The 288358-nt window shown below is 39.8% G+C and overlaps 2 protein-coding genes across 2 annotated transcripts; one reads left to right on the forward strand and one right to left on the reverse strand.

Annotated features, from left to right (window-relative positions):
* Window positions 1-23411: 23411 nt before the first annotated feature.
* Window positions 23412-144882, forward strand: SULF1 (sulfatase 1). Its single transcript, XM_030446242.1, has 23 exons — window positions 23412-23636; window positions 44119-44188; window positions 46420-46517; window positions 79837-80000; window positions 80323-80557; window positions 86098-86337; window positions 98227-98378; window positions 100471-100640; window positions 110658-110808; window positions 111797-111972; window positions 112539-112667; window positions 112961-113017; window positions 114030-114159; window positions 128425-128641; window positions 131500-131737; window positions 133464-133560; window positions 133646-133740; window positions 134183-134248; window positions 134699-134871; window positions 137954-138096; window positions 138207-138330; window positions 139210-139243; window positions 144339-144882. The coding sequence occupies exons 5-23, from the start codon at window positions 80386-80388 to the stop codon at window positions 144367-144369; spliced, it is 2595 nt and encodes an 864-aa protein (XP_030302102.1). The 5' UTR covers window positions 23412-23636; window positions 44119-44188; window positions 46420-46517; window positions 79837-80000; window positions 80323-80385; the 3' UTR covers window positions 144370-144882.
* Window positions 144883-156278: 11396 nt separating this feature from the next.
* Window positions 156279-230423, reverse strand: SLCO5A1 (solute carrier organic anion transporter family member 5A1). Its single transcript, XM_030444695.1, has 10 exons — window positions 230387-230423; window positions 228810-230171; window positions 198882-199014; window positions 192928-193154; window positions 184231-184395; window positions 179627-179825; window positions 165568-165727; window positions 162838-163079; window positions 159781-159845; window positions 156279-158575 (listed from the first exon to the last, which is right to left on the reverse strand). The coding sequence occupies exons 1-10, from the start codon at window positions 230421-230423 to the stop codon at window positions 158130-158132; spliced, it is 3036 nt and encodes a 1011-aa protein (XP_030300555.1). The 3' UTR covers window positions 156279-158129.
* Between the last annotated feature and the right edge of the window lie 57935 nt (window positions 230424-288358).

Below are 288358 nucleotides of genomic sequence, written 5' to 3' on the forward strand. Positions count from 1 at the left end.
GACAGAATTAACTGCAAACTAATTTAGAGAATTAGTGGCCAGTTACAAAATGCAGCCTACACACACCAACCTGCCTCTATATTATGCTGCATTACTCCTGAAAGCCGCTAGGTCTCACAGTGTTATCCCCAAAGAACGTGTGGTACAAAAATTGTAACATCAAGTAACTTCTGCTTTAAGATCTTTTTATGAAACAAATGTTAAAACTGATATGAGATGTCGCAGTGAAAGTTTGATGCAAACAGATGCGAGACGGAGACTCAGTTTGATGCAAACAAATGTCCAACTTTATTGAATCAGAAGGCAATATTTATACACTAATCTAAGAGCTAGTGCCACGTATACATATTGCTGATTGGTGATTTCTACATCTCGTTACACACGTTTTAACTTGATTGGCTACAAAACCTTTAGCAACAATTAACTAACAAAGCTTATCTTTCACACATTCGAGCTTCTTCGTGGATGTTGCTATCTTGCCGAGTCCCTTAATCTAATCGTCTTGCTTACTCCTTAACCTTCGAGTGTTCTAACGTGCTGTTCCTTGTGGTTACAAAATATGCTTTAAGCAGCACTGTCCTTGCACACAGCCCAAAACTTATGTTGAAATTATCAGCAATTGTTCGGTGCTGACAGTCTGAGGCTGTACTGCCTCAATTCCCCCTTCTGACTGAACAAGATAAACTCTTTTCATGGCACGATTGAGCATCCGTTGAAAACATTGGAAGATACAAGGTAGCAATGTTAGCAAAAGCAAGAAAGCAAATAAAGCATAACAAACAGTCTTAACTAAACTTCTTAACCATCCTGTTAAACCCCATACTGAAAAAAAGTTTATCAAACCAGTCCCAATTATCTTGTGATTGCAAATGCGTGATCCCTTCTTTAAGTGATTGTATTGCAGTATGTATAGATTGCGAGTGCTCAGAAAGATTCATACAACACATTCCATTAAAATCTTTACAAACATGACCTAAAAGCTAACAATAAAAAGAGCAGTACAACAGAATAGCACAATCAACAATCAACATATAGACGAGGGATCCCTAAGTCGACATATAAACGATCACATGAATTACAACATTAACAAAACATGTTATCAGTACAACACAATACTAAAAGGACATTTCACACTGCAGTGGAAGGACTTTAACAACTTTTTAGTATGAGGAAGTTCAGATGTCCACTGGCGCATAGAACCAAGGGGGTAGAGGAGGCTTATCCAACAAAAATTGGTCGGGGGGCCCCAAAAGCGTCCCCAGACCCCTCCCGGATCACAGCACGGTGGAGTCCTAGTTTCCTCCATGGTTGCCAAATTAAAACCTAAAAAGCCAAATAAAATTATTTACAGACAAAATTCCAAGCCTTTATGCATAATATTCATTTTCTCCCTCTGGCTTCACCTCCTTCCTCCCTTCCCCAACATTTAGAGAGTTTCACTTCAAATAAGTAAAGCAGAACTAGAACGTTCCCATTCCAATTACCTGCTTATTTCCGTATTTCATGCCATAAGGCAAACCCAAAGGTTGTATGAGCTCAGTCATCCTGTCCACAGAATGCATGGCAGTGCTGCACCACACAAAGTTCACTCATTTCTCAGGTGATCAGTGCTCTTCATTTCCCTCTTAAACAGAAGGCTAAATGCAGAAGGTATAACAAGGCAAAGAGCAGAGCATCCTAGGTAGCATCTCTATGTGTCCAAAAGAGGAGAGAGGCTGATCTGTTTTTCTGTACATCAGCAAAGCATTGGGAGATGAATCGTGTTTTCAGCTCAAAAAATTTCCTTTGAATTACAAAAGTCTTGCTTAAAACCTACCTCTTGCTTATTGTGAAACAAATACAGATGGCTATAGTACAGTGTTATGATATGGAATACTGATCCTCTATAAGAAACTTGAGGCTTGATGTGTACAGAAGAGAAAGAAAGAAAGAAAGAAAGAAAAGAAAGAAAGAAAAGAAAGAAAGAAAAGAAAGAAAGAAAGAAAGAAAGAAAGAAAGAAAGAAAGAAAGAAAGAAAGAAAGAAAGAAAGAAAGAAAGAAAGAAAGAAAGAAAGAAAGAAAAGAGAAAAATTCTTATCAGACCTAGATATTCAAGTGTTTGTGAAACAAACCTTATTTTAGGATTTTAATTTAGATCTTGAGACTTTTAAGGAGTAAAGATTGTTTCTTCCAGTGAAATGATAAAAATTATTTCAAACTATTTGTACTAATATTAGTCTGTACCAGTTGTATTTATAGAAAGCACACTTTTCAAGGCTTCATGTTGCCAAGAAATGAAAATCTGCTTGGTTGACATTAAAACAAACAAATCATGTCCTGTAATTGTTTTCATGGAAATGTGATAAAAGCTTGCTGGTTACATCATTTACCTGAAATCTATAACACCAGATTAAAAGTGCTTTCCAATTTGAAACAAGGATATATGTAACAGGGCAGAGAAATGCGATAGCCATTGGGATTGTAAAACCAGTCCTCCTTTGGCTTGGATTTTTAATTATTTATACAAAATAGAATATCCCCAATAAGAGACTAAAAACTTGGCAACAGAGAATAAGAATATATTATTTCTTTACATCCTTTTGAAAATCTATCTCCAATTGGCTGAAGCATATACATCTGAAAATTGCAGAGTTGCAAAAAATTCTGGTGCACTGAATATGCTCCTTCCTCACACAGCTCTGATATGTCAGCTGGGTAGATAATGCACCTTCCCAGAGCTGCAAGAGAGATCTCTCCTGATATTATTTGGTATTTACTATACTGAAAAGAAGACTACACATTAATTGAAAATATTATTTGCCATAGAGAGAGAGGAAAAAACAATCTAACTAATACAGAAAGCTGCAGATTTTTGAAAGAGGTAGGAATAAGAATGCAAAACAGGCATATAATGAGTGAGGTTTATAAGTGTCAAAGACTCAAGCACGACTTAGCAGTAGAAGAAAGATTTTAAAAAAAAACAACAAAAGAGCTATAAACATTCAGTTTCTGACTAGGAAGTAAGTAACCACTAATGTATATTTCTCCATCTCTCAGTAGCTGGTCTACAGAGGGCACGGTATCCTACTCCATTTCATTCAAGGAGATGGGGACCCAAATCTGCTATAGAATTCTACTGGTGAACATCAACACATTGTCATTTTTTCAGTTTTCCTTTTTTCAAAAAATGGGCAAAACAATTGAAACCACGTAAGACCTCAGGCCAATTGCACCAGCCAGAGAGATGGTACCCTGAAAAACTTCAGGATTCTCTTGTATATCCCCAACTATAGTCTTAAATTTCTATGTGATCCATGCCTTATTAAATGACACCTAAATTTGAGTACTTCTAAGTGCTTTGAATACTTGATCATTGAATCTAAATGTTCTTTTAACTTTTTTTAACTTCCTTTTAAAAAAAAACATCAAAGTGGAAAACATATTTCAAAGAGCCAGTCCTTTATCAGCAGTTCAGTTCTGCTGTGCATACGCAGGAAAAATCCTCATTGAAGTCAGTATCTGAGTTCAGAGAGTTCCTTTTCACTGGACTGCTTTAAATAAGGAGGGAATTGCTGTCCCAGAAAGTATATGGCTCAAATTAAATTGCTACAGCAGTCAGGCTCAGGGGCTGCAGCACAGAGACTGGTGGGATTTATAACTGAGTGGGTCCATCAAAGCCATATGGGCTGGGAAGCTTAAGAAAGTCAGGGTAGTTCTGGAAGAAGGTCATGGGCAAGGAAGGAAACTTGGGTACCATTGTGATGATTTAGAAGCAGTGCAAAATTAACCCTGGACCTCAGCCTCCAGGAAGCTTCACATTGTGCAGAACTAACTATACACAGTACATACCCCGTGTTGGACTGAAGCTGTGTGGAAACGCTCACTAAAAGGTTACTCCAAGTCCATCAAAGCAAGTGCCTCCATTTGCTTAGCAGAGAACAATACAGGACCTGACCTCCAGCCAGATCTGGCCTTGAAGACTGACAGATTGTCATCCCTTTAGCTAAAGGTACCAAGAGGTGCCTGGAGAGGGGATATGTGCATTGTGCACTCTTCAGCTGTGCTCCACCATCACAAAGGTCTTGCAGATAAACTGGATATAGCTAGAATTTGCAATGCCTTCAGAAAGGAGGATTTAGCTGCAAACTGCTAAGATACAACTGCCTGTAGTTACCTGCTCTCTATGTCTGCTGGAATCAGCCTCTTCCCACATTTGCTACTTGGATCTAGGGTTGTTGGAATAATGACTGGGGAATTAGTCCTAATCCAGCATATTATGACAAGCACATGGCAAGACTGATTTAACATATTAACCCAAGACCACTATGAAAGTGAACTTTCTGTCCCACATGGGACTGTCAGCTGGACAGATGAAGCATGAACCTACTCTAGTTTCTCCCTGGGGGTGCTGTCCAAGGCAGCTGCCTGTGCTGCCAGTTCTCTGCCTTCTCCCTGGAAATTCCCAGGTGGAGGAGATAATTTCACCTCTCCTTTAGGGCAGTAACTTCTAAACAGATTCTCCTGCAGGTCTTTGCTTTAACTCTGGATTTCAAAGGTGTTTCACTCAACAAATGATATCTAACACCATAATATGAAAGTCCAGATATCCACCTCCATGGTAAGAAATGGCTTTTTGCCCTTTTACAACATGGAGAGCAATATATAAGAAGAACCCAGTAAATTAAGAGATAAATAAACTCAATGATATGTACAATCACCAAAACATAATTTTTATTCACCTTATATTTCTTCTGTAAATTTTGAAATTTTTCTGAAAATAAATTTGCATGTGATCTTTTATATTTACTAGACTATGACACTAATGCAAACATCCCTGTTATTTTCCACATCTCAAGTATAATATGTCTTTATTTATGAAAACTTGTGGTTATTTTATTCCTCTTCACAAATTACTCTATTTGGAAGCACTGCTTTCATAAAGGCCACATCTCAGTTCAGGTTCTTCTTTAATGCTCAAAATAAAGGTCTGCTTGGGAAAGATAGTAAATGCTTGCAGTCAGCTGGAATAATAACCAGGATCTTAACTGTAAATCACCTTCGAAGCTGTCAACATACTGTCCTTTACAGCAGAAAATCTGAGGAAGCTTTTCCACAGTAGCAAAAATATCAGCTATGAAATACTTCAGCAGGTACTTCAACAGTCATATTATTATTTTGTGATATGTTTGTCTTTTTGGCTAATGTTTCTGTTTGTTTGCTTATTTGAACTGCTGAAGGCAATGCTTTTTTTGTTTGTTTGTTTGTTTTTTAAGGTAATGGTAGACTGAGGTTTGTGCTGCACAATACAGAACTACTCTGCTTTTTCCCTCTGAGAAAACATAGAACTCCTATCGCACTTCATGCACAATTTCCTGAGCTGAGTATGTGTTTTCAGGCATGGAAATGGCTGTCCTTGCCTTATTAAGACATTGACATGAATACCACTGAAGGAGGATAGAAAAAGCTTAAATACTGAATTAAGGCTTGGGGCTGAAGTTCTTGTCTCATTTACTTGATGTTGGTGTGTGTGGTACAAGGGAAATACAATAAATACAGCAAGTCACACAGACTGTGTAAGAATCTAGCTATTGACACAGAGAAATATATATATACTTTCAGGTTGAGCTTACTGTAGAATTGGAGGTTAAAGATTAACATTATTTATTGGTGGTAAAAGTTGTCTACTTCCACGCAAGAAAATATGTATTATCTTGCTTGCAAATTTAAAGAATGGACTTCTCTGTGTAGATCCCAAGCCACTTTTCTGCCTTGTTCTGCTCCCCACCCCTACTGCTCACACTGCCATAAAACTTTTATATGAAAGTTCTTCTTCTTCACATTGGAGTGACCTCTGATTATTTTTTTTAATTAAAAAAAAAATTTCGAAATCCGAAGGCCTTTCTAGACTTATATAATTCAAAGTGAAGTGACAGTCCTGTGTTTCACATCCTTCCCAGGCTATTCTGATCTGAATGCAGTGAAATGCACTGAATAAAGCAAAATCCAAGACTGGCTAAAGCAAATCCCCTAAAAAGGGGACACTGATGTGGAGTACTGCTTCAGCTCAGAAAACACGTATGTAGCACCTTACTGTTTCACTCCCAGCTTCAAGGTCCAACTTTGCTCCCCGTTGGTCCATTCTACTCAGGAACTGAGGCACTTTCTTCCTGGTGGACTCCTGATGAAAAATTGGTCAGTCCCCCCTCAGTCTCCTGTCATAATGAACAAGGCAGACAGAGTTCCTTAAGCCACTTGTTCAACATTTTCAAAAACAGTCAGTTTCCAGACATTTACCTGAATTTTACTATAATTAGTATTAAACTAAGTGAGTGTGGGTGTCTTATGCTCTGGTTGCTCAACCTGAGAAACCAGAAGGGGCTTGGAGCTTATGGAGACACATGCTTCTCCTTTTGAAAGGTCTAAAACTTATTTACATACAGCATCACAGAATCACAGTTACCTCTGGTACTGACAACAGCAGTAAAAAAGTCACATAAACAATGACAGATGGGGGAAGACGCCAAAGTTTTTGCTATTTTCATATATATGAGGGCAAATAATAGCTCCTATGAAAAGATCCCATGGTACTTCTCATATTCACTGAGACAAGACCTTATTTTTTTAAGCCTCCATCTGAATGACCCAAACACAGCAATCATGGATGCGTGTAATTTTTTTCCCCTCCTCCTGCTTGATCTCAAATTTAAATCATAATGCTGAACTTGTGACGTCACTCTCAATCATTTCCACGTGGCTTCCCTTGTAGGATCAAAAAGAAGGTGAAGCTCTCTAGTGTCAGCAGAAAGCTGATTTGGAGGATGGCAAGATAATTTAGTGAGATTTCTAGTAATGACAAGAAGACTTCAAAGAAGCCTGCAGGTAAAGTACTGTTCTTTCTTTTTCAGTAAATATATGTTCTGCTTCAAATCTGCCATGTTGCTAGATGTTCAGTTTTTAAGAGGGCTGTGCTGGTAAGGAGATCCCAAGTCTTCTCAAGCTCCGATTCCTTTAGAAAAATCTTTCCTGAAGTTAAAATCCACAGGTGAATCCTAGAAAATAAACCTCAGTGACAAACAGTGTAAGCTAACAGCAGGTTGGGTTACCCAGCTTCGTACTTCCATTTTCTCTGGTACGTTAGTTTTCTAAAGGTGGCATTTTGGCTCCGACCGAATGGAAGGGCAAAGGTTACTGAATGTGAGGCTGTGGCTGCTGGAAAAGAGAACAACCACTACAATGGTGGGGAAAGACAGGCCACCAGCACTAAGCACGGAGAGATGTGGGAAACTGGCAAGGAGGAAGAGGATGACATTTTCTGAGAAACCAGGAAATGAGCTCTGCACTCAAGCATTTCTATTTATGGTATAAGAATTGCAAATATCACAGGAGATATTTGATACCGAGGTGAGGAAATATGTGTCAGGCCTTTTAGTTTTAAGCCTTTGTCTTTGCATGGGCTGCTTTTGTTCAAGGAAACAACAATGGGAAAGAAGGGATTTGAAGGGAAAAAAAAAAAAAAAGGCTTCTGCTGCAGCATTTCCCAAACTATTTTTCCCGTGCCCCTCTCCCAAGTGAACTTTACCGTTCGTGACCCTTTGCTCCCCCTTCCCTCCCCAACTCATCCAGCATCCAGCACTCAGGATTATAACCACTCATCTCATCTTGCAGCCCTGCCAGTACCTTTCATACCACCCCCACCCCCTCCACCTCCCAACTTTCCCAGGGGGTGAGTCTTAGTTTGGGAACTGCTGTTTCTACTGGATTTGAGTTCCTGGCAACCTATCTGTAAAATATTTTGACCAAAAGAGAGCTGTTCCCCAGAGACTTAGATGCTAATTCTGCTTTGTGGCATTGCTGTGATTTCAGGGTAAATCTGGCCACACACCAACGTTGTCCTGCTGGGCTTGTCCCTGAATGTATAAAATGAGAAAACTTCTACAATGCTGTTTTTTAAGTGTAGCACCTCAGTTGTCTGTCCCTGAAGTTAGCTTCACTGCTTAGCAAAATGTCTCTCTGTTCATTTCTATCATGCTGAAGCCCAAAACTTTTCTCTTTTTTCTGCCATCAGCTTTTATTGATTCAGATACTTTTCCTTCAGGTTTTATTAGTTCTATGTTTCAATGAAAAAATCAAGCATGACTGGAGCAGGCAGGGTGAGGAGAGAGGGAAAAAAAAGGTTTTCACTGCTTCTTCTGGAAATGTGCAGACATAAACAATGTAATTCTGCCACTCCGGAGTCTTTCTCAGATCTAGTTCTCATCCCTGGTTTTGCATGGGTGGCTCATCACAGCCACTAACTCCTTGCCTGAGTAACTGAACATGTCCTGCAAGCCCTTTCCTCATCCTTACAAGGTGGGAGCAACGGAGATGCTTGGCACTGTGTCTTTATCTATCCAAATATAGATTTAAAAAGCTCATTATAGTTGTTTGACTTTGAAACATCTTGGCCCCAGAATACCAGGTGTTTAAAATAAATAGAAGATTTCATGGAAATTCTGCTCTTTTGTTCAAAGGATACTCAATCATCTCCTTTCTAAACTAGTGTATCCTTCTCCTGGTGTCTGTTTATTATTTCAAGGCTAAAGCCCATGAATGTAAAATGAGGAAAACAATAGTGAGAGATGGTTTGGGGAGAGTATGGAAGTGAAATGATTACAAGTTGTGAGCTCAGTAGTAACTATAGATATAAGGCACTTACCTGGCCCATGCACATTGACCCTGAGTGGGGGATGCCAGTATGAAAGGCACCCTGCTCCTCACGCTATCCTGTGTTCAAGACCCATTTAGCTTCCCTGCCATGCACTCAAGTTAGGAGAAACTGCTAGGTGTCATCATGGCCCTTGTCATCTAGGGTATTTCATGTTTGCTCTCTGTGACAGCAAGTGAATTAGGATTATATAGGTAGATTTTTTTAAAATTTTTTTTTGTCTGAAACCTGAAAGCTGCTGCTAGTTGCTGGGGCTAAGCCTATCATGGACAAAATATGTCACAGTTCCAATTCTATGCACACGAGAGTTTTTTTCTCATAACATTTGCTGTGAGAGGAGGAGGAGGCTGCTGTCCTGTGCCAGAGCTGCTGGTGCTTGCAGGAGGAGGATGCAGAGTGGCTCTGCAGGACTGTGGAGAGGATGGACGTCCATCACAGCTCCTGTCAGGCCAGCACTTGAACTTGTGTGAGATGTAGGGGATTGCTAAATTTGTTTCTGAGACTGCTTGCAATATAAAAAAAAGACAGTGACAGAATAGCACAGAAATGAGATTTGGTGCGAAACCACAGAGGTTTTCTACTTTTTTGAAATGTTTTGAAATGTGCTGGAACAGGCCACCTGGCTATCTTGGGCTGTGACTACTAATCCTTTGATGTCCTTACCTGGTGTCCTAGATACTCTAAATTAGCTATTTTTAGAAGATTTTAAATTTTATTTTCAAAATATGCAATGGATATGTCACTGGTTATTTTTCATGTCAGTATGATTAAAATACTTAATCCCCTCTGAGAACTTTGCAGTGATTTAAACCACTGTTAGAACTCACCTTTAAGATTTAGGGGAGTAAAAAGCCAAGTTAATTTAGGAGGCAGCAGTTTCTCTGAAAGGTTTTTTTCTCCTCTCCTAAAACATTGAGACAGATTCCTAGCAGAGGCAAACTCAGTGAAAGTGCAATACTGATACAGGGGGTGTCTTCTGCATTCATAAAACAGGAGTGCCCAAGGGCTAAGGTCCCTCGACAGCAGAGGTTTTTCTGAGCAGCTGAAGGGTATATGGCAGCAAAGCAGTGGTGTGCCCTGTCCCTGTGCAGGAGATGGGGGAGAGACTGTATGAGTGTGTTTAGGAGGTCAAAGTGGTCCAGTTCTCACCCTGTGAACAAGGCCTGAGGCTTAATTTGGGATAAGAATCACTTTCAGCAGGGTCTGCTGCTTTGAAAACATGATCAGAATTCAATTCCTATTAAACAGTCTGCAGAAAACCCAGTATATGAAGGGCCTTTCCACAGAGATCTGTAACGTCATTCTGCTTGTGGAAATAAAGCATAGAAAATGTAATCTTTGTGTAAAAAAGATGAAATGACCTAATCTACAATACAATCATCTACAGGCATTCTTTCTGTCATCATTACAGCAACTTCCTCCATATTTTCCACTGTTTCTGACTTTCCATGAGTCAGTATATAATGGAACTTTTATATGTTCATATTTTGTTCTAGTAACTATTGAGATGTATTAATTAAACATTTTTACTTGCCTAATTGAGGTTCAAATTCAGGCCTATGTGTCTCAAAAGTATTATTGATATCACTTCTTTTTAATATGTACTGGATTGTACAATGTGTATCAGAACACTTTTCAGGGTGTTTATATGGTCTAAACAAAGGTATTTATGATTATTAATATTTATAATATAAAAATATGCTTTTTTTTTTGCATTATTGTTTTTATTTGATTCTCTTGAGAGAGAAATTGAAATTTCATAGTCATAAAGCACTTTCAAGTATATGGAAGTCAGATTTGTCTTTGGAAAGGTACAGTTATTTTCAAATCTGAGGAGCCAGCAAAGACTGTCTGGGTTGGTAGAATGAATTGCTAAGTTATGTGTACAGGTGCTAAGTGTTATTATTATGTAAAAGTATAAATGCAGGAGATGAGATCACCCAAAGGTAGCGCAGGAATTGCAATCATAAGAACTGGGAACTGCAACTCTATTTATCACCTGGTTTGAAAACTCCCCCTATGAAAACCACTCATTAAGTATTCTGTTGAATGCTGTGAAAGAGACCAGGCTGGGGCAGAGGAACACAATGAATTTGGACTGAATTTTCAATTACAATCCACAGTCTGTTCTGTTTCTGATAATCTCTAAATTCTTTTGAAGAAATGATCATTATAACTGTGTTTAATCTGTTTTCAAAACAGACTGTGAAATAGCCATTGTGTATGCACCTTCTGTTTTTATAACTTCTGTGCTTTGATATTGTAATTGACGCAAGTGGGTGCAATTAAATCTTTATTTGGAAACTTGCACCAAAGCAAGTCATTCAGAAAAAAAGCCACCAATGTGCTTTGACTCTGGATTCTCACACATATTTGCACTTACAATCAAAGCTTTTGTTCTGTTAAACTAACAAGGGCTGCTTAGCATAAGAAAGAGTTAACACAAGCTGCCTTAGGTTGTGCTAATTTCAGGAATAACACTCAAACCGGAAAAAATCTGCAGTAAACTATGCTGTCCCAATAAAAACAACCAATTTTTATTTTAGGTAGGAACCCACAGCAAGTGGAAAGATTTATTTTTAAAGAAAAATACGATTGCCAACAATTACTGTTATTCTGTGATTAAATACTTTTCTCCTGATTTTCTTAGGACAGATCACAAGAGAGCTGAGCAGATCTTTCACTCAATCTACTTCTGAAATAGTCAACAAACTACTAATACTACTTTCACTTACTGGGCTTTTACATCTGAGCATGAGACAGGCAGGAATCAAGGTCTGCAATTCTAACATGAGGTTTGTTAGCAGGTCTAATTTTAGTGCTGTGACACAGCTATTGATCAGCTATCACATTCCTCTGTATGATCCAGGTACTGCTGTCTTAAAACGTAGCTGGGGATTCATTTGTGTGAAAGGATATTTTGTAGAAGGGTGAGTTTGATTCATTTCAGTGAAATGTTCTGCCTGCTCAGTTCCACTGCAGGACAAGGCTGGGAGCTGCAGCTCCACTGCAGGGAGCTTAGTTCAGGCTGTCAGCTGAGTCTTTTCTCTTTTGCTCAGAAACACTCAACTCAAAGGGAAAATCTGAAATATAATAAACGATGGTGTGTGCATATATGTGTATTTACATTTATGTAAACTATAATTCCTCAATTTTCTCAGAAAGTTCAGGTTGACCATTTACCACCCACGAAGCAAAGTCATGATAGCATATAATGGGTGTAGTGAGGTTTCAAAACCCTTACAGCAGGTTTAAAAACCTCTATATTCACTTACCTGGAAAATACCAGACCTTCTTGAGACCCAAAGGAGATTATTTCAAATGGGGACTCTGACAGAACATGCTTCTGGCACAAGCACAGGCTATTTATGGTGTTCCTTGTCAGGCTATTTTCCTAGCAGAAAAGCTCAGCCTCCTCAATGTCTCAGGCAAATATGGCAGCAACACTAACCTCAGCCTATGAGGAAATCAAACTCAGGTCTACTGAAAAATTCTTTACTGTCAATAAGACTGGCTTAAATAGCACCTGCCTGGTGCCTAAAAAAAGGTGCTTGTTTTCTGATTATTACCTCGAGGTAATTCAGCATCTCAGGGACAGATCTCATCTCCTGTACTAAGACAATTGACAGCTAGTGCCATCATTCAGTAGATGATGGTTGTAAAGTTTCTCCAGTCTCACTTGGCTGAAGGTTGTCTGAGTTCCAAAAAAATTTTTTTAAGATCAGCTTGAGCACATTTAAGATAAGACTGTATCCATAAGGAAAAGATTTTCTTCCCTCCCTTGGTTGTATATTTCTGTGCCTTTTCTTATGTGAGCACTAGTATTTTCATAGCTTTATGGTCCAATTACACCTCGTTGAAATTTAGCTATTTAAAAAAAAAAAAAAAAAAGTGGTCAGCTAATGCTGATGTAAAGGACTCAGCAGGGAAGAGAACCAGGAGGTGCAGAGCAAGGGAAAAGGATAGATTGTCTCTTCCAGTGATTTTTGCTGGATGTGTACTGCACTCTGAAGCTGCATCAGCTGCAGTTGAAATGCTGCTTCTAGATGTCTCTGTGGAGCTGGGTGTTGGACTGCATGTCAGACCACAGCCCTTACTGCAATTCTGCAAATACTGCTTTTTCAGTGTAAATGTGACTTTCTGATAGCAAACAGTTTGAAGAAAATTTTAGAAAGGTCTTTAAAGAATGGAGTGAAAACAAATTTGAAACTACTTGCAAAATGTCATTTCTGACCTTTTTTTTATAACCATGTGTACAGCCTTCAGAGAAGAATGAGCCAGCTAGAAAAAAATACTCAAAGTTCCATAGAACTTACATAGAAGTTCCATAGAACTTATATAGAACTTCCATAGACCATACAGAAGTAAGAATTTCTCTGCCTTTTATACAGGCCTAGCTGACCAGGTTCCACCTTCCCACTGATCAATACCAGAATGAAGACAAAAAATATTTTTCTCTCCCTTCAACCAAATGTGGAATTCAAATAAAACCAAAATAAAACAGCCAGGAAAATGTTACAACTTCCTTCTCCAGTCCTTTTAAAATTCAGCTTCACTAACACAAGCTTGGAAAAGACTCAGTGCCCTAAATTACCACTGAGAGTAAATAATAATTATATTGGCCATAAGATGAGGTTTGGGGTAAGTGTCAGCCTAAGGACAGCAGATGGTACTGTCTGTTGGGAGTTTCCCCTTGCTGCTGGAGAAAGTTTAGCTTGGATGGAGAGGAGAGCTGAAGGGCTACTCAGATCCATGGTGGCATCACTTCACCAGCCCTGAATTCCATTTTGCTCCTTTCAGTCCTGCTCCTTTCCTCTCTCCCGTGTCCCTTCCCCTGTAGTGATCACAGCCTGGGAAGTCCCACGGGGCTGCCTAAGTAGAGACAGAGAGTGTAATTCTTGTGTTAAAGGTCATGGGGGAGAGCTGTGAGTAGTGACAGGCAAAGGAGGAAGCCACGAGGATGAGGTATAAGATCCTCCTGTGCCACAAGAGTTGAAGAGAAAGCACAGAGAGGGTCAGATTGTCAGAAGGGTCAGGAATCTCTTGTCTCACCCACAGCCTTTCAGAAATGCCACAGCTAGCAGGCTCTGCAGCCCAATGTCTTTTTTTGTACTCTCTCTGTTTTGAGAACCCCTCTAAAAACACCAAACCCTGTTAGCACCCCTTTCCTGCACCTATTCCCATGAAACCTTTTGCTAACTTCTCCAAAACCTTTCCCCTTCTTTGAAGACCCTCCAACTTCTGCACAGCTTGAACACCCTCAAGCTCTTTTGCTTCCCTGAAATTTGACTTTTTCTCCAAACTGCCATAATTTTTCTGATCCTTTCTCTCCCAACCCTGCCACTTCTACAATCCTGCATGTTACCTATCCTTTCTTCATCCTCATGATGACACAAATACAGCCAGTCAATACAATCTGCTGCTCAGTAGGCCTCTCAGATGGCATCATTCATGCCTGTCTAAACTAGGCCTGCTTGGAAAGAAATGACATCTCTGTTCTCTTATCACTAAAGACATACATCCAACATTGATACAGAACCTGCACCTGTCCTTGGGACTTCTTATACATCCAGTAGGTTTGTTCTTCCAGCAACACTCCATGAAACAGTTCCCTCTTGGCTTTTTTTCAATATTATGTTTCAGCTTTTGTTCTTTTTTTTTTTTTTCTTCAGTTTTCTCTACAAGGAACATTTTTAGTGACAAAAGATGTAGATATTTTCAGGAGGTGAATTTGAGGTTTTGGCAGTCAAGTTAGGACATTCTGAGCTTTTGGCTCCTATAAATGGAATGACAAGTGGTTTGGTGGGATAGGCATATTAACTTTCTTCATCTTTTTTTTTTTCCCAAAGTAGCTAGCTACATTTGAATCTTTACCTAGAGGTCATGTTTATAGATGTAGTATTTTATGAAGTTTGCATTTGTTTTTCAATCTATGATATCCTTAATTTAGGCCCAGTAACAAGATTTTAGATGTAGAATTATATACATATAATTACATACATATAATTATATGCATATAATTATATACATGCATATATTTTATGTGTACATACATATTTAATTCTACATATCAGTATTATCTACATACTTTTTATAGGGACGTATACTATCACTTAAGCAATTCCCATGTGTAGGAGAAGGTACTTGTGGCACCCAAGACAATGCTATGAAAAATTGGCTCCAGCACATGAATTCTCCCATGCAACTAATGCTGCATGGGAGCAGCATTCTTTTAGTGACTTGGGGTTGTATTATGACTTTAGTATGTTCTTCACTTAGGCGTTATGACTACATCAAGTCTTATGGTCAAGAGAGCCTTGAGTGAGTCTGCTGCTGTTCCAGCTGCACTTAGCATACCTGTTTACTTTTAGGTGCTTACATTAGGTGCCAATTTCCTTGAGGTTGTCTTAGCAGGTGCAGTTAATTACATAGAAGAGGCAACCTAAGCATATTGGCCTATTTTCTCAGTGGGAACAGAAGAAGTGAGATTGTTAGGTCCCAGCTACCACGTAAGAATTGTTATACAGAGGTATAACTGATTCTGCAATGTCTCTGGTCTTTCTGCTCTGAGATATTCACAGAATCACAGAATCACAGAATCCTAGGGGTTGGAAGGGACCTCGAAAGATCCTCTAGTCCAACCCCCCCTGCCAGAGCAGGGCCACCTAGAGTACATCACATAGGAACGTGTCCAGACAGGTTTTGAATGTCTCCAGTGAAGGAGACTCCACAACCTCCCTGGGCAGCCTGTTCCAGGGCTCTGTCACCCTTACAGTAAAAAAATTTTTTTGAATATTCAACTTGAACGTCATATTCTCATCCTTATGCCTGAGATCACAAGAGGGTTAAAAGAAATATTTTCCCTAAGCGTTATGGGATTTGCTGATGCTTTGTTGTTTTAAAAATAAAAGGAGTACAAGGGCTGTTGTTTCCTTGACTTGCTAGGACAAAATGAATGTTATACTATGTGTATTCCCACGCTCTGACCAAAACAACATCTCGAGCATAGCTGTTTTTTTAGGCAATTGGTACCTTGACTATATGGAACATAAGAAGCATAGTCAAAGAGGGAAATGGTAAGATTGAAAGTTCATAACGAAAGTTTTACCAATTTTTGTGAATTTACCTTACAAGTCATTCAAGTCCTCCATTCTTTGTCACTGCAGTTCTTTCAGGTTGGAAGTTTTGAGTAAAGGCAAAGAGGAGAACTGTGTAACAACGAGGCACTTAAAAGATGATCACTGGTCTTCAGTTTACTAATAATTAACATCAAAAGCTATGAGACATTCTGACTTCTAAATTATTGGCATTTTTTCAATTTTTGTAAAGTATTGGATGGTTTACCTCAAATTTTTTTCAGTAATGAAACTGAACTCTGTCCAAAAATGTGAAGTCAGCACAAGTTCTGAGAGCACATTGCTTGCTGAGTTCTCACACTTTAAAGCCTTATAGACTCCATATACACTCTCCCCTTAGCATTTTCCATACTGCTGAACGTGGAATCACCTACCTTGTGCTGACTGGCTAAATCTGTTGATTTTCCTGCCTTTATTTGCCTCTATTTTCCAACTGTCTGGTGTGCTGAGCTCTCCCCAGACTAGCTGATCACTTGTTTACTGCACTGAAGCTGGAACTCTTGTCCAACTGGCAGCTGAGAAGGGAAGAACCACAGCTTCTCAGTGCATTAAATAGTCATATTACGCTCTAGTTTGGAAAAACTTTTGCTGCCTTTGTTTTCTTTTTCCCTAAGCATGACATGACAAATATGCAGGGTTTTCATTTGCTGGTTATTTTCTTCTTTTTTATTTTGAGATCTTTAAAAGAGAAAAAAAATTAGCTATGACAAATCTGAATGCCAACATAAGAAACATGTCTTTTTTTCATCACTGCAGTGGCCTTGCTTGGTATTGAATTACTATGCAACTGCTAGTAAGTGAACTACCTTAGAAGAAACAGTAGCTGAGAAGGAGTATCTTGGAAGGGGATATAAGTGAAGCAACACCAATTTGGGACTAAAAAACCACTGCAAACACTGGTCTTCTTCTGGGGGGCAAGTGGCAGTGATGACAACGTGACAAATTGTAAAGCACTGTTAGGAACTGAGTCCATTATGATCTTTTGTCTGTTCCACTCTATCCTCTCTCCTACTTAGCCCTCAAGAGAACTATTTTTGGCATTGCAGACCAGAGATAAATGCTAACTGGGTATAACCTCCATGCCATCCAGTTGCAGGGAAGATGCAGAAGGGCAAGAAAGCTTCCTTTAAATATTGAAGAAGGCAAGGCTAAAATTTTCCACCCCGTAACAGCTATGAACAGACAGGCAGAAGTAAATCCAGAGCTGCACTTACAGTGTGTTTCTACAGCAGTCGTTTTGTACCTAGCATGGGTATGGATTCTTCCTGAGACCATATGTCTAGATGCCTACAAACATTACCCCAGGAAATACAGAAATTGCTCTGGGACACCTGAACTGGCACCTATGCTTCTAGGATGCAAAATCTTGTATTTTCCTATACTTGCACCGTATGTAACTCGATGACTCATCTGGAATTGTTTGCACACCTTATCTATATTTTGACACAGAATAATAACTCTTGGAATATTATGTTCAGATGAATATGTCTGAACAGGCACAGTGCAAAGAAAGCTACCCCAGTGGGTATTTGATTGCATGGCCTACAAGTTCTCGATTTCTTCTTCCTTGGGCCAGGTTTTAGAAAAATGAGTTATCTTTAACTATACCACTCAAAACTCTTACTCAAAAGTGATTCTTCCCCTCTGCTCTGCTCATGTGAGACCCCACCTGGAGCAGTCTAGTTCTGGAGTCCCCAGCATAAAAGGACATAGAACTCCTTGAGTATGTCCAGAGGGTAGCCATAAAATTGAGGAGAGGACTGGAACACCTCCCCAGTGAAGATAGGCTGAGGATGCTGGGTGTGTTCAGCCTGGAGGAGGCTTTGAGGTGACCTTATAGCAGCTTTCCAATACCTGAAAGGGGCCTTCAAGAAAACCAGGGCAGGACTTTTTGCACGGATGTGTAATGAGAGGACAAAAGGCAATGGTTTCAGACTGGAATAGGGGAGATTAAATTAGGTATTAAAAGGAAGTTCTTCACTATGAGGATGGTAAGACACTGGAACAGAGAGCCCAAGGAAGTTGTGGATGCCTTCTCCTGAAAGTGCTGGAGTCCAGGTTGGATGGGGCCTTGAGCAACCTGATCTAGTGGGAAGTGTCCCTCTCCATGGCAGGGGGGTTGGAACTAGACTATCATTAAGGTCCTTTCCAACCCAAACCATTCCATGATTCGTGAGTCAACTGTAAGTTTGGTAGGTGCACTCTGAGAGACCAATGAAGCAACTAGGAGGACTAAAGTGAAGAAATACCTGACTCCTGAATCCTGCTTGGCCTTGGGAATGGCCTTTCAGCATGGGGAAATACACACAGGTTGCCTTGGGTATACTTCTAGAAGACCATGAGCCTGTGTGATTTATGTGACTTCAGGTTAGGGAACAGATGAGTAGATTTTTGCACAGAATATAGTTTGGGACTCAGCACCCAAATTTTACATGAGCCCATGTCTGACTTTGGAATGCCTACACATATGGAGAAAAATAAAACTAACTGCTGACTTCAGTAGCAGCTGCTGTATACTCAATACTTTTGATCAGACTATTTTTACTTAGGTTCCTGAATATGGATTTATGAGCCAACCTTTAAAAACCTTGGCTGAAGTTCTTAAAAGTTATTCATCTATTTTATACTACCCATGATGAGGCCCCAAAACTACCCATGGCTAAATTCTTTAAGAAAGAAAGTACAGCTGTACAACACTAAATCATGGATGTACTAGGCTTGGCACTCTCCTATAGTGGAAAAAAGTAGATGCTTAGGAGAAACTGTTAGAACAGGACAAGGACAGAATTACACATGTCCAGGATCCTCTCCAGGACGTTCAGGGAATCCCTGTACCAGAAGTTCTGTATTTGTATTCAATTGCTGCAAGCAGCAGACTTTTTTTTTTTTTTTTTAATGGATTTGACCTAACACTTGAACATACGTAAATTTTTTTAATCCACTGCATCCTGCAGCAATGACTTACACCTCTTCAGTGTACACCATACAAAGATGCAAATCTTTCTGTGCTCCTTTGAACCTGTCACTTGCCAGGATTTTTAGAGTGAAATCTGTTTTGGTAATTCCTTATTTGCCATTTCTTGCTGCTCAGGACTTTAGAGGCCTTTTTAGAATCTCAGTGATTTATCACCCAAGCTCAACATGAGCCTCTGCTTCTGTACATGTAAAGCTAGAATCATATAATGTCAAGTTGGAAGGGACCTGAAGGATCATCTAGTCCAGCCCTTCTAATATTATTGTTTACATGTGTCATAGTTTGAGTACGAGGAACTAAAGAAGGAGGATTTTCTTAGACTATGAGAAGGGAGAAGCACATAGGGTTCTATTCCCTCCCATTTTTTGCCCATACTCCATGAAGCTCAGGCAGACCCCAACCCCCCCTTTCTTTCGCCCGCTCCTTGCTTTGCTGCTGTTCCCCTGCGCTCCTTTGCCGCCACGGCTCTTCAGAATCCACATCCATCGGGTGCTGGGAAGAGCCGTGGAGCCCCCTCCTGAGTCGGCCCTGTCACAAGGGGCCCTCAGGCACCTACCCCTGCCAGCATCGAGATGGGGTTGTATGTATATTTGTATATATTTGTATATTTGTTCCCTATGCCATGTGTTACTGCCCTTCCCCTGTTCTAGTAAACTGTTTCAGTTTTTATTTCCAACTCTAAGTCTCTCGTCCTTCTTCCACTTTTATCTTCCTTTGGGAGGGTGGAGGCGGGGTGAAGGTGGGGGTGAGGTAAAAGAAAACAATTCTGTCCTCTGTTTTTTGGTCCACCCAAACCACTAAGTTGTGACAATATGGTATGTCTCAGCACCCTGTCAAGCTGAGACTTAAAACTTTCCAAAGTGGGGGAATCCACCACTTACCCTGGGAGACCATCCCAGTGTCTGTCCTCATAGTGAAAAATTTTCCTCATGTCTTCAAACAAAATCTCCCCAGGAGCAACTTGTGCCCATTGCCCCTTGTCTTGTCCATGTGACTGTAAACAGGGAGTCTTCATCTAATTTGTAGCTGCCCTTTAAGTACTGGAACATTGTAATAACATCTCCTCTAGGCCTTCTCTCAAGGATGAACAGTTGTCTTCTCAGTCTAATTCTTCTCAGAATTTGTCCATGGACTTGTTGGTGGATTTAGAGTTGTGCTCTAGAACTTACACTGTTTCTATATAAACTCTTCAAAACTAATTGAATTCAGTTGGTGGATTTAGAGTTGTGTTCTAGAACTTATACTGTTTCTATATAAACTCTTCAAAACTAATTGAATTCAGACTAGACTTAGAATTACTCATGGAAATAAAAAACCAGACTCTCCATATTGGCAGCAGAGATAGAGTGGGGTTGCTGCAGGAACCATGAGAACCCCTTTAATTACTTATAAGAGATTAAAATGCTGTAGCTGAAAATTACATGGGGTTCTTGAGCAGAAGTAGATGTGTACAGACACACAAAACTGCTAAGACTGCTGGAGGAAATGTGATGAGTTCAGTCTAGGCAATACCACGTAAAGCTCAGTGCCCCAGCTTAAAGACCCTGCTGGGTAGTGGAAACTACTTGGAGATATCAGTAAGGGACATGTTAACCATGGGAAGAAACAGGAGCAATTCTTCAATATCACAATTACCTACATTTTGCATATTATGATTGTCTTGAGTTACTTGCATAAAGCATTACTCACTTCGTTACAAGTCTTATGAGCACATGATCAATTTGACCTTAGTAGGTGTGTGAAATTGACAGTCAACTTGAGTACCTGGTTTATGATGTATTATGTGTACTGTTTAACAGTATTTCAGGTACAGCTTTTCCAGCACAGCTTTCATTTCAGCCTTTAAAAACTAAACTCTTTGCAGATGGCAGTCTGGATAGAGGAGAAACCATGGAAAAGGCTATTATAAACTGTCACAGCAAACTAAATCTGGCTGCAGTCAGTCATAACAGAAGCAGTTAGATTATTCCACAACATCAGCAGTAGCTTTTATGTAAGAACATGACCATACACAATGTTTGAGGACCATTACTAGCATTGGTTTTGGAGATGAAAGTTTGTATTTCAAGTTGTTGAAGAGTCTTTGAAGATAAGTGTGTGTGTGTATGTGTCTCTGTGGACAAAACATGCAATTACTGTTCCTTTTAACTACCTCAGTTTTACACTGTTTTGACTTGACAGGCATCAGCACAGGCACCTCTGACTTACGCAAGGAGGAACTGGGCCTGTACATCATAGAATGCTCAGTATCTTATGTGTATTTATACCCACATATAAGAAACAATATTGTGTAAGCATGTGCACAACATGACATAATTGCAGTGCACATAACTGTCATTTATATTGGTTAGAAGAATCTAAAGGTTGAACCGTGTTGAGTTTGCATCTCATCTCACCAATGTGCAATAGAGCCATTGTGAGCTGAGATGCATTTTACTCAATGAGTAAATTTTAATCATGTTACTCAGCGAGTAACAGAAGGAGATACAGCACAAATTTGGGGGCATCTGTGATCACTATACATTTTTTATCTCAGGTAACTAATACTGTACTGGTAAGGAGGACAGCTAAAGAGAATACAGACAAGCCTGATAATGTCTCCAGGGCTTTCCAAGTGTGTAAGATTATCCAGACTGTTTACAGACCACAGTCTGCAAGAAAAATCAAACCAAAATCAAACCAAACCCTTGCCCTGAAGACATAATTGGCAGTGTTAAGATTCTTACAATACCCCGGGGACAGTAGTTGCATCCCTACTTCACCACATATTATTGTCAAAAAATATTGTTTAGTCATTTATTTATCTGGAATTAGCAGATTAGGGAACAGTATGTTTTAGAGAATACCCAACATCTGTGAAAGCAGTTTCAGTTTAATAGACTGAAACAGACACAATATAATCACTTTGGGGAAGGATTTCAGCAAATGCAGTTGTGACTGCAGTTTCTTCCTCTCCTTTCTCTCTTCTCCAGGTCAGCTCCGATAACAGCTAACCGGGCGCAAACTACAGCTCTTTAATCTCACCTTTTATTAAGCATGCACTTTGCCACTAGCCTTGTGTAAGGTATTCAAAAACAAGTAAGCCAAATCAACATTTCAAGACTCTCATCTGGCTTTCATACAGCTGGGTAGAGTGTGTCTTTTCACAATTGCAAACCTTTCTTCAAGTTGGATGTTAACACTTCCAGAGTAACTTTTAGTGCCAAAACGACGTTCCTCCCTTTCAGTTCAAAGAAAACACAACATCTGTCATAATGTGAAATGTAGAATTAATTCAAGTGTCAAGTCAGGCACTTGGTAATGAGGTTAAAACCCCTTGAGATTTTAAGTCTCTCTTCCACGCTATCTTATTACAGGGTGGGGAAAGGAAAGAACTGTTTCTTTGGCACTTAGCAGCTTTTCTGTGTCCCTTATCAATGCTTCTCGGACATCATCTGTAAATTAAGGTATTTTTCCTGGCAGTGACTCCGAGAAGGAGGAAAGTGTGATAATGCTTGCTTTGTGGCCGAGGGAAACTGAGGTACATACTTGAAACAGCCCAGCCCTGCCGAAGCGCTGCCTAAATCCCGCAGCCGCGGCATGGGGGTGGGTGACGGGTCCCCAGGGTAAGGACAGCGAGCCTTAAACTGTCGGACTGCATCCCGCAAGAAAGTCCGAGGGGGCGCGGCGGTGGCGGTAGCGGTGGGGAAGCAACAGGCTGGTGGCACCGCTTCGCGGAGGGACCCGGTGCCGAGACCGGTGCGGAATCCGGAGCGGAGTGCCCAGTGCCGATCCTGATGTGGAGTGCCGGGTGCGGGGTGCCCGGTGCGGAGTCCAGCGCGGGGTGCACGGCGCGGAGCCCAGCGCGGAGCCCAGTGCGGAGCGGCTGATCGGCTGCAGCAGCCACGGGGCGGGAGGCGAGTGTGGGGTTTGGCACGCCGCAGAGCCCGGGAATTTACAGCAAGTCCGGGGAAGCGCGGGCTCGCGTGAAAGGCTTGCAGATTTCTGTGCAGAAGTAAAAATATTTGCCCTTTGGATCTCCCCTTTCCTCCCCGCTTCGGCACACTCGCCGCACACACACCCCCGCCTCCCCCCCCCCCCCTCCCCAATCCATCCATCGCCACCCCGGTTTTCCTTTCCCCACCGCTCCCCCGAGAAAGCTGGAGGCAGCCACGGGGTGATCACGGCACGGTAAGGAGTTCGGATTTCGGGATGCAACTGTCACATTGCGGTGCAAATGACGCTCACATTAGCATTTGATCATGATCTCAAACTGCATCTTTTATCTCTTAGGAAAACGTCTCTCGGAGGAGATTACCCTCAATAGAGCCGCCATAAAAAGATTTTTCTCTTGTGCTTCTGTGCATCCCACTGTGAGGGGGTCCCAGTGGTCCCTTGGGAATACAAGGAGTTGTGAGAAGTAACACAACTGGCCACCAGACTAATCCACTCCCTCTACCTTCCCGCTAGCACCTCCCCCTTCTGCTCTTTTTTTCAATAGCAGCCCTTGCTCAAAATCTCAGGTTACTTTGCTAAAGAGTTCTCAGCCCTATAGTTTCTGCCCTTGTCTCTGCCTCCAGCTCCTTAAGAGCCACCCAGCCCCAGCGATTGGATTGGGCAGCCCGTCTTGACACACCACTGTGCTGAGTGCTTGAGGACGTGTTTCAACAGATGGTTGGGGTTAGTGTGTGTCATCACACTCGAGTGGGGATTAGGGGAGAGAGGCAGCCTTGCTGGAGAGCTGTGTGGTCTTCCCCAAGTGTGAGCTGCAAGGAAAAGAAGAACTACCTAGCTCTGGGGGAGAAGAGGCAGGAATCGTTTCCAGCAGCTCAGAGGGAAAAATAAACCCCCACACTTTGTTCAGGTAAAGTAAAAGGCACCTCATGCCTCTCTCTCTCTCTTTCTCTTTCCTTCAGGGTTTTCAGAGGAATGCTAGCACAGCACACTTGTCAAAGCCAGTTGCTGCTGCCTTATCAATGCTGCTATTGTACGGCTGACAGATAACAGCGAGCATAGCCTGATGCTTGGCTGTCTTCACAGAGCTAACACTCTTAACGCAGCTAAGGTCACGCTTTTGAAGGTGTAGATGAGAAAAGCTTTTCTGGAGCGGTGCATCTGCCCGCGGCGGGTGCCTCCTCTCCCCCTCTCCCGCAGCCACCGCGCTTCGCTCCCGCACACACGTGCAGCTCCCAGACCTCCAGCCCGGGGGAAGCGGCAGCCGGGGTCATGCTTGTTGCCGGTTCCGAGGGTTATAAATGTCTCCGTGTTTCACTAGAGTGGTGGAAGCTGTGTGCTGAGGCTGGGGAAGGAACCGCTGCTGAGTATTTCCTCGGTTTTGAGAAGGATGCTTGAGCAGCGTGCAGCCTGTCTGGGGCTCAGCTGGCAGGCAAACCGAAGTGTTTTGAGACGTCTGTAAAATTTGAGGGATCCTTTATAGAGACCTGGCTGGCCTTCTGATGATCGGTATAGAGATGAGTTGGCTTACACATGGTCTCAAAGTTAAGAGGAACTCAGGGAAGTAGGGAAAGGCAGCGTGCAATATAATGTTGCTCTCGCAGCTGCAGCAGAGCAGATGGATGTAATTCATTTGGAGATCTGTTTGCGAAAGTTTTACAAGTCATTGAAACTAAGTAGCATCACTATAATGGATCATTAAAGTCTCGCTCTATTTATAGATGCTAAACTAGCGATCTGAAGTGTTAATTACAAGTAAGCAAAAAATTCATGTTTAGGAAAGGAGAGGGGCAGAAATGTAACTAGAAATTAGTTTTTGAAGCACTCCGCTGTAATTTTCATTTAATTTAGCTATTATGTTCATTGATGTCTGGAGCAGGGGAAGCTCATCAGATTAGTTTAGAAGTCAGAAATGTTATCACTACAGTATGTTAGGTTACCAGAGAATTAAGATGTTCTCATTGTTTTACTCTAAATGTTTTAGATGGAGAAAGTAGAGGGTGGGTAATTTTAATTTATTTTTTCAATAAAATATTTACTGTATAAATATATGATCTGTCTGTGCAGAGTAACAAAATGATTTGTTTCTTTCGCACTATAACAGATCTTCATACACACTCTCACATACCTGTGGTGCTTATGAATTATTGGCCTCCTGCTAGTGAAAGAAATCTAACCCTGTCCTCACCATTTACAGGTGAGATATTCTGTAAATAATACTATATGTAATATGTTCTGAAATAAGATCTATTTAGTGGAATGAACTAGGGGATTTGTCGCTGGTGCTCCGTGATTCTGGCATTCAGCTGTGTAACGATGCCCATAAAACCATGTTTCAGGTTGCATATATATTTTTGTCTCAAACCAACTTTTCTGTTAACTTTTTTTTTTTTTTTTTTTTTTTTTTTTGAGTAGGCTACTTGGCCCCTTTACAGGTTGTTCTCAGCTTGCATTTTCAAACACACTCTTCAGTAAATATGCTTTCTCAGAAATTCTCAGACAGAGATTTAGCTCATTCCCTAATGTGAACATATGTGAATAAATTTGATCAATTTCATTTTTCTCTCAGTCCACTCTTTCTCACTGTCAAAAGTGACGGAAACCTTTACAAGCTTGGAAATTAAAAACAAACCCAAAGAAAACCCTCACTACGACTCTGTATTAAAACCTGGTATGCCTTCTGTATTGGGTTTCTCCTTTTCACTCTTACTCTCTCCTAAGAGAAGCCCAAATGAGCCAGGTTCGATGCACAGAGGCTTAGTCTTCCAGCCAAGCTAAGGTGCAGCACTGTGAGCTGCAGAGCCTGCTGCTGTCACAGCCTGACTAAAACACAGCCTTCTCTGTGGGTATTGTCAGATTACAGATCAGATGATCTATAAGAAAACATATTTTCAAGAAACTGCATAGCTAACTACACATGCCCAGCTTGTTATTGTTTTACTAGGAAAAAAAAACGAGTTTCTCTAGCACTGCCAGAAAATCTTGCTGAGAAGCTAGGAACAGCAAATCATGTTTTTCCTTCCTTTATAATGATGGGGCTGTTTAAAAGACAATGCCCACGGGGCAGTCCAGCTCCTTGTCAAAATGTAATCTACTGTTCCAGATGGTAAACATTCAAAGACATATTTATGGTGACTTTTACATACCTTCCTTTGACATTGGCTTTTTTTTCTCTGAGAGCACTTGTACTGGGTACACACATGAAGTTTCCATTAGCATCCTAGCAGCTGTGAAAGTGTTCAGAACCCACAAAGATGTTCCTCACAGTGAGATAAAAATAACCTGAGGAGATCTGAGACCAGTACAGACCTCAGTAGATCTACAAGACGCTCAAGGTGAAAAATTCCAGAGGTACAAAAAGATCCATAAACTGCTGCATGAAAGGTGTAATACATTTTTGTTTCTTTTAATTCATCTTTGCTTGATATGGAATGCTGAACATACCAGGCATGTCTGTACTATCAACTGTGTTTGTGATGTGAGGGAATCTGCACTGCAGAAAAGCTGGTGGTTTTTTTTTTTTCCCCACAGCTAGTGAAGACTAGGTGGGATACTGATTGTCTTCATAGAGTGGTTTTCAAAGTGTCACCTTTTTTTTTTTCTTCCTCACTGCTCTGAGCAATGAGACAGAGCCCGGGAAAATGTTTTCCAGCCACAATGTGTTCCACCCTGAATTGTCTTAATTATGTGTCAGTTTATTGCTTGTCAGGGGCTTCCTCTTCTTAGCACATTATAATCGAGGTGGGTGAGCTTGTTCCATCATAATATGCAACTTCAGTTTCTGCTGCTTAGCACAGTCTCCTTGGCCTTTCATTGATTTTTCCCTCCACTTCAGGGGGAAAAATATTTATGATTGGTGTCATTTCACCTTGGGAAAAAAAAAAAAACAAACAAAAAGCCTTGGTGAATTTCCAAATGTCATCTAAATACATCTCCAAAAAGTAGGCTAAATGAGAAATCATTAGGGAAAAATACACATGTAGGATTACAGAAGTATCCTAAAAATGGCAAGTATCAGTGTGAAAATTATTGTAACAGCTCTAGTTCCAGCCAGAAACTGATAAAAACAGTTTATTAAAAATGTTGTGATGCTGGGGACAGCGTTTCTAAATGTGGAAGCTGTTATAAAACCCACACTCAGTGGAAGTTACACAGCTATGGAAAAAAATTTAAAAATGAAAGATTTGCAAATTCTGTTCTGGCTGGATCACTTTATTGCAGACTATTTTGACAGTTTGCAGTTTATTATCTAGCACTGTTTAAGTTACTGCACTTGATGTTATATGTTTGTTCATGCAGGATCAGGAGTTTGAGCCTTGTGTAATAACAGGACTCATTTTTACCCAGGCAAGGCTGGACACTTGTCACACATGTCATGGGAGTCATGGGTTCCATGATTTCCTTAGCTTTAGAAAGGGCTTTGGGGGATTTGTGTTTGAGTGGGAAGGCAGACTGATGGGATAACAATTGATAAAGCTCCTTTCTGAGTGCCTTGAGAGCTGCAGTGCTCAACAGAGAACAGGGGTCCTGTGACAACTCTGCGGTGACACAGAAAGAATCCAATTAGTGGCCACTCCTGCTGCTGATACCAGATCTCTCCTAAAAATATTTCTGTCATTACCGCCCCCATTGTAATCCCATCCAGGATGCTGATAAGGGGATCAAGAGTTTGTTTTCAGAACGCCTGTTTAAATTTTAACTGCTGTCTTAGATTTTGGGGATATTAAAGGAGATGATGCTGAATAGCACAGCTCACAAGAGACCTACGTGACACACATGTCACATAGTAGTTGTCTTTCTCATCCTAGATTTTCTTATGATCTCCATCACAGGTAGAGCTGCTGTAAGGGATAGAGTAGAGGGGGTGGGGGTGTATGTACATGGTGAACACTCCATTGACTTGTGGCTGTCCCTGAATTGCAGTTACAGATAGACCTTGTCCTTACACAGCTACATGTGTGAAAAGGGAAAAGAGGAGTGAGTGGGAGCTGATACAGTCCCCTGCCCCAGGGGATGATACAATCCTTTGCCCCAGGAGTGGTAGAAAGTCTGCCTTTCCTTTAACAAGGCCTAACTAGTCACTCTGCTTTCCCATATTGACCAGCAGCATAATATTCCCCACTAACCCCATCTTTTTTTTTCTGTCTTTCACTTTTTCTTGCTCCAGCACGAATTCACCATTTCCATACGATGGGAGCACAGTAACTCTACTGTTGTTCTTACCAAGTAGGGCGCGTTCAACACTGTCATGTGCTTGCAGAGGGCACTCTACAAGCAAAGAAAAACTCTGCACCAGTGTCACCTCGGTAATATATGAATTGCCAAACCAGACACGTTTTAGCTGAATTATTTTAGCATATTTCAGTTATGTCAGTAGATTCCTTCCCAGGGCTCCTGCAAGATCTTTGCTTTAGCATTCCTTGTTCGTGCTCAAAAGGTATGGTTAACTGGTGAGAGTAATTCCTTTTTAATTTTGGTATTTTAAGACTTTTATTTTCTGAGAAAAATAGCAGTTGTTTCATCTTCTGGTTTATGCATTTCACACAGCAGACTTGATATCAGTGATTTCCCAGAACTTTAAATCTCCTTTGCAGAATCTGTTTAAAAGGTTTGGTAAGCCTTTGTTAGTGTGTGTGCTCTATTAATCCTGGAGCTCTGAGCCTCCCAAGCCTTAACCATCACTGGTGATTTGGTTACAGTGAAACAATTTTGTAGTAGTTGACTTTTCTGCCCAAGATTTCGTGACTTTCTTTAAATTTTGTTTCTGTTAATTTTAGGGCAAAAATTACATTACAATTGATTGTAATTCTACATTGTAATTTTTGTAGCTCTCTGCAAAGATGACAGTATTTCTGGAATTCCAAGCAAAAATGGCTTCTTTTCACCAATTTTATCACAAGCCAATGTCACAATACCACCACTATATTCTGGGAGATTTCCAGATGTGGTACCATGGAAATCCAGGCTATTTTGTAGATCAGTGCTAGATTATCCACAGAATATTTAATGGAGTTTCTAAATGAAAGCAAACCACTGAAATTCAATCATTTTATGTTTAAGAAAAATTCTGAAGCAGTATGAGTGTAATTATGACACTGCATGTTGCCATTTCTCTATGATGTGACTCTAACCAAGGGAGAAGAGCTGCTCCACAGCAGCTGTATTTTTGTGGTGCTTCACAGGAGGTGAATTCTGTTTGGAAAGCCCACAGAGAAGATGGGAAAGCCTTTGGCACTAGCGTGCTGGAGAATAAATATATCAGGGAGCTGAACACAGGGATTGTTTTTCTCAAAAGCATCCATAAAAACAGAATAGTGGTCTGTTCCAGTATTGTAATTGCAATGTGCCAAGATGTTCGTTATTCTAGCATGTGCACTCTTTTGTCTGTTTTCACTTAAAACCAGAAAAATGTGTTACAAGCCCACAAATGTTTGCACATCTGCCAACTCTTGTGACTTTTATCAGTAGTCTCGCGATTTTAACTTCTTTGGAAAGATTCAGAGTTAGAGGCACTTGTGAGTTCAGAAGCTCTCCTTTCTGTTTTGTTGGTGTTTTTTAAACCTAGTTCTCCTGGTTGCTGAGGAAGCTGACTTACATGCAGGTCCAGAAACATGAAGGAAATTGATGGAATTCCCAAATCTCACTGTGTAAATATATGCAGAGTTGGTGAATAAGGTGGGTTTGTGTATGCTGCGCCTGGCAATTAAGAAAAAACCCAACTCATTTTTCCTGAGGTTTACCATAATCAGCTCCCCCCCAGATTTCTGATAATTTGTCTGATAACTCCCATTTTGTTAAAGAGGTTTTATTGCAGTGGAGGGTGAGGCTGCTTAACTCTGCCCAACCAGTGGAATAGCTTGCTGCCCTGGAGAAACCCAGCCTTGATCCTCCCATCCTCTGCCTCCAGCTGTGTGTTCCCATCTCCTCCGTCATGCCAGGTTTGGCTCTTGGCTCACCTCCTGGCGCACTGAGTGAGCTCACCAGAGCAGCAGGAAGCTGTGTGGGCTGCCTGCCTGGTGAGATGATTCAGCTCAGCAAGTGGACAGAAGCTCCACATGGTGCAAAGGATGCTGTTGGATCTGGTGGCTTGCTGTGGGAGAGAAAAAAAAAATCAGAATCATACAATACTTTCGGTTGGAAGGGACCTTAAAGGTCATCTAGTTCCAAACCCCCTGCATGGGCAGGGATACCTCCAACTGGACCAGGTTGTTCAAAGCCCCGTCCAACCTAGCTCTGAACACTTCTAGGACTCAGTTATCCACAACCTCCCTGAGCAACTTGCTCCAGCATATTACCACCCTCACAGTTAAGAATTTCTTCCTAATATCTAACCTAAATATACCCTCTTTCAGCTTAAAGCCATTATTGGGCCATTCTTTGGGGGTAGGTGAGCTGTACCATCACTCAGCTACATAGTGACACCGTGCCCTGCAAACTGAGGCATTGTGTGTGTCTGCAGGAGAAGGTGTGATAATTGATGTGTGGTTGTGCCAGTGTTGCCACAGGCAAGAGGCTGAATGAGATTCTGAGGGTGGGAACCAATCTACATAGCCAAGATACTTGAGGTGCCCCTGAGCGTTAAATACTTAAAGAACACCTCTCTAAAGTCAAGTGCTCTTTCTGGTCACTGAAGACAGTCCCTCTGAAGGCCTCCAGGCATTGCAGTTAAGCAGTCAGGGTTTCCTCTTTGAAGCCTTCAAAGATACTGCCTTTTTCAGGTGCACAAGTAGGAATGGAGTTTTCCAAGTGTTGATGTGAAGTTAGAGGGACTTGGTACCATCTTGAGTTTTTCTGTTGGCCCACAGATGACTAGTGCCATGGATAAACACTGTCTGCATTTGAACAGCAGTGATGTAATTCCTGTGTGGCTCCTTAAGGTGTATCCTATACTTTCCACAGAAAAAGGTGTGAAGCAGGTCTTTCATTTGAGCAGCAGGAATTGCGGTTCACTTAAGAGACTTAGATGCTCATTTTAGACTAAATATAGTTGAGGTACTGACTGTAGAAATGGAACACTGTATCATCCAAAGTGTCATCCATTTCAGTGCTGGGTTACACCAAGCCAATTGCATAGCCTTTTCTTTCTAAATTATACAAGTTACAGGAATATATTTTAAAAATCACCCACCACTGTTACTTGAAGGAATGTCTTGAAGGCCTGTGGGGCAGCTAAAACCTTGGAGGACCAGAGATGTCGGTGCCTGCATGTACTAAAGGAGCAGTGAGGAGTAGAGGATGATCTTACAGGGGTAGGATGTTGGGCAGAACTGCAAAAGATTCAGTACTCTGTTTTTAGGCTGAGCTATGCTAAATCTTTTGAGGATTATCTCCCACTGACTTGTCTGCCTTTGGGCATGCCAGTGACGAGTTAGAGTAGTTCAATAATAAACTGAATATGTTGTAAATAATCAGCACAGCATACCTTCTACTATTACTTTTTTCCAAGGACTGCAAAAATTCTAACAATAGTAGAATTTAGAATAATATTTGGGTTTTGGTAGCAATAAAGTAGTATGAGTGATGCCAAAGTTTTTAGCAAAGATTCCTTTGGTATAATTCCCCACTATTTTATTGAAGAGAATATCTGTAGCACTTGAATTCCCGGATGTGTCTCTAGTAAGCCCATGTGAATTTACCTTGTGATCTATTTTATACCTAGAGCCAATTTATGAACTGAAACTGTAACTCTATTTCCTTGGCCACCATTGTGTAGGATTTAGGGCGGCCATTGCCATAGTTAGATCAATAAAAATGTTCTGAAGTTAACTCAGGTTTAGCTGCCAGACATTCCAATATTTTCTTTTGTCTCTATATCAGTAGAGAGTTGGTGTTTCTTATCTGCTGAAGCTTCAATCCACTACTGGTATATAGGCTCACAGAGGAAGGCTTCCTGTGTTCAACTGTTCTGCAGCTCAACTCCTAAGTGCAAAAGGCCACAAAGATTTTTAGTTTCCTTCTCTTTGGAATCCTCTAAAGCCTGGATGTTCTGAAGTGAGGAATGGTAAAATGAGGAGTCTTTGAGGGATACATGATCAGGGATCAACAGGCTTCTCAAAAAAACCCCTCTAATAGTTCAACACAGAACGATGAGCAGCCACAAAGATGTGTTCAAACAGTTACGTCCATTTTTTAGATCTTTTCCGTGTTATGCAGCTCACATACGATTTTCCCTCTCACTAAACTGCTCTACAAACTTTTCTCCACAAATTTTGCACCTTTTTGCACCTCCGCAACTCTGAAAGCTTTGAGATGCACTATAACTGGTATCTCAAGAAAGAGGCATGTTTCACAGATACTTGTTTTGTTCTTGGGTACCAGGGTACATTTAGCATAAAAGAGTAATCTGGCAAAGCCTGTAAACCCTTTAGAGTGGAGAGTAGCCAGCATGAGCTGGAAAAGCCAAGTAAAAGAAGGGAATAGCTAGCTAGAGCTGAGGTCCATGCTGTGACATTATGCAACCATATCCTGATCTGGTCCATTTTGAGGAACCTGGTCTACCTTGTATGTATGTGTGGAGAATCCATTGCTCTTTCTGGTAGCTTAACAGCACGAGCAGTGTGAAAAGAGCATATATGCTTTTTTTTATTTCTCCTTTTCTGTGCTTTTTAATAATCCTTGATCCTTATCAGAAACCCACAGGGTTATTGGAGGATACCTGCCAAAGAGCTTGAACTCATCCCTGTGTGGTGAATGATGTCTGCAGTCATACCTACCACACTGCTCCTATTCTGCTGATTCTCCCTTTGGGAACTGGTACAAGGTTTCTCTGAATAAAGCTGTTTTCTACATCCTCTGCAGTGCTTACTGAGGTCATTGTCATGAGCAGCAGCAGCTCCAGTTGGGATGAGTGATGCTACTGCTGTGACCTGTCTGCTTCTCTCCTCTGCTGAAGATTACTCATGGAGTGCATGTACACACCTGAGGAGCTCCAGTGCAAAGTTTGGTGCAGAGCACAAAAACCACACAAAATATTTGACGTTCAGTCTGAGACAGTTCAGGTAAAAGGGAACAGTAATGTAACCACTCTACATTTGTTTCACTAATATAGCTGGATGCTGAACTGTGACACCATGCAACCATGACAGTAGAAAAGAGGCATGCAGCAGTGTGGGCAATCTGGCTGCTATTCAAAATACTATTTTTTTAGTATCCTACTACCTATACCTGCCAGAACTTCCACTTCTCCCATGCCTGTAATGGAGGAGTTGGCTGAGTTTTTCAGCTTGGAGTTGATCTCAGTAATAAATGTGTTTATGGGTCTGGGTTTTTTTTGTTGTTTTGGTTTGTCTGGTTTTTTTTAAGTTATATCTTACTGTCAAACAACTCATCTTTAGAAAAAGTATTGCAGCTAGTTTGGATGAGAGCCTAACACAGGGCAGAGCAGGTCTCCAAGAATGCCTCACCCCTCTCTTCCAGACACCTTGCTGAGTCCCATCTGGTATGAAATGAGGAGTCCATGTGTCAGCCCTTATCTTCAAAGCTCTGCATGGACCACTCATTGTTTGAAGAAGTTCTTTGCCTGGATTATTCATGAACCGTCAGCATTTACACATAATAATAACGTTACTGAATAATGGAGGATGAAAATTGAGGTGGACAATGAACCACTATTCTGACACAATGGATACAGGCATTACAAGTGAGTCTGAATGAATAAGTAACTTCTAAAACAAAACTGATGGATATCCTGAAGGAATGTAGACCAGATCTGGCAGCTGGGCAATAGAAATAAAATACATTCTCTCCTTCTGACAGTGGCGTTTCAGTGTGCTTCTTGCATGTATCTCCTGATCTATCCACACATCAGTCTGCTCAAAGGTATACTTATTTCCATGAGGAATTCTGAGCTCAATATTGCTCAGTTTTCTAGGGCATTTCTAGGGCATTTACCTTATATCATATGCTGGTGTAGGATGCCTATTGTTGCTGTAATGGACATGAGGTGGTGGTAGTGTCAAAGAGGCATTAATCTGTTCCCTCAGCAGTTTGGAAATTACATAACTGGAAACCTTCATTTTGATCTTAATTTTTGTGGTGCTAGAAAAAAGTTCTTTCTTCCTTACAAGTCTCAAGTGAGATAGAAATCGACACTGGTAAAGCCACATATGTCCCAGGAACTGTTTAGCTTAAAGTATATCTACGTGGGAGTACTTAGGATGGAAGATTACCTTGGGTGTCATGTATTATATAATTTGCAAAAGTCTAAAGGAATTATTTCTCTTTTGCTGTTTTTTATGTGTCCTTCATCCTTCCCCCCATTTTTTATTCAGGAGTCGAACTGCTTTCTATTTATGCTTTTATCTTCTGATTTTCCTACTTTAAGATCTCATGTTCAATGCTGTCAGAAAACTGCTTTAAATGAAAGTGTTGTGGTACACTTTTAGTGGAAGCCAAAAGAATGCGAACTTAATCTTTTTTCATAGGAGGTTTCATTCTGTTCCATCCTGTGCCTTGCTTAAACACATTGGCCTTTTCCTTGATGAAGGTTAAGTGGTAAATATCTTAGCTGCAGCCGTTGTGGGTTAAACAGAAAGTCTTTCCATAGATCATGTTTACTTTTTCTTTTTTTGTGAGGTGCCCCCAAAGCCAGCTCATGTCCAGGCTGAACAAGCCTAGTTACCACAAATTGGTGCAGCAGGGTAAGTGCTCCATCCCTTGACTGTCTTTGTGGCTGTCCACTGAACTTGTTCCATTTTATCATTGCTGATCTTGTACTGTCGGCTTCAAAAGTGGGCATGGTACTCTAGTTGCCATGAGTTTGAACTAAAAGGAGATCATCACTTCTCTCAGTCTGATGGCTCTATGGCTGTTAGTGCTGCCTAGGATTCTGTTGGCCATCTATGCTTCCTCAGTACACTGCAGGCTCATGTTCAGCTTGCTGTCTAACACGACCCATGTCTAGTGGTCTAGTGAGTTCTCAGCAGAGCTGCTTCCCAGCCAGTCCATCCCTAGCCTGTGTAATTGCAACAGGCTCTTCCTTCCCTGATGCAGGACATAGTATCTGTCCTCACTGAATTCTATGTGGTTCTTTCTGATCCATTGCTCCAGCCTGGCTAGGTCTCTCTGAATGGAAACTGTCTCTACAGCGGATCCACTACACACCTCAATTTGGTGTCAGCCTCAAACTTGATGACAGTTTCTTATGTTTCTTAAAACATTTGTCCTCAAGCTGCTAGTTTTATGATTTATTTTGAATTCAATTTTATTCTTGATTTTTATTCTGCTTTCTTAGTGGCTCTGAGTAGACTGGATATTTATAAAAAGAAGCATAATAAAGTAGCCCTCCATTCCATCTTGTGATCTGTTCCAGAAATATGCCATTATTCTTAAGTCAGTTGTAAATAACTCTTCCAGTCTTCCCCAGTAATCTGCAGGACAAATACTTCTCAACAATATAGATTCACGTGGGTTGGTTGGTCCTCTTCCTGCTTTTTGGCCAGGCCTGTCACAGTAGACGTCTTTAATAAAATATCTTTGCAAAACCCTCTTTTGAATTCAACAGATTTCTGTGCAGCCCAACTAAACAGTGTCAAAGGCTACAATTTAAAACAAGCAAGCTAAACCCACGTGAGATTCTAGTTTTTAGTTTACATCTTATTTTGATTTGTGGGTTTTTATTGTCTTTTTGAGATGTTTGAGAGGACTGAACTTTTAAAGTCCTGAAATAGGTCAGTTTCAAACAACTACAACCCACAGTCTAGAGCACTGAAAACAACCTTTAAAATTTCCCGTCTGCTTTTGTCAGCAGTATTGTTGCTTCTGAGTTCCTTGTAGCTCTGGCATTGCTGACTTCCTTCATCTTCATGTTGCTTCAAGTTTTCTTCCATTACTTTATTGTCAATTCTCAGTAATGGTGGTTTTTCTATGTCTCTGACTTTCAAACTGCTGATTAAAGCAATCCATTTTTAGTCCAACATGTGTATCTTATTGATGCATTTATTTTTCTTATAACGTTATTTTAAAATTCTATTTGCTGGTGGATAAGAAGTTAACCAACAGAGCTGAAATTTATGAATTTTCAAACATTTAAAGTTCAAAGCCATCCTAGTTTAGTGATTATTCTGGGTAATTTCAGTTCCCAGTCATCCTGTCTGATTTCTACCTGATTTTGCTGACACCTGTCCTCTTAAAAAGCTCCCTGCTGTCTCAGCTCAAGAGCTTTTTGAATGGACTGGAAGATTCAATTTATTCAATGCCAAGCATTTAATTGGGAACACATCACTTCTACCAGCTTCTTATTATTCTAGAAAACATAATTTTAATTTCTCCTATCATAGGTTTGGGACAAAATACCTGAATTACTTTTTGAGTGAGAAGGTTTCTTGGCATGAAAGATAAGAGATCAGCTTCTGGTGCATACATTATATAAGTGATGTGACCACCTGCACCATTCAGCCAATTCTTGATTATTTAAAGTGGGATATGTATTTCCTGAAGCTCAGTTCACATCTGAGCTACCTTTTTCATGGTTTCCCAATGTGAGGAAAAAAAAGCTAAAATAACTTGCCTGGATTTTTGTAGAGTTGTGGTTGTGGGAAAACTTGGTTTAAATACTTGTTTATGAGGTTTAACATAGGTAATACTCAAAATAACCAGAACTTCAGTGGAATTACATGTTAAAACCTGGTTGCTGTCTTATTTTGGACATTATTTTGGACTGAATTGAGCTGCCAGCAAGAGTGGTCTGTTTCAGTTTTTATCTACCCTTCTTCCCTATCCATCATCCTGTAACTTCTCATAGGTAAGCAGTATGTGACAGAAGTCATCACCACAAACCTCTACATGTCTCTGACAGTAACAGCTTCTCTGCAGTGGCATTTATTGACTTCTTTAAATCAGTGCAAACTCATTTGTATAGGTGCAATGGAACTGTCTCAGTATTCTTGAAATAAATGTAACATTGGATGCACACTAGCTTTGCAGATGTGTGGTAGAAGTACTCCTGTGGAACAGACATATTTGTGACCACTCTCGTCTGGAGGATGTTTCTAATTTCTTTGGCAGTGCTTTTTCAATCACAAGACTTTTATCCAAATGATGGTTGAGCTTCTCCTAGAACCTCCTCAAGAGAATGGATCCTCAGCAGTAGGAGGAGAATGGATCCACCTAGTCTGTTCCTCAGCAGTATAATTTCAGTGTTCAAGTTCTGAGAAGGCAGAGAATTCCTTCTTGCTAGTTAAGTCTGGTCTTTGCTTAGTAGGGCAATAGATCTGAAACACAGTCTTAGACTCCTCACTTGCAGCTTGGAGCCTTGACACATCTTTATTCTGCACTGATCCATGTTCCCTGATGCCTTGGAGAGATTTCCGAATCACTTCTCCCATCTGTTGCCCCATTTATCTCCTGGAGTATAGGTGTCCCGTGGAAAATAAAGCTGAATGTGCTACATAGCAACCCCTCAACTACTCCAGTCTCTTCATCTTGATGTAAATTGAAGTAGCTATGTTCAAAACGTTAATTAATATTCTGGGCTATAAGCCAGAGTCACTGAGGAGCTCTCCTACCAGGACAGACCGCCCATTCTGCTATCTCTGTTAGAGTGCCAGCTACCTTGACCAGGGATAGTGGTATAAAGAAATGGAACATCTGGAAGATTTAACTTCTTAATTTAACAGACTATGAATATCCAAAATCATGCATCAAGGTCTTGAGTTTTTGCTTCTGTCTTGGTATTGCACTATCCATGTTTACAGTGATGCTTAGGCAATACTGCTGATACTTATTTTCTGGCTTCTGTGCTTCAGGGAAAGCTAACAACATACTACACAAAAGCTGAATGAAAGAAAGGAGACCCAAATTTTGTAAGACCTAAAATATCTGTTACAACTAAGAGGTTTCACAGTCCTTCATATTGCTGGAGAAAGTCAAAAGATTTAGGTTTAAAAAAAAATTACTCCCTGGAAGAGGATACTTAAGGTAGCTGAAGCTTGGCTATGATCTAATTTAGATTTTGTGAGTAGGACATGGAAAAAAATTGTTAGTAAGAACTAATTCCACCATCATGTTTTAATAAGGGAAGTGAATGTTTGTTCTCTGTGTGTGTGTGCGTGGGAGGCACGACAATGGAAACAAATCTCTGTATCACTAGTGTTAGAATATTTAACTTAAGTTTTCATTCTTTTGGATATATTTTACTTCAGGAGTTGCCCATTTTGCAGTCCATGATAAGGACATCCATTCATATAACAAATTACATGGACATGAGGGAAGCAGTACAAACTATGGCTCCCAGCCAATCTATGAGTTCTTTTGCCTCCATCTTTAATCTAGGTATGACAATATGGTAAGATAATATTTCAACAAAACAGTATTTTTTCCTGAGAAACAAAATTCAGTAGCAGTCTGATTTTATGATATGTTGAGGATGTAAAACATCTCTGGTGAGACAGTCAGGTCACCTTACTGACTGATTACTGATTCAGTATTGCTTAAGGATAATGGGTGTAATAGGTACAAGTTAATACAATAATTCCTTTAACCTCTGTTAAGACATTGCAAATCTTTAGTGTCCATCATGGTAAGATAAACCAGAGGTCTTCATTAATCTAAACAAAACAAATACATTGGAGATGTGCTTCCAATTTTAGAAAAAAATTCTCATAAATTTGCCCTTTTTTTTGGTATCTTGAATCAGACATAGGAAAATGTGTTTGCATGTGTGTGTTTTCCTCAAAGCACTGAAATCAATGTGGTGTGAGAATTATCGTTTCTATTCACAGTCATGCTGCTATTTGGTCACATTTCAATCCACTGGAATAAAAAAAGAAAGCAGCAGGAACTGAAAACACAGCAGCACTGTTTAAATGAGTTCAAACTTCAGTGGTGCTGCAACCTTTAACAGAAGGCAGAGCTCATTTATATCTATGAAAGGTTTCATATTTCTCAAAAAAAATCAATAAATAAATGAAAAAATGACATTAACAGGATAGCACAAAACATTTGTTACTTAGAATTATTTTCATTTCTTTTTCAAGTAAATTTGTGCATTCTCAAAATCAGAGAGACAAAAGTTTCTGGCAACTATTCTTCCTTGCCTCATTCCTTGCTTTCATATATTTCAGTGTCTTCTATTGCTCCTCAAATACTGAAATCTTGCTTTTTTATTCCTTTGTAGTGACACTGTTATTTATCTAGAGAAGCTTGTAAGGAGTAGTCAGGTTTCCAGTCACAATGCATTGCTGTTTTAAGTTCTGAAATGTAGGAAAAGCCTGATGGATTAAATCTCCAAGTTGTTTGTCTGGAGCAATATTTTCCATAGTTTAGTTTTCTTGCTAAACAAAAGACTGTAGCTGGCTACTGAAAAAACAAATCTCACAGAACAGTTGGGCAAAGGGAGATGCTAATATTTCATCAAATAATAAAGCACACACATAACTGGGGGCTTATTAGTGCCCATCAAATCACATTTAGGAAATTTCCTGCTCTGCCTCCCACTTCATGTATTTTACATATATGTTAACTGTAGCAAGACGAATCTTTCTTCAGGGATCGGTGCCTCAAGGTCTGAGTAGGTGTAGCAGTATAGACTTGAGAGTTGTGCTCCCAGTCTATCACTCACATAGTGGAACTAGCAAGATCGGACCGTGGCTCAATGAGCTACCAGCCTCTCTTGTGACTAGCCCAAGAGTGAGCTCCTCGGTGGGTGTGAGCCTCACCTTTTATTGGCCCCCTGGTCTTGCACATGCTCAATAGGGGGCCTGCCCTGATTGGGCACAGGTGGATTTGATACCGGCTCACACCCACTTCTCGGTAATCAGAGGCATCTGATTGCTTTGTTCCACTACAGTTAACAATTTAAGGCTATTTTCAGCTTGTGAGAATCTCCAAAATACCTAAACTGGATAGATACCCTCTAAATGCAAATTTTTTGTTTTCTTTTCCCACACCTGCATAGAAGAAACAGGATTACCTAACACATTGAGGAGTAATAATGGTTTGTATAAAAGTAATTTTTGAGGAACAACTGCCTGTCAGGTTCAGTCTATTTCAAGAAGATTCTGCCACATTTTAGACATTTCTAAGAGCAGTAGTATTTTCCTCCACTTTCTTCAGAGATTAATTCCACTGGAATAATAATGAAAATATCACCAAATCAAATCTTGTGGTTAAATCAAAGTATGAAAAATTGCAAGTTGAATGTAAAGTGTCTTGCTATGACAGATATTAATTTAATATTTTATTTTATTTTAGAACATTAATTATAATTTTTTTGCCTACTATTTTGTTTTTATAATATTTTTACTTCACTTAATGGTAAATTTTTAGTTTGGTTTTCTACTTGTAATTTGGAAAGCAGAATTTGGCCTTCGTTCTTTTGAAGGGTAAGAATTGTGTCCAGTTTTGTCTCTAGATAGTTAACCTGAATGCAGAATTGAATCCTAGATTCATGTGTCAAGCTAACACATCTTTCCAAATGGAGGATCAAATGCTATGGCAATTTTTGATTCATATCCAGAAAAAATCATGATGAAAAGTTTAATGAGCAGAGTCTGTTGTCTCAGGAAATGATATGTAAATAGATTAGTTTTATTTCATTTAATGGTTTTGCTCATGCCTGTTAAAAGCAGTATTTTATGCTTCAAAAAGGTAACACCTAGAAGATATCTTCTTTGTTTCTTCACTTAGAAATGAGGGGGGGCCAGACATTATTTTATGACTTCTGCTGAATTACCCCTTTCACATCCAGCATATTGATGATGTAAGATTTTTAGCTGGGCATCTTTAGCAGCAACTGACAGAAGCCCTTTAGAAATTAGTCTACTGAGATAAACCCACTGAGATATGAATACCTAGAAAGATACAGGATGGGTTTTAACCCTTCACTGTATCACAAATAGAAACAGATGTTGTATTGATCTGCAGAGGCTGATCTTTATTTTTTTTTAAACAATAGATGTTTCCATTGTTATGGAAATACTGCTGTGTGAGTGGGGAGGTCAGAATGTTCTTAAGTTGCTGGTATTTGGTGCCTTTTTATCTTCTGAGCCTATGATGAGCAAGGCTTGGTGGCATGATAACAGTGCCAGGTGGTAGGAGAGCTCTGTGAATGCTGGAGTTCCCTGGAGTGTCAACAGTGGAGCTGCAATCCTGAGAAATATTAGGATATATCCTTATTCAGAACTACTTCTTACAGTGCTTACTGAAGGTAACAAGGACAGAAGAGAATTGAACACATACATAAATTGCAGTTGCTCAGAGTGCTCTGCAGTCATTCCTATAGAGGTTCCAGAAAAAAAAAAAAAAAAAAGATGTTGGTAACTGCTGTTGCATTTTCTTTTCCATTTATTGGGGTTTGCGAAGTCAGCCACCAAAATGTTTTCCAAGTCACTCTGTTTTCAGTGAGATATGACTGCAGTCATCTTGCTCTTTTTACTTGTGTGTATAATATTTCAATAAAAGGCACTTTATGGACACAGAAAGCCCCATGTCCTTTAGTGGAATAAAATTGTTTCTGGGTGACATGGGAAGCTGCTGCCTAAGGATATTCTTTGTATAGCATTGCTCTAAGGAAGTAATGAACAAGTCTCTGGCTGAGTCTGGAGAAATATGTGGGTCTAGTATTTTCCTGTTTCCTGAAAGACCTCCCTTCTGGCATAGAACTGACTACGTAAGTTCAAGACTGACTCAGAGATGGAGTGAATCACATGCAACACTCCCTCCAGTCTCTTAGGTATTGCTTGGAGGCTTTGGGACTGTGTTTCTTTTGTGAGCTTAAATAAGATCATTTCAGCTCCAGGACATGGTAAGTCATGTATTACCACTCTTGGAATGATTTGGAAAACTCTTTATCATTAGTATATCCCAGGTAGGGAAAAAGTCCTGCACATAGTAAACCCTCCTATGTTTTATTATTCATCTGTGTTATATAGGAAGGATTTATCTCATTGTCACATGTCCACTTATGTGTGTATAAAAATTCCCAAATCATATGCCATCTAGCAGTACCTAAACACCTGTTGTTCAAAGGCAGAGGAGTAAATACTAATCTTGCATCCCAGCATGCTGTCAGACTTTCTTGTGGGACACTGGTCTGTTTCCATCTGTACCACAGGTTGGAAATGCATTCTGACAACATTCCCAACCAAGGCTGTATTCAGAATTTAGAAAGTAAATGGTGCAGAGAAAGCAGAAGAAGAAAAATGAGAGAAAGAAAGAGAGAGGGAGAGAGAGAAAAGGAAGGAAAGAAAGAAAGAAATAAATGAAAGTGCTCCTGTTATTTCTTTAAACACAGCATCATTGAAAGAAAATAATGGGTACTTTTTCCATAGAATAGAATTATGGCATTCTCCAATGTTTAGTCATAATCAACTCATTTGAGCGTATTCTGGAAAGAGTTGTACTTCCATACACTTGTAAATGTGGAGAACAAGGGCTTGGAAACTTTGGCAATGTTGTCTACTGTCTCCATGTATCTTATTCAGCTGTGTAACAGATTGTTCAATGCCCACTAAATTAAATGGTAAGATTTCTATTGATTCCAATGCTATATGGCTTCTAAATGCCATCCAATGGCTTATTGCATTGTCATGCTGCTTCATCATCCAATGTATTTACCCTTTCATATGTGTAGAAAAAGAGGTTTCTGTAGCAAATGTTTCATTCCAGTTGGTGCTATTAGGAGAGTCTTGATTTCACGTTATCACATGCACTTGAAACTAGTATCTTAAGTGCAGTGGTGAGCAAGAAGGAAAAGGTAAACCAATGTTGGTTCTTTTTCAATAAAAGAAGAAGATATTTTAAACAGGTGGGGAAAGAGCTTTTGTTTTGCACATGCTGTTTGATTGTGAAGAGGGATGATTTGAGGATTGTTTTTGAGGCATCTTCTCTTTGCTTGATTTTCTGTTCTAACCATTGCTTCCTTCATTAGCTTATTTTCATCTGGATGATTTGTTTTCTTTATTTTCTTTGCCATTACATTCTTGGCCATTAGAAAATGCTTTCCTTCCAATAGTTCTTTGCCCTATTTGTTTCCCATAACAACAACAGTAATAGGAAAAAATACTCTATTTTTAAGAAAATACCTTTCAGTGGGATTTGCAGTCATATAGCCAAAGCTAAAAAACTGGCCTGTGGATCCTAGCCCACCCCTCCATGTGACTACATCAAGCAATTGTAACAAAACATAGCAAGACTTCATTTATGTTTTGAAATCACAGGAATAATTTGATTAATCATCTTATAGTGTTTTCATACTGATCCCTTCTTCACATCCTCTTGTACTGCAGGAGATAGTTAATCTTTCATTGCATCGTGCTTGAAACTTGGCCTACTTAACACAGTAAGTGAAAAAACTCTCTCTGTTGTGACTGCTTGGCCTTTCTTTATATGATGTATGTTGCTGAGAGAAAAAAATTGCTGTAGGACCATTCAACCAGCTCCTGTGGGAAAGGGCCTGGTGCACTCACCCATCCCTAGCGATGGTCACTGAGGAGTTATTGCACTGAGAAGGTCAGCAGTGGCCACTGGGACACATAAGTTGTGTTGAGTGTGACTGACTGTGAGAGTGGTTTTATTAATTCCTAGCCTCTTGGCCCCAGCAATATACATGCCCAAGAGTGCTGAGGGTATCTAGAGAGAAAGGCAAGCCTTCATTAGTTGCCCATAATTTTATTTGACATTACTGGTGAGCAAAAAATGGTCAACAGTAGAAAGTGTGAATGACAAAGAAACCCTTCAGTCTGATCATCCTGGCTATTACAGCCTTGCTAAAACATTGGAATCAGATCAACAAAAAAGAAATTATTCAGAGCTGGAGAGCAGTCTCTCAAAGACGGAGAGCAAAAAATGTGCATTAGGTAAAACAATAATAACATTATTTCCACATCTCCAATTATTTCATACCTATTTTTGTTATACATTAACATCCTGATTCTGAGCCTAAATTTTCAAGGTGAAATCTGGGCAGACTTAATGGTTTTCACAGCAACTACCCACATGAAAACCTAAATGAACATTGGTTTATTTTTTGTTTTGTTAGGAACCAGGCTTAACTGAACTTCCTGGTTGGAATCTAAATAAGTCTCACTGGATTTCTGCATTGCACCTGCAGAAGCAGCTTTAGAGAGCTACTGCCCTCTGTAGATACTGTACACTGCCAGTATAACATTCTCAAGAAAAGAATTAAAGGAGAAAGATGACTGATGATAAATGAAGAGAATTGCTGTAACACTTTCCTGCTGAAGTTAGAGGCAATAGTCCCAGTGAGACTAATGGGACAGTGCAAAAACCACAAAAAAAAGCATTGTATGCAATGTCTTTCTTATTATGTTGGGATATGTTTCTAGGAATAATGTAGATAAATGCAAGAGATTTGGAGGTTTTTTCCTTTTAAAATATTATTAATTTTATCACTTAGAAGTTCTTATAACTTTCTATTGGTTTATTTTTTACAGTAAAACAAAAGACTGAGCTGAGGAAGACTGGGAAAATAATGAAAATATTTCTTCCTCACATAAGAAAAAGGTAAGATTTAGAGGACCGTAGTGTTGCAAATACTTCTTTATAGCATAATATCAACTAAAAGTTTATTTTTAAGTTCCCAAATACTGGCAACTTTTTTACTTAAACTTATCCAGACTTGCCCAGTCTTGGCCACCTAAAAGCCAGTGAATTCAAATACATAAGACTTTATGATTAACTGTGACAATGAGACCACTGCCAGACACTGGATATACCACTGTATTGACCTATTCTGCAATAGAAAAGCAAAGGTTACATGTAATTTTGTAGCTTCATATTAGGGGGGTGTGTATTTCAGGTTCCTTGATTTACATTGTCTCCACTCTGGGTTTACTGAAGGGAGAGTTCATTCCTTTTTTTTTTTTCCCCCTTCCATTCCCAGAAAGCTATAAATGCCCCAATTTTTTTTTCCACTCTTTTTTTGGTCCCAGGTACCCAGCTGTGCATGAAATAATGCTCCCCATATGTGTTCATTGTTCTTGTGGATGGTTTCTGTGCAAGTCACCAGAGTTTTCCTAATAAGGTTGGGTTTGACCTTTCAGAAGCTCTCCAATGAAAAATCTGTGATCACTGTCCTCAAAACAAATGGACTTCCTTGCCACTGCCCTTATAAAACAGTTGTAGGGCACAGTGAACCATGTTTGTTCCAAAACCAGCCAAACCCCAGAGCTGTTCAAGATCACATAAGCATTAGGCAGCCAGGCTTTGGCTGGCCCCTCCATAAGGCTGCCGTGCCAGAGGGAGAGAGATCCTGACGAAGGGGAGCTGACAGCCTGACAGAGAAAGAGACTTAACAATAGAGGAAACTAAAGTGGGTGATGTGTTGACTTCAGCAGGAAAACCCTTTCTGGTGGTTTTAGTGACCCTGTGTCTGAGGTGAGGGTTTTGTGATGTACATGCTGGCTACTGGGGTGGTCAGCCCAAGTTCTGCTCCTTTCTTGTGACAGCAGTGGTAGTAGTGTGACAACACAGAGCGCTAGATGACAGAGCTGACCCACCCATCTGAAAACAAAAATGTTTGGTGGCATGATTTTGGATGGCTAGAACAGTACCTGGTCAGATTAGTTCTTTTAGCTGTCTCCCCTCAACCCCGGGAGCATGCGTGCTGGCAGAGGCTGGAGATACCCAGCACCAGAATGGGTGGGGAAGGTGATGTCACTTCTGTCAGAGAGCTGTGACGAGTCAAAGCTAAGGGAATGTGAAATTATAGGGCATGTCAACCAAATATTTCCTGTGCTCATGAAAATAATTGAAATAGAGGTTGTCTTTTTATGTCAATGAGACATTCTCCTGACTGGAGTCACCTATGGATCTTGCATACGTAGCTCAGGTGAGAAGAGGAGAAAGCAGTTACGAAATGATTGGTTCTTGTCAAAGGAAGGCAATGAATCAGTAATTTAGATTAATACAGTAGATACTGGTACTTACATTTCAGTTGTTGAAAGACAAAACGGACTCACTCATGATAATTTTACATTATTCTGATATTACCTCACTTTAGAAAATAACAAATAAATTAGATAACAATTGTGAATGCCAAGACAAGTCTCTCCAAACTATTAAAATTTACTACTACTACTCTATTAAAATATTGCAAATATTTCCAGAAAAATATCCTGACAAGAAGATAGTGGCAGACATCTAGCTATTTGAACCACCCACTAGAATCTGAGGCTGGAGATACATAGATTTTTTTAGGCAAACAGTAAGACTACTCTTACCTTGAAGCTATACATTTCTGTTGACAAAGCTTTCCCACAGGAAATACAAAAGAAAAGCACATTCATTTATTTTTAAGGCTAAATAAAATGCAGACTATCATTTCTGTACAGTTATTTTACAATACTATAAATTATTATTTTTATTTATTTATTTTGCTCATGTAGAGAAACATCAGCCATAAATTTTCTTGGTTTTATTAAGGCACTGAAAAAGCAGGTACACATTGATGAGTAATTTCATAGTGAACAAAACACAAGGAAGTCAGGATCTTTAAAAATTAATGTATGCTCCCTAATATCTCAACTATTTTAACTGTGGCAGCTTTCTGACTTGTAAGCAAGTTGATTAAATGTGGGTCACCTTGGATCTGCAGGGTGATTCAGCAAAGTAGGAATGAATAATTTCAGTTTTGCAAACAAATTGGGAATTCTGTATGAACAGAGCTTGGCTACAACTACAAGGTGTGATTCCTAGCAGAAATAAGGATGTAATGCCTTTTCCCCTTTTTGCAGGTTTTGACTATAATAAGTTCACTGAGCGAGACATCTAGACTTCTGTCAAATGCTATGAAAATTAACCAAGGCACATTAACTGCAGGAGACCTTCAAAGGTACAAAAGTAAAATACTTATTCAGTAATTAATAAAACTAAACAAACCATCAGCATGTGCTACATAGCCTAAGTATTATGTCAGGTCAATAATTAAGCTGTAGTAAATCTTCTGGAGGTTCTGTCCTGCCAAACTTTAAAGACTCAAGAGTAACCCCTAAGATTGAGGACCCTTAACATTGTGGTGTGCCAGTAAATGATTACACAGATAGCTTCTCAATGCAAAGTTTACTACTTTTAACTTTCTATTTTTTTAAGACATCCAGAAATTGTCTGTTTTGTGGTTATTGAATAATATTCTGTGAGCAAAATGCATGCCTTTCTTGAGCCTAGGAAAATGACTATTTTATAGTGTTGAGTTATGTCAAGATAAAAGTGCACTTTTCCTGCAGGGAAAGATATACATTAAGCAAAAAGTAATGGTTTGGAATTTTCCCTTGTTTATGTGAACACGACGATTATGAAAACTTGAAACTAATCTCACGGTATGCAGCTGGTCATGGTAAAAAAAGCACTCTGCAAGCTGTTTCGTGCATCTCTGCCAAAGCTGTTCCCTAAGATCTGCACTTCTTGTGTGCTTTCAGAGCCTGGCTGATTTTTAGGTGGAATTAGGGAGTCACAGCAAGTTGTGTGGGATGTGGGAACTATGGCACTAGGCTGGGTATCAAATGCTATGTCTCAACAAATAAAAACATTAAGCCACATGACAGAACACAGAGTGGGAAGCTTGAAATGCTCTGAGGTGAATTTTTTTCCTCAGCTATATTATATTCCATCACTTCATTTACATAAAATATTTCTGGTTAAACAGTTTGCAAATGCATGTGATTTAATAGCAGGTATGTATGTGGCAGGAGAAAATATGAATTTAAAATTTAAATATTACTAGCAATGAGAGACAGCTGTTATACATCAGGTTTATGTAAGTCTTTGTATGGAATTTTGTTTGGAACCAGTTACTACTTGACATATTAGATCATAGTTTATTTTAATTACAGAATATTTAAATTACCAGATCTTCAGATAATGTTCTGTAACAATTAGAATGAATATGAGATTATTCAATCTGCTTTATTTTCCCTGCAGATGTGTGTCTGTATATTGGTCCCATATAAAGCACATATTGTTTTCTTGCATACAATGTACCCGGATATCCAAGTTGTCCTGTATCAACAATCTAGTCATTATCTTGAGTTTCAGATTAATGTTCTCTCCCAACTTTATCTAAATTTTTCCTAGGTTTATCTTTATTTTTCCTAGGTTGCTCTTAAGGAGGTTAACTTGAGTAGGGCCAAGAAAATGCATCCCTGAGGTTTCCACAGAAGTGGAAGTTATGAAATAACATTATTTAGTTGAGTGATCTTGCTGTTGTTGAAGAGGACGGATTGGATTTTTATTTGCAGTGCCTTCCATCTCTATACAAAAGAAAAACAAGTGACCATTTTGGTGATTTTTCCCAGTCTACGAAAGGCAGGAAGCACAAATAATCTTATGAAGGACTTTATACTGGAAGATTTCCAAGCAATTTTTGCAGATCCAAAGGTTAATATTTTTTTTTTTCTTTAGAAAAAGCTTGGACGTTGTTTATCTAACCTGAAATTTAAAAGGTTCACTCTTCATCGACTACATCAAGTGCTGTTGTAGAGACATTTCTTAAGAAAAAAATTATAAACAGACTTTTATATAGATTTAGAGTCATGGTATCTCACATAATGAAACTATAACTGTGAAGTATGTGTAAATGTTATTAATATTCGTCAGCATTAGGAATACCTTCAGAATATTTGTTATGAAATAAGGGTGTTATCACTTGCACCATTGATAAAATAGTTGGAAAGCTCCAAGAAAAATGAAAAGGTGGCTTTTTGGCCTGAAGCTTAAAAATCATGTCTCTTATGTATATAATCTGTTAATGACACTCTCAGTGCAAAGGCTTTTCGTGGCACATTATCCATTAACGTTCCAAAAGGCAACTGAGCTTCAGTACATTAAGTTGAATACAACTTAACCCTTGGGGTCAGTTTTAAAAAAAAATCTAATTTCACTATTGCACCCACACACATATCCCAGCCCCAGTTCCAAACAGGCTTTTCAATCCCACTTAATTTTTGGGAAGAGTAATAGTTTGAAAACCCATTTTACTTTATTTGAAATAAGCATGATCCTGAAACAAAATCCAGAGATGCTGGCATTACAACATTTCACTCCAGGTTACAGGGCTTAAGAAAGTGAATCTCCATAAGGGATCTAGAGGTCACAAGTACTGGACTGACCAGTGGTGTCTCCAAGCAATAAACCTGGGTAGATAATCAGATGGGTCTCACAGAATAACTTGGAAAGAAGCCAACAGGTAGTGGATTGTCTGGAGAGGCTGGGAAGCTGAGGGGCAGAGACATACAGCAATTATAAGTAAAGTTTTTTCACAGTTTGCTACATCATCCTTCATTTTACTGGATTCACATGGAGGCCACAGTCACTATTCTGTGAGCTGAACATCCCAATGGAAGGTGTACAGCAGAACTATGATCTTTTGGTATGGTTCCTCTCTCTCTGGTGTGATATCTCATTATGAATTGTCTACAGAAGATGCAGGCAAGTTGTGTTCTGGAATCAGGAGCCTTTCTTTAGACAGTATCTTGAAGAGGGTTTTTATCTCCTTATCTAGAGGCTTTTTCTTTGTCTCCTGCTGAAAGGTTACAAGAAAATACCTACCAACCATAGGCAAGTCCCATGGGGAAAATCCTCTAACACAGAGGTAGATTTCTGTGTTGCATACACAAAGATTATCTGCTAGGAACCATGCACTAACCTGCTTGCTTCTGCATCCCTTCCAAGTGGTCTCTGCCATCAGTGACCTTCATTCTAGCTCATTAGCATATTCCATTTTTTGAAACAAAAGTGATTCATTCTCAACTTTTCTCCTCTCATGCTGTCAATTTTCTCTTTTCTCTCAAGTTTTTTCCTTTCTTGGAAAAGAAGATTACATAGAAAGGAATGATTAGGTGAAAGACAAGGAGTTTTCCCCCTAAATGCATCAGGGTAAACGACTTTTAACTACAATTGATATAGCTGATAAAATGAGATAGTCCAAGGAGACACAAATTTGCCCTCTTTTCTGCTCTGTTTTGTGACTTTCTGCCTACAGCACATTTCTGATCTGACCTGGTAAATGAGTGCCATCTCCATTTGGTTTTCCTTTCCATCACCATCTCACACATAAACTTTTCTATATTTTCCTGTACACACCATTGATCAAGATCCAGAAGGAGCTTTTTACAGCCTGTCAATACAGTAGAAAGTCTGCAATCTTGGAGTTTTTCATTTAGAAGCTGTGAAAGTGAAGATTCTGGGATACTCTTTTAGTACATTCATAACCTACCACATGTCAGTCACACAAAGCAACAGGCACTTGTTTGCCTTGGTGGCTTCTCATCCCTATTAAATTAGTTCACACCAGTAGAGCTCCAAAGAGGAAGTTTGAGGTTTTTCTCCTTCGTTTCCTCCTGCTACTTAGTGGAAGGGGTTCTCAGCTGCTGATTAGGTTGCTTCATTAGTTTTCTTACTGCTGTGTTTCTTTGCACTGCAGGACTTAATGAGGAACAGGCGGCCAGCAGTTTGGTGGGCAGTGTGCTGAGAGTGTGCTCAGGGAAAGGGAGACAGGCAAGAAAAATGTAGGTAGAAAATTTTCCTCCTCAACCTGCACAAAATTGAAGGCAGGAACTTTTGCTTAAGTGTAGTGAGGATTTCAAGATCAAGCTTTCAGAATGCCAGTGTCTGGAAATACTTGTGAACCTTTCCCCACATTTAGGTGGTGGTTTTTTTCCTGCAAGAGCGAAGTCACTTCCTTCCTCTCCATTATCAGTCGTATTACTATGCTTTAGTGGAGAATTGGTGACTGATGATTCCAAGGAAACAAGATGCTCATAGTCTGATAAAAAATTTCTGTATTTTCTGTAAGGAATGTTTTTTTTAAGAGGATTTTGTAAAATGATTGTCTGTGTCATTATTTTCTCTATACCTTCCAAATATTTTGATTCAGACGGGAGATTTTTTTCAGACACATACTTCTACTGCCAGTAACTTGATGCAGAAGTGTCTCACTGTTTTTTCTTTTAAAAAATGCTAAATGTCTTTATTAGGAAGTAGACCTATAGCATCATTAAGATTGTAATGATATAATTAGAAAATGGGGGAAAAAAAAATACTAGAATTAAAACTCTTTTCTTGCTTTATGTATTAAGACCAGAATGACAGAAGAAAGCAGCTAAAGCAGAGCTACATGAACAAACAGAACTGCCTAATGTAACATCAATGGTGAGATAGAGTAATGTTAAAACTGTAGATGTTTTTTGAGTGAAGTGTACGGATAAGTTTAAGATTTCTTCAGAGAGGACATTTTTTTGTCATCTAGGAAAAAAATAACATATCTGGAACTGCTTAAATCTACTTGCAGTGAGAAAAGCACTTGGACATGTGTTTATAAATGTATATGTGTTATTGACATAGTAATGAAGCAAATTACTGACTCTGGGCCAAGAAACAGCAATGGGAAAACTTTCCAGAATTTGTTGTTGCCTTGCAGATTTACAGATCTGTGACAACATTTGTTTGCTCCTTGTTGACACAAGTTGTGATCATTTTCCCTACCTCATTCCATTCCCAGAAGGAAGAGGAAAATGGCCTATTATCTGTGTCACATGAAATCCTTGTAGGTTTTGGTCTTGACAAGTAATTGGATTATCTACTAGTGAAGTGCAGGCTCTGACCTAAAGAAGTGTTGAGAGTGAGGATACTGCTTCTGGGGAAGGATTGAACAATGTTTTAAACTTCATTCCTGTTGTGGAAGAAAAATGCATGGGTTTCCAGACAGTTTCTCAGTTCTTAATAGATAAGATGTGTACAGACAAGGGATGAGGTTACATGAGGGATTCTCTGAGTAAGTCATCACCCCCTTCTCAGGTCCTTTGGTGCTACAGTGCAGTGAGAAAGCTGATGCACTAGTTAAGTTGACTAACCTGGTATTTAGAGGAATTAAATCTCACCTCCTTGCTCCAGTGAAGCCTTCCTGTATGACAGCTCTACAGTCAATGCCCCAGGGAAAACATCGCTTGACCGTCTCGCAGGAGAGCTGAGGGGGAAACAGCTACATAAAAGATTGAGGAGTGCTTGGATAATGCAGTAATGGGATGTTCTTAAATGTCATAGAAAAATCCCAGGCTTCGTGGCTCAGCAGCTCTGTATCTCATAGTGGGCTTGGTTATCTCTAGGAACTGATCCTGGAAGCTGCTGGCCACACCAGTTCCCACTCAAAGTATTTTCAGACCTCTCAGGGATCAGGTCCTGAACTTCTATGGGATTTTGAAATCCTGTGAGATGTAAATTAAGATGACTAAGGCAATAAAATATAGCCACTGATTAACAAAGCAGCTCTTTATGGCTGCTTTTATTTCTATATTTATAAATAGCTGAAGACATGATTGAGTGACGGTGTTCAACCATGCAACTAATTGAAAGCAAATAAAGATATGATGAGACAGTAATTGTAACTGAAATGAAAACAGTCTTCAGCAGTGTTTTGAGATTCTTACAGACACATTAACTTTGTCTTTTAGGTAGGAGGTCTTCCCCACAACTTTCCCACATAGTTTGAACAGTACCAAATTACACCATCATGTACACTGTCTGTTCCTGAGTAATTAAAACTATGCATAACTATTGAAATTATGTAGAATACCTTAAGACAACTGAAGAAAACATTTTTTCAATGGAAAATGGAATTTTGAATTTAGGTTGTGATTTAGTTAAATTTGTAAATATCCTTACTAGTGGCCATGATGCCATGGAAGTGGTGAACTGAGTTGCAGAGCCTCATGCTTAAGCTACACTTAATATTCTAGAAAGTTTATATTCAGTGATGCTTACAATGAGCACAGTGGGTGGCCTTTTCACACATGTGGCATGGGGAGGAATAAAAATAAAGAGAAGTAATACACAGGTAAAGGTGAAGCATGATGATGAAACAGAACAGCAATAAAGATCTATTAGCTCAAAGGATGCTAACTGGGATAGGATGCTTATAGGTGTTTTATTACAAAAAAAAAAAAAAAAAGTGATGAGTGGATCTGTCTCATCCCAAGAATATTTCAAATGCAGAGCTGTTCTATTTGCACTTTCAGAGATCTGAAAAATTTGTGGTTATTTTTATAAGCATGCAGCTGTGCCTGGAGACTATAATCATGAGGTTCCTATGTCTTCTATGATTCATGATTATTACAGCTACCTTTGGATGCTCTATATGGAGCTACTCATTAGATTATCACCATTATAACATCTGAATAAGCCATTTACCTCTAGAAGGACTTGCCTTGCTGTATCTGACAGGAATGTAATTGAGTTAATAAAAAAGGTAACATAAAAACCTATTTACTTTTTTAACATTATTGGCTGGAAAGAGGTACCAGGCAAAAAAAACCCCAACAAAACAGAACAAACAACACCCCCCCAAAAAAACCCAATCCAAACCAAACAAACAAAGAAAAAAAAAAAAACCCTACCTAAACCTTTCTTCTGGTTTTGGCTGTTGGACTAGTTCTGACGTTTGCCTACTCATACACAAAAATTGCTGAATAGGAAGGTGTCTCTTTTTAAGCTGAATTTTCAGTGCAGGACAAAAGTTTACCTGATCAGTATATTATATATAAACAAAATACTTTCATAGATCAGAGCATTAAAATATAAATTTGAAATGTATGCACCTTCTATCTAACCACCAATACAAGAGTTTTCTAGTTCTTATTTTTCACTGACAATTTTTTCTTTTTGTGTATTTTCTAAAAGTTCAAATTTAAAAATACATTTCCAAGTAGCATTGTATGCTACCCTATATGAAGAAAATAAGAGGGATTATTTCACCCATCATTGAAATACAGTCACTTCAAGGATGTGAAATTTTATTGGCACTAAAAAAATAAACAAGACTTTAATCAAGAGAAGAATAATATATACTGTTAAAACTGCCAAGAAAAAGTAAGCAGGATAGAATGCATTTTCTTAATTAAAATATTTTGTATATGTCTTAAGATATATTAATTTTAAAGAGTAGGTATTTTCTTTAGCTATGTGAACTCAAACGCTGCTTTTGTAAAGGAAGATGTTTGACCTGCTTCAAGCTATAAAAGAAGATTTGTGATTCTCCCAAGTCCACATGCTCTAGATTAATGTTAGTGTCAAACTGATTCTACGTTAAGCTCATTTAATGTACCTCTGGGCTATAATATGTTACTTTGCCAGCAGCAAAGGTCACATGTTTTCAGGTATTGACAGTGCAAGTAATGACAAGTTGTTTCTGTGTTTGTGTGGATCAGGATCAGGGTCTTTTTAGCATTCATTCAATGAATTTGGCAAAGTGTAGTCTCTGCCCATGAGGGCTCTGTGCCTTTGAGCATACAGCAGAGGGAATTATTAAACCTCCAGCTCTGAAATCTATAGCTTCATTTAGCTCAGACCTCCCAAAGGAATTTTTATGCCTCTAGCTAAATAGCAAACAATTTTGAAGCTGAGTTTACATTTCTCAGCAAATTTCTTCTGGATGATACAGAAAAACGGAAAGAATCAGTTAAGAATTTATTGGGTTTTTTAAGCACATTTTTTGATTGAATTTATTTAGGTATGGTAGGTCAAACTAGCCTTGCAACTGCAGTTATAAAAAACAATGGTCTCTCTGAAACTTTGCAAGCTTTGGTCCTAAGGAAGGAAGACTGATCAAATAGCTGAAGCTCAGAAGCACATCTAAAGTTCCTGGCTCCTTCCTGGCTTGTTGAGTGACACGCACAAGTTGTGTGGCAGTGCCACGATTTACACAGTGCTATGAGTCACCTTGAACTGATAATCCTGAACATTTTATTGGGAAAATGCTTGGAATATAACTTTGTTATCTAAGGCAGAGGGCAACAAAGGGAGTTAATATAAATAAATTGCTAAGTATTGCTTAATAAATTGCTAATATTTATAAATTGATAAGTATTACCTGCAATTTGTATGGTAGATTTTTTTGTCTAGATTGGGATTTGAGCAAGGGGCAATGAAAAAGCTTAAAGGGATTAGCAAAAGGATGGGTACCCTAAATACCTGTCTTTCACAAACACAGAAACCAAGGATCAACGTCAGACTTCTCTGGGAAGCAGATACTTGGAGTCTGAAATCATGTTCTCAGTTTCAGTGCTTGCTCCTGGGCTGTTTAAACATAACTCCCAAATTATCATTTGATAAATAGCAGAAAAGTCTCCAGAATGCCCACATCATATGATCTAACCTGCAGAACAAAACCCATCTCTTCCTTCTCCTCCTTCCCTGCATATGGTTCTTGCCTGGAGCATCTTTCTCAATGAGAGGTAGACTGAACTTTTTGATACCACTGCCTAGTGACTGAGAAACTCTCCTGAGACTGGAGCTCCAGACATCATCAGGATAAGAAGAGCTTGAATCTCAGACTTTCTTAGTCTCTTAGTGGATCCCCAGCAACCAGTGAATTTCCCATGGCCAATGTGTGCCACACAAATTTGGCTCCTTTGGAGCTTTAAGTCTGTTTTGCATATCCCAAACAGCTTTTGCTAAAAAGCAGGATCTTAGGCAATGAGTGCAACAAAGACAGGGTGACAAGTGAGCAGACCCAGAAGCCTAGCATTAGGTCTCCAAGGAAATTTAGGTATCTTAAGCTGTGCAGCAAGATAGGTATGGATTATTTTAATTGCTCTTCTGAAGTTAAGCTCCTAAATTTCTCTGAGAGGGCCCTGATGTGATTTGTTGCATGCCTGCTGAAAAGCACATCAGTTCATGCTATAGTGACCCAAGTGTTTTTAGGGATTGTTCATTTGTTCACATATGTGTCACAGTTCCCAGAGGTGTCCGTGCAGGGCTTTAACTGCATCTGATTAGCTTAATCAGCACAGGCTTGTGTGTGGACATGACTTTCTCACATCTGTGCTATTTGTTTTGCTGTTTCCCTTTTCTCTTTCCTCATGTCACATTTTTCCTTACAAAGTTTCCCTAACTTTAAACATTGCCCCTAACCGTTTCCTTTTTATTCTATTCCCAGTTGCCTTTTTATGTTTGTAGAAAGCTGAGAAGGCTGTAAAAATGGCAGATAAAAGATGACACTAACTATGATCTGAAAATGCAATAGAGTTTGCTCCCCTGTTCTTCACAGCAAAATTTGGATTCTGGTAATCTTCCTTATCTAGCTTAGCACAGCTGAGAGGAGGAAGAACAGGGCACTATCAACTATGACAGTATATTAGGCTTTAGGAGAGATTAAAAAAAGCATTAGAAGGCAAAATTGTGCCAGGTTTTCCCTCACAGTAGCACTGAGTACTCAGGCACAGCTTCCCTAAAGCATAAGGAAAAGCAGTAAGTGGGTATTTTCAGTGTTGCGGTCTTGTGCCATTGTCACTCTTCCAAAGGCAACAATATTATATTGGCTTTTATTGTTCAAATTCAGGATTACAATTGATGCTTCCAAACACAAGCCTATTTTTTTTCCTCCCAGCTGCAGTTTATGGGACAGTAATATGCTTTCTCTACCCTTAAGATGAAATAAGTCTATTAAGTTATAAGAAAGATGCATATACGAAAGGAATGCATATATATGTGTGCATGTGCTTGTAGGTAGGTATTAATAAAGACATAGATAGATATAATCTCTAGCCTTGTTTCATTGTGGTGATTGTTGACTCCCTAGAAACAAGCTAGAAATTAACAGAAATTTAAGAAACCCTCCTCAGTGTGACTCTTCCATCCCTTTCCTTTTTCTCTGTACTTTTTGTAATAGTATAATAGTAGTACCTTTAAGTCAAACTCAAAGGAGCAACTCCTTTGGGGAGTTTGAGGGAGATTTTAGTCCATGTATTCACAATAGGTTGATTATATCCTAAAACTCTTTCAAATTTGTGCTTTTCAATACATTTTCTGTAAAACGGGTTAGACAATAGCTCAGAAATTACACCAGTTACCTTATATACTGAGTTAGATTCAGAGACTTGGATGTAGATGTTAATGTGTCAATATCTGGTCTCCCATTATAGGCAATAGTATTTGAGTCAATAAAGCCAATGGGATTTGGAGAGCTTCACCTATATAGCCAAATAGTTTCCAGCTTCTCCTAACTGTACAGAGTATATTCCCCTCTGACTGTCATGGCAGCTCAGACACATTCCTCATGTAATGACACCAACATCTTGATAATTAAATCTAGGTGTCTATAATGTGGAAGGGGATCCCACTCGGTATATTATTTAAGTAGATGCAGATGTATGTGTGAAGTAAAGATGGTGACTGGATTAAAACCACTGGGATTTTAACATAAATTATACCTATTCTGTTATGTGGCCTGCAGGGGCCAGTGTACGGATAACTTACTTTTATGTGTATTTACCTATCACAAAAAAAAGAATATATATATATATATATATGCCTGCATTCATAATGTAAGTAACTCTAGAGCATCTTTCTTCTGAAAAGAAGTAATGCTCAGTAAGCATTTAGTAATGCTGACTCCCATTAGACATTACGGAAGTCAATTAAACTTATTCATTTCCAATGAAAACATTAAAACCAGAAGGTAGAAGGCTAGTGCTGTAGAGGCTGAACAATTCCAAATAATGATTAATACCATAAAGTAAGAGCACTCATCACCTCCAGAAGTTGTTTAGCACTAAGCAGGGTGGAGTACTCAGGGGCACGTTCATACTTCGAGAGAGGCTCAGCTTAAGACCTAAGAAGCACTGACAGGTTGTCAAAACAGACCTGAAATGACTCATAGATTTTTGTGCTTGGTCCTGTGCATGAAGGTGAATCCAATTATAAGTAAAATTCCTCTCCTTAAATAATAAGATTCAATCTTGTTTTTCTGTGCGAAACAAGTTGCTGACAGCCTAGAAGTAAGGGATTTGAATTTCTTTTAGGCTCAGAGCTCTTAAATTCTTCTGTTTCAGCTCTGCTTCACTAAATGTCTTGGTTGTGCAGCCATTCAGAAGCAGGATACAGTCAGCACTCGATGACCCATGTGTTGCAGATTATTCATGCCACCAATATTAGCTGAAGCTCAAAGCCTCATCGATGTGACTGTGCTGCTTCCAGGAGCATCCCAGCTCCATAATCAGTACAGCTGCTTTTGCACCACACAGAGCTGGAGTTCGCAAGACATTATGAATCTTACCTGGCCCTGTGGTAAGCAAGTTCCCTGGGAAACACAGAAGCTCTTGATGGTGTCAACCTGTATCCAGCTGGGATTTATTAATTTGGGCTCAACACTGCTCTGCCAAGCCCATAGTGGAGCTGGCACTGATGGCAACCCTGAAGCTGGCATGTGTCGAGGGATGGGGAGGACCATGGTCCATTTTGCTAGAAGAGAAGTTTGAGGTTTATTAGTGGAGGCACAGTGCCACAAGAATGCAGACAGTTTATTCAGTTTGTTGTTTGTTTTTTTTTAATTTTAACTAAGATGTCTTTCTGGAGAGCCAGGAGGAATTGTACAGAACTGTTCAGTCAGAGGTCCAAATGTTCCAAAATCCACTCTGGATATCCATAGATTGAGGAGGTTTTAGTGCTTACTCAGGTTTAGTAGGATAGGTGTTCTTACATTGCCAATAGGAGATTGATTTTAAGGATGTGCATTCATCTCTAAAAAACTGTACTTCACTCTAATTCATCAATCCCGGAATGAGATTTGCACTATGATCTGGGCAGCTCTTGAAAGCCTATGGCACAAAATAGCTCTGAGACACTCATTCTTTCCGTTTCTCCAAACTTTTAACATTCATACACATGTCCTTTCTTCATATGACAGTGACACACATCTGTTCTTGAGTAATCTTGAAAGCCTAGCCTCAGATGTATTAAAATCTTAGTAGTTTATGATGGCTGTGAAAGTTGCTGCAGTTGAAATGTGCTGTTTCCAAACCTGGTGGAGGCATTTCCAAATGAAGCTGTTCTTAACTGGCCTTGATTTTGCCTTTCCAAAAAGCAGGGAATTCTGGACAATAAAATTTTATTGTATTCCTTCTGCATCTTTATGATCGTATATGCAGTTCTATATTTTTACTTTTCTTTCCAAAAGTCTTACTTCAAGTAGTGCAGGTTATGAAACTATAATATTTGCTTGTGTATCAATGAAATCCAGAAACCTCAAACGTGCTGTTAGACAATGGAAAACTGACAACCATGACAAGAGTGAAACATAGGAAAGATGTAACAGGAGAAACATCTTAATGGCACTGAAGCAAAGGTTTCTATGGGCTGCAAATATTTTTAATTTCTATAGTAACTTATAAAGAAAACTAAATTAGAGGATTGGGATTGTTGTGTTTATCACTGGAATACAGTCTGATCCATTTGTGAATGATATTTGACATCATATAGCCTTGTTGACCCAGATGGTAACAATCACATATATCAACTATTTCTAGATTGCAACTGTAGACAAGATTCTGACCCAAACTTCCCCGACATTTAATATAAACAATGGCAAAATGAAGACATTGCCTAAACTGCAAAGGAAACTATTGTCAGTATTGTCATTAAATGCATAGGGAACTCCCATAAATACAGGTAGTTCCAGCCACCTCTTGCTATTTGCCTGGGCAAGTCTCTTAATCTTTTCTTATCAAAACAAGGACCAAAGACATGCCATGTGGAACAGATTCTGAAAGCTCTGTGGAGCCAGAAAAAAATGTTGACTGTGACCCTAGAGAAAACGTCATTAAAAATATTTGGTAAGACTTAATTTTGCTTGTATTTCTTTGAGCCTTTCTGCTCAAAGTGTTGAATTATTTGAACTATGTCAATAATTGCCTGTTTTTCTACATGAGCTAAGTCATTTAAGAAATTACTTATGAAAGCAGTTAATTTGATGAGACTATAAATTAAACTAATTAATCATCAGTTAATCATGGCCTTGTATCTAGACAAGTAGCAGTATTGCAATATGCAGTGCCTGGGGGCAATGAGAAAGAATACTGTAGCTTACATTAAGCTTTGGGGGCATATCTTTTTTAATTTCACTGCATATAGACATACTATAAATTCACTGAGATGTAAAACCCAGAGCATTTTGCACAGCCTCTGCCCTTCAAGTGGTGTGATGCAGATGGACATGTATCCAGCAGGTAAATCAGTCCATCTTCAATTTGTCCCTGTTGCAGAACTGTAATTCAGAAAAGAGGTGATCTGTGGGGTAAAATGCTCAGAACCACTTTTTTTGTAGGTGAAAGTAAGTGCTTTTCACAAAGTCCAGAAGCTGGAAAGCAGAGCAGCTGTTGTTAGTGCGTTTCTATCCTGTAACTCTCCTAGAGCTGAATGTTCTACAGCACCTTGACAGCCTTAGTGTCTTTCTAACTCATAACCACTCATGTGATAGTACTGTAGCTGAGTGCTTAAGGGAGGAAGGATTTCATATTGATAGCTGTGTTTTATCCAAGAGGAATGGTATCAGTGTTTTTATAAGAGAAAGCTTTAAAAAGCCTTTGTTGTCTCTGCTGTTATTTTCACCTAGGATTTAATGTAAGGGCAGTTCAGTGTACTTGGCTTTCATGTGACATTTCCTTTTTCTGCTACTGATGCTTCCCTACCCAGGGAGCTCCTTTCAGATCACCTGAGCAGACTTTCAGTGCACCTGGGTGAAATTCTTTCAGCTGTTTCTGTGGAGATTTTCTTCTGTGCTTGTCAAATCTCACTGAATTGTAACAAAAAGAACAGAGCTAAACCCAAAGCTGTAACTAGGAATTAAAAAGCTGATAATATCAGTGTGGCCAAATGTACTAATGATAAAACAAACCAGTGAAGTTTCACTGCTTGAAAGGCAGCTGGTTTGCTAGTGCCAGTGTTATACATACTCAGTTGAAGACTGAAGAAATGATCTCTTTTTCAGGGGATGATTCAGTTCATTCATACCATAGCCATAGGCAAAATTCCTCAGCACGCTGCAATTTGCTGCGAGAATATCCGCGTTCTAAAGTCAAGCTCAAATGTTCAGTCACTTCAGCCATTTGAAGAAACCCTTTGTGTAACATTTCATGTCACTGTTAACAAAGTTCATTTTCTCTACAAAAATGCTCCCAGTTAATTCTTGAATTTACTTTGCTGGGCCAACATCACTGAACATCTGAACACCCAACGAGTAGGTTCAGTAGTAGGACAGTCCAATAAAAACACATTACTATATTTACCTTAAGTAAATTAACTTTTTAGGAGGGCCTGCATTAGCAGGATGTTCAAGGAACTTAGGGCCATTACGTGATGCAAAGCTGCAGCAGCAATGCCAATGATAAATGATACCTTGCCAGCACACAGTGAGAAGGTCTTCCTGTTGTCTGAGAGAGGAAACAACTCTTCTTCCTATCTCCTCTTTCTCCCTTTCTGTCCTATCAAAATGAACACAAGAACAGCTCCTCACCAAGCCAGCTACATATGTAGGGAACTCTCCTCCAAGGAGGGACATACCAGCTCATGTCTTGGTAAGGAGGGCTGCAGAGCTGGGGAGGGGTGAAATTTCAGCTTCACATGGTTCTGTGGCTTCTTAGATGGGTCCCCACCCTTACAAGTGGGAGATTAGTTTGTCGTGAAGAGAAACATAGGATTACAAACTTGTGATTCTATCCAAATGAAAAACATGCTGCAGGAACATATAGCTGGCTTGGCTCAGTACACAGGAGTGTTCCCTCCTACTCTCTATCTTTAAAAGAGGCACTAGGGAGATGGATTAAATGATCAAATCAAATCAACTAACTAATTACATTAAAGCAGTAAGATGGATAAAAGTGCTGGGTTTGCTTTACAATACTGAGAAGGCAAATTCCCTGCACAGCTTCATATATAAAGCAGGAAAGACTCTTATTTAATGAGACTTGGCTATAGGAGTCTTGCAAAGGATCAGAGCCAGAAATATCAGTCAGAAAGAAATGATACTTCAGACAAAGTGGATCAGTATTCCCTAATAGTTCTGCCAAATTGTTAATTTATTTTAATGTTTTCTTAAGCTCTGAATGATACTTTGTTTTAACAGAGGTAACCTGCTCAAGCTAGCAGGCTACATGACACTGACTGAAGTCATGTTTTGGTTAGCATCAAGATTCCTACATGCCTTAAATTACTTCATTGTACAAATGTACAAGAGTCTAAAAAAAAAAAAGCTCAGAATTTATGTTGTTTGGTCATCCATTCTCCAGTGAAACTTGAAACAGATGAGTGTGATGCCCTTGCCATGCAATGCCATGTCATCAGAACTCTGTCTTCCTGAGGTCTGAAAAAACCAAATTTCTAGCATTGCCAACTCTTTCCTTTTCCTTTTCCTTTTTTTCTTTCTTTTTTTTTTCCTTTTCTTTTTCCTTTTTCTTTTTTATTTTTCTTTTTTCTTTTTTCTTCTTTTTCCCTTTTTTCTTTCTTTTTTTCTTTCTCTTTTTTTCTTTTTTTCTTTCCTTTTTTTTTTTTATATCATGTGATTATAGGAAGACTTATATCTCATTTGGAAATAAAAAAAATTCTTCTTTAGAATTGCCAAAAAAATATTCAAAATGCATAACCATAAAGGCTATGAAGCCAGAAGATAAGTAACAATACAGCATTTATTATTTTTAAAATATCATTATTTTAAAAACAGCTTCTTCATTTATCTAGGGCTTTTTATGCATGCCCTTTTTATTTAATGCATGTTCTTAGCAGGGGTAGAATCCCTTCATGTTTCAGTTGTTCTGATTTTTTCTGTTCAGTAACTTGAACATCTCTGTCATTTTCAACTGCACAGATCACCTTCTTTCTTTAATGCTCCTGCATAAGAAAGAGTGTTGCCAATACCTTCAGAACAGAGCTTAACAAAATATCTTTTGAGAAATTTAAGCAGTCCTTCAGACTGTTTCAGACCGGATCTATTGTGCAGCATGGTTAAATCATTGTTATTCTTTTATTCCCTCTGTATAAATATAATGGCAGTATAGAAATCTTTTTGATGTCTAGGATAGTGTATGGCATCACAGGAAGACTAAGGAGGTCTTCTAAGCTGATTAAATAAAACCAACAAGAGTCACAGGAGGGAAGGGAGGAGGGAAAACACTTGCTCGCCTGATCTGAAATGTTTGCAAAAGCTTCAACAATTCTCCACCAGTTTAGGACTGAGGTTTCCCTGGTGGACTGATGACCTTTGATGTGATAATTGCTGGTTTTCCTGAAACTCAAAAAGAGATTGTGTATAGCAGGGTTAGAAGAAAAAGGGATAAATGTTAATGAAGCATTGGATTTTCATTCAAAACCAGCAGGAGCCAGGCAGTTAAACGTGCCTTTTCATCCCATGAAGCAGGAGAAACTAAGTTCCCTATATTTGCCACATTACTTACATACCTTAATCTCTGAGAAGTTTTACAGTGTTGTATATCTCTATGAGTGAGAGCTTATTCTGTTGCTGAAGAGAATATGAAGAGAATATTAATTCTATTAGACTTTCCTTCTTTTCAACTTGTCATATAGAATTTAATTTTAAAAGTTATTTTAAGTATTACTAGGTTTTACCTTCAGTGTAATGTTATATATATATATATATATATATATATGTAAGGGTATTAATTTTCCATTGGGGTGGCCTTAGAACTTTTATTCTTCAGGATAGACTGAATAAGATGCCAGAGGACAGAAAAATGTTAGGTTTTTTGTTTGTCTGGGGGCTTTTTGCTGTGATGCACATCAAGTTTCTGCCCGTTATCTGAACCCAGATGGACCCTATGTTACTACTTTTCAGCACACAATTCACCACTATCTGCTTGATCAGAGAATAAAAACAGGTCAATCTGCTGCAGTTACTATGCAGTTCACTTGCTCTCTCACAAGCTGAGTGAAAAGAAAAATGCAGAGCAAAACATAGACAACAAGCCCATTGCTTAGCACAAAACCTTTTTCTTCCTTTTGGTCACAGAGACACACGGGTTTTATTTACCTGATGACGTTACCTTCTCCTGGAGTTGTTGCTTTAGTTAGTAGGTGAAAAGTTAGTCAGACTTTGCCAAAAGGCTTACCATATCCAGTCAGATGTTAATTTGCATGTCTGTCATGGCATGGAAAAGATTAAGTATTGGCCTTTCTTCTAGCTTGTCAACTGCATTGTACTGCTATCTTGAAGTATTTTAAAGCCAAATAAAATTGAGATTTTCAAACTGATTAGGTGGTGTGACTGCAAAGGCATTTTTGTCTTCAAGAAATGCCTTTGTTATAGCAGCCATCATATCTGACCTGCTCCCTAGGTCAATAAAGATGAAGGGCTCTTGGTCTGTTGCAGAAGGAACTCATTGTGGTCCCACAACTGGGCTTGCGTTCATGTGCATACACATCCTGCCAACCTAGCAACATACAGGTTCTCCTCAACTGATTAATATAGCACCAAATGAGACATTCTGGAAAACATCCTTCTAAAGCTGATTGAAATGGGAGGTTAAATATCAAAGAGCAAACACAAAGAAAGAGAATGATCAAACAACGAGACTATTTTGTGATTTCCATGGGTCATTTTGCTGATGATTAAGTAAAGAAAAACCTGCTGAGATGAAGAGTAAGCAATTACACGTTGAGGAAACTCTCATACTTATTGCCTTACCAGCAGTATTCATAGACTGAGAGACCCTCCACAGGGTGATCACTTGCTAATTCCTTGTAGCAAACAGCTTTGATGTGCTTCCATTATGTCATTTTCTTGGAGGAATGCATAACCACTGAGCATCGGAGCAAAACTGCAGAATTCAGGGGACATTTGTAAATAAAGAAGGCTGTACTCTTGCCCCTCTTCAACTGTAAACATCCATTCCTAGAAGGCATGTTAAGAATAATGTGTTAATGATAATCACTGGTTATTGAAAGATTCTTAATAATTCCCAGAAGTGATAGGGAGATAATTTGTTGTCAGCACAGCTAAGAAGAGCCGTAATAGTTGGCTGTGGAAGTAGAGAAATATTTGATTACTAGCCCATAAAATTTTTACTGAAGTTTCAGTGTGTTACGTGTATAGAAAAGAAGTAGGAAAATTATTTTTTAACAAATATTTTCACCAGAAGAGTAATTCCTGGTTCCTCCCATCTCCAGTATGAATTCCTTTCTGGTTAAGAACCTCACCTGTATGCTGACAGTGATTGTAAGCTGCTTTCCTGCTGCTGGGGCAGGGAGAAGGTGTTTGAGCAAAAATTAGGTTCAGATATCAATTGATATTGTCAGATTAAAAAACAATTTTAGTAAGGGTGGATAGAAGAGAACATCTTACCTGTGTCTGTGTCTGTATGAACCAAATATTAAGAGATGGTGAGTACTGCTCAAGTGCCAGCAAATACTGTTTCTCATTGTGAGGTTGTTTGTTTTGTTTGTTGTTGTTGATGATGCTTTTTTGGTGGTTTTGTTTGTTTGTTTGTTTTGGGGTTATTTGTTTGGTTTTTTGATGCTTTTTTTTTGTTTAGTTTTGTTTGTTGGTTTTTTTTTTTGTCGGTTTTTGGTGATTTGTGGTTTTTTTCTTTTTCTTTTTTTTTTCCAAGGGAATGTAGTCTATGGACCTGTGATCAAAGTATGAAAATAATAACAATTGCCTGACCATGGGATCAGCAATTTCATCTAGTGACATGACTGTGTTAATTTACAGTTGTTCAAGATTTGCTGCACTTGCTGCACTGGATGACACGCTAGGTTAGCAGATGATAAATCTGCCATGAGAGTCAACAGCACAGCAGCAAGTAATATGCCATATCTTAGTCCCCACTGGTAGTGTCATTACCAAAACTTGAATGCCCTGCAAATGATGCGATTTAAATGCCCTCTGTCTCCAAAGAGAGAAAAAGCATGGTGTCGAGGAGCATTTAAATACAGAATATATCTGGTGGCTGTATATTTATACATGGCAGAGAACTATAACACAGACGAGGACTTGAACATCAATCTGTCTGAAGATTTTGTATTAGTAAATAAGTAAATATCACTATATTTTTTCCGGTTTCTTTTCTTAGCTCCTAAGTTAACCTGCACCATACATTAATGAAAAAACCCAATTTGTCTTATATTCCTACAGTATAGAGCAGTAAATGAAACCTTTGAACATTAGCACAAATATGGCATTGTTAATTTATCACGTATCTTAATAATTTCTGAGCAATGTATGATCAATTTGCAAGTAAAGATATGAATTAAGTGCAAGACTGTCTTAGCTCAAATGCAAGGCTGATGAATGGAAACAAGTCAGGAATGCATCTTCAAGAATGACCATTAAGGATCCAAGCTCATGATCCAGTCTAGCTTGACATGTCATCACCCATAATAAATTACAAAATTATGTTAGTTTTGGAAAGTCCTTCTGGCATAACAGTCCACAGTAGTAATATCATTGGGTTTTAAGGGAGGCCTTCTACTTATTACTGTTGTCAGCTAATATTGTAGGGATGTATGATTTCCACTATTTCTTTCATTAGAGGTAGAGCAGTCCAGAGGATGGCAGCTTAGCTTTCAAGGATTCAGATTTTTTCATTTCACACTGCAATGAAAACAAAAGCCCTCTAGTGTTCTTGCTTTTTCTTTCCACAATATGAAATAGTAATGAAATTTATTTTCAGATTTAAGTTAAAGTTTTCCACCTGAGTCTTGAGTCTGTAAGCTGATCCTTCTGTTTAGCTTTAATGTTATTTCATTGGTACCAGTGCTAATCAATTATCTAATTCTTTGCAGAGTGAACCAAGGAACTTACATGAAAGGTGTTATGTAAGAAAAAGTGCCACATACTGAAAGTCTTGTATCAAACACATAGTTTACAGAGAATGACACATTAAAAATTTGTCCACAAGTCCTATTCAACAGAATATTTCAATGACATATGGCAGAAGGAGTAGTTTTTCAGTCATGAGCCTTTGATACTAGATGCTAACTCCATCACATTGTCTAGGATACACATGTGATTCACACCAGTCAGTCACCTGCCTTGATTTTAAGCAATTTCATGCTAAAATGAAAATGTATTAGCAAAAACTCTTTGCTATTTGGTTACAGTTATTTGCTTCCTGAAATTGCCTTCCCACTGTGTCCTCACCTGTAAGCTAAAACCTGAATCATTTGACTGCTAGCAGTTGATCTGTGTTTTGCATAGCTTGCTAAACTGAATGTTAAACCACAGAAGACAGAAAGTCATAACAAACAGATCTCTCTTCATCATACTACTAAAGGTGATGACGTGTGACATGCTCCATTCTACTGCAGTTTTTGTTCGGTGTTTTTTTTTTTGTTGTTGTTGCTTACACCCTTCTCCACAGAACAGCTGATTCTGTGGATTTATCCATAACAATTTCCTGGTGAAATGTGCTTGTCCATCGCAGCTTTTGGGGCAACTTTTCTGCAGTTTCAGATAACGAGGTTTGATTCTCTGGATAGATACTTTTTCACCCATTTGCAACTGATGCCCATATGTGTCATGGCTATGAAGCACTGCCAGCCCTGCCTACCCCTGCTATCCAGGGCCATCACCTCCTAAGACCTCATTCCAGCCCCACAGGGCTCCCCCACCTGCCTATGTCCCAGGATACCACCCCAGCCCCCTGGATCTCCCCTCAGCTCTGCCAGGATATAGACCCAGCCTGTCCTGGTTGTGTCCCCATCCTCAGGAAGGTGCCTGATGTCCAGGGCTGGGGATACCCCTCTAGCTCCCCTTGTTCCCACCCCTGGCCAGGGGTGGGACAGGAGAAGCTTCCTGACCTTGCCTGGCTTCTCCCAGCTGTGGCCCACAGGACTGAAACCGTGCCTTGAAAATGTGGTTATAGGTGTTACTGGAAACACAGGAGGATTTCATTTGCAGATACTTAAAAATTACATTAGCGAGTGTAGGAAACACATGCCAGCACTCAGACATTTCATTATATCTCTTTCCCAGCTCTATCCTGTGAAAAGCTGAATATGTAACTCAATATTGTATTAAAGGCCGAGCACTGGCAGAGAAAAACATGCAAGGAAATGTGTGAGACTTTCACAAATAGTTGCAGTGTTAAGATAAATGTCTCTGGCCAGAGGTCAACAAGAGATAACCTGGTGCCAATATGATACTTAAACCATGATGCATTTTTGATTTCAGATTCTTTCTGGTTATACCCTGAAATATTTGGTATATTTTTGTCCAAATTTTGAGATGTCTATAAGCTAAACATTCTTTACCACCTAGGGAAAAGGTATGTTTCTTGGAGCTTTTAGTAAAATGGAAAAAGAAGAAGGTGGGGTAACCTGAGCAGGCGTCGAGTAGTGGGTTATGCTATGTGCTATATGGGTGCTGTCATTCCCACCCTGCAGGGCTGGGGAGGGGACTTAGGGTATGTCACCTTCCCAACACCACTCTACTTCCAAAGAAGATGCTAATGAGAGCTAGGAATTTTATAAAAGCACATTATAAAACTGAGTAGAACAACAGAGAGAGGAACATTTGCAGGATATCCTCCTTTCTGTAGCTTAAAGCTTTTGCACTGCCTCTCTGTTTATAACAGAGCATTTTCAGTCTGGCAGTCTTTTTTCTTATTAACCTTCTTCTGTGTTGAGTTCTTCTGCCATGAAGGCAAATGTTTGAGTACAATGCAGAGGGAGATTATACCATGAACTTCCTCATAGAATTCAACCACTGAATTGGTCAGAATCTCTCTGTCCAAGAGATGTTTGTTCATCACTGTAGGGCATGAAAAGCACCTCTGATGTTGAAGCAAAGTTTTTTTGGGGGCTCTGTTAGTCTAAGAAACCTGTGAATCAGTCACAAAGAGCATATATTATTAAGAGCTTATGATCAGAGCTGCCTACATGAGTATTACATCTTCCCTTACTATGGGAAGATTCTTCGGGAACAAATTCAAGTTAATAAATTCATTCCTACTGTAGAAAAGCTCTGGGAAATGCATTAAACATTGTCTTGTTAAAAGATCATAATGATATGTTCAAGAATAATCTGCGTCTTAATAGATTTTAAGGTATTAAGAAATGAAAAGGATTTGCAAAATTTTAAATATGCAGGGCTGGTTACAATTAGCCTTTTTTTCCAGGAGACATTTCCTATGAAGCTGCTTTTTTGTGGTTATAAACCTTCTGTCAAAATTCTTAAACTGAATCTAGAAACGAACACATTACGCAAATGCAATGCCATTGTAAATACAGGCTTTGGAAGACTATTATTATTCACTGTCTGCAGGCCTGTGTTTAGAGTTTTGCAGTCTTCTAAGAAATGAATAAGCAGCCTAAATGAATGATATTTTCAGGAACAATTGGAACTTGTTGACAGCTCTAAAAATTTGAAATTCCATATTTTAAAGCAATAACTGTTTCATGTAGTGAGACAGAGGATGTAGCATTTAAACTGCCTGCATTTCGACTTTAAAATCAGCCATATGGGACAGAAAAGGTCCCTCTGGAAAAATACTCGTTTAACTCCTGATAAATTACTCATTTTTGCTTGTTTATTTTAAAGGATAACATACACAGGAATGTATTCATGGCAGATGAATTAGCTCCTATATTATGAGTGTGCAGTGTGGTCAGTGTGAAACATTTACACCACCCAGCTCATCAGAAACCAGTCAGATCATTTGTTTCATTCCAGATGTACTCTACATTTACATGGGGCCAGGGACAGAGGGGATTTTGAAACTCTCTTTTCTCATACATAAAGTTGAACTTCTTTTCCAAATCCTGACTATTTTAATCACTCTGTTTTATTGACACAATAAACCCCGAAATTTTATCTAAATAAGTTTTAATTTCTGCTGTAATAATTAGAAACACTGAAAAATAATTAGAAGCATTCTCCCTAGCTCAAATGACTTTGGTCAGCCTTTAACTATAGCAAAACCAGATTTTTTTCATGGCACTATTCATTTCTGGTCCCGAGAATAACACAAAAAGTTCAGAAATATTCAGAAATAGGAAAATCGTGGGTTTGGTCAAGCCAACTATTTGCAGATCTTCACTGATTCATTCACTTCACAAGTGAAGCACTCTGTGGAGTTTTTGTTTCATGGTGTTCAGCTCAATTCTCCCTCTTTAAACAATAGCAATGCCTCTTTAAACAGATACTAAGATGTATTTGAGTCATCACTCATTAGCATCTGACAGTTCTGGATCCTTAATCTGGGAAAGACTTCAGTAAACTGGAGTGATTTAGCAGAGGGGCACCAAGATGGTTGGAGCTGGAGCCCTTGCCCTGTGTGAAGAGGCTTTGGGAGCTGGGTTGTTCAGCATGGAGCAGGGACAGGTTTGATCTGACAGCATCCCTCCAAACCATCCCTTTCAGGAAGGTCACTGAGAAGACAGAGCCCTGGTCCTGATGGTTATGCATGGCAGGGGGAAAGAGCCAGTAGGCATAAATTTAAAAAAAAGGATGTTGAAAAACAGAATTTTACCCTCAGGAGAGTCAAGCAGTGGAACAGGGCCCCAAAGCATTTGGGCAGTGTCCATCCTTGAGGGTTTTCAAGGCTTGACTTGGTAAAGCCCTCAGCAGCCTGGTCTGACCTCACAGCTGAGCCTGCTAAGGACAAAGAAGTGAATTCTCTATATGTTGGTCTAAACATTCCTGAATTGGGTCATTGACACAGTTTATGAGACACCTTTCATGTCAGAACAGCTCATCTACATTTAGGAAAAAAATATTCAGTAAAGCACGCATTGATGTTTTCCCCACAATAATCACTGTAAACTGGGTTTCTTTTCAAATTCCTTCCTATAAAAGTGAAGAAAAGCACTACAGTTCTATCCCATGCCTTTCTATCTCTGTTACCTGGGAGTGATATGTCCTGGTCCTTGTCATTCCTGATCCATTCAGTATTATTCAGAAGCTTCTATTTAATGATTACCAATTTCCATTGCTGTCTTCCCCCTGTGTGGAATGCACAGTCACATGCTGGGACATAAGGCTGACTGCCTCCTTCAACACTGCTAGAGAAAATAATTCACTATGTGCTGTGTCAGGCATCTGAGTACCTTCTCAGCTCATGAGAAGTTCCAATTAACTATCTATAAAGCTATGATATACATATAATGTATAAATATTATACAAAATCATGTCTCTTCATCGTTAAATAGGAACTTTGCGTAATATGAAGTGCATTGGAAATAAAAAGTGTGTGCTTGAATGTATTCAGCCTTGGCTTCTGTGCTTTAAAATTGCTTTCTCACCTACAGAAGCCAGGACTGTGAAATTGAAAGTAGCTGTATGTGCACTTGAAAGAGGAAGAAAGTCTTTCCACAGGCATTTTCACTTAGAAAATGAAGGTGCATTTATATGTGATACCCTTTCAAAATATTTTCAGAGATCAAGTTATTCGCAGAATAATTTCAACAAGTCATTCTTGAGTCTGTTAGATCTCAGACTGAAGATTATTTTCAAACAGCTCCTTGAGAATGGATTTCCAGGACTCAGGCTGAAAGAATTTGTATTCCTCAGACAGATAAGCTGTATATGGTATATTCTGTCCTTGAACAAGGAAGTGTAACTCTAATTTCAGGGTTTTTTGACAGGTATAATAATTTTCAGATTAAATTTACTATTCAGATGCGTCGTACATTTTGGCCTTTCCTCATGTGCCAGTGATGATTAGTGTCTTTTGAAATACTCAGCAAAGATCTTAAAGCATCCTTGTACCAGAGATTTATTGAAGAGCCTGCAGGAGGCTGGTTTAAGGAGGTGAAGAGTCCTGTTGACTCCAGCATAAATGTTTCTCTTGTGCAGCAGAGCACGGGTATCAGCGTCTAAGCTTGAACACCTTTTTGCAGTAAACTCCATCAATTGTATTCTTTGCTCATACACTCTGCCATTCCTCTGCAAACTCTTTCCACCTAGTAGGACATGGCCATGTGGAGATGACTTTTTGAATTTCCCTGTGATGGGTCAGTCACAGGTCAGCCCCGGAATCGCCAGCGGGCATGTGCAGGTGTGTGCTTGAGAGGGGACTGAGGGACAGCGAGGTGATGGGAGGTGAAGGGACTGGAAGGATTACTGTCAGAGCAGACACAAGTCCCTTGCATTCCTGGGCTGGGGCTGTACCTTGTGCCCTGCAGGTAACACAGCATCAGGGAGGCCAGAGGCCTCCTGATTACAAAGATGAATAAAATTAAGATCGACAGCAAGAGTTATGTGATTCTTAGCAGTGCCTCACCTTCCTCACTGACTGCTCTTTATGGAAAAGGATATGAAGCATCTGGATTTTGTAAGAGATTGTTTTATTTGGTCTGACTGTTTACTATTCCTAGTAGGCTGGTTTCTCTATAGCACAGGTTTGTCAGGGAGCAACTTACTTAAAAGCATACTACTCGGTGTGTCAAAGAGCTTTTATATGTATATTAATGAAGGTAAAATTTAGACTGTAGCAGGGCTGGAAAAGCTTCTTGACAAAGAGAAGCAACCTGGTAAGGAAGATCCTGTTTGAAAAATGGTACTCAGAGCCTGATCCATTGTGTCTCTTTTAGTAGTCCTGTTAAATTCAGGTTTAATGTATGAAGAGTAAAATTCATTTGAGCATAATGGGACCATTAAAAAATAAAATTTAAAAATAAATTATTAGACTTGATCTCCAGACCTGGAAGTGAAAGAGAATGTCAGCAGCTACCCCATGTATTCTGCAGTGGAACTCCATGCCCATAAGCACACTCACTGTGCATGTAAGCACACAGATTACTGATGCTACAAATATATTCACTTTTTTCACTGTACTATAATAGAGAAAATGTTTTCAAAAGCACTTGTGGGAGCTTCCTGGCTCTCCTGGTTAGCCAGGGGATGGCATCTATCTAATTCACATGGTGTTTCTGAGCAATCAGTCCTTCTATGTTACAGCTAAAAGTACATCAGAGATTCTCTCCTAGGAGTGTAGGTGCTGCTATCTGTTTACGTACCTACACTTATTTAGATTTATACTGCCAATTTCTCAGATTTCAGTCTTTGCATAGACCCCTGTGGTCTCCATCAGCTCCTGCTGCTTCCCCTGTGCAGTCAGCAAGGAGAGTGGCCAGGGCCAGCCCTGCATTGGGCTCAGCTTCCACCCAGGACCACACACACACATGATGGCAGAACCTCTCCTAACTTACTCCTATGATAATGTAGGAATGTGCATGAGGAAATGGACATGTTCTCTGTGTTCTTCTAGGTAGGTAGGACCATAGATATTCTGTGCTAAAGATGCTGTGCTCATATTCAAGTTAATCATGTCCATTTATTTGGTAAAACAAACTTAGAAATAAAAAATAAAAAATCTCTCAATTAGAATTGCAAACCTTTGAGGGGAAGTAAACATATTTAGGAAGGAAGCTTCTTCAATAAAGAGTTCTCTAACTAAAGGAGATATGAAAAGCTATGCTCTTGCACAGTTTCTAAAGCTGGTGGACTTAAGTAGCAACTTAAAGAAATGTGCAAACTGTGTTGCTGTTGTTCACCTGTGTAATATGATCTTCCAAATCAAGACTGCTTACTGGATCACTGAATCATGAGTGTGTTATTGTATGCTGTGTTTTTGTAATGTGATATAGCAAAGATATGTGCTTTTAAAATGGAATTTTACTTTAAAGTCCTTCATGCACCAAAGTTACTCTTTATATTTTCAAAATACTTGGAAGTCTTTTAGAAATTATATTACATGGTAGCTAGAAAGACATTTTTAAAGTTTAAAAAAAAAAATTAATCTAGTATCAGAGCCTGTTTGGAGCTTGGGGCACATCTAATTATCTTTTTCAGTCTTAATTATTTAGCTAGTGCTAATAAATTGCATGTATCATGACACTCACATTTAATAAGCATATAAATTTAATTGATTTTTTTTCCCCTCTCTTTGAAGACCAACAGATATGGAATTCAATCACAAGGCAGTGGCATTATAACTTCCAATATAACATCAGGTTTTAATAAGCCTCCTGTTTGCTGCACACATGTGCTTAAGACTGCCTGGAAACCAAATCAGTAGAGAAAAGGGATTACTTAAGATTACTTTGAAATGTGCATTGTTTGAAATGGCCTCTGGTGACCAGCTTTCATGAATGGCTGATTTTACTTGTGGGGCACGTCATCTGGCTCAATTATAACAGGCTCTTTTGTATGACAAGTGCACTTCGTGGCTGTGTTGAAATATGAAATTCTAAAAGAAAGTAAATCAGATGCAGAGAAATAAATTTAAGTACCTGTATATTATTAGAAGCTTGTAAGTTAAGAGCAGGCACTCTTCTTAATGAAGAATAGGTGGGAATTTGCTTTTAAAAACTTTGCATATTTGAAGTTGATATAAAAATAATATTTTTTTGTTTTCTTTAATGTTTTTTTCAACTGTATTAACAGCATCAAAATTGAAGACATATTTTCCTTTTCTCAAAGGCAGAGCATTCCTTCTACTTTTATGTATTTTTAAAAATGGTCTTGGAGTTTTTTGTTTTACTCTATGACATATGAAGTGCTGGAAAATTTTACTTACTAAGAATATCCCTTAACCTGTACCAAGTTATAAAAGTGGGTTAGCAAATGTGCATTATACTTGCAAGTCACTGCAGGTTTTTTCCTTTCCTGTCTGTAACTGTTTGCAAAATTACAATGTAAAAACGTAATGTAAGGTTATGAATCTCCCTGCCTGCAATTACTTTAAATTATAGTTACTTTAAATTAATCTAGCCTGAGGCACTGATGATACATCACTATAATACCCAGATTACATTTTGGTGCTGAGCAGACAACTGATTGATTAGGAAAGCGTGTTGGAAATCCAATAGGTAATGATTAGATTAGACCCAGATAGGAACAACATTCTTTGTGTTCACTGTAAATCCTATACTTGACAACTAAGATTAGGGGATTAACCTTTAAGAAGAGATGGTAGGTCCTACTTTTTCCTGGCTTCTCCTGTACTGTAAATGTTTCCCAGGGCTGCAGGCTCAATATTCCCACAGGAAACTGACCCACAGATTTACGCTGTCATGCCTGGTAGTCTGAGATTGCAGTGTTTGCCTTTTAAATACAAGATAGAAATGTAAGATGTGAGAAGAACATCAACATTACTAAACTTAAGAGTCATCTGTCAACAGCTTTTTCCACTTAAGTGCTTCACTATATTAGTGAAACTGAGAGTTGTTATTGTTGTTGTAGGGTGTTAACAATCCTCTAGTCGTCAAGGCAATATGATTTAGTGAGAGATTTAAGACTTCTGAACCACCAGGTTGTTTTGGTGCAGATGAACATCTCTCCTCTCTGACCTTTAATTGTGTAATTTCAATCTGTCTGCACAATCTTCATGCAGTTACTAATCTCATGAAATTGCTAATTTTCTTAAGCCTCTAACCACACACCTGCTATGATTCAGACTATGTGAGAATTTGAGACATCCATCCATAAACATTGAAGGTTCACAGAAGTTGTATATTTGTGTGAAAGAGAAAACCCCTTTCACCTTGGAGTTTCCATGAATGCAAAACATTTCTGAGTACAGCAGTGTTGCTGGGCAGAGACATTTCACTTTAAAGCAAAGAACTGAAAATGATAGATGTAAACAACCAAATCTGACCTTCATAGGAGCACTGATTGGTGAAGACACCTCCAGGTATCACAATGTCACTGACAGCAGCTTCTGGCACTACAGGCAGACTGTCAGGTTTTTGAAATGTGTTGACCAGATACCTACCAATGTGACCAACTTGCAAGGTCACATTGGACATTCTAAAGCATTGTGAATAGCAGAATACCTACTCTGCTTTTTATGAATTATGAAAATTCTTGTTGTTCTTTGCCTTTCTATTTTTCTACTTGTGTAGAGTCTAATTTTAAGGAAACAGAGAACACTGGGGTCACCTTCCTGTGAAAAACATACATCAAAGTTAAAACAGTGAAGACAGTAACTCATAGGTAAAATACATAGGAAGATAATGCTTCTTCACTTGGAGTGGAGAAGAAGAATTCAATTTCTTGTGGTGACTGGAATCTGAGGTTTTGTTTGCTTGAACATCTTCATCCATTTACTTATTAGAGAAACCCATAAGAAGAAATTACCCAAGATGATCTTTTGTACAAAGGAAATGAGGCAACTTATCACTTACAATGACAAGGCCTTCTGCTTCTTTTTTGTGCTTTTGATAGATTTTTGTGCAAGTTCCTAGCACTTGTCAGCAAATCTGAAAAATGTTCTAAGTAGCAAAATGTTAGTTTTTAGACTTTATCATTATTATAAGCAATCATGTCAATTTTTGGAGGCAGGCGAGTCTGAAGTACAGTGAAATAATAAGTAGGGTACTCGATAGTAATGAAGAATAAAACAGTTAAACACAAAATCAGGTGGTTGATTACTGCATGAGGAGGTTTTAGATTTAGGATCCCCCTGGTACCTTACCTTCTCAGTTGTGGACACACTTATTGCTAATATCAGAGGAATAGAAACTAGGATTTTGGTTTTCAAGCTCCATAGTAGAATCACAGAAGCATCAGACTTGGAAGTGACCTCTAAAGATCATCTAGTCCAAGACCTCTGCTTAAGCAGGATCACACAGGATTGCATCCGGGCAGGTTGTAAATATCTCCAGAGAAGGAAACTCCACAACCTCTCTGGGCAGCCTGTTCCAGTGCTTTGTCACCCTCAAAGTAAGGACTTTTTTCCTCATATTCAGATGGAAGTTCCTGTATTCCAGCCCTTATTATTACTAGTACTAATATTAGTGCTCTTTCCTTTACTAGCCAAAGTTGACCCATTTTGGTTTCTAAGGAAAGTCCACTAGAACAGCAGGCCTTTGGATAATGTGATATCATCAATGTTCATGCACAAAAACCCCACAAAATGCTGTGGTGCAGAGGATACAAACTCATCTGCCCTTTGATACCACTTGGTCATGAACTGCTGCTGCAGAGCATGGCATGGCCCATGGTATTTGGGACAGCCATATGTCCAGTGTCCTTCCTTGTTGTCCCCACATTTGATTTCAGTTTTACAGAGAAAGAAATCTGTTCATTTAAGACACATTCCCTGCACAAGGGTATGCAGAAGCCACATTTGTAGAACATAAAATTTGAAGAACATCTTTAAAGCTTAGAATTGAATATTTTTCTGAACAGTCAGATTCATAAACAAAAGGTCTGAATCCGGGCATATTTTTATTGGCCAAACACAAACTTCCAATTGAAGTGAGAGTCATAAAAAATGTGGACGTGAAAACAAAGGGGATTTTCAAATGGGAAATGTTCTTTTGTGAAAACAGGTTTTCTTATGTTGTTTTGCAAATTAAGCACTTTCGGCCAATGTACTGAAAGATCTTAAACATTTCTTGGCCAAAATGCATATCTATTAGTAGTTTCAAAAGACAAAATAGTAACTTTTGCTTTTTTTCCAAGTCACTGGAAGACATTCTCTTAAGAGGCCTAGAAATAGTGTCTTTCTAGTTTTTATGCCTCAACACATGAAGTGGCATTGTAGCCCATCTTTGCAGTGCCCTGACAATGTAATTCAAGTTTCATGGGTAATTACTTCTCCATGCCAACGAGTCCTTGAACTGCATGTTATAATACTAGCAGAATAAAATCAACTAAAGATCCAAGTTTTCTGATTTTACCTTATGAAGGATGAGCATAAATGCTGAATTTGTGCTCCTATGATGAAAAAAAAGAAAAGAAAAAAAATGTGACTGAAAAAAATTGTATCTAGATGAGAAAAATAGTTTCTTTTCATTTCTCTGGTTTGTTATAGGTTTGTTATATAGTTGTTATAGGTATGTTCTATAACAAAGTGGAATTTAAATTTTTAAAATAGCATACATAGAAGTTATGTTCAACTTGTTTACTTAGCTAGAGAAAATTATTTTACAGTACCATCTTGATTTCTGAAGACTGCATTAAAAATGTATTCTACTTCCCCATGTGAATTGAAAAGGTCCCTTTTATAATTTCTCCTATTTTTGTCTGTTTCTCAAGAGAAATTACAGTGTCTGTAGAGGCACTTGTAGACTACCAGCCATTATCCAACGCAAACATTGCATCCTTGTCTTCCTTATCAAGCTTGTATTTTTAGTTTTCTTTACCTCATTTCCTGCTAGAACTCAGAAACAGGCTGTAAATGGACACACTGCCAAATATCAGTTTTTAATAAATATTCGTAGCATACAAAACTGTTAGTTATGAGCAACAAAAGGTGGCATTACTGTGCTGTTGCCATTCAAGAAAACTTCGATCATTAATTTTATACAGGTACATATTCTCCTTTATCCATTGAGGGGAAAAATTAAGGTTAGAAAATAAATCTTCAGTGCACTTTTTCCTAAACAAGAATTGCCTAAGGTGGCCCTAATTTGCGAAAGGAGGAGGATCTTTTAAAAGCCAATACAGTCCAAAGAGGGTGAAATGAAGAATACTTGTTAATATTGATTTGGATTAGTGTAAATTTTATTAGCACTGAGGTCTAATCATCAGGAACTTGCAGTTTCATACTGTGGGGGTTTATTCAAACATGTTGGTGCCAATGTTTGCTCAGTGCAGTCAGGATGACTGTGCTTTCTGGGTCAATATTGTCTGAAAAAGTTTGCTGTACGGTACAACTGAGGTAAGAAACTAAACATTGAGTCTCACTTCACGTAGTCTTTCATGCTTTGTGAAGTGAGTCAAGGTTTTGCTATTTAAAGATCAGACGTAGAGAAATTGTGTTTCTGCTTCTGCACCAAGAGCATGTGGTGTCTGGTGTCTGTCAGAAGAAAGCTGACTTCTCTGGTAACCCCCTTCTTCAGGGCTTTTGTCAGCTTTTATGTGACTTAGAATGAATATATGGAAATTGAATTTTTTTAGAAGTCAGACCAGACTAATTACAGACTTCCAGTCTACTTATCTAAATGTTGTGTAATCACTGAGATGATGTTTAATGTTAAATCCCTATCCCATGTATTGGCTTTGCAGTGCTCTAACGTTAGTTGGAGGCTGGACTGTTTGTTGATGCAGAGACAATGAAAGACAGGATTTCTCTGCAACAGACACTTGGATTTTCCTTTTAAAGACATTCACACTCTTCTGGTGTAATTACAGCCTGCCAAAGTGAGGAGCATGAAACTGTTTAACTTGTGAAGCTTAAAATAAAAGGTGTATGTGAAAACAAGAACACGATCATTTTCAAGCAGTCCAGCACCAATCCCCATCCCCTCCCTCTCCCGTGGCTTCTTCCCCTGAAATTTAGAAAACCTTCTTATTAATGCATTTTTAAGTGAGTGATGAGGCCCTTTTTCTCTTCTGTGTTGTTTTCACTAAATTATTTCTGCTTATTAATCTGTTTGTAGTTAATGTTGCCTATCTGAATATTGAAGTCTTTGGTGTGGGTGAACTGATCTCTTTGTGGATCATGCTCCAGTCTAATTATACCATGTGCATCCCAGTTCCCATGCAGGTCTTGGGAAGACCTGAAATTTCTGGGGCTCGAGTAGGTTTGTAGTGTGGTGGGTTTTGTTGTTGTTGTTTTTTCTTAATTGACTGATGTCACTGTGCATTCTCCATAGTCCCAAAATAAAAACAGGAATGTATGTGACAGGTCAGTTCCCTAAAAGGAGCAGGCATGACTCTGACGTTCCTTTCCCACCCTCTTCCTTTTTACCCCCAAATATCCCCTCCCTTCCCTTGTGTAACAGGACAGTTCTGCAGAGCTTCAGTCAGTAATGCCAAAAATGTCACAGTGTAAGTGGCTGCCCATTCCTCTGCGGGCCAATCAGTCGTTTGCAGTCACAGGTTTAAATCTGCTGCAGCAAAGCCAAGCCTCTGTGCTTGCATCAGGTCTTACAAAAGCGAGGCTGTGTGACTGACAGGCAGAGAGAGGGGGTTCTGATAACATTCTGAGCTGAGTCTGGAAGCGGAGTATCGGGGACAAGGCTGTGCCAGAGGTACTGTGCATTATGGATGAGGCACTCAGGTCCAGCGTTGATTGATAGAGAGCCAGTTACGCTTTCACAATGCTGGGTAAGATCATCTGGACTGTCACTCAATATGGGCTTTCTTCTTAGTAGAAAGATGACTTTTCACATAGAGATCCAGTGCAGATTTCAAATGACAGCCATGCTTTCCCCTCTGCTTTGAAAGGGTTTAGGTACCCGTGCCGGTGAGTTAACCTAAAACAGTTTTATCCTTGCCAGGTGTCATACGCTGGAATTCACTCTTATTCTCCGAATCTCAGGCTGACTGGATGGGAAAGCACTTGCATTTGATGACATAATGTATTTGTCCTTTATCCCTACCAGCCAAGGTGTCATCTACCAGCTGCATAACTATGGTATTTAATTAAGGAGGTGAGCTGAAGGGAATACAATTTTTTTTTTCACTCTTTTCCTTTCAGGACAGAGAAAGAAGCTGTAACAAACAGTTCTGGAGACTTTGAAGCACAGCCACAGTGCTGAGGTCTTTGACTGACAAGCCTTCCGCTTTCTTCTTCTTACAAGACTCCTCCTACAGATGTTCTGAACACGTCTGCATCCCAGCAATTTTTTTTACTGCGCCCAGGTACGGTATGTAAGGAACAAGCTGCATAAAAAGAAGCGTGGGGTGTAGGAGAAGGAGGACTGTGAGGAGTATACCAGAAGTCATGCCTTTTCAAAATGCAGGCAGTAACATGACTTCAAGCAAAAATGATTTGAGAAAGTGTAGTTGCAGAATGACCGAGTTTATTCTTAGAAAACCAGAGAATAAAGCTCTTATTCAACAATATGGCATATAATCACGTTAAATGGTATGTGTCAGCCTTGAATTCCCTTGGTGTCATCCTTTCACTGTGTGACTGGGGGTTTATTTATTGCTTGAACAGAATTTCTTTTCCTCCATACAGGTCTTGAAAACTAGAGCCCAGGCACTTCTGGATCAGACTTTTCCTTGAAATACTGGAACTACTATGGAGTCTTCTCGGTTTGCACTCATCCTGGCAGTGCTTAGTACTGAATTGCTAACAAGTCACTGTTCCACCATCAAATCCCCGAGGTTCAGAGGACGTGTGCAGCAGGAGAGAAAAAATATCAGACCAAATATCATCCTTGTACTCACAGATGATCAAGATGTGGAGCTGGGTAAGAAATAATTGTTCTTTGCTACCTAATTTTGTCATGTGTCTTTCGGTAATTTCTGCTAAGCAGAAGGTTCTGATCCTGGAACAATATCAAAATGTGGGATGAGTTTGTAAAATGAGTTGACAAATGTTATTTAATAGCATTCCTCACATTTAATTACAGACTTTAGGAAATGTATGATTATCAAAATCCACCATGGAAAGCTTTAATCACCACAATAAAAGCATATTAAATAGAACAGGACCTACAGGTAAAAAACTTGCATCAAAAGCCCTTTTTCAATTTGTGACTTTCTGTGGCATTTAAAAATTTGAGTTTTATGAGCTCAACCTTTCCTTCAATGCTATGTAGGTGTGTATCTGTATTCTCCACCTATGTCACATGCATGTATGTCATCTGCCATGTTTATGCACACAGACAAACTACTCTGGTTTCAGAACATAAACTTATTATTTATGTGAATTGTTACAGTGCTTAAAACCCATCTGCTTTAAAACTATGCTTTATGTATAGAAATAGGATAGTTTTGCTTTCACAAATGTACTAAATATCTGGACATTACAGCCAGGAGTGATTTTCACATATTTTTCCCAGGGTGGAAAAAGTTAAAACACTTGGATGATGTTCCAGGAGGCCTTTGAATGTTTTCCATTAAGCAAGTTAGAAAGATATTAATGGTAGTTACGCATATAACTGATTTTTTGGTTCACTGCCCAAAGTGAAAAATCAAGGAGAGAAAGAGGATCGTTTTAGGTTACCCCCAAGCAAATAGTTTAGTTTTGGGGGTGGGAGAGTGAGATCAAAAAGGTGAAAAAATGGCAAATCAATTTGAAATGAAATCTTACATTCTTAGTCGTTTTTAATGGAATACATGTTTTTAATAAAAGTATAGTGAATTTCTGAACACAATACCAAAAGACATTGAAAAATCGAAATGCTCCCTTCCAGAAAATTTATAACAAAATGGTTTATTTGTTCTTGAATTCCATACTTTCAGCCAGAAAGTTGTAGACAAGAAGTGATCTAGATCTAAAAGCAATTCTTTTGTTGCTAGCATTATAGTGTTTTTCATGTTGCAATAATAATATACAGTCCTTCAGGGTTGTGAGAACATAATTAATAAACAAACTATTTCAGGACTGAGTACTTTTATGTAGAAAAGTTCCAAGACCAGGCCTTTAGATCTGAGCACATCATATCTTTTTGATTTCTCACTCTTTGGAATCTCTGCTCTGTGTGGTTGTGCTGCATAATGTATGGTGGTTCTTGGCTCTATGTTCATCCTGAAAATACAGCTATTACTATAGGAATGTGTTTCTTCTTGATAGAGTTGTTCTGAAAATTTTGTTAAAGGGGTCAAAGTCATGTTGCAGATTGTACTGCCTCAAAGTCATGTCTTCCTTTTTGTGATCTCTGAAAGAGCTTACTTTGTCCAGGGCACTGGGGAAAAGTCAGTGGGCAGACCTACCCCTGAACGTTACCAACCTGCTGTCTGCAACAGGGTCTGCAAGTGGTGAAAGAGCAAGAAGGATGTGGAAAACCACTTTGTTCATGTTGTGAACCTCCTCTCTTTGAAAGCTGCTCTGGATGTTTTCAGAGCACTCTGGCTCCTCTTAGCAAGCAGCTGAGCAATAGCCTGGATGTGTATTGATTCCCACTGTACTGAATGAAGACACAGGTTTCCCCTTTTCATAGATCATTTCACAGGAAACAGGATTCAGCCCCAAGACTTATTCACACTTCTACTAATAAATCATTCTGCTTATCTGAAAAGTACAGCCATACTGTTTTCCATGTGTGAATTATCCCCTCACCCATCAGTGATTCCTGAGAAAAATCTTAAGTTTCCCAAAGGTCAATGGGAAGTAACACTTTCTGCCATAAAAAGAAAAAAAACTTAAGCATTGCTATCCAAAAATCACAAGGCTGAAAGCCTCTCAGTATAGATCATTTGCTATTGTATTCCCAGCACAAACACTTCTAAAAGCTCTTTTAAATGAATGCTGGAACATAAAAGCACATAAGGTATGTTATAGGCTTCAGTCAGGAAGAATTTGTCTCCACAGCATGTACAAGCACTGAACCAAAATATTCAGCTGCCTGAGTTCAAATGATATACAGCCAAGTTATCCAAAGGAAAATTTGCAAGAGGCAGGGAGTTTGCATTTAGTTAGAGCTCAAAGCACAGGATTATGTGCATCTTCTATTGATCTGCACCATCCCTCTTGAGTTTTGCATTCTGAATGCAAAGAAGCTGCAGCAGGGCTGCTGTCTTATTCAGCTTACCAGACAAAACCCACAAACTGCTTCATGACTCTAGTCAGTTCCTTTCTATGCTGGGAGGAATAGGGCTCGCAGGAAGGATACTACTGATCAGTTGGTTGATGGCAGCTTAAGTGGTATAAAACAGCCTGGCCCACAGCTCTTGAAGACACTCAGCAAATACCTGTGCCCAGAAAATGGGAAATGGCCAATTAAATTGTGCATCTCTGCCCTTTCCCCCACCAAGATCTCGAGGGTAGAGAAATAACTGCTTAGCACTAAGGCAAATTAGCAACTTGCTTAAGGCAAAGCACCAGCTCCCGGAACCCAGAACTGCCCAGAACTATGGACTCCCTGCAGACACCCTACTGCTGCTTTTCAGGGCAGCAGCCCCAGTTCTCACTGGGGTCAGGTCTGTACTCTGTTCAGGCATTAGTGCAGGTATTTACAGCTTTTTGCTCACTCTTTATTATATTCCCCTGTCCTCCAGATTCTCTGTAACTTGCACAGATAAGTATGTCAGAGCATCCCCCAGTTATTCTGATAATGCTCACTATGAATAATATCTCACATAATGTCAGAAAGGAGTCAAAAGAGGGCAAAATCCTTCTGAGACAACTACTTTTTTCTGTACCTTGTTTACAGCCTAACACGCCACCAGTGAAATCCATAGAAACCATCTGCAGAGTGCTGTAGTGGGTGAAGAGAGCACAGCATCATCTGGATAACTCATATCAGGCATAAATTGCTGGTTTTCTTTCCATCTTCACTAAAACTTTCAAAGCACTAGAAAACACAAAAATGCAAATATTCTGAGATCTGGGAAAGTCCATCACCTTCCTGGGGCCTTGTGTATAACCCGAATAAAAAGAAGATGGCTATAGCCATCCCTTTATAGAGATGCCCACCTGTGATACACTTGGTTGAAAATCCATAGCAAATTTAAGACTTGTTACGGAACCTTGGTTACCAGACATATTTCTTAATATTTAAGAATAGACTGCTAGGTGACACTGAATTTCTTGCCTGACAAAACTTGCCAACTTCCATGTCCAAAGTGGCTGCTCCCAGTTATCTGGTTCCCCTCAGGTGCTCCCCAACTGGTGATGTAGAGCACGAGTATCCTGCTGTCAGACAGTTCCTGAGTACATGTGCCCTGAAGACTGTGGGCCAGATGGTACAGAGCACAAGCTGTGAGGAGAGCTGGAGACAGCAATGGATTATAACTTATATCAGCAAGTTTTATCTCCTACTTGTGTTTTGTTTTCCAAATGAGGAAGTCTCACCTGCTTTGAAGTGCCTATTCCAGAATTTCCAGAGGGGCTAAATCTATTATCAGTGTCAGTAAGTGCATACCTGGAGGAAAAACTTGCTCATAAACAGCAGGTTTGCAAGAGCAGAGGGCTGACCAAGCAGAGGAATGAGGAAGCTCTCTAACAGCCACTCATTTATAATGCAGAGAGGCATCAAAGTACACATCAGCTCTGCTGCTCTTACTGTGCATTAGTGTACCTGAACAATGCACTTGCCATCTGAGGACCTACCAGCTTCTTACAGCTGAGCTGTGGCATTTCAAAAACAAGAGATGTATGGGGGGAAAAAAAAACAGCCAAACAAACAAACAAAAAAACTAGAAAGAAAAAGAAAATGCCAGCCTGGGGTCTTTAGATAAACTTATGTAGAATGAGGATGATCTCTCATTTGACTTCTACTCAAACAGCTCAGTGAAATTCTCCCACTCATACAGATAAAGACCTGGTGCATTCAGGGACCTCTCCCACTTCTCTGTATCTCTAAACATGTGGGTTTTGTCTGGATTGATTTCAAGAAAGCATGAATGCAGATGCTCTGCATTTAGAAAAGAGGAACTGTGAAAAAAGAAGAGTCAAAAGTTATGGTGACATATTCAGGGTACTAAAGGTACCTGTAAGACTCAGGCTTTGGCACTGCACCAGGAAATGCTGAAAAACTAACTGCCTTTTTGAGTTTTGTTATCAAACAGTTTTGATGCAAAAGATTACACATTTTGTGCTGTCTCCTTAGCACAAAAGCAAAACAGAGCATGCTTAACTTTAATTAGTAAATTAATTCATAAGATTTTACTGCTTGTACCTGAAGTTGAGCCACCTTGGCAGTTTTGTGGTTTTACATCCATGCCTTTGATGGTTTTAAGAAATTATTTTTATTGTTATTATCATTATCATTATCATCATTATCATTTGATTTTCAAGTGAACCAAACAAACCACCAAGAAAAACTCTTGTTTTATCAGTGCAATTAATTGACTTAAATTTAAGCCCACTCTGTCAGCTGTGCAAAATGAACTGTAAAACTGTAGGAGAAAAAATAATAAAAAAGGAAGTAGAATTTCAGAAATCTTTTTGCCATCAAAAGTGTGCAGATGTTAAACTTCACAAACTTGTTTCCTGGGTACATACCAATATCCACAGTTCACCCTCACCCTTCAATCTCTGCTGTGTTGGATAAAGGAAAGAGCAAAGTTTGACAGCTGTCAGCAAATACTGACAGACCTTGTCAGGATCTGCTCAGTCTTCCTGCCAGCAGAAATCTGGAAGCTCTTCTTGTGTCACCTTGTTGTTCATGAAGATGTTTTAAAGGATACAAAAAGTGCCTCTGTTCTTTAAACTGTATCTATGTGATTTCTTGAGAAAGGTGCTTAATTTTGCCAATACTTTTTGTGGAGAGGTTTATCCCCTGAACTTAATTCTGGGCACAGTGATGTAGTAGTAGTGGAGCCAGACATACTGATTCTGTGTCCACAGAAACTTCGCTCTTGAAAAATTGTTACTGAGTTCTGTCTCCTCCCCCCATCTCTCACTCCCTCCTTTATCTCCTTCCTCTCTCTGATTATCTGATAAAATGGAAAGAATTGTACCAGATTCATTGGTAATTTCAGCATTTTCCATATTTTACTAGCATATTGACTAATGCCATCTGTGTAACATACTGTTTCCCTACAGCCACATTTAAAGAACTATTGGCCTATAAATCTGATGGTTTTAACATTGTATTTCTACGTTGGTCTTCACTTAAATCTGTTTTGAAATAACTCAGTCTCTCTGCAATCTTGAAAAATATTTTTGGTGATATAAAAAGGATTTATTCTTTCCTCCTAAAAATCTTCCTACACTATAGAGTACAGACTAATATCCAGAGGCAAGCTAATCACCAATACTTCACTTTTAATGGAATAACAGCAGCCAGTATATTCTAACTATATTCTGCAGGGCAGTGATGATCAATACCTCTTCTTGCAGGGTCCTTGCAAGTGATGAACAAGACCAGACGCATTATGGAAAATGGAGGAGCCTCTTTTATCAATGCGTTTGTAACCACCCCAATGTGCTGCCCCTCACGTTCCTCCATGCTGACTGGGAAATATGTGCATAACCACAACATATACACCAACAATGAAAACTGCTCTTCTCCCTCCTGGCAGGCTACTCACGAGCCACGTACCTTCGCTGTGTATCTCAACAACACTGGGTATAGAACAGGTAAGAGGAAAATCAACAGTGGTTCTTTGTTTAGAGAGGTGGTGATGGACATTCGGTGACAGCTCTTGGATTTGCTGTGTAAAATGAAGGAATTATTGCCCCAGATTGTGTTTACAGAGCAGAGATTTAGAGTTATGGAGAGGGAGGGTAGTACTGCCTGCTGGTCTAGATCTGCAGCTAACCACCATGTAAAGAAACTCACTTGTAATGGAGCAGCATATTTTCACGTTTGGATGTCCCAGGTGGGAAATAAGCTGTTGGGTAGTTACACCTTGTGCAAAAGAGGTGCATTTTAGTGGCACTGTGGTTCTGAACTGGCAGTTCCAGCAGTGATTATGGTCAGTATTATAGCCTGCTTGTGGACAGCTGCTAACAGTTATGGAAGAAGATGTCAGGGCCAGGATAAGGACTGGTGCCAAAGACCTCACAGGAGCAAAGTGCCTGTCATGGGAGTGAAACAAGGTGAATGGTATAATTTAAGCTTTGCCACGGGGCGATATTTCATTTGCATTTTTTGAAAAGGAATAAAAACATATCTTTAAGAAGGATTGTTCTCCTGTGCACCAACAAGATTTGATAGTTTTCTTGTAAATTCCTGGTGGCTTTCCGTAGTCAGGAGATCCCTTTCCTGTCTACAAAGAGCTCTTCTTATACCTCTCGTCTACGTTTCAGCTTGCTGTAAAACCTGATTCATTTCTGCATCACTTATCCCCTAGATTCAATCTGTAGACATGTTAGGCTCCAGCCTGACTTCCCCTTTGCAAGGTACAGGAATGGGGTGAGGTCATCAGGGTGCAATTTGTCCAGAAGTGTCATTCGACTACAAAGACTTCCCTTTACAGGACCAAGGAGGCACAGATCTCTGTGCCAACTCTGTTCCTTACAATGTAATTGGCAGCAAAGAAATTTGTCTCTGTCAGTGGCTTTAGCACAAGAAGGGATCACTTTCAAAACACGTAGCAGGCAAATGTCTCCATGCTGTCTGGTTGCCCTAATTCTTTTAATGCTGCTGTATCCAATGCCTTAAATTTATTTGCCTGTTTGCCTTCTTTTCTTTACCACACAGAGAGCTGGCTTTTTTCTCTGTCTGTAGTTCCAGAGAGCTTCTGCATCCTGCTTAAAAAGCAAAAACAGACAAATATTTAACTTCTTTGGACCTGGTGTTGGCTCTGACACGTGCTGAGTAGTACTTCAATCTATTAAACAGGTTTCAGTGAAGTTGCCATCTGAGTGCAGCACTGCTAAAGCTGAGTAAGGGTCAGCACAAAGGCTTTGGAGGAGAAAAAGAGGGGAGAGAGAATTGACAATCACTGATAGGAAAGTTGCTGAATTTGCCCTAAAATATAAACTTTGCCTCATGGCTTATTTCTTAGAAACTCTTTCTTCTTGATCCATGGCTGCTTCACGTGGGACCTGGCTTTCCTGTTCTTAAGGAAATTTAGTATCTTACTGATTCATCTAACACTTGCACAACTAAATGCCTCATTTGTAAACTGTCACTAGACCTCTCTGCCTTTCTAGGGATAACCACTCTGCTTTGGGTATATCTTCTTCGCTACATTGTATTATGAAGGCATGTGGAGATACCTCCTAAATGCAAATTTGTCCCTACTGAATGAAAAGGAAAAGGGGTTAAAAGGAAAGGAAACAGGAAAACTCTCTTTCCTAAAGCAAGTCCTCAAACTGTCAGGATAGGTGAGTTTTGACAGGGGGCAGGAGGAAGAAAAAGGAAGTGGAAACAAATGAAAATACTTGGATGAAACTGATTCTGACCAAGGTACATTGTTTGACCCTATAATAATATGGTGACAAACAATTTATCAATTTACTCCTTGTGAGATGAGACTACCTTCTTCTTATCCCACAGGGTTGTTTTTTTTGTAGTGGCAGTTTAATTAAAAGCAGGTCTGATATTACATTTTTAAAGAACAGTGTTGCCTCATTAAAAAGTCATCAAAAATCCACTAACCAACTAATAATCTACACTTCACAGCTAGGAAGTTTCATAAAATTGTAATGGCTCAAGAATACCTGGGAGTAAAAAATAATTGGGACTGAAAAAAAGAGAACTGGGAAGGGAGAGTGGCTGTATGCCCCACAGACTAATTGTACAGACACTGTGAGTATTTACCCTGTGCATTTCTATGTGGTTTGAGAGGAAATCAACATTGTCCTCAATGGGAAACTGAGGCAGAGAAAGTTTGGTACCAGTCCTGATAAAGCACTGGCCCAGAGTTTCACTCCAGATGAGACAATGTGCAGTGTCTCCAGCCTGGTTCTCTGTTTGAAATGATGAAGATTTAGCTCTCGTATTTTTCATAGGATCAAATTGTTATATAAGCTGGTAGAAGTAAGGGGGTGTAGGAGTGTTTATATAATGTCCCTCATTATGTTCAGTCCAGGTAGTTTCCAAAATCTATAAAGCATCCACTGTCTAAATCTGCTGCATCCTTAACTAAACCCTCTGTACTGCAATTGATCACATGGGTAGACTGCTTATGAGAGGAGTCCTGCTGAAGCCATGAGGACTTCTTGCAAGCACAGCAGGCAATTTAAAAAGAGGTCTGAAATGTGCTCTGATAAAGTGATGATATAATTGGAGCCCACTGGGAAAACCCAGCAAAGAACAGAAGGGTTTTTTTCTTTCCTTTTTCTCTTTTACTCTTCTACTCCTACTCTACTCTGATGGGACCTAATGGAGATGTTGCATGTCATGGAAACATCCCTTTTATGTCCATGATGAATCATAGGCAGGAACTACACTGGGTGCTAGCAGGGCAGGCAATATTCAAAATCAACACTGCCAGATAAAAACACTTTTATTCCGTTATTCTAATTTTTTATTTTTTTTTTTAATGCCAAGACAATTAATGATGTTTCAATGATTACGGTTTCCCTTGCTCACAAACTGTATACTAATACAGCAATAAGTCAACTGCACCACAGCTTCCTGGTTGCTGAAAGTCTACAAAATGGTAATATTAAACTAGAACGCATAGGAAATAGCAATGAAGACACACTAAATAACTAGCAAGACAAAACAAAGCAACTCTGGAGAACTTCAGAGAAGTGAGATATGTGTTTTAATTACAGCTTCTTGTATTGGGCAGGAAATCACTGTAACCATTTTCAAGTTTTGTGGAAACTGTGAGAATGTCTTGAGTTTTCTTTCATATTGTAGCTTTTAATGTCAGTAGACACCCTTTTGGCTATTTTGATTCAGAAATTTAATTCATAAGATTAATAGATTCGGGAGTTACAGGTTTTCCTTAGCACTTTCCAAAGTATTGGCTGTATTTTTGCTGTTCTTGCAGTCTTCCCTTCAGTACTGTTCATGCCTTTTGCTTTCTTTACAATCTATTATTCTGTCCTAACCCTACAACATGTAGCCTTGCCTCTCAGATTGGTTTTTTAGTGTTGTCAGTTCACACTGCAATCCAGCCACACAGAAACAAAGGAATCTTGGCTTCCTTGAGAAGGAACAGTGGACTGTGCTACATCTTAATAGCAGAACAGTAGCAGTAAGAGAATTATCTTTGTATTTCAGAACAGAGAGCCAAGACAGCAGCATAGCCAATATGCAAGGAACATAAATGCAATAATCATTATATTGTTAAATAGTGTGCTTTGTATACTGCACTCTATATTTTTCCTTGCTGAAATTTAATCACTTTGCAAATGTGGAGAGAAATGTAGGTTTAAGATTCTCACGCTGACTTAACATACCTATGCATTCAGATCCCATTCTGCTTAGTGTTACTTTGCAGAATTACTTCCTTCTAATCCTCCCTCCTCTGAGCCCTTCACAACAGCATGACTGTGCAGGAAAGAACAGGAGCCTGTTCTGAGCCCTGGCTCAGTAGCTGCTGCTAGCCTCACAGCAGCATGGGAAACTCAGGACCAGGGTCTCTCCTCATGGAATCCCACTAGAGACAACAGAAAGCCCAGAGTTAGGCAATTATTTGCTTTTTTTTTTAATTATCTTTGGGAAGATGTATTTCCCAATGTTCTATTTCTCACTCAGAAGTGTCAACTGACCAGAATTACATTCAGGATTCATGCACGCAAGTGTCCTGATAACCTTTTGTGGGACAAAAATGGTAGCAGCAGAGTCAAGCAACTTGAACATATATTTCTAAATGCTTGCATTTGTAGAATTCCAAACTCAAGAAGTGACTGGACATCAAGATGTCACTGTCTGGAATGTTTTGACATTACTCAGACTTCTGTGTGGCCGTGAACAGAAACAGTCACTTACTTGACATCTATTTAATATGTTCAGAAGTTCATGTCACCTTCTGGTGCCTGTAAGTTGACATCTGTCATTTACAGGTACATTGCTTAGCGTAGTGGCCAAAAAACTAATAAAATACTGAGATGACTGAAAGTAAGGCACTTTTAAACTGTGCACCATTCCCATCTGACACACAAGTTAATCTTTCATAAGGGGAGCAAAAGCTCTGCCTGCTGAAGGTGTGGGCAGACAATACATCTCTTCTGGAGGCAAAGCCAGCGTGCTTCCTGCTCACAGCCTTACAGTCCAATTCAGTGCCAGCACACCCTATTTTTAATCTGCATCCTTTCAGTGACCTAATTTGTATCCTGCCTCATGCAACATTTCAAAACAGAGAGAGTGACAGAATATGATACAGGGGTGGAAATGAGTGTACAGGGAGCTAGCCCTGGTTTTCAGAATATTTCTGAAGTGAACATAAGGAAAGACAGAAAGGGATGAGAGAGAACTCTTAAGTATTCAGGTTCTTCATTGGCATGGAAGAGGCTGAGGAGCCTCAAACATAAAGAACTTGTAAATATATTCAATATTTTAAAAAATACATCTGACTTTTCAGATTAAGATTACACTTTCACTCACCCTAAGAAATGTATAAACAAAAAATAAATATACTTAGTGTATTCAAATAGTCCACAAAAAAGTAAAATGTAGAAGAAGGAAAAGGCCAAAAAGGTAACATTCTATGGTATCATGTGAAGTGAAACTTTTTTTTGTTTTCTGTCCAGTATCTCATCAAAAGCCACAATGTTTACCTACTTAAGTTTCAAAGAGACTGCTATACTATCAAATATTGTACAGAAACCCGTACACTAAAAGATTTTTAGCAAGTTTATGCATTTAAGTGCTTCATTTAGGAAACATTGTCTGTGCAACTACTTCATCTCTTGTTCACATGGCAGAATGATAGTTTTCAACTACACAATGGCATACCACCTTTTGGAGCACAAAATTTCCTCAGTTTGAAAAGATAAACCAATATTATCAAGATTCATGATGTTCACATCTGCAGCAACAAGAATGTGGGGTCTCAGATCCCTTCTGCAAAATTCTGCTGCTTTCTTATTGAGTTATTAAACAGAGTGGTGGTTTTATCACAAAAATGTCAGCTAGGGGCTGGGGACAGGGAGGGACAACTATATTTTTTCATTTGTCTGCTGAAAGGAAGGCACCAGTCAGACACAGGAGTCCTCTCCAGGTACTGTTGTGTTATCCCCACTGTCCAAACATGTTTGTTCTTCTATTCTTCTGGCTTCCTTCACCCTACCCCTTTAGGTAGAGCAGTCTTCCCTCTTCAGTTTTCTCCTCCTAGTTTTCTGGCTATGCAAGACTTCCCCTCAGCCTCTGCTCTGAGCCTTGTCCCTCAGCCTGTCTTTTCCTCAAGTTGTTCCCACCCTCCCTGCCCTCCTGGAGTCCAGTACAGTCTCTGACAGCCTCATCCTGTTCCCACCACTTACCATCAGCAATCTCCTTTCCCAGCCTGCTCAGCAAATCTCCTCCTTGATCAGACATTGGAATGGGCTGCCCAGGGAAGTAGTGGATTCTCCATCCCTGGAGATATTTAAAAAGAGGCTGGATGTGGCACTCAGTGCCATGGTCTGGTAACTGCAGGGGTAGTGGATCAAGGGTTGGACTTGATGATCTCTGAGGTCCCTTCCAACCCAGCCAATTCTATGATTCTCCCACCCTGCCTTGTCACTAAACTTCTTTCTCCATTCTGCACTCACTATCCAGTTTCTCAGATGACATTGCCAGCCCCAGGCCCCCCACCACCCACTGCTTTCCATCCTCACTCAACTCCGTCGCTGTGTCTCCTGTCATTCCCCAAAATGCTTGTCACCTTATCTCATCACCTCCTGCCCTCTGCATTTCAATCAATTTTCTCCCACCTAATGACACCTCTCACAGGTGGGCAGGGAATAAAGTCCTGAGATGCCCAGATCTCCAGCACGTGCAATCAGCAGGGAGTTTTTTTCACAACTCAGCAGACTTTGGACAGATTTTCACCAGGATAACAAGAAGCCTGCTTGACAGAGAGTCAAGCATCCACCATATCTTTAACAGAGTTTGTGCTCTCAGTGCAGAGCATGGCAGGGCTATCAAATGAAAGCTCGCATAATTTTTTTCAGATGTTGAACATAATTCTTTTTCCATTACTGTGGTTCTTAAAGATGGCTACTGTTCAGGCTAAGAAGTTTCAAAAAATTCAGCCTGAGGCAGACATCCAGTGTGGAAAATTTCAGTCCAAGTGTGAGAAAGTTACAACCAACTGAAAACAGGGTCTTATAATGAAAAGTGTCAGACAACATCAGTACTGGAAAGTGCTACCAGCTTGGCCCATAATGCAGGCTTTGTTAAAGACATCACCCAGGCTAACGATTGCTATATCAAGTTATAGGCTAATGCCTTTTGCAACTGCTGAGTTATAAAATCTTTAATGCTCTTTTTGGTTGCAATGGTAAACCTGGCAGCAACTGGGAAATACCCACAAAGCTGGAGAAAAAGTAGAAAATCTGAGGTTTTCTACTGCGGTTAAGTTACAAGACTGGGAACTGCTAAATCTGAATAATATTCTTGGCAATGCCACAGGCTTCCTGTGTGACTTAGGTCTAGCTGAAGGTTAACCTCTTGGTGCCTCAGTTTCCTCACCACATTTTTTGGACAGTGCTTACTTCATTTCCTAGGCAGTGCTGGCATCCTGAGCTGGGTTTCTGCACTTTAATGACGTGATACTCTAATCCTCTGTAATTTTTCAACAGAAGGGAAAAATCAGACTTCTTAGGTTTGAATCTATCAGCTGCATAATGGGAAGAAGCAAGGCAGGATTTACTGGAATAATCCAGAAATTGCGTTTTTGTTGGGCTCCGTCCCCACAAACACATCATCACTGTGTGTCAACCCTGAAATGTCATATAAACAGTGCTTTGCAACTCCTGTAAATGGTTTCCTGACTTTGTTAAAGGAAGTGGGCTGTCTACTTAAAGCTCTTGTCTGGCACAGTGACTAAACCTTACTGCAGAATGCCTTTTTGAAGGTTTGGGTTTGTTTTGAGTTGGAAACATTCCCATAAGCCTCACCAAATAACAAGGCCACAGAATAGAACACACGTCCTTTGATCTTTGGAAGTGCAGAGATGTCTCACCGGTGGATGTAGCCCAGTTCACCTGTACCCTAATGCACTAATGCTGACAGGACTTAGGGGACTAGTTCTGTTGTGTAGTACTGTAAACATTAGTCATAAATACGTCTCGAAAATACTGGGGTAAAAAGCACGGGGAGTTACGGGAGTCTGAATCACATTCAGTTATAAATATCCTGGCTTCAAATTGAAGAGATGCCTTGGCTCAAACTGCCTTGTCTTGATCCCATTGCAGCCTCCTGGATCTCTCAGTCCAGTTCAGGACTCCTTAGCTAGTTACTAAAGGGGAAAAAAAAACCCTATCTTAAGATAACTATTAATGTCAGGTGCAAAACATGTGCATTCTGCAGCCACTCCTGAGACACACAGACGTCTGTATAATTGTTTGCCATGCTGTATTCTTGTTTGTATAAACTTAATTGAACATATTCATACGAAGTACAATTATTCTGACATACTAAGCTACTCTCCATGTGATTAAAAAATAACCGTGTGTCGTGGGAACAGTTAACAAAACTGACAGAATGGAGATAAAAACTGCCTTATGAAAATGCAGAAATTGGCATTTATCTTTCCTGTTATCCCTGTGGGGGACCTTATAACTGATAATGAAAAGATGTCCCTTGAATTGGCATTACTTTTTAATGAGGCTTTTACCCATTGAGTCAGAATCTCTGTTCTATCAATTACAAGCAGAAGAGGCTTCCTAAACCCTGTAACTGTTGAGCACAAGCAGCTTGGAAAGCTGAGCATTCCCAGTCAGTAGTCAGACTTGGGCAGGTCAGCAAGTGTCGGGCTACAGCTGAGTTCAGGATGTTGGTTGACTCTGCAAGCCAAGCATGTGAAGATCCAGCAAGGACATTTGCATATCATGGTGTCAGCTCCTGGGCAGCTCCGTGACGTGTTCTGTGGTGCTTTAATTGTTTACAATCCTCTGGTTAACAAAAAAACAACTAGGACACCCGTTGTGATTACTTGCTGATTATTATTTGGCTCCACAGACACTTCTGCTTTCCTTTTACTCTGACACTTGTCTTCATTCAGGGAGTGAAGTGCCAGATACAAACTGCTGGCTCCTGGGCTCCAGCTCTGACTCACTTGTCCTATCCTGTACTCAGTGGTTCCCATGGTGAAGGGGCTGAACTCTTGTGTTTCAGTAAAAGCCCTTCATCTGTCTAATTACTCATATCCTCCTGAGCTTTTGACCAACAAACCACTCTCGGTTAAAGAAATTTGGCAAATATGATCCATTATCATGGCTGCTGCTGCTTCTGCTCATATGCAGGGCTTTGCTATACATTCAACATGGGAACTGTTTTGTTCTACAACAGGGGGAAACATCTATTTCTGCAAACTGTCACTCAAGGAGCTGTTTTAAACTTGACAGCTCTGAGATTATTTTTATGATAAAACATTAAATCATTGCCAACACAAAGGTGAATGGTTCAAGCTGTCAATCCAAAGTCTCATAACATGCACCAAAATAAGGGGTTCAGGGGGCCAAAGGGGAGCTAAAAAAACATTATTAAAGGTAGAAAATTAAATAATCTAAAGCAAGGAAATTCCACGATTAATTGGTCCCCATCATCTCCCTTTCCTTTTCTAAATTCAGTTGATATTTCTCATCCTTATGGGCCAGGGCATTTCAGCTCTATACTTTATGCTGGTGGCTTTCGATCAGGTAATGTCTGAATATCAAAAGAGACAGGAGAGAAGGAAGCAGAGAAGCTGGCTGGTTTTGTTTTAGTGCCAAAAATGCAACTGAGGACTTTCTCAGGTCCAGAAAGGAACACCCTGTGGTGACAGTGTTACACTGAGAAGCTGTAGTAAGTCGTTCCTGATCATCTGTGTGCTACAGTTTTTCAGAACTTGGCCATTTTGAGGCAGATACTCACAGTCGCATCTGTTACTTAGAAAGGCACTACATCCAAGAGACACTAGAGCTTCTTAGAGGAATATTTGCCAATTATTTTTAAATGGGCAAACCCATTTATTTTTCCCTAGCATTTTTCTTGGAAATTGCTGAATGGTTTGGCTAAAATGTTCCAGAGAGCAAAACCCAGCCTGAGTCAGATAGCATGGAAACTATCATCACTAATGATTGAAGTTTGGCAAGACTGTAAATAGCAGAGTTCAGGTCTCACTACTAGTCAATCTTAATTATAGGTGGGTCTATCAAACCATCCTACATGATAAATGGCCATAACTTCCATTTCACAGCCTGAAAGCCTCTGATCTTTGTGGGAGGCAGGCTGGCAGCAGTGTCCTTTACAGATGGGTGCAGCACGCAAAGGTTCCCCAAGGTCATGCAGTAGCTGCTCTTGGATCTGGGATGACATTCAGGAGGAGCTGACCTCAGATCTCCCCTGTAACCACAGACAGTCCTTGGTTTTGTTTGGCTCAGTAGTGCTTCCTCTCACTCAGTCACATCATTCTTCCATACTTTTCTTAGTTGTTGTCTCTCTCTGACTGCTCTTTCCCTTCTTCTTTTTCCTTGGCTTCCTTTTGTACAGTATTTTATCCTTTACAGTTTCCATTCTGGGAGGCAGTGATGCTGGGCATGTATCCCCTCCCCACAGTCACCCTCTTCACCTCAAGCTTCTTGCCTTCTGGTTGGTCTCAGGAGAAAAAAAAGGAGAGACACTGGGTTGCTTTCTTAGTAGCTGTGGGAAGAAGATCTGAAAGTCTGATCTAGTCTCTGTAGGACTTGTTTATATGTCACATTCCACGTGGTGTAGGAAAGTAATCTTATGTATGTCTGTAACCTCTGGCTGGTGACATTTGGCAGTTACAGTATTCAATTGCACCATATTTATGTTGCCTCAAGCAAGCCTTAATGACAAACGTTTTGATTTTTCCACCAGTGTTCCCAGGAAGTTCACCGTGCCCACATCAGTCAGATCTGAATTATTTAAGCCCTTCCACAAGCCCTTCCTGCTTTTTGGTTAGATTGATGGCGTCTAGGTTGCATGTGAGGTTTTCCAAAGTGATTTCATTTCCTAGTAGGAAACAAGTGTGGGGGTTTGACGTGTGTCCTGAAGGCCAGCCAAGGAAGTGACGCTGGGTGGCAGCTCTCTGTGGGCAGTCCTGGCTGCCAAGACAGAACCAACAGTGAGGGCAGGGCCTGAGCACCCTGAAGGACAGCTTGAGGTGGGCAGCTGATGCTCAGAGAAGCTCTGCCCTTGCTAAAGAAGAGGTCTCCGTTGTTTCCTGCTCCTCAGGGGGTGTTTCATTTTGTGAGCACAGAGACTACCTTTGTGCTGACTTTTGGGGACAAAAAAAAAAAAAAAAAAAAAAAGCTGCTGGCACAAGGTGACCCTTCAGGGTCTTGTAAACCTTAAGAAAATGAAAAATGCAAACAGTGAATTGAATTCAGACAGCCCAGTAATTGCTGGGACTGTGCTGGAGCTAATAAATCCCTAAAAAGCCAAGTTGCAGACCTAGTCAGGTGTTTTGTCACATCACTTACCAGGCAGTAGAAACGCAACAGAGAGCCAGACAAAGTGGCTTTTTCATCCAGGCCAAAGACCATACACAAGCAAATAAAAAACTTCCACACCCATCTGTCATAGAAGCAACATGGCTGCATTTTCTAGGGTGCCACACCAGCATAAATCCTTTTTCTCATAGCCAGTTGTCTGGCTTTTGGTGTCTGTTCAACTACCAGATAGCTGGAAGCCCACTGCATCGTGAGACTGTTTTTCTTTCTGCTTCCTTCCAGAGGAATTGGCAGGAGCACCTGCTAAACCTCCTGGGACCAATGGCAAAGGCTGAAAATTTCAGTCTAAGTGGTCCCTGACTTGTAATATGGAAATAATGGGGAAAAATACACATAGTTTGATAGGCCAGGTGGAAGTGCATGACCTCCAAGTCTTTGTCTCTTCATTACTTTTGCCTAAAAGAAGCTGTGGTAGCAAAGCAGGGCAGGGCTTCCCTCTCGTTCTACCCAAATGTAGCCCAATGGGATGGAGATCTGGACTTCTCAGACCTTTATTAAATCACCAAATGTAACTAGGTTGCCAAGGCCAAGCTTTCAAGCCAGGATCCAAAACATCACAGGACTTGCTTAAAATCACATGGTGTTTCTCAGATGTTTCCTCTGGGAACTGAGTTTTTATTCCATTTTCAAGTGGAAACCAGGAGAAACATACTCATTCTAAAAAAAAAAAAAATAAAAAAATAAGGAACCTAAAAATATTCCATGTGAACACTGGATTCCAAAAGATTAAGAAGAAAACTTTAAGTCATGAATTCTTTCAACTTTCAACTCTGAAAATAACTTATTTTCATTTCAAATCCTTCTAAGGTATAAAAGGAAAATTTTGGATAAAGCAACTCTGACTCATTCTAACACATTTCATCTTCATTCATGCATACTTTAGACTCAGACTAAAGAACTTGTATTGCAAAGCCTCATGTGTGTTTGTGTGTTTTGTTTTTTGTTTTTTTACCTTCACAGCTTTTTTTGGGAAATACCTCAATGAATACAATGGCAGCTACATCCCTCCTGGGTGGAGAGAATGGATTGGATTAGTGAAGAACTCTCGCTTCTATAATTACACAATTTCTCGCAATGGTAACAAAGAGAAGCATGGATTTGATTATGCAAAGGTATTTCCCAGACACCTAAATGCTCCATCATTAATCCATATAAAAATCACTTTCAGAGTATTAAATAACCATGTGATTAATTAATTAACCAACTGCAACCAATAAATTGAGATGTCATTATCTCTCCAGGGCACTGCAGATCAATTTCTGTGTGAGGGCATTAATTGCGCAAAGGAAGAAAAATTCCAGGGGCTCTTCAGTGCAGCCTGGTGATTCCTCCCTCCTTCTCTCCCTCTCTCTGCTAAAAGGGATGGTTTGGTGGCAGAAGCAAATAGTATATAGAGTCCTTCCCCCCAAATAATTGTGGCCCCTGCACTATGAACTGTAAAGCTAGCTGGGTGTTGTTAGTTATTACCAATGTAAGAAACCTCCGTTAATGTTGTTCTCCATGGCAACAGTGCACACCAAAAAAAAAAAAAAAAAAAAAAAAAGCCTCTGTGCCTGTGGTGTCTGCTTCTCAGTATGACTGTGAGAATAGATAAGTGCGAGAACATGGCCTTTGGAAAACCTCAGAGCTTGTTTATGCTCTCAACAAAGTTTGGAAAGTATGCCAAGGTGACCTGCCCACTGCTGTGGAGTTTCTCGGAAAAGCTTGGGGGTGCAGATCGCAGACTTTCCAGCCTACAGAAAGCAATCTGGAATTTCCTCAAACTGTAGCTCACAGAAGATGATACAGATGTTGCAGCTATGGTTTCTGACCCATGTAATGAGATTTTATTGGAAGCTCACAATGCTTGTTTCTGATTTCCCCACCCACAGAAATTACATGATACTAATTATATATTTATATAGATGGGGGCCAGGGGGGGAGCAGGGAAAGATAAAATAAGGAATAGTGGTTGGTTATACATTCCTTACACAACCTGTGTACGTAGCTAGAATAAATAGGCAAATAGGAGGTGAGAAGATCCTTTGGCAGAATAATCATACAGGCATTTCACTTAACAGGCCACAAAACCAGAAATTATCACAACTTCCCTGTCTTGTGCTTCTTGCCCATTTTGTACACCAAAATGTCCCTCGCTGTCTTTTCCTTATCCCTCATATCCCTGTAAGAACTGTAGAAGCCAGGGTTGCCATGTGTGCTCCCAGCATGCTAGAGGAGAGGGGAAGGGGCAGGGGGACAGGGAGCGAGTGAGCGAGGAGGTCACAGCTGGTTGCCTTGTCCTAACACCGAGATGTGACACAGACCTTGTCCCTCAGGCTCTGCTTTTGCAGCTGTTCAGGGCCTCGAATCCACAACATATGATTAGTCATGCCTGGAAGTGCTTGAAATTACAAACATTGTCTCAGCACTTTCTCAATGAAGCCAGGACTAGACCTCCAGGCCAACAGTGAATACTCCAAGGTGGCAGGTGGTTTAATTTAAGTTTTCATCCTTTTTTTTTTTTTTTTTTTTTTTTTTTTAGTTCCATTTCCTCCCTTCGCCTTGTAGGCTTCCATTTGCCACCTTGGCTGTGGGTTAAGCCAGTTTATTAGCGAGTCACAACCTTAATCTCAGCAGCTGCACTGCTTAAAGTTGCACAATTAAATGAACAGACCCTGCAGGAATTCAACTACTGCCTGCATTCACATTTGCAGTTTCTTTGATAAAGATTTTTGCAGTCTGTTGCCTTTTGGAGCTTTCTTCCACTTTGTGCATATGCAAAAGTATATGCTGAACAAAGAGCATGCAAGAAATGTTGATGTAAAGAGAGTCAGTGATGTCTTGCAGTTAGAAGCCATTACTTCGTGGAAGTCTTTTATCAGTGAAATTCAAGAAACATATCTTGTCAGTATAGCCTGTCATTTTAAATTTTATTTAGCGTTATATTACAAAATCTGGCAATCATATTTACTTAATGCCTTTTATTGTATTTGATTTGCAAAATACTCTCTGATTTTATGAGGCATCACCTGCTTAAGAAAATAAGTATTGCTCAGTCTCCCTCTTGCTCCCTGGAATCATACATCTCTTTGATGTTATATTTTTACTTCCTGATCTTAGCTTTAACAAGGACTTGGAAATAGCATAATAACATGATAGTATGTGATGTGATCTAATTAATCATGCACTTTGTAATTTTTGCATTGTGTTAATCATATGTTCCAGGACTACTTCACAGACCTAATCACTAATGAGAGCATTAATTACTTCAGAATGTCTAAGAGGATATATCCCCATAGACCCATAATGATGGTCATCAGCCACGCTGCACCCCATGGCCCCGAGGATTCGGCACCACAGTTCTCAGAGCTCTACCCCAATGCTTCACAGCATATGTAAGTCAAAATACCACACTGCCAGACCCACTTCTTGTAGCTGCTTGTTCTGGGTTATTTTTTTTTATGGAGACATTTCAGGAAAAGAGAATTCCAATATAACTCATAGTATGCAGTGAATATTTGCTTGTTTCTTTTGCTGTGTGTGCTCCTTTCAGGGAGGAGAGTGACAGCTCTGACTATTATTAAAGCAGAGAGAAGCTCTTTTCCTCCTGGGAAGTTGTGGGAGATTAAAAGGTCAGTATTTGGCTTTGTAAGGGCAGCTTCTTACAATACCCTGAAAATATGTAGACACAGGTCAGGATCTGTTGGAAAGATATTACTTCCTTCATCTTCCTTTAAGATATGTGCTTCCTGGGCTCTAACTAACTAACATCAAGAGTAAAAACAGTCTTTTGTAGCTTTTGAGTGCACCAGATTTGTTTATAGACTAGATACTGGAAGATTCCCAAAATAGCCTAATAGACTTCATTTTTAAACAACTTGCTTAAGCTTTCCTGGTGATTATACTATAATATATATATATATATTAAAAAAATAGTAAAAATCAAAACAAAACAAAAACCAACCCTCCTCATCTTGTTTCTGGAACTGAAGCCAAATTTAAGTAAAAATCTAAGGATAGTCCTGGATTTCACATCTTGCTTTATACCCTGAATATTCTGAGTCCTTTTCCTCATAGAGAGGTGTTAGGGAAGCTTACCATCTCCCTTCTGTCTGCCGTGGGCATGTGGATCACTCTTCCCATTCATGTTTAAACAGTGTCTTTGAGGCTCCTTCCACACAGAGAAAGCATCATAAAATGTCTTAGCTGGATTGTGCATTAATTTGGATTCTAAAAATGAGGAGCTTCACTACACTGCAGAAAAGGTCTGTGGTCTACAAACTGCATTTTGGACACTGCATTGGCTGACACGCAAGGATATGTTTGGTACTTACATTAACTAGTTTAGAATTGCAAGTAGCAGCAGTTGCTGTATAAACTGATCATTAGCTGGGCCCAGAAAAGGAATAGCTGTACATGACACATGGGTAAATATTTATTAGTTTCTATTTTTGTGTCCTCTTACTGGCTGCTACTTTCTAGATATACCACTTTTCCTGACGTTACAATCTTAACTGTATTTTTTTTATCCTACATTCTCAACACTTCCACATTCCTGACACTAAACTTTGCAAGTTATGCAAAGCAGTCAGCAATGTTTCATGGTTATTTAGATGTTCAGGATAATTCCTGCCTGTATACAAGAAGTGATGAGATTGATATTTTAGTGTGTAAATAAGCACTTGAAAAGGTAGATGGTTCTGAAGTAATCATCCTGAAGAATTATCATCACATTATTGTAGCCTAGTGAAAAATATGATATACTTAAAAACATGGAAACTGTCATATTGAGTTTTATGAAAGATCTCTCCAACTCAGTATCTGGAATTATGTCCTTCAGATGAAATCTGCCAGGAATGCTTACAGAGAGAAAAAAAAACCCAGGCAAGATTCCTTTTCCTTGTTTTTCTAGCCTCTGAAAACCACCAGTTCAGTTGAAGATTCCAAACCACTGTGCCTTGTTCCCTTTTCATCTGTTTGAGCACTTTCTGAACCACAGAGCCAGCTGCACCATCCTGTGGCAACAAGTCCCACAGTGGTACCCCACGCATCAGGGACAAAGGACAACCTTTTCTTTCCTTCTAAACCTGGACCTTGCCACTGGTGTCCCCTCCTTCCCATCCTGTAAGGAACAATGAAGAGTCACTACATCACATTTAATGGACCTCTCCTCTGTCTTCTTTCAGTCACCTCTTTTCAAAGCAAGAGCCTTGGATCCATTTGTTCTCACTCTGTTCAACAGATTGCTTCCCCTTTAGTGGCACAGATTGCCTGGCCTCAGGCAAGCCATCCTGTGTGCTGGGGGACAATCCATCATATGGGAGGGGAGGGTTCAAACTGTTTCCTCTTAGCTGTGGGGACCACGGCTGGAAGAAAAGCACTGAATCACCCTACCTCACCCTACCTCTCCCCAGGCCAAGGAAGCTCATTTTAGGCTGCATGCTCCTTGTCTTCTAACACAAGAGTGCTTGTAGGAACTTGCATTGGTTTATCATGCTTCTTACACTCTCTACTGTTTGTTGTTCCAAAATTTTAAACTCCTCTCCACCTTATACAGGCTGCATTTCACCTGCAAAGAACAAGTGAAGAGCCTACTTATGTATTTCCAGGTTTAGTTTCATCTCAGTACTTGTGTAAATTAGTTTTGGTTTTTTTTTTTTTTTTTTTTTTGTTTTGTTTTGTTTTTTTTTTTTGTGGACTCCTGAGGTCTAAACAAATACCTTGCTCTGCTAGACTACTTGTGAAATAACCCAAAACATGAGACTCAGCTGTGCTTCTTCTTGTCTTATGGTGTTCATTTCTTGGCAACCTTCTTGCAAAGATTTTTTTTTCTATAGTGACCGCAAGAGATTCTTGCTGAGTTAGTTTGTGTCTCTTATTGCACTGACTGCATGTGTTAGAGTTCAGTCTGCAGACTAAGAAATGAGACAAATTGAAGATGAAATGCCAATTTGGGTAGCTGAGACCTCCAAAAAGCTGATTTCTCTAGCAAAAATATTAGCATCGTGCTCTAAAATATATAAGAAGTTTAGTTGTCACAGAAATATTCAGTGCTCCCTGTGAAAATAGCACAAGAACAATAAAATCCCTCCTGCCAAAGTTTGTGTAATTTGAACGTTTAACCCTTAGGTTTTCTTCCTTGGTGGTCAAGCACCATTTGAATCTTTCTTCCTGACCTTGGGTGACAGCCATCTAACCTTGGATTTTGTTTTTAAAAATGTAGTTGCTATATCATGTTACTGTAACACCTACCTCCAACAAAGAAGGGAAACCAGGTCAAAAGCTGCTTGCTGGCTTTACAAACTGGGATGGAAGGTTATACCTACAAACCAGGGATTAAGATAGCCTGTCAACCACATGTGAGGGGAAGTTTTGCTTAAGAGGACAGTAGCTAAAACAGACTCTTAAATTATGTGAGATATCTTTGCTGATAAAGTGCCTGCCATTTGATTGAAATAGTGCCTTTATGAATTTTTTTAAAAAATACCTTACACCAAAAGTTTGTTTAGAAGATTTCCACAAGCACATATGAAGAGGGGAGCAGCTAAGGAAGGAAATACTCCAGTTCAGGGAGAGTTCTGTCCTCAAACTATTTCTGAAAATAAATCATACTAATGCATGTATTCTAGCTATGCCCAGAATTCATTTCTGTAGAAGAAAATGAGACTGTAGAAGATGTACCAGATGAAAGCAATATGTAGATCTTTGCTCTGGTAATGAGCAACATCTGTTGAGGAGTGAGGTTGCGAGACCTTTGGAAATGCTTTAGTTAAATATGAAGTTATGACACAAGATATGGCTCTCTAGGTGTCCCTGGAAGTTGTTACAGGATAATCTTGTTCCATCATACAGCTGAGCAGGAGAAGATGGTCTAATGAAAAGGATGGTCTAATGAAAGCCTGAATTCTCAGTAATGCTCAGGGTCTCTGACACTCTGGCTTTCCTTTTGCTTTCCAAAGTGACCCACTCCAAGGGGAACTGAGAGACAGATCTAAACTATTTAAAAGCTGTGAAGTAAACAAATATTAGAAGCAAAAAATCTACAGAAGGCAGGTGGAAATGGAAATCTAAAACACTGCTGGCTGTGCTGAGTTAAAGATTCTTGGGCTGGCAAGAGGAATAACAAACTGATTTTATGATTACCTGGAAGCAATTCTATGGCCAAGCTAAAAATTTTGGGAGGAGCAGCTTGAAATGGTGTCTGGTGAAAGACTGGAGAGCTTCTGAAAGTAATGTAAGAAAATGTAGATGATATGAAAGGCAGAGCCTTATGTTTCCATTTAATTATAACGTGAAAAGTGTTGAATGACCAGGTCTGGTGGTAGCAGTGTGTTTGCATTACTGAAGCATGAAGAGCAATGCTGTTGCACCTCTGGATCCCCAGACCAGACTTAGATGTGAATTTGGGATTTGAGATGGCTGCACTCAAGGTGCTTCCTAGTCACCAAGGCAGCATCTCAAACATCTGCCTCTTACAGTGATATTTCTTGTAATGTGGGCACTTACCCACTGGAGTGGGATCACACATTTGCATCAGTAATAAATCTTGACAGTGTGTCTTGTCTATGAGGAGAGGCTGAAGGAGCTGCTATTGTTCATTCATGGTGAAGAGAATTCTCTGGGGGGACCTTATTGCTGCCTTATTGCTACCTGAAGGGAACCTACAGGAAGGCTGGAGAGGGACTTTTCACAGGAGTGTATGTGACAGGACAAGGGGGAATGATTTTAAACTGGGGGAGAATATGTTTAGACTAGATATTAGGAAGAAGTTCTTCAGTAGAGGAGTGGCAAGACTTTGGAATAGATGGCCCTGAGAAGTTGTGGATGCCCTCTCCCTGGAGGTGTTCAAGGTCAGGTTGGATGAGGCCTTGAGCAACCTGGTCTGTTTGAGAGGCAGCCCTGCCCATGGCAGGAAGGTTGGACTAGATGATCTCTAAGGTCTCTTCCAACCTAAGATTCTATGATTCTATGATTCTATGATGATGATTGCCACTGTTGGCCTGAGGCTTGCTGGCTTGTGCTCTTAACTTAAAGATAAATGGTCAAAATCATGCAGTGTATCACTGTGAGTGTGACTTTAAGTAGGAGTAGAAGAAATGGTGTGATTTAGAAATGCAGTAAGATTCTAGTTACCTAATTAATTTCTGCAGGAGCAACAAATAATTTTTTGCTAAAAATAAAAAGGTGTTATATTTAACTGGTAACAGCTTTTTTTCTTCTTTGTTCCAAAATACAGCACTTGTGTGACACTTCAGGAGTGAAACTTTCATACCTCACATATACATAAATATACCCGAGTTTAATAAATTCCCTTTTTAAAAGGCAGAGAAAGTAGACCCAGAATGGTGAAAATCAACTTCACTTTAATACTGACTGTACCACTGGTTATGTTTTTTTGACTTTTAATCTTGTCCAGGACCTAGGCTTCCTGCTTTCCAAGAAAAACATCTAGACCTGGAAGTCTGCTTTCCCTGGAACAAAGGATTTGCTTCCTTTATTTATTTGCACTTTTTCTAAAGAAACATAACCACTTATGCAATGTTTGCTAATCATATTTCAAAGAATAATATAGGTGTTAATTTTGTACAGAAACTATTCATTTTTCACAATGAGTTTTGCCATAGGTATTGTTTTAAAATGTTCTTGACCTTTAATTTTATTAAATGAAATTGTTCCTGGAGCATATAAGTACTGTATTATTTTCACTAACTGGAAGACTCCCAATCTAAACAGATTAGCCAAACACTTTGGGGATAAAAACCTCTGAGAACTCTATGTAATTATTCACAACTAACATTCTTCGGCAGTATTTTTATGAACAGGATTTTTTTGCTGTTGGATAAAAACAGGAGGGAATAAGGAGATTGCAAATGCAGATTTTTAGTATGAGCAATTGAACAAATGCTTGTAAACCTGATTGTTTCTTTCCATGTTAATGCACCTGAAACAGAAATGTATATATTTAGATCAAAATTTTGGAAAACAAGTTTTAAAGTTGCATTGAATTCTGGGAGCTCTGAAAACATGCTGTGTTCTGATTTATTTCTTTTCCACACAGACACCACAACTGTGTAAGCAGCATTAGCTAAGCTGAATCTCCCATTTTTTTTCTTAATCTCTAAAGTATCATTGTGTAATAACGACTTGTAGAAGGGCTTTATTCCATTTTTTTTCATTGAATATCATACAGAAAGCAGTTCAGTTACTAGTAAACTATAGTGTAATTAATTTCTGAATCATTTATTGTCTGAAGACCTTATCTCGGTAGGTTCTCAAGTCTAAGCATCCATTTTTTTGGGTTGCTGGTTTATTTTATTTTTGTCTAAGTTAAACTTATTGTGGTACCTTAGAGGTCAAATAAGGTGCATTCTCTCTTTTGAACTTTGAATTTAGATATTTAAATATAGCAAAACATGTTGTCAGCATAAAATGTATGCTAGAAAATAGAGATTGTTCATGTAACTGAAGGTCATTGAGGACTTCTGGATTCAGACCACAAAGCTGAATGCTGATAAAATTCCTTTCCTCTCAAAATAACTTCAAGTATTTATTTGAACAAATGCCTACAGATAAACAAGTTATATCTTTTTTTAAAGAGAAAAGTGCAGTATGCTTATAGCTGTTTACTCCTTCCATATCCTCTAAAACACTATTATCACCACTGTGAGCTTGGCTGCTGCAGTTTAACAGGTGGTAAACAGACACTAAATGAGATTTCCATGATGTAGCAGGAACAGAACAATGCGCATCAATGCAGAGAGTTTAAGTGATAACAGAACCTAAATCACAAGTCACTCTCTTCCCCTGAAGAGACTGTAATCTAAGGCCAGAGAAGGCTGATACCAATATATTCTTTTTTTCAAATTTGCATATAAAATAGGATGATTTCTCTGTAAATTTATTCACGTAGATGAGTGATTACGGAATCTCAAGGTGAATTATTTTCCTCATTATGAGAATGCCTTTATGGAAAAGGATCTGTGCTAAGTAGTCAGGATTTTTTTTTTTTTTTAATTACTTAAACTGGGGATCTCAAGTTGGAATTTTATAAACCTGACACCTTCCAGTGTCCTGACCAGTGCCAGAACAGACAAGTCATGCAGTGCCAACAAGTCTCTGTGTAGTAAATTCTGCGTAGTGTGTGTTGGCTAAATGCAGCAACTGAGCAATCTAGATTTGCCCAAACTGGCATAGCCTACAAGAATGACAGATAGCATACTGTTTTAGGAGCGTAATAATTTGTTTTCTCAATCCTTACCCTCTCTACAGATTTAATACTCATATAATATGTTGATGGACGTTTTAGAACTGACCTACGTGAAGGGAAGCACTTTTTCATGTTACCTATTTTTGTAACATGTAAGATGAACTCCCAGTCAGTCTCTGGGCACACATTTGTAAGGTTAAATGCTTTACTATTTGCTGAGCATCTAGCAACAGTGACCTTGATATCAGGAACTTCTTATTGCACTCTGGAGCAGCACCTGAGCCCAGCAAAGTCTGACCAGCGACTGATCCATGGACACCCTGGAAGTACTGGGGTGCTTGGCACTGTCTGCTGACCATGAATCAACAAATGTGAATAAGACAAGATAGCCCCCATAATTGAGAAAAGAGGCAATAAATACACATATATTCATATATGTGTACGTATATTCAACCTTGTATTCCCAGTGCTAAAAGGAATCAAGGAAATGTAGATGTTGGTGTTACTTTATAGCAATATTTGCCAATACAGAGCAAAGCCATTGCAAAAATGAAAGAATGGAAACGGAGACAGACTGTGCCAGGATGACTTTCAAGGGTTTGTAACAGCTGAACATGTAGCTGATATCTCCTACTGTTTCAAGAAAAAAAAAAAAAAAAAGTTGTGATAAACAGTTATCATTGCCAGGGATGAGGAAACTTGGAAAGGTTTTCAGAAACCAGCAATATCCTCTCAAGAATTCATCTCTGTTGCATTTGTTTTGGGATTTTTCACTCCCCCAGAAAAGACAGATCTGAGGTCACTCTCAGGTCTTGTGCCTGGAAAGAAGTGCTGGTCTAGAGGATTTCTGCATGGCACAAACAAAGAGGACTATACAGGGAACACAGACAAGCTGTAGAGTTTTTTGATTCCTTTCTGTCTCTTCCATAGCCCTGTTTCCCTCCACTTGGGAGCCCCCATTTCACATTTCTCCCACTAGTCACTGGCACTGGATATTTCACAGAAGTGAACTGTCTGGGAGGAAAATTCTGCTTACTCTCAGCCTACTGCATTTCTCACCCAGAAAATTCAACGTGCATTTGGAAAGTGTCTGTGAAAGGTTTTAACCACCCTGCTAAAACTCTTGAGTGCTGCTTTTAAGGACTTATCCATTATGTGGAGGAGGTTTTTGACAATGGCCTGGGAACATGAGAGCAGAGGCTGCCTCAGCAGCTGGATCTCCTTCATGGCACAGCAGCAGGCTGTCACATAATGGCAGGCTGAGAGGAGCTCACAGCCACCTCATCCCTCCATGGTGGGGCCACTCAGGAGTCCACCAAAAAAAAAAAAAAAAAAAAAAAAAAGGGAAAAAAAGGAAAGAAAAAAAAAAAAAGCAGAGGCTTTCTGGAAAATGCTGATTTCTCAAAACTGAGCTCTTTCAAGGGAAGGCATCTCATTTGACAAGTTTCGAAAGAAAGAGAGGAAAGTTTGCACTCAAAGCATCTTTCTTTTCTGTCAGTATGCCTAATAATTGATAGGTGACCAGAACTGCTGAGATTTGCATCTTCAAGGTCTAGGGCTCTATTAGTCCATATGCTAGAGCTTCTGTCTAGCCAACAGCCTAGAGGACTGCACTCCTGGGATCATTTTCTTTAATTTTTTGTAGTATAAGTTTCTTTTTTTAAAAAAATAATCATACTTCTAGCATAGGTAATGTCAATATTTTGACTTTTCAACCTGAAATAAAAGAATTTCCAACAGAAAAGGTATTACACATTATGTTTGTCTTTGCTAACCTTTCCATACTTCTTAGGAAGGAAGTACTCAAGGAAATGTCCACAAATGCTGTGATAACATTGCCTCACTTATTTTTTTCCCTTGATGCTACTGGTTAAGCAGGCCTTTTAAAATTAGCTGTATGTACTAGAGCCATAACAGGCTTCTCAAAACTACGTAAAGTCTAAAAAATAATCTCAGTTTAAAATGTGGGCTTGATTAATTTATTGCAATTGACTACCAGTGTATTATGCTGCCCATTTACCCAACTTTTATCCTCAGAATATGTAATTGTAGGTTATGCATATTATAGCTGATACAATAAAACCAACTGCTTCCACCATTCTGTGATCACATGCAACCATGTCAAAATAACTGAAAGCTAAATAAAAGACTGTTCAAAGTGTTTTTAGTTTATCACAGAATCAGAATCAGAGAATATTAGGGGTTGCAAGGAGCCTCAAAAGATCATTGAGTCCAGTCCCCCTGCCAGAGCAGGATCACCCAGTATAGGTCACACAGGAACTCATCAAGTCTATATAAGTCTCACTGAAAGTATACTTATTAAGTATACTTGTCAGCATACTATGTTCTGATATTTTTTGTACTACCTCTTAAAAAAAACAATTACACATAAAGCTTTCTATGGGGAAAACATACCTTTGGATAATGCACATATTTAAATTAGCAGTATCTAAACTGTAAATTAGTATTGAATTGCATTTTTGTTATAAATTGAAAAGAGAAACATAGAAATCAAAGTAATCCAAGCACAAACAGCATTTTGTCATTTTCTATTTGTGTTTATTTTTCAGAGGTAGTGCTACACCGTATATATCCTGTACTGCAATGCATTAAAAACAAGGAAAACCAAAACCTAGATTATCAAAGCCTGGATGTGCAAGTGTTAGAAAAAGGAAGTGGTCATATATAGGTGAAACCATTACAGAACATGGATTTTGTGTGGTTTCTCTTCACCTTATAGTTGTCATGTATGCTAGGTATAAAAACAGGACTGATGGAAAGCTTTTGTACTGTGCATATTTATACAGCAAATTTATTTGGCATATTTTTTGCCATATTTTTTATTCAGAAGTGATTTATCTGTTTCTTATATTCCTATATTCTTGTTTCTTATATGATATCCTTCAAACAGTCATGGGCTGTGGATATAACACCTCAAATCTTCCCTTTGGTGTTTGAAGTCTTAAAATACCATTCTTTGTTTCAGGAGAACTCTGTGCCATATTTCTGAATACTGATGTATGAAGCAATGAAGCTTGGAAGCCACCAAGCTGATATTTGTGATATTTTACATTAGGAATACCAGCTACTACGTGGGATGGTTGGTTTAATTGTTTGTTTGATAGTACTGTCTTAGAGGAGCTCCCACTTTCCTGTCATGCCTGTGATGCTGCTCAACTTTTCAAATCCTTTCTTTTCCTCCCAGCACTCCAAGCTATAACTATGCACCCAACATGGATAAGCACTGGATCATGCAATACACAGGGCCCATGCTGCCTATCCACATGGAGTTTACAAACGTCTTGCAGCGCAAAAGACTTCAGACCTTGATGTCAGTTGACGACTCTATGGAAAGAGTGAGTTGAGAGAACTACTGTGAATACAAACTTATTACTCAATTACAGAATTAAATGAATTCTTTCTTTACCTTCATCAACCATAGCCTGGGGAAAGCCCTCGAGCTACAAAGAATGACTCATTAGAAATTAATTGCGTTTATGTTCTCTGAAACATAGTGCCAAGCTTCTCTTGAAGTTGTTGGATGAATAAGCTGGTGGGTTTTTTTAAAAGGGAAAAGTCACTGAGCCTGATATAAAACCTGGTGTTAACAGAAGATGCATCACCTGCATGCACACATGGAGAGACACAGTGCACACATGACAACTTCTGTTCATTTCACACACTCCTTTCACAGTTCATCCTTCAGATGAAATCTGGGAATTGGCAATTCACAGCAACTCAGGTGTCAGTGTGCTGGTGTTTGCAGAAGTTAGGCAATGCAGTGTACAGCTAATTACAGGTAACATGATACATGAACTATTAGGTGTACTCTGCATGACTTTTTGTTGAAAAATCAAGAACCATGACCAAAGATCTTCCCCCAGAGAGACTTCTTTAAACTTTAATAAAAATTTACAGCTTTTTCCCAAGCCCACAACTGTAAGGAATGAGAAAGTTGAAGACTAACACAGTAGATCAAATCTGAGTACCATTTGCCCTAAAGCTGCAGTACACTTTTTTTCCCAGGCTGTGTTTGGCTACACAATGACTTTTGGACATACTAATGCACTGTATTAGTATTAATATGTTTTGCTATTTTACTTTTCTGGACCTGTTTAATTTTTCCCTCTGTGAAAAACAAAACTGCACTTGTAAGTTTAATTTTTTAATGGCAGAGTAAGGATGACAGGTAAAAATGTCTATCCCCAGAATGTCTGTTTCCACAACATTGATGTCGTGTTTAGTTCTGTGTGTTTGAGGAAGTAAGATGTTGGTTAAACATGATTATGCACAAAACATGTTTTGCAACATTTAATCCAGAGTTTTTCCTGTGCTGTATTGCAGCTATACCAGATGCTTGCAGAGATGGGAGAACTGGAGAATACCTACATTATTTACACTGCTGACCATGGTTACCATATTGGGCAGTTTGGACTGGTCAAGGGGAAGTCAATGCCATATGACTTTGATATTCGAGTTCCTTTCTTTATTCGTGGTCCAAGTGTAGAGCCGGGATCAGTGTACGTCCTCTTATGTATCTAGCACAGCTGCTGAACATGATGTAAAATGTTTCTAAGAGCATGTAATTATCACTCTGACTAGTTTCATTTCATAAAAGATGTCCCATTAGTGTAGTGAAATGAGCCTTATAAAAGAGGCATGTCTTTCATTTTGTGTATTATTACTAAGTTATAATGCGGATGAGAAAGTCTTATAATGTGCAGTCTTGTAGGGTTAGGCTTTGAGTTTTTCTTTGAAAAAGGAGACATTCATCTTTACTGCTTACCTTCTGGCTTAGCAGAATGGATGGTGAGATGCCCTCAGTGTCAATGAGAGAAGTCCAGTGGCTACTGCATCTCCCTGTTTTATTGTGCTCAACTCTTTTTGTGTGATGGCACTTGGCAGTACTGGCCTGTCATTCTCAGAACTGTATCCCTCAGAGGAAAGTTTCTAAACTTAGCACTTCTGTAGAGCTTTAAATCTTCAAAGCCCTGGTAAACATTAATTACCACTCTATTTCCAAGAGAATGTGAAGACTTAAAATATTGAACACATGACAACTATGACCTTTTCTGTTGATTTGCAGAGTGCCTCAGATAGTTCTCAATATTGATCTTGCTCCAACAATTCTGGATATAGCAGGACTTGACACACCTCCAGATATGGATGGCAAATCTGTCCTAAAGCTTCTGGACTTGGAGAGACCAGGAAACAGGTGAGACCCAATATTTTTTTTTAGCCAGTTCAGAATGAAACACCTAAATAAATCAACAACTCTGTGAAAAAAGATTCTGCAGAAATGAGCTGTGTCATGTCAACAACAACAGCTTTTACATTTGAAGAGTCTCTGAAATTGTACATCTATAAAACTGCAGATATAAGTGGAGAAATGCTTTTTCAAAAATAAAATGTTAAAACTGCAGATGTAAGTGGAGAAATGCTTTTTTCAAAAATAAAATGTTAAAAATACCTAGATGCCAGAGGTAACTGTTATTATTTTGCTTTCAGGTTTCGAACAAACAAGAAGATCAAAATTTGGCGTGACACGTTTCTGGTGGAAAGAGGGTAAATATTAGGGGTGAGAGAGTCTTGGGAGAACCTGTCTGCTAGGAACACTCTCTTGTACATGTTTTCCTTTTTGCTTCCTCCTCTTCCTTTTTATGGTCAGCGAAGTAGTAAATTTTGCAAGCAGATTTACAATCCTGACTTGTTTCCTAGTTTCTCACCACTGGCTTTCCAAGCTGCTGTGCTCCCAAACCCCTACCACTGAAGAAATTTGAAGGCAGGCACTTCTGGTGACTCCTACTCTGTACCTCCTCTTTCTCCTAAAACCGTTCTTATGACCACTTATATCATTATCTGACTCATTTTCTTTTGAAATCCATGTTTCAAATCCAGAATCCTCCTGTCAACTCATTTTGTATTTTCCATCATGCATTTGGAAGCATTCTTTTTTGTTGTGCTAGCTAAGAAAATGCTTATATGTAAACGAATTGACTGTAACTGCTCCACTTTTCACTGATACCTCTTTACATCCTCTTGCCTTATCAATGATTGCTGTGGAAATTTTCTCTCTGTAAAAATTTTTCAGCAGCTTCCTTGTGGCACTTCATAGCTTTAGAGATTGTGGAAATTTTCTGTGATGTAGCACAAAACAGTGCATATCAGGCACATTGTAATATAAGACACATGCAATAAGATACAGCCAAACTAGTGCTGAGTGAATGTGGAAGCCCTTTAGTCTCTTCATCTGGGCTTTTCAGCCAGGCAAGTACTGCTTCAATATGTTTTGCTTTGTGAAATGCATACATTTATGTGTGAATGGTGCTGAGCTGTATCAGTTAGGCATATTTCAGCAGCTCTTATTTCTCTTTGGGTAATTTCCAGCAAATCACCTGAGCTTTTTTTTTTTTTTACTATGTGACCTACATTGAAGGTCAGTAACACAGAAGTGTGGGGATGTTTTTTCCCTGAGAAGACATTAAATCTTCCAGTAGCTTTGCCCTTCCAGTTAACTTCATCATCTTCAGAGTTCAGAGGAATGCATCTGAAATATTCAACTTTATTTTTCTTAAAGCAAATTTCTACGCAAAAAGGAGGAACCCAACAAAAACACTCAGCAGTCTAATCAACTACCCAAATATGAGAGAGTAAAAGAATTATGCCAGCAAGCAAGATACCAGACAGCCTGTGAACAACCAGGACAGGTAAGCTACAGACAACTGCAGTCTTCTACATGCCACAAGGAAATGCTTATTTTCTATTATGTGTTGAAAGAATCTGAAAAATAATAGCATTTGGGAGATAGCTAAAAGACCATTATTCTGAATATCTTCAGAAGAAAGAAAGCCAGGCACAAATTACTGAAAGCAAAAGTGCAATTCAATGTGTTAGAGGGCTAGTCCTTGGTTTGCTGTTTCTGTACAGGGCTTATGTTCAAATATAACTCCCATGTTCAAAAATAACATTTGATAGCTACTTTTTTGGTTCAGTGTATGGCTAAATGTGCAAGATAATTCTATTATAATTATGAATAAGGAAGAGAACCTTTTTGAGCAGTGCAGGCTTGTACTCACTAATTCAGAATTACCAAAGCAAACTGGTTAGTCCTCTGGTTATACATGATTTTATTTGCTGGGGTAAACAACTGGTTTATACACTTGGTATGTTATTATCTACTGAAACAACTTTAATAGAAGGGTAACTTGCTCAGAAACACTTGCTGTTTAAGGTCACTGTGAGGAATCGGACTGTGATACTCATACCCAAGCTTATTCTTGAACCCATACTTGTTCTTCTCATATCCTTAATAGTTTCCATCTAATGCCTGACTGATGCAAAGGTCTAAGTGCCTACTTACAAGGCCAGAAGTTACTGCACCCCTGACTGGTATGCTTACACCTGCAGTCCTGTGGTTTGGATACAAGGAGGGGGCTTGTCACGGTTTAACACTGGACCAGCAATTAAACCGAGTAACAGATACTCTCTGTTAATCCCCCTCCCCTCCCAGGTAAAGAAAGAAGAGAGAATAAGGGAGAGAGATTACTACTTACAAGAGACTTAGCTGAAAGCAAAAGTACAAGACAGAAAATTACCTTTATCCTGGCCCAAACCAGGACAGGGCTAAATTAAGAAAAACAGTGAATCTGACCTCAAATTGTTCTGAATTATTCCTCTACCTACATGAACTTACTGGGGAGGTGTAGAAGGGAGCTGTATGCCTACCCACCCACACCACCTCCAAGCAAGCCCATGCTGGGGGCCCTGGGCTGTGTCTCCTTCCCTCCCTCCCTGCCATCCTCCCTCTCCATCCCCATCCCCAGACACCTCCCTGGGAGGAGTGTGAGGCGATTTCTCCCAGGCAGGCGCTTGCACCTTTCCCTCAGATGTTTGCTCAGACTGCTGTAGTCAGCTGTAGGCCTGGCACTGAAGTCTGGGAAAGCTGTTTTGAAGGGGAGCATAAAGCCTCACTGTGCTCCCCTTCCGTCTGTAGCCACCCAGGGTGCTTTGCCCAGGGCAGGTTGGGCTCTGCACAGCAAAACGGAGGGTGATGGGGAGAGAAAAGCTCCCTCCCCACCTTTCGTCTTCTCGTTCATTAGAGAGGAGTGTTACAGTAAATCTTGGTTAATCCTCAATTGGACTGGAATATGTTTTGGCTGGCAAACCCTCGGTCAGGTCCTCTGCAACAGCTCTCACCTCACACATGCTCCTGAAATGTGGCCACTTTTGAAGGGGTGTACACAATATCCCACTCTCACCCAAGGGCAAAGTTTTCAGGAGTTCAAACAGTGCCATTGTAAACAGAGATTAAATTTGAAAAAATGAACATTTTTATTAAAACTAAAGGAGATCAATGGAGTCATTTAGACTGTTAGACGCTAAAATGTTTAGTTTTTAAATACCAAAATATTTTCTTTGCAATTATTCCTTATATTTATTACCTCTTATGCCACAATTTAAGTTTGGAGTAACATTATTTTTCCACACATGAATAGAAAAGGTTAAGTGTCCTGACCAGATAGCACACCTGGAGCAGTAGGAAGCATTGCTCCCAGCCCTGTTCCCAGCCCACTGCTGCAGACTTTTCTTTCCATCCCTTATTTTAAAGATTCCTAAAATTATTCTGTGCTTTCTTAGGCTAACCAAGCCTCCCATTTTCATTGTTCTTCATTTGTGCAGCAGGTAAACTCGGGTTCCTTTAGCTTTCCGTCTCAGTTTTCTGCACAGTAAAAATTAAGCATCAAACAGTAGAAGATCAGCATTAGAAAATCAACATTTATCACTTGTCTCACCACAAGATGCTCTGAAGATTCAGAATATCCATTGCCTCAAAGCAAATTTCAGTGCTTTGTAAGATCATTTGAACAAATTAAAGATCTGCTGGTCTACATTAGTTGATTGGAAATCTTTTATTTCAAAAATTATGGTTTTCACAACATTTTTTTTTTCCTTCAGTTCCTTGGACATTCCTTCTGCTCCATAGGTGTGAGGCCTAGATTAGCCACCTCCGTGAAACAGATGGGCAATAATTTCATAGAACCATTAATGTTGGAAAAGACCTCTAAGGCCATCGAGTTCTACCATCAACCCAGCCCGATCATCCAACTAAACCATGTCCTTAAGTGCTACATCCATACATATTTTAAACACCTTCAGGGACTGGTGAACCTTGTTTGGTCAAAGGGCAGAGGGAGAAGAATCTGAGCCAGCCAGGAGCTTATGAGAGCAATGGTGTTTGATAGTGTCTCTCCGACATACAAACCCCCATTGATGTCTTAAATTCTGGAGATACATCAGGTCCACAGAGCCATCCTTCACGGCTGAGCTGGCCTCATCAGGACCAGTTTTCAGACCTAGCCATCACTATAGATATTTTCTTAAGCAGAGACCAGAGTTGCCCCTGATACTTCTAACACTCTGAAGGCTTCTTGCAGGGATGCCAAAGTTAAAATGTGCCTTCAGAAACCTCCTGCCAGGACAGAGCAAGGATGGTTTCTCTCTCAGGGACCAGATATATGCCATATTTACAGGAAAGTCAATAGGAAGGGTATGAATTTAAAGAGTAACACTGAAAATAACATGAACCCAAACAAGTTATTGCAGTGTGAAATAAGTGTCTGTAGGTTTTTTCCATGTAGAAAAGTTCTTAAAACTGGAAGTTAAGAGGCAAAATCATGTTAGCCAGGATGGCTTCTGATGTGCAATATGAGGCATCATAGTTTAATATGAGGTTCCTCAGCAGATTTCCCATAGTAGTTTTGGAAAAGAGAGAGAGGAAATTCTGCTATCTGAGTCTAAACTTTATGTTTTGAGTTTGGTGCCTTTGATTTAAATTACATAGGTGCATATGCAGAGAGAATCTCCATTTTAATTATGATGGTTTATAATACTTCCTACATTTATTCTAATCAGTTGCAGCTAACATCACTTACATTAAAATTGCCTTCACAGAATGAATGATTGCTGACAGGTTTTTAAATCATGAAATTACTGGTCTGTGGGAAGTTGCTATTAAATGTCTGAAACTAAGAGAAAGCACTTGGTGAATTAATACACCAATGCACTGTCAAGTACGTTTAGAGTTTGTTCTTCATTTTAATTTACTTCAGTCAATATCTAGTTCATTTGAAATGGAGAGCCCAACTGGGAGCTGAAAAAGAAGAAAACTTGTTGTTCCTATATTGAAATGAGGTGTGATCCTGAGACCTCCTTGTTTCAAAATCTCTAAGGGTATGGTATTCAGGAAAAACATTTCTACAGCTTATTTTTTTATTTAATTGGTGTCTAAATTTAAAAAATAATAAATAAATAAAAATGAAAAAAAAGAAAGGAAAGGAAAAAAGAAAAATTAAGAACCTGGCATAAGTAAAGACTTTTTCTATGCCCACTGTCCATCTATGTATGTAATCATAACAATTAAAAATAGAAGAACAGGAAAAAAAGAAAATATTAAACATCTATACAACTGCTATACTTATTGCATAACTTTTTAGTTTCTAAATGACTGCCAAAAAGAAATAGAAAATTAAGGCTATAGCTTACATTTAGATGCAAATCAGTAAGCCTTATGAGTTACCAAAAAAAAATTCATTAAGAAAAAATAGTTATAAAATTCACATACAAAATTAAGTTAAACCACTTCCACTGTGATTTTTTTTTTTTTCCAGTTTTTTAGCACCATTAACAGGTTGCCTCCTTCTCATTGTAGATAGCCCTCCTTTTGCTATTGTTGCATCATTATCTTTCTGGAGGATTTCCAAAAGTTCACTCACCTCTTTGAGAAGGTATCAGAAATGGGATAAGTGCACAACTGCCTGGATAAGTGCACTTCTGAGTTATGTGCAGCCAGCCATTAACTCAGGTCAGCAGCGAGCCCTTGCATCAGTAAGCAGAGAGCTAACAGGTCATGGGAAGCCAATGTTTGCCTCTCCTTGGTGCTTCTGGGCTGGGTTGGGACCTCCATTAGCAGAGGAACTTTGGTAAGCTGGAGCAAGTCCAGTGGAGGATCTCAGAGATGATCTGGAAGTACTGGGGGGGAGCAGGGGTTTGTTTACCCAGAACAGAAGGCAAAGGGAGAATCTTAATTCCTTCCTTCAACTAACTAATGGATAATTAGAGAGGAGACAGACCCAGGCACTTCTTAGAGGTGCACAGCAAAAGGGCTGTGACAGTCCCCCGCATTGCAGTACGGGACAGTCTGACTAGATGCAGGTAAAAAAAATATTACCATTAGAGTGATTAAACACGAGAGCCCAACGAGGCTCTGGAAGTTCCATCCGGGGGTACCTTCAAACCCTAATAATGTTGTTCCTACCTTGAGGAAGAGGTTGGGCTAAACGATGATCCAGGTGTGCCTTCCAGCATATGCACATGCTCCCAATTTTTTACTTGCTTGTTACCTGGATTCGAGGATTTCCTATTCTTTTCCTGATCCTCAGCTGCATAATTTGGGGAAGTGCTGTTCACTTCGTCCATTTTGTGAATTATGGGTCACCTGCCCATATCAAATGTGGACACAGACTAGATTTTGGCCTTGACCCAGCTCTTGACCTGTACTTACCCACAGCACAGCTGATCCCATCACAGCCAGGCCAGGTTCCTTTCCCCTGCAGTGGGAGCAGCAGCTCCCTGGTGGACACTCTGCTTAGCTTTGTGGCTGGTGGCAAGATTCTTTTGTGGTCCCTCCTTCACATCCAGAGAGCTGCCAGAAATTCTGTTAGGAACTGGAGGTTTCTTTTGTAGGTTATATGCCAAATTTGTCATCAGTTTATGTGGTGTAACTTACTGAGGTCACCTGATTGAGCCCAATTGGTTTAGTAGCCACTATCAATGGGTTTTAACACTCAAATGACATGCAGGGGGGTTTTATATTTCATTGATGCATATTTTTCCTCTCAGCTTTACTCTAATAAAATTCAAAGAATAGAAATATGTAGCCAACTGCAACATTGCTATCCTTGCTGTTATTTTAAACAATCACTACATATTTTTAACCAAGACTTTGTTAGTTTTCCAATAGAGTGGATATAATAGCATGTGAACAAATATTTCTCCAGATTAATACAACCTTATAATGACACAAATCTCTCAGATTCCCACTGAAATAATCTGAGATGAGAATATATGTTAGTTCAGGAGGTTTAGCGACAAGCTGCTCTTAAATCCTCTGGCAGGTTATTTTTGTTGAACTCATTCCATCTTCTCACCCATGAAATTCTGGATACTTAGCAAATATCAAATAAAAGCATGTTAACTGTGTTTTCATTTATACTTTTTCCTTCTCTCTTCCCATACCTAAGCATGTAATTAATGAGTTGAGTGAACTCATAAGTATTTTATTCTTTTTCTCTCCACCAGTCTGAGTCACAGGAATTTCCTGGGGCATAATATTGACTTCTGGGACTTCAGACTGTTTCCCAGAGAGCAGTTACCTTTTGAGGTCTGTTGACTGATAGGTTGGGTGTTTCCAGAGTAGTGCTCAATCCATTATTTGTAATCAGTATCAAGTCCATAGCCAAACATTCATTTTTATCCCCTGACAAAAATTACACAAACCACAACCTTATTCTGAAAATTTCCCAACAGGGGAGGAAAAGAAAAGGCACCCTCCCAAGATGAAAACTGTGAAGGTTTCTGTTTAAAATTTCAGCTCTTAGGTTAGATGGCTCAGCAACCAAACCAGACCCCAGACACGGGTCTGTTTATTTTATGGGCACACATCTACCATCTGCTTGGCACTACCTGCCAGTTTGGGAACAGCAAAGGTCTGAAACCTGTAAAGATGTATAGTCTGCTGCCAGCTTCAGTGAGCATTGACAGTGAGCAGAACAGAAAAACTCATGTTGCCTGTGTTTGTATAACATGCATGCCCATGAACTCAGATCAAGCTAGAGAGGTAGAATGCCATGGCTGCTAACCTTTCCCAGTGCTTTTGTCATGCATTCCAGCTTTAGAGATGCAGAATATTGTGTTTTCTTCAAAAGAAGTATATCCCCAAACCACTCTATAGAAATAATGCTCCATTTGGAGAATACACCTCAAAACAGTACAGGGAGATTTTAGTTAGATCAGGTCTCAATGTAATTTTTTACAGTGATTTAAAGCTTTATAGATGGTCACTGGAGAGATGTTCCTGAACCCAAGCATCAGTTCTGCGGTAAATGTGCAGGATTCTTCTGGCTCTCATTCAAAAAGGATGTTATGTAATCTGTACATACCTCCTATTTCTCAGGTTATCTCTTCCCATTTAGAAATCTAGCATAAGAATTTAATTTTATTGTTCATATTTATCACATTATCATATCAGCATGCAGTTGAAAGCATGTCTCTTTGTAAAGCTGAAAGACCACTTGCCATCAATCAGCTTGCAGATAATATTGTAAAGGAAATTAGAATGGGGCTTGTTAGGTGTAGTCTGGTTTGGCTCAAGTATCTATGTTCTCATAAAATAAATATCACAGACCATACATTTGTAAAGGTCAGCTTTATGACCAGCTGCAGAGTATGAATAAAAACACATAAGCCAGTAAGAGCTGGCCAGCAGTGTCAGATGGCTGGCCAGCAACTCAGAGCCAGACTCAGAGCACTACCACCTAAAATTATGATATGGTTTATAAACATCACTCATGGATCCTCCCAGCTTCAGAGCACCCTCTTGGCGCTTACAAAAGTTGAAAGGCACTGCTGATCCACCTGCTTTACCAGAACATCGTTTTGAGGCTGACTCTTCTTTGCCACCTGCCAGTTGACAACCACGTTTTCCTAATCATAATTCAGCAGAGCATTTACACACAGGCTTAACTGGAAGCATATGTGTTTGGGACCAGCCATGTAGCTAAAACTAAGTACATACTTTATGCTTTCATGGACAGTTCTTGCAGCTATTGCTCTCTTTAGACTCTGCAGTCGTCACTCATGGTTGACAGAAACATGCCTACAACATCGTTGCTCAAAAATTCATAGGAATTGCCAGAAATTATGTTATCCCTTCTTAAAATACCATCCTGTTCATGAGTTAAATCCAAAGAAGAAGATAAGCTCTTTTATCTCTAAAAATAATCTTTCAAAGCATGGTATTTCATATGTCAGCCTAAATATTTCACATTTCAGCCTAAATATTTAAGTTTCCTGTTAAACAGAGGGCAGCTTTTTCCAGATTTGACAATTCTTCAGATTTAAGCAATTCTTAGTCTGAAGTACCAGCTCTATTCTGGATAAAATCCTGAGATTTTCCAGTCTGGGAAGATCACTGGCTTCACCAATTTCATGATCAAAGTTCTTCAGCATTTTTACCACCATCTTGTCAATGTTCTCTGACAGAAGGTCTTTTTGGTAGAATGGCACATTAAAAAGTTATTTTAGACACATATTTTTTAAAAGGAAAACATAGATTATGCAAGAATAATTTTTACACTTTTTGTAGGTCTCTTTTGAGGTTCTCTCTGCAGAATTTCCATTTTAAAGTATCCAGTGAAATATAGTATAGACTATGTCCTCTGCAAATTAAACTTATGTGACCTCATCATAACTGATTATCAGTGTTGCTATTTATAACAGAAGAGCTGAATTTATCACTTTATTGGCTCATATTCATTTACACCTTAGTGTGGACATTTACTGAATAATAACAGAAGTCTTTTGATGTTGTGTTGTAACTACAGACAGGCTAATAGATTTGGTAAATAATGCTATGGAGGTGAAATATTTGATGTCTCAACCTAAATGCCTACGCTTCTAGAACTGACAATGCAGTCCGTGCATGTGTTATAAACTACTAGTGCTACAACACTGACACTTAAAATCAATCTTATCTATATGTCAAAAATGTGAATTGCGTAGTCTGTAAACTTCCTATTTTATTTTATCATACTGCCATTTCTTCAAGGTTCTAATGGAGCTCAAAACTGGGAATTTTCTTATATTTTTTGCTGAACAGAGATTAATTTCTTCATTCTTTTTCCCCTCCATTTCTGTCCCTGTGCATTCAGCTGGATGTATTTCTGTCATACATTACCCCTATACCAGTTCTCACAGCACAAATTGCTTCCCTGTCTGTTGAACCACTGACCATTGCACTTTGCAGGAACACTTTCTCATAGAATCACAGAATCATCCTGGTTGGAAAGGACCTCAGAGATCATCCAGTCCAACCCTTGACCCACTGCCACCATAGTTACCAGACCATAGCACTGACTGGCACATCCAGTCTCTTCTTAAAATCCTCCAGGGATGGAGGTTTTACTCATGGAGTCAGGATGTATATAAATAACCATTTTTTAATTAATTTACATCAGTAGACTCTGGAGCTGGGCTCTGGAGCTGTGTGTGATCCAATAGAAGTTACAAGGTCCAGTTATAAGGGAGTAGTGCAAAAACTGGGATGAACGAAGAGACATTTGATCCACAAAAATGCAGCAGTTCCAAATTCCCTGAGCGAACCTGGCAGACTATCCCTGTGAAACAGCTGCACTCATGCAGTGTTCCAATGCTGCTGAGCTGTAACAATAGAGATTGATATTTCCAGGAGCATTTAGGAGCTTCGGTCAGGACCAAGGTTCATGACTGCTCTGCAGGAATCTGTAGAGGACACAGCCCATAAACATTTCTCAGCATTCAGGTCCAGTTCAGCAGGAGCAAACTGCTGCTGTTCTGTACTGTTTACCATAGCCAGATAATTACAGGGCATTTTCAATACCCTGTGTGGCATGGCCTCTGTGATTGGCACGGAGAAAACAAAAGCAGGACTCAGATCTTGTTGTGGTAGCACAGCCCTAAACCAGACACCCTTACTGGCAGCATCACACCAGGTCCCCTGATGCTCGCCCAGATCTGGTAACTGCTAATAGAGGAAAACAGTGCATGCATACACAGCCCATGACAGTGTTTTCATCTAAACTGTTTTCAAGTTTAGATCATACCATTTGAAACAGGAAAAAAGGGAAATGAGGTCTCAAGGACATGTTTAAATTCATGAAGTCTTCCTTTTCATGCCTTATCTTAACATTCCCTAGGTTGAGCAATGATATTTCAAGTCAGTCATAAATTGCTGAAGTGAAAAAGCACCTGTAAAAATATTGTCTCTATGTTGTATTTCAGACTGCATGTTTTTCAGGGCTTCAAGCTTTGTGATAAAATCTGACAAGATATTTAACACTGAAGTGTTTGCTGCAAATTCAGGGTAATTATGTTTCCTTGAAAACCTTAGCTCGCCTACTCTTAAGACATTTTTTCATGAATTTACTAATTAATTCCCCTTCTTTTTAAGGGGGCAGGAGCTCTCTCTAAGCTGTCATAGAATATTAACTAAACAAAGTTGTTTTGAAATCCTTCTTAAGTGGATATTTCCAGCCCATCACAATGATTCCTGCTAAATGTATATTTCTATACCTTAATTATAGTCAGCAATAAGATAGATTCAGTTAATTTTAAGGCAGTGGCACAAACTGATTAATATCAGGAAACTGAGACCCAAGATAGTTATCAAGTCATTTGCTGTTGTGTTACTCATGTAGCTCTAAGTCACAACTGGAACCCTGCCAGCAGCAGTGCAAAAGGAAGCCACCAAGTACAAACAATACCCTTTTAAACAGCTCATTTGCTCCCCTTTGCCTTTGAAATGACTTTATAAGGGCAGACTTCAAGTCCTAGAAGAAAATGCATCATGCCAATGACATCATTCACGGAAAAGTTCCTGCTGCAGTCCAGTGGTTGCCTCCCCACTGAGGAGGAGGCTGTGTGCTTACGTGGTTAAAGTTCATGTTTGGCAGAGATTGAAATAATTTGAGCTCCTAAATGATGCAGCAGAGCAGCACGGCATGGCATGGCACAGCACAGCATAGAATAGAATAGAACTATTTCAGTGATCATCTGGTCCAACTCTCTGACCACTTCAGGGCAAACCAAAAGTTAAAGCATGCCATTAAGGATATTGCCCTCTCTTGGAAGTTGGTTCCAGTGTTTAACCACCCTCTCAGTGAAGAAATGGTTTCTGATGCCCAGTCTAAATATCCCCTGGCTCAGCTTTGAACCATTGCCATACATCCTATCACGGCATCCCAGAGCGAAGAGCTCAGCAGCCTCTCTCTCCTCCTCAGGAAGCTGTAGAGAGCAATGAGGTCACCCCTCAGCTTCCCTTTCTCCAAACTGGAAAAGCCCAAAGTCCTCAGCTGCTCCTCATAGGATGCTCAGTCCTCTTACACCTTTAGCTCTGCTAAGCTGTCTCTGTGATTTGCTGTCAGAGGCAGGGACAGCTCTGGAAGATGTGGCAGGCAGTACATGGTGAAGCCACCAAGGCCACAAGCACATGTGCAGAACAGACCCTGCTTCAGTTTAGAGCATCTGTGAGCCAGCAGAGCCCTTTGGCAGTGGCAGGGAGTCCCACCAGGTTTCAGGTGTGGGGTTTCATGACTACATTGGTGTGGGGAGTACTGAGGATCCTCTTCACCGTTTGCTTCCCCTCTGAAGTTAAACTGAGGCAGAAGAAACCTTGGAAGTGGGGGGCTGAGGTGAGAGGGAAATAATTGCTGGAGGGTAAGAGATGCAATGAGATGAAAGAAAAGTTGAGTCAATGACAGGGAAAAAGGCTGACACAGGTTAAGTTTCACAGCATGCCTGAAATGATATAACATCTTGCTGCAGATAAATGGCAGGGTTGTGCTTTTCCTATCCTATTAGTTGTGGTTGGGTTTTTTGGTTTGTTTTTATTTTTTTTGATCCTGAGTTAGTTGTCTTTTCTACTGAGGGAGGGAAAAAAGCAGTGCAGAGTTCTCTTAGACAGCAGGCAGGCAGATGCAGGGACTATCCCATATTCCTATGGCAACAGAGAACAGTTGAATCAGCTTAGGTGTCTTGTGAAATGTTGCCATGAAAAGGAACATAAACATGAGAAAAACAAAATAAAAAAATAAAAATTAAGAATTAATGAAGACTAAATGTTTGTGTATGTGCCAGTATTTTTTTATTGATGGAGAAATGAGGACCCAGAAACCAAACCTAATATTCCTGGATTTCAAAGAGTAGTTTAGTATTCATTGCTGGAAGAAAGGTAGAAAACAGGGGAGGGAAAGAGACAGTGCATCAGTCAGAATTTTCTTTTATGTGCATTAATGCATTTTATAGATCTAAAGATGAGCAGAAGGACCATTATGAATTACTGCATAATGCATGCTCAGTACCCAATTATGCTGGCATGGGCAGGGGTTCAGGAAAGTTAGTCTAAAAATTCCATCTTGGAACTCTGAAGCACCTTTATAACGACACTTTTAAAGGCAAAATTAAAAATAAAAATAAAAAAAATAAAGAACTGAATCACATTTAATTCCCAGTTTTAAATAGAGAACTATTATTGGCTTGTACTAGACACAGAGAGTCTTGTTTAAATGTTAGTCATAATACTGCTTAAAATGATCTAAATGTCTATTGAAGCCACTCGTGGAACCTCCTGCTGTAATTAGTGTTAGACAAAGACAATACTTATTTTACTTTAAAACAAGGCTTTTGAGACTCATTAAAAACTAGTGCCATATGTTTATAAATGTAACATGTACCCAATAAACACAGGAAATACAGTGGTGCAGTCAGCTCATATCCTGTAACAATCTTCTCTTGCTGCTGTAAGAAGAGTGCACATGCTGTTGCAGAATAAAACCCTGCAAAATGTTATAGCTCTTGGACACCTTTAATTGTAGAATGTCACCTTATCACATGTAGGGGTAGGTTTACACTGAAAGTCTGGACACGAGTAATTTCTCAGGCAGCCATCCAGCACGTGCAAGTCTGTTACACGTGGTTTACCATTCTGGGATCAGAGTCATTCCAGTCCACAGGCAAAGTCTCTTAGCATGAGATCCATCTTTTAGTTGAGCCCACCTGTGAGGCCAGAGAGTGCTCTCTCTCCTGGTGCTGCAGTTCAGAGCCACATAGAATCATAGAATCATAGAATCATAGAATTGACTGGGTTGGAAGGGACCTCAGAGATCATTGAGTCCAACCCTTGAACCACCGTTGCGGTTGCTAGACCATGGCACTGAGTGCCACATCCAGTCTCTTTTTAAATATCTCCAGGGATGGAGAATCCACCACTTCAGTGGGCAGCCCATTCCAATGCTTGATCACTCTCTCCATAAAGAAATTCTTTCTAATATCTAACCTAAACTTCCCCTGACACAACTTAAGACCATGCCCTCTTGTCTTGTTGAAAATCATCTGGCAAAAGAGACCAACCCCCATCTGGCTACACCCTCCTTTCAGGTAGTTGTAGAGATCTCACTTCTCAGGCTGTTAGTTCAGCAAATCTATGTAGGGCTGTTTTCTTTCTTCATTCTTCAGTCAGCTTGACAGCACCCCCAAAACAGCCATTAGTTAATGGAACAGACTTACCAAAATATGTGCACTCTGATACTAATGTCCATTTCAAACACTAAGGCAGAGAGGGACTCCATGAGGAGCAGCATCCTAGCTGTCCTCCTGTTATTAACAAGGCAAGAGAAAATTAAGCTATTCAGTCACAGGGACTAAAAAAGAGCACATTATAGGGAAACTTTGGTGAATCTGCAACTAAAAGGTTCCAGTTACCAACAGAATTACAGTTTTGTTCACTACACTGTTCAGCCAAACTTAATTACTTAGTATTGAAAGTCTGGTCATTCTGGCTTCAGATGCACAAGTAAACAAAACTCACTGGGTAACAGTCATTTATAGCTGTATTCAAATTATAAATAAACATAGCTATTTCTAGTTCTCCCTATTGTTATTTGGACTACAATTGACTTAAAATCTTCACAGGCTTGTTAGCTTGTGTAGGGTGTTACCAGTGCCAGCTATAACCCAGCAGCCATGTATGGCAAGTTTTGGGCATGAGCAAAGGAACTCTGATCTGTCAGCACCTATCCATGCTTTTAAAAAAATGGCAGTTAGCTTTTTTAAGAGAGTTCAATGTGGAAAGGAAATTAAAGTCCCAGTTGCTTTTGAATTTGAACTGTGAAGGCAGTGGGATCCACTGGAAAAATTCACTTGGAATCTTCCATCTGATTCAGTGATGTTGATAACGAACTCAGACAGATACTGTGCAGACAAGCTGGGAAAAACTGTTTCCTCTCATTCTCCCATACTTGCTCTGACATTCAGCACTTTTATCAGCCTCCTTCTAGGCTACACTTTTTTTTCCCAAGTCTAATACAAATCTATGACTTGGATATCCGAAGGATTTTATCCAGCCTCATTTGTTTGTTTTCTGTCCCTAAGGTTGTTCCCTTCACTTGCACCTGCTGGATGCAGAGGGTGGCTGGGGGTATCATGATTTCAGGCTTTCTGATGCAAAATATAGAGCCAGCAATGTCTGCAGGTCTCAGTGGCATGGTCTGCAGGGGCATGTCTTAGGGTGGAGGTCCTAACTCTCATCATTGGTAAAAAAATAAATGACATGTTGTTAGTGGTTTCTGTTTTTCTATAAATCACATCCACAGTTTGTTCTTCTCTTTGCCAAAGAACTTTACAGCTGAACCAGTTCTTCATCTGTGTGGATTTTTTTATTTTCCCCTGAATCATGTTAGAAATTCCAAGTCACAGAACAAAGAAAGAAAGTTTGTTTTTTCAAGGAAAAAAAAAGAGTTGGTGAAAACAGCCCTGACAGCTATACTCTGCGGCTCAGTAAATTAAGACTTTTTATTTGCTCCTTTCAGGGATGTATTTAGTCTAGATGCTCATGATTTATATAGCTTTTTTGGCTCAGTTGTATTTTTTTTTTTTATATGCAGATTTACAGTGATTTCATTCAAGCTTATGTTTGCCTAGTGTGTTGAGTACAATGTGAGTGAATTTAGGCCCTTAAAATATTTGCCTTCTTAGTTTGCTATTTAAGGGACTGATTAATTTTTAAAGAAATTTGCTTGTCCTGTTTTACACTTGGAAGCAGCAGGGGTTCGGAAGGGGGAATCTTTCTTAGGGGAAACCGTCTTCATTTCTCTCTCTCACAGAAGTGGCAGTGCACTGAGGATGCTTCTGGCAAACTTCGAATTCACAAGTGTAAGGTCTCTAGTGACATACTTGCCATCAGGAAAAGGACACGCAGCATCCACTCCCGGGGATACAGCAGCAAAGACAAAGACTGCAGCTGTGGGGACCCTGATTACCGAAACAGCAGGACCCAAAGAAAAAATCAAAGACAGTTCTTGAGAAACCCTAACTCGCAAAGTAAGTCTTGGCTGATCTCTTGGGCTCTGAAGCAAGGAGCAGGGGGAAATAGGTAGCAGAGTGGTGGCTTTGCCACCATCGTCCTGCTTTCACCTCCGTGTCTAATTAATACATCCATAATTGGCGGTCGGGTCCTACGTAATTGCCTCTGTAATACCGATAATGACAGTATTTCTCTTGTGGATCACAGTGGTCACCAGCCCTCAGGCTGGCGGGGGGGGTGGTGGTGGCAGTGGTGGTGGCGAGGGTGGCGGGGTGGTTGGTGGCGGTGATGATGCTCTGATGCCACCTATCGCGCTGTTTATGCGTGACAACGCGGGGACAGCTGCAGGGCAATGGGAACCGTTCTTTTTTGCGAAAATGGCCAGAGCAAAGGTTTGCTTGCACCGTGACTGCTGAGTTCTCACACGGTTCGGTGCTGGCCCGAAGATCTGTTTTCCATGAGGCCCCACGGTACTGTGCCGGCTCTCGGACTGAAGTTCTGCCCGGCAGGATCATCCCGGGCTCCCCGAAGGGACACGCGTGGGATTGCAGTGTCCTCTAGTGGAGCGTGGGCTGAAGCGAATGGCACAGCAGCACTTGGATTTGTTTCTGCCAATGATTTCTACAAAAGAAGCCTATATAAAGAAGCCATTACATTAAATGGAACAGGGATCAATCTGCCTAGCTATGAAAGTGAAGTTCTGTAGCTATAAGAATACAAGTGGACCTGAATTTCAAACTTTGTTCAAGCCCAGGCTGTTTTCTCCCAGTCTATCTAGAATACAAGACTGAGGAATGAAATGAGAAAGGGTCTTTAGAACAGGAAGATAGGGAAGAATGCAAAATTTAGAAGATTCTGCACGCATATGAAATAGGAATATATTGTCAGCATACATTAAAGTATTTCCTGATTTAAAGCCTCCATCATTCTGGATGTCAAAAAGAATTCCTGGTATTCTCTGTACATTCACACACAATACTGTCTGTCTTGAGCTGTCTCATTCAGACTAAATACTGCCTTCCTATCATTTCTTCCACTTATTTAGTGTCATGGAAGGAACTTTGCAGCATGTACAGGCAGACCCCTGCTGGAAGTCTGCATGTCACAGACTGCCAGTTTGATTCTCAAACTGAGGAATGTTCCCATAAGTGATATTTTCATGGGGAGATACCTCTTGTGTACTGTGGAAAGAGGAGTTGCCAGCATACCAGCAAAGGGTGAATAGGGAATGCAAGAGGGGAAGGAGTGACATGGGGATAAAAAGAGGCAAAACTTCTGAAAGAAGCATCAGCAAAAATCCTTTTGTTACAGCTTTCTTCTTTACAAAATTCTTATTCCCTCCTCCAACTCCTCCAAATCCACCCTGATGCTCATCTGACTGGAGTAGAGAAAGATTCATTGGGATGAATCATTGTTAAGGGAATGACTAGCTCAGGCCTCAGTTTTTAGATGACACTTGGATAAGATGCCTATATCTTCCAAACCCTTTCGGTGACTTAATTAGTAAGTAATATCATCAGAGAATGTTATAATGGCAGAAATAATCCCATATGACCCTATGATTCTTTCTACATTATTTTATTAATGGATAATATAGCTATAAATCAGAAAGATGCTTTAAAACTTCCTTCTCTTCAGGAAGATTAATGTCTTCATTGACTTGACTCCAAGCCTTTTTTCACCTGCCAGCAGGCAACCACTGAAACAGTTTAGAAGCACCAGGTGGTTCAAATGAATCACTGAGTGAGGCTCACTATCTGCATTTCTGAAAGATTCTTACAGGAAAGGTTTGGTGTGAGTCTCTCAAAGACATGAACATAAAAACTGCAGTAGAACAGACACCACCTGCCAAAGGCAGTATTTTTTTATAACTCCCATTTTATTCTGCTGCATCAGTTGTTATTATCTGCCAGGTGACAAACATGTGCTCAGCACAGATGTAACAAATGGAAATGTCCTGCAACTGATTTTTACAAGATGAAATATGTATTCCTGTGGTTCTGTGTGGCTTTGCATTGGTATGCTATTGACTGTGGGGTTTATCAGCTTGGTTTGGGACAAGTGCATTCAGCAAAGAAGTAAGAGTGTAATGGCTTCCAGGATGAGCTCAGTTCTCACATATAACACTTAAAACACCTCATAGAGTTAGTTGTTTTAGATAATCTGACTCATATACACTGTTGTACTTGCAAAACTCCAAGACAGCAACTGAAAGAGCTGTAGCCCTGCTGAGCTCAGAGCTTTCAATGGGTAAAATTGACCCAGTAAATCTCACTGTAGCTCTACAATGCAGCACATTTTTGGTGGTCTATGATTTACACACATAAATATGGATGATGTGTGTGTTGAAGTACATATATACATATAGACTGATACTTGAATGACTCTTCTAGTACCAACCTTTAAAAAGAAAAATGTATTATCCTTTTTAAAAGTCATTTTTATTCTAAATCACAAGTCAAACTCATGTCACATGCCAATTTACACGTAGTGACCTTGTTTCACAGTACTGAATGGTTTAATCTTCTGAAGCAGTTCCTAATCCTGTGGTGTCTGGTATTTTGAGTGCCTCTTTCTAGATATCTGATTTCTGAGATACTGATTTTGTCTGAATATAGATCCTAACTGTGGCATAAGGTCAGACTAGCATGAAATGCAAGCCTTGAAGCAATCAAAATTTCATGCTACTCCTGGAAAGTGTGAGTCCAAATATATCACATAATCATTAAATAAGTATCTGTAAAGCCACAGGAAAAAAAATATAAGCTGTTTTTACTGAACAGCATTATTTCTCTTTAGGGTGTGCTTTGTGTTCATGGCATAGGTCATGTAGGTATCTATATGCTTCTGGGAATGTTTCTTTCTTCTGCTTCAGAATACAAACCCCGATTTGTTCATACTCGCCAAACCCGGTCCTTGTCTGTGGAATTTGAAGGTGAAATATATGACATAAATCTGGAAGAGGAAGAATTGCAAGTGTTAAAGACCAAAAGTATCTCCAAGCGTCACAACGCTGAAGAAGAGGAAGAAGCACAGGAAACTGGTGGTGAAATAATGATTGCTGATGGCACTGATGCTATAGGTCAACCCAGCTCTGTCAGAGTGACACATAAGTATGATTGCTTTTTCTGGGGTTTTATTGTGGGTTTTTTTCCTTAAAATTAAATCTTCTTAATTTTATAATTGTATTCTCTTTCCATCTTTTATGATTTTATCATTAAAATTATCATTACAATACTTAAGAACTATCATCGTAGATGTTAGAGAAACCTCTGTTTTATTTGTTAGTAGGTGGAATAATTATTAAGTGAATTTTCAAGGGGGCATCTAGTTTTGTTTTGTTTCTGAGGAGGAGTAGACACCTTCAGAGGGAAATTTATCCTCTGTATTGAAACATGCATCCTGTGATGGATTAATCACCCTGTGAAAATGACATTCCTGCTTTTCATTATAAAGTCTAGGCTACCAGCTTAGCATAGATGCCTAAATCTGAGATGACTAAAGTCCTACTCTAAATGCAGACAGCTTAGGTCAGTTAAATCATCTTTCTTAAGACATATCAGACCTGTTCATCCCTGAAGAGACCCACAATAATTTTTTCCATCCTGGAAGATGCTTAGACTTCAATTTTTAGCCCCACACTAAATCTGAATGAGAAGGCAAAAATCTCAAAATATTTTTTAGTTTCAAAAAGCTATTATGATTGATCTGAAAAGCCAAGCAGATGTAGGCAACAAAAATCTTCTCTTTTATAACTTTTCTGCTTTAAAAAATATTAGTAACTTTCTCTCTCTCTCTGTGTTTTGGTTTTTTTATTTATTTTTTTTTTAATACCAAGGAAAACTTAGAAGTTAATTTTGATTAAGTACAAATGATCCTTTTTATATTGAGAATTTCTAACTATTGCATTAATATAGCCTTCTGGATAAGTTATTATTTCTCTGTTCAGAGTTTGACTTCTCCTGAACACAATATTGCTTTGAGAATTCTTTGAATGAAGAAAATTACATAATGGGATAAGATGGGAAGGGATAAGCATCTAAGTCTTCTTTTCTTCTGTTTTTCCCAAAAATGAAAAGAAGGTTCATTGTGAAGCAGGACCCAAGAAAGGTTGTGCCTAGAGAATAGAAGTATTTCTATAATTAAGGAATTTCTGTTTGTCAGCATGGATACTTAGAAAGCTCAGCCCTGTAGTCTACTGGGTTTTCTGTATCAGTCCACCTCCTTGGACTTCCATGTGTTTCTTTCTCTTGGTAGAGCTTTTTTTCAAACACTTGTATAAATATTTTTGTAATTGCATCTCTTTGGGTGTTCTGTTGAGTATTTTTTTACCACTGGAACTTTTTGCTCTAGTAATTTGAACATTATTGATCTCTATTGATTATATTATGTTGATCAACAACTGTAGTGGGTAATTTGCATACTTGGAAGATGAGGTTCATTCATATGTCAAGATGAATATATTTGTCTGCACCTGGTGGTTAAATAAGCAATAACATGTTTGGTTTACAAGCAGCTTTACATTCTTTTTATTACAGTTTGGATTTAATTTCTGATTGGACTAAGAATCTCCAAGATGTCATTGTCATTCCATTTTTGCCTAGCAGGCACAGAGAATCTGTCATGGATAAAGATATATTTTTCTTCATTTTGCAGAAAAAAACAGATGGAAGCAATTATTAATATTAAGTCAACATGAGAAGACTGTATATCTTTACTTATTTCTTAACAGAGTATACCAAATAATTGATTAGAAATGTTGGAAGACAGAGAAGAAATAGGTAGGCAATTGGGAAACTGCTGACTTTCCTTTCCTATTTGTTAAATCCGTGTCTGCAGATGTTTTATTCTTCCAAATGACACTATTCACTGTGAGAGAGAGCTGTATCAATCCACCAGAGCCTGGAAGGACCACAAGGCTTACATTGATAAGGAGGTAAGAGGTATTTTAAAATCTGAGTGAAGTCTTGACACTGCTACCTTTTCAAAGAATAATTCTGACTTGGAAGTATTCTCTGCAGATTGAAGCTCTACAAGACAAAATCAAGAATTTGAGGGAAGTTAGAGGACACCTGAAAAGAAGAAAACCAGATGAATGTGATTGTAGTAAACAGAGGTAAGAGAGATGGCACGAAAAGCTTCACTGATTGTTAAAGTTTACACATTTTCAAGGATTTTTGAGATGGAAAATAGAGAACATAAGGTGTATTGATATCTATAATCACTGTAGGTACTCATTTTAGTTATAACACTTTTAAAAGCAGAAGCAGCTGGAAATCAAAAGACAAAAAATGTTAAAATTTCAATATTAAAGAAGTTTGTAGTCTACTAATATATTTGAACGCAGCTGTAGTTTTGCTATAATCTAGCACTGTCACACAGATATAACTTCTTTAAATGCAGTGAAACTTGGAAGTCATACTGTTTAGTTAAGAAAATGTAGAAGATGGTATGTTTCTATTTCATTTTTGTGTTTGTTTATTTTGTTTATTTTTGTTTATTTTGTTTTTGTGTTTGTGGTTTCACGAGTCGGTAATTCCTAATAATTTCCCCTGTAGCTATTACAACAAAGAGAAAGGAGTAAAGGCCCAAGAAAAACTCAAGAGCCATCTTCATCCCTTCAAGTAAGATTGTTACTGTCTTCTTACTCTCTCAGCTGGCTTTTTGGTGACTGGAGAAATATAATTTGGGGGGGTTTCCAATGGGGAGGGGAAGGGAGAAGGCAAGGGAAAGAAAAGGTCACACAAAACAAGCTCTCACAAGAAACCTTCAGTAGTTTTGGACAGACTTCTATAAGTTTATGATTAATATTTTTTAAACCTATTGATAGAAAAATGGATGAAATTCATCACTGAGTGACCTCAAGATTATCTGGAAGATCAGGTTAAATCTCAATGCAATGATGCATTGTTTCTCATGCTTACTGAAGCAAACACCACCAAAGCACCTGGGGTGGAAGCCGAGCCAGAAGAAGGGCATATTCCCATCCACTCACCTTCTTAAAAGCCAGAAAAGTGCTGTTGTTAACCAGATAGAGACTTTTGTCCATCAACTGTCCCAAACTTTCCCAACAGAGAAGCAGCACAGGAAGTGGATGGCAAACTGCAGCTGTTCAAAGAGAATCGGAGAAGGAAGAAGGAAAGGAAGGGGAAAAGGCGCCAGAAGAAAGGAGATGAGTGCAGCCTTCCTGGACTGACATGTTTTACCCACGACAACAACCACTGGCAAACAGCACCATTCTGGAACTGTAAGTCTTATGAGATGATGCAGGTTTATCCTCTGCTGTTGTACACAATTTCCACCTCATGCAATCGGAGTATTACTTTTAAGAACTGACGCTCAGTAATGCTGCTGTATGAAGGAAGAATGTCAATTATGTGTGCTTGCAATTACTGCATTGCTTATCTGTATGAAATAACCACAAGAGACTCAGTGCTAAACACTGAGGAGAGTTGACCTCTAACACACAGGCTTTCATAACCAGCCACTGAGATTTGGACCATCTCTTGAGGCCAAATGACCAAATATTTCATAGAAATTTTAATTGGGTTTCTGGTTATTAATAAAATATATTTTTCCAATTGTTGTAAATCCTTTTTTGGACTTGACTCTTAATTTTGTCACAAATTCAATCTCATAAAAGATTGACTTCCATTTTACCATTTGTCACGGTTTAACACTGGCCTGGCAATTAAACGGAATGACAGATGCTGTCTATTAATCTCTCTCTCCTTCCTGGTAAAGAAAGAAGAGAGAATAAGGGAGAGAGACTTACGGGCTGGAAACTAAAGCTTTAATGAAACAGTAATAATAAATAGGAAAAATTACTAAATATATACAAATACACAGGAAAATTGATACCATGTTCCTTCCCCTCTTTTCCCCCAATAACTCTCATGTCACCACTGAGGCTGCAGGGCAGCCCTGGTAAAGTCCAGGCTGGACTCCTGGAGTCAGCAGCAGTCAGGAACTGGAGGCAGGAACACACAGATATGGGCTGGCACGGATCAGGACCACTGGCAGAGGAATGGATGGAATCCTTCCAGGATGCCGAAGAAAACAGGGAAAGAGTGAAGGAAGGGAAGCAGGAAAGGCAGGAAGGGCAGGAAGCTGGAAGCTGGAAGCTCTTGTGATCCCTCAAATTTCTACTGAGTATGATGTGTATGGGGTGGAATACTCTGTTTGGTCAATTCTGGCATCTATCTTGTCTGTTCCTCCCCAAAAGAGGGCTGCAGGTGGGACCTCTTTATTCCTTCTGGAGGGTAAAATGTTCCTCAGAGCTGAGCAGTGTCCTTGGCTCTGCACACCAGTCTCTAGCAGTAACTGTAAATATTGTTATCAGTCCTAGAAGCAGACACTGAGAAACTTGCTGTTAATTTCAGCAAGTGCAACTACTTACAAGAGACTTGGCTAAAAGCAAAAGTACAAGACAGAAAATCAGCTTTAGCTGGCCCAAACCAGGACACCATTCTAGTTTCAAACAACTTACCGTGCTATGAAGAAAGTGCAGATATTATCCTTTTCAAATTTTTCCCATTATTCCCATTTTTTATATTCTAAAAGCATTTCAAAATCACCACTGTGGGGCACTCACTTGATCTTCAGATCAAGAACTGTATCTTGACTAACCTGTATAAGAACAAAATATTATAGCTAGAAAATATTTCCTTTAAGCTTCCTGTTGAGGCTTGCTTCAACACTTCGTGGTATTCAGCATTAACAAGCAACACTTTTCTCACCTATGGTGGTGGAAGCAGAAAAGTGTTTGAAAACTGTACTTTCAAAAACTTCCAAGTATTATTAAGTTACAACGTATTTGACTCCTAGGAGAAAATTTGCTAAGAGCAATTTTTCACTTGGAGAAAGATGTTGTCTTCTAGTGGTAATGTAGAACGTTTGCTAATACACTTCTTAAAATGTAAGGTGTTCCTAATGTAAGATGCTCCTAAAGCAGTTTATGTGCATGATTTCTGTTTTAAGGACAACAATTAAATTACTTTTTAACTGTGGAGTAACAGAGAGCTATGAGAAGTGTTCTGAGCATTCTGGCAATGTTCCAGTGACAGGCATGGAGGCATGGGGTAAAAAAACGTCCCTTTGCCAGTTTGTAACTTTCAGAAGAATTAATGTAAAGATTCACATTATACACATAGTAAGGTTCAATGTTCTATATATTTTAATGAAGTTTGTTCAAAGCACTGATAGCATTACAGCTAGTCACAGTACTGATAACAAATCTAAAGAAATCTAAATAAAAATCTAAGGGATTATTAATATTTTATTATTTGAATTAAAGTGACATTTTTCTACAGCAAAACTTCATTGGCAGTTTGTTTGGAAATTGAGAGATACCCTTCCTACAGCCTCTTCTGCTGGCAGAACCAGGATATAAACAAGATATACCCAGGTCATCCTATAGCTGCTCCCATCACTGTGACATCTGTGATCCAGGTGTCTTCAGTCTGGAGTGAAATCCCAGTCTAGGTTTGCCCAGGCTGAAAAGTGAAAACAAAGTTTATGCTGCCTGGGATTGTCCTACAAAGGCTTTGCTGAATGATTCAATTTCCCTCTTATTGTGTATATAATAAACAAAACAAGGGATTGCAGTTCAGAATAATAGTTAAGCAGAAAAGTCAAGCCAGTAAGGGAGAGCTGCTTAAAATGAGGCATAAGTTTATTCATTGGTCTTCCTCCCCACCATCTTTCTTCCATCTTTCCTGCAATCAAAGTGCCAGGCAAGCTCCCTTGCTTGCAAACCCATCTGCCTGCTGCCTGACCTCTGTCACTGCCTCATTCCCCACACTGCTTTGCACTTATTTGAGTTGTCATTTCCATCTCATTTCTATATCAACCAAGAATTTGACCTTCCTCTGTAATGTTTACAGTTCTGTGACATTCTGTTGTATTTGCGTTACAGAGGCTCTATTTGGTTAAGGCTACTTACTGGTGGGGAAAATAGTATCTTTGTACATAGTAAGGCATTCCAATGAATTCTGCATACAAATCTTAAGGATTGAGTTTTGTGTTGGGTTTTTTTTCTGTAAAGTCTCAATTCTGCTCAATCCCAGTAAACTGCATACAATTCAGAAGAGAATATGGCTCATTGACAAAAAGGTTTCACTATCTTCTGCTTTCATTAACTATATGTTTGTGAAAATTGCCTTGGCAACGTTTGGTTTAGATGACACTAACGTTATTCAAATAGAAAATTTTTTTTAACTGATCTAGAATTGAAGCACATGACAAACTACAAAAGTTTCACTAGCACAAGAAACAACATCATTATTTTTTCACTAATAAAAACTAATAACTTCTCTCTTTAATTACAGTGGGCTCTTTCTGTGCTTGCACAAGCTCGAATAACAACACTTATTGGTGTCTGAGAACTGTCAATGACACCCACAACTTTCTCTTTTGTGAGTTTGCAACTGGCTTCTTGGAATATTTTGATATGAACACTGATCCCTATCAGGTAAGCCCTTTTCCCTGTTACAATATGTCATTCACCAGACTCCTCTGGGGTGGGTTTTTTTTATTTCTGTTGTCAAATAATTTTTTCCCCTCCATTTTTCTATTTTTCAGCTGACAAATACAGTTCACACAGTGGAAAGAGGCATTTTGAATCAATTACACATACAGCTAATGGAACTGCGAAGTTGTCAAGGTTATAAACAGTGCAATCCAAGGCCAAAAGGACTTGAAACAGGTATAGGAAAATTAGAAGTGTTTATTTCCATTTAATTTCTTTTTATTTATCTGCCTGAGTACTAATTGTATCCAGGAAGTGTCACTCTCCAAACTGTTGCTCTAAATAGTTTGGAATGATCTGCATACAGCATCCTGCACGACTGCATGACCAGGAAGCATCCTTGCAAGTCTGCAGAGGTTATTCTAGACAGGTATTGATGGCAAATACCATTTGACAGAAAAGCTGCAGGAAGGTTATCATGTTATCTTAGCAAACCAGAAACAAGCCCATGCAGATCTTCCAAGTCATAAGCCCTTTCTCATTGTAGGGTTTATTTGGGTAGGGTTTGCCTCTTGCTAGCAGATGAGGTATTAAGTCCTGTGTTTATTCCAATTGCTGCCTGCCTATACGAACAACTTCCAGGCTCTACACCACACCTGAGACTTAATATTGCAAACTTCTGATCAGTCTCTGCCATTTTTGAGGAAAAGAAATATTTCTTTACAAAAGTGTCTGAGTACAGAAATAGCTGGTATTTGTACCTCATAACTCTGGAATTCAATGCATTTCAATTGGATTGATTGAATACTTTGATTTTTTTACAGGACTTCTACATGATTTGTGGTGTTGCATCTCTGTATCTCTTCAGCTACAAATGTTTCTCTTTTTTTACAATATCTAATTGTTTTGGGGTTTTATTATTTTTGGAAAATGGTGTATTTTCAATTCCTTTATATAAAATTTCCAGGAAACCTTTGTTGGACTGCAGCTCTGCCTTTATTTAACACAGTACATTTCTTTTTAGGAATTAGATGCTGTGCATGGAAAACTACATTGTGAATGGTTTTACAAGTTCTAAACACTAACAAAAGTTACTCTTGTATTTTCCTATATCAGGAAATAAAGATGGAGGAAGCTATGATCCACACAGGTATCCACACTTTTTTATTCTCCTCAGCAGCTTCTTTCCAAATAATTGCATGACTCCAGTCCATTTCAACTAATGTCTGTATCCTGCCATGTTGCACACAGCATAGCTTTTGGTGCATGCATTTTCTAACTGCTCTACACTGAACTTGGCCATTGTTTTTTAGATGTACCATTCTGCATTTAACGTAGCTCATTGTCATAGCAAGACTTCATACAGCTCATATCTCATGCCTGTATTTTGTAGATGTTATCCAGGGGAAATGACACGAAAAGAATCACCTCTTCTGGGTTGTTTTCCTATTACTGGGTTGGGGTTTTTTTCTGGTCTTAATTAGGAAGTTTGTACGGTTGCTTTTTAAACATCAATCAAATATGCTTGAAAACCTGTATGTACCCAAAGAGCTGAACCAAAACTGTGGAAGTAAAAATCTTCTCACTGGCAATACGAAACACTGACAGACACTGCTTTAAGCAGAAGCTGTGCTTAACATGAGCAGCATGTGCTCAGAAGCCAGCTGGAGATATTGGAATATAAGCGTGGCAAGAAGATGGGGCTCCTTTGGGCTGGGAGGAGAATACTTTCAGACCAGATCCCACAAGCATGAAATGAAATTTCTTTAAAAGGCTGTAATATATGAATATGAATATATGAAGGTATCAGATGTGGGGGTTTTTTTATACCTAACGCTTGAACCTGAGGAATACATGAAAGTCTGCTGTTTGCAGCAGTATTCATTTGCAAGTACACTTACTGTACCCACATGTTTATCATACATGCCCAGTTTCTCCTGGTAGAGGAACCAGTCAAACATAAAGCAAAAGCTTGAAGAGACTGAAAAATCTCAGGCCTTGACAGTACCACACTTGCTGTTTGTTGAACAATACTTGTACTCACAGTGAGAAACTGATTAAAGTCTCTCAAGTGTCATATTTAAACTTGATAATTTTCACAGTATATCATTTTAATACATTTTCAGCTCCATGTGCTACTCCAATAGGAGTGGTTCCTGATACACATTCTTTACCCGAGAAGTAAACTGGCTCCAAGGAGTATACAGGTCTACCTAAAACTTTTTTTCACAAGATCTTCTGAAAAGAACCTTGTAATTAGCTCCCAGGAGCCAGGGAACAATTAAGATTATGTATTTCAATGTTTTATAGATCTGCAATTTAAGCAGCTAATTTTTCCTTGCAGCCAATTTTGTATTTTCTCACTTAAACAGCTTTGGTACCTAGGAAAATGATAAGCTCTCATTTGGTTAAACCCCAGCTGTTTGCATTGCTTGTTACAGCCTGATGGGAACTGGTTACTAGAATGATAGAAAGTAATCCCTGTAATTATGTTTCTAAGTCTTTCATTAGAAGATGTCCCTGTAAGCATCCCTCATTTTAACTACAGATCTAACAGAAATGGCATTTTTGAATTATAGGATTGCACAAAATAATAGAGCACACAGGATTAATCTCTAAATTGTACCTTGCTACAGTGTTTAGTAATGAAAACATTCTTAACTTCTGATACCAAGTCAATAAACATTATGCTACTGGGATAAATAGCTGGTATAGTATAGCACAAGTGATATTGCTTCGTCTTATTAGGTTTTTTTAACCAGGTTTTTTAACATACACAGAAGCCTGGGTCCAGCATCATAGTTCAAGCACCATCTTGCTGGAAATCGGTTTTATTTTCTAAAAATAAAATAAAATAATAAAACCATAAACAAAACCCGTTTATCAGGAATCATTAAAACAATCTCTTAGAAAATCCATTTCTTGATGCCTGCAGCAAAAGGCAGGAAGGAGAAAGGAAAAGCCCTGTGCTGCTAAGTCATCTGAACTAGCCCTTAGGATTCCTTCAGATCTTGTGGTTTCTCCACTTAGAGCTGTTTGCAGTTCCAAACGCCCCATGTCAACACAGCACTACCTGTGTTCCAAATACCATCCTGGTACGACAGCCTGTATGGAAACAGCAGGTATAGGGCTGCCTGCTTAACACTGTAGTGAAATGAGGCAACCAGGTGCCACTAATTGCCAGGTAGTGGGCATGAGCTTGTGTCAAGCCCACCTGTGCCTGATTAGGGCAGGCCCCCACTGCGCATGAGCCCTTTTATTGGCCCCCTAATCCTGCTCATGCGCAGTTAGGGCCTGCCCTAATCAGGCACAGGTGGGCTTAACACAAGCTCATGCCCACTACCTGGCAATTAGTGGCACCTGGTTGCCTCATTTCACTACATAACACATAGGGAGAGACCTTCAGCAGGGAGGAACTTCTGTCACCTGTGTCCTTTGTTGGACAGAACATGACTGCAGATGTGGTTAGAAACAGGATGTGGGAACTGCACACTCCTCTCTCCAGCTTGTCTGAGGTTTTTCAAAGCCACCACAAAAATGATGGTACTGGCTTGTCCTTTGACTCAGCAGAGGTATATCCAAATATCTTGCTAGTTTGGAGACAACGTGGCCAGATGGTGTCATGGGACTCTAGGATATAATAGCTAGGCAGTGAAGGTTGGCTAATTCTTATTTTTAAAAAAATCTGAAGAAGTTTTGCAGTGAACAGTTAGCAACCATTTTTTTCTCTTTCGGGTCTATGAAACAGCTGAGAAATTCCAACATACTGATCAAGGAAACCACTGCCGTGCTGTTACTCAGATGCAGCTTATCTCCACTTTCCCATTTCATTCCTATTTGTAATGAAATTTCTTACAGGGGAAAACCTTTCCTTCCCTCTCTCCTTTTCCCTTATATATTTCAATTTCAGTGGGAAACCTTTAATGCTTAGTGCTAAGCATAAAATGCTAAGTTGATGTAGTGGAATTAACCTGTGAGGTGACTTGATCAGTCAGCCAATATGCAGTCAGCTCTAGGACCTTAAGACTTTGTTTTTGTATTTGTTTAACATATATGAATACAAGTTACCTCTATTCCATGTGTTTAAAGAAGGTATTTCCTTCTGCTTGACATGAAGATCCCAAACAGTTCCCATTGCCTTCCCAGGTGTGAAATTTCTGTTGACGCAGAAACAGCACCACATTTAGAGGGGAAAAAATAGACCCAGCATGAAGGACCCGGTAGCTTTGACTCAACCTATTTTATAAAAATACAGCAAATAGATGATCTTGCTTTTGTGCAGCACAGCCCCATCACCCTGCTGCTGAGAAACCCTGCTCCTCTTTCCTGCTTCCCAGATATCCCTGCTGCCCGCCCTGGCACCCCACTTGCTCAGCTCATTGCCTGGGACAATAAGCAGAGGTTCCTCTGGGCCCGAAGGCAGCTTTCTCACCCCTGCTTTGTCCCCAGTTGCCCTGGTTGATCCCTAGAGGTGACATTGGTTGAATGGCAACACTTCTGTTTCAGTTTCTGCCATCAGGTATCAAACCTTTGGCTGCTGACTATTCCTACAGCAGTTTGTTTTCCTGTGCAGGCTCTGATTTGGTGAAGGAAAAAAAAAAGAAACTATCCATTGTCCCATTTGCAGTGTCGTTATTATTTTATTATTTTAGAGGGTTTGGTGACTAAATTCTTCAAGACATGCATCGCTCCTGAAGATCTTTTCTAGGGCCCTTTATGCACTCAAATTACTGGAATAGTAAGATTTCTTTTCTGAAACCTCTGCAGTATTTAATTATTTTTTGTTTCAGGAAACAAATTATCCATAATTTGACTTATGAGGATGGCTCTCATGTGGCCATGACATAATTTCATTTCTCTTGTCTACTTCAGGAAAAGACAGAAGGACACTCTGTCATAGCTGTCTTACCAAAAAAAAAAAAATATAATATATATATATTGCGATAACTTGTTTTAAAGTAAATAAGATATTGAAAGTTGTAAAATATTTACAGCTCTTGTATTAAGTGGAGAAAAAAATCAATTAAGAGCAAAGATGCAGGTGTTTAGATGTTTCCAAGTAAAGGAAAGTGGTCTTTCTTTGGTGGGAGCAGAATAGGGCCACCTCATCATCAGAAAATCTTAAGTCTTTTTCTGACCATAATGGTATTTTTCTGACCTTCAATATGATGGACTAAATATTGCCTACAACATAATTTTTAAGGATAAATTTGCCCCTTTACGTGACAGGCTTTTGCACCACCTGATTAGTTTTTCCTTGTAAATCACTTTGTTGATAAAATATTTGGACTGAACACAGCCTGTGCAGTGAATTTAGTGAAATAGCGGTGTTCAGCGTTGCTTGTCAATATAAAATGGGCTTCACACTACAGCTGGTAATCTTTTGGAAATGGGTTTCCTTCATGTCTTTGTTTTTTCTGGCTGTGATCAATATAGAATGCATCTTTGTTGCTACATATAGTCTCATGTCTATGCCCTTTATTCAGACTTTTTATTTGATAAAGCTGTGAAATATTTTATTTGAAAGTGTTTTTTTTAAACACAAAACAAAACAAAAAAACCAAACAGAAAACCTTTAGAAGATCTATGGCTATGTATATTTTAACACTATTTTACAGAGTGTTGCAGTCCTATAAATCAATCAGTCACACCAAATTTTTACAGCTTTTATTTCTCCTAACTGTTCCATGTTTAGAAAGCAAATTTTAAAATACCTTTGAATATTATTTATTAAAGAAAATTTGTCTGGTTTGTTTGTAGACTATATGTCTCAAGCTACCCAGAAACCAAATTGCTGTGGGCATTGTTGAAGTCCAGATCACAATGACTTAGTCCCATCTTTATTTGTATTTAACCATTGTTTTTTATTCCATATTTTGACGGAGTCTTCAGGACAAGTAAATGGATTATTTCTGTACTGAAGCATCCTTCCCACCTCGAAATATTAGATGATAGGTGGATGTCATCACTAAGCCCTACTAGACCAGATTATGTTCTCTTTTTATTCAGTCCAAGGACGTAGGAGAAGACAGGGGGGTTCTTGTTGTGTGTTTAGCAGGAGCTGTGAACACATGTGAGGCCAGAACCATTAATTGGATGGTGAAGACATGGAGCATCTTACATCTTGAGCTGCATACATAATGAATAGTGGTGCTTTCAAAGTGGAGTACAAACACACACATGGAATCTTGGCTTGCACTTTTAAGCAGGTGCTCACCATTAGGCTTTATTCTTTCTTTCAACAGAGGACAGTTATGGGATGGATGGGAAGGCTAACCTGCCCTATTTCACTGGCGACATCGACTGGCAAGGACTGGAAGAGTTGTACAGTGTGAATGAAAGTGTATATGAATACAGATCCAACTATAGACTTAGTCTGGCTGACTGGACTAATTACTTGAAGGATGTAGATAGAATGTTTGCACTGCTGAACAGTTACTACCAGCAAAATAAAACAGACAAGGCTAACCCTGCTCAGAGCAGCGAGGATGGGGACGAATCATCCACGCCTTTTGCTTTGGTGGAAATGAGTTCTGCTGAAGAATCAAGCGGTCTGCCTGCAGAAGGGCTGCAGCTCATTGTGCCAACTGACTTTGCAGCCCTCGCTTTGAGCACGGTGAATTTCAGTCAGGAGAGGAAACTTGAATTAAACAATGATATTCCTGAGAAAAGTAGTTTGAATGACGCACACTGGAGAAATAATCATCAAGCTGAAAAGTGGATGGAGGATAAAGAATCGGACCATTTCGATATGGATTTCAGTGGAAACGGTTTGATAGAGTTGGAGTCCCGGCACAGCTTCATGCTACAACCCATCAGCATTCCTCAGAAAGACACCCCTCAGGACAGTGACACCATGGAAGATATATTTGAAGATCAAATGTATCTTCCCATGAGGTCTGATGAACCCTTAGTCCATCAGGCTGTAAACCTGTCCAGTAGAGATTCGTCTATTGGTACCCAGAGAACAGGAGCCTTCTTAGAAAAAAGAGAGCAGAGTCTTACAGGGGAAACTTCACAAATCCTCAGTGCAGAAGGCAGTGCCTCAGCTCCACTCTCCTTGGATTAGACCAAGTTGTAAACCATTAAATAAGTTCACCTTTTTATTATTAGCAAACTAATAAAAGTAATCACGACAACTGACATTCCATGTTTGTTGTAGATAAGTTTTGCAGCTAAATTGAGCCCAGGTCAGTATTTGTGTGCATTTTTTTTTTTATCTATATACACACACTTTCACAGTAATTCACCCCACTGGGAAGCACGATTTCCAGTTTTCAATTAAAAGAAACAGTGTTAATTTGCAAAGGCAGTACCTCATTCTCTGAAAACTGAAAGTTCTTTCTTGAAGAGGATGTTCAAAGTTATGTTCTCTATTTCCAAATGATCCCACCAGGAATGAATGCTTCCACCCAATCTGTCTGCATAAGGTCTTCTTCATAAATTATTTAACCACTGGAAATTCCTAATGTCAGGCTTTAAAGTAAAATGCACTTTTAAAATCTGTTTGCCATACCATTTTTTAATTTAATACATGTTCATTGTTTGCTCATTGTCTCACGTAGTTGTGAAACCAAGAAACAGATTGACAGGAAAAAGGTAAACAGCATGGATTGTGGCAACAAATGCTTTGAATATTATTTAGAAAAAAATATTGCATGTTCTTGTTACTTTAATTAAATTTATTCTCAGAAAGGTATGGCTAATGATTGTTAACTGTTGGAGGATTTGTTTAAATTGGATTATTTCCCTATATGTCAATATCATCAGTATTAAAAAATCCATGTGGTCTTTTCGGGGATTTTTTTGTTGGTTTATTTTGGGGGGTTTTTTGTTTGTTTGGGGTTTTTTTTGGGTTTTTTTTTGGGGGGGGGGTTTGTTTTAGGGGGTTTTTTTGTTTGTTTTTGTTCTTTTTTCTTTGGTTGGTTTTTGTTTGGGGTTTTTTGTTTGGTTGTTTTTTTTCTGATTCTGGTAGAAAGGCTTACATCAATACATATATGCTTTGGTCACCACATCTGATTTTTATTATCCTGAACAATATCTTGAATGCATTATTATCATTTAGACTTAAATTCTTTTTGTCTTAAAGGGAATGATAAAATCATGTTAGATTTACATTAGTTTAGATACAAAAGGCACATGAGGTAAAAAATGTAGTTTAGATAATTTATGTTGTTGTATTCTAAATTCTTTCTTGAATATTAAATTTTACAAAGTAGAATACAAAAATGACTTTGAAAATCTGTATTACTCAAAACTTCGTACCTTCCCTTGCTTAATATCTTGCCCTTGTTAAACCATGACATTTATACATATCTAAATAATTAGCACAACAACAGAAAGAATTACCTCAAACAGATGTAATTCCAGTGTCTAATTCACAGGTGCATTTCCTATCTGTTACATGTTACTTAGTGTAGTGAGTATTTTTTGGCTATTGCAAGCACTGCAGGTTAAACTTACATTAATTACATTGTATTTTAAGTTGAAACTTCTTAAAAGGAGATTCTTTTAGTGGGATTTTAATAATTTTGAGAAGCAGTCTTTTTGATGGACTCTGTAAATATGTTAAAATTACTAGCTCTGTTTGTGTCATGGGCTGACTGATAGAAAAACGTATTTATGGTCATGAATGATGCTATTTGTACATAGGTTTTAAGTTACTAGGATACAGACTGTTTTTAAATCCTGTATAATATTTCTGTGACACTTTTATAGTACAATTCTGGCTTCGGGAAAGTCTAGAAGCAATATTTCTTGAAATAAAAAGTGTTTTACTCTACCTGCTTCAGAGAAGTCCAGATGATCCAGTTTTCCTCCTAATTCAGATTCATTTTGAAAAATGTTATCAGTTTCAGTTCTAAGAATCCATCCACATTTGAAGCAATGGGTAACAAAATAACCTACTCCATTCTTTTAGTTATAAATTATTCCTGGAGCTGTAAGTAATATCTATTTTTTGTTTAAGACAGACTGTGATTTATTCAATTCCCAGTTCATCCGATCCCTTAATCCTTGAAGTCAAAGCACAGAGCAGAACAAGCAGCAGTTCCCAGAAGTGAAGCAACGTCACACGATGCCAATCCCCTGCTAAAATCAGCCTCTGAAGCTTTTGTTTCTTGACCATTTCTTTCTTCTACACAACTCTTGGTTATTTGATTCTCCTGCAGACATGAACTTACAGATGATGTTTGCGAGAATCAGGGAAGAGGATTGATGGTTAGGCCAAGTGTTGGGAAATCCTTCATTGCAATGGGAGATGCCAACACCTGGGGAGCAGAGTGGCAAGCACTGGATGCATTTCAGAACAGAGTGCTGAGCCAGCAAGTTTGGGAGAGCTTCAATGGAGAAAGGCAAGCTGAAGCAAAGTTTCATACACCTACCTCTCCTATTTTTTATGCAGGAATTAGCCAGTACCAGCCACTTGCCCTCCACTGTTAGAAAGTGCATTTCTTTGAAAGAAACAAGCAAGATGCTTTCTTCTCTCTTAATAAATGGGTAGAGATAGAGAAGGGAATGGTGCAATAGTTTGAGCCAACCATTCACCCCATTTGTCTTTCCATCTTTTGTGATATTTTGAAGTATTCACTTGGGAAATGGAAGAGATCACATTTTCCTCAGCTTGAGAGTGGTCAACTGGCCTTCATACAGGGCTTATCCATGACTTCCATCTTCCAGAAAAGTGCCAGCTGTCAGAAACTTAGAAAATGCCCTATCTTCTAAACCAGGTGGGAGACTTTCCTATAGCACTTTTATAGTAGTGAGGAAGAAAAAAAAAAAACACATGAGCAACTCATTGTGTAGCTAACAGACACAGGGAGCAATCAGCTCTGATCCTTGCTCTCTGGCAACATGCAACAAATATATAAACCAGACCAAAAGAAAGAGGCAAAAACTGTCATATCCCTAAGTGTCCTAAGCAGGGTGTTGCTAAGCCAATATATTTTTCATTTCTATCTGTACAGTGCTTCTTGACCCATAGCTGAAGCAGTGAAGTTCATAAGTAGTGCATGGTGTGACTGCCAGGAAGCTCTTAGAGGCATCAGGAAGTTGCAGGCTCAGGAGGAAAATGAATGCCTAAATCTTACTTAATGGGCAAGTTCTCCTCACAGAATACAAGAGGTGGGCCAAGAGGAAGGATGGGCTTCTCAGCTGTTTTCTAATCTGCAAAATAGTGGCAGGAATGTCTTTTAAAAAAGGCAGAACATAGTTATATAGTATATATAGTTGTCCATTATATATATACACATACATATACATATTATGTATATATATATATATATATATTATATTTAGTTCTTTCTGAAGAGAGCCTGGAGCTGGAGAGGAGTATCTTCAAATTTGCACATCTGCAGAAGGTACCATTATTTTAAATGCTTTCTCTGGGATTACAAAGAAGGCAGCCAGTACTACCTGTACCCCCTTGGACTGTCTGAGACACTTTCTAAGACCTATTCATAACTTAAAGCCCTCAAGAAAAACAAAGATTGGTAACACTTATGGTTGCAGAACTTCAGACATGAGTTAGCTGCTGTTATGGGCAGATAAATCCTCGTCCTGAGGTGTTAATGCACATAAACAGCTTTGAAAAAAATGAAGGCTCCTGTGTAACACTTGCATCAGAGCATCTTTCTGGTGTTTAGATCTTTGTAACAGCTCAGGGAAGTGTTTTTCAGAGTGCAGGCTTGGGCATGGCCACCCCCCCACTCTCCTTACCAAAATACCACTAGCTGCCTGCAGCTGCCTACAGTGGCAGTCAGTGAGGCACAGGGGAAGATGCATGTGGTGAAATAGTTGGGACCAAGAAGCCAAGATGCAGTAGCCCTGTTCAGGGATGATTCACACAGGACTGGTCTCCAGGCCTGAGCATCTTTAGCTGGTTGATGCCCACTGGTTGTGATCCAGTAATAAAATTACCTCCCTTAGTTTCAGCAAAAAGCATTGCAGTTTATGTGCTCTTGACACAATTTTTCAGTGAGAACCACCACGCTGCTACACCAGGCTGGCCTTATCCACATTACATAGCACTTAGCCCTGCATCTCCCTTTGGGTCTGTGCAGACAAAACTCTGGAGTCAAAATCTAATTGCCATTTTGTTTCCATTTTGAAATGTCTGTGGTAATACAAAGCTTATGTTGCAACCACTGAAGGTGTTATAGTGTGGTCCTATAGTGCATGGGGACATGGGTGTCCCTGATGCACACAGCTTGTGGGTTTGGGTGGCTGCAGGAACAGAGGGAAAACAAACCTGGCTCAGCCACTTCTGACATGAGGGAGTCCTTCCCCACAACCCACATGGAGGCAGATTGTTGGTGAGATCAGAGCCAAGGAGTTAACTAAGCACTAAGCAGTGATGACCCAGTCCTTGGGCTCACAAACTGGCTCTCTTTTACCAAGCATTGTAGATGCACATAGGCTTGTGCCCTATGTATTTTTTCCAGCTGTCAACATCTATTTCAAACAACTGTATTTCTTAGCATATAACTAATATCAATCAAATTTAATGCCAGAGGAAACTGTGCAATTTTACAGTTTATTTCTGCATGATCAATACTTACGTGTGATTCAGTGGTCACTGAATTCGGTGGAAAGATTTGGTTTTGTATGACTATGCACTAAAAGACCAAGTACTCATCACCTGATCCAGAATGACTGCACAGCAACCCATGTACCTTTCTTGTAATTTTCTTATTGACAGAAATAAACCACACATGATCCGCTATTTTTTTATTTCCAAATATCAAGTATTCAAGAGTTTGTTTTGTAAACACATGTTTACAACAGATGCTGACAACAGACTTCATTAAATGATGTGTTACACAGCTTTAAAATTATTCTACGCTCTTCTGAGAAATAAATATCAATTTAAAAAGCCCATACAGGAGCCTAATGAATGCAAAACAAACCGCATAAACCAATTAGTCTCTTTTTACCACAGCACAGCACTCACACACTCATATGGTCAGACATACTCTACAGATTTCCTTAATACTCTACACATTTGCTTAATAATGAGTTTTTTAAAAACTAAACAGTTACAGGCAGTGTGCCCACTCCATGCTCCTAACATGCTACCCAGACTGTTGCTGTTCAGTCATTTGATCATTTGTTAGGGGTATGCACTGCAGCCAAGGGCAAAACTCCCAATTGCTCAACTAGGAAAACGAGCAAGAATTATTTGAAGAAAGCTTTCACTCCACCATGGATCCAACTCCAAATCCCCCACCCCCTTTTTTTTTTTTTTTTTTTTTTTTTTTTCCAAAACTCAGTTCTGGGCAATTTTCTACATTACTTTTTTTGTTTGTTTTGAAATTTCCCTCCATGTTTTCAAATATGGAATTTTTTAAAGAGGTAAAATTTCTGACCTACTGATCAGAAACATACCTCTTAGTGCAATTTAGTATATAGATATCTTTGCTGCATGAGCAGTCTAGGCAGAATAACAGAAAATATTTACCTTTCAGAACTTAAAACGGACTGGAAAAATTTTGTCTTCAAGATTTTAAAACCAAACCACTCTGTTTCAAATCATAGCTCAGTTGAAAGTTTACCAGATTTGGCCTTTCTCCATTGCTAGAGCTAGAACCTGCTCTTATTCTACTCCCCTCTTTCTGATGTTCCATGGAAGAACATTATTATTTCAGATCTGAATCCTCAATTTAATTCAAACCCTTATTAAATTCCTTGACTAAAGGGTCCCAGAATTTATCCCAATGTTTCGTGTCATTACTACAGAATTTCTTTTCAGCCTCTGCTTAAGCAAAGCCACTAAATAAAGTAACATACTGCAGCAGGATGAACACATCTAACATGAGATTTCTGTGGTCTGTATAGCTTTTACCTCAGCTGTTACTGCTGGGACAAATCCTATCCTGACTCCTGAAATTACTTTCCTACAGAAGAGCCAGCTAGGAACTGGCCCACCAGGAATGACAAACACATTCTTTGCTGGAGCAGTCCAGACTTTAAGAACAAACCCATATGTAGTTGCATCATTGACACACCTTGCATATTTCATTTAAGTCATAGTGAATATGTCATAAAATACTTCAGTACCTATTAGCACCACAGTGTTGTTTAGTCATTTGTCCAAAGATTATCAGGCTGGCTCACCCTTCCTCAAAGTGAACAATGTTTTAGATGCTTTTTGTAGCCCTTCATGAATTGCACAGCTTTTCACCTATTCTGTATCATGAACAGAATGTTGTTACAGATAACATTATGACAATTGGTTTGAAATAGCAAAACTAAGAAAACACAGTACATACAATGGATGACATAAGTAGTAGAGTGGAACTTAAATAAATAAGTATCTATTTCATAACACTTGAAACCTAGAAAAGTATGGAGCTAGTCTGAACTTCTAAAGCTACTCCTGTGTTTAAAAAGCTGTATTAAGTCAAAAGAAAATAGCTTATATGATAGACTGGAGGGTCAAGGGTGCTAAAAACCTGTTATTAACTGTAGTTAATGTAATGAAATAGAGCTATGGGATATGTTAGCTATCCTCTTTTATGTCATATATTTTGTGGAAAGGATGAGGAAAATTTCTTTCCTGAGGATCAGGTAGGCTTGCAACACATATTGGTGATACTCGGTGTAAAGAAGAATCATGGAACCCTGGCCATGCCTTATCCCCACACTGAAAGGTGCAGATCTCTACTTTGGAACTTCTATTTGTGAAACAAGGTGCTCTAAGAAAAAAGGAAAGCCCTAATTTGATACCAAAGAATGAATCTACCACCATGATGTCAACCGTTCATCTTTTAAGTGCTCTGAAGGTTAAAAATGTCTACAAAATCAAGTGTGAAGGACCTGAATTATATTGATATATTTTAATACACAAGGGGCCAACACTGTCCAAAGCAATGCTGATTCAGACTGCAGCCCAGGTAAATCTCTGTTACCAGGTGTTTTAAGGCCCTGGAAAACAATCACAGCTGGATGGTTTCAGCTGGTGGAACACAGACACTGCAGCATGCAGCATTGCATCTCATATGTCATTGTAAAGTATATATATATATAAGATATATATACATAATATATATATATACTTTGATTATTTTAAAGGTCTTTTCCAGCCAAAATGATTCTGTGATTCTATAAAAGATACGTTATTGATAAAACAGGAAAAAAAAAGTTATTTAGGAAATACTTTGTCTTTTATCTCCAGAAACAATCGTAGTAACCAGTTAAGAGAGTATAAAAGCTAAATAAGCACTTGATATCACTCCCTTTACTCACTCTTGCTAAAGCACCAGCTTGGTAATGCCCAACCCAAGGTACTGGCCCAGTTCCTCAGCCTTACCATCAGACTGATGAGGCTGAGAAAACGGGTCTGAAATAGCAACAAGACACTTTGGACCTACTATCATCAGTTTTATATCAACGGAACACCACAAAGAGCTGGAGTGATATTACACCCACAGAAAGTGTAGTAAGGCAGCAATAATTCAGGCATTTGGGGAAACAACCTACAAGGGTTGGTACAGAAGGTGCTAACCCCTCTCCCAGACAAGCTGTCTGGAGTTAAGGCAGCACTTGGTTCCATTTCTGCAGTGTACCAAAAATTTGTCATCTGAATCTCTAGGTCCAAATTACATGAAAGGGAATAATCCAAACCTACAGCGTTACTTGGGCAATTTAATTGGCTTTAAGGTCAGAAAGATGCTCTCATTAAATCTATCTTCCCACATAATGCACAGATTTTCAGCCAGAAACTAGTAACGTAAGTGAATGGCAGGAAGGGCTAGAAAATATATCCAGAAAATATTTTGAATTTTAATATAGTTGAAAATGAAAGCTTTCCTCTATTGCAAGGTGTATAAATAGCCACATGTGAATGCCAGAGGAGAGTACTCAAGTGCTATTTTGCACTATTCTGGTTGCAATGATTTTTGAATCCATGGGGAAAAAAAACCTCAGCATGGAAATTGTTCTTTGGGTAAAAGAACTCCTTCTTGAATGCAGATGGTATTGAATTCAATACATGCATTATTCTTATGCATTATTTTTAAGTGCATTACTTAAGTGTTTACACTTAAACACAGATTCAAGTTCTGATGGAGCCATAATGAATAGTTAATTCCAGAAATAAAAAGCTATATTTAAAAAACAAACATTTTTGAAAACACTACACTCAAGTGTTTGTAATTAATTTAAGGTCTTTCAAACTTACATTTCTAATATATAGGAGATTTGTGCCCCTATTTCACTTACAAAACAGCAAGTGCTGAGGAGCTGCATGTGACTACAAGCACTTTTAATGATACAACAGCTGGTAAAAGAACAGAAAGTTTCTAATTAGATATAAACTACACCCTAATACTCAACATGTTTCTTGCAGCTGCTCACACTGTCCTCAAGGATATAAAATGTCATTAGTTCCAAATTATAACATATTATATTCAGTATGTCCATGAGGAAGAAGGGGGACTAAAAACACAGGGCTTTTTCCTATAACTGGAAATATGGAGAGTCCCAGCCTCCAGATATTCCAGTCCCCAAAATCTCTACAAACCATCTCCTGAGGGTGCTGCCCTCAGATGCACCCAAGGCAATGACTACACCCTTTCTATATTGTTTTCCTTTTTGAGGGAAAAAGGATAGATGGGAGACTAAGCAGGAATGATCACCTGTTCAGTCAAGTCCCTATATTTGGGCTACTTCTCTCATGCCACTAAAATCAGGAATAAGTGCTGTAAGAGAAATTCAGTTTGTCCTCATGATGGCATGATGGCTCTTGTGGATCTGCAGTTACTCTCTGGCTGTTGTTGCTCCATACCATCCCTAGCTGGTTAATTGCAGGTAGATGACTTGAGTTTGCTACCAATAGTAGATGTGAGTGAGCAGAATCCTTGCTTTATCTTTTCTTGTACTTGCTGCTATCCAGCCTTTAGTGTTTGTTTAGGGACTGAGAGGGAAGGTGGCAAAAATTACAAGGCAATGGAATTTTGTAGTCTATGGTGAGAGGATTTCACAGGGAAAAGGCAGCATAGCCACCTTCACTGGATGATAGCTAAAGCTCCTTTTTTTCCTTCTTGTGAATTAGTTTAGCACCACACACTGATCATGACTACTGCTAGGGAGGCACACAAGTTCTCTGGTAGTTCTGCTTTCTTCAGCAATGCCCACCTCAGAAAATAGTGTTTGTTCAGCAGGTCTCAGTCCATACTTCAGTCAATGTTGACAATGCTGGAATTGACTTCCTCTAAGAATTTAATCTCTTTCTTCTGCGTGCCTTTATTGGCTTAGTTTAGACTGCTATAGCTTACTCTCAATAAAGTTCTCTTGAGAAAAAAAATTAAAAACTGGGCAGAGTTGGGATTTTTTTTCTTTCAGAGGATGCTGATTTAATTAAATGATTTTGTCTAAATTATCTGCTAACACTAACAAATTTGTCAGAAAAGTAATGATCTATTTTCTGTTTTGCATATAATTTTAAAAGGAAAGTTAAAAGGCTATTGAGTATGCATTCCAGTTTCTCAAACATTTAAAAAAAATGTTTTTTAGAAATTGAAGTGTCAGGATTTCCTAAAAAACAGGTGGTCTCCATTCCAAAAAGCTCTGAATTCCCTTGAAATCAGCTTGGAAGTGGCAGCTGTTGCAGATGTGTCACTTCTATCATCCTCATTCTTATCACCAGTGTCAGCTCCTGACAATCCTACAACCTTAACCTCCTCTGCTTTGTTATTCACATGGAACAGAAGCACACAAAAGAGTTGAAATAGAATAGATAAGGATGGATGATTCATCTCCAACCTTTTAGAATTCCCTAAACGCTCTGTTTCTGAGGTATTTGGAAAGATTGTCGTTCTTCACCTCACCCTGCGATGAATAAAATGGGCAAGTGATTAAAATGGATGGGTGATGGGCTGCAATTACACTGTTCTATTACTTTGCCTCTATTTTTGCCATGGTAGGAATTTCTTGGTGCAAGAACTGTGTGAGACTGGATCAAAAGGCAACATTTTTATCATTTCTGCCCTCCTATAGAAAAAAAAATATACCAAATACCTCTGAGACAAGGAAATTTATTTCTCAGGATGAGAAGTGTAGAAGCTAACATCTCAGGCAGTGCATGATGCCTGAGGATGTACTGTATTTGATGGCTGCACAAGAAAATAAAATTCTCCAGCTTATCTCCCAAAAGCTATTAATGTGCACAGAATAGCAGGGGGTGATTAACACAGTGTTGTAGTTTGTGGTTGAAGCATCTGAGTTTGCAGAGAGAGTGGGAATTGTTACAAGCCACCTCAATAGATGGAGACATCTTGAAATAAGCAGCCAGCAGAGCTGGTTTCAAGAAGAGGAACCTGCCCTGTGGGCAATTCCATGTGCCAGTCAGGAAGAGCCAGATGAGGAAAGGCAGCTGGCAAAGGAGGAGAGGGAAATCTACTCTTTCCAGGACAATTCAATGGATACCAAGGGGTGTACTGCATTTAATTTCATGGACTTGGTTTTAGGGACAAGTGGAAGGTCTTGCACCTAGGAAACCATAACCCAGTACAGACTGGGATCCACCTGGCTGGGGAGTAGCTCTTTGGAAAGGAACTCTGGTGGAGATTCTGGTGGAGGGATTCTAGTGGAGAAGCTCAATACGAATGTGCTGAAGAAGCAAAGAAAGCCAATGATGCTGCTGGGTTGCATCAACAAGGTCAACACCAGCAAAGATAAAGAACTCATCATCCCACTCTGCTTGTTAGGCCACACCTGGAACAGCCTGTTCAGTTCTGGTCCTTGCTATATAAAAAAGCTGTGGGCAGGCTGGAGAGGATCCAGAGACAGGATGATCATCCACAAAGATCATCAAAGGACTGAGAAGCCTGATGAACAAGGAAAAGCTGAGAATTTGGTTTGTTCAGCCTGAAGAAGAGGCCTAGATAAGATCTTATCTTCCTGTTCTAGTACTTAAACGGTGGCTACCAAGAAGATGGAGACTCCATGGGAGATGGAGACACGTGGCTGCAAGTTATTTCTGGAGAGATCTCAATTGGATAACAGAAAAACAAATTCCCTATGAGAACAGTTGGACATTAGAATAATCTCTCCAGGGAAGTTGTAGATTCCTCAGCACTGGACACTTTAAGGCTCAGCTGGGCAAGGTGCTGGGCTGTCTCATCTAAACCATGTTCCTACCTAGAAATGTTGGATGAGATGATCCTTGAGGTCCCTTCCAACCTGGCATTCTATGATTCTCTGATATCATAAAGCAAAAAAGGAGTAACTCCTTTAAAAATATGTAGAAGATCTGTTCTTCCCTATTTATTTGCTCTCTACATGGCAAAATTCAAATCTGACTACCAGAGTCCCTTTTAAAAAAGTACTTTGAATTCCCTAAACTTCTAAGACTTTTCCTGTGGGGCAAATACAGCTTCAGCTTCCTAGTGCCCACCTGAAATCATTCTCTGGTCTTTGAGATACCACTACTACATCATGAGACTGGCACTACAAAGTCACCAGAGCAAGAAATGAAATGCCGAGCACACTTGATCAGAAATTCTCAGCATCTCCTGGGGATACAACATGCTATATCAATTTGGAATAAGCAAAGGCCACATCACGTCCCATGGGTCCATGCTTGCAGACAACTTCTATTCTTAGCTCTTCCCCTGGAAGGGCAATGGAGAGATGATGGCTCACTCTTGGCCTTCCAAGAAGCTTTTGATGAAACTGACAAGAGGAAAGGCAGCCACGTGTGGGACAAACCATACAACTGGGCCCCCCATGCTTTTCCAGCAGCACTGGGCAGTGGGAGAAGCAGAAGTGGGGCAGAAAGAAGAGGAACCAGAGGTCTGAGCTGGTACTCCCTCCCCAGCTATCTCCGGTGACAGGGAGCACAGCACCCTAGCAGTGCCAGGAGGGGAGGGGAAAGCCTCATACCAGGCACTGTGGCAGGCAGGCTGCTTGCAGCACACTTGAAGGCCTCTCTGGTCCCTCCTCCAGCAGCCAAGCTGGACCCAGCACCATCGCTGACTGCCAAGGGTCTGCCAGCTCCCAGGTGGCCACTCAGACATGGAAGGAGTCCATCTGCTCTCCCTTTCAGTTTTTTTTTCACCAGAGCTGAACAAGACTGGCACCCATTTCTGAAGGACAGCCAAGCTCTTCCTGTCAAGCTATAACTGGTTGTTTTCTTTCTCAGGAAAAGTATGGATCTGGCACTAGAAACAGCCACTCAAATGGCATTACAGGAATATGCACCGATCCACTCTGGTATGTGTGTATGATTCCTACATCTTAATGTTATTATAAATTAATACTGATGGTTTTTACTACAAGCATTATACTTCCCTAGCCTGTGTACTTTGTGAATATTGACTACAGCCCATCGAATGAAAATTAATGCACATATTGACAGGATGAAGATATTATGACTCAACATCAGCAAACTTTACCTGATGCATAACTTTTGTATGGCTTAACATGTTATTAACAGTACTTTAAACCTTATGTTATTTTTTTTAATTTAATGCTTGTGTCTGAAAATAGTCCCTTTCAAATTCACTTGCAGTAGTGTATTTAAAAGCAAACTTCAAACTTAACTTGCTGCACATAAAATTATCCAAATAAGTTGCATAGTTTAAACAAGTTCAGTTGTGCTTTGTAGCAGAACTCACAGTAATTACTCTTCTCTTAGAAATACAATTTGCAGATATGAAGTTGACAATACATGTAAGCATTTTTGTGACATTTAAACATCAACAATATGAGGTTTTGCCACTCTTCCATGAACTTCTGCTGTTCATAATACCTCACCCTTACATCGACATGAGATCAGAGCATGGACATTGAATGGACACATCTGAAATAATCACAAACACAATTTTTAAAATTTCATTGTTGGGAGAGGGAAAATAAGAACTTGGGGTGTTTTGAGGTATCCAGCCCTCAGGAACATACTACAGTGGTTTGCATTAAGCTTTGTTGGTTTTATCACGTGTTACATTTAGATTAAAAATAGAAGGCACAGGTGTTTAACAAGGCGCCGTAATTAGGTCAACCAACAAAACTAAATATTACATTACCAAGCCAGGGATCTATATCTCAGCAGTGACTTCTTCCAATGCATTTTCATTTGAGGAATTTATTGCTTCTGAAAAAGGGCCGGGGTATGTCTGTGCTACGCAGTTCATTCCTTGTGCCATACTGTAATCTCCCCGGGAACTGAAGGTAGGGCAGGATCTAGTTCGTGCATAGTTCTGTTGGGGTCCAGCTTGGCCAACCATCTCACTCACAGTGTTCACCGGTGAAGCCCTCCATCTCTGTCTCTGCAGTTGCTCTTCTTTACACTTTATGGAGTACCAAGCCAGGAAAATAAAAAAGAAACCCACAAACTTGAGAGCAGCTGCCAACCCGAAGTAGACAAAGCGAAATGATGTGACATCGTATTCCCAACAAGATCCTTGTACGCCACAATCCTGTTGCCAAAGCATGCATGTTGTGTCAATAACAGCCCCAAAATAAATTGGAGTGGGAATGTAAGCTGAAATAAAAAGAGCAACAGAAACAATGCATTAGCATAAAGTGGAAAACTTCTGAAGAACCTGTATGCCTTAGTCAGTGTAGGTTGAAATTTTTTGAGATTTCCCAACCGCTGTTCTTACATGAAATGTAAACCCTGGAAAACTAGTATGCTGATCCTTCCACCAACACTGCATAACACACACACAAAATGTACCACAAATGGGAAAGAATTCAAGCAAAAGAAAGAATGCAGAAACACCTTACAGCAGGTACTGCTTCAATCTGCAACCACCATTTGTTTTGAACTAGGTGTCCCCCAAAAGAAAATCCAACGGTGCTCTTAGGAAATAAGGGAGAGGAAAAAAGCACCACAATAACTCCAGAGTGTTACTTGCTGAATATCCATTGCCAAGAGCTGGGAAAGGGCAGGTATTGCTGCTTTAGATTAAGGAGAAAAAGCCCCAAAGCCTGCAAAATGTTTCTCTACTCAGGATGGATAGAAGTGCAGATCACTACAGTTGTTAATTTTCTTTTGAATAGACTTTAATGTCTAAGTCTCCTAAAAATGCAACCAGCCCACTGAATGATCCTGTTTTCTCCACTAATACAACACCTTTAAAATAAGTCAGAAACACACTTCCTCAAAGAAACCTTCCAGATGCACCTATACAGCCTCCTGCTTTTGTTCTCATAGAACAATCCTTGCTTGCTCTGGTCATGTGTCATAGTAGATGAACACCTGGAGTGTTTTTCATAGGCAAGATTTTAGAACTTTAAGACCTTGAAAGAAAATACTTTGTGGAACAGAGACTTCTAACATGTACCCTTTTTCATTTGAAACAACTGAAATTCGACATTAAGTAACAAATATTTCAGAAATTTAAAAAGCCATAATTATTGATCAATGCAATAAAAATATGTTTCTAAAAAAGAAAAAAATCTTACAATAATATTTAGTAATTTAATTTTTAAATGAAATTTGAAACTGTAAAAATATCTCTTTCTGGGGAAAAAAAGTTGTTCCAGAAAGTCAGTGAAAAAAAAAATTAAGAAAAGTAAATACATTCTCAACTACAACCTTTTCAGAAACTATTAATTTTGAATTCTTAACAAAATTAGTCAGGCAATTAGTTACAGATTTATGGATTTATTAGTACTTTCATGGTACATCTAAGATGAATGTGGCAAACCTTTATGGAAAGGCTGAGTATTGATAAGACTTACCAAGGGTTCGTAACAACACAAACTGCATTCCTAGTGCAAAGGGCCGCTCCCCATCTTCGACAGACCTAGCAAGCAAAAAGAAAACTCCTCTGAAGAAACAGTGAGTGTGGTATGTTGTGGCTCTACCATGTGGCTTTTTTCTGAGCTATAAAGAAATATCTGTCTAAATTTCTTCTGGTTCGCTTCTAATATTGTTAATTCGTATTGCCTCTCTTTTCCCTGTTCAATCATAGAATCATAGAATCATAGAACTGGCTGGGTTGGAAGGGACCTCAGAGATCATCAAGTCCAACCCTTGATCCACTACTGCTGCAGTTACCAGACCATGGCACTGAGTGCCACATCCAGTCTCTTTTTAAATCTCCAGGGATGGAGAATCCACTACTTCCCGGGGCAGCCCATTCCAATGCTTGATCACCCTCTTGGTAAAGAAATTCTTTCTAATATCCAACCTAAACGTCCCCCGGCACAACTTAAGACCGTGCCCTCTTGTCTTGCTGAGAGTTGCCTGGGAAAAGACACCAATCCCTCCCTGGCTACACCCTCCTTTCAGGGAGTTGTAGAGAGTGATGAGGTCTCCTCTGAGCCTCCTCTTCTCCAGGCTGAACAGCCCCAGCTCCCTCAGCCTCTCCTCATAGGGTCTGTGCTCGAGTCCCTTCACCAGCCTGGTTGCCCTCCTTTGGACCCACTCCAGGACCTCGATATCCTTCCTGAACTGAGGGGCCCAGAACTGGACACAGTACTCGAGGTGTGGCCTCACCAGCGCTGAGTATAGGGGCAGAATCACTTCCTTGGACCTGCTGGCTTCCTTGGACCTTTTAACCTCTCTTTACCTATGTAAGACCTAAAGAGTTTGATCCAAATCCATTAAGGAAATATAGAGAATCCGTAAAAAATGTTTATCATTTCTCTTCATAGTTTGCTTTTACTTCATTTAATGTCTTGCTTTATTTTCTTAATATTTTCCAGATAAATTAGAATTAATGGTCAATTAAGTTGCAGAAAGCTGGACTCAGTTTCTGAATTTAATATACAAATCTCTGTATAGCATAAGCATTTTAGAGGTACTTAAGGAAAACTATCGATAGAAACATCCAGTCTATTTAAAGACTGTGCCTTTTCAGTACAGAGTAATACAAGATTTTTCTTATTGGTTTCAAAGCAAAAAAGTTGAGCTTTCAAAAGACTGAATGCAAAGTAATGATATTCGACAATGCAATTCCAATTTTAGTTAACCATGTATTTTCTTCTGATTTAAAAAATCTTAAGCTATGTCTGAAATTAAGACAGGCAGCTTCTCATTATGTTGAAATATAAGATAAAAACACACAAAAAGACTGCAGTCAAAGGAGAGTTCTAAACTCATGATTTTGAAGTCAAGTACTCACTCAGAAATTCAGAAATCAGAGAACCAACTTGGGTTACAAATCTTTCACTAATGCCCTATGCTTAACATGTAATTTGGCAGTGGGTGTCACTATTCGTGTTCTCTTTTTTACTGAACACTATAAAATCCTGCTGGAGATGTCTCTTATGCATCCAACTGGTGTGAAACTAATATTAATGTTCGTTGACTTTATTTTTGCATATTTGCTGCATTTGATAATGCAGGGTTTTTAAATTATTATTATTGTTGTTGCTACTACTATTACTATTATTTATTGTTGTTGTTATTGTTATTATATTTGTGAAAACATGAAGAGCTAAGAAGTAAGGTCAGAACACTGAATTATATAGGTATCTCTATGTTAGCAATTAATGCAGCTCAAGAGAAACACTTACAAAGCTGACCAACTCATGTTGAGGACCAGACAGCTACACCACAAGCATTTCAGGGTTTTGTAGGGATGTACTTCAGATCAACTCTGACCTGGTCTCAGGGACTGAATGACTGTTTCTATCTGGATCATTTTAGGTGTGTTTCTGAAGAGCATCTCAGACACTGGAACAGGCTTCTGAGAGAGGTAGTTGATGCCACAAGCCTGTCAGTGTTTGGACAATGCCCTTAACAACATGCTTTAACTTTTGGTCATCCCTGAAGTATTCAGGCAGTTGGATCACTTTAAGACCCTTCAACTAAAATACTCCATGCTATGCTACATTATGCTATGCAACACTACTTTTTCCTGTCTTCCAGCTTATTTCTGTCTGAAATAGGAACTTAGTTCTTGAACTAAGATTCCAAACTGAAACAGTATCTTGAAACCATTCTCATTGTCCTTTTGTTAGCAGAACCAATACCTATGGATGTGCTTTGTAAATCCTAGTAAATAATGATCTCATTTTCCTCTAATTCCTCCTCCTTCTCAACAATAGCAATGTATGTTATACAGATACAAATTTATTTTAGCAGTAGATAATATTTTGCTTTTTCAGCTCATTTTAAAAATCAAGCTGAAGTTCACTTACAGAAACTGTCTTTTAAATGGACGCAGAATAGACAGAGGGAGTAGTAATATTAAGTAGACCAAATGGAACAGATGGGAAAAGTCAATCCAAAAACATGAACGCTTTTTTTCAAATGTACAAATAAATGATAGTATCTTTCCCCACAAAGACCGTGTTATTCTCTATCCTTAAGCAACAACAGTGACACTACTACAGTACAAGGTAAAAATTCTTGTGAAGAAATAAGGGAAGATCCAAAAACAGGCTTGTGTCAGGAATGAACAATTTTAAGGCAGACAAAAGGATAATTTTAAATACTAATTTTTTTCACTTGCATTTGAAATCCAAACCATTTGTCTAAGAAGGTTGACAATTTTTTCAGGAATAATAATTTTCTTATATGGTGCTTTTTTACTTATTCTCTCTTTATAGCGCCTCGAAGTAGCTGGGCACTTCATGTTTCCTCACATCACATACTCTAAATACAAGCAAATTCCACCCTCTCCATGTCTCCATGTTCTTTGGAGAACCTCTCCAAAGTTCTGTTTACTTTTTAAGGATATTTAAGCCTGAAGGAGCTTGGTTGCACTGCCCCAGCCTCTTCTGACACAGGCACTGATGACAGCGGGCACAGCAAAAATACCTTAAAAACCATAACTGAGCTCTCACCTGAGTGTCACGATGATTGCTGATGGCTGGGCACATGCTGTTATAAGGGTGACAATGAAGAGGAATATCAGGAAGGGGATAAGTGTGTTGCAGGTTCGATCACACTTCCCAGAAACAGCATAGCCATTCTCATTCAGGTAGGTTTTGACAATAACCAGGCGGAGCTGACTGCGCTGGCCCACTGTCGGCGGAGTGATCACCTGGCGGCTCTGGACACAGGCACACTCTGTGTAATTTCTTACCTGGGGAAGAGTAAAAAAAGAACATTTTCCACAAGAAAAAACCCGCGTGAGAAGGACAATGTGCAGAGACATGCTACAACAGTCCTGTGCTTGATTAAGCATCTTCTCTCTCTAAGAGCATTACCCCAAGTAAAAGTGAAGTTACCAACCCAAGTATTTTTAAAGGTGGCCAGGACTCTCCATGATGAGATTGCCTTTCCATTGCTTTATTTAGACTGAGCAAAAAAAAAAAAAGAAAATCTGGAATACTATTAGAAAATTCTGCCAAAAATTCAATAACTTGCGATGTGGAGGTTGGAGAAAAAGATTTTTTCTACTGTATTATAAAAACTGTGAGAAAGCATTCTTTCAGCAGCACTGACAATGCCATATACTGGAATTTGGTCAGCTGTTGACTTTCATACTCAGGTGGTGTCTTCTGCCATCTCAGTCGAAGTCTACCCAGATTTGGCTAAAAAGCAACAAGCTGCACATCACACCTGGAGCCCAAGACCTTCACTTGGGTGTAGATATGGATGAGATCCAGACAGGACCAAAACCAGAGAGTTTATGATATGAGGCACTGATGCTGTTATCTCTATTTTGTAGCTAACAGAAACAGATCAGAAGTTTCACAAATGTGGGTGAATAACTTTGAGATGATCCAGATCCCTTTTTTCGGAACATTTTCTGCTATGTAAAAATGTATTTTAAATGTATCTTTTCATGCCTTCAGGTACAGATTTAGGCACTCAGTGTTTCTACAAATGGCACTTCTGCTTACTGTTCGTGTCTGTCATCCAGAATATGAAGAATACAAGATTAATGACCAACTGGGAGTAGTTTTGTTCAAGTTACTTGCCCAGCAATGACAGAACACAGGTTCCCTAGGCAGCACTCCCCCTCTAATATCACATGAGTACTTGCTTTATTCCTACAGTCCCTCATCCTAATCTTCTTATTGCTTCCAAATGCAAATGCCAAACAGGCATCCTACAGAAAATAGTTCTCTTTACTACACAGTCTTGGTTCATCACCAGAGAAACCAAGTCTATGTACTCAGTGAGACAGACATGACACAAAAAGAAATGCTCCATACGAAATGAATTAATATTGCCAGTTTGGCATCCAAGGAAATGCAGCAAGGATCAAGTGTATGTCTCAACCCAGCAGAGCACAAATAATATTTGTATAGACACTAAAAGTTATTCCCAGACAGGCTCATATTGCAGGCTTTTCCAATTGGGCTAAAGCAATTTTGTACTAAAAAACAGCAAGATACTCTTAAAAAAAAGAAACTGTAAAGGAAATTAATCTTTTCTCAGTGGCACCTATCTGTGAACTTGCATCTTCAGACCACTACCCAGTCAACTGGAGAAAGCACAGCACTGGACCTAATGTACCCCTGCTTCACAGGCTGGATCAGGACTGCCAATAGGGAGACTGGTACATTACAAAAAAGCTTTCTGGAAAGCACATTCAAATCCTGAGAAAATCAATGCTTACATTACTTCCTATCCTTCTTAACTATCCTTTTTAAAAGAACAGTTCTGCAACGGAAGAATTAAAGAGTTTGTTTTTTGTATGAAGCAATCATGACCATAATGTTCAGTGGATATTTAGATCAAATCCTGCTTTTCAACTGTTTTCCAGTCCTGGAAAATGTCAGATTTCCATGGTTTAATTTTACTATCAGGATGCTCTTCCCCTGCCCAGCACAACTGAAAGCCTGGGCTGTAACAGGAAATGTGCTTCTAGGAAAGGAAGTGGATTATTATCATCATTCAAGTTCTGATTACTTGAATTTAATGACAATCACTTAATTTAGCCTAGAAAAGGTTTAGATACATGCTAGGAGAATGGTCAAACTATTTTATGAGAGCAGAATACACAGGCAACCTTTACCTACCTATGCAAACAAAGGATCCATCAATGCATTGCTGCAGGTCCGTTGAGGCTGACTCAAAGACTTTCAACAGGTCAATGTTGAATTTAAACATAAGTTTAAGAGACTTCCACCTACAGGAAGGTTAAGTTCTCCCTTCCATTCAGAGAGGGAAGTAGGAAAAATCTCAGATTGCTCTTAACATTCATGATGATGAGTTTGGGGAATGATAGTGTTATATGGCTGCCTGTGTTAGTGGAAAGCTGAATTAGATGACACAGACTCAAAGTCCCCTCTCTGAGCCTAGCAAAGCCACTGCCATTGGGGGCTTCAGAGTCTGTAGTGGAAACAACAGCCCTCCCCGTGGCACTTCACATGCATTTAATTGGAGTATGAACTCGTGCCTTACATCTGTTGCTAACTGGAAGAAAGGGGGGACCATGAAATAGTAGCATTACCAACATTTCAAAACATGCAAAGACTCCTGCATGAGTCAGCTGCAGAGCAACTTCTCTGAAGCTTAGAGGGGGGTTGATTGTGCTTGAAATTGAGAAGTCTTTGATCCACATCAGTCCCAAGGGGTTACTCAGAGTTTCTGTGTGGGTGGGTGGGTGAAGCACTTACCCCTGTGCTATGGTTTCCACCACTGATGCAGCCAGCTAGGCAAGGATTAAAATATGTTATTCCATCTGATCCACAGACAGGCTCGTACTCATGAATCTTACATCCACAGTTAACATTACAGCTCCCAGTCAGATTCCTGTGGGCCATGGCAAGAGTGGGACTGAAGAAAGGAAAAAGAACATGCTAATAGGGCAAGCACAGATATCCTGCTGTACAGAAGGAGAAAACATCCTACTCATTAACTCTAGAACAGAGAGTTGATTATCAGAAAAAGATTGCATTAATTCTAGGTTATGCACATTATTTAAACAATACATAAGAACACCCAAGGCATCTCTGCCATCTACTAAAAATATATTACAAAAATAATAGCAAAGTTTAAAACTTGTGCCTTATTTGCCCAGGTAATAGCTGTATTTTTCCCCTATATTTTTCTTTTAAGACTCAAGAAAACACTACTTCATATGTCTACACTAAGCTACAGCAGTTTGTTGTTGATTAGTAGTGAAGGGCTCCATGATGAGATGTAAGCATTATGTGAACTAATAGGCATCTCTTCCCACATAGCACCAACTGTTCAGAAAACTTAATGCTTGGATTATTTATACATTTACATGAAACCTACAGGACGCTCTCTAGATCTGGAGCAGCACTGTGCTTTTACTAAATGTCTGTAAAAGGACCACTACTCCACTTCCCTGGACCACTGCCCAAAACCTTGCCAAAGCCCAACATTCTAAGTTCTTCCCAGAAGGCTTTGGTGGTACACTCAGAAGGAACTAAAGCCAATTTGAAAGCTGGATGACATTCACAAACCAAAAAGCAGACTCTTCACTCTTTATCACTGCTGTGATAAATTATTTATTTATCACATACAAGTGGTTGAACATATCTCAATTGCTTCAGCAGGGAAGTGCATCAATTCTTCACAGGCAAGTGCCACGCCAGCCTGGGCACGTCCTCACCATGTGAGGAATGTGCAAAGAGACCCCAAAGAAAGCAGCATCTCATGGCACTCATCTGAGCTCAGTGGCTCATTTAACAAGACCCAAATGAAGAACTGCACTGAGACAGCTGCAGGTCTCTCCTGATGAACCCTGTCCTCCAACTAACACCTCTGCATGGCATGTCTGGGCTCTGTCTGGAGAGAGCATCTTCACTCAGAAACAGTTCTGATCTGCTGTGGGTGCTGAGAGTCCCAAAGCATGGCAAAAAGACAGAAGCAATACGTGATATCCTGAGCTGCCAAGGGGAAGCCAGCACAAACCATTGAGAGTGCCAATGTGCTACTCGTGGATGAAATCAAGGTTTTAAAATATATAATTCCACTATGTCTCTACCACATCAGTTGTGCAGCTCAACCCAGAAGTGACAAAGACCTTAGCAATAGCAGCATCCACACCTGTAGGATCACAGACTCTTCATTAGAAGATGAAAGGGGAAAAACCAATCCAAACAAACAAACAAACCCCAAACAAATGAAAACAAACAAAACCAAAACCCAAAAAAGCACTGATCAAATGGTGCTGTGTCACCATCACATGTTTTGATTCAGGTTGACAAAGTCACAGTGATCAAATTAACCACCTCCTGTCTTACACACTGTATCATTTCAGCCCTGCCCAAAACAACACTCAGGTCACTTAAAAATGCCCAGCTTGGGGCACAAACCCTTATGGATACACCCAGATACTCCCTGCTCCGAAGAAAAGCCCAAGGTTACACTGGATTTCTGACATTCCAGGGTAGGGTCAGGGCTTGGAATATAAAACAAAGGAAATATATTAGCAGACACAAAGGCAATCTCACTGAAATAAGAGAGTAGTAAACCCCCCTACATAGCTGTATATACAAATTCTGATTATGGAGAAACAGAATTAGAAGGAAGAGTTAAAGAAAGAGAAAATGTATAATGCTATTCCCAAATTAAAAACAGACTAGGGTAACCAGACTCAGTGTACATAAAGCTAATATCAGAGGATGGAAGGTGTCAAACTCTATTATCTAGAAGTTCCTAATTAATGAGGAATTAGTTGATGATCATAACATATCATATTTTTCTGACAACTGATCTGAAAAGCCATTTACTTTAATGAATGCTTTCAATGAATTTATAATGAATTTACTTTTAATGAATGCTACAAGAGTGCTTTTCAGTTCTTGGGATTGCCCAGCTGAGTTTTCTAGAATTTGTTTCTTTTCTTAGCTGGCTAAAGGCCAATTGAAAACTTATTTTTGCATGTATACATTTTCCGTGAAAACCTTAGAAATATATGAAAATGGTTTTTGAGACAAGGATTGTCTTCACCAGTATCCTGGCTTTTGCAGTAGCCATAGGAATAATACTAGGAAAAAGAAAAAATGGGGCAAGCTACTTACTCCAGAAAAGACTTAACTCCAGAAAACTATTCCCTTAGCCTCTAATGAGTGTCAGTTGAAATTATTTTCTGAGTTTGGTGTGAATTTTTAGTTAATAAAACCTTTTTTTTTTACCTTGTACTTCTCCCATTGGTATTAGATTTTTTGAAACCACAATATTCAACAGCAAGGATTTTTTTGACAGTCCAGAGCCTATTACATGAGCTGTTGTTTGTTTGGAATCTGGCTTTTACTAGAATTATCTGACAGCCCCCATTTCCACTACTTGTAAATCCTGAATACATGAAGGCTCCTGAAAAAATGCACTTGAGGTGTTCCTGGGGCCAACATGAACATATTTGAAAGTGCTAGTGACATTTTATAGTTCCAATTAAACAAATCCCATCTAATGTTAACCAATCTAATTTTACCACATCTAATATTACTTGAAGGCATTACGCCAGAAGATACCTGAAAGTATAAGCATAGTCTTAGCTTTTATCCATGCCATTACTGAACATGTTAGCTCAGATTAAAAAAAAAAAACAAGTCAATATTGCACATAGACATATATGCCAATACATCTAGTAAGGTATTTTCTGATGTCATTGCATGGCCAAACTATAGCAAGCATGAACTTTTAAAGGGCCCAGATTGTATTTATACTTATTTTTACTGCACTTGCCATGATCTGTCTTGTTTCAGGCTCCTAAATTAACAATAAATGGAAGAGCAGAATCTGCAGTGGAGTTATTGCCCGTTCAGTTTTCCGCATCTCACTTGGAATTTCATCTGGGTTTAAAATGCAGCAACATTAATGCATTAAGCCAGTGGAAAAGTTACCTGAATGACCTTATTCATACCAATTTATTTCCAAGTGACAGGGCTGGCTGAGGCTAGGGAGCCTAGCTCGTATTTCCTAAATACCTTTCTGTCTAAAGAAATCAAGGTTCCTGAATTCTGCGCCCTTGCTCCTTCTTCACTGCATAAGGTAATTACAAGACACTGAAAACTGAAAACTGAAAACATGTTATCAATGTTTTCACCTGAAGCTTCTCCTGTAAGTTAAGAAAGCCCCATGTTATCATGTTTTCAGGAACTGCAATGTATATTCTCCTGCAATGTATAGTTTACTTTTTCTGGGTTTTTACTCTTAAATGTAAGTCTTGCTTTCTGTCATAGCTGCACTCTAGGCTTGGAACTACTATTTTGTGTCTCACAATATCCATGTTAGGCACTGCAACATTCAGTACTGCAATACACAAGTTGTTTTTTTTTAAGGGTCATTCAAACCACATTCTTTATGAGTTGTAATTTGCAATATCTAAACCTTTTTAATCCTTCCAAGTGCCAAGGCCAGACAGGCAGGTTCTGTAAGGAATAAAGACAGCTGATGCTTCTAAAATCTCCCAAAATTCAGAGCATTGAAGGAAGGGGCTGACCTCCCTCCAATGACTTTTTGGCTGGCAACCTCACCAGGACAGGTGAGATGGGAGCTGAGACTGACAGCAAGACAAAATTAGAACTGGGTCCAGAGACGATGATGATAATGATCAGTCCACTGACCAAAAAGTCCAAGAAAAAGGTGGGGCAGAACCTCACCTCCAGCCTTCTTCAGAAGAGCTCTTACCAGTGACAAAGTTCCCCCTAAACTCAGTCAGATAAACTCCTTAACTCAGGTGAAGAAGCTCCTAGAAGTGGGGAAGATGCACTCTACACCCTGATGCTCTATAGTAATACCAGTGCCCACTGCAGACAGCCCAGCAAGTTCCTACACACAATGCAAAAAAATGCCTCTTTGTGATGACAACCTCCTCCAGAAACACAACAGTACTTCATGGATTTATAACAGATCTCTTCTGATGTGCAGGAGGGAGCTTCCTCTTCCTCATCAGCTCTGTAGTTTCCTGAGATGGGAACAATGGGATTCTCTGTTCAACATGAAGGTGTTCAAATCTACATGTCCTTACCAGGCATTCTTATCAGCAAGCTCCAGAACAACACTTCCCATCTTTCCTGCTGAACCTGAACATGATCCCAATCCTGCTCATACCTCCTCATCCTCATACCTCTTTACTGACACATCTGTAAGAAAAACTTGGAGCAGAGACCAGGACCAAAGCTATTTCTTCCAAGGGGAATAACCCTTCAGAAGGTTTTAAAGACAGGTTCCTCTCTTGCTTACTCTTTTTTTTTTTTTTCCATTCTACGGTTTCTCTATCCATTCCTCCTTTCCTCCATTCTCTTCCCTTGTATCTGCCATTCATTTCTGCAGTGGTTATGGTGCTCTTGGGAACATAAGGAGTTCAGGGGCAGATTCTGAATAAATTGCTGGGTAGAGGCTGCAGCACATAAGGTCAGTGAGTAACCTCTTTCTGTAGCAATCAATTTCCTAGCAAAAACACACAGCTAGGTAGTTCTCCACAGTAACTGTTAAACATAATAGCCAGTGTTAATAAAGGAGGATCTGTGGAAACACACATACACCCCTTATGGATCTGCACATATTTCAAATTATTCCTTCTCATCTTTGAGTTGCAGCAGCTTAAACACCTGCACCTGGCACACTGGAGTCTACATTTGGTCACATGGAGAACTTTGGCCCAAATACAAACAATAATTTAAGTTCAATAGTCCTTGAGAACAAGTAACTATACTAATCTCTGAGATTGAGGAGTCAAAAATATGCTTAATCCAGGTTTTAAAAAAAATTCTTATATTTCAAATATGCCCTAAGACATTCTTCAGTCAATGTGTAGTTCTGCCTTCACAGTGGTCACAATAGCAAGAGACTTAGTTTAGCTCAGAAGGCAGGGCCATGAAGTCTGTTGTCTGCATGGCTATAGCTAAAGTACATGGGAGCTGAATAGTGAAGAGAAGTGATGCTTTAATAATGCAGTTTTGTTTTGTTTTGTTTTTTTCTCATGGGCTTTAATACAGTAGTACCAGAACCCTTTGGTGTGTCATTAGCTTAGTTTGAAAGTTTACTTTGAATACTGAATACTTTTCAGCAGTGTTTCACAGATCTTCTCCCAAGAGGTGAGATCTGCCTAGCTCCACGATGCAAGGTGTCCTCCTTCTTCTTCCTGGCTGATAAACCAGCTGATATTTTTTTCACAAATGGAAGCAAAAAGTGTCCTCCACTGCATCATTTATCCAGTAGTCCGCTAACAGACAGGAAAACCCAGCTGCCAAAGAATACTGAAGTAATCCATGCAAAGTTGAATGGGATTCAACCTTGAAAAGGAGGCTGAAGAGGAGAGGTTGAAAGAGCAAAACTCAAAGGTCTCTTCTACATACTAGAATATATATATGAAAATCCTCATCTCCAGGAGAAGAATGTGCCCTTTGCTCTTTGGTTTCTCACACCTGAGTGCTAAGGAGAGGTGGACACTCCCATACTAACACTGCCTGTGATCTGTGTGCAGCCCGATCTGGAAGACCTGAATTCTGAAAGCAAATTCTAGTTTCACTCCTGCAGAATCCACAAATACAGATAGATTTTCAACAGGAACTAAGCACTGAGCTCTGTTGGGCCATGAATATTTGCACATGCGCTGTAAGCAGAAATCTTACCTTGGGAATTCTGTTGGTATGCACAACCCCTCCACACTGGACACTGCAGCATAATATTGAATTAACTGTGCTGCCTTGTTTGCCCTGCTCTCAGTATTGCTCAATGGTGCCACAGAGAGGCCACTGCTGTTTAAAACCAGCACAAGTATTTCTGCTCTAAACAGATCAGTAGATATCCAGGGAATTTTAGCACCTCCTTAGCCAGGCAGGTGCTGAACAGGAATCTGGATTGAGTTTGTGGCTGCATCCCCAAGATCCTGTACACATGCTCACAGGATGTCGAGGTTGCAGAGCCCCACATCCTGTTTGCCTTCACATCTGTAATGCACAGGCAGGACCACTGTAAAGGTAAACAGCTACCATCAGACTTACTGCATCCCAACTATCCCATGGAACGCAAGGGATGCTCTTCTGCTCCCATCTTCCGATTAGACCTCTCTACACACAGCAACAGTCACCTTTATCATCCATCACCTCATCTCCTGTCATTAGTGACAATAAGCACAACGACTGCTGCTTAGTGGCTTCCACTTGACTGATTTGTAATGTATTTATACACCACTATTTGCTTTTGCTGAATATGCTTGTCTCTCCAGCTGGGCACTTCTGCAGAAGATCAAATGTTACTAAGTAGCTCTTAAATATTTATTGACTGTCTACTGATTACACAAATCAGGTTCACAAATTTAGTTTGTGATGCTCTTTTACACTTTATGGTCTAGCTGGCTGCTAACCAAAGCATTTCAGAGTGTTTTCTTTCTTGTGCCATAAACAACCCAGGCTCAGTTTTAGAAACAAGTTGTGGCTTGAGCAGGGAATTAAATATCCAGGGCTGGTACTGGTTCTGTCGCCTTCTCAGCTATCAGCTGAAACTTGTCTTATTATATCACATTGGATTCCAGAAGGCAGTATGCAGTAACACATCACATAGCAACAGTCAGACTTTTCCAGTAATCTCTCAACAGAACCTTTCTCTGACGGAAAATACCAAATCATCAAGACATTCCTTGGGAACATACTGATTTCAGCAGCATGGTGACAGAAGTTTTTCACACCATCAGTGGCAGCGTTTTTGGAATTTTACAAGCTCCCAGACTTGGGACATTGCTGAATGTCCCAGATGCCTGTATACTTGAGGCATAAACTCATACACTTGAGGCATACGCTATACTCAGCCTGCCTGGGGCACCCTCATGCTCACATCCTGGCTGCTAGCATGGACGTGTCCTCCAGCCCAGGCTGCAGAGAAAGGCAAAGCTTTGGTTTCCCTCTCCAACCTCTGCCACCCTTTGCAAGGCACTTTTCTAACCTCTTATCCCTCCATCATGTAAAACCTTTCTCAGCAGCAGATGGTTTGTGTTGCTTCACAGGCAGGAGAGACTGCTTTCCTTGCTCACTCAGCCTATGTAGCTAACTCACATCAGAAGCATTGCTGAACATTACCATGACAGAGACATTAGGAAATCAGCTTAAAAACAAAGGTGAGTGAAATCAGGCATGCACAGAATTAGAACGAAACTGGAAACTGAACTGAGCCCACTGTAATAACTTAATCTCAGGGGCATTTTTTTGTTTGCCCCAGAAGAAGCCTTAAGTTTACAGATTGCAGAATCACAGAATGTCAGTTGTTGGAAGGGACCTCTGAAGATCATTGAGACCAACCTCCCTGCCAGAGCAGGAACAAAATTAGGGCAAGTCATTCAGAAATTCAAGCAGACAGGTCTTGAAAGTCTTCAGAGAAGGAGACTCCACCTCTCTAGGGAGCTTGTTCCAGAGCTCTGTAACCCTTACAAAAATGAAATTCTTTCTCATGTTGAGGTGGAACTTCCTGTGCTCTATCTTGAATCCATGACCCTTCATCCTATTACAGGGCACAAACAAGAAGAAGCTGTCCCTTTCTTCTTGACACCCAGCCCTCATACATTTATACAAATTAATTAGGTCCCCTCTCACTCTTCTTCCTCTCCAGACTGAAAAGCCCCAGGTCTCTCAGCCTTTCTTCATGAGGCAGATGTTCCAGTGCTTTAATCATCCTCATAATCCTCTGCTGTACTTTCTCAAGTAAATCCCTGTCCCTCTTGAACTGGGGAGCCCAGAACTGGATGAGTCCTCACCAATACCCTAGGTGAGGTCTCACCAAGGCAGAGTAGAGGGGGAGGAGAATCTGCCTTGATCTGCTGGACACACGCTTCTTAATACACCCTAGGACACCATTGGCCTTCTTGGCCACAAGGGCACATTGCTGTCCCATGGATAACTTGTTGTCCACCAGGACTCCAAGATCCTTCTCCTTGAAGTGCAAAGCAAACGTGCTCAAATTAATCACAAACTACTGCAAACTGTGATTCTTCAGCTTTCATCACCTTTTTGTACCTCTTTATTTTGCCAATTTTTTTGTTGTCTACTAAAAATGCCTTGCATGCAAAAAGACAGGTTTTTTCATCCTTTCAAGAACATGTGATAACACAAAATCATCTATCTACTCTGTTTACAAAAGCTTATTATCAGTTTTAGGAGGTTCATACTTTCATCTTCATTACCTTCAGGGTTCACTAATTGCTCACTCCTCATTCAGTGATGGGAAACTAATGAAGGATGAAGGAATTCAGATGCTGGTGACGTGAAGTAACCCTTTTTCATCACATGTGATCTACCATATACCACATATTATAGCAGATTTCTCTGAAGACTTCTCCCTGGAGGGGATCATTTTATCTTGAAGGTATGTGTTTTTCCAGCAATAAGTTCAACCATAGTACTCAATCCTGCCCTCTCACACTGGGAGACTGCCAACTCACCACAAAGGAAAACAGAGCATTGATACCCTAATTATTGCATGACACATTGCAGATTTAACTCTATCATTTCGGAAGGAGCAGGTTTTTATAGAAATTGCACCAAAGCCAGGAAGTTCTGCTTGTGAGTTGGCGTGTGGGAAAAGCATCTTAGTTTCAATGCACCTACTGCTGCAGACACATATGATGCCTGAGAATAGGCTGCCCTGCTTGTTTCAGTGGGTGCAGATGCTGTCAGCTTGCAGCACTGCTTCACATGAGCTGCCAAGGACTCTCAGGATGCATGAGCACACCAACAGAAACGTGCCCCAAACAACACTGTTTCCTGAACTGTTCACAGAATCATAGAAATCAGCTAGGTTGGAAAGGACCTCTGAGATCATCAAGTCCAACCCTTGATCCACAACCATTGTGGTTACCAGACCATGGCACTGAGTGCCACATCCAGTCTCTTCTTAAAAACCTCCAGGGATGCAGAATCCACCACTTCCCTGGGCAGCCCATTCCAATGCCTGATCACCCTCTCTATAAAGGAATTCTTTCTAATATCCAACCTAAACCTTCCCTGGCAGAGCTTAAGTCTGTGCCTTCTTGTCCTATTGATGGCTGATGCCCCCCTGGCTACACCCTCCTTTCAGGGAGTTGTAGAGAGGGATGAGGTCTCCTCTGACCCTCCTCTTCTCCAGACTGAACACCTCCAGCTCCCTCAGCCCTTCCTCACAGGACTTGTGCTGGATCCCTTCACAGCCTCCTTGCTCTTCTCTGGACCTGCTCCAGCACCTTAATCTCCTTCCTGAACTGAGGGGCCCAGAACTGGACACAGGACTCAAGCTGTGGCCTCACCAGGGCTGAGTACAGGGGTAGAATCCCTTCCTTGGACCTGCTGACCACGCTGTTCCTGATCCAGGCCAGGATGCCATTGGCCTTCTTGGCCACCTGGGCACACTGCTGGCTCATGTTCAGCTTCCTGTCAATCCAGACTCTCAGATCCCTTTCTGCCTGGCAACTACAGACAGCAAGGCTGCTCCTTTCATTAATAAGATTCAACTGCAAGTGCTAGGACAAAACCCAGAATTCCATCTGACAAATTTCATTTGTTCACTTTTTGGAGAGACTGTTTTGTGTCTCCGTGACACTATGTTGGTAAAGCTAATAAAAAAGGAGACCTTTATTAGATGTGATTAGTGATAAAAGAGACTCTAGTTCCTAACATTTTTTGTTTCCTAAAACCTGTTTTTCTCTCCAACTATTACTCTGTGGGAGGCTTGTGGTATAGGAATAAAGTAAGAAAGGGGAAAGTATAAGGCAAGATTTATCACCTAGAGTTTTCAGAGCTATGATATGTTATTTCAGATACATTGTGCTGGCAGTCAATGCACACATATCAGAAAAAAAGGTGGACACTCTTCCCATGAGGCTACAATCTCAAAAAAAACAGTGCCTTATTATATTTTGGCAACATCTAAACAAAGAATTGACTGGCACATAGCTTTATTCATATTTATTTAGATCGCAGTAGTAACCTACAGTACCAAGGAAATAAAAAAGGGATAACCTCTCACCACATAGTTTCTATAATGTCAATACTGAGCTATATGATAAAAGGATTATCCTAATTTGATAGCAATATTTTTTATTTGGTATTGAAGGACATTCTGGGTGGCAAAGATCTGCAGTATCCTTGTTGGCAAGCAGCTGGATTCGCAGCAATGAGGCAATTTTTGTGTAGCTGTCAAACAAGGGACCCTCTCACTGTGTTAGCTAGATTCCTTCTTTGTTGTTATTGTTCTGATCTAATTAGTCACTGCTTTCAAGTTAAGGGACCCAACTGGCTCTTTGGACTGAAAGAGATACAAGAATAACAGTAACCAAAATGGTGGTACAAGAGGAAGAATAGAATTTTTTTTTTTTACTGTGAAGTGCCTCAGTAAGTCAACTGCATGCTTGAAACCTTAATACCACCAGAACAAGAGAAAGCAAACCAAAAGGGTCTATTTTGATTCATTACACACCAGAAAAGTGAGAGATGGAATGAAACTAATCCAGGAATCTGTCATTATGAGTAAGCTCCCTCTGGAGTCTTTTTTTGGTTGCCTTGTACCATAAAACATGGAAAAGACAGATCTAAAAACAACCTAAGCAGCTGATCTCTGCTGTTTTCCCTTTACTCAGCACTGGTGAGGCAACATCTCCGGCGCTGGTCCAGTTCTGGGCTTCCTAGTAGAACAGAGACTTGGATATATCTGGACAGAATCCATCTAAGGACCACTAAGATGCTGAAGGAACTGAAACATCAATGCTCTGAGGAAAGGCTGGGAGAGCTGGGACTGTCCAGCCTGGAGAAGAAAAGGGTCAGAGGGATCTCATCAGTGTACATAAATACCTGAAGGGAGGGTGCAAATAGGTCAGAACCAAGCTCTTTCCAGTAGTGCCCAGTGACAAGACCAGAGGCAATGGTCACAAACACAGGAGGTTCCCCCTGAATGTCAAGAAACACTTTTTCACCATGAAGGTGACCAAGCACCAGAAGAGGTTGCTAAGGGAGGCTGTGGACTCTCTGTCCTTGGAGGTATTCAAAAGCTGCCTGAACAAAGACAAAATTCACTGATTTAAAACTTTGCATTCAGATGTTGGCTATGGTGCAAGAGAAGGGTTGCTCTACAATGGTTTGACATAAGGCTCCTTACACTATTTTCAAATGTCAAACATGCTTCATAGACAAGGTTGGGGCATAGAACAACAGGTTCTAAAACGCTGGGATGTTTAATACAGAGATGCCCTTGACCTTCCTGATAACAGAGCTGCTCATGACACACAGCAGCAAAACTGCTTGTCCCCAGCATAAAACAGCAGAAAATCCTTGCAAATGTATTCTAATCTGTGCATGCCTCCAGGTCCCATCCGTTCCCTCACAGCTGGTACAGTCAGAGAAGTACTGAGTTATGAAACACACTGAAATATCATTGCCTTTTTTGGTGAGTACTGGTATGCACAGACCTCTGTGTTAACTAAAACCCTGCTTACCCTTCTCCTCTGTACTGTTTTATGGCTCAGTTCATTAAAAACCAAACAGACAAATCCAACAAAAGCAACAACACAAACAGACAAAAAAAACCCTCCCCTGCTTTTTAAATGTAAAAGAAAAGAACGGTAGAACTCAAAATGCTTATCCAGAGTAGCTTTTCTCCTGCAGGGTTTGTCTGCACTGCCCACTGCAGCTGAGATGCCTGGACTGATGTCAGCACAGGTAGCTCAGGCATCAGACCTAGCACAGCCACATTAAGACAGAGCATCATGCAAGGCATTTACTGTGTACTGCTCCTCCTATCCAATCCAGCCTGTAGAACTGGCTTGGATATCCATACACTGCATTGCTTTGGAACTAGAGAGTGGTGTATGTGGTTCATAAAATCTCAAAATGAAATCATGCTTTTTTTGCTACACGAACAACAACATTCTTTGATGTCTGAGTTAAAAAGCCATCTACCAAGTAAATGATTTGAAGCTATCAAATGACTGACCAGGAGGATTAAGAGAATGCTTATCCTGTCAGACATGTGGGATGAATTTATGCCTAGCAATGCTTCCTTCTTACCATTTTAATAATAAATTTTGATTTAACCTCTGCATTAAAAAATCCTATAGGGCTGGGGCTGCAAACTCCTGAACCATGCTTTAAAATTCTCAATTTCTGGTGACATAGTCTAAGCATACTGATTTTTATACTGATCTTAGAGAGCTGATATGCCCCAAACACTTTTGAAAATTTTGCCATTATCATCTCTCACCTCTTTCCTCAGTAAGAATAATCAGATGAAGGTGGTAAAGAAGTATTGCTATTGCAGACTTTCAGAACAGCTGTGAATAGATGCCTGTTTCAATTCATTGCATTTACTACATCATATGCATTTACTACAAATGTTATTTCTTATTGCAAAAAAAAATATTAGATGCTATTCAAATTCCCATGTGAAGAGCATGTGTTACATACCAGTTAATTGCTGTCTTCTATTTAGAAATAGATTCAAATTGAAAAGTACTTTTTCACAAACAGAAAACTACAGCCTTCTCAGTAGGCAGGCAGGGATATTCTGACTTGAAAGAGAGATCAATTAATTGCTATCTGAAATTTGAGTTCCCAGTAGTTTTCATTTCTTCATCTACACCCACAAGCTGTCACAAACATCAACAGAAGGTGGACAATCAAAGCATTCCACCCCCTTCCCACCCCTGTTCTCTCCTTCTTCTGCCAACTATGATCAGATGAGGTTATATCACTATGCTACTCACCTCAACAGCCAGCCCCTCACCACTGAGCTTTAACTCTAGGTATTAAGAATATAAAGGAGTAAATCAGCTCTCCATCAGCTCATGACTTTCAGTTGCTGGTTCTCCTTACTGTAGGATTAGAGTTTGACAGCAATGTAGCAACACCCAGCAGCACACAATGCAAAATACTCTCTGTGTAAACTGTGACTATTTTCTTCCACCTTTGCTTGCAATTTCTACTCTTTTATTTTCACTTGGCTTGCTCACTGCCCCACTGTAGTTCTTTTTATCCCCATTTGATCATCTCTTTTCCTGCTCTGCACTTCTATACTGTCCTCCAAACCACAATAAAAGTGCATGATCAGGCTTCTGAGGAATGAAACATCTTCTCACAACTTTTCCTCCCTGTCTTCCTTCCAAATATCCCTCATTTTTTAAAAATGCCCTTCTGTGAATTTCTTAATGTCACAGCCTAAATCCCTCACTTCCAGTACCTTCCTACATCCACATCTTTTTTTCATCCTTAACATACCTTTCAGGGTTATGATCTAGTCCCTGATTTGATGATGACCCAGCAAGTGCTGGGGGACATTCATACAAGTACTAAGGGGTTCAGGAGCCACTAATGTTGGTAGCACATGTCCAAGTGACTCTTCTCAAACAAGGACTGTAGACTCAAAACACTATTAATAGATAAACCTATTCAGATACAATCTTTACAATTCCTTTAGTATTTTCACAATTTTCATAAGCAGAAAACATTTGGGGACACCAACTGAACTCTGAGCAATATACAGAGGATTTTATTCTTATTTTACTGTAGTCCATTCTAATGCATTTTCCCATCCCTCAAAAAAGTGAGTTATTGCCTAAGCTTCTTTATAAACTAGATGCAAAACTTAAGGGCCACATCATAAGTGTGTGTTTACATCACAATACTCACCAAACATCATTTGAACATGGGACTTCTTCAATATATCAGCCATCAGCATTTTTTACATTTCTTTGTCAGGTTTACTGCAAAAAGCTGGTTTTGCCACAGTGGATTTCAAGCTACTTACCCAGTCGTGTAAGGTATATTAATTCCCCCTAGATTAATGCTTTCACATCCAACAATGAAGAGAGTTGAAAAGCAGAGCAGAGAAACACCGCTGCAGATCATAGCCAACTTTGCAGACTCTCTTGCACCAAGTTTCAGCTTTTTTATAATGTAGCCACCTAGGACAATACCAACACCAGCACTGGGGACAATAATCACACCTGCCAGGAAGAAAATCGAACAACATTTAAGCAAGACCTATAGAAATGGTATAAAACATAAATATTGGTTTCATTCCCTAATTAGATGACTACAAATGCTGCACTAAAATCTCCATTGTTTGATTCTCTGCTAGCAGACTGAGTCATACTTTTCAAACCTCTGGAGTGTTGTCAAAGAATTAATAAAAGCCTCCTTATGATATTACCAGCAGCCAAAGGGCAATAAGAGAACTATTGTACTTACAAGCAGAAACATTGCTTTGTATTTGTTTTAGAATGGGGAGGAGGGATACACATTGCTCCAGTTTAACTACTGAAAATTTTAAGAAATTCAGATTTGGACACAAACCTTCCTCTCCCTATTCTCATGATTAATTCCAGTGAAGCACAAGTGCTAAGCTGAAGCAGGATCCCACAAGCCTTCCCACTTGGGAGTCCATATATGAACCTGGCTGTAAATCTTGCCTTCTGGATACTTTGCTTAAGTTGAACAGCACTTTCCTACCTCAGCAGCCCTCTTCATCTCAGCACAGCCAAGTGGACTGTAAACTGATCAAACATGATTAAAGAAGTTAAGATACTAGAATGAGCATTAAGGTAACTTTAAGATACAAAAGATGTGCATATAACATTTCTGGCTCTCTGCTGCTACATTTATAAGGTGGCAGCTCAGCAACATGTCACCAAGCTGGTGTCACTTCTCAGGGCCTGAGGTGGTGGTGTCAGTGAATGTCTTGCACTTCTCAGCTTCCCTTGGCCTTTGTTTCTATAAATCAGATCTTTGCTAATAAAGATACGTTCCATGTAAACATGGAATTTTAACAATTTCTGGCAGCTGCATCTGGACAGAAGCTAAACTTCATTGTCCAAATTCTTACAGATGTTGGTCTTCTTTTTATAGAAGGCAGTAAGACTGTAACTTGCAAGTATCTTTAATATTATTGCAAAGCATTCTTATTCTCTGTGAATTTGTCTAACACTGCATTACACTTATCAAAATGTTGAGACTGGGAAAGCAAAAATATGAGGCAAAAATAGCTGCTGCCTTAATTATACTGCCATTATACTGGCATTATAAAATAAAAGGCAATTTCATGAGGAAGACTCTTAAAAACCATCCACAATCTCAAAACCAGATTTTCCTGTAAGAGCAGAATTTAAATGTGTAAGTCCTTATAGAAGAATTAAATTATTTTCACAAAATTCAAAGATATTATCTCTCTTGAGCTGCTATATCTATCTCTTTCAATGACAGAATATAAATGAGAGAAAGAAACAATGCAAATCCTTTCACTTCTGAAAAGATTCTCACACTGAAAATGTTCTCTCTTTGTGAAAATAGTAACTCAGCCATCTGAGTGTACCAGGCCTGCCCTGCTCTACAAAATCTGTGTCAGACAAGCACACATCCATGCCAAAAGCAGACTGAGATCACTTGAAATGACTTCTAAAACACTCTTGTTGGGTGAGCCAAAGTCCATGGACCAAATCTGTGGCTACATCAGTTATAAGAACTAAGGATCTAGCCTAAGGTAGATAAATCAACCTCAGTATTTTATTCTTCTTCTTTCCACCTTACAGCTTAGCTTTGAGTTACTAACCTGTTTGGGATTTGAATTTACCTTTTCTTTCTCATCCTCTGGAAGCCACAAGTATTGGAATAGCTTTCTCTAGAACTGAGAATCTGTGTGTCTATGTCTAGCACCCTGTCAAAACTGAGCATGTAAATATTTTGTGAGACATTATGTTAGTGGTTCTTCCATTAGTGAGTTACACTGTGCTGCCTTCTTCATCTATCTTTTGCCATATGACAAAGATCAGAACACTAATAATGAGAAGGACATGAGCAAATTGCCTGCCAAGGTTTGCTCTTGTTCTGGAGTATGGAAAGGTAAAGGAAAGCCTACACAGAAGAAGTATAAAGACAGTTTCCTCTGTGGGAAGTGGAGCTGGGGATGAAAAAAACTCTCTCTGGGAGAAACTGGAAGGGGCAGGAGTAGATTTCACTGTTTGTGGTGAAGGCAGCAGAGAGAAGTGCTCATTCTCTCCTATGTGTCAGGAAGCCTGACAGGTTCTTTTGCCTTAAGTAGGAACTTTTCATCTCTATGCCCCTCTCTTTCTGCAGGGGATGTGAAATCAGAACCGATGTACAGTCAAAGGAACGCAGCTATTACACTGTACTTCCAGGCGAGCTTCCAGGGGAAAGCAAAGCATGTACGTCTAATCAGGACATGCATTCTTCTTTTTCAAAGGCATTTAGAGGAATAAAGCTTAAGATCTGATACTAAGCTGTTGTGCTGCACTCTCCTTCATTTTATAATGACAGTTTGGCTTCCAGGAACTGTACGCATGCCAAACACACTCCTGTGCACAGAGCTCTGGGGCAGTATCAGCTTTCAGTCAGCAATTTTCAAACTTTGTCCTTTTTGATGTTGTCAGGATGCTGCGGAACTTGAGGCTTTCCACAGTAGCAAAAGATGATCTTAACAGCTCCTAATAGTCTGGGAACATGAAACTACAATATCTGCTTAGTGGGCTACACTTCCAAAGGGAATACCGTTGAGATCTTCAAACCAGTTCTGTATAAGGCATGTTATATCTTTGCTAGGACTTCAGCTAGATCCAATGTGTTTATAATAATTTTAACAGAAGTTACCAAAGTGCTGCTTTAATATAGTGTGTCATTCTTCCAACTACAAATTATTTGAATTGCAGCTCTCTTTTTCACAAGTAAATCTGCTAGGGAAGCACTTGAAATTTTAACCTGGATTTGTATAAGATCTACGTAGAACCAGAAGTCAAACTTCATTTGTTTTTTTTTAACCTGAAAAAGCCTGGAGGCCGTGTGCTATCTGCTCTACACATTGAAAACAAATCTCCAAACAAGACAAGACTGCAGCACAAGCTGCACAAGTTCAAGCCATAAAGTTTGGCACATTGCATCACATTGCATTTTTGCAATTTATAACAGAGAAAACAGGTATTAATAGCTTTACAGCCTGGATAGGGTCATGTCGTCTTCTCTTCCTTTTCTCTTTTAATGTACCAGCTGTTGAATATTTTGTCTGGCAAGAATGTTTCTGGTTTATTATGAGGATGAAGTTCTGGAGCAGCAATCCCATCAAAACTCATTACAGCAGAACTCCCATGCACACACAGCTACCCTAAGCTTCAGATAGAATCACAGTCCCATCAATCAGTGTTTCCTCCTTAGATGCAGAACAGATACAGATAAAGGGATTTCATGCCCTGAAGAAAATCTGATCCTAGCAAGCTCTCAAAGAGAAGTCACCACATGGTGCTTCTCTGATGTTTCCCCTCCACACTCTGGAAACAATCCTCACTTTTCTTCCAGCCACTACAGGTGACAAATGATTCCCATGAGATGCCTGTGCTGTTTCCTCTCTTCTACTGCTTTTTGTCTTCTCCTTGACTGATACCCCATATTTCACTTCTGTTACCACAACTCACTCTCCACTCCATCACTCCTTCTCAGATGCAATATCTAGAAGTATGGGGGAACAAATAACTAACCTGCCAAGAAATTATCAGCTATTCTGTATGGGAAGCTCCATGGAGAAAACAAAAAGATGCTTATAAAGACAAGTCTCTTTGATGCAGCCAGGAGAGAAGGGAGATGATCTGCATGACTTTGGCCCCAATTCTGCAAAACATTAGGACCCCTTTCCCTAGGGAAGTTCCCATATCTCCTTCCTGCAGAGTAGGAAGGGAGTAGTATGAAGCTTAAATTTTATGGTTTATAGATCTGTTAGAAGATGGACTTCACTGTACATTGCTGTAGCAGCAGAGAAAGTGACACTCCTGCAAAAGAGGGGTCTCAGACCTGAAATGAAAGGTGGGAGAAGATTTAGAGAGCTCTCCTGACTAGACTAGATCATTATATGCTCAGTGTTAATAAGTAAATATGGAAAAAAGCACAAGCCTGGAGGAGAGAGATAACTGAAGGATGGGACAGATAAAGAAGGCATCACTGGGGAAAATGAACGATTAGGATATTTTAAAGATCAAAGACAAAGTAAAATTCACATCAAATAAGAACAGCTTTGAAAGACCTCTTAAGGCACACAAACCACAGTAATGCCTGTGGGTTTTCTAGATTGTTTCTGTTGTGTTTTTCCTCCCTGAAGACCATTAACACATTAGAAAAATTCTGCCTAGGTTTCTGTTAAAAACCTCAACTGTTTAACAATATAAATGGTTTTATATTTTACTAAACATATATAGTAAACATAAAAGAACAGCCTGGATATCTGGCAAAACAGACAAAGCCAGGTCAAACTATCTGTTCTAACAAGCACATTTTTGGTTTGTTCCTCTATTGATTCATTTCATCAGTCAAACAACACCAACCCTTTCAATCTTACACTACATGGCAATGCCTTACCAGTGTAGATGCTGGCATTGGAAGCTGGGATGCCAAACTGTGACTCGATGAACTTGGGAATGAAGGTAATAAAAGCTGTGACAATGGCACTCTCAGCTGTGTATGACAAACTCACAAAAAGGAATGTCATGTTGCTTAAGATCCTGACAGCTGCTCTTGGAAGCTCTATAAAATGACAAAAGTGACAAACGGATGTTATAAATAATGAGCGATAAACAAAAGCAAGCTGAAACAAAACAAATCGATTTTCTTTGAGATGGACTGGCAATAATGGCTTGCTAGCATCTGGCTACATTTGCTGGGTGGGAGAGTGCATATTTGGGATTGCAATCCTTTGCTCTCTGCTCTTAACCCTACCTCATTGCATCCCCTCAGGGCTGCAGTCCCACTTTTCACACACACAGCTGAGGTCTGCATAGTAAGGCTATAAAGGAAAGGAAAACAGCGAACCAGTGTAGCAGTTCTGGAATTATTGTGATGTCTTATCTTGCCATTTTCTGCAAGGTAACATGTATCACACTGCTGAACTGAAAGTCAGGAGTTTTGCACTCCACAGGAGGAAAACAGGGATCAAACTCCCCCTGTAATTTGCTGCTTCATGGACCACTCTTGGAAATCTGGGAAGATGCTACTATAGTTGAAAAGGGAAACAAAACATTTTTAATTAAATATTTTTCTACATGATTTAAATGCATTTCCAACAGATGCAGACAAAGCACGCTGAAAAAATCTTGTCAATAATATCAATGAATCTCAGCATACCTTTACATACAACTAATTTAATATTCTCAGAAGGGATAAATCAATTAAAAATGAGAGCACATCATTAACGTAAATGAAAAACTACTCATAGATGCTGCAATCATCCTCAAATCAAATATCAAAAGGCCATTAAATTCACCATTGTAATTAAAGGAAACAAATACTTTTAACTCAGTCCTGTTATGATGTCAGATTATCTTCAGATGATGATAGCTCTATTCAAGACTTCCTTTTTTTTTCAGATTTAGATGGTGAGATTTTAAACATTTTTTTTCCTTGGGGCTTCTACCAATATCAGACTTTTTGTTCAAGTATTTTATCTAACTACAGTTTGTTTTCTTTCATTGAACACTGCTTGAATCAAAGCCCATTGAACTCCATGACAAGAGTACTCATTAGAAATACAACACTGAGTAAAAACAACTGAGGGAGAATTTTATTGATGTTAAAAGTCGTCAAGTCAAAAATCTGTCTCACTTTCTCCATTGACTCCAGTAGGTTATCTGCGTAAAAGCAAACAGAATTTAGACTCTCATCATGTCAGAACTCGTCAGGCTGCAAATTAGCACCTAAGTTGTCTGACTACATCCAATCTTAGCTTATGCCAGTCATCAAAATTTATACTGAATTTGTTAAGAGTACAGGGTTTATAAATTTAATGTAGTCAAATGCTCTAATGCTGCCTATATGAGGAAACATATTAAATGTTAAATACAAAATACAAAATTGCTGGAAATAAGCAATACATAAATCACATTAAGAAGCACTCCTGTATTTGGATCTTAATGTTTTAACCACCTACAGCTTTGTAAAAAATGTGACACTGTTTCCAATAGAAGAACAGAAAGAAAAAAGATAACAGCAATATGAGAGCATTTAATACCAGCATGAATATATAGAAACTATAATGAAACTGCATTACAGTAGCAAGTACAAAGATAAAATAATATCACTATTAACTGGCAAATATGCTGCATGTTCAAAATACAGTTGATCTGAATTTATCTTACTGTTCAAAAGGAAATAAAAGAGAGAAAAAGGTGACCATCAGATGTCAGCCCTCAAACCTCACCAGCTTTGCCTTTGTGTCTATTTTTGGGCTGTCTTGGGCTGAGTTAGCTGATGGGGGCTTAGATGCAAAAAGAAACCAAAGGGCAAGAGCCAAGATACTCTAAACCAGCTTTTGCAAAGCCTCTCATAGGGACAGATGAAGCAGTTTAAGAAAACAGCCATCACAGGGCTGCAGCAGGGCAGGATTTCCTCAGAAACAAGAAGCAGGATTGAATGCTTCTCCCCCTGCCACAGAAGCAATCAGTTATGATGGTGCTGCTGCTGCTGCTGTGAGAAAGGAATCAGCAAACATTAAGAGGAAAAGCCTCAGTCAGCTGTGTTTCCATCAGTCCTGATGGAAACTCAGGTCTTTGGTGGCAGCTGCTCACCCATGCTAAAAACATGTGGAAAAAAATCATAAGATAGCAACTTTCAGAACAGATATCACAGATAAAAAATAGAATTTATGAGGATGATTAACCAAGTGCTCTTTGTAGAAATGAACTGGAAGTCCTTAGCCAAGGGCTGAATTCAAGGCATCTGCGCTGAACAGATTATTTTAAAGGGTCTGGTCCAAATATCATACCTGGTAAATTTTAGGCCTGCTTGGTAAAACTGAGCTTCAGCAAAATGTCTGATTTAGAATTTTTGTCTTAAATATACTGAATAATTAAGTAAAGAACTGCAGAGCAAACAAACATTTTGCTCCCATGTTCAGATGTAGAGCTGTACTTTCTGTTGACTCCTACTTACATCTCAGCTGAGCACTCAGCCTAAAGATCATCATTAACTTCAGAACTAATTAGTATTTTCCAACTGTATTCCTACAGCTAAGTAGATAAAACTCAAGGTCTTGGAATAAGCATAAGTTCTCTTACACCCATGTGAAGGGTTCTTCAGGGAACGGCTCTGCTGATTACTGCAATTTTTGTCATGAAATAAAACACAGATTATTCCTGCATGCTGCAGTAATATACAGTACCTGGAGCAGTTGTGGGTTGAAGCTCTTTATGACTTATAAAGAGCAACTATCTGGCACACAGGGAAAAGCTGCCATATAGTAAGAAATTTGCAATTAAAATATATATTCAGAATTAGGTTTTTCCTGGTTTCTCCCTATGACTATAGTCAAATCCTCTGTGACAGAATCTGTATGACACTTCTGAATTTAAATACCTATAATAGAAAGGCACTATAAGTATCTCATAGCTTTCAATCACATTAATTCTAGTAAAAAGCAAGAATGCCAAAAACTTTAATGATTCTTTGTTCTCCATAATCAATCATGCATTTAAACATTTCATGCATTTAAAAACATTTCAATGTCATCTTATTTTGTGACTAGACATAGGCCACAAACCTGTTGGGTTCTGATTTTTAGGTCTTAAAAAAAACCCTCTGTTTTTGCAAATGTGCATCAGAAACAATGCTATGTGAGCTTCCAGTCACCTTCATTCTGTCATTTGAACAAATAAATTTCTGTTGATTCCTAAAACTGAAATCACTTTTTAGTATGGCTGCAAACATGTTTACTTTTCTGTGGAGCAATTAAAATCTTAAACATCCTCATCTTTTCTTTTGGGGTTTTTTTTTTCTTTTTTTCTTTCTTTTTATAAAATAACCTAATATCTAACTAAAAATAAGTTAAGACCTGTCTTGCTGGACTGGATTGATAGTCTTACTATTTTTTTTTCCCTTCAGAGTCTCTGAAAACTTTTTTCTCTGGTCAGCATTTAGTATTCAGGGCCCCACCAAAAAATGGTCAAGGCTGACCCAGCAGGTAAAAGGTGATTCTGCCCCTCTGTTCTGCTCTAATGAGATCCCACCTGGAGTACTGTGTGTAGTCTGGGGTCCCCAACACAAGAAGGACATGGAGTTGCTAAGAGTGAGTCCAGAGGAGGGCCACGAAGATGACCTGAGGGCTGGAAGATCTCTCTTATGAAGACAGACTGAGAGAGTTGGGGTTGTTCAGCCTGGAGAGGAGGAAGACTTTATAACAGTCTCCCAGTACCTGAAGGTGACCTACAGGAAGGCTGTGGAGGGACTTTTTACAAGGGCATGTAGTGATAGGACAAGTGGGAGTGGTTTTAAGATGAAAGAGGGTTGATTTAGATTAGTTACTAGGAAGAAAGTCTTTAGTGTGAGGGTGGTGAGAAAGTAAGACAGGTTGTGCAGTGAAGCTGTAGATGCCCCATCCCTGGAAGCATTGAACTCCAGGTTGGATGAGGCTTTGAGCAGCCTGGTCTAGTGGGAGGTGTCTCTGCCCATGCATGGGGGTTGGAACTAGATGACATTTAACGTCCCTTCCAACAGAAACTATTCTATGATTCTATAATTACATTACTTCCTTTCACTAATGTTCTGGACCACTGCTTGATTCTGGTAAGGCAAAAGCATAAAATCTTCAAATGATATAACTATTCATAAATATTGCTCTAAGCAAAACTCTCGAAGCACTCTAAAAATAATTTCAATAAAAACTCAAGTAATTCTGACTTAGTCTCCTTTTTCATAATTTAATATATTGTCTTTTGTAATTGTTCCTGTGCCTCTAGCCCAAGACATTTCAATGAATACAACCAGGGGAACTAACCACCCCAGTCTACAGCAGTGTCCTTTCATAGTCCATCATCAAAGCTCTTTGTAAGGGTGATGCAGATATTAGCCAAAGGACCTCCCTTCTGCTGGTGCTCCAAGCCTGGATGGCACTACCCAGGTCTGCAGCTCTGAAGGAGGCTGTCTTCACCCCAAGGCCTCAGGGGCAGCTTCTGCTCCCATGCAGTACAAGGCAGAGCCAAGGTTTGAGACAGAATTTCTGATTTGTTCTTCAGAATAGAACTGAGCATTTTCAGTCACACACAAGTACTTCAAATGTATTCTGCATGGAGCTAATCACTAAATTCTAGAATAATATTTGGTCATGTGTTTCATTTCATTATTTACTCACATACCATTTAAATAACCTCATTCAATTCAGTTTCTCAAGCATTTTCAAGACATGCTCTAAGTACCTGGGTGGTCACCAGACAGACCCTAATATCCCATAAAGAGTAGGGAGGTTAAGAGCTAGTTTGATCTGGTTATTACTATTGTTAACTTGATTTAGAGAAGCTCCTCAAGAGTCCAGCTAGCACTGCTCACAACCACACGGGGCCATGCCAACCTTTCCTCTTTTTTTTTTTTTTTTTTTTTTTTTTCTTTTCTGTTTTTTTTTTTTTTTTTCTATTTTGAGCTCTTCAAGACATCCTAAGAAATGGTGAGGGGGGAGAGACTCACTCAAGGTCTGTAGCACAGCAGGATCTCCAGCCCACGGTCTCCTGAACTCTTTGAAAGTCAGAGTGCTCCCCAAGCTCCCCACACTCAGACCACTCTCTTCTCCTCCTCTTCCTGTCCCAGCCAACTTGTCCTCAAGAAAATCCAGTCCAGATCCTATGATGGCAGAGCACTTCAGTGGATTCAACCTACATTCACAAGCCTACATCCACGAACTCCCCATTGGGAGTTGTTTTTACCTTTGCTGATGCCCTGACGAGCATCGGCATTTATTCTGATTATTTATCAGCATTATTTTTCCTGTCTCAGTCCCTGGCAGGGACTGGCTGAGGTGGGCACACAACAGATGGTAGATGTGAAAAGGCAAACAGGAATACCCCACATTTAAGAAAGGGCTGTACACAGAGACAAAACTCAAATGTTAAAAAGAAAACCAAAGACTACAAAGTACATGTAATTAACACCCTTCAGATCAGAACAGTACATTTGAGGTAAAATATACATTGCTTTTCTTCACACTGCTCCCATATCCAGCAAGTTTCATTTCAGCAGTACGTAAAAGGGACTGCAGATACAGTTTCCAAGGCAAAAAACCCTAGGGGTATCCATTTAATAATGAAAACAGTGGTTTTGCCTGCTCAGATTCTTGAATTATTTGCATATATGGGATTGAACTGTGGTTTCTTCACTATAAATCTCCAGATCATGCTACCTACACTACCTCTTTTTTCCCAATAAACTGCATACAATTTTCTTCCTTCAGTGACCTGTTCAATGTTTTAATAATTTTGATAGCTGCATCTGAAAAAATTTCTCTCTCTCTCAGTGTTTACTTGTGACATAAATATGTAAGTAAAGACGAATTCCAAGCCCTTGCATCAAGGGAAAAAACAAAAAATTATGTATATTTTCTGTCTTAGTTGGAGGTTTGCAGATGGAGCCAGTTTTTAGTTTATTTCTTAATCATATAGTAGCAGCCTATAGGATCCTGGCCCTCTTCCCTCAGACCTTTTCAGTTCCTTTTCATTCATACAGAGAACTAACTTCTGTGAAATTAGGAGAAGTTACAGCAGGACAAGAATAACTTTGCCAGGCTTCCCAGATAAGACATCATTGTAGTAGAAGATGACAAAAGCTTCTTCCCTGAGACTTTCTCCACCAAAGTTGCACAAATTTTACAGATTTAATGGCACTGACCTCTGTCATGACAAACTATGGCATCACTGATATTTATTAATACAGAACAGATGATGTGACCTACTAAATCATCAGTCTCCTGGCTACTGCTTAAGTGGAGATATTGCCCATCATGCTATAAAAAGATAAAGCCCTAAAATTCAATGAGAAGTATAAATGTAAATTACATCTCAGAAGAAGTAATACTAAATGACTTAGACACGTGATCCTTTTTTCCTTCCCATTATAAATGAAATTGCCTCATCTGAGAAGCCTGAGGCATCATCTCATTCCATAAAGCCCACTTAAACTTGAAAAATAATTAAATGAGAGTGCATTCCTGCTTCAGGCCCTCTTTGCTAGGGTAAATGACACCTAATGGGAAAGCTATTACCAGCTTATAGCAAAATACTTTTCTCTGTGTTACCTCAACTTGCTTGGTATGTTTCTGACATGTAAAATACAATGCTGCTCTTCACTGCTTCATGTGGTAAAGTTTCTCGCCTAAAGAAAATGAAAAGCTTTGTATAGAAGGGGCTCTGATTTGGTGGCCTTACTAATATATTAATATAGAATTTTGTAGACAGTATGATATGCATTTAGACAGATACTAAATTTAGACATTTAGACAGATACTAAAAATCACATGTTAAAATGAAATATACAGTAGTTTTCATTTTTTGGGGGGGAGGAAAAAAAAGTATTAGAAACATTTTCCTAAGAGTATACTTGTTTTCTGTGTATGTGCTGTGCTTGTAGTGACATAACATGACCTGGAAGGTGCAATTCTGTACAGAAACAGAGAACCAGCATCAGCATACTCATACAGAAGCAGAGATTGTCTGAATCCCTGTATCTTTTCCAGGTACACCTATGAGATGAAGCATTCCATCTGCTATAACATTGCCTGCAATGATTAGGAAGGAGCCCAGCAAAGACTGAACTCTTCTCTTCCATTTCCCTAGGTTAGTGAGAAACCCTTGGCAGAAGTAGCCCTGAACAGCGTTTGCTGGTTTGAAGGCCAAAAAACCCCTCAGCTTGCTTTATGGATTTAGGAGAAAATATTATGTAAGGAGACTCACAAATAAGGGGAACAGAGTCTTCAAACAGGGAAGTAGACAACATGCTCTTCTTGGTCCTCCAACACTTTTTTAGCTACTTTGCCAGCAATAGAAGAACATGGTTCAGAAAGATCTGATATTCCAGGTTTACTTTGCTCTTTCTGTGCCTTGATTAAGATGGTGTTTTGTAGGTTATAAACCAAGGTGTATCACCAAATTCTGGTCTCCTGTTTTTTCTTTACTTCCATAGAAATTAACAGTAACTTCAGGTACCCTGAGACTTCAGATGGAAATGTAATGTCAACCAGATCAAATGTGGGAAAACATGACCTAGAATTACACTGGTTTTAATCTAAAACCAGTACACTGCTACTGCTAAGCCTTGCCTATTCAATATAAACAGTAATCATAAATGTGTCATTAAATATCTGCCAATCGTATCCTGGACTGATATCCAATGAAACAGTAACACTAATGTTCACATCAACAAAGTTTTGAGTTTAAATTACATCTAATGGTACAAATGACATTTCATGGGTTTCTTCTATCCCTATTGCATTCATCAAGCTACCATAAAATGGCACAATCAGCATTTGTATCATAGAATCCAAGGAGGACACAACAGAACTGATAGCACAAGAGCAATAAGGCACATTCACTCTTGTCCTATACTAGTCAATATTATGACACTGCTAAGCCTGTACTGTCAACTCCAAATGTATGTTTTGCATTAAGTTTTAACAACACTGCCCTTCTTCCCATGGCATTTCATCAATGATTACTACTTACTGTTGGATTTCACATTAATGGTGGACTTCCTGAGCAAAATAAAAACCTGTTACTTGCCACTCTTTTGATCTCTTCTTGTTTTAAAATCAGCATAAGTTTCATTCCTCCTAACCTTCTGAAAACAAATAGCTTGTGGTATAAAAATAGCCAGGAAAGGCATACGAAGCAAATAATCTTTCTTAATTCAAATGCATTAATGTAACTGAATTCTTTTTCATTTAAATCTTTTTATGGTTTCACTCATAATTCTAGAAGAGCACGTTATTCTATGGAAGGCAGCCTAAAGCAACTATGGCTGTTACAAACTGTCAGGTGCACAAAAAATTCTCATGTTAAAAGTCCTATAGGTATTTGAAATAGGCTTGTTACAGGTGCACATTAAATACCTCAAGAATTTAAGTAAATTAATGTCTTACAGTCACCACTGTATTTTGTAATTGGAGGACGACCATCCATTAAAAACTTAATAACAAAACATAATATTAAGTATACAATGTCAAGGTTCTACCTTCAACTACACTCATACAATCCTAGATGACCCTGTATAAAAAACGCATAGCATTTAAAAATTAAAACCAAACTTCACCTTTAACATTCTTCCCAAATCCCATAGAGGCAGGAACTGCACTGTCTGCTTGCATTTTGCTATTTGTTTTCTCTTTCATGACTTCATCATCACTTGAAACATCATCAGAGTTCATCTTCTTTTTCTTTTTCTTTTTTTTATGTCGAGGCGGGAGCTTTTTCGGAAAGGTAAACATGGGGAATATCACAAGGAGCATTGCAATGGCACAAAGGAGAAATCCACTCCACCTAATATTGAGAGACAGGAAATAAAATGCAAGACAATGCATTACATAGAATTAAAAAAAAAAACGAAGGAGTTATTGCAGGCTGCACTGGCTGGAAAGGCATATTTGCAAAATATGGAACATTGAAATTAAAAGTAAAGACCTGGAATTGGGGAGAACCTTCACTGCACCAAACCCCTTAATTGGAAGGTGTTTTTGTTGGCTCGTCTACTGACAAAGGTACTTACACAGAACTCACCAAATACTATGAAATAGTGTCAGCTTTGAGTTCCAGTAAATTTTCATTTTTGGTAATTACTCAGTATCAGGTGCTGAGAAACAGATATTCACTTTGACTTTGCCTTTCTTGGACAATTCCCAGTAAAGCAATATAGTATTCCTCTGGTGAGCATGAAAAAACCAAATGCCCATCAGGGCTAAATCTGTTCTTTCCCATGACTATCCCACTGCCCTGACTATCCTACTCTCTTCCTTCCCTATTAAGAGCTCCCAAGCCTGACTGTAAACAACTGATGTGTTGCAGTTCATAGTGGGGTTCATATCTAAAATTCTTCACAAAGAATGCTTTCTTCTATCCCTCTTATAAGAACAGGATATAAACAACTTTGGAATGATCCCTTGCCTCACATGGAATGACCTGGGAAAGACTCACAAGAAGAGGCAATGTAGTGGCATGCCAGAAAAGTGCCCTTCAGGCTGCAGGCATACAGTTATCTTCCCTGGGGCCAAAAAGCTTAATGAACTTTACCACACCACCACAAATGGCAAAAGGCCTTAATAGAAAGTACTCTAGACTTAACCTTCTGCAGTCAGAGGGTGACAGTAGAATATAAGATAACAATTTCTCTCCTAAATTCATATTGCAAGGAATGACTGGAGGGAAATATGGATAAACTTGCATAGATGTTTCAGTGAAGCTGAAACAACCTCAGAATTCAGCACAGAGTTCTCCCCCTGTACTGGAAATGCAAGTCTCAATATATATTTATATATATGTATAATCTACTTGTACTGAACTTATATGGCAAGGTTTTGATAGTGGGGTGTGGGCCACAGGAATGTGTCTGTGAGAAGACACCATGAGCTGCCCCCATGCTGGACAGAGCCAGCTCCAGCCAGCTCCACAGGAGATCCATCACTGCCCACAACTGAGCCAGTCAGCAATGCTGGTGGCACCTCTGTGGTAACTTATTTAAGAAAGGGTAAAAGATGCTGCACAGCTGTTGTGTGAAGGGAGTGAGAAAATGTGAGAGAAACAGCCCTCCAAAGTGAGAGAATCAGGAGGGGGATGAGGCACTCTGGGAGCTGGAGAAGCAACTACCCTGCAAACTCAGGATAAGACCATGGTAATGCAGGTTGTCCCCCTGAAGCCCATGGAGGACCATGGTAGAGCAGATAACCACTTTTCAGCCCATGGTGAGTAGGGTCACAAGTCCTGTCAGCAAACCTGCTTCAGCATGGGCTCCTTTTTCAGTGGTTCCACAGGGCCTGCCAGGATCCTGTTCCAGCACAGTCTTCCCCCAGGGGCACAGCTCCTTTGGGTATCCAATTGCACTGGCATGGGGTCCACCAGAGGCTACAGGTGGATATCTGCTCCGTCACAGACCTCCATGGGCTGTAGGAAGACAGTCTGCCTCCCCATGGTCTTCAGCATTGGCTGCAGGGAAATCTCTGCCTGGAGCATCTCTTCTCCCCTCCTTCTTCACTGACCCTGGCGTCTGCAGTGCTGTTGCTCTCCCTATTCTCACTCCTCTCTTCAGCTGCAGTTGCACAGTTTTTCCCCCATCTTAAACATGTTATCCCAGAGGCACTACCACCATCACTGACGGGCTGGGCCTTGGCCCTGAGGGTCTCTCTAGGATCTGGCTAGCATTGGTTCTCTCAGACACAGGGGAAGCTTCCAGCACTATCACACCACCAAAAACTTTCCACTCAAGCCCAATAGGAGAAACATTTTTACTTCTTTTCTATATCCATTCCACTTAAAAAAAGAAGTTACAAAAGGAACTTCGAACATTTACAAGTAGGGAGTAGATAGGATAATGAACACAAAAAAAGAAAAGCATTTGGCCTCGTATTTGCAATGCAAAGATATCACAAACTGTATTTTTAAATGAAGGCAAATACATATGTATGGTTAATGTTTTCTGTGGTAAATGATTATGCAAACACCAAACAAACGATTTGTTAGGATTGTACCGGAAGCTTTTGTGAGGCAAATCTAAGTGAGTGGAAGTTTTGACTGGTTTGGATATTATGTAAGCAGAAAATCCCCTATTCATTCATTTTAACTGATAACATACACGGATTAGAAAGCAGATTTTTAGGAGGATTAGTCAGCACTATCAGATAGAGAATAAATCAGTAGACTATAAAAATGTAGTGACATCCCTTTCAGGATCTCAAAGGCAGAAGCTGCAAAGGCACTGATCAAAGAAACAATCGGTGGCAATAATACACAGAAATCTGAAACCACCCACTGGGCAGGAAACAGCAAAGGAGACAGGGGCCTGTGATGTAGCCTGAGATGAAATTCAAATCCAAAGGGACAATTATGGTCACATACTGAGTGCTGGAGATGTCACCAATGCAGAACTGGATGCAATTATCTGCACCGTCTGCACTTCACATCTTCCTGGAGAAATATCAAAGCATTGGAAAACAGACAAAAGATAGTATCAAAAATAATAAGGAAACCTGCAATGGGAAACGAGAGGTCAGAGCAGGATCTGTATTAATTAAAAAGCCCTTGATTTTTCTGTCTTTTAAAGTCAAAGAAAATACGCAGAGCACCTCAAAGACATCTGCACAAGCTCTAGGACCTCAAATGAAAGCAATTAAAATGAAGGAAGGACCAGACAGTGCTGGAAGAATTCCTTTAAACTTCCTGTGTGGAATGCCGATGAAAGACTATACTGGAAGATCCAAGCATTAAACAGATTCAAATCTAGGCAAACACTCAGAAATGTGGCAGCAAAAGAAAATTTGATGCAAAGCACCTGATAGACTGCCAAGGGCTACTCCACAACTCATGAGATCCCTGTATAACACATTAACAGTTTTCAAAGACACCAACATGATGGATGATTTCTAACAGATATCCCTACAGTTAACACATTTGGATAAAAAACAGCTTTAAATATTTGGTGGGCTGACATAGACATAGACAGCTGGTGAACACTTTAGCCCAAAGCACCTACAGAAAGCCGAGGTGTGCAAAACCCAGGAGAATGAACCCAAGTTCTGTGAAACTCGAGGAAGAATCAGGTCAGAAATAACCCTGAGAAATAATCACTCACTTTGCTTAGGAAGTTTCACAGGAGATAAAACAAGTTACCTTTCCTGCATATATGAGATATTTCTTTTAGAAAGAAACAGCTTAAATTAAAAATTGGCTTTACTGTAATTTTCCTTGGCGTATATTATAGTTGCTGTGTTTACTATTTTGTCTGTAATCATTGCCTCCTTTATTAATGGAATTTTTCCACTAGGTTTCTGCAATAAGCTACATTAGAAACCTTACAGCTCTAATAATGGAAAGATGAAAATCAAAGACACTAATTCACTTCAAAGAAGACAAGGCTGAGAAAGCTCAAATAGGACTGCCCATTAACTTTCACAACTGCACCCTACTTTTAAAAAGCATGTCAGATGAAGTAAGTGCTAGACTACTCTTATATTTCAATTTGTTAGATTACATAAATAAAAATAAACTCGGCTACGTGACACTTCCCTCCAAGGAGAAAATGTCATGGTCCCAGAAAATACATCTCAGTGGTTTGAAAGTCTGTGCTTTCAGAGCTCTCTGCAACTGACTGGGCAGTCAGTGAGCAGAAAGGGACAAAGGAACAACCCTCACACCATGGGAGTCTCTGTCCTAAGGGGCAGACAAAGCTTCAGAAAGAGAAAAGATAATGAGGTGCAGATGCTATGAACACCACCAAACTTTCACGATGCCACCACAGACTGTGAAACAAATTAGCAGAGATCTGATAGCAGGGTTTAGTTTTAAGAAACTTTCAGAGAAAAAACGAAGAGAGCCAAAAATTCAAACATAATACAAGGACCTGGAATACTGCTCAGGGAAAGGCAGTCTCTACAGATTTAATAAACATGATGGAAAACTGAATGACTTTTACTTTTCTGTGTTGGCTAGAATCTGCAGAGATGCTGAAAGACAATTTCCTTCCCTTTCTTCAGTCATATTTATATCACTTCTGCTAGCATCTCTGTGTAAAACTGAACTCACCAAGATACTTTTTGCAGGTGACATTAAACACTGGAGATACGTAAAATGCATTTAGCAATTTGTCAGAAAATGTTCAAGCTCTTTTTCCTGTTTTTCTTGCAAGACCTGATATAGCATATGTTCTCAAAGCCTGACCACAGAAATGGTTCTAAGAGGTGACTTCTCACAACTCTTGCCATGGAGCTCAGTGGCTATAATTATGAAATGTATTTATGGGCCTGTTCACAATCTCTGTTAAGAAGTACAGAGCAGATGCTGACTACCAGTTCTGACATGTCCTTAAAAACTCATTAAATGCCAGAGTTTTACAAAGAATGTAGAATATTTTGCTTTGGTTTCTAATCTTCTATTCAAGAACAGTCAAACCATATTTTTTACACTGCAGCAATATTCACAGGACAAATCTTTCCTGTGAGATACATCAGTATATACATGAGAGCAGAGTCATTAACCCCAAAGTCACAGGTTAACTGAGCACTGAAAATTTGGCTGGAGAGTCCTGTGCAGCAATGCTCTTGGAGTAAGTAAGATACATAAAGCAATGATATATCTTCAAAGACTTAAGAACACTCCAGAAAGAGAATTTTTTACATCAACTGTCATGAGACATCACTGCAGGATAAATAGAAACTAATGCAGTCTGGCTGGGATGGCACAATGACAACCACTAATCCAGTGCACAAGAACTGACACTGCACCCTACACCTAGAAAGTAGAGATTTCCGTCTGGGATAATGAACTTAAGTTTTTTCTGGGCTTGCACAAAAAACTTTTAAGGCAGATTTATGAACTAACTGAGAAAAGTCAGCTAGAGCCTCCTCAAGACCTGCTTCCTCAAAGAGACATTTCCAAGGAGGCCATCCATCAGAGGCTGCTCAAAGACATGAATTAATGATCATGGCTGTTACATCTCAGTGCTGCTGGAAGCCTACTCTTTACTAGAGAACAGCATGATGGTTTACATCATCTGTTGCCCAAACACAAACCATCACCCTGAGAAACAAGATGGGAAAGGTCATGTTCTGACCCCATCCTACCTCCTTCTCCTAGACCAGAATAAACAAAGTCTACCATTTCTTACCTGGGCAGCAGAGCTCAGCATTTTGTGCTGCCTGCTCTAGAAAACCAGAGAAGGGGTTAAGCCACCTTCCAGCCACAGGCAGCAGTGATCCTCAATGGGCTCCTGCAACATGGATATTCTGTCCTGCCAACCCTGTGCTGAGAGCACTGTCACTGTCACTAGGTCAGACACAGTCCTGGAGCAGCCACAGAGCAGGAGGATTTCCATGCTATGTGCCCATGCTGTTCTGTGGTTCCCTTTCTGACACAGGTTAGTGTGTAAGAACCAAAAGAAACCTCCTCTTCCTTGGCTTTCTTCCACAACCTTAAACAAACTCCCACAGGATATGATTTCCCAACCTGTCTCAATTCCCTACTAGCCATTTAGAGAGTAGTTTTTGGAAAACACTTGATCCTTACCAGTTTCCAATGAATCGGGGATCACTCTGGTCAATATAAACAGTTGTCCTGGGATCAACATAGAAACCAATAAGAAGTCCTCCTAGCAAGTATCCAGCTGCAGGACCGAGTGCTCCCATTACATACATGATGGCTAAGAAAATAAAAGGTCAGAGACTTGCATCAGAAAAAGAAATTTACAAGTAAAATCCAAAAGTAAAAGATATTTCTTAAAGCAGGGAGTTTGCAAACTAAAACCTTCAGAGACCTTTTTTTGCAGACTTCAAAGGAAGCAACTTATAGATAAGTAACGTATTAGTATGAAAATTATTGCTTTCTGTACAATTTCAGTCAAATTATGCATAGAATTAAATAGTGCTTTGCTGGATTTGGATACAAAGTACACTTAACTGACAATATTTTTCATATTTGGTAACACTTCCTTTGAATCAAAACAAAAGCTAATACATAAATAGAAAAAACATAATGGTAAGCAAGCAGAAAAGCAAAGGATAAAAACTACACCAAAAGAACAAAGTAACAGTCCCACGTAGTCAGCATCAGACTAATATTGAATTTAAAAGAATTTTAAGAGTCAAGAAATCAATATATTCCTATTTCAGAAATAGACAGAATTACATTTTTAACTGTGTAGTCATTGCCCTTGTTTTGCATACTGATATTAGCAAACAATATATATATCATACTTCTCACAGGACGCCTGCCTTATTCAGATCATTTGATCTTTTAAATTTCAAATCTTAATGCTATTTGAAATATATTTCCTGATTGAAGAAGCAAGTAAAATGAAAGTAAGTTTCTCATGTGCAACCATTAAGGCAAACACTTTACAACATCATCATGATCTGAACGCTTGATGACAGCAAAATCCTTATAAAATGGACAATAGAGTAGTAGATACCAACAGAAGGCTCCTATCGTGTCTTCTACAAGATACTCTTCAGAGCGCAGTCTCCAGTCCTGCTCCTTCAGCCACCCACACCAGGGTATGTGGGAGAAAATACTGCAGCTCCCCTTTGGCTTCGGAAGCCAGTGCTGTCAGCAGCAAAGGAGAGATAGAGGCAAGGGAAGACTACATCTTAACTTGGGGGCAAGATGCAACTGGACTTGGGACCCAGGAAATCTTTCTGCATCTCCTGGTAGAGTCATAGTTGTACAACACCAGCAGGAGGGGATGAAAGCATCTGGTATGTTAGCTGAAAAGAACTGAGTGCTGAGATTTAGGAAGCCTGCTCTCATTTCTAGGTTTTCAAAAGTAGATAACTTAAAGGCTGTCATTTGCCTTGTCCTGGACTCTTGCTAATTCCACCCCTTTCCTTTTCTATTTATGCAAAATCACAAATCAACTTTTGAAGTAAGACAAGATCAGTTATTAAAACCTTAAATTCAGACATATATGATCTTGACTACAACATCAAGACCGTAGCTATCTTCCAAAGATTTTTCTGTTGTAAGGGACCAGATCTATCAGCAGCATGTCTACAAGTCCATGAGGCCTGACAGGAATCATCCCAGGGTACTGAAAGAGCTGGCAGATGTAACAGCAGAATCCCTCTTGATCATCTACCAAAGGTCTTGGCAGCCTGGGGAAGCTGAATGGAAGACAGCCAGCAATATTCCTGTCTACAAAAAGGGTGTGGGGGAAAACACAGGGAACTACAGAGCTGTTAGTCTAACCTCAGCTCCTGGAAAAAATATGGAGAAAATTATACTGGGTACTACTGAAAGGTATTTAAAGAATAATGCAATCAGGCACAGTCAACATGGGTTCACAAATGAAAGTCTTTGTTTAACCAATTTGTTATCCTTCTATGATAAGGTCATATGCCCAGTGGATGAAGGGAAGTGCATCTAGTTTTACTGGTAAAGAAGTCACTTTACAAATAGAAATTTCTATGGAGAACTGTTCCATAACTTTTTCCTATTCAGGTCACTAGAAGATCTCCAGCTTCTGGATGATACAAGGTTCTAAAACATTTAGATGATGAATAAGTACCTTCTTTTCAGGCCTCTGCCTGGCATTTCAGCTAGCTCCTTTTGGTCTTCTCACATGACAAAAATATACTGAGATGAGGTCATAAAAATACTTTGAATGTCCTTTTTCTCCTCTAACCACACCAAATGACAACTTCACTAAGTTCTGCATATGGGAATATATAACATATGTCCTTATCACATGAATATTATGTCCTTAAATGCATACAGTGTTAACCCTCTGACTGCACCTTTTATATTAGTAATATTAGTACAAATTAAAGTCACAAGCAAGATAGTGTGCCTAGGACAACAAAAAATACACAAAATCAATGGGCTACAACATGCTGTCTGGCTTCTGGGTTCTAAAAAAGTCTGTGTTTTAAAAAGTAAAAAAAAAATATATAATGCTCAGTCCCTCTTATCTCCTCTGTGTGCACACACATGTCACCACACCAAGCTTATCACTGGATAAAGAGAAACATTTCTGAAAGCCCCTATTGTTCAAATCTTGGCAGCACATCACTGTAGTACAACTGTTCATTTCATACATGTATAAGGCAGGCAGAATTTGACCTTTATTCTATTTTCAGAGAAAGTTTAAAATTTGAAAAATTTCTAAAGGTCTAAATTCTGGAGGTTTTGTAATTTTATATTTATATATATATTTTTTTTTATTTTTATTTTTATTTTTTTTTTAATATTTTATATATTTATGTATTTTATACACATAGATAGTGGGACTGAGTGCACCACCCAGCAAGTTTGCAGATGATATCAAACTGTGTGGTGTGGTCAACACACTGGATGGAAGAGTGGCCATCCAGAGAGACCTGTACAGATCTGAGAGATGGGCCCATGCTGAGTGCATGAAGTTCAAGTCCAAGGTGCAGCATCTGGGGCAGGACAATCACAAGCACTATTACAAGGCTGGGTGGAGAATGAATTGAGAGCATCCCTGAGAAGGTCTTAGGTGTATTGGCTGATGAAAAGCTCAACATGAGCTGGCAATGTGTGCCTGCAATCCAGTCATATCCTGGGCTGCATCAACAGAAGCACGGCCAGCAGGTCCAGGGAGGTGATTCTCCCTCTCTGCTCTGCTCTCATGAGACCCCACCTGGAGAGCTGTGTCCACTTCTGGAGCGCCCAACATGGGAAGGACATGGAGCTGCTGGAGTGAATCCAGAAGAGGGTCACAAAGATGATGAGAGGGCTGAAGGACCACTCTTATGAAGACAGGCTTAGAGAGTTGATGTTGTTCAACCTAGAGAAGGTTGAACTTCTGCAAGGGCATGGAGTGACGGAACATGGAGCAACACTTTTAAACTGGAAGAGGGTAGATTTGAACTAGATATTAGGAAGAAATTCTTTCCTGCAAGGCTGGCACAGATTGCCCAGGAATGTCATGGATGCCCCATCCTTGGAAGTGCTCAAGGCCAGGCTGGATGAGGCTTTGAGCAGCCTGGAAGGCATGGGGCCCATGGCAGGGAGGTTGGAACTAGATGGTCTTTAAGGTCCCTTCCAATGCAAATCATTCTGTGATTCTATGATTATTTTCTATTTATTTTTATTTATTATATATACTCACTTTTTTCATATATATGCATGTTTTCTCCTGTCAAAATAGTATGGAAATTATAGTGGATTTTGCAGGAAACTTTTTAGTGACATAGAGGTATAATCTAGAGATTTCAAACTTTTGCTCAAAAACCTTAACTGTCATCAGCATGAATGTACTGATTGGGAAACAGATATACAAGAGAGAAAATGAATCCCCTGTAGTCATGGAGTGGGAAGTCCTGAAGTATAATTTACTTCAGCAAAGCAATAACTGCATCCTACCTGCTGAGCTACGCTGAAAGAACAGCATAAGGGACAATAAAACCAACAAAAAGGAAAACACTCATGTGAATTTGCAGTAAAGGTTTTGTACTTAGAGGTTACCTTTCTACAACCTGAGGAATGCATTTTAACAGACATGGCAAGATGAATTTTATATAATCCTGCCTGCATCTCTATGTGTCGAGAGATTTGGGGTGGCTACAGCAAAACAGAACAAAACCAAAAAAATAGTCACAGAGGTTGCAGCCTGGGATTCTGTAAGCAGAGGAAGTACCAGCATGTTATGGCAGCACAGCATCCTCTCTACTCCCCCTGCAGCACATTTCCTTGGAAAGCTGAGCTGTGCTGTCACTTTAGAAAAAGCAGCAGGATATTTTTCTAGGGTACAGAGCAGGTTTTCACCTCCCCAGAGAACAAAGCTGACAGGCAGAGGTCTCAATGGGGAACATGCCTCAGCTGTCCCCTATTCCTCCCACATCCCATCACTCTGATGGGGTAGAAAGTGAAAAGCATAAAGCAGTTTTCAAAGAACCATTGCTCCCATTCATGAAGGCACATTTACCTCACCCTGTCTAAACTCACCCACACAGAAGCTACCCAAAAAACCATAAGGTTTAACCATTCTTTTGAGCCCGAGGACGCAAAACTAAGAAGAGTTGTGAGCAGAACCCAGGCAGACTTCTCAAAAGCTTTTATGTCAGGAAATCAGTTCACTTCCTTCTTTTCTTCATCAACACACAACCAAGGCTATCTATACATGCTTTAGGGCTTTTTCTTTAATGTGGTTATTTGCTCAGGAAAAAAACAATGCTTTGAGCATTACTGCAGTTCAGACAACAAGGTTCAGATCAAATGTTTAAATAATTTCCTTTCAAAATGTATTAGAGTAACCATGACTTTAAAAGTCTCTCAGATCTGTAGTGCTCCACTCAAAGCAATAAATAAAGCAACAAACCTACTCCAGTAGCCTCCCTTGATCTTTGTATAGAATATATTGTCATTATTTTCACAAACGGATGCTACAGATCTAGGAGACAAACTTTGAGGGAAGCATAACCAAAGCATAATTTTATATGCCTACCATGCAAACTAAAACAAACGGTCCAGCTTATCACTCCATTAAAAAAATGCTGAAAGCTACATTAAATGTAAGTCTTGACAGAGCCAGATGAAAATCATTGCATTTTTATTTTCTCTTATGGATTTAATACTAAGATAACATTTGGAACAAAAGAGATATAATTCTAAAGCTGCTTTGTTGCTTTGTTTTCTCCATTTGTGGTCATGTTCTAAAACACTGGGATCATTTTCACAGGATCCAATTCTAGCATCACAAAAATAAACAAAAACAAAAACACACAAAAAACCCAAAACAAACAAAAAACCAAACCAAAACAAACAGAAAAAGAAAACAGGAAAATAAGCCCTAAAACCCAAGCTAAAATAGGTTGTCTATCCCAAAGCTTACATCTCATACACACTGTCACTGGAGTTCTGTGAGTCACTTGTTAGGCTGCTTGAGCCACAGTGCCTACAAAGCAACTCATCTCCAATCAAGATTTCACAGGATTCATCACTTGCATTGGGATTATGTGATGCACAGGTGAGTGCACCTAATCCAAAATCCGAAAACAATGAAAACAGCAAAGACAAAAGGCTTGCACTTGTACTATGTTATTTCAGCCTTAGAGATACTTGGCTTTAAGAAAGAATTGCCTCAAGAAAAACTACTCCCAAGCTAAATATGGAGTCTTTATTTCTTTTCTCCTAAGAGCTGAGAATTGTGGAAATAGAAACCCAGGGAGAAACCCAACTGGAGACTGTCCCATTCTCTACAGATAACTGTTTCATTTGGAAACACAAATACTACTTTTTTTATTTATTTTTCTTCAAAATCTGTTTTTTCTCTCTTCATGTTTATCTATAAATAAACATTTTCTGCTAACATTACCAAGCATGACTTGTGGTTAGTAACTAATATATGAAAAAGACACATTTGCTCTACAAATTCAGTGGAAACAGCTGCAATTCCCCAGTGCAGTTTCTGTATCCATGTGGTTAGCTTAATTTAGAAATAAGGCAATTCTTAGATAGGATAAGCAAATCAGGCTTTATCAGCTTTACAGATCTTAAACCAATCTGAAGGCAAGAAGCTTCGGGTTATGGTATTCCAAAAGCACATAGAGCTATCTCTAACTCTAAGCACATGGAAAGTCCCCACTGATACAAAAGGTTCAAGTAACCAAAGATATTGTCTATACTTGCACAATCAGAATCTAAACTGAAAGCAAAGATGCTCTGACATTCTTTCCATGGACTAAGAGACACTGATCCCTCAACAAATGTTTTGTTTTTTTTTTAAAAAGTATCAACAACTACTTAAAAATGCACGGATATGACAGCAATGAAAACTGTCCTCCTTAAATCTCCAAGGTGTTTTTCCACATGCAGGGAATTTTGATTTGGAAGTGCACTGTTATTAAAATGTAGGTCTCAGACACAACACACACACTCACTACTTCTGCTGAACACAGGTGAGAACTTCCAAAGATGCACTGAAAGGCAAAGCTTAGTTCTTGGCTCTTGTTTTCTGGAATATAGTTCTCAAAGAAAGCTCCACATCTTTAAGTTTTTCAAGTCTCCATCAGTATATTGTATGATAAACATAAGACAACTTAACAGCCTAAGGTCACAAGCTGTGAGTTTCCCACACACTGACTTTTGAAAAGAGCAAGTTGCTTGAAGGTGTTTTCTTTCATGAATACCTTTACTTAACAGGACAAGGTAGAGTCATTGTAAATACCTACTGAGTGACTCCTAGGTCTTTTCTGAATTCTTCATCTGTCAGCAGCTCAAAGGAACTTTCAATGAACCTCCACAGATGTAATGTTAATTTCCACACAAAAAATTATCTACTGTATATAATCACTAACCTGAATCCTAAGTAAACAACGACTCCAAATTATTTTAAAAGCCTGTAGTATCCTCAAAACAAGAAATAACCCGTTAGATAATTTCATTGTCTTATTTCTTGTTCACTCACACACAGAAAGCTGTAAATCTGGGGTAATGAATTCCTCGCTCATACTACCAGGATCCTGTAAGTTAGTGTAAGTTAGTCAGTAAGTTAGTGCTACTCTCATGAAGGAACCAGGATTTGACACTTCTGTCCTATTACTCGGTGATGTTCCTAAAATAGAGGACACTGATGCTGTTGGCTGTCTTTAAGAGATACTGGAACAGCCTCTTTGACTCTTAGTCATTCTTTCCATTAACTCATGTCAAATGGGAATATCTCATCTCTGCCTTTTAATTGCTTGGCTTTCTGCTTGGTTTTTTTTTTTTTTACGGTTTGGCAGACAAAGACACAAACACACACATTTAATTTTCACTGGGGACTATCCCCAGGCACAAGCTTATGGACTATGTCGATCTCTGCTTCTTAAAACTGACTTCCATTTCTTTCACATTACTTCAAACTGAACTGGAGTGAGGCTGGGCTGTTCATCTGCACCTCATCTCTTTTTCTTTAGGTTGTCATAACTTAAAAATACCAAGCAGTGAAAGCTGAAATTTGGCCTGCAGGCAGACCTCACCAGGTAGATTCACAAATAATCAGATGAAAGAAAGGGAATGAAGTATTTTTAAATCCTGTGAGTTTACATTTGCAGTGAGGAAGCCCAGGTCCATATCTACCAGACCAGAAGAACCTGGCCCAGGAGCGTATTTTAGAAGATTTGTATCTGTCCTAATTTTATACCATGTTCAGCCAGCACAACAGCATAAGCAGGCAGGAGCATACAATTCAGGTCTTTCAGTTTCTTTTTCCTGGGAGAATGTTTTTTCTTGGAGGAAAAGCAGGGGAAGAGCATGATGTATGCCATCATGTACCATGGAAAGAACCAGGAGTATGTACCAGTTCCTTAGCAAATTCTATAGACATTAAATACCTAACATCCATGGATCTGGGCTTTACTAGTTATTTATTGTGCACAAACCAGGTAATGGCACACTAACTATCTGATTTTCAGAGGCACATCTGACACATATTTTGCATACTTATTGTCATCCAAAACCAGATGTTTTGAACCTAGGAAATAAACTGTGAAGATGAAACAGAGATATGCCAAATATATCTACCAAAAGGGAAGGTGAGGTGCTGCAGGTCAAAGAATTTCTATATGTATTCAATTTTCCTTTGTCCCATCAGTAAGACAACATCACAAAGAAGTAAAAGGGGAAATTATTTTAATCATGTTCTCTCAGGATTAATTTCCTTTCAAAAACTGCTTTCTGCCTAGGGAGCACAGGTTAATTATTGAAAATGCTGGTGATCATTTTTCCCTTGACTACCTCTCACTAACAGATTGCAAAAAAGGCAAGCCAAATAGCATTTCTTCTTGTTTTCTTTGTAAATTGCACTTCCATGTCCATCTTTCAACCAAAACAACAGGAATTACAGTTCATTACTCATATCTGACTGAAAACCTGCCTGTAAGCAAAACCACATTATTCCAGTAATTTGCAGATGACCCTGTTAGTTTTATTAACATTTACTGTGCTGCTACAGAAGTTATTTTTCTACAGTCATAAAGGCTGAAAGCTGCAATAGCCTCAAATATATTAAAAAAAAAAACACAATTGGCAAAGTGGAATAAATGCTGAGCCATAAAGCTACATTTGAAACCATATTGAAAATATTATTACAGGTCAAGAGTCTGAAAAACATTTCCATCCATGTGTAGCAGTTATAAATAGCAGAGGTTATTTATTTTGGCTATAGGACAATAACATAATTCTATGAAAACTTCCAAAGTTTCAAGATTTGCTCTTTATTCTCATACGAACAACCATTGTTTGGGAATTTTCATAGAACTGGAATGAGGCTGAGAAGTTTGTTGCTGGAAAAAAACTTTAGCTTTGGGTTCTGGGTAGGAGTATGTCCTTCTCTGTCTCCATACACAAGAGTTGATTCATCTCCATGTTCTGCTTGGAGACAGCAGTTTGCTGCTGCAGCACCAAAATTTATAATTACTTCACCATTCAAGGAGAGTTTCCTTATCAGCAACAGATGGATGATGAAAATGACAGGCTTCCCCCCCCATCTCCACCAAAAAGCTTCTGGTTTTGATGCAACGGCAAAATGGGTTTAATGGCTCTAAACACGACTTCTAATAGAGCAGGGGAAGTAAAACCACCCAGAAGAAAATGGTGCTTAGCCAGACCTTTGACAGCCAGGTTTAGACAGCCAGGTCTTAGACTGGTATTACCCAAATAATAGGGAACCCAGGTAATGACAAGCCTGAACAAGGACCATATGGCTTTAGTACCACAAAAGCAAAAGAAACTTCCAGATATCCCTGTGGCAACACCAAGAATCGGGACCACTATGAGATTCCAGGCCCTGATCTACATTCACTGAACCAAAAGACTGCTGGGATTTAATACCTGGAATTAATGAAGAAAAAACCCTGAATTAGGGAAAGGGCTATTTTCATACTTGTATAGACAACCCAGCCTATGGAAAAATGTCAGCAAGAAATACCCCAGCACCTCCTTCCTTCCCCATAGCTAAAGAGTGAATGGGTGCTCATGGAGAAACAAATTGTTTCCAAGTGACCCTACTACTCTTGACAGGACCCATGAAGCAGGACAGGAAGCACAGTGGTGCTGTGTGTTGATCCCTGAAAAGGCCCTGCTAAACCAAACAGATCAAGGAGTGTGAATTGCCAGATACAGGAGAAATGTAGAGAAAAAAATGGAACAGACTGTTCGGAGAAGTTATGAGTGTCTCCTCTCTGGAAGTGTTCATGGTCAGGTCTGATGGGGCTTTGAGCAACCTGGTCTGGTGGGAGGTGTCCCTGCCCATGGCAGGGGGAGTTAGAAGGAGATGATCTTTAAGGTCCCTTCCAACTCAAACCATTCTATGAAAAGTAAATTATCATCTCAGAAAGCTATGGCAAAAAAAAGAAGGGAACACAGTTTTTCCTTCCACAAGGAAGGAAATTCATCCATATTTTTGCTTTGGATGGAAAACAGGCACTAACAGGCACTGTTAGTAACAATTCTATAAATGCATACAATTGCTTAGACTTAGAAAATGAATGTACATCCCACAGGAGAAAGTAGATATTGACATGAAAAGTCAATAATTAAATAAAAAATACAAAAATATGTTGGTTTGGCATTATGAAGTAATGTGTTTTACATCATTTGGTTTTGTCTATATGACAAGTAAAAATAACCTGATTTTTTTAAATCCTAACCTGCATTCCTACTTAAAGGTCACATTAATCCACTGTAAACTGAGTATTTCAGCCTTAAAAAACTAAACAATTGTTTCTACATGAAAAAATATTACATCAATATATCCCAAAAATCAAGATTTAATGGAATTATAATTTGCCAGAGCAAAACCATCAGAACATCTTTATCAATGCTCTTAAATGGCACTGTTAATAAAGCAAGTGTAGCACTGAAAAAGTAATTACTCTTACAAAATGTTCTCCTTAATGGTAATATTGTAGTTACAATTGTCTTCATTTTTAAGATATAAATTTTCACTGTGATTAAAGGCTCCATTTGAAGCTCATTCCCAGTCACAGTAAAATATGCTAATACATTAATAAAATCTAGAAGTATCACTAACTTGCAGTCTTAGCATTTCCAAGAGAAAATAATTTATATGACAGGAATCCTTCCAATATATTTCAAAACATACAAGGCTGATTTACAACAACTGAAAAATTTTAAATCAGTTATAGTTACTTTCACTAATTAGGTAATTTAACTATTCAACTGACATGTTTTGGGGAAAATTGGCCAACATTCTTTTATTAATCTGCAATATATTTTTTTTATAAAGACTTCATTCTGTTTCCTTCTCTCTTCTGAAGCAGAACCAGACATGACAGCTTTGATTCTCAACTAATTATATTAGCAGATTATTAAGCATATTGCTATTCACCAATAATAAAAAGATTCTTTCACATTTAGGAAACAGACATGAAAGCCACAGTAACTAGAGGCTATATACAGATGATTTTCAGCCAACTTTAGGTATATTTTCATAACAGTAACCTGTTTAACAGCATAATTAACTATATTATATTCCTAGGGATATGGCAGACTCTGCAACTGAGTGTTTCATTTTAAGCTAAATGGTTTTACATAAATAGAGCTTTGCACAGAGATAACACTGTAATGAAGCCTGATTCAACACAGATGTCAGAGCAAATGAACATAACAGCCTTTTCTAGACCAGTAAAGCATAAAATTATCCCACAAATTCTCTTTTTGTCTCCAACACAGTATGTCTTGCAGAAACAGACATCATCCCTTGCAAAGAAAGATGCCAAGAGACAAGGAAACTCTTCACCTTTTCTTCCTGGTCATGCTCAAGACACCTCCAGGTAAGGGAAGGATCAGAATTGGCCCCTTGCCCTTTACACATTTTATCAGTGTATCAGTTGAGCCTTCAGCAGGGGCAGCCCCACAAAGGGTGGCCTTGGTACCAGCTGCAGCATCTGGGGAACCTCCAGGCTGTCCTGAGCACCACTGGGGCATCCCTCTCTGCCAGGCTGGCTCTGAGAGCAAGAATGCCCCAGGAAAACAGGAGCTGGCACTGATGCCTGAACACAGAGAAACTGCTCAGTCAGGCTTAGGAAATAAGGTACTAAGTACTAATGAAAACTAAATATATTTCATTGCTCAGATTTTGCTTACTCAAATTATAGAATAATTTGGGTTGGAAGAGACCTCTAAAGATCATCTAGTCCAACCCCCAAATCAGTGACCTTTTTTTTTTACAGTGTATTTGGCCATTTTCATCCCTTCTCATAAGAATTTTTTTTGTTATTTACATTGGGAAAATTCAATTGGAAGATTACACTTATGTACACAATCTGCAAACTATTACAGCTTTCCGTCATTTTACCACAAGCAAGTTATTTGTTGAAACTTCAGGCTTATGTTTGTAAAGAAAATTAAATTTGAGCCCTAAATCCCACTGAAATTCAATGAAAGTTGGATCCTGTGACTTCCTTACACTCCTTGGGAAATACTAACTGCAGTCATACAATTACTCTGATTGAGACTGACAGGGAGGTCCTCAAAGAATGGTACTAGAATTACTTGGTATAGCCATGACTGCAAGTGTTACCAGTGGTCTCTGCTGCTGTTAGAGCTTTTCCAAGTCTAATGAAAATCAATCTGGCATCTTTCTACTCTATGGGAGTTTCCTACATGTGACAGAAGAGAGATGTCTTCACACACTGCTGGAAGCTTAGCTACGTTTTCAGATTCATACTGATAAATCTGCCAACAAACCAAGTGGAAGCACACAGCTCATAGGCAGAAAAAAAGAGTAAAAATGTTAATCACCAAAAACCGTGAACATCTAGTTCCAAAGATCAACTATAAAGTATGCAAGACATTTCCATACTGCATTTTACACTTAACTGCTGTTGTAATCCACTGTACTGACAATTTAAACAAACTACCTTGTCATGAAATTAATTCATGACAGTATAGAGTTTCAGTAAAGCATTCACAAATACTTATTAACCACATATACTTGAAGATGCAATTTAAGCCTTAGTTTTGTCTTTTGTAAAAAAAACAAAGGTATAACATGAAAGTTAAAACAATCAAATGTGAGAACACTAGCAATAGAACTCTTACATATTCAATTACTGTTTAAATCATATTTTCTTTTAAACTCCATAAATAAAATACAATATAATATAAAACATGTGCCTTAAGAATTAAATATCTTGGTTATCACATTCCCTTGAACTAAAAATGTTACATAAAGTATTTATGTTAATATAACATGCTTATACCCATATCATTGCACAGCTAATTATATCTGAAATATCCCCACCCCTAATCTAAATTGCACATCTTCAGTAATTTTTAAAAAACAGCCACAGATTACAAGTCTGCTTCTGCCATCAGACCTGACACCACACTCAGACCACAGGTGGCTCAGACAAAACACAAATTAGAAGTGAGTCTTTGCAGAACTTCTGAGAAAGGCAGACCTTCTACTGTATCTTTTATCCAGGTAAAGCTGTTTTAAAAAGTATATCATGGTAATACCCACACACAGAATACAGGAATCAAACATCACACAGTAACTGCACCTTTGAGATCCCTCCTGCCATAATTTCCTCCTCTCCCCAAACAAGCAGCTCACCCACAGCATCCCTGAGGTCACCATGTGCTATACTGGAGAAACATATCCTTGTCTACCAGCCAATTCTAACCCCTAAAATTGCACAGACCCTTGTCAAAAAAGCCATAGCTGCTCCGTTTGTGCTCCCAAACAGCACAGCTACCACTACTTTGCTCAGTGCTTTTCAAGTTCTTTGCAGAGAATTTCTGAGCCAGGGATGTGCTTACAGAACCAAGACTGCTGCTGGATCAAGCACAGTTAAATGGCCATCTGCTGACTCAAATAATAAACCACTCAAGCAAATGTTTCTTTCAATACAGACAAATGACAGTAACACAGCATTATGCTTTTTTCAAACACTAAAACTGTTAGGGAAAACTTAGCAACCACGAGATCAAAACACACCAGGGAAACACTTGAGATATGACAGCAGGATCAGACAATTTTTCTTAGTAAATACCACTGAATAACCAAACTAAAACATCACTTCCCCATTTCACACGTGTGAAACAATGTGTAGAAAACTCTTAACAGCAGACTCCTTTTCCACAGCTGAAACACTTCAGAAGTACCAGCCGAGACTCTTATCTTCGGGATATTTAGCACACGGCTTATGGACACTTCTTTCCCTAGCCTTTTTTTGTGAATCCATCCCTTCCTTCATTTCAGATGTATCTCTGTAAATGTCCAGAAAGAAAAACTTCCATTTAACAGAGTATTATTATTTTTTCTTTTTTATTTTTTCTTTTTTTTTAGTTTTCATACAAACACAGAAAATATGAAATATTTCAACGATAGAAGAAATGGCTCAGGAGATGAGTTTAAAAATAAACTATTTGCATGGGCCCAAAAAAAAAAGAAAGAAGGAAAAATTTTCAATCACATTATGTTCTCCTTTACATTGATGTGACACAGAAAAAGAAAAATCCAAAAAAGTCAATAAAATGTCTTCAGATTGAAAGCAAAATTAGAAAATGGCTTTCTCTCCTTCTTACTTGGCTTAAGATTCTCAGATGGGAAATAGGCATGCTGATTTGAGGAACAACTATTTATTCCCTAGTTATTCAATAAGCTCATCTAAGTCATACAGTTTATGTGCCACCTCTACTGTTGATGCTTTATTCCACTTTTAACAAAAGAAAAATAGAAGGCATTCGTTTCTGGAGAGACTAGGAAACAAACATTTGCAACAATTCTAAAATACCTGTAGCTGTTACTATTGATTGCTGTTTAATTTCCAAAGCCACTATTATGGCACCACCACACAGCCTTTCCCAAAGTCCTCCTGCCAGTCACCCCCTCACCATGGTTCTCCCATGCCTCAGGCTGCATCTGGCACCAGGTAATTAATAGAATTTCAGGTATCTGCACTGGGAAAGATTCAAAGGAAGGACAAAAAAATCAGATTTTAATCTTGAAGAATGAAAGCTAATCCTTCTCCTGCACTTTAAATAAAAACGAAACTGGAATGGAATGGAATGGAATGGAATGGAATGGAATGGAATGGAATGGAATGGAATGGAATGGAACAGAATAGAATGGAACAGAGTGGAATGGAATGGAATGGAATGGAATGGAATGGAATGGAATGGAATGGAATGGAATGCCAGGGGTTCCTTCAGGCAGAGGGGTGAGTGGTGTCCTGCCTTCTGCCTTCACACAACTTTAGTTGCTAACATTTCTGCAAGAGCAGTATACATTATATATTACTGTATTTTTTTCTATGTTACTATTTCATCACTTTCTAAATTAAAATGCTTTGACCTTCCACTGTAAGAATAATATATTCAGAACCAAGAGAAATACCTTATTACCCTGTATCATGCATCTCACTATGTGCTACTCAGTGAAAGGACAACACTTAATCTCAAAGGTTATTCTATACAATGTTTTTACAGGTTTTTTTTTAGATCAGAGTCATTATCACAGATCCAAAAGCAGACTACAGTACAGACACTTAATTCCTCCTGTGAATTTAATTTCTCCTGTTTTCAGAAATTAAAATGAAAATTTTGAGGTAAGACAGAAAAAGGTAATTTTGGCAGCATCCTGGGGAGCAGTCTTCTCGTCTGAGCAAGATGCTGGTAGAAAAACTCATACTTCAGAGAAAAGAAAGATGCTATGTCTGTTATGGGGGGTAATAAATCCCTATTTTTTTTTTCTTTTATCATTTCATCATGTATTTTCAATATCCAATACTGCATAAACCCAAGGAGGTTTTATATTTGGCTGCCCTTCTAGACAAACACCATATTAATGAATAATGCATTAGTATTAACTACATTACCTCGAAAATTTGTATTTACAAGTGTGTAAGAAGCATATAAATGAATAATGCACTGTTACCCATGTAGTGAGAGCTTCAAATATGCACAATAAATAATACAGGGGGGAAAACCCACAGAGAAAATATTCGAATGCAAGATGTGCAATGAAGAAGTCATCATTCCAAATACAGCATTAAAGAAAAAGCCTCTCCTCCAAAATACTATAAATACTTGAGCTACTTAGTTAAGCACCCCTGGTTTCAAGAGATTGTGTGACTTGAGGAGTGAAGGTTTCGGGCAGTTGTTAAAAATTCAGATGCCTGCTGGAGCTGCTTCTCTTCAGGACACCACAGGAACCACCGCAGGCAGCATGTGGTGCAGTCGCGGGCAAACTATGGGAGGGAGAGGATCTGGGATGAAACTGGCCCTGCCAGAGGTGCCAAAGGTGTTGGTTTATGTCAGATCAGGCTGACACAGAGTGTGAACAGTGTGTCTGATCCACACCACAGTCACAAAATCCTTGAACCCAGGGAAGCAGCAGCATACACCCATAGAGAAGGGAAAGGAGTGGTGGGAGACCTCCCTGCAGGTGGCACCTCCCATCACCCCAACATGAGAATACATCTGCTGGCTGACAAATACCAAGGGACAGCCTTAAGGCTAAAGAGCCTGCAAATCTAATCCAGGTTAACACTAGCCCCTTTTTTGGCATCATATTAACAGGACATCAATGCTATTAAGGGTATTCAGAAGCCCATAATTCAGAATTAAGTTTCTTATGTTCATTTACTAGACCTGTGAGCTAATGGGACTAACAACATTCAGCTGAAGAGTCCCAGATGACTAAGGAAATGAAGTGCTATATACCTAAAAGTCCATCAAAAATAGAAAAATCTTAATGTTTTTGCTCATCTTTTTTTTTTCTTGTGAGAAAAACAATCATTAAATGTTGCCACTCTAATCCAGTAGTTTTTATTTATTCTTTGGAAAAAGCCTTAACTAAGTACCTTGACACATAACTCTTGGACCATACAGTAATGTGCAATAAGCATTGTTTACTCACACAATACCAACAAAATCACAGAATCATAGAACTGTTTTGGTTGGAAAAGACCTTTAGGAACACACAGTCCAAACAATAAAATCTAAATATATATATATATCAGGCAATCAGCTTAATGCATCATTATATTAAATGCAATCTCATGTGGGAACTACCTCCCAAAAGCACAGAATTGTTCTGGTTGTAAAAGACCTTTGAGATCATCAAGTCCAACCATTAACCTAACTCTGCTGAGTTCGGTTCTAAACCATGTCCCTGAGCCCACAACTACACATCTTTTAAACACCTCCAGGAATAGTGATTCAACCACTTCCCTAGGCACCCTGTTCCATAGTTTAATTACCCTTTTACTGAAGAATCTTTTCCTTATATCTAATCTAAACCTCCCCTGGCACAACTTGAGGCCATTTCCTCTTGTCCTCTCATTTGTTACTAGTGAGAAGAGACCAACTCTTGCTACAAACTCCTCTCAGGTACTTGTAGAAAAACGAAGCAATAAAGCTGTTTGTACAGACAACCACTGACAACCATAGCATTACCTAAACACAGACAATCTCTCAACAGAACTGAAGTCTGTGGAAGGCCCCTTGCAGTAACCCAAAATGTCTGTATAACTCAAACTGGATTATATTAGTGCTCCTGCCCAAAGAGTAAATCATCACAGAGATTATCCTTTTATTAATGTACACTGCTGAAACCCATCAGGGAAACACTTTCAAATGTCAGAACAGGTAAGCCTGAAACCACAAATCTCATATTCTCAGTGGGAGAAAATGGAAAAAATTGTTCTCTCCAGCCTACTGGAGTCTAAATATCTCTTGAATAACATACTGGATGAAAACAGGAGCAAGAAGAATTATACAGAAAATGGTTTGCAAACCAAAGGGACATTATATTACTTGTATTTTTCACCCAAGATGGAATGGAAGTTGAGATGAATAATAAGAACTGAGATTTAGAGAGCAAAAATGCATCTCAAAATGTTAAACTATGCAAATAAGTATACACTGATGGCTAAACCATTTTCCACCAAAAATACTTCTGTTGTCAAATTCCCATTAACAGAAGTGATACCTGTGCCCAAATTGTTTTCACAATGGAAAAGTTGCCCTGTTTTATTTTTCCCTAACTGGTCTGGTAACTTGAGAGTTTTTTATTAAACCACATGTATTTTCATTATTTCAGACTACATAAATTTGGTACAAAAATCCCAAACAGACTTGTTATCTGTTTAAAAATGAAAAAAAAAAAGATTTACAGACTAGATTCCTCTCCAATATGAGACACACCTCATTATCCTCGGGGAGAATATGAATATGCCTACAGTTGCTTGTGTTTTATAGCCTTTTCTATAAAGCTTTTCTGAATCTACTGTTCAAGAGGTGCCAGTATTGAGAACCACAAGACCAAGGCAGCAGCAACGTATCATGACTCTGGCCTCCATAAGCACAAAAGCATTAGTATTAAATGACTCCAGACCTTCCTTTCTGCTCTGTCTGTGCTTGCTGTAGTTAATTGCTTCTCTCCTCCAGCACACACTTATTGTGCCTGCCCTGCTGCAAAGTAGCCAGCTTTGTGTTTTTCAAATGGGATGAACAGCCTGCAAATAGGAACCTTGATTGCTTCAGGTCTTCTCAGGGTGACTGGTAGGAGAGTTGAAACGTTTTGTGCAGATTAAGTGATCGTACAGTTTTTCTTCATCTGAATTTTTCATCTTGGGAAATGAGCTGGATCATAAAACACAAAATCTCTGTGACCTTTCAAAAGTAAGTGCATCAATTAGGACGATGAATAGAAAGGCCTTGATCACAGATGACATTACAAAATTGTGAAATATTAACATTCGCAGCTGGAAAGGAGAACTTAGTTAATATGAAGTTTAAAAAGTGCTATAGAATCCAGGAGATACAAACAAGAAGTGTGCTTATGAAAAAAATGTCTCTGAACTGATGACACTGACTTGTGCTCTATTATTACTTGCCTCACAATCCCACATAAGAGGATTACTGTCTATTTTGGCACTATGAGAATACAGCACATCACCAAGGGGTTGTAGGAAGAGGCTGCCTTGTACCATTATGCCCACACATATATTCCTCAAGTCCAATCTCCCACTTGAGCAAACCACCAGCTGTCAGTCCCCTGAGCCCCACACCATTTTGTTACTCAAGAAACTGGGGGGGGGGGGGGGAAGCAAAAATGTCAACAAGTCTTTTGTTCTCAATTTTATAGGACTGCAATACAGCCTAAATTAAGGGCAGAATTGTTGTATTATTATTATTCAGTCCTCTTCACACAAAAATAACCCTCCTCACACTCCATATCCTGATTCAGGAGAAAAGCAGGGGACAGCAGTGCTAAGAGCACCCAGAGCCTCTCTGACATGATCAGAAGGATTGTGCTACTGTCTCTTCTGATGCTCTGCCTCTAATACTTCTAATATCTCCAGACAGGTCATGCAAACTGGGATTAATCCAGCACCAGAAGACTTGCTTAGCTCAGCAGTTGTACTCTAGAGAAATCCTACTGCTCAGACCACAAAATAAGTGATCTGAGCATCTCATCCAACTAGACAAGGGAAATTCACCACATTCCTAATATACTCCACCGTTCGTTCCCATCAGGCACAATTCAAACAAAAAGCAGCTGGCTCATAGTGTAGGATGTCTACCTGCTAATATAAACTCCATGGCTATCAAACTCTTCTACCATGACCATTCAGTAGTCTTCTCAATACATCAGTTGCAACTTCTCCTACAGGAAAGTGGTCAAACTTGACTGTGCAGTTACCAAAAGATTAAAGTATGCCAGCAAACAATGAGATGTTGTTTCTCACATATCCTGAAACTATGATATGAGAGATCCCTTCTCCAGTCTTTGTAATACTGAAGATATGAATAAATCCATAGTACAACTCTGAGAATTAAAATGGTGGCTTCCTGAAAGCATTACACCAGACCCACGGTAAGCTTTTTTTTTCTAGGATTTAAATTTGGAGTGTGAGCATGTAGAAGAGGATGAAGAGAGGAATAAGGATGAAAGAATATCAATTACGTATCTATGTGATCATAAACAGTTCATTTTTACCTCATCTGACCACTTGAAATATCACTACTTATCCAAAGGAGTAGCAGCTGTGACATTAGAGTTAGAACCCTTAAAATTGTATTAGCTAAGCTTTAAAAGGTCTTCTTAACTCCTTTCTCATTAGCTGGTCTGGCAAATACTAGTCAGTTTTACCTCCTTTCTTGATCTTTTAATTATCACAAATGCATGGGGTGCAGTAGCTTTACCCACACCTTTTATTTTGCCTTTCAGGGTGCAATGCTTGCTCCCTGTGTCTGCCTTGTTTCTGAGTGCCCAAAGATGCAGCTTAGTGAGTTTGAGCTCCAGCTTTGGACACCCATAACTCATACAATCAATAAGCATAAAAAGTGCCCTAATCAAACAAAAAATCAATTAACAAATATGAGACACAGTAAGGAGCATAACCTAAAAAAGGTCTTTTTTTATACTTCTGCATAGGCTCAGGCACAGAGGTTAAACCTAAAAGAAGACAGTACTCTTTCACAAGTACACAGAGCCATTCTTCTGATGAAGCCATTGGAGTAAAGATATCTCACTGCCTGCTTTGGTTCTGCAGCCAAAGGAATTCACATCAGCCAGCTATATTTTGCCATTATAATCACATGCAAGTCAATGAATATCCAGCCTTCCACATAAAAAGAAAGTGCAATTGCTAATTAAGAACTATAATTTAGAGCACAGCTCTTCCTTCAAGCATCAGTTCAGTCCTCAGCTATACTTTTGAAAAATTTTTTATGGTATGGCTATACAAGACAGTAGTGAACTGCTTAGTCCAGAACCTTTTTACTCTATATAAACTGGATTATTATTCCACCAGTTATACAAGGCAGGTATTACAACAATCTAACAACTAATTGTTTCCGATGACCCCAAAATCCCACTACCTGCTCTCAGTCATGCTATTAACAGAAGACATTTTCTGAAATCCCTATTTTAGGCCAATTATATAACTTGCCACATAAATGCCTGGATTTATGTGAACCAACATTACCATACTGCAGACTCAAAACTTCTGGTGTTATCTCTATTCCCCCATGACTATAAAACATCCTGAAGGATCCCAATTCATTGTTTCTGTCACTAGACAGCTGTACAAAATCAAGTTAATATAAACTGCCCATCATGTTTACAGAAATTACAGACTCTAATATTACACAGTTGTCTCATGCAAACTTTTTACTTTTTGAAATGGGGGGTTATTACTGAAGCTACTTGCATGCCAAATGGTTATACTCTCTGTTAAAGCTTTTTTCACTCACTGGAATGAAGTAACAAATAGAAATGTAAATTCAGATTAAAAAATAACAAAGGGGTAAATTGTTTTCTTAGTACTTTTTTAATTCCATCTACTGAAATGGTAGGGATCAGCAGCTAGACAGATCTGGCAAGTAGGAAATACTGAGCTGGAGGGAAGAAGAGCAAGATTAGAAGCAAAGCTACTCTGTTCCCTCCATCTCCAAAGCTCCCCAGCCTTGCCAGGGGCTTCCCAGGACTCCAGAAACATTGGAAGCAGCATCTTCAACCCTTCCTATGGACTCCATCTGGAACCAGCCCAGGAGTTGCCTCACTTCAGACCACACCAGAGAGGCACTGCCCATCCCACACCACTGGCACTAAACCTCCCCTTCTCCTTCACTTTTCCTGAGGTTTTTTTCAGCTGAAAAATCCCACCTAGCCAGCATCCTCATGGTATTCTGCTCATGAATTTCACGTGGTTTTGATCTCTGAGATGATTCCTTTGGGACATTTGATGGAAAAGGTAGTGTTTTCAGGTTTTTGCACATAGCAAAAACTACTAAGTCAACAGCTCAGCTGAACACAGAAATCTCTCTTTAAGGGAAAGCTTAGTACACAGCAACATCGGATAGTATCCTAGAGAGTATTTCCTTTATATATTCTTAGATACAAATGAGGCTTGCTTAACACACTTTGAGTAATTAGAGGTTAGCAGCCACCATATTATCCTCACAACATTTTCACTGTCTACTTTGGTATATCTAAAAAAACACATTTCTTAAAATTACTTCTGGGCTGGCTATTTAGATTTTAATCTAAACAAGGACTGAAAAAAAGAAGTGGGAATCAAGGTGTCATATTGAGCATTGAACTCAGGAGCCCACTGGCACCTTTCGGTGCCTGAAGGATGCCTGAAGTAAAGCACTGTGAACAAATATGTGACCAACACTGGGGTGAACAGCAACTTGAGCATGAAACAGCAAATATCATGCCCTGGCTAACAAAGCACTTATCAGAAGATGCACTCTGCTAATATCTGGATTATCTGAAATATTCTGACTCTAGAGAAAAGCTTAATTAAACCAGAAAGGATACAACCACACAAGAGCCCACCCAGTATCAATTAGAAGTGGATTGAATATGGACAGATCAATATGGAAAGTAATTCCTCATTTACCACAGCCTACTAAATATAAACAACTGAAGAGCTGGTAGCTGGTTTCAGAATAGCACTGGATTTTAAGAAAATCAATGCTGAGAAATGTTGATTTTTGAGAAAATCAACACTCTTGAGGCTTTCATTCCAGTCTCATAAGCACCAAACACAAAAGACACAGAGGGCAACAGTCAGACTGCGGTCCTACTGTGCATGGTGCAAGGCAAAGAAAGTGTTAATACCAATATATTCAAGGAAAAAATGGGAGCAAACAAAAAATATCCCAGCAAGCTAGTGAAAAATAAACCTGTATTGAAAAATGGAAAACAGAAACAAAGAGGAACACAGCAGCATATGATTAGGGAACCTGCAGTACTGCCCTGCAAGTACTTCAAGTGATACAGTTTATGGTTATTTTCTTTGCATAATTTTCATATCTGCTTGTTCCAACTACAAGTAAAAATATACTTCTTTTTTTTCCACCTGCACCTCCTCCAAACTCACCATGAGGACAGTTAAAATGTACTTCATACCAGCAGTTTTTCACTGCTGTAATGCGCCTTTACTGCCAAGCAAGCTGTTTACCTACATGATAATCAGTGCTTTCAGATTATTAGGTGTAACAGCAGCATAAAATTGCATTTGAGTTCCTGTGTTCACACTTCAAGTAAAATAAATTCACCGTGGCAGAAGGGAAGGGTGGAGGAAAGGGAAGAGGAAAGATTTGGGTTTCTTGGCTCTCCTGTTAACATCGTGAAGCGTGTCTGAATTTCTGGCCTTGTGACAGCACAACAGATGCCCAAATTCCCAACTGTTCAGTGGCAGAGCAGGACACAGCCCATACTTCTCTGTTCTGTTGGACACTGACATGTTCTTTCCCATCATGGGAAATGTCCTATTTTTTCTCCTTGGAAGGAGCTGGGGTAGATGTAGCTGACTCAGGTGAAATTAGCTTGCATGCAACCGCAGAGTCATCTGCTGCCATAGTTCTTGCTAGCTCCAGCCCATGTACCTGAACAGTCCACCCAAGCCATGGGAAAAGCACCAAAGTGCTTGAATAAAAGCATGAAGGTCAACAGAGTTGTCTCCTAATGACTCCCTGCATCCCCTGCAGCTGCTGAGAGGTGCAGCAGAAACATGACTGGACTTGGAGCTGAAATTCTGACAGCTCTGGTGACAATTCACAGGAAAGCAGGTGATAGGCTTACCCTGGCCTCAGCACAGGAGTCCATGTGGCACTGTTCCATCCATCAGCAGCTCAGGACAGAGCTAACATTCATTTTAACCCCTACATTCAACAGAGGCAACAACTGCTAGAAAGGAACAACTGAAGTTTGTGCCATTTTTGCATGGTAACTTCCCAACTGTTTTCTAAAGAAGCTGGAAATGCACGTGACAACAACAAAAAAGCAAAACTGAATTCATGCTTCCCAAGAACAAAAGCTTTTTAAAGAGCTATCAGGATGAAACACACTTAAAATAAGACTTAACAGAGAGTCTGAGACGAAAGAGTTTAATACAATTGAGTTGCTTTTCTGCTGTGTTAAGACCTATGGATGAAATCCATTCACCTACTTAGGAAGCAGAATTTAAAGCTGTTGGTCTTCAGGATGAACCCACGGCTTGAACCTGGTTTATATAATTGCCCATGTTCCCTGCACAGCCAAGATAGAAACCTATGTATCTTTGAATGGTGGTAGAGAGAAATCCAGTCTCCTCCCTTTTGACTGCATAAGCACTTTCACAGCAATTAAGTCTGCCCAGGTGAGGCAGATGCTGAATGAGACTTCAGGGAAAAGGCAGGAAACAAAAAGCAGTTCTAATCCACTTGCAATAGGAGTAGTTACAGTGACCCTTTACAAAATAGTCAGGGTATCCAGCAGACAGCTAAAGTTTCCAGCCCTGGGGTAATCGGACACTATATCCCAAGCCTTCAGTTCCTGAGAGAAGGTACAAACAAGCTGTTACTTAAAGGCCACTTTCATGTCTAAATTTCCAAGCTTCTCCTGGGACTGTGACAGGTTGAGACACTTGTCTGTCCAAACCAAGCCTGCAGCAGAGCTTGCCAAAGGAGCTGCTCTCCAAGAAAACATGATTCCCAAACTTGAGCAGGTGAGAAGCGTACTGTCAGCCTCAGCAGAAAAATGCTAAGTATTTTGACAAATTCTAAGCAAGTAAAACAACAGGGCCTGGGACTTCACAAAGTTTCAGACCCCTGGATGCCACCTACTTTTTCTCCTTTAATATAAAAGGGAAGACACAACCGGGGAAGTGTGTGCCTAAGCCTTTTCTTGCTCCTAAGAAGCGCAAAGCACATTTTGACAGTCACTTCAAATGATGCTTTGAGAATACAGCTGCTTGTGAATAGTGACATAGCAAATGGCAAGGACACAATGGAAGATTCAGAAAGCATCCCTTAGGGACATGACACTGGCAAGAGAAGCAAAGGTATATCAGTCACGACATAAAGTCCCACAGGCAGAAAACTTGAGAGGAAAGGCTGCCCTCACCCTTCACTGAACTCACTATGCATACACACAGGGACACAGAACCCCACTTTCTCTAAATGCCTAAGAAAATTATGTCTGTGATTACACCATGAAAAAAAAAACCAACTTATCAGTCCACCTGAAAAGAGAAGAAAAATAACATTTATCTTTCTATTTCCTCAGCCATAAGAAAGGGCAATAAAACAGCATAGTGCTAATTTAAATAATTACTAGGAACCATGCCCGCTGCTGCCTGATCAGCATTTTAACAAGAAAGATGTTACAAAAATGCCAGAAATGCCAATACCAAAGCCTCTGTGTGCTAAATCATCCCTATGGGAAAGCAGCATAATCCATTTGCACAAGCAGAGCTGCAGTCACTTCCCCTGCATCCCAAGATACCCTCTATGCCCAGGAGAGAGCTCAGTGCACAGCCAGATCTGCCCAGCTGAGGATGCAAAGAAAAGAAGCATGCTTGTACAAGACTGCTGATAGGACAAGTCTTGGTGTTACCCAGTGGGTAAACCCAGATATGGCTTTTACCAAGACAAAATAAAATCCTGTATTTGAGGATTAGCAAATCCTGCTCTTTTACAAGGGAAATACAGCAAGCAATAAAAACTGCTGGTGAACACTGTTGCCAGTTTCAGCTTTTGCTTCATATTTTTGTTTCATAAAATACTGCCTCCTCATGGGCATGTTGTAAAAATAAATGTACTATATCTGTAAAGTTTACCAACTACAGGGATTAATGCTGAGAAAACCCGTAGGAAGCTAAACTTTTCAGATATCAAGCAGCAGGCAGTGTATCCAATGTAAGCCACAAGTGGTCATAAGCTGAATGATGACAATAAAATGAAATGCTGATCACCCGTTTCACTACTTCCAGATGGTTAGAAAATCACATGGTCCCTCCTGTTAAGCTAGAAAGTTGATCCTGCCTTAGAAAAGCTCAGTGATCTTGCAGCATGCATACACGGGACCCGATGCTCTTGGCAGGCTCCAGCTCTTGTCCTCCAGTGGCATCTGTAACCCCAGAAGTGGCCAGACCAAGACAAATGAACTCCAGCATCACAAAAATCCAGTGCTTCCCATGCCAACATCCAGGCAACAGCACATTATGGAGACTCAGCTCATTCAGCAGCTGGATTCTCCCCTGGAACCCAGCAGACAGATGTGGTGGGTTTCTAATGGAGTATGTGAAACTATTCCTTCTGCCCCCTCCTTCCAGAGAGGACATAGATAAAGGGGCAGATTTAACAAGAAATGCAATAAATTATATATATATGTGTTGGGGGGAAGCCTGCAAAAGGCATGAGGGGTACACAGAGCATCCAACTGTAAAACACTGCTAAGAAGGTGATTTTCCAGTAGAATATAGTCACAGTGGAATGGTTTACCTAATGCTAGAAGCAGCAACCCACAAATGATCCTCATGAAAACAAAGCCAGAAGCCAAAATATTTTTTAAACTAGTCTAAATATTTATTCTTTTTCCAGGTTAGGAAAGGATTTTACTTCCCTGGCTCCCTGGCTTTACTTCCCAAGGCATTATCTGCACCAAAACCATTTACACAGGTTTATGCATTTTTTCAGCTCTTATCTCATAAAAGCTTCATCTTTGTATTTTGTAATTATGATTTGTTCCCAAAACTATGGGGAGTCTGCATGAAATTAAACTGGCTTACACTCTTTTCTCACATCATATCTACCCAACGTACAACATTCTGGAAACTGAATAAAAACCCCACGTCTGCACCACAATGAATAATTCATACAGCAGTCATTTGGGGGGGAACTGGTGAAAGCCATTCCTGAATGCTCAAATATTTTAATTAATGTAGCATTTCTTAAAACCTAACATTGACTTTCTACACAGAATTTTCAAGTTAAATTCCCTTTTTATTACAATACCAAATTCCTAAAGAAGCAAAATATTTTAGAATTATTCAGGGTCTGTAATGTCACTTAAAAAACTTCCCTTTCCCAGTTTATTTTCAGGAACTGCTGTTGAAAATCATGATACAATCACACGGTAAACTCACATTCAAGACAATCCATTTCATCCCTACAAAAAACTCTCACAGTGTTTGGAAAAAAACACTCTTTTAAGTGCTGGAATTTGACAAGCAGCAGAAACAGCATCAAGGGTATAAAACAAGACTGGTGGAAGTCCAGTTTGAATCTTGATTAAATTACAATTAAATCAATTAATTAATTAGGAGAACCTGCCCATATCAGGCAGCTGATGACAGACATGCTACAAGCAAGAGGAGAGAACTTGAGAGCAGACAAAGACAAGTTAGTGATTGCCCATTTTCTACAGCAAGTGTGTAACTTCCATTTGGGATTATCTGTGATTAAGGGAGACAGTTCTTGCATTTCCTCAGCACCTGTTAAAATCACAACTTGTTTCCAAGCTTGATGTCACACATTTTCTCAACGTTAGCATCAGGGTATCAAAGCACCACCACATTTAAGGGCCAGAAGGACCCGGAGGTGGCACTGCCTTCACAAGGAAGAAACATCCCACAGAAGAGTGAGCTTGAACATTGCTATGAAGGCAGCCCAAATACACATCCCTGTTTGGCACCTTTGTCCTACTAAAAATTACATACCACCTTGTAAACTGGCACCCTGCCACCCTGACAGATGGACTTAAGTGTAGGCAGCCAAGAGACTATGTATAAGCATCAAATATGTTTTCTGAGAGCAGGACCTCCAGCCAGGAATGTTAAAACAGCTGTCTGCATTGAGCTTGCATGCCTACACTTAAGAGGATATGCTATGGCCACTCGAGCTCTGAGCTGGATTAACTTTGAAAATAAATAAAATAGCTTCCACAGACACATAAGCTGAGTTTTTGCAGATTCAGAATTAGTGATACTCAGGGTGGCTTTACCTGTTATGAGTGGGCACAGGTGAGGGGTGGAAGAGCTCTTCAGTTCAGAGGAACTTTTATCATGTGCATGTTTGTAAACAAGTGTTTCTCATCTGAACACTTCTCTATATATGTTACACTTCTTTAGAAAAACAGAATGCACCATCAGCATGATTGCAAACAAACACATCAGTGACCTTCTACTTTATGTTAGAGGATACTTTTTTTTTTTAAAGTAGCCATCCTCACTCATACACATGTATCTATGTAACTTGGATCTGTTTCACCAAGCTCTCTTCACTTTTCAAAACCTCTCAGCTTTCATGGCCCACTCAAAGGCTTTTTTGTTAGCTCATGCCTACATGCATACCTACATTTTATGTTTAGACACAGGCTGCCTCAGGAATAAAATCACACTGCCTTGAGATACAGGCATTCTGTAACACAAGATGCATGGTGACTGTCCAGCAAAGCCATGCCCTGGCTACCTCTAGCCCATCCCCGCACCAGGCTGGGCTTCCTGCAGCCCACAAATCCCCTCTTCCAGGACATGAAACATTCCAGACCTCCAAGAAATTCCAAAAAATGTGTTTACTCACACCAAGGTACCAAACAATGGTCTTCTTTCTGCTTAACTGCTTTCAGCCCTCAAAAAGGTCATTGGCATAAATTTAAAGAGAGCTAAAAACTCAAACCTGGACAAGTTAGAAGTTTCCTCAGAATTTCACACAATTTTGAAAACATAATAACAAGATTTCCAATGGTGAGCAACATTGCTTCTACCCCTGAAAGACTGAAAGAAGGTGATGGTACACTTAGTTTTTCAACATGCTTTGTGTTCATTTAAATTCTTCTCCCTGTAGGCACAAGTGGATGATGGGCATAAATTTTTCATGTACTTTAGTTGGGTACCTTTCGAATATCACTGCATAGGACGTTCAACTCTATGAGGGCATTCCCGGGACAGATCAAAGCTGCCTTCCGTGACTGGCAACAGGGTTGCATACAGCCTTCAAACAGCTGCTGGTGTCTTTTACCTTTGTTAACTTTAAGGCTGATCTTTGCCACAATTAAAAGTTACCTGAGTCACTTTATTACAATTTCCTGTGCTAGAGGGAATTCAATGGCAGGCAATCATTTCTCCTGCACAGCAAGAACTTCCGACCACTGACCCTTCCTCCCCCTTCAGTGAATGAAGACTTCCTCCTCTTGTGCTGTTCATTTCTTCTACCCTTCATTCCTCACCTAAAGCCTTTCCATGTCATTTTTTTTCATGGTATGTGAGCACTGAATATAATAATCTGTTCACAAAAGTTCTAGACCCTCTCTGCTGCTCCAAACTGCAGCTACTAACCTCCACAAAAAGATGCTTTGCTTTTTCGTACTCCCAATAAAGTTGTTTCCAGGTTAATTAAAATTTCCATACCACTTAACCTTTCTCAGAGGGCAGGAAGAAGGGGGAAAACACTTTGTCAAATATTCCAGCAGGCTGATTAGAAATGGCTGTGAAAACAATAGAAAAACACAGATAATACCTCTCCCTCCTTCCAAAACCCCACAGTGCCTCAGGCTTTCTCAAGACCCTGCACACACACTGTGCATGGTTTTAAAACGGTTCAGGGAACAGTCAAATTGCTTAAGAACAGGTCAAAAAGAATAAAAACACTGATGCAGATCAGTGCTTTTGCTTAATAAAGTTATTAGACACACACACACATCCCTCACGTGTATTCCTTTCATGCATGTCTATTTTACATGGAATTATTATCTTCACGGTTATCATAAAGCTGAACTAAATTGAACTGCAAATGCTAATGCCGAGCATTCAGAGCCCCTTGGCAGCTCTCTCAGCCCTCTAAGTACTTGAAAAGAATTCAAAGGAGTACGTGAGGTTAATTTCTTACAGAATCATGTAAAATACCAATCCAAAGTCAGAGAACAGCCTATCTTACTAAGCATAACACAAACTGTCAAAAACATAGCGTTCAGTATTATGTTCAGACTCAAAAAAGTTTAGTACCCCATTATCTGAGAAACCCCTTTCATCCTAAGAATGACAATCATGAAGATGTGTTTACAACTGCTGAGAGCCAGGTGCCAGATCACCCTTTTTGTTGTGTCCCTTAAGCTTCCACAACCAAGCTCTTAACCCTGAAGGTTCTACTTGCTGTTTTATCAACTTTTTTTACTGCTTCTGATACTGTTTATCAACTTTTTCTATTTTACAACTTGATTTATTGCCAGTTAAATTCACCCCTAGTTAAAGATAAAAGGATGGCGTAGTAAAATGAAGCATGCCAAAATCTCTCAAAGTGCTTAAAAATATTAACATTTTAGAGACTCTAGGCTAAAGGCATGCTGACCAAAATCCAGGAACAGCCTGTATTAACAAAAAGAGACTTGAAAGGGCATGGCAAACTCTAACACTGCTTTCTGAAAGTCAACATCTAATGCAAAATGCTGAGAAGCATTAGAGAACCTAATCCTCTCTGCTGTCCTGTTCCCTATGAGGGAAGGTGTGAGTATAGCAGCTTTTACACCAACTACGTTAGCTTCACCTGTTACCACTGTTCACCACTCCACCAAACATTTTAAAGTAGAAAAGAATGGCAATTTTCCTTCAAAAGTTCACTTCAGAGGGGAAGTTTAGCACAGATGGTTTTTTCAGCAGAAACAGGGCAGTAGCTCCTGTAGCTGGTCCCTCCGAGAGATCTGAGGTTCAACCTCCAAAGCACCCTGGTACTTAGATGCCTTACCTAGGTAAAGCGAGGCGTTTTCTTTCTTGACATTGTCATCTAGGTAGGTTGGTCCCAAGGTGTAGATGGGTGTTGAGCCCATGCCAATGAGGATTTGGGCACAAATGAATAAAGCTACATAGACAGAGTGGTCATTTCCACCAGAGTCCTTGACACACGCCGGCGAGTCCCACTGCTCTTTGGCGGTGCCATTGCCAGTCACGCACAAGCCCTCGTTACTGATGGACGAGTTCAATTCCTGGATCTGGTACGGTGGAGAGATGAAATGAGGTAAGGAGAAGAGCGCAGCCCCCAGGGCAATGAAGAACCCCCCTACAGCCAGCCAGAGCGGCCTCCGTCCCCGCCCTCCAAAGTAGCTGATGAAGACGACCACCACCAGGCTCCCGATGTCAAAGCAGCTGACCAGCAGCCCCGACTCCGAGCTCTTCAGGCTGTATCTCCGCTCGATGGTGGTGATGACGCTGCTCAGGTAGCCGGAGACCATGAGGGACTGGATGAAGGTCAAGAAGCACATGCACACTAAGAAGAAGCGGGAGTCAGCCAGAACGGCCCGCAGGCACGACCTGCCGGGAGGCCCCGCCAGCAGCAGCGGAGTCGGCGGTAGCGGGGGGCCCGGGGACACCCCTAGGATGGGAGCCGCCGCCGGCTGCCCACACTCCGTACTCCGGGGGAAGCTGCCGCCTCCGGCGAGAGGCCGGGCAGCCCCGGCGCCGGCGATGCCCCCGCCTCGACCGCTCTCGGGAGCCGGTCCTGCGGCAGGACTCGCCCGGCCGCCGCCGCCCCCCCGGCCGCCAGGGGGGAACCGAGCGCGGCCCCGCGGGCGGCGGCACCGCCCCGCCGAGAGCGGGCAGGCTGCGGCACCGCGGCGCCTCCGCCCGGCCCCCCACCGCCGGCCGCTCCGCCCCGGGGCGCCTCTGTGCCGGGGTCGCCGCCGAGGCCATGCTGGGTCCGGCCGCGGCCTCAGAGCAGCCCGGCCGGCTCCATCGCCGCTGTGCGTCGAGCGCGCTGAGGGCCCGGCGGGGAGCGCAGCATAGCGGGAGGGGAGGAGGGAAGAGAGGGGGGTGGCCCTAGCCGCGGCCGCCGGCCGCCCCGCCGCACGTGTCAGCCAAACTCCTTTGTGGCTCCATCCTCCTTCAGTCTCGCTCAAGGGGCCGCCCGCCTGCCGGGGCGTCCCCGCTGCCGGCGGCTGCTGCTCCCCGCCGCCGCATGCCCGGGACGCCGCGCTCAGCAGCCGCTCTCCGGGGCCCCGCGGCCATCCCGACCGCCGCGGGGAAGAGTCACCCGCCGCCGCTCCGCCGCCCTCATCCTTCTCTCTGCGTTCCGCCGACGCCGGTGACAGAGCTCCGGAGGGATGTTGCCGATCTGCGGGGTCGGAAAGCAAGCAAGGGAGGTCAATGGCGCCAGCCCCAGTAGCCCCCTCCCCGCTACCCCGGACTCTGACCGCCTGACCCCGGGCTCTGCCTTCAGCTCCGGGGAGCGCTCACAGACCCCGCGGGAGGGAGGTCTGCGGGAGCGCCTCGGGGACGGCGTCCTTGGGGACAGCACATGGGTTTACATAAGAGCTGGGGTGGACATACAGGTCCGTGGGCCTTGGCCAGAAGGAGACCCTTTCATTTGGCGCCGGATGCGGCAGCCAAAGGTCGCCGTGCCAACCCTTTTATTTTCCAGCCTAAAAATAAACACGCTGAAATAAATACTCCGCTAAAACTCTGCGGCACGGGGAGCGGCAGCAGGCGGAGTAAAGGGGAACAAAGCTGATGCCGGGGCAGCGGCGGCGGGCACCCGGGAACAGGCACCCCGGGGACGACCTCGCCGCCTCCCCAGCTGGCCCGGGTTCCTTCCCGTGTCCGCAAGACACGCGGGACACCGAGCACCAAGCGATGCCCAGCCCTGCCTTCCCGGCAGCCAAACACGCGTTTCGCCTCCTTTGTCCGCTTTTGTCTCCTCGCCGCCTTCTGCTCGGTGCGACCGTGCGGAGGGGCGGGCGGTGGAGGACAGCAGCAGTCCAGGCAACCGCACCCCAGCGGCGGGTTCCCCCTTACCCCGGCGGGATAGCAGCGGGCAGGGCGGGGGAGCCAGCGGGGTGCGCCTGGATCCCCCTCCTGGCCGCCGCGGAGAAAAAAGACGGGGCTACTCACCGTGCCTGCGGCCCGGGGGAGCGGCCGGCGGCCGAGCCAGGGAGCCAGTCGGGCTCTGCGCCCCCGCCCCGCCTGTCACCCAACGCCGGGTCCCCCTCGGCCGCCTCCGCCTCCCCGGGCAGCGCGGAGGAGCGCAGGCGCGTCCGCCGCCGTCCCTTGCTGCTGCCGGGCCGGGGCGCCGCCGGTCTGTGAGTTCCCTTCGCCGCGGGGCAGGGAAGGGGTCCGTCTGCTCCTGTCACCTGCACCCACAGGTCATAGCAGCAATCCAGGTCTGGCCAAAGAGAGAAGATCGGTCCCGCCAGTAAACCAAGTCACATCCCCTCGCAAGACGGCCGGGCTGTGGCAGGGGCTGGCCGCTGATTTTGCTCTCCCCTGGAGCTGCCAAGTGTTGCAACTTGGAGCCCGTGGCTAAGAAAGTCAGCGGAGAGCCCCGGGAAGTGTAGGGCGTAGTTGTCAGCCCGAGGCACCATTTAGGATGCTCCGTAGTGTCGCAGCATGTTTTGGAAAAGGTAAATGAAATGTTCGAAAGGCGATACTTCAATTATAACGTCTGCTGAAAAGTGAAAAGAAGGGACAAAAAGATTTATTATTTTAATTTTTTTAATAGAAAATGTCCAGACCACCTGATGATCCATTTCGTCCAGGCTCTTGTCTCCAACTCGAGCCACCTTTAGGACTGGGAAATTCTCTCAAAACCTGGTGAAAGTAGTTTGGATTTTACTCCTAACAGAATTTCTTCTTAACTCCCTTTTCTTAGTTTGTATTTGTGTGTTGAGTCTCAGTGGTTTTTCTTTCTAGTCTCTGTTTTTAAAGCCCCTGTACTAAAATAAGCCTAGATAGTCCTGCAAATTATTACACTTGTCATGATTTGATAGAGGACAAACTGGTGAGGTATTCCCATTTTTGCCCTAAGTTTTACAGCAAAATAATGCCGAGAAATACACCAAAGAAATATAACACCCTATACATTTCTGAATCAATAATGCTTTTCTGGCAAGATGGATGATTTAATTTTTATTTGTTTCCTCTCCTTTAAAAAAAAAAATAAGACTGACTCACCACATTTGCTTACTTATTTATAATCTTGATCAATAAAATAGTCTCATAGGATATCACTTTCAATTTTTATTAAGCTTGTCCTTTGTACTTTCTTAGCACTCCAAACAGCTCAAACTCAGCACAACCCAAAGAGTACTTCTTTTTTTTCCCCCCTGGCATTTCACCACATTTCTCCTGTAGAAGTACCCCAAGTTCAGTGGTTGTCTGGGCCTGTGGTTTTAGTATTCTCTTCCATTCAGACATGTTTCCAATACCTTTGATTAAAATTCACCTCATTATTCTATGTATATAAGGTCCCTAACACATTTTTCTATCTCATCATCCCACAGTTTGTTTTTACTGCAGCTCCTCTCTGTATTGTTCCTCTTCCACTGTCAGCACCTCAGGGTCATAGCTTCCTTCAGGAAGCTGATTAAACTCACTGAGGTGACAGAAAATTGAACAATTCTACTTTCTTTTTCCTTTTTTTTTTTCCTTTTTTTTTTTTTCTGGTTTTATAAACTGGATCACTTAACCAAGATGGGAGCACAAGAGCTTTCAAAAAACAAAAACAAAAACAAAAACAACAAAAAAAAAAAAAGAAAAAAAAAAAAAAAAAAAAAAAAAAAAAGAAAGAAGTCCATGAGTCCATGGGGTATGGGGAAGAAAAATAAAAAAAATAGAAAATAGCCTGCTTCAACATGGATGAACTTTTAGTTCAACCCAGTCATCTCATTGAGGACGTCCCTAAGAACATATATATTATTCAGCTGATAGGCAGTAACTTGTTAAACTTCAGTAACTCTATTGCATTTGAACTAGTTATATGAACCCAAACTGCAGTTTCTATATACATCAGTTTTGGCTCTTGTTCTGTGAACAAGATTCCTATCCGGATAAGTCAACAGTAATTTCTAAGATCACAGAATAACAGCAGATATTACAATTCATTCTCCAGTCCCATGGGGAAACTAAGCATGGAGCTTCACAGCATCTACAAACAATACAGCCTGCAAACAGGTACAATTTCAATTCTTTCAACAGCAGCAAACCTGTCAAGAGAAAATCGTTTGTTAGGACCAGGTGAACGGTGTTTGCATTTGGCAGTCAATCCATCTGACTACAGCCACCAAACTGCTCAGCTTCTCTGCTTACTTTTGGCTCTGAATGCTTAAATAACAGATTGACTGAGCAAAGAGACTATTTGTAGTCTGCAGTGGGTCTGAACATCCCATGCCAGGCAATGAATGGGAAATAAAATTACTCTCTTTGCTGGACAGGTTGATTACAGAAGCAATATTGGTACCAAAGTTCACAATAAAATATAAATGTATAGATTATTATGCAAACTTGCTTCTTTTAAAGTGTCACTGTACCAAATTTAAAATATACAATATCCCTCAGGCACAAAACAACCATTCGGTGTTGCAGAGCTGTCTGTTCATGGCTTGCAAGTGCAAAATAACATAGCCTCCCATCTTGCTAGTTTAAGGACATGGGCTGACATCCTGTGTTTGATTTATATCAGTGGAAGACATCAGGTCAGGACTAGTTGGAGACAGATCCTTCTTCTTAACCAAGTTCCTAACTGATAACATGTAGTGAAATGAGGCAACAGGTGAGGCTCTGAGAGTCTCGAAGCCCGGACCTTGGGCATTGCAATACTGTGTCTTAGCCAGCTGCACCACCAGAGCCTCACCTTGTGGGTGATGAGCGCTAGTGATGCAACGAAGGTAATACAGTGCTCCAAGAGCAACTGGATCTCTATGCAGACATGCTCAGAACTGAGCTGAGGCCTCTGCTTCAGGACTCATCTTTTATTGGCCCCCTGGTCCTGCTCATGCACAGTGGGGGCCCACTCTAATTAGGCACAGGTGGGCTTGACACAAGCTCATGCTCGCTCCCTGGCAATTAGTGGCACCTGGTTGCCTCATTTCACTACAATAACACCTCATGGGCTGCCCCTTCTGTGGTGGGGAGCATTGACACAGCACTCTCAGCTGCTGCTCTTTGAGGGCACAACCTCTTGGCAGAGAAATGGTAACCATCAGTGGAAGGGGAAAGCTGTACCTTAGCTCAGGCTGGCTTAGCCTCATGAGCTGTAGCAGTTTCTGAGGTGAAGGCAGAAGAGCTACAAAGGCACCATCTTTTTAAGGTCACATTTTAGTTGTGACGGATTTGGTGCTTCACATGTACTTGCTAGTTCAGGGAACTACTGACACCCAATGTGCCTCAGCCTGGTCTATTCCAGGCCCAAAGAGAGGCAAGTGTTTAGCTGAAGGGTGACATGAGTTGATGTCTCTGATTTTCCTTCACTGTTTTGCATTTACAGCCAAGTTTTCCACTCAATGCTATGCTACAAATGCAATAAATCAGTACACTTGTCTTCCTTCCCCTGTTCCATAACACTGCTGCCATTTTTGGGCAACATCTGCTTTTCATTCCCAGCCCAATATTAATAAAGCAATAAGAAAAACAGGATGTGCATTAGGAGGCTAATGGGCTTTAGGTCCTTCTGGAGTGTAAGCACTGGGAAGCATAAAGAGAAAGGACAATTAACTTTGCTCCTCCAGGACCCTCACCAAGCTGGTTCCCTAATGAACTCCCAAGGGCAGCTCAGTGCTGGGAGACAGTAGGCTCATTATTTTTTACTTGGGGTGTCAGCATGCTTATAACAGCAGATTATAAATCAAAGAGCTCATTTAGTGCAAGAAGTGAGCTTAACCACACCCAGATACTATTCAGATCCACCTTTACGTTTGTCAGTCTCTAGGGAAGAGCTATCTAGAGTTTCATGAATGAAAACAGGAAACCATGAATGTGAGGAAGGTGCAAAGCAATAGGAGAATGGATGAGAAATATAGTCTCAAAAATAATGGTGAAGCTTAGGAGTGACAGCTGTCAGCATTAAATCTATACATAACTGAGAGGAAAGAACTGCCTTTTACCACTGAAGTTGTTCTCAGTTATATTCTATCCTGTCCCACACCTTCCCATCCATGATCTTCCCTCCATGATCTGCAGTGGGCCAAGGGGCAGTTGAGACCAATGGGTTCAGGTGTCCATCCAGTGGTCATCAGGCATGGAGAGGTGGTGAGGTAGGCCTGGCATCAGTACAGGTGGGCACCCAGTCAGAGCAGCAGGTGATAAGGCTGCCTGCAAAGGGTAGCACAGAGAAGTCTAACATGCCTTGCCCATCTCAGGGATGAATCTGGCACCATGGCTATAATCCCTCTTTGCTTGCCTAGCAGCAGGATAAAACCTATGACACCTTTAAGAATCATAGTAATGATTTTTTAGAACTTACTGTTTTGTTTTAGAAGATGCCAAGTCTCAGGAGGTAAGTTGTGTTGAATCTACTGGGAATAATTTTAACAGTTTTGTTCAAAATTAGACCTTCCTTCTCAAGTAAAAGCACTTATAAATGCTAAATGACAAACTAAGAGGCAAAGGCTCCAATTCCCAACCTTGCAACATGTCAGACTGTGCTAGGAATTTATCTAGTGGGGCAGAGGGGGTGAGCAAGATGCAGGAAGCTTTCAGAGTCAGCCAAGGACCTCTGTATCAACACACTCAGGTCTGAGGAGAGCTTGAGGGCTTCCTCCATCCCTCCACTGAGAAGAAGAGCAGACCCTTTCCTTTGCTCCAGGTCAAGGCTGGAGCCCAAGCTCTGGGCAGATTTGAGCCACAGATCATTCTGCAGCACAGTGTTGTTAAGTGCTGCATTCTAGTCCCAAGCATGGAATATGAAAAGGCAGATAATTCACCAGCTAATCATGAGAGGTATTTGTTTTCCAAGTTATTTACTAGTGAGATATACCAGATTATTAAACACCAGGATAATTTGTTAGGGATATCTACACGACTACCTAGCAGCAATAAGATGCCTTGAATGCAAAGGCACTTTTAGTGCTTATAATTGTTTCCTAAGCCTTCTGCCTCTGCTTCTAAGCCTTCTGTCACAGCAGCAAACACATTTAGAAGACATGAGATTCTCACACGGTCTACATGGGAGATAGCAAAGGGAGTTGTACTGTACTGTTCCATTTTACTCTTTATGTTCACATTTTTTACCCAGAAGTCCCAGTTCCTCCAATATGTCCGGCTTTTAAAATTATGTAAGTATTCACCTGAAACTATGGAAGCATCATCTGTACCCAGGATGAAAGCCATGGACAAAGACTTACCCAGATTTCCCTCTCATGTTCATTCACAGAGATCTCTTCCTCAGCATCGTCTTGATGTCACCTTTCTGTGGCCTTTAGGCAAGAATTCTATATTCATATATAAGCTAATGTATTTATATTTGGTTAATATATGCGTTATGACCCTAACCATCTCTAAGCGTTATTCTCTCTACACTTACATGCCTTTAAGTTTGCTAGTTTAAAATGTTAAGTGACAAAGTCACAATACTTTGAAATAATGGTTTGAATCTGTTTGGATTCTTTGCCCATACCCAAATTCAGAATTCCTTATTAAAAGAGAACATTTGCTCATTGTTCCCCACCACCCCCCCTCCACCACCCCATCCTGCCAGATCATTATTTTCTCTCAGGGGAAGCACTCTGGCAAAATCACAAAATATCAGTGCCACAATAAAAGAAACATGGAAGAATGCCACCAAGTAAAAATATCCTCTCTGAAAGTCAGTACACAGAAACATAAAAATGTCTGGGAACTCCTCATCTCAGTTACCACGACACAATGAGCTTTTAGTCTGCTGTGGGCCATAGTGTGCTCTGCACACAAACATCATCCACTGCAAAATGTAGGGGGCTTGGTACAAAACACAAAAAACTCCATAATATCTACCATTAAACAGAGAGCAAGAAAAAAAGATAAATTTCATTTCCAGATTCTAAGTAAATCTACTGTTTCTAGAGTAGATCTAGTGTTTCTAGAGGTAGGCACATCAAATGGTGAGACCCATGGTCCTTTCTGGAGCATCCTGTGTCTGAGTTGGTGCTCCCAGTCACCCTGGGAGTCAGCAATGTGCCACTTGGAAACAGCACTTGTGCCTTCACACAAGGGGAAAGAAAGTGCATTCAGAACCATTACCTTTAAATACAATCCATGAGCAGTTTAATCAGTGAATACCAATAAAGTAATTGAATAGCCATGAGGATAGAAGAAGGTAGCACACAGTGTGACCCAAGGAGTCACAAGACTACTCATGAAATACTTTGTTATGTAAATATGTTTTAACATAACTGGTTCCATAAATCTGAGATTATTACAAACATTCTTCAATTGCCAGTACAGAAAGCTCGCTTCCTCCTGGTCCAGTAGACCTAAAAAGCAAGAAAAAATGCTGAAATGAAGAAAATTACAGTCTGAGATAAAGCCAGAAGTCTTATACTCCCTACCTCTGGCATGGTAAAGCCATTTCAAAGCCCTGGGGTTACTGTACATTTCCAGTACTTAAACCAAATCCTCTACCTAGGATATGAAAACCAGAAAATAATTTGGTGAGTTCTTTAGAATTACCTGGTCTGAAGCAATACAGTGTAAAAAGCAGAGATAGAAAACAGTAGCCAGGGAAGCAGCTAGTAAATATGCACCAATGTTCAAAACAGATTTAGGCCAGGTATGAAAACAGGTTTTTTGTTTGTTTGTTTTTTAGGATTTTTATTTTGGCCAGCAGGGCATGTTTTACAGCCTTAGGGCCCATATACCAATAAAACTTGCATCTCTCTTAGAGGAATGCAGGCAAAATTGTCCTGAAGCTATGTATTTATTATAATAAAGCAGAAAAAAAGAATCCAAGGACATGCTCTAAGAGGAACCATATGCTGAAACATTGTTCACCTTTTATCCTTGAAAACATGGTTTTAATGTGGATATTCTGAAGTCATATTTCAGCAAGCAGTAGCCTCTGCAGCTGCTAACCCAAGAAAGCTTTCAGGCATAGTGGTTTTGGAGACTTAGATATGAAATCCTATGGTGAACTTCAGTTATTGCAGCCTCCTACTCCCTTTTAAAAGATCACTCTACTATTGCCCTGAATTCTCTGTGGCCCAAATTCCCATCCAAACTGTAGGACAAAGCATGTGTGTCCCTGAGTTCAGGAAAATGCCATTGGGTTTGTTCTACCCAGAAGGCTGAGATAAGCTTCCAGCTGCCACAAGGGTGAACACTGAATTTAATCCAATATCCATTGCTTGGGCTGAGCCTGGGGAAACAGAAATGAGAGGCAACAGAGCGGAGATGCACTTACCAATGGGGCTGGCAGGTCCTGTACACAGTGGGGGTTGGTGTTCTGGTGTTTCCTGGTGTCATCACAGACAAGTGGAGATCTATCAGGCTCTGAGGACACCCTCTCATAGACCAAAAAGCAAGCCAGACCCAGTGATTTTCTTGCCCTCAGTCTCCTACTGAGGTGCTACTGCTACCTCTTCGCTGTCAAGAAAAAGAGTGACTGTAGCAGCACTTCTTTTAAATGGTAATCATTTTGGTATCAGCTCACTCACCAGCCTGCACAGCTCTTTCACTAGAGCCACAGATGTCTGTAAGATGCTTCTCATCACGACATTTTGAGAAAGGCCCTGTCTTATTTTAGTGTTAGCTAGCAGGTTAAATCATAGGAGAAGATGGAGGATTTTCATTATAAGTATCACGTAGAACAGACCAAGGCATTGCCAGAAGTGAACTGCAAAGGGACTGAGGGACTGCAGTTTCTTCTGCAAATGCAGTTGCCACCCTGTTGTGGAGGGAGAAGGCTTTTTCTGCCCTCTTTGTCCACTCACCTCACCTGGAAACTGGATCCTGGCTTGGATACTGTGTAAAGGGAAACATTTCTTACCAAGAGGGTGGTGAAACACAGGAACAGGCTTCCCTGAGAGGTGGTCAATGTCCCAAGCCTGTCAGTGTTTAAGAGATATTTGGACAATGCCCTTAATGCATGCTTAACTTTTGGTCAACCTGAAGTGCAGAGAGTTGGACAAGATTATTTTTGATCCCTTCCAAGTAACTGTTCTATACTATTCTATTGTATTCTAAATGTTATTTTGTCTGTAATATCTGTAATCAATAATGCAACTTGCAAAAAGTTAGAGGTAGAGCAGTGTGTGAAACCAGAATGTTGACCAAAGGGCAGGAGCCAAGCCAGGCACTATAGTCTTTATTTCACTCAGATGGTAATCCTTTCTTATATATATATAAAGAAAAAAAAAGTTTTGTATTTAATTGTTAACTTATTATTCTATATCTGTGGGACCATTAAGACCTGGTAGTTGTGTAATGCTCAAGGACAAACTGTGGAGTGTGACCTCATGGATCTCATTGTCCAGCATCACTGGGACTGATGCTCCCATTTGCAGCAGAAGCAAACCTTGAATTTATTATTGTCTTTCTATTTCTTATTGTCTTTCTATTGTCTATCCTTTCCTGTGAGTGTTGTAAGACACTGGAATAGGTTGTCCAAGGAAGTTGTGGCTGCCCCCTCCCTGGAAGTGTTCAAGGACAGGTTGTATGTGGCCTTGAACAGTCTGGTCTAGCAGCAGGTCTCCCTGCCCATGCAAGGGGATTGGAACTGGGTGATCTTTAAGGTCCCTGCCAACCCCAACCATTCTATGATTGTATGAACATTACCTGTGGTGAAAGGAATTAAATAATTTTGCATATAACATTGCAGTGTAAAATGAATTCTAAATAGTTTTAAAAGTAAATCCTCTCCAGAATGATGCTTATAAAGTGCATTTCAATGCAGATGTTTTTTGTCTGTCATTGTTGTCCCTGCAGCTATTATTTTGCTTTTCATGCCATGATATTGCTGGATCTGAAATGTCAGAAAATGGATTTCCTATCTGTCACCTAAAGGACAAATTGCTCCCAATATGAGGACAAGACAAAGTAGGTAAAGCTGCAAGGGCAGTGCTAGCAGGCTTCTTAAAGTATTAAAGATTAGAAATTAGCAATTTCTAATTTCCATTTAGAAATACAAATGTTACTCAGGAAAGTGATACAGAAGACCAGGAAAGTGATACAGAAGACCAGTAAAAACGATTCTTACTTATGTGCATGCACCCAGGCACTAGCACACATGGATTACACTTATACTGGTAGTAAGTAAATGGAAAGAGTTAAACTGAAGACTGAAAAAAAGGTGTGAATTCAATAGAGTTGTTTAAAACCACTGAAGAAGGCAATGCGAGCTAGAGCAAGCATTTCAGTTCTCTCTCCCCTTTTATGGTGTCCAGCACCATAGCTCTTTTACTGCTCATCGTGTGAGTAGGAATTTCCATTGGCATGGGTTGTTTTGCGTTCTGTGGATTAGAAGATGGGAGCACTGGGGGGTTCAACAAGATTTTTCTAAATGTTAGCTACACCCAGGAGATTAAATGCTGTCCAAAGTCAAAAGGTAAAATTCTTGCTCCACAAAAGTCAATAGTAACGTTTCCATTGACAGGCAACTACTTTCCAGGTTATTGCCACCCTCAACCCACATACTGTCTTCTGTGAAACAAGGAACCTACATACACCTGAAACCTCTTTAGGCATGTCTTTGATTATACCTGTGGGATACTGAATGCCACAAGAGAAAAACAAAAGGAGAAAGGAGAACAGGCTGGAGAAGTCAGAGTGCCAGTCCCATCCTCTCAAACAGGATCTCCAGTTAGAGCCTATGAAGAAATTAGTGCCAGCAAAGAATTTAACCCAATGGTCTCAATCCATCAACCCCACTTGAATATGGTGATGCCTCACTATTCCCTGCTAGCAAGGGCCAGGGCACAGGGTGCCAATACCAAACCATGTGCTAAGGACCATTGAGGTTCCTGTCCCTCGTGGCAGGTCCCATGAGAAGGACAAGTGGTGGCAGATAGCTCCTATAGAAAAATCTATTTTCTAGTAGGACAGTGTTAAGAGGCCCTGTGCTGAGAAGTTTGACAGCCCTGACCCTCTGCCAATCTTGGGTCAGCAGTTATATTTCACCAACAAGCATATCATTTGAATGGGAAGAGAAAGGTGGCTTGGAAGAGAGAAGGATAAGAAGGATGGCTGGGAAGAAAAAAAAAAATTGCTTTTCCAATATCCAATTGTTTGAAGATGGTAAATGTTAGGTTTTTATGCAGTGTGTAGACTAAGCACTCATGCCATTCAGCAGTCCTTGGAAAGATTAAATCCTTAAATTCAATAGTATTTTGAAATGAGTAGTATTGTTCAGCATGGAAGGTAGAAAAAATCTGCCTCTCTGCATACAGACAACAAAAAGCCATTCACACTCAGCTACCTGAGGGGAGAAGTTTCACATGTTGGATCTTCAGACATAATTCAAACTACAGCCTTCAGATACAAATCAGTTCCTCTGAGTGCTGCTCTCTCAAGCTATTCTGTCACCATTTCCAATTTGTCACATCTTCTTGCATATTTCCTGCTTTCCTACCTTACACACATAAAAAGGGAGGACAAGAAAAGTCCCCAGCTTTCAAATACTCCTTCTTGGAAGACCAAGAACAATGTCATGTTAGAAGACACAATCCTATGCCCATTGTTCACAATCTCAATAACAACGTGCAGCATCAGCTCTAAAATGGCAAGGTCATTTGTGGGATTTCTATTTTGAGTAAAATGGCTCCTGCTGTTTCCATGGTTTCACCTGAAATATGTACTGAGTCTCACTGTTAAGAACCTTGACAACCAACCATTCTAACAAAACAAAACAAAAAAAAAAACCAAACAACAACAACAATAAAGCGCATCCTCTTCTACAGGTAGTTAATTTTAATTTGACAAACCAGTCCATATTTACCCAGGATAGGTTTATTGATCTCTACTTTGCATTTGTGAACACAAACAGAAGTTTGGATTATCCAATTTACTCTTCTTTTTGGCATATTCCACAATTATAGCTTTAATTATTTCTACAGCATAGACTGTTTCTGAAGGAGAAAGATTAGCTCCATTGTTCACTACATATAAGGAAATATCAGCTTTTTAAAACAAACTATTAGGAAAACATGATGGCTCTCAGTCATAATAAAAATGCAAACGGAACACAATACTCTTTGGAGAGAGATTTTAAAATGTTAGCATTGCTTTAGATTGTACTCTTTATGTTCACATTCCACTGTGGAAATACTGTTATTAGAACTGCTAAATTTTCCAGTTCAAAATAGTAATTTTTCCCATGGTTGCTGTTACTACTTAATAACTATTAATCAGAAACAGAACGCTGAAAGGAGACTGAAGAATTACTCAGATGAATAAATCAAGGAATATTTTCATGAATTTTAAAACCTCAAAATGCAAAATTAAAACTGTGGATACTGAAAGACAGAAGATTTCCATATTAAGGCCTTCAGCAAGTTCATACTGAGTTGCTTGTTTCAGAATATTCATCTTTGTAATATTAGTGGAATAAACACTGTCTTTTGTCACCAAAATGAGATTACAGAGATAGGATTCTACTGATTTAGATAAGATTGGAGCAGAAACCACATAGCAAGGAAGTCCTTTGTCTCATTAATTGGAAACCATTACAGCCCAGATTAAAGCATAATATAAAGTATAATGACCTGGGTTATTATTCAAATTTTTTTCTTCTCTTCTCTTCTCTTCTCTTCTCTTCTCTTCTCTTCTCTTCTCTTCTCTTCTCTTCTCTTCTCTTCTCTTCTCTTCTCTTCTCTTCTCTTTCTTTCTCATCTTTTCTTTCTTTAGCACATCTGTCTGTTGTGTCTCATTTGCTAGTTACTCTTTTGCAGCAGTAGAAGACACAGAAAATAGTACATAGTACATAGAGGAAAACCGTCATTTTGTCACTGGTAAGTTACAGCTTTGTGTTGTGGAAAGTCCGTTCATTTCTTCCTTATCATCCTAAGAGATTTTAAAAGCATGAATGAAATCCAACTCACTTAAATGTAGTTGTTTAATATGTGGCTACGCAAGCTGACTTAATGGGCGAGGCTGCATATTAAAAAAATACAGAGGCAAGGCAGTGGTTTTCTTCTAGATACCTTTTGCTTTTTACTTTATACACATACAGTGATGTCATGGTTTAACTCTGGGCTGGCAATTAACTGAATGCCAGATGCTCTCTATTAATCCCTCTTCCTTCCCTGAGAAAGAAAGGAGAGACAATAAGGGAGAGAGACTGATGGGTTTGAAACTAAACTACACATCTTTATTGAAACAGTAATGATAAAAAACAAAAAAATTGTGAAATATATACAAATATACAGAAAAATGATAACACATTCCTCTTCCCTTCCCCCAAGGCTAACATCACCAAGGCTGCAGGGCAGCCCTGGGAAAGTCCAGGCTGGACTCCTGGAGTCAGCAGCAGTCAGGAACTGGAGGCAGGAACACACAGATATGGGCTGGCACGGATCAGGACCACAGGCAGGTGAATGGATGGAATCCTTCCAGGATGCTGAATCAAAAGAGGGACAGGTGGAGAAGGGATGAAGAGAAGAGTAAAAGGTGAAGGTGAAGGTGAAGGTGAAGGTGAAGGTGAAGGTGAAGGTGAAGGTGAAGGTGAAGGTGAAGGTGAAGGTGAAGGTGAAGGGGTTTGACCCCTGTGATCCCTCAAATTTATACTGAATATCGCGTGTATGGTTGAATACTCTGTTTGCTCAATTTTGGTCATTTGTCTTGTCTGATTCTCCCTAAAGGAGGGTTTCAGGTGTGGCCTCTTTACTCCCTTTCTCTTTCTGGAGCATAAGATGTTCCTCAGAGCTGAGTAGTGTCCTTGGCTCTGCATACCATCCTCTAGCAGTAACTACAAACATTGAATGTTATCAGTCCTAGAAGCAGACACTGACTGAGAAACTTGCTGTTAATTTCAGCTACTTACGAGATACTTGGCTGAAAGCAAAATTACAAGACAGAAATTTAGCTCTATCCTGGACAAAACCAGGACAAGTGAATAATGAATTCATGCAATCTGAAAAGGCTTAGAACATCTGTAAAATGAAGTGTCTCTGAACAGTTTGGCTTAGTGTCATTAGGATTTTATACAAAACTAAAACAGGTGAAGCCTTAAGATTTTGCTTACCTGTCTTGTATTCTCTATGCATGTTATGTTTATCTCTATACCCTTCAGTGCTTCTGTTTAGTTGATACATTTCTGGTATATGGGATTTTAAAGTCCTTAGATATTTAGTATTAGGGGGGAAAAATTAACATCTTGTATATTTTCCTTCTTTATCTTTTTCCTTCTTTAGTCAGAAATTTTAAAGAAAATTATAAGAAAGGACAATGGTAGTGTTTGGCTTGATAATATTCTCCATTTCTCCCATGTGTCCACATCTGTTGCAGCAAATGCATTAGTAAGCTCTTATTTTTATTATTTTTATTTTTTTAATGCAAACAGACCTTCTAGACATGCAAGTTCTGTTATATCCTTCCTTGTGCCTTAGGACACGAGAGGAAGGCACAAATTAGAAAGTATTCCCAGCACTTAGACACTTCAAATTCCTTGGGTTAAATACTTCTAATAGCTGAGAGGCTGTAGAATGCTGTCTACAGTACTCTAAAATAACAGAAATGACTGAAGGCTGCCAAATCCTAGTCATCCAAATAAAAGCATAGAAAACTCCACCTAGTTAAGACTATGGGAATAGTAATGAACATTTCAGACTGACCTACCTAGCACCAGTTTACATATGGGGCAAGGTGATTAGAAATCTTTTTTTTTTTCCTTTTTTTTCTTATTCCCACTCTTCAGCTGCAAAAAAAATCTTTTCTTAAGGCCCAGGATATGCATGGCACATCAGTATTGAAACTTTGTATCTTTTCCTAGTTTTGCAAAAGGCCATACATTGGAGTTTTTTGATCAGAATTGCTGGCCCTGGGAGAAATAATTTTTCTGCAGTTGCTTGTCTTGTCTTGCCTGCAAAGTAAAATCCATGCAGTCAAGAGTTGCAGGCAAGAGTTTATAAAAAAAGCTTCAAAGCACTGCAGACAGAGTAGAATTTCAGATAGCTCTTAGCTATACAAAGCCCTTTCTTTCTCTTTCCTAGAGACCATACAGTCAGTGCTCTGATGCCAATTCAGTGAGTGATGAGGAAGCACAGATTTTTAAACACACATCAGCTGTGTTAAAACTCAGGCAGGTCCCCATTGCTGGTTTTAGCATTAAAGATATAAATATTTTGGATTACATTTTGCATGGATAACATGAGAATGCTTTTTAAAAACGTTTTTATTTTCCATCCTGTAGGACATTTTAGTGCCTAAATGTAAATGTCTACATATAATTTAAGCATAGAAGTTCCTGCTGTAGTCACTGAAGATAAAATACTTGACTCACTTGCCAGGTATAGATGGCAAGTACTAATGGAGGTGTCTCAGGACACCTGGAGCACTGCACAAAGGTGGCAGATGTAACAGAAACCATAGAGGAGACCCATGCCTTTCCAAATTTGAGCAGAAGATCAGACAGAACACCCAAAAGGTGACTAGAAGAGGTCACAGCAGTGAGCAGTCTGTCAGCTGCATCAGTTAGGTTTCCACCGCGTGTAACAAAGTTTAGCCACATAATTCTCATGTCATTACCCATAGGGAGGTACCTACATTTAAGTGTGTGATATAATGCTGATTCTCACCATGGGTATGCAGATAAGAACACAATGTTATTGGGAATTGCAGAGAAGACGTAAACATGTGCAGCAGGTAACTCTGATATTTCAGGGAACAGCAATTTCCAGAATTAGACACCACCTGGAATAAGTTGACGGGCAGTTCCTACTTCAGCAGAGTATTTTTTTCCACATTCTCACTGGAACTATAAAGAAAATTAACTTCAGCTCAGTGGATTTCTGAGGGCAACTGTAAGATAAATATGAAATCATCATCATGCTTGAGCACTCACAGTAGCTGCCAGTTTGCTGGCATATGTTAGCTGGTGAGATTGCCTTTTCCTAATCAAGACGGAGGGTTGTCTTCAGGTGCATGGCCTCACTTCTGCAGTGCACATGCAATTCAAACATATGTCTTTCAATAAGGAGAATTTGAAGATGAATTTAATTTTAAGAAGTTTGCAGACCATAACTGACTGGAAAAAGAGATAAAAAATATGTCTTCTCAAGAGATTTTGTGGGGTTTTTTGGAAGCTATAAAATAGGCTTTTACAAATAAACTTATCATAAAGAAGGATTTCACTACTGAACTCTTCTGTAGCAATGAGGACTTTGTAATAAAAATATTAATTTATTCTCAGATCAACCAGAAGTTCTCAACTCTGAACTGAGGTAAGACATCCATCACTCTGGAACTGAAAGATTACCAAAATAAATGATCATGTTCTTCTGGAGGAACCAATGTTTGGTACACAAAATATACCAAGGAACAAAATGTTGGTACTTTAAGCTGTTTTTAAAAAAAAGTTCATCTTGTTATCTAACCTAAGTATAGCTCCATATCAGAGCTGGAAGGATCCTTTTCTTGAATGGATTCTACAGACCTGTCTGAGGTCTTAGGCCTGTTTTTCTCTTTCAGGATTTGTATGATTAGCTCAAAACTTGGGGGAGAAAAATCTGGCAGACTTCAAGTAAAGATATTTTATTTTATGTAAAAAAAAATTCCTCAGCAAAACTACATAGAAAAAATGCCAACCTCCCCAAATGAAGTAGGGAAAGTTTTGATTGCTTTTTAAATTAAAGCCAAGCTTCATTTGCTCTCCAGCCTCACATTGCTCTCACATTGTTTCTCTACATTCAGCTTACCTATATGTGCCAAATGCATTTTTTGATTAATAAATTATTTGTGCAGAAGTTTTGCTGATACTTGCCCTGAAATGACCAGATGCTGCTGATCTGCTTACCCTGCCAGTATGCTCCCCAGCCTGGTTTTGCCCAAACCCACCTGCTTAGACTTGGTAGAGACCCAGAGTTCTGCAGCATACATGGGCTCTATGTCTCCATCAACAACTCCACCAGCCTGTCTTCTGCTTTCACCTTCTAGAATCAGTGCAGACTGAACAGGAAGAATGTTTAATCCTCAGCAAGTGTGAAGAAAGAAAAGCTGTTTCACCTTGGAGTATTTTACAGATTGAAGTAGGCAGCTCTGTTCCAGATCTTTGGGCTTCATCTTTTCTCTTGTAGAATCTCCAGACACTCTTTTTTAAACAGCTTGACTGTTACACCTAAGTATCCCAAGACTAAAAGTGCACATCAGTCTAAAGACCACTTTTGTCACCCTGCTCCTCTAAGCTTCATTTTTCAATATTTCTTCCCTGTTGACCTCCTGCTTATGGAGTCAACTTCAAATGTCTGCCCTCCCCTGCCCTTACCAACACTTTTTGCTTTCCAGTCTCCTTTCTCAGTGTAACTTTTGCTTTCCAACTCAGTGCCACTGTAGTACAGGGTTCTGACCCACAGCTTCCCTTCTCCCCACAGCTTTTTATCCCTTCTGACCCCAGAGGTCCATTCTGACCTTGTTGCCTGCTGCCTTCCTCCCTCCTGGGACAACCTCAACCACTGCCCCATCAGCACCAAGACCTTGACCCAAAAGCACAGTTGTCACTTCACAGTGGCAAAGTGGTCTCCCCAGTGTTCCCCAGCCATTTGGTATAGGGCCAGAGCCTATAACAAATATACCTATGCTTATATATACCTATAGCCTATACTTATACCTGCCTGGAGCAGGCACAACGCAGACAGCTGTGTGCCCATCCTGAAATCTGCTGCTAAATGAGTGAATTCTTTAAATGTTTTCTTGTCATGCAGTCTTCCTTCTCAGGATCATCCTGGATGTCTGCTAATTTCTTTTCCCCATTAAGAAATAACTACTTTGATTTACTTGTTGCAGTGAAATATCAGGGGTTTTCTCAGATCTTGTGATTAACCAAAACCATGAACTCCATAAGCAAGAGAACAGTTTTGCACTGCATTGATATGTTAAATAAGCAAACCAGTGTTAATAAAACCCAGAAGTGTATTTATCAATTTAAGTGCAGAAGTACAAAAACACCTGATGAAAGATGGAGCTTGCAGGACCCAAACATTGGTAGCATCTAGTAAGGTTTGCATACCTAATGGGAGCTTGTTGCTCATGCTGTGCTGTCTACTATTTTTTTATTAAATTCTGGTCCTGTAGATATGGCTCTGATATTTTCAAGCCAAATCTTTCAGCAGTGTGAAAAAGCTGGGCTTCCCATGTAAACTAGCTGAAAGTCTGATCCAAACCAAACCACAAAACAAGTCTCAAAATCAGTAGGAGATACCTGAAATACATCCCTGTTACTATTAGTAGCTGTCTATTTGAGGAAAGATGGACTGAGTATGATGAAGAGGTTAAAAATAAGTTCAAAGATCTGTGTGCTCTGCCAGTCTGCTTTCTGTCCCTGTTATCTAATGCTCTGACCTCAGAAGGAACCTTTGATTTAATTAGAAGTACCAATCTGGGATTCATGCACTTACATAACAAAGCACCTTGGGAAATAATTTTAAAAAGACCTTTTTGCCAAGAATACTCTCCTCAAATATTAATTATTCATGCTTGTAACAATTACAGCATGAAACTGCCCAGCTAGCCAGCTCATGGATTTGCATGTGGTGAATTACAATAGTTGCAGACCAGAACCTGGGTAATGCTGATCATACTGCAGAAATATCATGGGTTTCCTCTAGCTTTCATTCTCTGATGCTATGATGAATCTTCTTCTGTCTTCTGAAATATATTCTGGCCATAGTTTTGTCTGGCCACAGCCAGATTATCTGCCACCTAGCCGGAAAGTTTAAACTGTTTTAGCTTCTATTTTTAAATCTCTGTATTTGACTGAGGTTTTGGGCTTTTTTTTTTTTCCAAACTCACATCTGGAGCTTAAAAAAAAAAGGCAAAGGCCACCATTGACTTCATTTCAGTGGATTTGTCTTAAATCCTGGCAAGTTGGCTTGACATATTTTTGCAGAATACATAGGACATTTGAGATTAAAGTTACTCCATGTAACCATGTCATTAGTAGTGTGCAGGCACTGATTATTTTCTCCCTGCCTCACTCCCACACCTCTAATCTCAGAGCTGACCTGATTTATATCACTAGCTTTACATGGGCCTGTGTATATTGAAATCCAGGAGAGGGAAAAGGGCTGAGATTCCCTGAAAATAAACTCAGCTGGCAAAGAGATTAACCCACTTAAAATGCATTTTGCCTGTTGCTGAGTGTGCAGAGTTTCATCCATTTAAGGAACATAGGCCTAATTCCAGGCACTGACACTGCTTGGGGAGGGAGAAGGAAGAAACAGATGAAGCAGTAGTCCAAATGGATCAGTTGCCAGCACCACAATATAAGTGATTTGGGAGTCTTTTGGGAGGGAAAAGAGTGAATTAGGAGATACATCTCTCAGTAATCATTTGCAGTTTTTGCAAGAAAATAATGTTTTTGCTTCCAAGTATCTCTCATCGTAGGTAACTTTGATAAACTTGATGTACCCTTAAAAGCATTCCCAAAGTAGGTGCAATCAGTCATCAGTGGCAAAGGTTTATGAAATCTCCCATTTACTGTGATGAAAACAATTTATGGAGGAGCATAAACATGAGACACGAGGTCCCTCAGGCCTTTGTCAAAGGATTTCCAGCAAACAATTCAGCTGACACACAGATTAACCACTTTATAAGTGTACTCGTATGCTTATGAACATGAAGAGTTTTACCCATTTGATAATACCCAGGTCTAAATTCAGATTCTTCTATCCTTAAAATGTAGAACACCATTTATTCCCATCAAGACCATTTTCTGCACTTCTATAAAAGGCTTTTGGTGAAGCTTCAAATACAGAGGATAAAGTGTAAAAACATTTATTTGGCAATTACATTCATAGATAATACTGGAACAAGCAAGAAATGAGTAGGGTATTCCCTGGGATGAATATTCCAGGTGTGGGTGGATGACATCTATGGATGCCAGGTGCGTGGATGAGATCTCTTTGCACATGGAGACCTCAACAACTGGGGAACCACAGGCAGTCAGAGCATCCATGGAGCTCAGATGGGCTAACAGGGGCTCAGCTGACTCCCACATCTGGCTCTGCTTCCATCCTCTGAATGAAGGCAAGCCCAGAGCATCTATAGCTCTAAACTGTATTGTGGGCACCATGATGTTGACCCCAGGGAGCCTACCTGGTTGTAGATATTGAAAGCTCTGCTTGGTCAGCCAAGGTCATTGCACCTTCCAAGCTTGTGGAGTGGAGGGGAGGAGGGACATGTTCTTTCTTGGGGCCCCAGGAGTCAGGCAGTAGCTGTGTCATGAGCAACCACACTATGCTTATTTGTTGATTTCTTATAGTGACAGGGCAATTATTGCACAAAAAATACTGGGGTTTTTCTCCTTTTTTACCTATAAATATCTAGCAGTAAAATCATCTTAAATTCCTGAGTCCAAAGCAGGAGAATGACTTCGCAAGCGATGATTCAGACAGACCCCTAACTCAGGTACTTAGAATAATTTCCAGTGCCTCTAAATGAGATCAAAACTATATTAAAATTAACATTGGGTTAGGGAAAATGGAGTGTGAACACAAGTCTTCTCAAAATCAACTCAATCATCTATCTTGAGACAGTGGAAGGAATCATCTTGCCCTTGTCAGCAATAAAAATGTGATGATTGTATTGTTATCAAGTATTTCTCTAAGTAAAAAATGTCAAGCTTATTTTTGTACCTGTTACTATTGCATTTCTGTGGTGTCATATTAAATATGAACAAAATTTCTTCTTGAGAGAAACTTAAAAATGGAAGAAAAAAGCAAGACTAGTTTAGAAGTGATACAATGAATAAACAAGAATAAGTTATTGAGGAGCAGACTAGATGACTATCCCATTCATATTCTTTGTCATGTGTTTCATAGCCAGGGTTTTTTCCCAAAACATCCTTCCTATGTAAATGTAAATATGAGAATATTATATAGCCTCTGAAGGGTAAGAGAAGAGCCACCCAAGATAGTATAATGATCACTTCAGAAATCTATTCTACATTTAAGTGGGTTTAAGGTTGAAAGCGTTTGTCAATAATTCAAGTCTAAAATAGATTAAGGCACTACTGTGATTATCCAAAGCTCAGGCAATATCAGCTGGGAAACTCAGAATCATGGAAGTGATTATAAGAAATCCAGCCATGCAATCATCAGGATTTTATGGTTAATGTACAGTATTATCACAGGGCAGAGTTAAGACTGGCTGAGTGCTCTGTTCTGCTTGCTTTGTCTATATATACATTGATTCTTTTAAATGTAAAATAACTATATATTTCAATGTAGTTATTTGCTGATTCTTTTGCCTCTGTACTAAGAGGCAATTGGGCTCTCCAGAAAAGCAGCACAAGGACTGTCAGAAAACAAATGAGGTTATCCCCCGTCCATGCAAACGTAAACAACATACTTCAGTGAATTAGAGCAAGAAAGATTAAATTAAAAGGCAACCCCTGGCTCCTGACAGCTGTGTCTCCCTTCCTGCACACAGCCCAGAACAGCACATCTTGTGCGTTAGAGAAAAGCCTAGATTAAACCAATCTGTGTGTAAAAATGTGGAAAACAGGCTGAAAGGGATCTCAGGAGTCCTGCCTAACATATTGCTACACCCTAACTCCATGCAACGACTCTTTTGTGAGTCTCTGTCAAAAATGGTATAAAACAGGATTCAGTATTTAGAGGAAATCGCTGTTTCTTTGTCCTTCATCTTAGTCCTTTGCCTTCATGGCTATGAGTAGACCTGTGAAGTAATAAATGTTCACCTAGGGAAAAATACTCCTTAAAAACAAAGAAGCAATGAAGCTCCCCAGGCAAAGTGCTGAAACTACAGATGACATAATCAGATGAAACAAAAACTTTTGCTGTGGGCATTAGTCACCCGTTCTGCATGTGCCTATGCTGTTCGAAATGACAGAGGATGCCTCTGGCACACTGTGGCATTAGAAAAGCATTGTGATTCCAGTTCTTACTCATGTTTTCAGTAGTGCTGCTGATGGTGAGAGTGAGTCAGATGGTCTCCATGCCCTCAAACAAATAAGAACAACTGCAAAAATAGGGAGAGATAGTTGACAGCTTTCTGCTTTGCCCACCACCACCACCGTGCATCCCAAATCGAAGCTGATTAATTCTTACAGTTCATGTTTTCTTCCCAGAGAATACCCTGCCAGATCAGATCAAAACAGAGAAACAAAAAAAATCTCATCCTGAAATGCAGCCTCCTCCAACCAGCACCCAGAAAGATTGTCCCTGCAAAGGGCCAGGGCAGCTCTGTGCCTCATGCAGAGCACGCAGCTGATGGCAAAGCAGGAACAGAAGGGACAGAAATTGAAAGCCATCCACTCTGCTTAGTCTGTGGCTGTGCAAGTTATCAGGATTTAAAAATATATTCTGAATGTTTCCCTCTCTGCTGTCTTCACCCAGGACCTTTTAATGATTGCTTTGCAGCAGGTTGGCACAATAATGATGCTTTCAGGGCTATCTGCCTTCCAGCTCCTTGCTGCTTGCCAAAGAGAGGTCTGATGCCTGCCAAGGAAAGCTTCCCTCTCAGCAGTGGTTACCTGACCCCCTTCAGTGCCCAAGCCACCCTAGCAGCCTGATAAAGAGTGTTTTTGCTTTGCCCTGCTCACTGCCCCAGCTAACTACCTAGATGGTAGGAAGTTTAGAATAGGCCAGCTTGGCTGTATATTTGCTGATCCTATCATGTTTGATACATTTGAGAACAGCTTCATTGATAGATGTTCTTCTAGGAACAGACTAAATCAAATGATTATATTAAAGCAAAACTGAATGCTGAGTTATAAAGAGGACAAGCAAAAAAATGGATTACTAATATCTAGCTAATATATGGGCTTCATCATGGCAAGCCATAGTCATGGTAGTGGACAGATCCTTGGTCAACAAGTTCCTTAATTTTGGTCCTTTATTTTGTATTCCTCCTAATTTAGGAACAAAATGAGTACAAAAAAGCATGAAAATAAATGCTTTGAAAATAAATCTCAAAATCCTCCTTGTCCTTCATTTCTGACTCTTTTTTTAACTTGTCCTTCTCCTCAGGAGTTTGTTGTGCATGTTAACAGGAATGAAAGCAGAGCAAAGTTTTCCTACAAAATCAGGCAGTCTGAGTAATGCTTAGCTCTAATATAAGTGCTGGTAAAGGATGCTTAATACCTCATTGTGCTTCTCAAACTAGTTCATTAACTAGTTCTTTATTTTGTTATGGAATGCCAGAAGACAGAAAGTTTGCCTGACTTGCTGGGCTTCCTCACCACAGTTGCACTCTGCTTGGAGCCTCAGAGAGATTATAATCAGGATAGTGGGAACTATGTACAGTGTAAGACCTCTTGAACAAAAAGGAAACTGGCAGATCTGGAGCCAGATATAGAACAAGATACGTGAATCAATGCCTCAAAAAGATTATTGTGCTGCTTTCCACATAGTTATATCACACAAGTCGATTTTTGGTTCCACAGAGGTTAAAATAATTTGTAAAAGGAGTTAGGCTGGAGAGCAGATGTAGTTGTAGCCTCTCCTGTTACTATTATGTAGTGTGGCATATACAAAGGTCTGGGCAAACTATCACAGCTGAGCATCTCCATAGGCACTGCTGGGGCTGAATCCTCTTCCATCAGTATTAACAGCATTAGCAACAAACCCTACCAGCTAAGCCTGACAAACACTTTTGTTACAAGTTCCATGTGCGAACCTTTATACATTTACGTAAAGATCATACATAAACATATCTGTATGAGATTTTCATTTCATTCAGTACCAAAATTAAACACATCAGAGAAGTCGGTGTCGTTGGCAATAAAACATCCTGGGGAGGGAAATTAGTGACTGAGTAGGGAAGTAACACTAAGAGTAAATTACCTAAAGGATAAATGTAGATGGTTGGCTTCAAAGATGGGTTCATTTGATTTGAAGAATGTTATTGATGTTTTGGAAAATATCCAGGAAACCATGCCTACCAATTTAACCTTCAGAAGGAGACAGCTTGGTCATCATTACCGGCAGGAAGAGTGTGGAGTAAAACTTTGCTCCTGAGCACCTATCACAGCTATAGCCACAGAGCAGGGGAGCTTGAGGTTGCTCCTACTCTGCAAAAAAAAGAGGTCTGGGCAGAAATAGTCGAAATAGGGCTGAGTCTGACTTATGCTGTGCTCACAGAGATGACAATCTCCTCATTAAGTCCAGTGATTAAAAATAGCATTTGTACTGGTAGTGGGTAATGATCAAAATTATAATTAAAAAATATTCCTTAGTCTTTGACTGTTAGGTAGTACAAACTTGGCTGAGTTTATAGGACTTGTGTCAATCAATTAAACTGTAAATCTGTTCCTTCAATTAACAGTAGCCCAAATCCTGAGTAAACACAGAAACTATATTAATACAGAGTGGTAACATTCAGATATGCAGAGAAAGACCTGGGTGAGTCTAACTGCAGCCAGTTTTCTCTTCTCTGTAACCTCTCTGAAATCCCCTGCTTTGCAGTTCTGACACACCCTGTTTTGAAAATCAACCCCATGCCCTTGGCTCTTGCTGCAGTGTTTAATCCCACAGCCTCACCTCCAAGTACCAAGGAAAAATAGTTAAAAAGAGGCTCACCTAATGTAGTCATTAAGAGTATTTATTAGTCATACATTGTTTAAGAGGCAGTGCACTTCACCAGTGCCACAGAGATGCTCCTAGAAAAGCAACAGGGCTGATGCTACGAGCTGCTCTCATTTCAAATAACAGCATCTGAGATGAGCTGTTCCTTCAGTGGCCAGGAAAGGGTTAGAAGCTGGGAATCTTCTTTGTGCTTGGCTGCAGGTATGTTATAAGAGCTTGCAAGATTCAGTAAGTGGTATCCTCAGGGATGATGCCTTCCAGAAGACATTCACTTCAGTTGTGATAATAGAGGACACAAATAAAGGTTATCCTGACAGGTTATCCTGAGCCTTCTCTAAAGACACAGAGCAACCAAGTAGAAAAGAACTCACAGCTGAAAATAACACAAACATCTACAGTTAGCAAGTTTCAAACGGGGAATTTTCTTTGTAACTTCATGTCCTGCTGGGAGATCCAAAGTCCACAGGCCAGAATCTACACAGGTAGACTTGAACAACCTGCAGCTCTGGTGTAGCTTTGCCTGTTCAGGCTTGATTGATTAACTCTGTCCTCTTTCCTGCATGTGATTAAACTCTTAAAAATAGGATTTATGTGGTGCGGCCATGAGACCTCATGAATTGCAAGGCCTGTGTGTGCCTCTCTTGCTTACTGTTTCCCATCCCTACTTTTCCAGTTTCTCCTCTGGCTTTTCTCTATGCAAACTTCAGCTTCACAGGTGCAGACCCTTAGCCAGAGTGTCTGTCTCCAGCAAACCCTGGGCCAAGGGGCTCACAGATGCATTTGCTGGGGACATGAGGAAGCTCAAATTTATCCCCTTCTCTCTGTGCTCAGCTAACACAAGACTGCATTATGAGAAACTGACTTTTTTAAAGTCATTACTTATATAGGAATCTATATTCATTACTTATATAGGAATCTATCACTTCTATACCAGTATTTCTCAGACTTCTGAGCAGAGTTAGTCTCCATGTTTTTCCCGAGTTATGCAGCAGCCCTTTGTGGTTCTCTATCATGTAACATGGGGATGTCTAACTGTAATGGGTAAACCAGGCTGAAAGATGACACGTGAATAGATCTGCTACAACTTCAGAATTCATCAGACTGCCCTGCAAGGTGTAAAAATGCTACCAAGGGATGCTCAAATCAGATCTGTCATCTGTGTCCATAGCAGAGCCTTCTACCTATGCATATATATCCTATTCCTCAGAGAAAAAGTAGCGCTCAAATTCCCTCCAAAGTGATATATAAGGATAAGAGATTCTGGAGGTATTTGTTGAGATTTGGGGAGGCCAGCATGGTATGGTATTAGCACAGTTAATGCTTCTAGCACAGACTCCATAAGGATCTCCAGTGGGAATAAGATGATGAGTGATCTGGACCTTTGAGCCACATCCAGCATCAGCAGCACCAAACAAAATCTTCTGCTCAATGGAGTCTAAATTAAGCTATCAGGCCTGAGAGGCAGCTTTTCAGAGAATTATGCTAAGTCATGGCTAGAGACCAGGCACTGCAGTCCTGGGCCTTACTGAATATTTTATGATTCAGTTATTAAAAACCACGTGCATCAGACATCTCTCAGTTTGGGTATCCATAACCCTGGCTGCTTCTGGGGAACTGAGGAAAGATATTAGCAAGAGAGATATTTCAGGGCTGTTATAGTCTGCCACCAATAAGTCTGTACTGCAGTGCAGCAAGGGACTTTGTTGGGTGCTTTTGGTGCTGCCAGTGAGGTGTGGGGTGCCTCATGCTCTGGGTTAGTCAATAGCCACAATGGACTTTTTCAGTGGTGAGCTAATCAGTGGGTGGCCCCATGCTCCTGGGGACAGATAAAGGCATAGCCAGGGCATGCACCACCTCCTTGTATGGATATGGGGTCAGGGACTTCTGGGTCTGAAGCAGAAGGAAAAATCTTCTGGAAAGAGACTGGCTGCAGGGAGCTGGGCATAGTGAGGACAGTTTTTAAGAGGCAGCTCAGGGTACAAGTGTGATTTCAGCAGTCAGTATATCCAAACTGAATCAAACTATTCCAAGCATAACTTTGGAGGTATCACCATTAAAGAACTGCTGGATAACAATATACTTTAAAATTAGCATCAACAATAGCACAATTTCATACCATTTCTTAAAAAAATTGGTAAACAAAACAAACCAACCTTTTTTTTTAGGTTGTTTGTTTTTGGGGTGTTTTGTTTTGTTATGTTTTTTTTAAGGCTGCTATGACATATAATTCCAATCAGGTTATTGTTTCTCATGCTCTTAATGAGAATAGCAATGGCTACTTGATTACTTCTAGTCCTAATCTAGTTGAGAAATAGCAAAGAAGATTTGGAAACTGAAGTCTGTATTTACCAAGAAAAAAAATTTAAAACTTATACAACCTTTAAATACAACAGCTGATGAAATTCTACTGGTTTAGTCTTCGTATCAGTGGTTTTTAAGACAGTGAAAGTTTTCACATGTAGATGGATGTAGTCAAAGACCTTATGTATACAAGAGCTGAAAGTACACAAGAGCAGTAGAATGCTTCTGATTTTTTCCCCAAGTTAAATAGCTTAAAAGAGAAATCTTCAGGATAAATATTACAAGAACAACTATGAGCTCCATCTTGAGATGGTCTGTAGGAAAACCCCATGCCCTAGAGAAAGGTAGTTTAGTCAGTAAGTCAAATGTCTACTAAACCAAAAGTGTCAATGACAGTGTTAAAAAGACTTTCAATAATCTACTAACATTCACCTGTCCTCTCATTTCCCACTTCTGTTCAGGACAGCAGCAGCAAGCACTGATGTTTTGGAAATTGTGGCTAGGAGTGAATTAGACTGAGAAGCACCATGCCAACAGGCAGAGACATCATTTTCTTCTACAAAAAGTGCTACAAAAGAAAAGAAAAAAAAAAAAAGAAAAAAGTGAAAGAAAAAAGAAAGAAAAGTGAAAAGAAAAAAAGTGAAAGAAAAAAGAAAAGAGTGCTACAAAAGAAAGAAAGGAATCTGACACATCTTGTTAAAACAAAATAGCAGCAATGCTATATACTCCATTTGATTTGATGTATCACCACAGTGTTAGAGTCATCCTTTTAAGCTGCATGGTACTACCTGCCTGAAAACACAAGGAAAGCAAACGAGGTTGTATTCTGCTCCCAAGTGCCCTGGTTTGGAATCAGTTTTAGTTCATTACCTTTATGGAACTTCAGTCCTGTGAGGACTGAGTGCTTTTATCTACAAAATAAAGCATTCAAACAAGCTATGCATTGCCCTTACAGTGGCTTTCCCACCCACCTCCCATCTCAGAAGACAAAACACTGTGAACAGAACTAGCAGCAGTCTCAGCTCTCTCTGTACACCAGTACAGAAGAGAAAATAAAATTTGCTTTCCATGCTCATAAAAAATAATCCAGTCCCACATTGCCACCAGACTCTGTGCCACCTCCATACAAATTACAGCCCAAAGTTGTATGGGCTGCCCAGAGTGGCCTAGGGGCCACCCAGAATGGGCCACTGGCTTCCCCTTGGAGCCCCAGCCCAGAGGGAACCAAAAGCCTCCTTATACTTCCTACCATATGAAAAGGTCTTGTCACACCTCAGCAAGGGCTGGCAAATCCACATCAGGACCTTGCTATCTCCAGATGAGGGAGTGGTGTGGAGGCACAAGGGCTGGTTTTACACCAGAGTGAAGAAGCGGTACAGCCATGTTTTGGTGCTGTGCTTAAGTAACTAAACCTGTGGGTACAAATACACCGAGTGTCCATCTTAATTAAACAGTATTTTAAAGGTCAGCCATTGCAGTTCCCTGCGTGCAAGTCCTGGATGTCAAAACTCATCCTTTAGAAAGCAATCCCTTAATGACCTCCCTGGGTACTGGTAACTGTCCTGACACAAGTTCCCCAGCTGTTCTGGCTGGCTCAGATGAGGCAGATAGCTCAGCCATCTGGACACCATCTGCCTCACAGGAGTACCGAGTCATGGTAGCGAGGGCTGGAGGAACCCCAGACAAGCTGTGATGCAGACAACCCACACAGGCAGAGAAAATCCCTCTGCAATCCCTGCAAGGACACCAAGGACCTTGTCCTTAATCTCCACTGCAACAGACGGGGTTGCGCTGACTTGGGGCACCCACGGAGTCTTACCCTGTGTTTGCAGTGAGACAAGGAACAAGTTAGACAAGTGTGGCTCACTGTGTGCTTCTCTGCCTGATGGCAGGCTGCTCACTTTGAAGCAGAGCCTGTTCTGCCTCACAGCTGACAGGAAGAAAGGAGATTTGTTAATTTGTCAGATGGAAAAAAGCAACAGTGAGCTCGTCTTCTGGTCTCCAAGGAGGCAGAGAGGGGGTGTGTGCCCTTAATTGTAGCCTCTAAGCTAAATCATCACCTGGGAAGCAAAGAGCAAGAACAGGAATGTACAACAGCTTGTAATTAAAGTAGTTCTGTGGGGGTCTGTATGGAGATGAAAACCAAACATGAATAAAGTAGGAAAGGTGTACATTGCTCATCTTACTCACTGTAGAACATGTTTCATCATTCATTAGCTGTGCAAGAGCCACGTGGAAAAGATTTCCAGCAAAATGCATCTCCCTCAACCAGAATTTGACAACTCACCACTGTGATGCCCAGGGAGGTGGTGGATTCTCTGTCCCTGGGGGGTTTTAAGTGGAGGCTGGATGTGACACTCGGTGCCATGATCTGGTAACCACGGCAGTAGTGGATCAAAGGTTGGACTTGATGATCCTTGAGGTCCTTTCCATCCTGGCTGATTCTATGATTTTATGCCTCTTATTACATCACACTGGAGTAAGCCAGCCCTGGCCGCCCTGCACAGCACAAGCACTCACCTGAAGTCTCAATCTGACCCAGCAAGGAGAAGAGGAGGAGATGATAAGGGGGAAAGCAGAAATGAATGTGTTTGGGAAGTCTGGGTATTTTGAGCTGACTGCATTAAGGAAAATTAAATGTTCTCAAAGGATATTTTTAAAGCCTGTTTTCATTAAAAATAAAAACCTCTGTGATCTTTTAAAGGACGGTGGTTGTGTGGTAGACATAAATTGGTCAATAACTGCAAAAACAAAACAGTCTTTGTAGATGTTATGAATCATTTAGATCAACATTAAAAAATAGCAATGTGGCAATACTTCCTGCCTCTGGAAATATTAATGAGGAAGAAACTTAAAGTGCAGTTAACTGTCTGCTGGAGTGTAATCAGGGACCTGATTCTCCTGGCACAGGAGCTGATCAAACTTTTGCCAATACTTTCTGCAGGCTTTTCAATCCCTGCATGATGGAGTCATTCCCTGGCTTCGTCAGGCAACCTGAAGAGGATCCAATTCACCTAAATCAACCCATCCGCACATTAAAACTGCAAACTATATTGGTTTTGTGAAACTCTTTGTCACTCCGCAGAAAAATCCAGGCACTTGAGGAAGACAGTTCATCTTACTTTAGATACTCAGTTTCAGGCAGGATGACAGACCTTGTGGAGATGCTTACCTGCTTCTGAATGTAGACTCCAGGTGTTCCACCTGATTTTTAAGATGAACTGGGGGAGATGAGCTTCTTCCCTTGTTAACCTTTATTTGATCTCAGGACTAAATGTATACATCTGCCTCACTGTTGTCATACTCATAGGTACGTCCAGAGCTTATCTCAACGCTTTCATCATGTATATATCATATATGAATGGGAAAATTGTTCAGTACTACTGTTGTTTATAACTAAAGTTTATAGCAAGACTGGGAAAATGTGATTTTCTTGTAAAACCTTCAACTTTCTGTACTTGAATGGTAGATTACTTTCATTTTTCTAAACTATAACTAAGCTCTTGTTACTCTGACAGCTCTTTCATATCAACATATTACATTATTGTGCTATTATTTTGTTTGTTCTAAACCTATAGCTTGCTGGGTTCCCAAAATGTGAGCACTTTTGCACATTTGAGTGTGCACCTTGGAGCAAGGCAGGCTAAGAGGAAAAGAAAAACCCCAATTTTCTGCTCTATTTCAGAAAGTGCTGGTGTCCTTTCTTCCCCTCTTCCCACTGACTGGTAAGAAACAATGATAAACCTCTTTAAATAGATTGGAAAGTTGATTGCACTGCATTTAATACACCCTTCCTACTCCAGCTGCAGTTGTACCTGCAGCTAAATACTTGAACCATCTGTCCTACATTGACTAAGAAAATCAAGGCAAGAAAAGACATGTTGAAAAAATCAGCAGCTGCTCTTACTTATGCCATTTGATTGCAATCACTGACTGTTCTTGAAAGATGTGCAAATCCTGGTGTTTTCACTAATATAAACACTGTTCAGAAATATGTACCAGACACATTTCTAGCTATTATTATATTTTACCATTTATTAGATCTAGAGTTCTGGTTTCAGATGTCTGAAATATGAGTGAGAGCTCCTAAGTGTTATCATTTAGGTTATCTCACAGAGCCTGTGAGGCTGTGCTAACAGTGCTCTTAGGAAAACATTCGGACAGCATATCACTGGCCTGTTTCCTGAAGAAGAAATATTTGTTATGTACAACTCACCTGCAAGTAATTTCCTCAGAGGAAGGTATTTACAGGGAAGATGTTAAAAAAAAAAAAAGAGAGAGAGAGAGAAAAATAGAAGCAGTTACTGGAGAAATTGTTTCTAGCCATCCCTTTGAATGAGAAAAAAAATGCAAGCAAAACAAAACTAACAAACCACCCAATTTTTTTAAGGAGAGATGCTGAAAATATTTAATCAAGGGAGATTTTGGAATAATATCGCAAAATCATAATAGCTACAAATTTATATGGTGTTTGAAGAGTAGGAACATTTTTCTGTAGATTTGCTATCTTACCTAGATGTGTTATCCATACCAGAGAGTCAGCCCAAGTTTCTGATGAAGTCCTGCACCAAAGTTGTCCTTAGAGCCACTGCACACTGATCAGATGAAGTGAAAGAAAAAGTCCTCAACAGGTTCTGAGGAGAGAGAGGATAAGATTCCTAAACTTCAGCAAAAAAAGGAACATTTAGAGATGTGCAGTGACCCTGTCTCACCTGCAGAGAGAAGAGACCATCTGTGATTAATGAATGCTGCAGTCAGAAGAAGTTACTTTGAAACTCCCAGTTTTTGAGACTTCAGTGAAACAGATTCTGCAAATAATAAATCATTTTATACTATAGCAAACAGGCCGGATAAGGCTCGATTATTTTTTTTTTTTACACTTTACAAGATTGTCACAACATGTTAAGTTCCTGCTTAGAGACCACAGAGCCTTATTAACGAATTCTCACAGTGATGCCAGGCTCACAGCCATCTTCAAAATTGTAGTTATTATCAGGTACAGAAAACAAGGTCACACAATGATTCGTGATAAACTGATACTTCTGAAGAATAAGGATATTACATATTCTTGTTCTTATGACCAAGAAAGTTCACAAAATACCAGAATGGCTGAGGTGGGAAGGGACTTCTGGAGGTTATCTGGTCCAACCTCCCTGCTCAAGCAAGGCAACCTAGAGCCAGTTGCCCAGTACCTTGATCAGACAGCTTCTGAGCATGTCTAAGGATAGACACTCCACAGCCTTCCTGAACAACCTGTGCTAGTCCTTGGTCACCCTCACAGTGAAAAAGTGTCCCCTGACGCTCAGAGGGAACCCCCTGTGTTTCAGTTTGTACCCATTGGCTCTGGTCCTGTCATTGGCCACAAAGAGCCTGGCTCTGTCCTCTTTGTACCTTCCCTTCAGGTATTTATGTGCATTGATGAGATACCTTTGAGTCTTCTCTTCTCCAGGCTGAACAGCTCCATCTCTCATAGCCTTTCTTCATAGGACAGACACCTCTTCTATTTAGTTATCTTTGTGGCCTTTTGCTGGACTCTATCCAGAATGCCCATGTCTCATGGGCTGGGGAGCCCAGACCTGGACACAGCACTCCATGTGTGGCCTCACCACTGCTGAGCAGAGGGCAGGATCACCTCCTTCCACAACTGGCAACACTCATTCTAATACATCCCAGGACACCTGTAGCCTTCTTTGCTTCTAGGGCATGTTACTGGCTCATGTTCAAGCTGGTGACCACCAGAACCCTCCAGGTCTTTTCCTGCAATGCTGACTTCCAGCTGGATATCCTCAAACCTGAACTGGTCCATGGAGTTGGGCAGGACTTTGCCCTTGTTGACTTTCTCCCTGTTGAAATTTATGAGGTTTCTGTCAGCCCATTTCTCCAGCTTGTTAAGGTCCCTCTGGATGGCAGCGTGACCCTCTATTATTACTGATTTTCTTTCCCTCATAAAGAGGGAGAATTCCATCTCTGTCACCATGTCACTGAACATAGCAGACCTCTGTTTAGTCTGCACATCCAAGTGTGTGGTGGGATGCCTGGCTTCACATGGATCCTCAAAACAGCTGCCAGGCTTGGTGCAAAGATCCTTACAGAGAGAGAGGCCTTTAAAGGATGATTCTGAAGGATTTCTCCAAGCCAAAAAGGCATCAGTAACAATTCTGCATGCTGTGAGCTTAAGGTTAGGATTCGTATAAATAAATATGAGCAAAACCAATGACCTACATCCAGGGTGTTTGTCTTTAGTACTCTGGCTGGGTGGAGCTCGCTGGATGATTGCTGGTTCTATGCACTGTTTTGATCCCATGGAAATTGGAATTTGAGAGAAAAGATGCCCAAGTTTCACTATAGCTCCATAACAGGAGAGGACACCTGAGCTCAAAGTAGAGGTTCTCTCAGGTCTTGCTGTTTAGACATACCTGTACTGACCACTGTAAAAACACTGATTTAAACCACTAAATAATTCACTAATCCTGAATTTGGATTATGCACTTCACTCTAATTATGAGAGCTTTATATCTTCTATGAGCTAATAAATAAAGCTCCACTACAGCACATTAAGGGGCTCTGAACAAGTAGTTCAGAGTCCCAAAGGATTTGAAAGCTGGCTGGAAGAATGTTCTGCCTTACAAAACACAGTCCAGCACCTGAATGGATGCTACATATTTTTGGATACGGCTCCAGACCACAGGTTAATTGTCTACAAAAAAACTGAGATCTTTGGGGAAAAATATTATGAAGATCAATCCAAATCTCCTCTTCTCCTCACGTATTTTTTCTGACTCCATCAACAACTCTCTCAGTCTATATCTGTGTTGACATGGAGACTCTACACATCCCTGGGTCACAACAGCTTCCCCTGGCTGAGGATCTTTTCAGGACACAGCCCAGAGTCTCCCCCAGGTCTGTCTGCAAGGAGCCCAGGACTCTCCTCCCACTGAGTGAGTTTGCAGAGAGGTGCAGGAGTACAGCCTCCTTGGCAGTGGCCACCACCAGGGAGAACTCTCATGATGCCACCCTACCAGGACTGAGAGGCTTCCTTCTGCTGGATGTGGAAATCTCTATCTGTAAAATTTCTGCCATTTCCCTGTCAACTGCAAGCTTCCTTTTAAAATTACTATAAGCTCTGTGTTTTTTTTCTAATGTTCATTTTCCTTTTCTAAGCAGTGTGTTGAACAGTCAATTTCCTTTGCTTGCAAAAAATCTGTCATTGACAAACTGCTTGAAGAAATGGTTTCAGGTTCATTTTCCTCTGAACAGGGCCTTTTAGGCATTCAAAATCCATTAATAAGGATGCTCCAACCCATTGGGTTTCCTCAGACCAGAGCTCTTTTCATTAGTTGTAAATTGTCAGGGAATTATCATATGAGACCTCTTGATGTCATCCACAATTTTGGAGGGTGGGTGAAATGGGCAAGTCAGTACTACCCAGTAGTACACACAACAGCCACAGACCAAATAATCTGAGTGTATGCAACAATATCATTTGCCAGCACAGTCATTCCAGAACTTGCAGAAAAAAAATATTTTCTAAGCATAAAAAGACCTAAACAGAAGGCAAAGGGATGAGCTATTTGGTTGACACAGCAGTGGCAGGAAGCCAGGTAAATCTCCAAAGCACTGGCATCATCACATGTGTCTGTAGGCCTCCTGCTTGCTCCAAACACTGCACAGCATCAATCGTTGAACATATTTTTGTCCAGGCTACAGAAAAAATGATGGCATTTCTACACCTCAAGAACTAAGACCTGGATGAATGACACAAAAAATCCTTTCTGAAACCAAAACCAGAGGAACCTTGATGGAGAGCTGTGATAGCCATGAGTTTTAAAGACCTGTAGTGTATGTGTTAATATAAATTTCTACAAAATGGTCCCCCTCCCAGATACCACTCACCTGAGGTTTCTGGCTAACTGAGCCAGCACAATCACCGCAGTTGCAGCACAATCACTGAGCAAATGCAAAAAGGACTGAATTTAATCTCTGTGAGATTTTTTCCTGCAGCTTGATAGAAGTCATGATTCATGCAGGACCTGCAGCCTACCTCATATGAGTGATGAGAATCTTGGCCACTCCATCCCCTCAGGTAAGGAGCTTGTGAAAAGCCTTTGTAACAATAGGGCACCTGCCCTCTCTGAAATGCAGGAGCATCAGCATCTTCTGGTAGCATACAGGTGCCACAGGCTGTCCAAAAGCAATGGTGGAAGAAATCCTAGATTTGGTCCCTAGTAGAAAGTTTTCTTCTTTATCTACTTGCAGAATGGCTTTGGTCCAGAACAAACTTGCACTTGACTTCTGTTTCCAAGCTTTCCTCTGATCCTGCAGTGTTAAAAATCTGTCATTTGTATTACCAAACACTAAAATTATTATTTATGATCCAGAAGTGAGACACAAACCAGAAATTCCTATTTATTCATCTAGACTGGCATGCTCTACAGTAGGCAATGACAAGTACTTCCCATAGAACATTTTCCTATTAAATTTAAAGAAAAAATAGAAAGATATATAAGAAAAAAATGTGAATCTGGATAATAGTATGAGCTACGATGGGCTCTGCTGTATTTGGGGACAAGTATCCATATGAGTTGTCCATATTAAATGCAATCACAGCCTTGAAAAAGGAGAGTACATTTAGCATTCTGCAGCCCAGTGCTAGAGGACAGACAAAGGAATAGCTGGGGACAAGCTGACCTCAAGTGTCAATGAATAGCTTAGGTTTTTTAATATAAATTATGCTTTCAGTTTTCCTGATTTTAATCCAAGTTTCAAGATTTTATTTTGTTCATAAAGAATCATCTCTTCAAAACAAGCAAACACAGAATTCTGCCCTGTTTTTTTCCTTTTCATGTAAGTACAAGACTTCTCCCATTACAAGTTTAGGGATATTTTTTTTTTGTAGAAGAGTACTTGAGAAAACTCATTTAAAAAGCAGGAGGCAGGGGAAGAAAAGAAAAAGAAATCCGTAGTTTATAGCTATCAGTCTGCTGGTTTTGTGGAGCTGAACTTAGACTTCCCAGCACCTTGGTCTAGCAACATTATTTTGTGGTTATTTGCACCATTTGTGTGTCCATCCCTTTCTTAGCTACCTAAATCCTGGTTACCAGATTGAGAATAATCAGTGCCGGGGCTGAGGAGGCACCAGTGCTGCTGACAGCCAGGGTGAGATGTGACCCTCACCGGAGCACCCACGCAGCCCTGGGACACCTCAGGGTGATGGAGCCGCTCACTGCACCCCGCCGGTACCTCAGGGGGCTCTGAATCCTAGAATTAAGGTGACTTGGTGTGGGTTTTGTGGTTGCTGTCAGCCGTGCCATCCCGTTTTCTCGATCGAGCAAGGCATGACTGGACTCCGACCTCACACGGAAAAAAAAAGCAATTTCTGTATTTGGCCAGAAGAGGGCAATGTTATGTCACTTAAACCACCCAAAGGTCACGCTGACTCCAGGCAGGACAGAAATTATATTTGTGCCATAAAATCGGGGGGGGCGGAGGGCATTGGGGAATATCACGTTTTATACCAATACAACACGGTATTTCTGCTCCCTTTTATAACTAATTGTATTTCTCTGCTTCATATATTTCGTGAGAACATCCTGCCAGGACAGGACACCAGAAAACCTCTCAGCCTCCCAAGTAGAAGCTGCTGAAGCTTCCACCTGAAGAGCAGAAAGTGCAACGATGATTTCTCAGGGAGCAGGGCTTAATTTAAAGCATACGTGCAAATATACTTGAAGAAAGGCAGAAACAAGCTAATGGATTTATTTTAGGTTTTTTGAAAGTTCAGAGGAGGGAAAACAGCTGCCTGTGTAGAGTTCAGCTGTCACGCTGCTGAAAAACCTGTGTGTGTGTGAAAGACATGGTGGCTGGATGCATTCAGCCAGATCAGTGTCCCCTTCATCCCCTCCACCTCTGCTTTCTGCCTCTTCCTCTTTCTTCCCTCCACATCCAACCAGTGTGTCCCGCTGGTCTAGCTGGCAGACTTATTCCTACTCTGGATGAATCCGTATCTATGTCTCCATCTGCAGCCAGTTTAAGCAGTATTAGCAGAGCCACTCTGCTTCTCTGCTTTCCCTGTGAACTTTATACCTGTGGACAAACAAGAAGTTTATTGTTTCATTCCTTTCCTACCCCTTCTTCTCCCTCCCTGCTTCAAAGTTCTGGGGAAAACACTTCCCTCATCCACCCTGAAGAACAAACCCACCCAATGGGTGGACTCTTAAAGGTTCTTCTCAAACTTTCTGGAGGGTATCAACGCACCATTTGATGAGAAGTTTTGGCAGCTCAGAAAATCTTCATTCCCTGAACTAAGCAGGTATGCAAAGTAATTTCTATTCCTGTTCTCAGTGTCCTTCCTATGTGATGAGGGCCAAGGGGAGGTTGCCACCATGAAACCAGGTGTCAGGAATAGCATCTGAATAGCACAGAGAACAGCCAGCCAGCACTCAAGTGTTTCTTTGGAAGTACCTCATCTTTGCATATTTACTTTTGCCAAATATGAGGCAGGCCTCCTGGCAGATTCTGACAGGGTTTCAGTCCAACATTCGCTCGACACAGATGATCTTTAGCAAGATCACCTCCGGGCAGTGCAGACAGACAGCATCCTCTGAACAGTTTAATGGCTTCAGTATAATTTTTTTCATATAAAAAAATTAATTCTTGCACAGTTTTACATTTCCTAAAGAAATGTTGCTTGCTGCCTAACTATAAGCAAAATACCATTGGTAGATTCTTCTAAAAATGTTTAATATGACCATTAGTTGTCCTGAATAGCAAGAAACTAAGTAGTCTTTATCTGCAGAAACACTGTACACCAAAACAGCCATGGCTTGAGTGATTAGCAGCTTGTGTGCTTCAAAGAGGTGAAAAGAGGTTTATAAACAATAAATAATGAAATGTATCATCTCTACTGGTTAATACAGCCAAGGAAAAGGAAGGCTCAGCTGATACATCACAGAAATTCACTTCTGGACAGCACAGCATGAACCAACTGCACATTGGTTTAAGACCAAAAAATTCTGTCAGCCCTAGAGTACTAGAGTTAATCCAAACACATGTAGTTTGACCAAGATGCTCTTGTGGATTGCTCCCTGGGTTTTTGGGGTTTTTTTTTACTACTGTGAAATCAAGAACCTAGTGACTTTCACCCCATCAGACTGACCAAAGGTTGTTGTGCCATAGTGGCTTCTGTGGAGGAGAGCTGCCTATTGTTCCAACAGATGCCACAGCATCTCGACAGACATCCAGGGTCTGACAAGGCCCAGCCCTGCTAACCCATGAGCTTTCATGAGGTCATGGCACAGGCTGCTGCCCAGAACTTGAGAAAAGCAGTGTCAGCCAAAAACTCCTTGACCATAGTACTTCTTAGGAAATAATGCTACAGAATTCAAACTGCCACGCATCAGTGATGTTGCTCTATTTATACATTTGCAGGTGCATGACTAAGGATTCAGGCAGTAGGCTGAGTATAAACCACATTAACAGACATCATGGCATATCCCTTGCAAGGTTTGAACTGCTAGAAAATTCAAATTCTGACAACATCTGGTCCTAATACCTACAGGTAAGGAGGATATGAGAGCTCTTGACAATGTGACAACATTTTCATGACAGTACAGTTGGTGTAGAAAGTTGCCTGAAAAACCACACCTGGAAATGGTGCTGTTACAGTCAAGTGCTGATCGTACCTATTGGTCATTCTGATTGACAAACCCACACAATTCATACACTCCTCACCATTTCCCCTGTACCAAGTTACAGTTTCCTGGATGTGTGCTGTCATTACAGGGCACACAGATTAAAATGTTCAGTCTGTTGATGAAAAAAAACCATAATTACTAGGCAGAGCTGGTAAATTGCTCTCTCATTTATTCTTTCCCTTCCTTTTTCTTAGGAGCAGGAGGCATGGTACAAGTGCAGTGTCTATCCATCTCCTGAGAGTGTCACTTGGAGTGATGTCCAAACTTCTGGTCAGTTGTACTCATAACTAAGGGAGGTAAAGGCCACAAAGATTTAAAGGACTCGAGCACAGATCCTATGAGTAGAGGCTGAGGGAGCTGGGGCTGTTCAGTCTGGAGAAGAGGAGGCTCAGAGGAGACCTCATCACTCTCTACAACTCCCTGAAAGGAGGGTGTAGCCAGGTGGGAGTTGGCCTCTTTTCCCAGGCAGCTCTCAGCAAGACAAGAGGGCATGGTCTTAAGTTGTGCCAGGGCAGGTTTAGGTTGGATATTAGGAAGAATTTCTTTACCGAGAGGGTGATCAAGCATTGGAATGGGCTGCCCAGGGAAGTAGTGGATTCTCCATCCCTGGAGATATTTAAAAGGAGACTGGATGTGGCACTCAGTGCCATGGTCTGGTAACTGCAGCAGGGATAGTGGATCAGAGGTTGGACTTGATGATCTCTGAGGTCCCTTCCAACCCAGCCAATTCTATGATTCTATGATTCTATGATTCTATGATTCTGTGTTGTTGCAGTCTGCATGTGAACTGCAGTATGACTAGAGGGAAACCACTGCAGCCAATGCTCCCACAGAGGAAAGGCAGCAGCACCCAGCAGCTCCTGGCCAGGCAGGGGCATTGCTCTTAACCAGCAAGGGGATCATTGCATCACCAAGGTGCAGAGGAACAGGAGTGGATGTGGAAGGCTGTAAGACTCAGGTGACATCTCTGTTGGAAAGCAAGCTTAGTATTATTTGTAGAACATTACTATCCTTGGAGAAACTGTCCTTTTTGCCTTTGGCTAATACAATTTTCACGGGTTTTTTTCTTGCTTTCTTGTGTTGGGATTTTTGTTGTTGTTGTTAGTTTGTTTTTCCTCACCCTACGCATTCAGCACTTGAAATCTACTTTACTGGGTTTTATCTGTGAGTGCAATAAGCCTCTATTAAATTTACTGAGATCATGAAAGTTAAGTTTACCTAAAATATCTCAAGTCCACCATCTGTTTTGCTATTTTGGGGCTGGTTTGTACCTTCATACATCTATTGACCTCGCCAGCTACATTAACATAGCCATGTGTGACTCAGTGGTACACTATTCTCAGGGCTTTGAAAGACAAAGATAATGTTTGTATACACTGCAAATGACTCCTTACCATTGCTAATTGCTGTTCTTCAGGTTGGACACACCTACATTTTCCTATCTATACAAATGGGCCTATAATTTTGAGTCAGCCAAAGAAAACATAAAGAAACAGTAACCTGAGCACAGCTCAGTGGATGGTGTAGGGCCTAGGCTGTAGTTTATTGTCATGAAATTCTTGGCTATAGGGAGCTCCTGTGATTCCCTCTTCTGTACATTCTGCTCCTTAAAGCAGTGTGTGTGACATTCACTTGAGGGACCTGACAAAGATTAAATGAGAATTTCTTTGAACCTGAGTCTGGAAAACTGTAATCACAATCTCCAGAGGTATAACTGAAGGTAAATTGGTTAATTGATAATAGATAAACTATTACGCTATAAAATATTCAGGACAAAAAAATAGGCTAGAAAATAAGTAATTAAAATTCAAGTAGTTTTCTGCAAAGCTGGGGTAATATTACAACTTTAGCAATTACAGGATGAACTCTGCAAAGCAAGCTGGCCAAAATCAATGAAAGTCAAATCCTTGATTTTCCTTTTTTTGCACATTTTCTGCATATGTGTCCGTAAGGATACAAAATTGCTGGTTTATCATGCCATAATAGACATGACAGCTATTTTACAGGTTGAAAAAAATTTATTTATGAGAGGTCCTGGTGTAGTGGTTTGCAGGAGCAAGGAAAGTGCTAACTCTAATCACACAGAGGCATTGACCAATGTCTGCGGTCAGATCACTTGACCCTCTTGTTCTTCAGTCATCCTAGCTGGAAAGTGTGTTAAATGCCTTGCTCCTGGAAAATGACAGTATACATTTGTGCATTAATGTGTGTTTTACTGCCTGTAGGATATTGTACTTCTCCCCCTTCAGTCTGTAGTTTCTGGTTTCCTAAAGTGTTATGCAGAATCCTGTGCAAGCAATGTTTTACATTTCCTAAACCTTTTATATCCTTCAAGTTTGAGAAATTAGATAGTATTAGCTTTCCTCTCTTGAATTTCTAAAGACACTTCAGGCTCGTCTTTTATCTAAATCATTTTATGGCCCATTAATTGAATAGATAATGTTTCTCTGCAAAGTCTGAAGGGTCATTTAGCATTTTCAGCATTACTACAGCATGAGCAGTGTATTTTCACTGAATTTTTTTTTTTACAGTTTTAACAGCCAGCAAATGAGCCAGACTTTGATAGCCACTGTTCTTGATAAATGCATTATTTAAGATGATATTTAAGCAGACAAAACCTTTTTTTTAGAATGCCATGGCCTGTAATACCACACTTGAAAATTATAAAAGGGTAAAAGAGGTATGAAATACTGGTTTTAATAAGACAGAATAAAATCCCCCAGAGGCCTAGCTTCTAGCTTCCATGAAACTCTGAGGAGGTTGATATATGCTAAGTAATTAAATATGTGGTTTTAATGAAAAATATAGTTATAATACACAGTTCAACTGTAAGGTCTTGGAAATGTATTAAGCTACACACAGCCCTTCCAGAAAGACATGAGTGGGAAGATAAAATCTTCTTGATTGACCATGTGGATATTTGTGTTTGGAGTCTGCAAGACTTCATACTTTAGAGGAAATAAAAGGAAAACTACTTCTAGGGATTCAAAAAGGTCTGCAGGTCTAGCATTAGACCTTTGGCTAATCAGCCTTTCTGAAGCTATTGAGACTGTTTACATTCCAAAGTGTTGCTCCAGTGGGCAATCTTTGCATCTGAGTTGGTGCAATTTGTGGTGGGTCTTAAATTCTTATTTTTTAGTAGCTCCTTGTGTGGAGGACATTTTTCAATGAGATTGTATTGAGGAGGAGAAATGGGAGTTGGCCATTCATATAGAAAGACCTGTAACTAACATTTCACAGGTACTTTAAATTTTCAGTTGCCACCTTCAACAACTACATCTTGAGCGTATGGTAGATGATAACCCATTATACAATATTAAATTCTGAAAACTAGAGGTGTGTTGTGAAAGACTGTATGCTCTGTTGGTGAATAGCAGGTAACTACATTCCACTTCTAGAAAGAGTCCCTATTTTTTGCAGTTGAAGTAGAAGAGATCAGAGCTGTGTACTCTCATGTTACTCATTATAATACAATTGCTCCAGCGATTACTTCTGAATTCACACTAAGTTGTTTATTAAACAGGTTACTTAGAGCATGCAACTTCTATTTCAGTTCCTGCCTTATTACAAAGGAACAAAACAGGGCAGCAACATCATAACACATGTAATATTATTTTCTCATTCATGACCTGCAGGTTTTTCTGTGAACTGAGAAGAGTAAACCACTGAGTTATGCCAAGAGGTGTCTCACCTGCCAAAACTAAATTGCATAGAATTATGATCTTGTAGCAAAAAATGACATAACTCAAAATAACTAATCAGCTGTTAAAGTAATCTCTGATTGCTTTCAAACTAGTGCAGACCCAGAAAGCAATTTTAAAAGGATATCTATCTCCTGCACTTTTATCTTTGAATAGTACCAGCACAAAAGGAAAATCTCAAAGGAGCATTTGCCTTATGTGGTCAGAAATCTTTGGTATAGTAAAAAGACATTGAACTGGCACAAAATACCCAGAAGACTACACCTTAAGTAAGGCTTTATGTAGTAATTTCTACTCTGGAAGTATTATTTACCTTCCTAAGGACAAGAAAGTCTCAAATTTTTAAAATATTAGTTTATGACTGGTTGCTCAAATTGGAAGGTGTGCAGTCCACCCTCAAACCATGTGCCCACTAAAGGAATTATTTCCCTCTGGTTTCTCACTCCAACCATAAAGTTCATGAACAACAAGCAACAGAAGGGGAGTTCAGTCAAATGCCTGACATAGAATAGGACAGATTCTTTCTGAATGAATCCTCAATAGCCACCAGATTTCATGTAAGATTTAATAGCCAGGTGATAAAGTAACTCAGCATTAAACACGAAGTAAGTTAATGCCAATTATAGTCCTCTTAGAAATGTAATTTCAACAATATAATTGTTGAAAGCACTGAAAGCCTGATTATGTCTTCGCTTTTTAGAACTATCAGATGGTACAATTTTCTTTCCAAAAATCCTTTCAACATCTAAATCAAATGCTAGATAATAAATAACAAAGACTCCATGTCTAACATAATGTAATCTAATGTAATTTCATGTAATGTGCAGTGATGTATTATCATTTATTATAGTTCAAATTGTTAGATAAAGGAGCAGGAGAGGTAGGAGAAGGAGAAGGAGGAAAAGAAGTAGCAAAGGTATCACAAAACCACACGGGGTGCAGTTTGCCTGAGAAGGTTTGGCTTTCTGAACATTGACTCTCCAGATGCCAAGCAGATAGATGCTTCTTGGAGTCAGAACATAAAAAGTCAAAGGAGGGACTATTACAGTGCTAGGAGGGGGGTAAAAAAGAGCATTCATGGATTCCTACACCCATTGTACAATCAGTAGAAAATGGAATGCATCTTCCTTTACTTATATTCCGTGACTTGGGGTAAAAGTAAGACTCAGGCAGTGGAAGGAATCAAAAAAAAAGCAGCCAAAGCAGCAGTCTCTGAACATCCAGAGATATTACAGCTGTGTGCTTATTTTTGCCTCTTTTTGCTCATTGGCTCCCTATTCTCATCCTCTTTCTTTCCCTCCTTCATTTTCTTTCCCTCTGGCTTACTCCCCCCCAGCCACTGTAATAAATTATGTTTGCTGCCATCCTGCAGCTCACTGAGCTATCTCATGATTTCCTTTTCCTCCTTGTGCACTTATCTCATTCATTTGCATTGAAAGGTCTCCAAGACAAGGGACACTCAAATACTGTGTTTTCCCAGCATCCTTAGGCCAGCTCTGGTTCCTGAACTGATTTAGAAGGTGCTAATCTACTCACTAGAAGAACCCACAGAGTATCTTAACTGACAACACTTTTAAAATAGGTTATAGCCACTCACTGCTGAATGTGAGATCAGACAATGACAATTAATCTACTTCTTGTGACATTCATGAGAATACTTGCAATGAACCTTTTAAATGCCAAAAAAATCCCAGACTCTTTGTCAACATTTCTTAAGTGCACATCTTAGTAGAATCCATATTTTTCTGCAATGAACACAAGGACTGTAGGCCTTGAAGGAAATACTTCTTTTGTGGAATTAAATTCCCCTGTTTTTCATCAAGCATGTTAGTAGCATATGCCTGTGCACTTTCTCAAAAATTAAATAGATGATTTGTTCCTAATGGCATAAAGTTTTGCACCTGAACATCAAAGGCTTTTGTGGGAGAAGAACTTTGAAACAAGTCAGAATCAACTCACTGAGAAGCTGGAAGGAGCTTTAGTCTTGCTGGTGAACACCCAGTGAGCTCCTGTTCTATTAGAAGTAGGTAGAATTAAATTAGAGATGACTAGCAGGTAAAATAGATGAGAGAGACACAATCTGAAGTGACTAAAGAAGCAAACTTGCCCCATTAAGAATATGAATTGAAAGAACATGAACTCAAATACATTTTCCCTTCTAAGAATGTCTGTGCTACAACCAGAACTGTGGCTGCAGCATGCATAGACCTTTACCTTTAAACTATCTGGTGTTGATATTCCTGGAGTCCAGCAGGAGCCACCAAATACCAGGGACAACACTGAGTTCCCTGTTAATTCATTACACAGTGGTCTAAGCTAATTCAACACTGAGTTCCCCAGTCATTTGTCACATCAGCCTAAGCTAAAGCTGTTATCCACAGCTAAGAGATTTGACAAACTGTGGTGAAGTCCTAGAGACTCTCCAAGTTCCATACTGGAACTTCTGCCCTTTAAGGCAGAAGTTGAAGCAAAGAAGGAATGGATGGGGGGAGGAGTTGCACAAATACTGTGAATGCAGTTACACTCCCGTTTTCTCTGGGAGCAAAAAGGTCTTGAGAAGTTCCCGGTTCTCATTTTTTTAACCCTCTTTTGCCTTCACATAATTTGCTTCCTGTGCTGCACTGTGTTGTGCTCATGCAAGTCTGTGAGGCAATGCTACAGACAAAGTCACCAGGAGGAGGAATTCCAAAATCACACAAGGAGGGAACTTTCCGAACTGTCTGTGCCTGGAGAGAAAGCAGAGAACCTATAACACACATCTAACTTCTCCTTCTCTTATTGAATTTATATGAATGGGTTTTAAAATAGGATTTAAAACCTTTTCTCTTTCTAGGGGAGCCAGGATAGGAAATCTTGATCCCCAAATCTGATCATTTCTATAGTTTTATTTGTGCATATCTTAACCAAGCCAGCAAGCTAGCAAACTTGCCTCTCAGACTATCCCCAACCTATGAATAGTAAAACAGATGTTTACTACAGAACAGTGTATCAGAAGAAATCAATTAAGCCCCTATGAAGTGCAGTATATTATTGCCTATGGATGCAAAATTCCATACCAGGATTTTATATCTTTAGATTAGTCAGAAAAATGTGACACAAGCAGAATCTCTGTATACTCTGCATATACACACTCCCCCCTCTATGTCAAATACAGTTTTGATGCATATCATCATCTTCCTGTATAATTTTTTGACCAAATCTTCTAGCTCCTAGAAGCTAGACTTGCATAAATCTGTGGGACCAAAAATTTGTCTCACTGAGATTTATATAGCTTGAATAACAAAGATTTTTTTACAGCATGTAAATAAGTATATTGTGTAAAACTGGACCATACCCAAGCTTTATGATTAAATCATTTGTGTTGTGTCCTTATTTGAATTTCCATATTTACTTAACAAAGGTTTCTCTGGGGCTTTTCAGTCCATATTTACATAGATCCATCAAAGATGGCATAGTTAGACACAGGATGTAGTTGAAACTAGACAATAGCACAGCAGGGTTAAGGTATTGGGCTGCAGCTCAAGTGTTTTGTTAGGAAGATCTGATAAGTGCTTAGACTTTTTGCTAAAATAAAGACCCTAACAACAGTGGGAATTCAACAGGGTAATCACACTTAATGCAGACTGTTTAGAGCAATTAGAGGTGATTGGCAGTGTCTTAAAGCCCTTTTACAGAAACAACATATAAAAAGAACTGACCTCAATTGGATTTCAGCTTCGTTGTCAGTTTCAGCCAAATGCATTATATCAACTGGTTTAATGCACATAATAATAAAGTATTTTTTTATTGCTCCTCTGGCTGTAAACATTGTTCCCGAGCTTTCCTCTGTCACAGAAATATTAAAATGCTCCATGTGATATGCAGCCCTATCACTGGACTGTAAATAAAGAGTTTGTACTTGTCAGGGGATAAATCTCCCTTCCCTGATGTCCATGAGGTATTTATCAATGAATGGATTAGGAATGCTGCAGGGAAGTCAGGGAGACAGTGACAGGAGATCCAATAGCAGAATGGACTGCAGAGTATGTTTATAACAAAAACCCAAAGTTTGGGAAGGCTCATTTTCAAAACAGCAGTAGATTTGTGCCTATAAATAACACACAGACAAGATGTACAAACTACAGTGCATGCAATACTCTGATTTAAATCTATGCAGGCATACTGAAGTCTCGCTGAAATAAGGCTGAATTTTCAGTTCCCAAGGATTTAGCTCATAGCTCTAAGTGGAACTATCTAATGTAATGAGTCTGCAGGACAGTTACACCTTAAGAGCCTTGGCAGGATATATTTCTATAACAGTGTCTTTAGACCCAAAGGCACAAACTAAGTTGCTGTACCAAGGCACAACACAGACTACAGTTACCAAATGTTGAGGAAAAATCTGTCCTGAGGAGAAAAACTGTTTGAAATTGTAAAGTCATGCTTATGCAGGTAGAGACAGGTTATGTCCAGAAACAAACCATCTACCTAGAACAGTTTAAGTGATGGTGATACAGGTAAAAATTTCCATACTCTTAGCTGAAATGTAGGGCTAGAGTAATTGCATGCTCCTAAATTGTTACAAGATAGAATTTGTGTGGTTTAAAAAAGTTCTACATTTAAGAGGCAGGAACTCCTTGAACCCTTCTTTCCTGGACACTGCGACACTTTTGAATCCCTATTCCTACCTAAGTTTTATACGTATTTTATCTACTTATTTATGTTTCTACAGTGGTTTTGTGCTGGTATAAATATGCCCCATGTTGGTCTGACTTAATCTGTTCTCAAAACCAGTGATCTGTATTAGTTTATTATTACCATTGTAGCAAGGTGACCTGTAACAATGGATGATGGAGAGGTTGTGAAGAGGTGTAGGGAGGGAACAACCAGTCGGCCATGACAGTCGCCACAGCCATGGCTTTTGGGGGCCTCAAAAAGGCAGGGGACAATGCTACCCCACAGTTGGATATACAGCTTTGACAACAGAATTTATGCAACATGACTCATGGTTTTTGACAAATTCAATATGATGATCAAAAGGAATAATATTCCTCTGCTAATCTGAATGCACAGAATGGTGGGTATATTCCAAGAGCTTTCCTCTGAATAAAATCTGCATATAATGAAGCTTTGCCCACAGACTGTGGTATAACAGACAGCAAAGAAATCTGCTTGTTTAGCTTTCTTAATCAGAGTCTTAGGTTTTACCAGTAGTCATAACAACAATCTGACCCACACAAGGGTGGCAATTACCTCAATTGAGCCATCGAACACATGAGCTTCTGGTCTGACCCACTCCATGGCCAGAGGAGACAGAATAGGCACCTTCACAGAGATATTCCTCCCATCCCAAGAAGGTATGTAAACCAGGTGAGACAAGATGATTTTCACAGTGACTATCTACAAGAAGGACATACACACAAGATTAACTCATCTCAGGTACTTAAGATGCTGTGATTAAAGTTTAGATTAATGTTTGCACAAGGTGTCTGGCACGGTCAGTAGAACTGGGCTTGTCTTCAGAAAAAGAATCTGCCCTTCAGGGATAGTGAACATCCCAATCAGGCATATTCCTCATCCTTTCATCCTTTCACTCCAGCTATAGATGCTGAAAAGCCTTTCCTCTGCTTTCAGATCCAGTAGGACTGGAGTTTTCTTTTGCAGTTATACACAAACCTCCTTGCATAGAATCGGTCAACTCCTGAGTCATTCCATTATTCCTCATTGTTCCTTGCTGGTTGCAAAGCAGAGGTCTCAAATCTTTGCTTATACATATATTTCACAAGTAACTGAACAGGTAAATTAAATTTTGGGTGGTTTCTCTGTTAGGATAAATAATGGTCCACTACTTTACTACAGAAGATACCAGAAAAAGTGAAATTAAAATAATCTCCCAAAAGCAAGCTCTGAAAAATTAAGAAACATCATAATTTTTGTTGCTTAGCTTGTAGCATAATTTTGAGGCTTTTTGCTACACAAGCAACTTCACTTCCTTCTTTTTTTTTCTTTTTTCTTAAACATTAGCATGAGACACAGGCTTATGGCTCTTTAGAATGTTAGTTAATTAAAAAAACATTAAATTAACAACCTTTCCTTTGCCATGGGGAGAACATAGCCAGAGGATAATGAGTTTTATTAACTCTCATAATGTCAGTGTTGATTGCATCCGAATGTTGGATCCATTATTTGTCAGTCCCCAAAGAACCACCTAGAGAAGCAAATGGGTCAAGGATTAATTGATCGGTGCAAGGTTCTCTCCTTCCAGCCAGGGTTTTACTACTGTGCCATTTATATGTGCAGAATGGGAGAGTCAAGGAGTTTTGAAACAGGGTTATTTCTGCCACAGTATCACCCTCCTCTTTCTTGGCTTCTCAAGTTGCTGCTGTGACATTACTTCAGGCTTTTAGCAGCTGCCAAGTACTGTTACAAAAAGCTCTGGTCTCAAGTGAGAACTTTCTTACAAAAGTTTTGGATTGTTTGGTTTGGTGTTGTTTGGTTTTTTAAACTTCATGCTAATTTGTGGAGATGGAGACATTACCTGAGAATGTATTCCCCTCCAGGAAATTCTCACCAGGAAAGGACTCTCCAGCATAGGAATTTGGAGAGACATCTCCACTCCAGACTAGGGAATAGATCAGTGATTAGGACACTTGGCTGGGATGGTGAAGACCCATTCTTCCTCCCTGCCCCAGCATTGCACTAGCCCTGGGCTACTGCAGGAGGAAGATAATTTTCCTCAGTCACCTCCAAGGGCTTTCCAGTTTGGATAAATAAACTACTGCTTGCTAGTGACAAAATCTGTGCTATTTTGCAATACAGATACATTTATTATATTTACATGAAGTTTATTGAGCATATGGTTGCTACCCTACAGCTTCCAGGCAGATGTTTCCACAAATTCCCTCTTGCCTGCACCTTTAGTGACATTTGTCTGGCTACATGTTCATGATTGAGACAGGTAGAATACTAAGTCTACAAAAAGGTGGAAAAACCCCACATTTCTGCTCCCTACAGTACCTCTTTGTGAGGGATCTGAGAAGTGCCAGTAGCAGTACAAAGGCATGGAACACAACCAGGAATGGATGAACAAAACTACTGTGTCTGGTAGTAGGTAGCAATTAGCTCATGTGCATTAAGTGATCAAGTCACATCTTCACATTTCTTCTGCCCTGGTATGCCTGTTTTTTGGGGGAGAAGGGGATTGGGTTATGATCTTATGAGGCTTCACCTCATTGTGGCAAAAAAGGTTGAGAAAAAAAACCTTTGCTTAGCAATTTTATAGACAAGAGGATGTGGGGGGATTTTATTCAGTCTTTATTACAGACAGCCCTAAACTGGAAAGCAGAGTAGCAAATCCCCATGAAGATCCCATTGGTTTGGTGTCAGGTATTTTCTAACCTGCAAAGATCAGGTAAGTCAGCACACTCTAAAACTGCCACAGATTCAGAGGAAACAGGTGAAAGCAATTGCCTCCACCCTGCATTTTCTCTCAGATATCTGTGAATTTTCACCAATTTGCCTCATTCACCACATGAGGCTCAGCTGTCCCTGTTGCCATGAGCCAGCCAGCTCTGCAGCCAGGACATGATTCAAGAAGGGTCTTTCTCACCTTTCTGAAATTAAACAGAAATGCAGTCTTTCCTACCCTTTAAATAAAGTGGATTCTGGTGTTGTTTTAGCTCGTGTTAAAAGGAAATTTGAGAAGCACAACTAGTTGAAGGAAAAGAAAAAAAAAAAGTGTTTGGATGGTATTATTCAATTGCAAATTCACTTCCCAGACAGTTTTATCCTTGTTCTTTAATGGATAACTGGTAAAAACTCTGTTGAAGCAATTCAAGGTTCTACATATGAAGAAATCTAATGCTCAGCTTCAAAATACCCTCAGGCGTTAAATGCAAACAATGAAACGTTTAATTATAAAAACACATTTTGAGCATATATGCACAAAATCCCTAAGAGTAAGTAAGGTACAAGCACTGGAAATCCCACTGCTTTGCACTGGGTTCCAATAACATTGAGGTGTCAGCTCCTGCAAAATTCTGGCAATAGAGATAAACATCTTCCTGTGCTACTAAGAATTGAATGACTTGATAATATTCCTGAAGTGTCTTAAATGTAAACCTTTTGAGAGCCCATTTCCAAATGTTAATTTACCATCCCAACAAACTATAGTTTTGCTCTGGTAATTGATAGGAACATACTCTGTATCAGCTTTGAAATCCAGTTTATTCAGTTCAGACAGCTGGTAAAGTAAAAATCCCCAATAGCAATGGTAACTGGTGACCTAACAGTAATCAGTACAAGTGGCTATGGCTCCACATCCCTGAAAGCTAGATGATGTGCCAGCATAAAATATCCCTCTCTACTCCATTCATCTCAATTCCTACTCAATGCTCTGCCTTCCTACTCAAGGCTGCTGCCTTCACTGGTCCAATGCAGCTGCTTGTGGGCACAGGCTCTGCACCACACTGGAAAGCTACAAAATTAAACCAATGAAAAAAGAAATACTTTAAAAAGTAATTAAAAAGCACCATAACTAAAGCAGCACCATAATTAAAGCAGCACTGTGATTTATATCAGCAAAAGGAACACTGTAGAAGGCAAGACAGAGCTTAAAGCAGTTGGTGTAACAAACTTTGGGCTTATTTATTCTCAAGAGTCTCTCCTTAAAATAGGTGATGTTGCTGGATATTAACACTCAAAGCTATCTGCAACTTGGAAAACTGCATGTATTTCAGACCAGGCAAATACTCCAGGGTCGCCTTGTTTTGTTAAAATGGATAGAGAAGCAGGTTAAAGGGGCTGAAGATAAATAATAAATGAGTGACAGCTCAAGACCACAATTAGGCCAAGGTTAATAACCATCAATTCCAAAGGATAAGGGATTTCTCTTTCCAAGTAACCACCACATAATAAATGTTCTACTACAGACCTAATGGGTAAACTCATTTGGTATTGCAGTTGATTACAAAACAAAGAAAAAGGTTATACATAGGAGAAGCATTAATGGGAATCATAGGACTATTTTAACCTTTCCTAAAGTCAGATGGTGGGATTTTGTTTACCCTCTCCACTGTATACTCTTCCAGTGCACCCAGAGAACACTACAAACAATTAGAAGACACAGCTGCAAAAGTTTTTCACCCCCTGTTTTTTCCTTTGCACTGCCTCAGCAACAGCTTAACAATCATATATTCAGGGGGAAAATGCCAGAGCATTTGTATGTCCCCCTGTCACACAATCCTAATCTTCAAGAAGAGGTCTCCCAGGCATATCTGGCTTTGTTCTGTGTACTGCTAGCACTTCATCTTCAACCAGTTGTGTGGCAATTTAAAATTTGTTAACTAATAGGAACTATTCTAAATTCTGTTCCAGCTACACTGGTAGGTCTTCTCAAAAAAAAAAAAAAAAAAAAAAAAAAGGCAAAACATCCCTCTGACACCTCTGGTTTCTCCTGAGTGTATTAGCTTATCTGTCCTTTAATCTTATCTTTTACAGATTTGAATGCTGTAACAAATCACAGCATTTCATACTGGTTTAAGTTCTTCAGCTCTAAATATCTTAATCTTATTTTACCTTTGTTAAAGGACACAAGTCTTAGCCAGAAGATAATGCCAATGCCCCATTTATTACATGAGATCAACATACAACAGATAATGATTTGGAAGAAACTGAATATTATTAAGTAACCGCAAGACAACAACAACACAATATTAGGAAAGAAAGATTCCAGTGATCCAGAGATTAAGATGTAACTTGCATAATTAGTCTGGACTGACTACAAGACTTGTCCAGCCTTTATCAGTGAAAGTTTAACTTCTAATGCTTCAGCCAAGAACAGGTTCTCATTATGCTGACTCCAAGAAAGCCATTTCCATGGTCCTACCACAGAACCTACCTGGTTTTCTGTAAGTGAATCAAGTTATCCTCCAAGCTCAGTCTCTGGATCTAACAGTTAAAAAGTGAATTATTTTACATGAAACATTGTATTTGGGAAGAATGGTCCATAAGATACAACATGTCACCATTTATGCATGATTCTAGCAGAAGTTCCCCTTTTATTGATGGAAAATCACACTGCTTAAGTAAAATAGATGTTCTTTTACCTATCATCTAGCCAGAAAGGAGAATAAAGAATAAAGGAAGAAATGAGACTATGTCATTGTTCTCTTAAAGAAAAGTAGTGCTAGGAGTAAGACATACATATGATCAGGCACTTTTACAGAAGGAGATCCTTTAACTACCAAGAATTTGAGACTAACATATTTCTTATTTAAAAAAATTAAAAATTACTTCAGGAAACTGCAGAGTCTGTATCAGCCCTGGTGTACAGTAGTAACATTAACTGTGATACTAATAACAACAACAATAACTACTTTTCTGAAGGTCATTTAGGTAACCACAGTTATTGTCATCATTGTTTCTGTTGCTGAAGCAATGAAAGAGGTAGGGGAAGGCTTAATACACCTCTTAGAGTGAAAAGTCTTTTCAAGCACCTGGCAAAAGCCTGTTATGCTACTGGCACTTCCAAAGAAGTACTAGATGGTATTAATTCAGGTAGCAAAGTACCTCAACTGAATCATTATGTATATTGTGGCTGCATCTCAAAAATAAGAGGGACATTTACGCAACACTGAATGACTTCATGGTTTAAGTTTCCACTCTGTTAGAAGCTCAGTGATTCCAAAATCAAAACTGACACTGGAGATACTAGATCTGTTTTCTTACATGTTTAAAGGTAAAGATCTTCCCAGGGCAATAAATAATTACAGCATTTACAGCCACCCCTTTAAAACCAGATCTGGTATTCCATGTATCACTGAAATGATAGCTCTCACTGTACAGAAAATGGGAAGGAAGAAGCAGGTGACATCACTAAACTGGGCACGGACACACCAAAAATCATTAATCTCGTGCTATGAGCACTGAGTGTTTCCAAAGCAGTGGAGGCAATAGTAACTGGATATAATTTTGAAAGGCTAACTTTCAAACTACTTTGGCAGTGAACAATCAACATGGTCAATTAAAAGTCTGCTTGATCTCAAGCAGCTCTGCATCTCTCTGTTCTTTAAAGTTTCCCCTTTTCCTAACTCACACTATTGGGCCCTGCCTGCCTGAGGCAGAAGACTGCAGTGATTATTGGGGAACACCAGCAACTCAGCTTTAATTATTATTATTGCCTCTATAGGTTATCAGCAGTCTGTAATTCAAACCTTCTTCATTCAGTCTCCAGTCAGTTTTTATACTACTGAAATTTTCATTAAATAAATTGGAGTTTTACCTCAAGGAAGACATGAGAGTGCACACAGAGATGATTTCACCCCACTTGAGAGGTCATTTGGTGAAGATTGTGCACATTAGGGTTACTCACCAATGGGTGAAATAGCTGGATAGTTCAGGGACCACTAATGTTTTGTCAAGGTTTTCAGTTCTGGATTACTGCTGTCTAGAATATGACTCATGGTGGTACCAGGTGACAGCTGTTCAGTGACCCATAAAAAATGAGCTGGTAGTAGATGTAAGTCCTTGGGGAGCAGATATCCAAGCAGAAAAAGTGAGTGGAAATGGTAGCAAACCCACCAGAGTCCTATTTAATGAACGCTGACCTCAAAATACCAAAGTGATGGCTTCACAAGGTCAAGAGGGCCCTGGCACACAGCAAAGGAATTGTCCTGCTTGCAGCCTTTTCTTCCCCAGTGCTGGTGGGAAACTGTGCTGTTAGTTAACATCTCATCTGTAGCTGATGAGTCTGCTCCTTTATTGCTTTGGGGACACAGGTATGGTAACACTCTGTCCCTTTCTGATATGAAGCCTGATGAAGTAAAGCCAGCCCATAAAACTTGGGATTAGCTTCCTGAAGTAGATTCTTCTGTCTCTCTTAAAATGAAAGGGTTAGGGGGCAGGTTTTAAAAGCAATAATTCCCATGGAGTACAACTACGCTCATAGCCATGGGGGGTTTTTTGGGGGGGTGATAGCAGTAAAAGTTGCTCCAAAACCAGCTTGATAAACTCACAGTAAAAACATTCCCCCAAGGACTGTGTCAGGAAAAAAGTTGAATGAAAACTCAGCTCGTGGAATCCCCAGAGTGCAGGTGACAGGACACCTGAAGAACATAGCAGCATCAGTAGTTTTCTATATATGACTTCTTTCTGTGTTCTCACTAAACATGGAGAAATTACCACTCAGATAAATAATTTCTTAAACCTTAGATCTGAACCAATATTTATATTCTTATATTGCCTCCTGAGAAAGACAAAAATGGTCTTATATCTTCTTCCTGTTTATGTGTAGAGGAGACCTGAACTATTTCTGGATATTGCATTTGTTTGAATTCTGAGATCTTATAAAAATTTAGAAGTTTTTTCCTATTTTGCCCTACCTTTGGAGGGCACAAAGAATGCGTCATGAAAGATGTAGTGTTTCACATGGAAGAGATATTGATATATTTCCACCAAAAATGTTAGCCAGTAGACTTGATGTATTCATTATGGACTTCTTTCAGACTATTGACCAGCAAAGCTGATGTGTTTTCTACAGATTTTCTCCAAAGTGCTAGACAGCAGAGTTATGTAGAGTTAGCAAACCTAAGCAAGTATATGTAAAGATGTCTTTATTTTCAGTCTTATTTTTCAGTCTCTAGCTTTTTGAAGCCAGTGTTTCTCTTTGATTCATACTGGGGTTTTTACTAGGCAAGCAGCATTTGAAATATACATATGAGTAGGACAAAATGGGAGCCTTTAAAGATAATGTCTTCTTTATAGAGACAGTAAAGATCATTTTCCTTTCTTATTTCAGTAACCTTTTAATCCTAGTTTCAGTGATTGTGCATTAACAGGTTCATTTCCATCTCATAAACAAGAACTAAAAAGGCATGATTCAGTGTCAACCTCGTAAACCCCCTCCTAAAGAAACAGTCTAGGTTACCAGTCCTGATGTGAAACACTGTGCACTATTAGCCAAGATTTTTGCTATTATCTAGTAGTCATCATTCACCAGTGAACAATGGGACACAACCAAACTTGGTACAGGACACATGACAGATTTTTGGCATGGGGAGAGTGCTTGCTTTCTCCTTAATGAACAGACTTGTGCTCATGACTGTCAACTGCTTGATAAAACAAGAGCTTAAATTCAGAGTGTGACATGTGCACCACAGCTCTGGCATTTTCCCGTTTCAGATCCATCTGAAAACATAAACAAGATTACCTGAACACTTTTCCTTAATTCACAGAATACTTGCTCCAGGCTAAATGTATAAATCAACATCATTCAAACATACACATTTAATCCATTTCTACAAAACTTGTTTCTCCCCAAAGCTGAACAAATAGGCTAAAGAAGTTAAATCCCCTATGTCAGGTCTTAGGTGCAGTTGTAATTTATATACATACACAAAAGTTCATTTCTCAGACATGCTATTCCAAAATATAGCTTTAAAGATCATTACTGCATTATTGAAGCACTCTTACTTAACCTATACTTTTTCCTAGCTAATCAATATTCCTTATTTTTCGTTGTTATCAATGTTTTACTTCATTGAGGTGGATTTTTTTTGTTAGGCACTTGCAAATTCACAGTCCCCTTAGGTAAGTACATAAAATGAGAATATCAGCTCATGAAAATTCAAATGTTTCACCTACTCCTTTGCAACACACTTCAGTGTCAGTTTCTTTAACTACTTCTCTGAGTTTTCCACCAAAAGATTATGTTATTGGGGTTTTTTTTAATGATGAAATAATTCAAATGTGAATATTTTAGTTTTGAAAACATATATTACTGAAATAGAATATTATTTTTTCCCTTCAATTTCCAGTAAAACAAAACATAGGTTGACACTGAATGTTGGTAAGCTGTTACTCCAGCTCACTGTGGCTAGTTTGCAGCAAAACATTTGATCCATCAGGGAGTATAAATGTGGAATGACCGTGTAAAATTCTATTTTTAGGCCCATTAGTGTTTATTTCTTGTACGTTTTTTTCTAGAAAACTTGGTTGTATTATTGTTAATCTGACTGCAATGAGCTGCAAAACACAATCAAAAAGGTTATAAAACCTGCTACTCAATGAAACCACTATGTTTTTTTGTGGTATTTAGATTACTTTCAGCAAAGCAATTGAGTAAAAAAAGCTGGAGATTCGACCTTCTGCAGTAAGCACTCAATAGGCCCCAAATAATGCTTTCACATCAATTTTGTCTTAACAAACATGTTTGTGTTTTGGTTTGTTTGGTTTTTAAATTAGGTTTTTATGCCATGTTGCTTTGTTCCATATCCAGCAACCTTGGGATAACAGCCCCAGGTAGTAAGAGATTGTGCTGCAGGCCTTGGTATTACAAACAGGAAGCCTCTACAAGCAAAAATAGATTTCTTGGCAATTAGACTGGATGGACTAAATTCCTCTGGCGTGATTTATAAATTCGTCCAACTTAATTTGCTGATAGGAAGCTGAGCACTGTACCTGGGTCATTTGGTCTGATTTATGCCAGAAAGGTGTACAAAAGAAAATGAAGCTTCTCTATCTTGCTCTTGTCCCCTCCTAGATTCCTGTTACTATATAACAGGCATCTTTTTCCTTTAATTACTTTCTTCATGGCTTGAGAGCTTTGATGACTTGATTAAGCCTTGCAGTGCAGTTCCAGTCCCTACCCATCTGATTAATTAGCCCAAACCTTATTAACTTCCTAATTCCAATCAATAATGCACTGATGCTGAACTGTGCAAGGGCAAACTAAGGATAGCAGTTTTATCTGAAGACACAGAGCCATGTATGGCTTGTTCTTTTACCTACACTTCTTCATAGATGCCAAATTAAAATTATCAATGAAGAATATCTCTGAACAGGGATGCATTTTGTCACCACCTGTTGCACCTTAACAGCATGTTCATTCAAGCTTACAGTGACAGAAGCATATTGGTGGCACCTTTTGCTGAGTATTTCACTGTTGCTGATGGAGAATGGTACCCAGTAAGCAGGGCTTGTATTCTCCTGCACAAAAATGCTAGCAAATGGCATTGAGAAGGCATGGCAGAGCCCTGCACAGTCTGTCTGAGGACAGGGATAACAAGCTGGTGTATTTTGCTTTGTCTGTCTTAATGATGGCAGCAGATATTTTAATGCTGAAAGGATATTTTAATGACTGCACAAGCAAAACATCACACAGCCAAGTCAATGAATGTTTAACTAGTGGTGGCTGAAGTGTAGCTGGGAGCTGGTGACACTTCTCCTGGGGATTTCAGCTCCTCTTCCCCTGTCTCTGTCACTGCACTGGTGTTGGAGGCCTAAAAGCTACCCAAGTCTTGACAGGAGGAAATCAGTAGGGTTTTCTTCTTCCCCATCATCATCTGAACGTGCAAGCAGAGGATTCAGCATGGATGGAACAGTGGAACAATGTGTAAAGCAACTCCATTTCTCAGGCTGCCCCTTTCCCACTCAATGATTGACCATTGCCACTATTTAGCATATTTTTATTATGGGTTTATGTTAGACCTAACTTTCTGCAGTCAGAAGTTGTTTTTTTTTAATTATTTTATTTTCTCAAAGCACCACTGACAGTAAAAATGGGATTAAAAGGTCTCCAGAAGTCTGATTCATCAGAGATTGCACTTTAAAATAGCTGTTTCTGTTGTAATAAGAAGTAATTGTCCTTCTTTGCTCAGTTAATTTTAGTTGGTCCAGTTTTCTACAACTATTAAGAGGGTAAAAAAAAGATCACTTTTCCATTCTTCCACCTGCAGTAAATAGCCATCCTGGCAATAGTGAATAGTAAATAGTACAGCCCACAGCATGCTTCTCAGCAATGTAAACTACTGGTTTGCATCTTTAGAACTGAGGTTAAGAGTTGGTATCTAAGATTGATGCTTGCTGTCAAATATCCACCGTTAAGTCTCCAAATGGAAACACACAACTTCCAGACCAAAAGCACCTGAATAACAGGCTCAGTGGCACTGTATTTTGCTAAGAATGTCTGCAAGATGGGAGCAGCACAGGTAGGATAACCAATGGTAGGATACAAGGATTTGTAATTAAAATAATTTTAATTTTTATTATTTTATTAATTAAATTAATACCATTGTGATTCTTGTTTTCACTGGGTTTACATTTCCTGAGCACATGAGCAGCTTTTTTCTTCTCATTTATGTCTGCCCTTCTGAACAATCTATAGTACCAAGTACCTCCATTACTCTT

Source organism: Calypte anna, chromosome 2 (assembly GCF_003957555.1).
Source record: "Calypte anna isolate BGI_N300 chromosome 2, bCalAnn1_v1.p, whole genome shotgun sequence".
NCBI lineage: Eukaryota > Metazoa > Chordata > Aves > Apodiformes > Trochilidae > Calypte > Calypte anna.

Coding starts and splice junctions, on each gene's coding strand:
- SULF1 (XM_030446242.1), top strand. CDS start 80,386: ATGGAGTCTTCTCGGTTTGCACTCATCCTGGCAGTGCTTAGTACTGAA. Junction 128,642..131,499: donor GAGAAACCCTAACTCGCAAA/GTAAGTCTTGGC, acceptor CTTCTGCTTCAG/AATACAAACCCCGATTTGTT. Junction 134,249..134,698: donor AGCCATCTTCATCCCTTCAA/GTAAGATTGTTA, acceptor CTTTCCCAACAG/AGAAGCAGCACAGGAAGTGG.
- SLCO5A1 (XM_030444695.1), bottom strand. CDS start 230,423: ATGAAAGGGTCTCCTTCTGGCCAAGGCCCACGGACCT. Junction 199,015..228,809: donor AAACGCCTCGCTTTACCTAG/GTAAGGCATCTA, acceptor TTATTTTCTTAG/CCATCATGTATGTAATGGGA. Junction 193,155..198,881: donor CCCCGATTCATTGGAAACTG/GTAAGGATCAAG, acceptor TCTCAATATTAG/GTGGAGTGGATTTCTCCTTT.